We start from the raw sequence: 281,769 nt of genomic DNA, 5'->3' as shown, positions 1-281,769 counted from the left end.
GGTTTGCAGAGGGACATAGTTCAGAGGCTGCGGAGAGCAGAAGCTGGGAAATATTGGAAGATGAACAGCAAGAAGAAGAACAAACACTAGGGAAGAGACAGCTGACAGACTCAGTGTCCTTGGAAAGCATTCCTGACGCCCCCTCTCCCAGAACCAGGTGTGCATTACGGGTAGTAGAACAGAGAGTTTAGAGACAGAAAGCTCAGATTATCTGCTGCAGGAGTGACATAGAATAGGGACGACGTAGGGGGGAGTGGAACTTTACTTGGAGCAATGCCATCATGGCATAGAGACTACATTCCTTTGTGTGTGTCTCTGTGAATACTGAATAAATTGTGTGGTAAGGAATCTTTGTGTTATCTGCTTTTTTGGCTGCCACCGAGGGAGGGAGAGGATTCCCTGAGGCTTGACAGAAGGCAACCTTTAAAGTGTCTTATTATCCAAATATTGAAAATGATCAGACTAACATTTCTAAAGAGAGGATTGGTACACATACAAATATTATTTAGAAAAAATGCATTAAGTTAGTGGCTGTGTGACCTGGAGCCCCATACATGCATGTGGCTCCCATTACTAGTGATAGCATAAGAAGTTTCACAAGTACACAAGTCTTTCTATGCTCTCTGTATAACTAGGGTAGGCTTCATTCTGAATGACCTATAGGCTGCACTACAGTGCCACCCAGGTAATGGCCAGCGGTACTGCATCTCATTGGTCTAGATAGACCATGTGACCTGTGAGCCAGGCCATATATAAACAGCTGCTTCAGACTTGTTTCTGCAGTCTGTCAGCATGTAGCCATTCTGTGTCTTTCTTATTGCCTCTTGAAACTGGACCATTTACATGACTTTGGCAATATACCCACCTCTAGTCTTTGCTTCCAGACCTTGACTTTAACCTGACTTGTGCTATGCACCCACTTCTGCCCAGTAGCTGTATTATGGTGGGGGACCTCCAGTCAGTTGTGTTGCTGCAGCTTACTAGGAGGGAGGGGAATGAGGTGCTGTCAAGGTCAGCACTGTGCTAATTGCTTCTGGACCTTCTAACCAAGCACTTGAAGGCCTGATCCCACAGGGACCTGACTCAGTGGAAGTGAGATGCCATTTTACTTCAGCTAAGATGCATTATTCTGCACTATTTCCAGTTATACCTCCAGATAGTCAAGTATAATATGGATTATTAGCCTTAAAGGGATTATATTAGCTTTAAAATCTCAGACATTAGATATGGTTAATTTGTTCTTCCTGGTATATAGTTCTAGTGTTAGCTATATTGTAAAATGCTGCATTGTGGATACTTGTCTTTAATGCTGCATATTTTGCATTACAAAAACAATTTCATAAAGAAGAGAATGTTCTGAGAAATGAGAAAATGCAGCATTGGATATACAGATAAGATAACAAAAAGGCAGTGTTGCCGCATTAAAGGCAAAAAACGATTAAAAACCATTTCACTTATGCATTTCTTAGTGTTAGCTGATTAGAATTTCAAAAGACTTATGTATTCATATTGTTGCAGTGGTTTATTTTCTTTTCTTGTCCAGTTACAAAGGAGGCAGTGTATTGTGAATGGTATAACACATTGTCTTGTAAACAAACAAAATTTGAATGAAAAACGTAATATTGAAATGATTACAGCAGACTCCTCAAACAAAGGGTAATGTAAGAAGGATTCCTGGTTACCTCCTTTCCTGGGAGTAGGTTTGTCATGAAGTTTACTTTACAAGTTTACTTTACAAGCTAAGATCAGTGCACCATCTTGATCCAAAATAGCATCCAATTGGATCCAAACATGGACAAAACATAGACAATATTTCAAAACGTAGATAAATATTAAGGGTTAAACATGGTCTTCCACTCACTGCATGATCATGAACAACATGAGGTCCTCCAAAGTATTGTCCAATTCAGCATAATGAACTTTCAATTGGCACTGTTTAAGTCTGTATGTGTGTGTAGAAGTGAGACAGGCTGGCTCAAGGGTGCGAAAATAAAACATAATCATAGGTGAGATGATTGGACTGCAAAGTTCAAAGTGGGCTAAACTTTAAAAAAGTATTTCTGACAGCACTAACTCCCTAAATTCTGCAAGATGGTACCAATGTGAGAAAGAAATCAAGCAGAATCAGGCTGTGTGGATTTTTCCAGGGACATTGCTGGGCAGACCTATAGTAACTGCATGATGCTACTAGTTTAGGAAAGAGATTAGGTTTAGTCATGATGTGTGATGCTCTGGTTCTTGATTTCAAGTACCGTTCTTCAATTCTATATATAAAGTGTAGTGTGTTTTTCATTTTCGCTCTCTCTCCTTGTAGAAAAGTATTGTTTTGTTCAACTCGGACAAGCTGACCTGCTGTATAACAGGCAGCCTTCTGAAGCACCATCATGACTGCATGGGAAACCTTGAGATAGCTGAACTACTTGCAGCCCTTGCTCAAGGGTAGAAAAAGTGTTTTACAGACTCGGTTGCTTTTCTGTAGGGGAGGGGAAGCTTTGGGGGGGGGGTACCACTGAGCCCAAAGGGACTTACTATGGAGTAGACAGACATAGGATTGCACTGTTAGAAATTTTACCAGTTTTTACACCGCTTGAACATACTGCATACATACCTGCTTCTTGGACCCAAACTACTTCTTTTAATAATGACCACCGACGGTACCTTTAAAAGCCCTCTTTTCAGCACAGAAATGCCTGCTTTCCGAGGCTGATTTATGCCTTTGCGCCCAGTGATCACAGGCAGGGACCTTTTCACACCCTTCTCAGTTATTGCACAAGAGCTCTACAGTGGAAGCTCAAGTGGGAAAACTCTCAAGACCCAGCCACTGCTTTAGCACTGCCTTCCCTTTAACAATCCCATATTGTAGATGCAGAAACAACCTTCACACAGCACACTGTAACCTTCCTTAATACAATGATGATTAAAGAAGACTTTGTCAAATGAAAACATTGCATTCATTTGTACTCTTCTGTTCTGAAAATACAGAGGGTTCTTTTTAATCTTTTTAATAAGCAAAAGCATGTCCCATTGTCAAATGGAACCTCTATGGGTAAACAAACCAAGCCAACCAGCCTCATTTAATAAGCAGGAAAAAAGTAAATCCCATCCCTATATTCTAATTCCATGTAATATTCTTCACTTATTTAAAGATTCCTCAAGTGCATATCACTTGTCTGATGATTAATGATAAGTATATTTGTGCCTTAACATTTAGCATTTCCATTTTGCAATGGGGAAATCTCCTTGTAACATCTCATACAAAAACTAGCTATCTGGTTATATAATTTGGGAGTATACTACATATTTGGCTTGGGTTTATAGGCATCATGTAAATTATAAATTGGCCTCCCAAGTGTTGCTGGTTGGCTACCCAGCTGTGCTAGAGGTATTGATATAACTGAATTTCACAGTTAATCACTGTCAACTTCACTGTCAACTGCAAAACTAAGGATTATTATTTTTAAGCCATGGAATTTTCAAATAAAGATTTAAAAAAGAAAATAACCACAGGCAACAAAAGGAAGAACACATGTAACAAACTGTGCTCTTCTAGGTAGCTTCAGAAAACTTTGCAGAAATGGCCTCTCAGAGTTCCCCACCCTATTAGCAGACGGAGAAATGGAAGGGGGCAGAGAAACCATTCCACCAAATTCATCCAAAGATAAGAGAAAATATTCAAGAGTCCCTTGGGGTTATTCAATGGGGGTGTTGGGGGGGTTGACTGTACCATAGGAAGCAGAATCTAACCTAGGTCAAATAATGCAGCAGCTCAGATTTTCTTCCTCCTGAAGAAAGACAAAGACTAAGATTAGGTAAATGTAAAGGGACCGCTGACCAGTCGCGGATGACTCTGGGGTTCCGGTGCTCATCTCGCTTTACTGGCTGAGGGAGCCGGTGTACAGCTTTGGGGTCATGTGGCCAGCATGACTAAGCCGCTTCTGGTGAACTAGAGCAGCACACGGAAACGCCGTTTACCTTCCTGCCGGAGCGGTACCTATTTATCTGCTTGCACTTTGACGTGCTTTTGAGGTTGGCAGGAGCAGGGACCGAGCAACTGGAGTTCACCCCATCATGGGGATTCGAACTGACGACCTTCTGATTGGCAAACCCTAGGGTCTGTGGTTTAGACCACAGTGCCACCCGCGCTGATTAAGTGAGCCTTAATCTAATAACAAGATGTCAGCACCTAGCAGGCTCAAACGATCAAGATTGTCCAATTAATGTATTTTAGAGTCTAGACTCATCTGCTGTAGAGCAGCCTAATGAGAAAACAAAAGAAAAACATGTCATGGTTTTGAGTGCAGATTAGCAGCTTCATAATGTCTGTTGGATTTCATGTCCAGCCATACTATGCATTTTAAATAATTAGCCAATTCTTCTTTGAGCACAGAGAAATATTAACCGTATGAATTTGCAAAGAGCTGTATCCAAGCACACACAGTGTGTACACACTGTAATTACTATTGTACTTTATTTCTTTGTATATTTCAGAGATATTTCCTGCCCTTTCTCCCTGTATCCCTCACCAGAGTTCCCTATGAGAGCTCTATGGGTATGTAACATAATGCCAAAGAGATGCAGCCCCAATGCTGTTTTCTCTTCTTCTTTTTCTCTTCCACTGACCACAAGGGAAGATTCCTTCCCCCAGTCTAGTGCGGTGCTCATGGACTGGGGATATGGTCATGGTCTGAGAGAGAGTAGGAGAGGGATCAACAGCCTTCTTAGGCTAGTGGACATGTTTGATCTTTTGAGAAAGTGCTGGAAGAATCCAGTCATGAGGGCTTGACATAACAGAATATGGTTGCTAGCTCTTGAACACTAGAAAAGAACCAGACATGATCGCCAAATGGTGCTGGCATCTCCTCTCATCAGCCCCCTCCACAAGAAAAGGGCACCTAAATCAGCACTGCTGCACTCTCTGCCACCATTTTTGCACTTCTTCTCGAACACCTCCAATAACACCTTCACAAGTATGACAGAAACTGTCCCTAAATGGAAAAACCATTGAATCCGTTTTTGATTATTTTAATGAACAAAAGTCCCATTTAATTTTTTTATTTTTTTTTACTGAGGTGAGTAGTTAACCAATATACACTGAAATTTTTTAATTATTGAGTTGAAAGGTCTGTCTTGTAAATTGGTGGTTAGGGACTTTTTCAAACTGTAATTTCTTTAAAAGAAATTAACAGTGTAATTGTCTATTAAGATAATGAGTACTTGGGGACTTTTAATTTGCAGCTTAAATTGTTGCCATTTAAACACATTCAGGTTATAATCCTACACCCATTTTCCTGAGAGTAAGCATCATGGAGCTCAATGAGACTTGCTCCACAGAAGACGTATAGAAGGTTCTGCTGTAAAGGCTGTAGTTATCTACTCACCTGGGAATAAGCCTCACTCAACTGAATGGGACTGATTTTTGAGTTGACATGTACAGGAATGTGCTGCAAATCTCATTGAGTATTTCCTTATGATAAACTTTTAATTGAAAATTGTGGGTTTTGATATTGTGAATCAAGTAGGATTTTCAATAGCTGAGTGACCTGATATGACGTTACATATAAAGGGGAAAGAAGGACTGCCTCTCCCCATTTTAACCGACCCAGACTCCGTGATCATCATCTGAGGCCCTTCTCCATGAGAGGTATGAAGGGTGGCAACATGGGAATGGGCCTTTTCTGTGGCTCCCAGTTTGTGGAATGCTCTCCCCAGGGAGGCATACCTTTCACCTTCAATACATATCTTTAGGCACCAGGCAAAAACATTTCTCTCCTCCCAGAGCTTTGGCCTTTCCAACTGTGGGGAGGGAATTGCTTTTGTTTATTATTATGGTATGAATTTTTGTGTTTTTACAATGTAAACCACCCTATGATCCTCAGATGAAGGGCAATATAAAAACTCAATAAATAATAAAGCAATAATTTGCAGCAGGTGGCTTCAAAATTTCCCAGGCCGATACCCAAACATTATCAAGTTCAGTTGTACCCAGAGGCAAAGCAGAGGGAGAAATTCTGGAGATGGTGCTGTTTTGTAAATTATTGTACAAAAGATGGCAGCAGTGTTTGCAGAACACGGACTTCTCACAAGTCCATATCCTAAGAACTTGTGCAAGATTTTATCTTTCCCACTGTATGGTGGACCTTGTGCTAGCAGATAATTTAAGGCCTTGTACAAGCTGGTGTGCAAAAGAACATAAGCTGTGTTCTGAATTTCTATCATGCAAACATCTTGCACTAAGTTGGGGCAGCCCTTTCTCCCCTTCGGGACACCTCTGCATCAAACTCATTGGAAATTGCTGGATTTTATTATGAAAACAATGTTTTGTCATCATCATCTTCACCATCACCACCATCTTATGCAAAACTCATTTATGTGCATATCCTTCTAGCTGATGCTTCTTGCATATATCAAATACGGCTCTGGAGAGCTCCCTCAGCCTTCAGGAAAACAATGAAATATGAAGGTGACTTAAAATGCTCCAGGGGACATGTAGAATGCAACACATCACCTTGGGGATTCTTGTCATAGTTTCTGAACAGACACTAACAAATGAGGGAGGCATGGAAATGAGGCAGCTGGCTTATGCTGAGGCACACCATTGGTCCAGCTTGCGCAGGAATCTCTATTCTGCCTGGCAGGAGCTCTGCAGGGTTTCAGGCGGGAGCATTCCCCAGCCTTACCTGGAAACACCAGGGATTAAACCTGGAACCTTCTACATGCCAGGCAAATTGTGCTGTGGTCCTTTGGAGAAAGTGTTTAAAATCACGTAGCACAGGGCTGTATCCAAAGTTGAAAGTTTGAGCCAGCAGAATGTTGGCGGGCAAGAGAATTCTTAAGCAGGTTTCTGGTAACTTTGCTGCACAATGAATTCCCTGTTGGTGCAACTCTGGCATTGGATCCCTCTGTTGCACAACATCCAAATTCACTCATCTGCTAGCAAAAGAGGACAGAGGAGGTTGGCAACAGCCTATTGTTTCTAGGGACGTTACTGAGACTATCTTGAAGGTGCATGGTGAGATCATAGTTTCTGAATTTCCCAGAGAGGCCAGGAATTTATAGGGCTTGGTCATCTCTGAATGGGGGATTCAAGTCCTTAACCTCTCAGGTCCTAGCTTGACCTCTCTTGACCTCTACACTCCACGGGCTCTACCACTACCACTATCAAAAGGATACTTATTCTTTCAGTATAAATACCAGGGACCTCTTGGGAAGGAAGACTCCTCTGGCTTCATGAAGCATTTTCTGCTTTAACATACAAGATAAATCTAATATTAACACAGACATATTTCTGTATTTCTATCACACCAGCAAATGGTAAAATAAGTACTTTCTGCTTTAATGCACTGCTGGGATTTATTTCCAACAAATTATTAGAGCAACTGCTTGCACATAATAGATCCTTTCCATGGTTAGTTGAACATTTTGATTTAAATTGATTCACAGCAACCTGTAGGTTTTGCTTTATTTTAGCAGGATTCACAAATTCCATTTCTTTCTCTGGAAAAGCACTGTAAATATCACTAGGCCTGGATAGATGCTTCCCTTAAGTTTTCTTGTGTGGTGTGTGCACATCAGAAACTGTTAAGGCAACCTAATCTGATGTGAAAGTCACATTGCACTGCGGATCGCTCTAGAGAATATTACATGGTTTCCACCGAGAATATTCTGGTCGTCCCAGTAAGTGTATTGACTGGTCTATTGTGTGCCAATTTTCTTGTTCACTTAATAACAAAACAAAAGTTTTATTTTGGGAACATCAGTATAGATTGAGCTTAGAATTTCCAGGTTAAACACTTCTCATGCAATGACAAAGTAAATAGCTGATAGCTGATAGATATAGATAGACAGATAGTAGATGATAGATAGATAGATAGATAGATAGATAGATAGATAGATAGATAGATAGATAGATGATAGATAGAGATGATAGATAGATAGATAGATAGATAGATAGATAGATAGATAGATAGATATAGATAGATAGATAGATCGAGTACCTTCCACGAGGTCTTCTAAAGCAAGACCCCTATTCTGCATACCTAGCAATTTTCATCTCCTCTCTTGCAGAACTGTAACCTCATAATTCATCATAATTTATTCATTCCTTTCCTTTATTTGAAATAAAACACTCATCTACACAGAACATACAGTGTAACTTTCAGCAAAAAAACCCCACAAACCAATTATGAGGTTTCTTAAGAAGGCAAGGTTTTGTCCAAGAGCCTTTATCCAAGAGACCATCTTGGCTGTGAGTCCTGGAAGACCTGCCCCCTGCCTTTTTTCCACCTGACCTAGGAGAGCAGGGCCCTGAATGACTCCAGCTACAAAAACAGGGGCTGCTAAACAGATTCTTGGGTCAGGGTGTTGTATGGGTTTGGGTTTGTTTGTGGGGTTGTTGCTGTTTTTGTCTATCTTTATTTTAGATCCTGTTGTGATATATGCAGAAAGTGTTCACTTTGGTTGTGTATTCCTTAATGTTTTCTTTATTTATTTATGGCCACTTTTGCTACGCTGCAGTTATATATTTGTTCATGTTGTACGCCACCTTGAGCATGGTTTGAACTGTGGATTGCCGCATACAAATAAAATTATGTATGCACATATTTATCGCATTTTCTTCTGGCCAGATGTGAAGATAATTGTAGGAATGCAGTTACCATGTCTACTAGGTACCGTGCCCCTAGAGGAACTGTTCAAAAGTAAATCCAACAGAGTTTAAGGGGACTAACTCCCTGGAGAGTTTACAGAGGCATTTGATGGCTGAAAGACACTGCTCCTGACAACTCGGAAATTATTAGACAAGACAATGTTTTAAAGTGTTTTTAGAATGTTTTTAATTGCTTTAGAATGTATGTGTTTGCTGCCCTGGTCTACTTTGGGAGGAAAGGTGGGCTGTAAATTGAATGTCTTAGTCAGCTTTCCACCTGCTTTGTTTGATCAAACTGTGTCTGTTCAGGGGTCTAGTGTATACATTTTATCCATGAGATTATGCTGCTGAGATTTCTTGTAATTTGTCTCTTTCTTTGCTCACTGGCACCTTGCCCCTTTGGTGTAGTGTTCAACTAAAATTCGGATGCTGTTATGGTCATATTAGAAATTCAAGGCAGGATCCAACAGAAAATGCAATTTCTCATAAGCTTCATATGTCAGGGGCAATTAATTTTCGTTACATTCAAAGAACTTTTTTTTTCTATACTCAAAAGACTGTGTGGCCATTTAAATATGAGTGTTCTGTTCTCATGATCAAATGGTTCTAAGTAATAAAAATCTTTTTGTCCCATTAAAAGGACAATTATTAATGGGTGAATGCAGTCTCCAGAAGCAGCCAAAATTTAACTGTCTAGTTCAAAGAAAAGTTCATTTCTCTGAATATTTAATGAGATCTAAAAGAGCCACTTACCAAATGTCACTCACCAAATGGCATGCCTTCTTCCAAAGGAAGAAAATATTTCTTTTTGTCTTACTATACTGTACCTTGATATAAGATGTGAATAGTGTTACCAATTTAAGGGTACTGAGCCCCAGTCGTTTAGAACAAAGCAGGGGTAGGAAATGCACATTGCATAGGCTTAATCTAGTTTAATAAACTTTACTCCTTCCCAGTGGCGTAGCGTGGGGGGTGGAGGGGGGCCGGCCGCACCGGGTGCAACATCTGGGGGTTAGGGGGCGCAAATTACTTGCCTTGCCCCGGGTGCTGACAACCCACGCTACGCCACTGCTCCTTCCTAGGGACTAGTTTAGGGCTAGCGGAAGTATACAACTAACCTCCTAAGATTAAGTTCTGCAGTGTGTGCTTTTACAAAATGTCTAGAAATTAGTTTCCAGCAGTGGGTGCTGAAACTGATTATCTGTGCAAGCCCATACATGTTTACTCCAAAAGCTTCATCTATGTTCAGTGGGATTGAGTCACAGGTAATTATGCAGTCTGCCCAACAGTTTATATCCTAAAGTTGGCTTAAGGAAGTTCACAGAAGGAAAGTTTCGATATCCTCCTCATCACTATAAGCCACGTGTGATTCCCAAAAGGTCAGGGAAGAGTCCATTAACGATGTAGGGTGAGATATGGCTGCTGGAGTGGGGAGGACTTAAGGGAGGGAAACTTCATGAACTTTATCAAGTTAGCTTATTGTAGGCTCCAAGGCCAATTTTGATGGGTCTTTTCTTTTCCAGCAAACTCTCACATTGTTCAGGAGGGACCCTGACCTGATAGAGATGCTTTTAAAGGACTGGTGGTGGCGGCTGTGGAGTGGAAGAAAGATGGTGATGAGGAGGAGGAGTATTTATCATGTGAAGATCACAGGGTGATTCACAACATAAAAATATAAAATGAAGACACAAAATACATTCTAAAAACAAAAACAAACCAACAACCCCATTCCCACAAACACATTTAAAAGGCCATAGAATGCTTTATCATTCTGACAAAGGATAGCAACTTTCCTTCTGTGAAATTCCTTAATTTATCTTGAGATCCAAGCCAACAGTTATTAAAATGAAGTTGAATGATACTGTCCAAGGCAAGTTTCATGCAAATGCAGAATCCCAGGCTGCATTGACTCTGCATGCAACTGCACTATAACCTGTATAGTTAGTAGGAAGATCTTTTTTCGAAAGAAGGTTGGGAATCAGGGTGTAAACACAAACCATGATTCCCCCTTAAAATGGCCAAGAGCAGAGCTTGGTCTCAAATATATGACTGTTGCTGGCTCCAGGGCATGAAAGTTCACACCTGCACTAAACTCCTGGATACCTCAACTGTTTCCTACGGGACGTCTCCTGTATGGAAGGTGAACATAAGAAGCTTAAAAAGCAAACCAAGGAGTTTCTTCTCTTCACAATCTGTGTTCACTCTAGCTCTCTCTTGGTCTAATTGACTAGATCTGCTTTCCTAAATGTCAGTCATCATGACTTCATTTGTTGGCTGAAAACACTGAACATCAAGAGCAGGCCAGTTTGTCTCACACAAAAACAGAGAGTAAAATGCTTGCACATTTGGCACATATCTCTTGTTTTATAAGTGCTAAGATTTGTGGTTTGTTTTTTTGTTTTTTAATGAAAGCTAGGAATCTGGAGCTTATGGTTTATCAGGGGAAGGGAAGATTGCCACCTGTGGACGACAATGCCTAATAGGTGTAAGAGGAAAGATCCACACTTTAGGACACAGAAAACAATTTTTCTGTTTTCAGAAGGGGCACATTTTCAGAGGTGCAAATTTACTTGAAGTATTATTTCAAATATTTTGCAGCATTGGCTCAGATTGCAGGCTATCAATACACTATAACACATCATATGCCTGTAGGGGTCCAAACACAGAACAAGGTGTTATGCCACGCTGCAGACCCCATCTCTCATAGCACACAGCCAGGCTAGGTTTTTCAGTATTTGGCACCTGGGATACAGCAGTATCCCAAGGATGGGAACCTGTGGCCTTTCAAATGTTGTTGGACTGAAGCTTCCCTCATCCTTGGCTTTTGGCTATGCTGTTAGAGTTAAAGGGAATTGGATTCTAACCATATCTGGAGAGTCAGCTTCCTAATCCTTTTAGTACACCAAACTGGGCACTTTTCCATTTGCAGAATATCTGTAAAACATTATCTCCACGTACCTTATTTAATGCTGCCTATAGCCAGCAATAATGTTAGAGCTCTGATTGAATTCAGTGGTCTCCCTTGCTCTGTTAACACTTAACACCATTTACCAGTTACAACATAGGCATCCAGTGTGGTTGATGCAGCTATATATCTTTCCGTCCTGCTTGATTAATCACTTTGAGTGCCAGAACTAGGTCCAAGAGATTAATGGATGCTCTCCAGCTTAGCATATATTGTTCCAGTGCATGCAGAACCAGATCTTTAACTGCACTATCAGTCAATTGCAAATCAGGTCTCGGTCTCTAAATAAATATTTAAAACTAGTATTCATCAGTTGCTTACAACTCAAGTACTAATAATACTTCCCAGAGACCAAGATGGTGCAGATTTTGAATTTAGCAAAATGGTGATTGGACTGCTGGGAATGTGTTTGGGAGAAGGTGCGGAAATAGTGATTCACTCTTAATGTTAACTGTGCATGAAATACTATTCTTGGCATGATTTTCAACAACTAAGTGTGATACCAAAATGCCACTCATTTCTCACCATGCCTTCTCCTAAAACCTCCAATCTCTCTCTCTCTCTCTCTCTCTCTCTCCCTCCCTCCCTCCCTCCCTCCCTCCCTCCCACCCCCTTTCTCTCTTCAAGACACTAATCATGTTAAGTGAATGGTAATTCTTTTCCACCAAATATTCAGGCTTCCACTTTATGTGTAGTTGGTGGATTTCATTCATGAAAATTCATGAGAAGGAAAAATATATGACTGGTAAAAGATGAAGGGGAACAAGATAGGTCAAAACAAGTAATATTTTACAGGTCACTTGGCAATGAAAGGTTTAATCATAAACAGTGATATAGAAAACACAGGCTCCATTTTACTTTGGCTTCTTGATATGAAATGTCTTGGGCTCTCTGCATTTGAGACAGCCTCTTCCCTACCATCTTATTGCAATTTCTGTAATTGGTTGATAGTCCAGAAGTCCACATGGCACGTACTGCTTGAAACAAATTCTCCTGCAAAGCCTGATGTAAAATATTAACTAGGAGTTCTCCAAATGCTTGAATGTTCTCCAAATGTTGCCTGAATATGGGATAGCTGAGTGTAACAACCAGTGATGCTGGATTTAAATTTCTGATAGATTACTGTCAATATGATATGCTGTTTTTCAAAGCTGACAAGCAAAGGCAACAGTAACAGCTGCTATGCAGTGGTATTTAGCTCTTTATTCCATTTTTATCCCACCTTTCCTTCAAGGAGCCCAAGACAGCATATGCGGTTCATCCCCTTTCTCCCCACGCCCCTGTGTGGTAGATGAGAAGATATTGACTTTAGCCAGTCACTCAGTGCCTTTGATGGCCAAGTAGGGATTGGCCAAGTCCCTGTATCCTTTGTCCAACATTCTAACCACCACAACATGAGGAACTTTCTACACTGGCATTTGCCAGGGAACACCTGTGTACCTACCACAGAATCTCAGAAATGTTCTAGGGCAGTAGTCTTCAACCTTTTCAGATCCAAATCCCACTTTTAACCCACACATGCATTTGGAGACCCATTTCTTAATGTTTGACCATATGCTTGTATGGTGGTAGCGCTGTAGTTGCGACTCACCTTAGTAGATCAGGCTATGACCCTGTAATGAGTCCCATGTGCTGGAGTGCATGTTCTAGAGGGCCTACTTGGTTCACAGAGGAAGTAAGGAACTAAGGACCATGCCAGGAGCCATGAAACAGGTCAGTGGTCATAACAGATGAGGAAGGCAGATTGAAGAACAAACCATGAGACAGCATTGAAGAATGAGTCAGAACCAAAGAGCAGTTCAGGACTGGAGGACGAACCATGCAAAAGAACACCTGAGAACAAAGAAGCATGGCATAGAATATGCAAGGCTCAGCTGAAAACTCCTTCCTGCCCAGAACCACCCAGTGATGAGCCTGGGTGGGAGAAGTCAGTCCTCGAGGTTCTTTTGCCCAGGTTGGTTCCTGTAGTTCATCAGTTCACCACATGAGGTGGCCACACACAGATTCCAACAGTTCCAGATTGAAGATGATGTGTAAAAGCCTCATCTTCCCAGCTTTCTCTCACCTCATATATATTGGTCAGCTCTTGCTGGAAAACAGCTGCATAGCAGGGAAAGGGGGGGGGCTGTGCTGAGCTACGCTGATCAGAGAAGGGAAGTGCTGCAGAGGGATGGGTGGCCACAAGAAGCTAGAGAGCTGGATGGGGAGGCTCCGGGAGTCAGATACGGTATGTCCCAAGGGCTATTGGTTTCTTATACCTGATTTAAGAAGAAGAAGAAGAAGAAGAGTTTGGATTTGATATCCCACCTTTCACTCCCCTTCAGGAGTCTCAAAGCGGCTAACAATCTCCTTTCCCTTCCTCCCCCACAACAAACACTCTGTGAGGTGAGTGGGGCTGAGAGACTTCAAAGAAGTGTAACTGGCCCAAGGTCACCCAGCAGCTGCATGTGGAGGAGCGGAGATGCAAACCCAGTTACCCAGATTACGTGACTACCACTCTTAACCACTACACCACACTGGCTCTCTCTTTAAAGTCATCCAAACCCCAAGCAATCATGAGATACCAACAAGCTTTAAACAGTGACATTTTGAGTTAAATGTTTATTGCTTCAAAAAACTTATTAGGGCTTTCGAAAAACGGGCACATTTTGGAGATTTGCAGACATCTGTTACATCTTGAATACAGACTCGTTTGAAGTTATATCAGTAGAAAGGTGTGGTGGTAGCCTTGATTACCTCTAACGGGGTTGTACTTGTAATGATATACTTATATTTGCCTTGACGTCTTTTGACACCTACCTCAGTCCTTGAGAACTGAGTGTGCTCCTTTTTCAAATATAAAAGAGCTAAGTAAATGCTGACACATGAGGACGAAAATTGCTAGGTATGTAGAATAGGAAATCTTGTTATAAAAGAACACCTGGAAAGCACTTTGTTCTCTCCTCAGTTCTGCTAAACAGGTGTAGTATAGGGAGAAAGAAAGGTAGCTCCCTTGTGGCAAATTAAAGCATTCCTTAGACCTCAGCCAGCCAGAACATCTTCCCTCAGATTGTCTCTGGTCCTTAGTGCTTCTCAGTGATCTCATTGTTTAACAGCCTAACTTTATATCCTTCCCCAGTTCTTGTGGTCATCTGGCTAGACACCTCAGTTGTGGGCCTGCCTGCACACCCAGTGATATTTTTTCTGAGTGTACTGTAGCGTGAAGGAGAGCATTTGTTTTCTTTAGCTGATTAATTAATCAATTAGCCAGTTAAATTATGCCAATGAAGTGACTAAAGCTAAGCTGACAGCCCTAGTGAGTCTATGGGTTTTTTGATTGGTCATGACAGAGCACAACATTGTGATTTTACATCAGTTTGGACAGCATAAAAGCTCCCAAAATACAAATGCATTTTGACAAACATGGTCAGCATGAAGACAACAAACAATTACTGCTCTGAAAGCACCAAATCATTGCTGTGATGATGTCTCTACATAAAACTTGACAAAAATGCTCTCTAGGTAGAAACACAGTAAGAAGGCATTGAGTACTGCAGTCACTCCCTCCCCACTTCAGTCTTAGGCAACACTCAAATTTAGATGATGTATAATTATCTCCCTGGAGTAGGAACAGAAAAGAAATGATTTTGTGGTGTTGTGTCACTTTTCCCCCACAGCTTTAAAAAAGAAACAGACTTCAGATAAAAGTTATTTCTAGCTTATTTGGAGATCTTGGACACTATCAACCACTTCTAATTTCTCCACCCTCCAAATCAACAGGCATCTTAATGGTCTTATATCTAAATCTTAGATAACTCTTCCCCACAGTTCTATCACTTGATGGCTGCAGCATCAAGTAGTGACTGGTGTGAATGATCCATCATACAATAAATATTACAGAGATTTCCCAGAACTAAGTGGGGAAACATTCAGTAGTTGAGTACATTATTTGAATACATAAGGTCCCAGGATACCTTTGGGGTATCTCCTGATAATGACATCTTCCTGACACCTTGGCGAGCTGTTGGCAGCTGGAGGACAGTTGGGCCATTGGCCTATTCAACATAAACTGACTGATCTCCATTGCCCTTCCCCCCAAAATAAATGCATTCTTGGAAAAGAAACATATTGTGGCATGAGTGAGTACATGCCTATTCTCCTCTGAAAACTCTCAATTCCGGTCCAAAATGTGTTGCAACCTGAAGTGGAGCCCAAATGGAACCGTAATCCATTAAAAGGTCTTGCTGTGCTCTTCAGACACCAATTCCTGACTTCATGCTGCTGCCTGCATGAAGTCACCCTGCTGCCTATCAAAGCAGCCCCTGCAAACACTTATGAAGAGAGCTGCATGCAAAAGTGAATGCCATTTCTCAGAATTGTACTCATAGTCTCTAATCGAAACCCAACATATTTCTCCTTCACATTGAACTTTAGTCTGAGCCAGTGATAATACTGTTATTAGCTGCCTGTGGACTTGGTGACTCGGCGGGCACCATTAGCGCCCCCCCCCCCGACCCACAAAGGAGCCTTTTTAAAGGCTGCGGAACGGGGGACGGGGAGCAGCGCGGTGCTGAGAGTCCTCTGCTTCCCCTGCTGAGCGAAGCCGCATGCCATGGACGGAGAGCGCTGACTTTTTCCTTTAAACACTCGGACTAAAAGCAACAACCCGTGAGTAATACGGAATTTGGACCTAAAAGGGAAATTTTTTCTTTTAAATTCGGTACGATCGGGGGGAGGTGTAAAAAGGAAGTCCCCCCCCCCCCGCTCTGTAGATAATCTAAAGCAAGAACTGGATAACTAAAGTTGAGGGAAACACCTTTGTCTTTTTTGAAGAAAAATTCTTAATTTTGCGATTGGACAGTACAATTAATTTTGCTGGAGGACAAGAGTCGGATTGGAAAGTTAAAGTGTAACCCTCCGAGACCTGGGAGTGATCCGTGAGAGAGCCTGTTAAAAAGATACAGAAGATTTTGACAGCTGTCAAACTAGCTGTCAAAGTTGGGGAATAAAAGGAAATTTTGTTTCTGGTGACTCTGCTGGTTAGACTTTCTTTAAATTGGATACAAATTGTTGGGAACAAAGGAAAACAAGTTACATTGGACTTTTGGATTGAAACTGGAAAGATACTAAGTAAGCATAATCCCCCTAGAGGGGATTTTTGAGACATTGCAAGAAATGGCTGCAAGTGGAAAAATACTCACTGAGCTGAATAGGACCTTCTATCTCCTGGGAAAGCTCCAGGACCAGAGCAATATTTTGACTACAAGGGTAATAGCATTGAATGAAACAGTAAATAATCTTGTTGGAACAGGAAGGGACTTGACACAAGTCTTTGTTCTTGAACCAAAAGCCCTTGAAGTTGGAACAGAAGCCGTTGCAGCTGAGGAAAAGAAAACTGATAAATCCGAAGAGATATATGAGGATTTGGTGGAAAATTCAGGTGAAGCCACAATGTTGCGGAAGATCAAGCTAGACCAGAGGCCTGGTAGCACAAATTCGATCAAGATGGAAGTTGGAGCTTTTGGGACATATGGATTTAAAAGATTTAAGAAACAAAATTTGAGCTCCACTTTTAAATACAGAGGCCTGATTGGAAGAAAAATGGACATTATCGGGACAGAGCTTCTCCGAGAGCTGGTGTTGAATATAAAGGACTGTCAAAAAAACCGGCAGAGAGAAGCTGAGAGAGGTCTAAAAGCCTCGGAAGTTTGGGATCCAGGTTGAGAATAGATGGACTGATGGACATTGGTTTGGGGATCAAAACCGGGAAAGGGAGGGTGGGATTTGAGAATCCAAAGGGTGTTAAAATATAATTTGTTAAGTTCTTTTTTATATATATTTTTTGCAATTTTATGGAATGTGGGAAAATCGTGGAAGGGAAACTTGGGTCGACTTTAGGAAAAAGGTTTAAGATTAAGTTAAAATTGGGCTTTTAAAATCAAATAGTTATAAGGTTTTTAAAAATAAATTGAGGAACGGAAGAAAGAAGAAAAGGAAAATAATAGATAAGAACTTGTTGAGCGGATAATAATGAAATTATAATACAGAAGGGGGAGGTGTGAGGAGGTCGGGGAAATAAGGTTGTTTTTTTAAAAAAAGGGATTGAAATTATACTTGTATTTTGTTTGTGTATGTTTGTGTGTTTATGTGTTTTAATGGAAACTTTAATAAATATCATTTTTTAAAAAAAAAAAAACTGTTATTAGCATCACTTCCATAATCGACCACAATATTCATAGTCAGTATTGGTTCTGGTCAGAACTGTGTCTGACTTCCTGCAGCTAAAGGAAATATGTAGAAATTGGCTGCCTTTCTCCAGTTGTGACAATAGGAAGCACAGGACAAAATACACTTCAGTTCTTTGCGGGGGATTTTTTTTTTTTTTAATGCAGAGAATTCAGAAAAGGATCTTATCATCTGGAGGAATTCAGAATATGTGATATGATTAAGATGCCCCAAAACAAGTTTTATAAAATACACCCCAAGTTGATAATATTGTTATCTTTGGTTTATCTGGCAGTGTATGAAATTACATTGCTGTCTCCATCACACATCTGTATGTATTTCTATTATGCACATCACCATAGTAACCAGGACTGAATACATGTTTCTTGTAGTGTAATAGAGTTATGTAATGTAGGTCATGTTTTATTCACCGAGAGAGATGAGCAGTGCACACAGACAGCTTCCCCGCTGGCTCTGCGTCTTTCCCCTCTAAGATAAAGAATAATAATAAGCATTTGTTTCTGAGTGTCACAATCAAGGATTTTATAAGCAAGGGTTATTTTTGAGAGCATTTGCCTATCTAGCAAACTGCTACATGCAATGGATGTTTTAACATCAGTGGAAATGTGAAATGTTGGTGGGTGAGGGCCAGTGGTACTATCATGCCTAATTTGTTTCAGATATGAATCAGAGTCTCAACTTGAAAATGTGGAGCTCTGTAAATTGTAGAGCAGGCAATGTTCTTTCATAAACATTTCCTAAGCTTTAAAAATAGCCCCTTCTCTAGTTTACTTAATTATAATAATTCTCACATAAGGTCATGGGGCAGGTTACAACAATAGAATACACACACACCAATTATAAAACATGTAAAACTTTTCCAAATGGAACAGAACAGTATAAGCTTAGCAACAGAGGTAGATCTCACAGAACAAAATATCTAGCTGTCAAAGGCCAGGGGAAATAGTATTCAGTATACAGTGAAAGCCAGACACACCTCTATGGAGAGGGAGTTCCACAATTTGAGGGCTGCCATAGAGAAAGCCCTCTCCTGGACCACCATTTCCCACACTTCTTAGGATGGCAGAACTACCAAGAGAGGCCCCCTGAAGAGCCCAAGAAAGCTAATACAGATGGAGATGGTTTTCAGATATTTGAGGCTGCAGTTATTTAGGCTGAGCTATATGTCCAAAACTATATTGTGATGATCAATAGTACTGAAAGCTGCTGAGAGGTCAAGGAAAAGGAGCAAGGTTGCAGTCTCTCCATCCTTTTCCCAACAAATTTAATCAACCAGGGTAAACAAGGCTGATTCAGTCCCTTTGTGAAAGGATACATAATTGATGCTTCTTTTGCCTTTCTCTTCATAAAATGTTCCATCTACACAAGCAATTTCACTTGCCATTTGGAACGATCCCTCCCCAAGATTAGGGCTTCTGCTGACGGGAATCATTAGATGAATCCCACCCCAAAATTATGTAAGTTATATTGTTATTACATTACTCCACGCTCTTCATTTCAGTGCAAAGCAAACAACATGTGAATTGGAGGGATTTAATTAATTGTGTATCAATTGCAGACTGAAAGCAACAACAGCAGCAGTGAATACTGATCACACTCACTGGATTGATTTCCAATCTTGATATCGGATAAATAAGCAAATGTTGGCAATTTCCATTTTCGTTTCTGTTTTTGTTGGAATTCTCTGACATCCCTGCTCCACACTACCACTTTCCTGACTTCACCCTATGCTCATCCATAAAGATCAACTGGCAAAATACTGAATTTCAAATGTGCAATTTTCACTATTTAAAACAGGTTGGGTTTTTAAAAAATATTACAGCCACTTATAATACATAATCATAAGCTATGATAAACATCTAGTTACATTTAATTAATTTGATTAGTGTTAATAAGCATGACATTTCAAAAGTAATATATTTAGGCACAAGAAGAAATATGTACTTTCTGATGAGATGCTCCCTGTAATACCAAGTGCACATGTTTTTAGTTGGTTGATGTAGTCCATCTACAATCCTTGGGAGAGGAAAAGGTTGGAAGAGGGAACTAAACTGATGAGAGGGTGCAGTCAACAAACATATAGATTGATTTCTGAAGGCCTTTAAACCAAGTGTGTTTATATGCTTATAAACATGAAGTACATGCCTTTGGTCTTCTCAATAGTAATGTTTTCCCAGGTGGTAGAAAATTTAAATGTTCCTGGAAATGTGATTGATTTCTTAAAGCCAATAAATTGTAGAAATATACATCTGCTGTTCCCAATAGCTAAACTAAGAGACGGTAAGTGCAGCATGCTTTTGACCTCTCACTGCATATATTGATTCTGGGATATACATCATGTCCCACAAATCTCTGCACTTTGCTTTCAGGGACTCAGTGCTGAAACATCTCTTTGTTTGTGCTGAGAACAAATATTGCAAAAGATTTTCCCAGCCGGCACCACCTTGGTTAAGGTACCTCTATTCATTGCTTTTTCTTCTAGAAAAATAGGTGCAGGTACTCACCACGAAGTTGTTACAGTAAGTGCCACACTTTTTAACAACAACAAAAGAGAGGTGCCGGTACTGTGCCTCCTAAAAAAAGGCACTGCCTCTACTTCTAACTGTTATCCCTGCTGAGAAATATAGCTTCAGTTCACTCAGTCTAAATCCTTCCATTTGGAGCAGACATAGCAAATTCTGGCCCTCCAGATGTTTGGGACTACAATTCCCATCATCCCTAGCTAACAGGACCAGTGGTCAGGGATGATGGAAATTGTAGTCCCAAACATCTGGAGGGCCAGAGTTTGCCTATGACTGATTTGGAGCATCTCTGTGGATGCAGCCATGAGGAAGGAGGAATACCTGAACTGACCAGGTTCAGGTTATCACCTCCTAGTAGCAGATTTGTTTGAGTGTGTCAGGTTAGAAACCCTGCTCACTCAAATTTTCACTAGCAGCCTGGCAGCAGGGCTGTGAGTAGCAGGCCATGTATTAGAGGAAGTAAAATCTGGTCTGCTGCATGCATCCCAACTGCATCCATGGACATTTTTCTTTTCATTGCTACACGGACAGTACACCATTAGCTCTGAGATTTCCATGGCACTGTGCAAAACGTAAAAACACAAGCATAAGGAGACATTTCCGTTCATGAGATATTGGTGGGGTGCTTGAGGCACATCAGTTTAATTGACTTTCAGAGACGGATGCATGCAGAATCACAGGGAAGTAGCTGGATGCTTTTGATATGTATGTTCCTCCTATTTGGACGGGGGGGGGGAATGGATCTGATTGCAAAAGGATTTAAAATAACGTGCCAAAAATAATTTCATAGTGCAGTGGAGCTTCCACTGCTTTCCTTATTTTTCCAAGTGTTTCGAGCCTTTGAGTCGGAAGCAAGGAGGGAGGACTAATTGCTTTGAGCTTCCTCCTTAAATTGCTGTTTGCTATGCTGGGGACTTTATCAATTTTAATCTCCCATATGTTATGCCATTAGTACATTTCAATGCTCTTTTCAAACTTTTTGAAGAGCTAATAAGATATAATCTCATCTACTTGTTATTTAAAATTAATGAGCATCCTGATTTCATCTTAATGCATTCGTATATATTTTTTATCTTTAATGCATTAATGTATACCAAACTATCTTTGGATATGTTTCACATAAACTGTCAAAGGGTTAATAAACAAAAAAAATTGTTAACTACAAATTTAGAATTAGAATTACATTACGTCTTCTTCTGTATTTTACCTGGTCGGTGTGCTATGCCCCTTACTATTTGAGTTGTGTCACTAACCAGAGTCAGAGAGTAGATGCCAGCTTGCACCCTGGCATGGAATCCACACTGTTGTGTATTGTGAAGATTCCTGCATTGCAGGGGTTTAGACTAGTTGACCCTTGGGGCACCTTCCAACTCTGCGAACTCAGCTATATTGCTGCAAATAAAACATTTCAAATGTGTTGTAAAGTGCAATATACAGTTGTGACACTAGATGGTGACTGTGAGCTATAGTAAATTCAATGCATTTTTCAAAATTATTATTATTATTATTATTATTATTATTATTATTATTATTATTATTATTATTTTCATGTCTTTAACATGTGTGTAGATTCCACCTACAATTCTATGATTCTATGAGGCCCCATCAGCTACAGGTTGGGCTAAATTAACAAACTGTCAGGAGTGCGTGCAGGAGCTGGGCCCTCTGACCAGTAGGGTTTCGCAGGACTGGGGCCTTCCTAAGTTTGTTCTGGAGAGGCAAGGCGTGGCCGCACAGGTGAGGCCACTTGGTAACTCACTGCACCTGGTGGCTAGAGCCGGAAAGGGATATAAGGTCAGCATTTCCCCTTCAGCTCTTTGCCACAGCATCAAGTTTCCTGCCTTGTTGCGTTTGGCTTCTTGACTCCTTGTTTCTCGACCCTTGACTTTGTGACTCCTTGCTTCTCGACTCTCAGACCCCTGGCTTCTGGACTCTCGTTCCTGCTCCCAACCCGCCATCTTGCCCCCGGTCCCAACGTCCTCAGCCAGGACTTTGATCATCCGTAGACCAGACAGTGATACAAACTTGATGAAGGATAGGGATAGAAGATTGTGCCCACAGAAAGATAGGGTTAGAAGATTGACCAACTCTAGAACTGTAGATAGAGGGATATTTACATCACTGACTCTCAGTCAACTGGGATCATTCTTCTGCCCCGGGTGAGGATTTCACAGGAAAGACCCATGTGATTGGTCACCTGACATACTTCCTAGTGACACAGGGAAGTGGCTTCCATGCCACTCTGTCACATATATATATAAATATGTCCTCAACATATTTGCCACTTTCCTAGTACAGCTTTGAGCTGCATTTGAATGATGAAACTACTGAGCAAAGTTGACCAAGAGGGCACCAGTTATGTGGAATGATTCACACAATAGGCAACAGCTATGCAGGGCTGCATTATAAGAAAGCAGTTTACTTGCAATGACACTATAGGCAAAATAGAATTCAGGTGTTTACCAGAAATAAGAGTCAAGACCCTGAATTCTGTGTTGCAGGCACAGCACATCTGTTATGTTAGTTCTTCTGCTCTAGAACTACAACTCCTGTCTGACAGGTGCTATTTTGGCTCCAGTCTCAGCTTGCAAAATCAGTGCAACCTTGGTAGACCTAGTAGCCTAAATGTATTGACCACAAAAGACACAAAGTGCAACCTGCTTTGACTAAAATACAATATCTTATTACTAAAGCACTGATGGAGAAAGACCACGCAGTAATAATCAGTGGTCCTGGTTCAGAATGGCTATACCACCAGCAGGGTGGGAAATATCCATGGAAAAGGCAAGTCACCTTTTCCCAAGGAACCTCATCCACACAACAGTGAAAAACCTGCCGTGTGAACAGCACAGCCTGTGCTGGTAACTGTATTCATCCCTACTCTATCATCAGCCTGGTTGGTGAACTAGGAGCCATTCATTATGGACTTCAGGCAATAGATGTACTTGCTGACCACATCCCCCCTCAATGGAAAACTCAATTTGTTGTGGTGCAATGATCTGTCTTTATAAATAAATAATTGACTCAGTAGGTTGGAAGCAGCGGGAAAAGTGTGGCCCACGTTGCAAAACAGATTCCTGCATTCCTGGCCATGCAACTTTGACAAAAGGATGTTTGCAGCAGATGTAAGCTACAAGGAGAGGGGGGCGGGCAGGACATGCTAGTGACGTATTCTTCTTAATTTATTTATATACTACCCTTCCCTCTCACAGAGCATAGACCATAGGCAGATCAATTTGCTTGGGACTTGAAAAATGTTGTAGTAACTGAACTATCATTAAAAGATGTTCTGGGAGCTGAGCCCAGAAGACATAGAAGTTCTTGTTCATTCATTTTTTGTGTTAAAGAAAAGATTTGAATTATTATTACTATCTTTTAAGTAAAATAAATCCTTAAATTAGCTTGAGTGAACATGTCAGCTTTGGTAAGTCAGGAACCATAAGATAGGTCAATGGTGAAAGCAACTGAGAAATCCAGGACCAGAAGGCAGAACTGGGAATTAAGCCACATGTCAAGATCAAAGAGCAAGGCCAGAAACACAAGATATGCTAAAGCTCATGTATACTTTTTTTTCTCAAGAAAAGCAGCACTGAGACAGGGAGCCTTCTTTTACTCCTTTCTGCCCAGGAGGATCCAATGGCCAGCTTGGACAGAACTAGTCCAGAAGATTCTTATCTGAGAAGCTGTAGTAACACTACAGGGGCAGAAGCTACAGAGATGTAGCTCACCACAAGAGTTGTGCAATTCCTGAGAACACCGCAGAAAAACAGGTCAATGGAATGCTTCAAAAAGCATGAGTTCTATAGGAAGTAAATATTTCCTACCTGGAGAGTGCTCCTGAGAATTAAGAAAGACAGCTTAGCATCTGAATGTTACAAATGACTGTGTTTATTGACAAAACCACATTTCCCCAAAAATGACTTTCACAGGCCAGCTATACATTAACAAGACCCTGATCACAGTGACAGTCTTCAGGTGCTGGTCCACATATTGTGCCCTAATATTGGAGGCAAGCGTTATTAAGAACATCCTTTACTGGAAAAGGAGTGTATGTGTTATGAAATACATCTATCATCATGGATGAAAAAGGTCTTACGAATTCACTGGGTATTCTATCACAGGATCAGACAATTCCCAAGCAGGCTAAATGTCAGAAGAAATGTGAAGTTGTTCCAGTCAGAAGCTATTAGCTTTTTCCTTGTGGACAGCTCCATTTTACACATCAGATATAGCAATTTCCTGGTAGTTGTATGGTCTATGTCTTTGTTAGAGGAGAAGGGATTGTGATGACAGTCCAGAGAATTGGGGTTTGTGGAGGTCAAGAGTCCAGAAATTCATTTCAATGTCCCAAGGGGAACTGTTTAACTTGCTACCTGACAGCTCAAGATGTGGGGAAAACGCCAAGGCACTGTCAATGGTATGGTGTGTTTAACACTAAAGACATCTCTTAGTATAAAATGAGTATTTGCATATCAGAAATCAGCATTCTTCTCATGCGATCAGTGACTAGGGCTACAACACTCCATAAACAATCATTTACAAAGAAACAGGCTATTTCCCTTGATGTAAAAATATGTAAATCAGCCAATGATGAAAATGTATAAGATGTATGTGTCTAAATATAGGGCTAATCAAGTTGAGTACCGAGCTCTGCTGATCAGCTCAATTTTTGTGTTGGCTGAGATACCGAGTGAAGCATCAGGAAAGAAGCATTGACTCAAATACAAAATTCCAGTAAATGAATCATATATTGTTCTGATGCAAACCAGAGTGGAGGAGGATTTTCCCTGCCTTTTAAGGATGGAAGGGGTTTGTAAACTCATTAGAAATGATTAAAAGTGTTCCTGTTCAGGAACACCTTCTTTCTGTTTTGGGGCTATGGAGTTACAGAAACATTTAGAAACTTGGGGAGAGCTCATCTCTATATTTTTGGCCCATTTCTGACCATATACAGTGGTACCTCGGGTTACATACGCTTCAGGTTACATACGCTTCAGGTTACAGGCTCCGCTAACTCAGAAATACTGCTTCAGGTTAAGAACTTTGCTTCAGGTTAAGAACAGAAATCGTGTTCCAGCAGCACGGTGGCAGCAGGAGGCCCCATTAGCTAAAGTGATGCTTCAGGTTAAGAACAGTTTTAGGTTAGGAACTGACATCTGGAACAAATTAACTACTTAACCCGAGGTACCACTGTACAACCAAATGAGCAAACACATTTCATTGACGGCATGTTCCAGCTGGTATTTTTTAGTTTTAATATGGAGGAAGAGTTGACATAGTTAGGATTTCCACAGAAAATTCCCAGAGTGGTGGCATATCAGCTCTTCCAGTTAGAACTAATCACCAAGGAACCTTTTATTAAATGTTATATACACTATATATATGCAACCACTCTGTGCTGGGACTGAATGCTGTGGGAAATTGGGGTGATTTTAACCCACCCCGAGTCAGACTGCGGTGTCAACAAAGCACCCAAATCGCATCCTCCTACATAAGCACTTTATTTTTCTATGCTCTCCTTTTCTTTGTAAGTCTCTTTTTCTCTGCCTCTGTGTTTCCGTACTCCAGCTCCACGACCTTTGCAAGAAGTGAGCCTGTCTAAATGCTGCCAGAAGAACACAGAAGAGCACTGGATGATTTTGTTGTTAAAGCAGAGCAGTGGAAGGTCTTTTAAAAAGTTTAAAGCTTCATTTTCTTTTAAGAAACAATGCCTGCTCTGTGCCAGGGCTGAATGATGAGGTAAACTGGGGTTGGTTTTGCCCCTCCCTGAGTTGAAAAAGGTGCGCCTTTTGCCAGATGAGCAATCATACTTCAGGTTAATAGTAATGCAGTCACCATCAACCTGCATTTGAAAGCAAATTAAAAGTAGGCACAGACCACAACATGATTTGATCATACATAAATAATGTTAACATTTTATATGTTTGCCTGGAGGAAAATAAATAAGTTTTCAGGAAATAAATGTAAATTGCTATGTTACCTTTGACTGTTTCGAAACCACAGATTGCTAATTTATGCTCTGTGTTTATTACAAGGAGTGTAAAACAACTATCAATAAAAACAGATATCACTGCCCATTATGCTTTCTAGTCAAAGCAATATCCGCCAACAATTTGTATAATCAGGAGTGTGAATTTTCCATTTAGAGGATAAGAATGGGCTTGTAATTAAGGACCTGGATTTGAGCTAAATTCTGCTCTAGGTTTTATGAGGTTTCCTTTCAACACTGGAAATGCACCCAGCCTTTTTAAAGCTTCCTTTCTTACCCTTATCATTTCTATACTACACTGAATTCCTCTGATAGGTCTGTGATTCTAGGTGACCTTTTACTGCTGAGCCACATGTTCTCAGTAGAGATTGTTTGCCTCAAATTTAGGCTGTGGAGGAGGGAAAGAATAGGATACTAAATCACCCCTGGCAAATTTCAGGGCAGGAGCGGGCACTCAATTGTGGAAGGCTAAAAATTGCTACCACTAGTGAGTAGTACTGCCATGTTCCACTACCACCACCAGTTCCAAGAGCAGCAGTATGTGATGAATCAATGCTATGGCATCATCTGAAAGGGGATTATGGGGGCAGATAGTGACTATAATTTTGGTTGCCATTATGTTGAACTGTGCTGTATCATCATATAACATCACTCCAGGGGTTGTTTGTTTTTTGGAGGCCAATGGTAGCTGCAGAAGTAGTTGCCCTCCTTGGGCAACTAAATTTCTGGCCTGTGGGCTGCAGTCCAGTGACACATACTTGGGGGCATGCGCCATTGAAACCCGGTTTAGTGAACTGTAGAAGCATTTTTTCCCTTGTTGGTTTTAATGACTTTGATATGTTGGTTTCAGTTCTGTGCATATGCTTTTTTCATGAAGCACTCTGGGATTTTCTTATGAAGAATGGTATAGAAATTATAAAATCGTCGTCATCCCTGTGGGACTAACTTCAGAGTAACTATGCATTTCACTCATGAATGTTCCTCATCCTTATTGTATCCAGTCTTTCCCAGTGCTTCTGGGGTCCCTTTCCTGTTGCTTGGCTTTTGGGGTTCTCTAATTTGCCTATTTATTTGTCTTCCATTCATTCAAAAGCCAGTTCCTTGAAATCCTTAAATATGGAGAAGGGGGTTGTAACAGCTGTGTTGGGGAGCACATGGCCACAAGAGCAAAAGAAGTATGTTCCATGAGTTGACTGTCAAGTTGGACTAGTGTCAAAGCAATCATTGGCTATTTTGTCAGTCACATAGCCTGTGGTGGGTGTGGCTTGTCTCTCTAAGGGATATGCCTGATCTGTAATCGAAATTCCCCTTCCCTCTCTGGGTCTAGTTGCTTTCATAGGGCAGTGGGAACTTTAGTCGTGTAGCTGCTTATGTGACAACTGCTGAAGTTCTTCACCCCTTTGTTGCTTCCTGGTATTAGGGCAGGCCCATTGCAAGGTTTCCTCATATAGTGAATACCCTTCCTGAACCCGCAGGATGGTACATAGCCAATTTCAATACGATTGACTTGACCTCTTGGCCAGCACAGGCCCTACTGTTAGCCTGAGTAAGGCAACTGCCTCAGGCAGCTGGAAGGAGAATGTGGCGGCAACCTTTTGAAACATTCTTCCTAAGCTTCCCCAACTGATGCCTTTCATTGGAGGACAGAGTTGTGGGTGCCACATAACCTGCCTTGCACCTCACAGACTAGCCTGCTGCATTCAGGTGTCGTGAAGGATGCTGTCCCATTGCCAGTGTTGAAATAAGAGTCAAATGCCTGATGAATCAGCTTCCTATTTACAAATAAGGGCGCCATTTTGTCTTTTACGTCAAGTAGCAAAATATTTTCAGCAGGCTGTGCTTGGGCCTACAAGAGAGATCATGAATGTGTTATTGCCATATGTCAAAAGAAATAACCTGATCTTTATATAAACACACTTTATAAGTACCAGATTAGTTGTCATACAATCTTTATAAATGAGTTGTCTGAAATTCCCTAGAAGTAATTATGAGTTTAAGCTAATGGGAAATACAAGAGAGGCATTTTTCTTTTAAGGCACTTTAAAAGCATATGTTTCAAGTACATGAAAACGAGCTTCCCTACTAGGCAGAGAATACTTCCCGGTAGGTGTTGACAGATACTACCAAAACTCTGTCATCAAAAAGGAATGGAGGAAGGGGACCCCTACTGGCATTCATGAATTAAAGTGATAAATAACAAACTTTCAAAACTTGTTTGCCTATGTGCTTCTATGTCCCTTAGCAATCACGAAAGAAACACAAAATGCACACAAACAACTGTTTTCTCTGTTAGGCAGAGAAATCCCAACTGGGACGGGGAAACTGTGGACTCGCCACCACATTTGTAGCCATGCTAGCCAGGGCCAAAAGTGGGAGGCTGCTGCAGCAGAAGTGCCTATACTGAGCCTCTCACCTGCAAATGGACCAGCTTAGAATCCAGTTGATCCACAGTTAGCCCTGCTCCTCTCTTATCTCCATAATGCCCCATTTGAGGTGTGGAAGGGGGCTTGTGCTGACTCCTCCCAGTGTGAATACCAGCAGCAGCAACTTCCCAGTCACCCACAGCAGCAGGGGCCTCTTTGGTGGCAGAGTTGGTGGAGCCTAACAGAGGGACACCTCTGATCAAACCTACCCACTGCCTCCCAGGCAGCACTCATAAGAGGGTGAGGTTTTCAGCTGAAGTTGTTAAACCTATTTCTTGAAAGGAGTTAAGAGAATTCTGGGAATTATAGTTACATGGCTTCACATAGATCTGTAATCCTGATGACATCTGAATGGATTTCTATTGTGGAACATTTCTTAGCTGCATTTGCTTTTTCCTGCAGCTGCTACTTCTGTGACTGCCAGCATGATGGTACCTTATAAAACATTCTCTGTCTCTTTTTTTAGCCAAAGACAGCTAATGTTTCTACTGATAGCTAATGAAAGTCAAAGGAATATTTAAACTATAAATCACTTTAGTTTTATATTCAAGTTCACAGTATACTGCTTAAGAACTTAAGAAGAATCTCAGCTATCCTGTTCTCACAGTGGCCAACCAAATGCCTGTGGGGAGCATTTTCTTGCGAGGAATCCTATTCGGAATAAGGGGATTTCCTTTAAAAAAGGGAAAAGTTGACAGCTATGGTGGGGAGTCTGCAAGCAAGATCTGAAGTCAACAGCACTCCACCCATCTGTGATTTGCAGCAACTGGTCTACTGCCTCCAGCAGTGGAGGTGGAACATAGCCATTGATAGCATTATCCTCCATGAATTTGTTTGATCTTCTTGTATCTAATCCTCTTTTCTGTTCTGCTCTATTATCTTGGTCAGCTGCCTTCTTCCTGCAGAACCATCTTAGATTGCAAAACAGCCCCTCACCTCAGTCTGGTGTGCTTTATACAGTATTCTCTGAATTCCCATGCAGCGTCTGCATTCACAGTCACCTCAGTCTGACCCAGTACTTTCTTCTCCATTGCAGTCTTTGTGAAACCCTTTCATAATTCAGAATGCACCCTGGAGCTCTCCTCTTAGAAAGGAATTGCGGTGCTGGGGCAACATATTTCTTACCCTTGAATCCACCTTATGCAAGCAGTCATGTTCATAAGCAACGTGAGACAGTCAAATTTTAAGGTAGCCAATCTATCTACATTGGCCAGGAGCCATCTAATTCAAAAACCATCTGGTTTACGAAATTCTGAAAAGAAGGGGAAATCTTACCACTCAGTGAATTATATAAAAAGCAATAAAATAGGAAAGCACAGCCCCTCTTTCAGTGTGAATGTAGGATCTGTATGTGTGGATTTGCCCCTGTAGCAATCAATACCTCTCTGCATGTCAGCCCAGTCTCCTGCACTGATGCTAGGAGAAGGTTTGCACCAAACAGTTCTGCCCCCTAGTGACCATCCCACATATGCTGCTGGTTGCAAGACTTTTCTGCCACAAGCACATTCTATACATTATAGATGGAGAAATTTCCAACGATGTCTTTCAGCTTTGCTACACAGAGTGTAAGTACAAATGGAATGAATCGTCGTGTCTAACTGTCTGATGACTAATGCTGTATTTCTGCACATATTGGAACCAGCTCATGATAAGGATAAAGTGGATGGACTTCCGGAGGCGGCGCGAACGGCAATGGCTGCCCTCTTCTAACTGGGAGAGGGAAGCTCCGCTGAGAACGGGTCGTCCGCTGCGGCGAAGCGGAGACCCACTTTGAAAAACCACAGGTGGCAGAAGCCTGTGGTCCTGGGACCCGGCGGGCGCCAGGAGCGGCCCCCAAAATGTTGAAGGAACCCCGTAAGGGGCTCCGGATCGCGGAGGGGGTTGCGGCGCTGTGGGTCGTTCCGCGATCAACGGAGCGAAGCCGCGTTGCTGCTGCCGGTGAGCGCTGACCTTTCTTCCCAAGCCTCTGATTCGGAAAGCAACAATCTGTGAGTAATAAGGATCTTACAAACTTCGAGATTTAAAGATATTAAATTTGGCTGAAAGCGGAGTGACGAAAAAAGGGAAGTCCGTCTTCCGCTGACACTAAACTTTAAAGCAAAGAGCGGGAGGAGTGGAGGCAAAGAGTGAACTTTTAACTTAATTGATCTGTGCATCCGTGGAAATTATTTTTAAGCAGAATAAGGATTCTAAGCAACTGATTATTTGACTTCTATTTGGACTGTGATACCTTTCTTCCATTTGGATTACAATTTAAGCAAGAAACCCAGGTGCTGGAACTGCCTGAGTAATTGAGCTGTCAGTCTGCAGGGTTGGATACTTTGAATTTAAACTTTGAAACAATCTGAGGCAGTTTGGACTGGCTATTTTGAAACACCTCTTGGAACACCAGTAAGCACTGTTTGAAACACTGTGACTTTTTAAATATTAACTCTGCTAAAACCTACCATTGAAGGTTCCTGGACATTAAACTAGACTTTATTAATTCTATTGGAATTGATTTCTTCCTTATAGACATTTTAAGCTCCCCCTAGAGGATTTGGGATTTACAGCAGTGACATTGTTTTACTTTCCTTTTCCCGGCCTCCTGTTTGACTGTTACCATCTGGGCCGTAGTTTTCTCATGGGAAAAACTCAGCTTGACCTTGACTCTTAGATAACTCTGGAATGAGTGGCGCAAGAAAAAAGGGACTGAGAACCAGACAAACAAATTTAACAAATTTAACCGCAGCCTCTCAGGCACATAGATCATCTGTGCCTACCCTGCCTACTTTGCCTATTTTGACTTCTGAGGAAGAAGCTGCTTCTCTGCCACGGGCAGAAACTGAGGAATTACAATTGGAAGAGATGGCCTCAGGAGCAGCTGGCTCTATGTTAGAGAAAATTCTTGAAAAATTGGAATCTTTGGACAAAAAAGTTGATCAGCACATAGCTAAAATTGACCAAAACACAGAATGTCTAAATAGATTAACTGGACAAGTCACACAGAATGTACAAGCAATTGGAGAATTAAAGGAGACTGCAGGTGAAAATCAGATATTGGCTGAGGATACCAGCCAAAGACTGGGAAATTTAGAAAAAGAGGTAAGGCCACTCAGCAAACAAGTAGGTGAACACAAGACCTATCTTTCTATGATAGAACTGCGGAATAGGGAGACCAATTTAAGGATAAGGTCGGTACCAGAGGTGGAAGAAGATAACTTAGCTGAGTTTCTGGCTAAAGAATTTTCCAAGTTTTGGAACTTAGAGGAAAAAGACTTTAAAATCATATCTGCCTTCAGGCTTGGAAGACTTATAAAGAAAGAGAAGCCCAGAGACTGTCTAATAACATTGAGATCAAAGGAGGACAGGGACAAGATTTTAGGCCTGCATTACGGAAAGTCACTGGATATTCTGGACAAAAGAATTGAAATCTACAAGGATATTCCTAAACAGCTGTTGGACCTTAGATCTGACTATTTGGAACTAGCAAGATTGTTGAGGAGCAATTCAATCATCTTCAGGTGGGATTTTTCTCAAGGATTATCTTTCACTTTTAGAGGGAAGAAGATCAAAATCAGAACACAGGAAGATAGAGACAAGTTTCTGACCGCCTACGGAGAGGACCTTCAAAAAGGACTTGAACTACCTTCGAGGCCTGGAGCACCAGGGGTGCCTGCACCCTCGGATCCTGAAGATCCAGCGAATAAGGTACCACCCCTAGAAAAATAATCAGATTTATTCAGGATGTCTCTGCAATTTTTGAACTGGAACATAAATGGCTGTAACATTCTGGAAAAAAAGGAGGAAATTTTTTCATATATTAAAAAAGGAACAATTGGACATTATTTGCTTACAAGAAACACATGTGACTAGGCTCCACAGAAAAGTATTAATAAACAAAAGACTTGGTCAGGAATTTATATCTTCAGACAAAGTAAAGAAGAGAGGCGTGGTGATATATGCAAAAGAGAGCCTGTCACCTAAATTTTTATTTAAAGATGAACATGGAAGAATTTTGGCAATCGAAATACAACATCAAGGAGAAAAGATTCTGATATTAGGAATTTATGCACCAAATGAAGGGAAATCGGAATTTTTCAAGAAGTTGCACGAGATTATGCTGGATTATCTGGATTATGACAACATCATCATGATGGGAGACATGAACGGGGTCGTATCAACTAACATGGATAAGTCACAAAGTCAAAATGTTACAAAAGATGGCAGACTACCAAAGACCTTCTTTGAATTGACAGACAATATGGACTGGATTGACATTTGGAGAACGAAGAACCCCTTGGGAAAAGAAGGAACATTTTTCTCTGAAGCCCAGCTGACTTGGACAAGAATCGACCAAATATGGATAACTAGAGGTCTGGCACCCAAGGTCAGAAAGGTGGAAATCTGCCCAAAAACCTGCTCCGACCATAATGCACTGAAAATGGATATGATACTATTACCAACTGGCTCCTTTAGATGGAAGATGAATGACAATTTGTTCAGAGATCAGGAGATTATTAAGAAGGCCCAGAAAGCATTGAAGGATTATTTTGAGATAAATTTGAACACTACGGTGGAAAAAAGAACTATTTGGGATGCAAGTAAAGCTGTGATGAGGGGGTTCTTGATACAACAGAATGCTGTAAGGAAGAGAATACAAAATGACAGAAAAGATAAGATTTTGGAGAAAATAAAGGAATTAGAAAGGAAGTTAAGACTAAACCCGAAGTCACAGCTGATCTTGAGAGAAATTAAACTTCATCAAGCACAATATTCGAAACTGATAAACCAGGAAATAGAGTGGAAGATTAAAATAATGAAACAAAAAACTTTTGAATCGGCAAACAAATGTGGGAAACTGCTAGCTTGGCAGTTGAAGAAGAGACAAAAATTAAATACAGTTACAAATTTGGAAATTGAAGGAAGAAACATTCAGAACCCCAAGGAGATTAGAAAGTGTTTTCAGAAATATTTCAAAAAATTATATACTCAAGGGCCGCAGGATGAGGTTGAGATTAAACAATTTTTGGAGAAAAATGGACTTAAAAAATTGTCATAAAAAAGTAGATCACTCCTGAACAGTAAAATAACATGCCAAGAGATTGAAAATGCCATTCAGAACATGAAATTGGGCAAATCTCCAGGACCAGATGGGCTAACCTCCAAGTATTATAAGACACTAAAAGACTACTTGATACAACCACTGATGGAGGTTAGCAATGAAATTATGGAGGGGAGGAGGGCGCCGGATTCGTGGAAAGAAGCATTCATCACATTAATACCTAAATCGGATTCTGAAAAGACACAACTTAAAAACTACCATCCCATCTCCCTGCTAAATGTGGATTACAAAATATTCGCAGATGTCCTGGCAAATAGATTTAAAAAAGTTTTAAATGAAGTAATTCACAAAGACCAGGCAGGCTTTCTCCCAGGTAGACATATGTTTGCTAATACAAGGAACATTATTGACATTTTGGAACTTTTGCAAACAGACATAAACACAAAAGCAGTGTTGATTTTTATAGATGCGGAGAAAGCCTTTGATAATATCTCTTGGAAATTTATGAAGGGAAATTTAAAAGAAATGGGAGTGGGTCGGGGTTTTGAGAATGGGATTGATGCAATATATTCAGAACAAAAGGCTAAATTGATAGTAAATAATGTGGTTACAGAAGAGTTTAAAATTGAAAAAGGAACACGACAAGGCTGCCCGATTTCCCCTTTGTTATTTATATCGGTTCTGGAGGTGCTCTTGAATATGATTAGAGGGGACCGGTTGGTGGAAGGGATTCAGGTCGGAGCGAAACAATATAAACTTAAAGCTTTTGCAGATGACCTGGTTCTGACCCCGCAGGAGCCAGAATCTAGTACAATAAGAGTATTACAATTGATTCAAGATTTTGGTCGGGTGGCGGGATTTAAATTAAACAAACAGAAAACTAAGGTGCTGGGAAAAAATTTGACAGATACAGAGTCGGAACGGTTTCAGAGAGAAACAGAACTAACTGTGGTTAAAAAAGTAAAATACCTAGGGGTAAATATAACAGCAAAGAATCTGAGTCTATTTAAGGATAATTATGAAAAATGTTGGTCTGAAATTAAGAGAGACTTGGATAGTTGGACAAAATTGAAGCTTTCCTTGTTAGGCCGTATTGCTGCTGTTAAGATGAATGTATTGCCAAGAATGTTGTTCCTGTTCCAAACATTGCAGATTGTGGACAAGACGGAGTGTTTCCGGAAGTGGCAGAGAGATATCTCTAAATTTGTCTGGCAGGGCAAAAAGCCCAGAATTAAGTTTAAGATACTAACTGACGCAAAAGAAAGAGGGGGCTTCGCCCTGCCAGACTTAAAGTTGTACTATGAAGCCGCAGCTTTCTGCTGGCTAAAAGACTGGCTACTTCTCGAAGACACTGATGTATTGGACCTGGAAGGTTTTAACAACACTTTTGGTTGGCATGCATACTTATGGTATGACAAGGTTAAGATCAATAAGGTCTTTAAGAACCATATTGTCAGGAAAGCAGTATTTAATGTCTGGACAAAATATAAAGACTTATTGGAAAACAAAACTACGAGGTGGCTTTCACCTCTGGAAGCCAAGGCCCGAAAAAGACCCAATATGGAGGCCAAATGGCCAAAATATTGGGAAATATTAGAAAAGGATGGAGATAATTGGAAATTGCAGAGTTTGGAGAAAATGAAGGACAAAGTGCGAGACTGGTTACATTACGCTCAGATTAAAGAAGTCTTTAAGAATGATTAAAAGGTAGGGTTCCAGGTGGAGAAATCGAAGTTGGAAACAGAATTGTTAGAACCAAAGACTAAGGTATTATCAAGAATGTATAACTTGCTGTTAAAATGGAATACACAAGACGAAATGGTTAAATCGGTTATGATAAAGTGGGCTCAGGACATTGGGTACAATATTATGTTTGAGGACTGGGAAAGGTTGTGGACCACTGGGCTGAACTTCACTGCATGTAATGCTCTGAAGGAAAATGTAATGAAAATGATATATAGATGGTACATGACCCCAGTTAAACTTGCCAAAATATACCATTTGTCTGATAATAAATGTTGGAAATGTAAAGAACATGAAGGAACATTCTTTCATCTCTGGTGGACTTGCCCTAAAGTGAAGGCCTTCTGGGAAATGATATATAATGAGCTGAAGAAGGTATTTAAGTATACCTTTACTAAGAAACCAGAGGCCTTCCTTCTGGGTATTGTCGACCAGAAGGTGTTAAAGAAGGACCGAACATTTTTTATGTATGCAACAACGGCAGCAAGGATACTTATCGCTAAGAATTGGAAAACTCAAGATCTACCCACACTGGAAGAGTGGCAGATGCAGCTGATGGACTATATGCAACTGGCCGAGATGACTGGTAGAATCCGTGACCTGGGAGAAGAGAGGGTCGAGGAGGACTGGAGGAAATTCAAGATTTATTTACAAAAATATTGTAATTTGGTTGAATGCTAAGAAGGATGCTAGATCATAAATAATTGCCTACCATTGAATTAGATTTGATTTTGACGATAAGTGAGATTAAGGAAAATATAAACTTTTTGGAGAATTGCTAGATTTTATTTAAATGAGTGGAGATAAGATTGTAAATAAGTGGGTAATTTGCCTGAAAAATTTCTTTTTTGTGATGATGTAAGTGGGAGCGGGAGATGTGAGGGAGTCCAAAGAAGCGACAAAATTATGTTATGATTTAAGTAATGTTGTTTAATGTTTACGCATTTGTATTTAAAAATTTTTAATAAATTTGCATTAAAAAAAAAAGATAAGGATAAAGTGGATGAAATAATATATTTAATTGGTCCAACATGCTTTAATTGACACTTTGTGATAATAGGAGGTTGGTGCTACATAGTACTAATAAATCTTTTTTTCAGATGGTAAGGAACTGCAAGCCATACCAGATGAGGCATTCATCCAGTTGCCAACTGAGTGAACATTTTAAAAAAAGGCAACTAGGAGGTGTGGTGGTACTGAGGTAGACTGGGGGCCTAACGTGGGGTAACATTATGTGCAGCCAGGGATTGCCAACTTGAATAAAATAATTGGGGGGGGGTAAGCACCACCCTGCATAATTGACCACAAGACATGGTGCATGTACACCATTTGAATGGCAATGCCCATCAACTTCTGGGGGGCCCAGCCCCCTCAAATATTATAGGGGGGCCAAAAGGACCTCAGCCCCTAGGTGTTGGCTCCTATGCATCCAGCTGAATGTAGCATATGGTTTGTTATTATAGTAACTGAAATTTAGCTGTATTGCCATTTAGCAAGTGATTGAGATATGGACTCTAAGGCTGTGCACAAAATCCCATTTATTATGCTGCGCCGACCCAATTGCCATGCTGACCTCTGCCTCTATTGCGCAGTCCTGAGCGCAGTGCCAGGGAATGGCACCACAACACTACAGAGGTGTAGGGATTCAACAAAGAGGTGCTGGAACTCAGTTCCGGTGAGTTATGGCTGAGAAAGGGCCCTAGTAATTCTTAACCTTTGTGATAGCTCATTCTTACCTTCTGGTGTATGGCTACATGCTCACAGGAAGGTATGTAAATAGTAACTATTGACAAAATAATTATTTTGTGGTAACTTGCCCTACTTCTGCTTAAGATGTTTAAGGAATGGATCAACAGTTCCATCAAAAGTACATGGGGAAAGAGCAAGCAGCCCCTAAAATGATCAAGTAGTCTTGGTTCTTTGACCATGGAATGAGGAATCATGTTAACTATTGTAAGATTTTCAACTGCTTGAAGAAGGCATTGAGTGAGCTGCGCATGGCTCAAAAACTAAGCAAAGAAGGTATAACAAAGCATTACCTCAGGATAAAAATCCTGAGATAGCAATCATGGAATATTATGTACAGTATCTATTATTCCACTGTTGTTCAATTAGAACCCAGGAGCTAATAGAGGAAGAGCATAATGTTTGTGGCCAGCAGAATATAAAAGCCTGAAAATGATTTCTTCTTCTTCCTTCATATATAATCATAAAGATATGTCTGCAGATATGTATTAGTGGTTCGCCACAGATTATTGTTATCCTTGGATTTCAAGAAGCCTCTCATATGAACGTGAAAGCCTTTTGACTTCCTGTTTTCCATTTTCTTTCCATACATTAATAATTTACCATTTCCAGTACTTTCTGTGTGCCGGTAAAAAGCCCCCCTTCGTGTGGGGAAGGATTGAACAATTGGATTTGATGTGCAATCAACAAATACTAAGAAGACTCACATTTCTTCACAGATATATGAAAAAGCCAGCTGGTTTAATTCCTTCAATTCTAAAATGGCCGTTTTGTAATTATTGCTGTTGGTCATAATTCATCACCATGTACAGCCCAGATACTTCTAGGATGTTTGCTGGCTTCCTGAGAACGTTAATGTGCATTTTCTGAAATGCACAGCTTCTGAAACGCACACCAATAGAGGGCAATTTCTATTGATTCTTGTTTCTTAGCTTCTCTGCACATCACCAGGCCATTACAATAAGAATGGCCCTTGTTGATTGGAAAAGCCCATAGCTCAGTAGTATAGTATTTGCCTTCAATCTTCGCCATCTTCAGGTAGGGCTGGGAGAGACTCATGCTTGGAGAGCTGCTGTCTTAATAGGACTGAGTCAGTGTAAACAGTAATGAGCAAGATGGGCCATTGGTTTGAGTCAGTATGTATTTTTGTGTTTTAATACTGTAAACTGCCCTGTCATCTTCAGATGAAGGGCAGTGTAGACATTCATTCAATCAATCAATCAATCAATCAATGGACACACTGTCTTTGTTGTACCCACAGTGTCCCCATTCAGATCTTTCTCTAAACTGCAAGCAAGCTGCAAAAGCTTCAAAACCTCCCAGCACCTCTGTGTCCAGTTCTGCTAGTATTTTGCAGACTCGAAATTAGAATGCACAGAAGTTAAAGGCAGGGTTTGGAGCGAGGGGCTTCCTGTGTAAAAAAGTGGATGAAGACTTTATAAGGCTACAAAATAACAATCTGCAGCCATGAAAATCAGGCTATGAAGAATCTTTCCCTTCCCACTTGACCTTCTGTGTCATCCAAGAATATCTCAGATACCTAATGCCAATAAACAGTTTGTTCCCATGAGAAAAAGGCTAAAAAAGCAATTTCCTTGCAAATCATTCAATTAGAAATCATAGGCTCTAAAATAGTGGTTCATTGTTGACCATTTATGCTTAAAATCTAATGATGAAATTATAATCTATTACTACTACTTTTTCTTTCAATCAAAGCCATAACATGTTAAGATAAATTCCATATGGCTAACCTGTTTTTGCTCTGCTTTTTAATGTTGCATCAACTCTTTTGTATTTTTAAACTGAGGATAAATTACATCTAATAATTGACAGTTGAGTCAGCTAACCCAACTGTCAGAACTGGTCAGTGGGGTTGGGGGGCTAAGAAACTGCCCAGCAGGACTGAATTCTCCATACATTGTCTGATATGTAGGGAGTTTCTGATATGTCTGATATGTAGGGAGTCCTGCTTTCTGAAGGATTCAGCAGCAGCCAGTTCCCACAAACCAAGCAAAGACTAGCTACAGTAGATGGGAAAGACTAGCTAGATGGGAAAGACTAGCTAGATGGGCCAGTGATGTGACTGAGTTAGAAATCATATTCATGTTCAAATTTGAACTTGAAATTTACTTAAGTTTTAATTATCATTGTTTCCCTATCAAGAACCTTTGGAATTACAATTCATGGAGCAGAATGGACCTAGAAAACATGATCACACCAAAACTTATTTGGGTGATATGCTCAGAGTAGACCCATTGGAATCAATGAACTTGAGCTACTTAAGCCAACTGATTTCAATGGCAGTACTCTGAATAACCATGGATATTACCCTAAGGAAAAGCATGGCAGTTAAACCCAGCTAAAAAGTCAGTGTTTACACCTAGGAATGTAGTTACCGTAACTAAGAATTTTAGGCCCTTGAGGTAAAGGAGTCTATCTTGCCAGAGAGAAGGAGGATAGCAAAGATGCCCATCAGCTAAATATTCTGCCTAGGGAAACAAGTTTCTTCTTGAGTAGAATAATTTAGAATATATTTTTTAAAACTTGCTTCTAACTGCAGAAATAAAGGGGTAAAATTCTGTGGACCCAGTTATTATATGGGCGTGATGAAACTGGCAGGCAAATAAAGGTGAAAGTGAATTTGTCTCTTAGAAACCAGGGAATTTGTCAGCATTGGTTTCTTTGGGTTTCTCATTTTACCAGTATAGTGGTACCTCAGGTTAAGTACTTAATTCGTTCCGGAAGTCCGTACTTAACCTGAAACTGTTCTTAACCTGAAGCACCACTTTAGCTAATGGGGCCTCCTGCTGCCACTGCGCTGCCAGAGCACTATTTCTGTTCTCATCCTGAAGCAAAGTTCTTAACCTGAAGCACTATTTCTGGGTTAGCGGAGTCTGTAACCTGAAGTGTAAGTAACCTGAAGCGTATGTAACCTGAGATACCACTGTATCAAATTCAGTTCTCCAAATCAGTCTGCTATTTTATTTTTTTAAAAAAAGAGGCTTCATGAAAATTCATCAGCATTTTTGTGCTAATTTCTCAGACTATATACATTTTATGTGCAATTTTGCCTGAAACATAAATTTTTTAAAAAGCATTTCCTCCTAACAATGCATTTTGCATCTTATTTTCACTAACATATGCATTTATATGTACACTTTACTATATGCATTTTTGCACACATTACTTACCATTGCATAATTCAGCTAAGTGTGAATTATTAAGAATTATTATTGCTGTTGTTATTATTATTTTATTTATACCCTACCCATACCAGACCCTGATTAGCTTCTCAAATGTGCTAGCAGTTTCATTGCTGCAACACTAATTTTCTCTCTGGGCTAAGCACAATATTTATCTTTTCGTTCAGGCATATCTCCTTGATTTTTGTAAAGATTTCACATTGGTCATTAAATTGCTACTTAGCATCTCATTGTTCATAAGAATACCTCTCTGTCAATATTTGCAAAGCTATTGTCGTAGTGCTATTAAAACTGCTTTCCAGAATCCTCTTTCTCAGGAGGCCTACAAATCATTCCTCTCTGGCACTGGTTATTAGGTAATGAGCTGTGATCTCTCTGGTCATCCATTAAGTTCTATGAGATTCATTTTTCTAGTTCAGCCTTCTGCCATTTGCTGTACTGCTGTCATGGTATGGACTTGGCTGGTACTATGCCATGCTGATGATCATTCCCAGGAGAGCATTGCATGAAATAGGAAGATTTTCCAGCCTGATCCTAAAAGTCAGCATTAGCTTAAGCAGTACTATATTTTGTGTTTTTTTCTAGCTAAACTATGGGACCAGGGCAAAGTCACACAGTTCTGCTGCCATGTGATACAAGAAAGCCCTGAAATTCACATTATATGCAATCATGGGAAGGGATGGGGGAGAAATTTGATTCACTTAGCGTTTTAATTTGCCTTTCTTGAACCAATGTGCAGACTTCTATCCTAGCCTTCACCTATCTTATGTCCTCCCAGTGTTTTGAACTACAACTCCCATCAGCCCCTGTTAGCATGGCCAATGGTCAGGGAAGATGAGAGATGCACTCCCAAATATCTGGAAGGCATCAGGTTCAGGAAGGTTGCTCGATCCTGTTTCACTCTTACTTAGGAATCTTTTTAATCTAAATAATCCCTCCCTGTTTCCTCATAGGGATGGTGTTTCAATTCTTTGCCCAATTTGGTTGATCTTTTCTGCACCTATTACGCTATTTTTGAAGTGAAATGAATTCTTACATTCTACAAATGAGATCCAGCCTAAAATATTTACACACAAATAAAACTGGCACAAACAATTGGTGGCACTGAGGGATAAAAAGATAGACATTTCCCCTACCCTCTTAATAAAAATCTGACGTTGAATTAATGCTTAGGCATCAATTACAACCATGACAACAAAAGGCAATAAATAAATTCCTATCAAGAAGAAAACATGCATCAAAACCAGAGATTATATATTTTCTCCTCTGCAAAGCCAGAATACATTGATTATTTTTTTAAGTCCTAAGGCTTACTGCAGCCTTCTGTTGATATCAGCAAAATTATATAGTTTTGACATTCTATTTCCAGCTCAGCAAATTCTGTATGTAATCATCCTGGCCCTCACTTTAATGGTGTTTACTTTTTTCATTTTTAAAAAAGGCAGGTTAAGGGAAATAGATTGATGGAGCTTCTAGCTTTCTATATTACAAATATCTTGGGACATCTTACACTGATTAATCATCTGAACAACAGAATGCTGAACTATTAAATTATTATATCATTAGCTATTATAATTGACTACTCACCCTGATGAGGAAAACAAACAAACAAGAGATATCTCTAAGCATGCATCATTTACCACCACCACCAGCCAGCCCAGGACTGAAAAGAACCAGCTGTCCAGGCTGCAATCCTATACACATTTTGAACATTTAACAGGTGTGCTCACTTGTGATAGTAGACTGAGATGGAATGCATCCCTGTCTCCTCATGCTTCCTAGACAGAAATGAATGAATGCCTACTTTCCTATTATTCTTAAATTTACATCTCCTGTTAACTTGTTTCTGTATACAGAAATTGTGTTTGCTCCTGTATAGCTGTTGTCATGTATGAGGAACCTGTGGCTGTCCACAGGCCATTGGATTACAGCACTCAGCATCCCTGGCTGTTGAGCCAATGGCAGGGGCTGATGGGAAATGGAGTCCAACAATATCTAAAGAGCCAAAGGGACTCTATCCTTATCTTGGCCACTTCGTCTCCATCCAGCTTTACTTGAGAAGTTCCTCCACAAACACCCTACAAGTTAGCTAAAATATTACTTTGGGAGTGTTTTATAAAGCTTACCTGCTTTACCTTCCTCTGGGATTACATTCTGACCCAAGGAATTTGTGGACTGCTTTCCCCACCCCATTATTGGGAAACCTTTTCTCACCTGGTATCTATTCCCCTGCTGCCATGAGGGAACAAGGGATTTTTCTGAACTTATCAAATGAACAGCACACTTCAGCAGATTTCATTGGCTACATGTGTAATGTAGCCAATATGATGTCCTTCAGATGTTGCTGAACGACAACCCCCACCATCCCCATCATGCTGCCTGAGACTGGTGGGACTTGTAGTTTAGCATCATCTGGAAGTCATCAAGTTGACTACCCCTGCTATAAGGAAAAGATACGTGACTGATACAATTTTTAAAAATCAAGTGTCCAGAGGCACATATACATGGCAGCTTTTAGCCTCAACACTGCAAAAGACCCAGTTCTGTATTTTCTAAACCTCAGCACTTCTCCTGCATTGGCAGCAACTGCAGAACCTGCAGAACCACCCCTAAAAGTTCAGAATGGCATTCTGTGAGGCACAAGAGGTTGCAAAGCATTTCCTTTCACATAACAACTTGCTTTGTAAATGTGCATGGGTCTCTGAAATGCAAACAAAATCTTCCTTTCAATTAAGAGTGCTAATAGCCTTTGGCCTAGGTTGAAAGTGGAAGGGGCTGGGAGGCTCTCAACAGAGATGAAAAACAGGCTTGACCACAGTAAAAAGCTGTGGATAAAGTTAAGGCATGCTTCCTTAAATCTGCATCACAATTTACATTGCTTGGAGATCCCTATTACTTCACAGAAGCTCATCTACAAAACAAGCAAAAGCATCTGTCTGCAAGCTGTTCTTCAACTCCCTGGGAAACCTTATTATCTTCAGAAAGCCAGAAAGGGTAGGCAAGCACTTATTTACTCCATCTTATAAAAAATATTTAAGGCATATGGTCCTCCACATTTTGGTAAAGGAAAATAATAAAATTAGCTGAAGCCTGATTTACAGATTCTAAAAGAGAAGTGTTTTCCCCATCTAAGAAAGAGTGCAAGGCTATATATGTTGACTCAAAGGGAAGTCCCAAGGAAAGTGTGTAGTGGATTGCAGCCTACCTTGACATACAAAATGTAAGATTACCGAAATTCATGTTCTAAATATATCGTCTGATACTTCATACTTTTCAAATGTCTGTCTCCTCGCCCACCTACATGGGGTGACCTATATAAAATCTGCAGTTGGTTTGAGGTAGGCACTCAAAACAAAGGTTATTAGTGGCATCATCTGCAGTTTCTTGATTATGAAGGAGTGAGGCTCAGGCTTTGTCACAATACAAAGGAACTCAGCCTTCTGGTGTGCTACAGTGGGAACACCAGAACATGGAAATACTGATCAGAGCACATGTCCGGTCACTTGCGTGTAGCTATTCATCCCCTTTAACAGGACTAAGCACTAATACCACTAATATCTACTTTGATGTGTTCCACAGTATTTCAGCCATTCACAGAGTATTCTCTAATAATAATAATAATAATAATAATAATAATAATAATAATAATAATAAATTTATTCATACCCCACCCATCTAGCTGGGTTTCCTCAGCCACTCTGGGCAGCTCCCAACAGAACATTAAAAACACAATAAAAGATAAAACATTAAAAACATCCCTAAACAGGGCTGCTTTCAGATGTCTTCTAAAAGTCAGATAGTTGTTTATTTCCTTAACATCTGATGGGAGGGCGTTCCACAGGGCAGGCGCCACTACGGAGAAGGCTCTCTGCCTGGTTCCCTGTAACCTCATTTTTCGCAGTGAGGGAACTGCCAGAAGGCCCTCAGAGCTGGACCTCTGCCCCCCCCCCCTTAATAAAAGAGTGAAAATCTGTTCACAAGGAGCTGGGTTATCAAGGGAGAGGGAGAGTATCCTTATTGCCAAGATGACCTGACTGTGTTTTTAGTATATCCAACTAAAAATGCATTGCAAGGGAATAACTTCTGCATTCAGATATGCAGTGGGACATTCGTCTTCTGCTGCTGGTTCAGGGAACATAAGCTGCCACAGCAGAATGATGGACTATCAAGAGCCCTCCATTAGCCATCCTCGCTTCTAGCAAAGAGAACCAGTAGACACATGGCTAACTGTAAATTCCCTGCAGTGGGGAGAGCAACCAAACCTCCTTTTCGCTGCTGTTGTTATTTGCCTAAAGTTTTCAAGGTACTGTTCAAAAATTAACAAACTATCCCTGACCCAGGGTAACAAATAGACACAATTCTGTGGGGCTTACTCAAAGTTCAGTGAGGTTAGGACTGCAGTCTAATGCATCATAGTTATAGAAACTTGACAAGGTGCATTTTGTATTGATTTCATGATTCTTTTGTAAAACTTGGATTTTGTTAGCTGTTTGGCACATACAAATAAGATTAGATGGATGGCTAGGTAGTCTCAGCAACAGGAATGACTTCCCACCCACTCTCAGAGAAAGAATGGCTGTGAACAGACAAGTAATATAATATCTATCTAATCTATCATCTATCTCATGGCGTCACCTTAATAAAGTATGCATAAAATCCATATATTAGTGAAAATGACATAAAAATAGATATCATAAGGGAAAACTGCTTTGCAAAAATGGGTCTAAAGGTAAAGGACCCCTGACAGTTAAGTCTAGTCGTGAACATCTATGGGGTTGCGGCGCTCATCTCGCTTTACTGGCCGAGGGAGCCGGCGTACAGCTTCCAGGTCATGTGGCCAGCATGACTAAGCCGTTTCTGGCGAAACCAGAGCAGCACACAGAAATTTGTATAATTAGGAGAGATTGATAGAAAAACAAGAACTGTTTTTAAAGATCAGATACTGATGCGGAAATGTGGAGAATGAACTTTAAGAGAGGAAAAATGAGAAACTGAGAAAAAATGGAATGGACAAATTTGCCTGAATTAAGTGTCTGAATTAGATTGCATCATTTATATGAATTATTGTTGCTGTTTTCCCAAAAACACAACTGTAAAAAAACTGCCTTTGATAAAATTCCTTCTCCACTGCAATCTGAACCCTAAGCATGCAAGAAAGCTTTAAATTGTTGTGTGCTGAAGCCCCATTTTAGCTTTACTAGAAGAAAAGCTTGTCTAAAGATTTGTAGGTCACATTTAACAAGGTAAGTTGTATTAAGGCTATTTTAGGCATTGATTGAACTACTGCTGGACTGTGGAAAAGGTGATATCCCAGTCTGCTCTCCCATTGTGCTTGCATTGCTCCCTGACCAAGGGTTTCGTAAAGCGTGATCAAATGAGCATTCAGAATTGGCCACATGCGCATCAGTCCAGCCAGCTGTGCCCTCCAAAGCTCATTTCTGTAAGCAGCTTACTTGACAATTTGGAACTTTTTGAAGCATCTGACATAATCACTGTTTACACTAGCAATGAAGACCCCCCCCCCAAAAGGGGGGGAGGAAGAGGCCTCATAATACCAAAATTGCAGTTCCCTCCAACCAAACCTTATAAATGGGGCCAAGCTCTAACAGTTTCCAGGCCAAATGTTTTAAACCTCACCTGACACCTTCGCCCTTCTACTGCAACTACAACTGGTCTTGCCTCTGATGGCTACAACAGGGAGTCCTGCTAGTCTCCTCTGGGTGACATCTCACCTCCTCACTGATGCCCAGAATGTTGTAACAGCCCCACATGCCAAGAAGCCTAAAAAATATAGTTATCCAGTTCACACCGTGGATGCCAGATGCCATGTTAAAGCTGCATGTAACACTTTGCTGCTCAAAGTGGGCAAGATGCAGAAGCTGACAGAACTGGCTGTTTAATCTTACTTCAACATTGGTGACAAGAAAATGTCCTCTACTGCACCCGAACCAGCTGGCTAGTTTAGAGAGGCCATGGCAAGCTACATAATATCCAGCAGGATGGCCAGCAGGATTAGGAAGGACTGATAGGGGGCTGTTGCTGCTGCTCCCCATCATCTGCTCCCTGAGGCAGTCACCTCACTTTGCTTAATGTATGAGGAGCACCCAGACCACAATAGTGTGAGATCTCTCTTGGGAGAGTAAGAGACCAAAATGATGGTTGGCATGCATATTCCAGCCATCTGTTTTCAACGGGGCCAAGAAAGGTGCAAAATACATGGAAATTAAAGGGCATAGAAAGCATTATCCCTGTTGAGCATGGAGTTAATGGGATTAAATTTGGTGTGAATATTTTTCACAAAATTCTCTGTCTAAAGTTTGGCTCTGCTTGACTGCCGTTTTCAAGGAGAATAAAGAAAGATGCAAAATAGATTATATTCCAATACCTGAAGCAAACCCTCTGGAGAACCATGTGGCAAAGAGGGCTGAAAGGGTTTCAGGAAATCCCTGAAAATCAGTCAGAGGCATTCCATGACCAGAGCTCCTGCTCATGGAATGTGCTTTCCCCCAGTTTGGAGGGATCTCCCCTTCCCTCTCAGTACTTCACTCATGCTATTCAGCAAGGTCCCCTAACCCATAAGAAAGGCTGGGGGGGCTAGCAGCCCCCTCCATTTGGCCTTTGTCCAGAACCATCCCTACACATTTTGTGTATGCTATTTTAAATCGTGTTCCAATGCCCTTCTCACAAGTACAGAATTTGCCTGGCTTTTCTCAGTAGATCAATACATTTGTTCTCTCCTCAAGGCCTTCCATTATTTTAGAATCCTATTTACTTTTTTGTTTAGATAAAAAATAACAATTTCATGTCTATTCCATGAGAAGACTAACTTAGAGATGTCCCAATACAGCAAGCCAATTCTGTCCATGGGCACAGCTAATAGAATGTAAATTCTCATGTGCAGGCACATAACATTGCACATCCAAGCTCCATTGGTGTGTCTGGATGTGTATTTGAAGTAGGCAGAGTCTGTTTTCCCAGGTCTGAAACCATCAACCATCAACTGAAGATATTCTGTTTCCTTGCTATCTTCTACTCAAGAAACTCCCTGCCAGAATATGTATATAGTACCACCTCTCTCCCTTCCTTCAAATCCCTCCTCAAGAGCCACTTGTTCCATGTAGCTACTGAAATATGCTCTTAAATCTCACTCCCCATGATGTAATGTGGCACTGTGGGTTAAAGCCTCAGCGCCTAGGGCTTGCCGATCGAAAGGTCGGCAGTTCGAATCCCTGCGGCGGGGTGCGCTCCCGCTGCTCGGTCCCAGCGCCTGCCAACCTAGCAGTTCGAAAGCACCTCCGGGTGCAAGTAGATAAATAGGGACCGCTTACCAGCGGGAAGGTAAACGGCGTTTCCGTGTGCGGCTCTGGCTCGCCAGAGCAGCAATGTCACGCTGGCCACGTGACCCGGAAGTGTCTCCGGACAGCGCTGGCCCCCGGCCTCTTAAGTGACATGGGCGCACAACCCCAGAGTCTGTCAAGACTGGCCCGTACGGGCAGGGGTACCTTTACCTTTACCTTTACCACCTCTCTCCCTTCCTTCAAATCCCTCCTCAAGAGCCACTTGTTCCATGTAGCTACTGAAATATGCTCTTAAATCTCACTCCCCATGATGTAATGTAGTGGCACTTGCCCATATTCTCTTTTCCCAAGCCTTGTTTGTCCCGTCCCCCCCCCCTCCATTTCCCTATGATCTACTTTGGATTGTAAGTTCTTTGGGAGCAGGAACCTGTCTACATTGCCTATGAAACTTTGTAAGGTGCAACTATATATGGAATAAGGAGAAGAAAGAGGGAGGAAGGGGGATAAGGAAGATGGGAGGAGTAGTGGTAGCATGGCATTCCAAAAGAGAACAAAAGAGAGCATGTCTGCTAACAATACAGTGTGTCTTCTTCAATATCCTTTTACCACATTTGTAAAGTATGATACACTATGGTTTGGGATGTGCTTAGAAGATAATGGTGAGCTTACACTTTTTAAAATTAAAACAATATACCTATGACTATTTGATGTGTTGCATACCATATGAATTGGTAGTAAAAATATATGCTCTTTTCACAGTTTGAATTTAATAATCTAATCAATCATCCATAATTCATGGGCTGCTTAATAAACAAACATACAAAACAACTATAACTTTTGCAAATTCAACAGAAGAAAGTCAACTTTTTATTAATTTATTTACGCTAAGACTGCTATTTATGAAGCATATGCCAGTGCTTAATAAAAAATGATCTCAATAAATTCAGTAAGAAGACAAACTATTCATTCTTTTAGCGTATGAAGAAAATGAATGGGAAAATAGGCTTCCTGTGCAAACGAGCTATTTGAAATCTCTGCCCATGACATGCAATTACCGACTCTGGACTATGTATCACCAGCATTGTCTTGATTTCTGTCTTGCATTTAATTACTGGTAATGCTTCACAACTTGCTGTAGTAGAACATACCTTTTTCCATTCATATTTTATATCTTCCTCTCCCTTAGTTCTTAAGGACATGCTCAGAAATATCTGGAAACCCCAGAGGGTTTAATTTAAAGTAGGAAATAAATCCACACAACCCACAGTGTTGTGTTTTGGTTTTTTTCAGAAAAAGTACAGTACAGCACTTTGACTGATGAAGCTAGAAAAGGACATTAATCACCACTGCAAGGTAGTTCCTTTAGGCTTTACTGTGAAGCAAGAGCTTATCTTCTAACTAGTCCAATGGTTCTCTAGTAGGAAAAGATAGCATCAGTCAATTAGAAACAAGAAAACCTATAATTATCAACTTGTAGTCTTCCACAGTCATCAGGGAGAAACATCTTCTGCCTGGCACTCCACTATCTACAACAAAAGAGTTTTGATTTATAGTATTTTCTGCTGGCTTCTATTACACCAAGGCTCAAAACTACACAAGGTGTTCAGTTATGTCATTTTCCCCCTCACAAGTCATTTGTTTAAATTTTTAAAAACCTTGAATGTTGTGATTAAGAGTGGGGAAATGACAGGCAGGGTCATTGGTTGATATTGCCTGCAGCAAGATAAATTTAATAAATAATAATTATGCCTATACTAAATGGCAGCTGTTCATCAGAGATTCAAATGGGACATTCCCAGCCCTATGTGGAGATGCTCTACCTCTGAGGCACAACTCTTCTCTGGAGAAAGGCCCATATATTTTCTTCAATGACTGGGAAACCAGCTTGAAAGTGGGGACACTTCTAGGAAGGCAAATGTGAGGAAGGCTATGGGTTAAGGAGTCCTGTCTCTCACCACTCTTTTAGCTCTCAGTTGCAGGTTCTGAGTTAAAAAAACCAAGCTGTCAAAGAGAAAGAATCGTGCAACTGCTATTGTTTAATATATGACAGAATCAGAGGGTGGCCTTGTTAAGGGCCTTCCCTTTTCCCACAGGAGTGAAGGACCCTCCTTTAAAAATATATACTGTTATGGGTCTGTGGCCAGTGGCGGAGCTTCATGCTCCAGCACCGGGGGCGGAGAGCAGGCAGGGGCAGGGCTGGTGTGCGTCCCAGGGGCAGGGCACCCAGCGTGGGGGGGGCAGCCTTGATGGCACCCTGGAGATTGCGCTGCCAGGGGCGGTGTGCTCCCCCTGCACTCCTCTTCCTCCGCCAGTGTCTGTGGCCTCCCCATGTGGGATCACTGTGTCTTCACAAAACAGCAACGTGAACAGTAAACTCCTTCAAACCTACCACCCACAAACCTGCCACATTTATATGTTGCTGCTCAAGACTGAAAGCAAAAAAAACCCCCAAATTGCTGTGCTTCCCCATATTACTCCACTGAACTTTTGTGATCCGAGGCTCAAAGATGCTTGTCAAGATGCTCTTGCGGTGCATTTTAGAAGGAGTGGGATTTCAAACAAATGCATTGCAGGGAGGGACCCAACTGAGTAAATGACTTCTTGTGCTCCTTTAAGAAGCATATAGAAGAAAACCTGTATTCTATGATTTGGCTTAATCACATAACACTACCTGCTGATGCTTTCAGGAAGAAAAGATTCAGACATACCTCTTAATTTGCTGGCATTTGATACTATGAGAACAAGTGCATCTTTTTTTTTTGGTGTCTGCAATCTCTTCCTCAAATATGTGCAAAGAGGCCGTTTGATCATGATCCAGTTTCCTTTTTCCTCCCCCCCCCCTTTTTTTTTTTTTTTGCTTAGTAATGAACTGTGCTTCTTTTTTGCTTCTTTTTTTTTATTAAGTATTTTCTTGGTTTACAAAGTACACACCTTGTCTCTTTTTAGAAGTTGTATAGCTTTTCTACAAATCAGTTACATTTGTTATGAGACATTAGTGTTGAGTACAGTATAAGGTCACGAAGAAGAGGGGGAGAGAGGAGGAGTGGTGGTGAAATACATATATTTTGCAGTGTATGTGTGGGGTTTTGTGTCAGCATCAACTAGATAGGTTCTATTTCTATTCGCTTGTTACATTTCCGTGGTACTAAGAGGTTGGGGGCCCAGGGTACAGTCGGTTGTCTGTGGTTGTCTTTGTGAGGGAAGGAGGGCTTGTTGTGTCAACAACTTCTTCCAAAGGACCTAGTTGGAGAATTTTTTGAGTTACCAAGAGCACTGATCAATTTTTGCATCTGAATAAGACATGTTCTTGTTTTCTTTTCTACCCTACTGCAAAGGCTTGAGTAAATAATTTCAAGAATTCTACATGAAACCCATATAACATCATATCTTATCTTTTAGCAACTGGTTATTTAGCATTTCCTTTGGGTACAGTGTACAGAGCTGTGGTCCACCTAAGCACATTTACTGAAACTGACAAGGCATACTCCTGAGAAATGTGCTTATGACTGAAGAAGCAGACTTTATTATATCAGTTTAAACACTAATATTCTCATTCCCTCTATGGAGAGACAAACAATTCTTTTGCCAAACTCCCCTGATAGAAAACACTGAGATAGTTAATAATGGTAAATGACAGAACATGAATGTTGATAACTAACCCCAAATATTGCGTATTTCTTCTACTTCTACTTCTACTTCTTCTACTTCTTCTAACTATCATCCCTCCTACATATATTAACCTATGGTTATATTCCCAAATTTTGCTGACCCTTCATTGTTTACAAAGAAATTACTTCCATAATGTCTTAGAATATTAAATAACCAAATCTTACTTCATCTTCCTGACTCATACACTAGGGGACCTAGAAGTACCTCGGCCGCCTACTGTTCTTTACAAATTACTTTTCCTTGATACTGGAAAAAATGCAGCAAGGCTCTTTTATTTAGCTTTTTTTTTCCCTTTCAGATTCAAAGTGAGACCTAGCAAATATGCTGCCACCTTATGGGAGAGAAAGACATGCTTCTTTTATTTTTTTTACCTTACAATGCGTAATGGTTGATTCTGCATCTTTGAATTCAAGGGAAGCTCGTTGCTAACTTCAGGGAAGCCAAACTACAGAAGACAGCTTGCCATGTTGTGTACATCTGTTTGTTTAATGATGAGCATTTGGTAGTATAAATAGTGTCTTTGTAATACTTCTAGAAATATCAGTAGCATCTCAGCTCTCTGCATGCAAGGATGTCTCAACAATGGCTGTGGGAATAAAAGTTATTAAAGAAAAAACAATGGAATTAACACTATGTATACAGAGGAGGCAAAGGAGAGTGACACGAAGAAGGCTGTTAAAGAAAAGCTTCTAAAAGTCATGCATAAGAATAATACAGGAAAACAAAAGGAAACCTTGAGAAGAGCTCAGTTTGTTTCTGAAAGCTTGGCATATGGTTCTGCTAATTCATGTTGATGATGTAAAAACAACAATAAGTTTTAAAAAACCATTTAAAAAATCACACTTAAAAAGCAAATTTATTGTCTGATACATGAGCATTAGTGTTTGCCATTTCTAAAACAACACTGAATGAAAGCTCCCGCACCACAGTGGTTCAGAATTTTGGGAAATAAGAATGAAAAAAGCAAGCATATGAGTGTGATGGAAGTACATGTAAGTATGCCAAGATAAGAATAGATATGTCTCAAATAAGGGAAAGACTTTTTAACGTGGGGGAAAGTGAGTAGGGGGAGAAGACATAAAGATGCACAGTGTGGAGAAGGTAGATAGGGATACATTTTTATCCCTCTGCTGTAACACTAGAACCCAAGGCCACCCAATGGATTTGAATGGTGAGGGATTCAGATCAGGCAAAGGGACATAGTTAGACTCATACCCTCCAACATTCCACTGAAGAAAATTGGAACACTCCTCTTTCAGTCAGCTGAAGTCAGCTGACTTGCGTGGCAGTGTGGCACCACTGCAAGCACTAGTGCTGGCTGCAACCTCCCCCCCCCCCCCAGGACTTGGTGGCAGTGGTGCTGAAGGGGAGAAATGGGACATTCCAGGATCCAATCCAAAACCAGGATGGTTTCCATAATTCTGGGATGTCCCAGGAATATCGGGACAGTTATAGGCTATGTAAATGATGGCATTTTCCATTTCTCAATGAATATTTATTAACATTTTTAAAAACAAGACAAAAACAAAAATAGACAAAAGGTAACAAAAATACAAAAGTCCAAAACTTACAATTAAAAACACATAAAATTTCAATTACTTATTTTCATTTAACTTGTTTCTCAGACCTCCTCACACCTCCCCTTCTTGTATTCCAATTTAAATTATTAGCTCAGCAAGTTCTTATTGCTTATTTCTCAACTTTAACTTAATAATTTATTCTAGCATGTTGTTATTTCACTTTTCCTCTTTTCTTCCATATTCCCAATTTATTTTTGCAAACCTTATTTTCATTTAATTTAAACCACTTTGAAAACCAATTTTAGGTTATCCAAACTTAAACATCAATATTTATACATCATCACTCATTCTTAAACATTTTTCCTAAAGTCGACCAAAATTTCCCTTCCACGGCTTTCCCCATTTTCATACAAATAGCAAAACAAAAATAAAATCAGAACAAATTATAATTATATACCCTTTGGATTCCCAAACTCCACCCACCCCCTTCCCGGTTTCAGTCCCCAACAAGTGTCCATCAGTCCCAATATACTGTTTAGCCTGGAGATCTCACATCCAAGGCTCTTAATTCTCTCTCAGTTCCTCTCTGCCGGTCTTTTTGATAGTCCTTAATGTTGAACCCCAAATCTCGGAGAGGCTCCGACCCCACAGGATCCATGTTTCTTCCAGCCAGTCATCCATGTTTAAAAGTAAGGCCTATGGGGTACTCCAGACATTTTCCATTTCTCAAGGTCAGAATGGATGTAGCTTGAATGAGAGCTGTTGCTTCAGCCGTGAAATGGGCCAGACCAAAAGGTTATATAGCCAGGCCCTTAGCTAAGCAGGCGCATCCTTCCAAGTAGCCTCACATTGCTGCTAGCTGAGTACTTTGGAGCTGGCAAGCTTGAGGTCTGAACCCTGACAGGAATACACAATATGTCAGGAAAGGGAAATCGAAGACATAATAGGTTGAAATGTATAACATTGAATAAGATTGGAAAGAGGGTAAGGAATTGCTGAATTTGATTGTGTAAAGGGGAACACAGATAAGGGAGATGTGAGGAAGTCAGGAAAGAGGGTTATAAAGACAGTAAGCTAAAACTAGATCTTTATATTTTTTTCTGTTTTTTGCTTTCTCTTATTATTTTTTCCCTTTTTTTACTTGTGTTTTCTATTGTGCTTTATTGTTCTTGTTGGATTGTGTTGTTTATGATTGTTTTTTGATTGTGATTTGTTTTATTATGCCAAATCTTAATAAATATTTTATTAAAAAAAAAAAGAATTCACAATATGTCAGTGGTGCCATTGGGGCAGAAATACGCCATGGGGGGACACTCAACGAAATGAACAGGAGGGGCCCCAAGCACAGCAGGGCTGCCTTGTCATATTTTGAAGTACCGTATTTTTCGCTCTATAAGACGCACCAGACCACAAGACGCACCTAGTTTTTGGAGGAGGAAAACAAGGAAAAAAATATTCTGAATCTCAGAAGCCAGAACAGCAAGAGGGATAGCTGCACAGTGAGAGCAGCAATCTGCCTTGCTGTTCTGGCTTCTGGATAGCTGCGCAGCCTGCATTCACTCCATAAGACGCACACACATTTCCCCTTACTTTTTAGGAGGGAAAAGGTGAGTCTTATAGAGCAAAAAATACGGTAAATGGAATTCTACGCATCATCAGCTAAGACTAGTAAGCCCAGAGTCTAAAAATCAAAACAAAAAACCTTAACTTCTTGATATAGAGATGGCCACCAACTTTAATGGCTTTTCAGTGAGATCGGACAAATTAATAGAGGGTATCAATGATTACTGGTCCTGCGGTCTATATGACTTCTTTAACAGAGGCAACATCTTGCTGGTTACTATTTGCCGGGGCACATGGGCAGGAGAGTGTGCCTGTACTCAAGTCCTGCTTGTAGGTTTTCCATAGACATATGTTATAGTCCTGTGCTGAGCAGCCATGGCAGAGCTCAGTGGTGGGAGAGGCCAGCCAGCCAGCCAAGTATCAGGGGGGTACTTGCCTGGAGGCCAAGTCCCTATGAAAGGTTCAGTCTAGTCCTAAGGTCAGGAGTATCTCAGTTCATGTAGTCAGACCATCCGGGGGTCAAGAAAGCTGAGAGTCCAAGGTCATGAGAAGCAAGAAACAGCAAGAAGGTCTGGCCAGGAACGGACTGAGGCTGGAAACCCTGCTGAAGAAAGCTAAAGCTAGCTGGTTCACATCAGGAACAAGAAGGCTGACCAGCAGCTGGTGGAGTCACTTTGCCTTCTGTTCCTTCAGGCTGCTGCTCAGCAGGTAAAGCCAATTCCTAGCCCATGACAACAAATGCTTGGCCACTTGGGGAACAGAATGCTGACCTAGATAGTCCCTTGATCTGATGCAGCAGGGTTCCTTGTATATAAATGTATTAGTCACTTAATATTTTGTTGGGCATTGTTATTTATGTAGGTTAACTTTCATTACCATCAGAAATTTTGCAACCATATGAGTCAATTATTTCTTCCCATACATTTTCTGTGCATCCTGTCCTGCTGCATCGTAGCTTTAGTGGAAATGGTTTATCATCACATGCTTACAATTAGAAACTATGAGATTATGTCACTTCTACTTCGTTCTGCCATCATCTCTTGCGGTTCTCGGGGAAATTTCCGGTCTACAAAATCTAAATAAAACCCAAGCGTAGCAACATTACTGCAAAGCACCAAAAAGCTCCTTGGCAGATAATATATCACTTTACTTGTTATGACTCACAGGTTGCTGCAAGATTATAAATGTAGACTGTTTTTCTGTAATTATGCAGCTAGCTATATGCAAAACAACTGCAAAGCTGTGTTGGCAAATGGAGGGGGAAATGTGTTTTGGCCAGGTTTCACAAAAGCAACAAAAAAATCCAAAACCAACGTTCAGGCGGCAGAGACTAGTTTAACTGGGAGGGTGCCAGTGGCTCCTAATCAAAACAGAAATGCTTTACTTAAGGCAAACATACCAAAGTATGTGGAAGTGAAGCCATCACTTTGGCATTTGGCTAATGACAAAGATGCTGTCTCGTTATTAAAATGGTAAATAATTGACTGTGTTGGGAAACATTTTGAAATAAATGTTTTCACACAGTTCTGACTATAGCTGTATATCCTGTTCAGTGCATCAAAGGCAGCTTAGAAAGTAGATCCAGCAGTTGTTTATCCTAGTATACCAGGGAACTGCTGGTGCAGGGCATCTTCATCCTGGGTAGTTTCTCAGTAAACTTCATAGGCTTGCAATATGTGTCGTGCACAGAGACAGAAAATTGGCACTGCTTCTGCAAAAGATTGGTCTACTTGCCATAGCTGTGTAATATGTCAGCAAGCAGTTCACACAGGGCATTTTTCTTCCACGAGCTATAAAAATCAAAAGTGTAAAGGGAATGAGCAACTATGTGTTGGTTGCTCACTTTTTACACTGCTCGCCTGGATGGACTGTTCAGGTGAAGAGCTATCTATAATGGAAACAACTGTGGTCATTTTTTTAATCACCAGAACAAAGAGATTACCAAGGATAACACATCAGGCATCTGAGGAAGTAGACTCTGCCCCCTGCCAACTCTTATGCCATCTTGGAACCAGTGTGGTGTGTTGTAGTGGTTGACCCTGGGAGAGAAGGGTTCAAATCTCCCTTCGGACATGAAGCTCACTTGGGCAACCTTGAGCCTCTCAGCTTCACCTATGTCAGGGAACTGCCATCGGAGCCAAGAGTGGAGGTAAGGCTCCCCGAGGATGCAGGAGAAGGGCCCAGCAGAGGGAGAGAGAGAGAGAGCACTTCCTCTGGGGAAGGTAATCAGCGTGACACCAGGAAGAAAGGGGAGCATGAGAGGGCTTCGGAGGGAGGGCTCCGAGACTCTTCCACCAAGACCAGCGAGGAAAGCGCAGGACCTCCACTAGGCACGCCCACTCTGCGCAGAAAGCTTCCGCGCAGGGAAGCTAGGCGGAGACTTGGTGTCAAGGAGTTTTATGTTGGAAAAAGTTCAGGAAACGCCCACTGACGGATACTGCCAGCGACTGACACAGCCACGGAGTAAGGGCTGTGCAGCCAGGGAAAGGTTAGCCGGACAACGCTGTCTGGAGCAGTTACCACTTACGCACAAGCAACCCTAATTCCCATCATAACCTACATTGCAGGGTTGTTGTGGGAATTCACTAATTGTATGACACCTTGAGCTCCTTGGAGGAAATGATAGAATAGAAATGTATGAAATGAAATAAATTAATTCCATATAAAATAATAAATTATTAGTCTTTAAGTTACTGAAAAAAGGACTTGTGTTTTTCCCAGAGATATAATATATTACCCAGCAGTGCCTTCCTTATATAGTCATTTTCACTCTCTGCCCCTCTCCAGGCATTTTGCCGGTTAGCGTACATGGCCAGTTCCATAGCTTCTGTTGACTGGTCGCACTACACTTCTGGTCATTTCTACTTCTGTCATTCATGAGGTCACCAGTATCAATGATGAAGGCAAATTTGGTCACCACTTGAATGGCACCCCCTAGTTCTTCATTTTTCATTATGACTGCCATCCATTTCTTTGGGAGGAAGGAACTGAACGGTTGCTGCAAATTGCTGTAAATTCAGTTGGGTGGATCACTCCAAATGAACAGCCAGGGCCTTTGACAAATGAAAAATAGTGAATGTTCCTTTCCTGGATGTTTGTAGTTTACCCCCAAGGGCAATTCTGTTGCGGTGGGCTCAGAGTTGTGGTCTGTGTGGGCAGTGTTTGTGAGAAAGGAGTTTTGGACTTTGAACTGAAAAGGAGAGCTGAAAGTTAAACTGGAGTTAGCTAAACTGAGGTGCAACTCTGGAGCTGCCAGCTACACCTATCTATGAGAATCTGGCCGAGGATTAGCCGGTGTGCTGTCTGCTTCTGAAAGTGTAGTTGTCCCCACTATGCTCTACTTTGAAATCTGTAAACAAAGCCTTAGAACTTCTCATGACTCAAAAGTAGAGAGCTCTTAATGTTATACAGTGACAGTTGTTTGATGTTTTATTGGACTCTGCCATGTGCTTAAATAGCTAACGTGTTTTGCTTCAAGGAAAAGAAGAAAATGTATGTATTTCTCAGCCACCTATGCTACCAAGTCCACTGACTAATTAATGAGAATTGACAATCTGATCATGTCCCATTTGTTTTATTAACTTTTAGCATTTCTCATTTCTCCTGGAAATTGTTTCAAGGCAGAGTTTTATTTGAAAGGATTGATCTCTCTCAAGTGCATTCCATGAGATGGAGAAGTCTCCTTTCTGAGCAACTTTCTGAAGATAGAATCTATTGATGCTCACAGTGCTCCAGCGACTTCATGGAGACCACATTTCTCTTAGCTTGCCATTTAAGAATAAATTGTATCTGGAGCTGGACCTCTTATTATGTAAATAAATCATTAACACTGAGGAAGCTACACAACCTTAGATCAGCCGTATTTGTTGTCTTTGTTTTTATTTTTATGGGGAACACCTGAGAACAGTATATGTGTTTGAAAGTCAAAGAGCTGTTATGTCAGCTGCTGCAGTGGCAGTGAAGAGAAGACAACATTTCAAAAATATATTCATTTGTGTTGCTTTTTTCTGCAGCCCTTTACAAAACATTCATTTATTTATTTCATAAAATTTATATACCGCTTGATTGGATAAGGAAAACAACAACAACCTCAAAGTAGTTTGCAAAAGATAAAACAGTAAAATAAAGGGGGGGAAATCACAATCATACTTTCAAAACATACAAAAGTTAAAATACTAGAACAGATTAAAATAACCTCAACATTATCAGCATCTGGGTAGGTTTGTCTAAACAATAATGTTTTAAGCAGATGCCGAAAAGAGCACAGTGAAGGCGCCTGGTTTATCTGAATAGGCAGGCCACATTTCAGAATTTTTCTATATAAAACATAGAATCATAGAATTAGAGAACGGGAAGGGACACCAAGGGTCATCTAGCCCAACCCCCTGCAATGCGGGAATCTCAACTAAAGCATCTATGACAGGTGGCCATCCAGCCTCTGCTTAAAAACCTCCAAAGAAGGAGAGTCCATGACCTCCTGAGGGAGACCATTCTGCTGAACAGCTTTTACTGTCAGAAAGTTCTTTCTGATGTTTAGTCAGAATCCCTTTTCCTGTAACTCGAATCCATTGGTTCATGTCCTCTAGAGCAGGAGAAAACAAGCTTAACCATCTTCCATGTGACAACCCTTGAGATATTTGAAGATGACTATAATATCTCCTCTCAGTCTCATCTTTTCTGGGCTTAACATACCCAGCTCTCTCAACCTCATAAGCCTTGGTTTCCAGACCCTTGATCATATTGGTTGCCCTCTTCTGCACACATTCCAGCTTGTCAACATCCTTCTTAAATTGTAGTACCCAGATTGGACACGGTATTCCAAGTGTGGTCTGACTAAGGCAGAATAGAGTGGTACTACAGTGGAACCTCGTGTTACGTACCGTCCCCCTTTACGAATGCTTCAGGTAACCTGCTCCACTAACCCTGAAGTAGGTGCTGCTAGTTGTGACTTTTCCCCGGGATGCGAGCAGAAGTCACGTGCCGGCCACACGGCAGCAGTGGGAGGCTCCATTAGCGAAAGGCACCTCATGTTAAGAATGGTTTCGGCTTAAGAACGGACCTCCGGAACAAATTAAGTTTGTAACCAGAGGTACCACTGTATTACATCCCTTGATCTGGACACCCACAAAATTGTTAAGTTTTGGGGGGAACAAACCCAAATTGTTGAGATTTTGGGAAAACCTAACCCAAAAATAGTGATTTTAAGCTTTTTAAGCTGTTTCTGTTGCTTTTTCTATCACGTTGCCATACATCTGGGTTTCTCCTGACATTCCGCTGATTCGGCAAAATTCCCTCCAACATCATTTTTGCACCAGGAAACCAGGACATGCCAGGAATTTTCCTGGTGTATGGTAAGCCTATCGAAACAATACCATGACCTTATGTTTAGTTTTGCCTTCATCTACCAAAATTTTATTCATATAGGGACCTTATAAAAGTGGCTAATCCATATGCAAATTTCTGTATGTTATTTATCTTCCAATATCATCTAGCAAGCCATAACACTTGTGCAGATGTTCTGAAGGATGCAGCTCCTATCAAACTACTACAGTATTTCTTATTTTTTCTTTACTGTCTGCAGGTTTTTTTTCATTCTCTCAAAAATCAAGCAGAATGTGATTGCAGATAGATTACATCTGGCAAACAGCTGCTAAGTACTGAAAAGGAAGAGCTAAAAGAATAATATACAAATTTCCTATTGCTAAATCCCCTTGATGAAAAATTAAACTGACAATTCAACACTTCAGAGAAAACCATCAATCCAGATACTGTGCACACATCTGCTATGTTACATTTCTAGTAAATGTATCTTCAGGGTGTTTATTATAAATTGGCTATAGAAAACACCGATAAAAACAGGTATTGCCTTTGAAGAAAAGTACTGAATAATCTGCAAACTGAAAAAGTAGATGATAAGGTAGTTTTGAAGGCAAATTCTTCACTCCATTACACGTTGTGCAGTAAGGAATTAGACCAGAAAACTGTTAGAATTCTGCCTCGGTCAGAGGGATGTGCCAGTCTCCAGGCACCGGCTGAATTCCTTTTGACCTCCCTCCCGCGCCTCCCGGCAGGAAAACAGATGAGGTCCGTATCGGCGATTTTTCCCAGACTGTGAGAAAAACACACCACTGCTTCTCCTCCTCCCTGCATATCCCCAGGGAGGGGAATCAGACAGACAGAAGTGTATTTACATGTCTTTATTTCTGTCTTTAGCAGCCATACAGATAAAGATGTCTGCACTCTTTGAACAACAGAGAGAAACTCAAACTGACTCCACCCATGTACATCCTGTACAGGTCATATGTCACACACTCGCTCACATCCGGTGCTCAATACGGAGAATGGACTGCCCCTTTCTTGCCATGGTAACAGTCACAAACATCCTGTCTGGCTTTCCAGCCAGCAGCAGCTGGCTTAGCTGCTTCTTCTTGCTTCTGCATTGCTTCTTTATGGTAACATACTCCCCCTAAAGAATCAATGCGTGCAGCGTGCAATGCCTGATCCAGAGAAGAAAACAAACAGTTGTTATATGTATAACATTCCCCTGTTGTTTCAGTTCCACCCTTGGAACTACCCGCCACTGGTTTTACCAATGTACCTCTCTGGTTGTGTGACTTCCAAGGAATGAGTGCATCTGCATTACCTTGGTTAACAACTCTCTGTTGTGCCTTTGTCTCTGACTCAGACACAGCTTCAATCTGACCTTGATCGTTTACAACAGCAACACATGCAATAGCTAGGTTGGCAAACTCCTTTAAATACCTCTTGGGTGGTACACCCTTCGTTGCTCTCTCAGACCTACGTAAGAGGTGCTGCTCTTCTCTGCTTTCTGGTTCAACCTTTGGACTCTCTGGAGAACCAGTACTAAGCGTAATCAGTGGTTCATTCTCCTCTTCTGAGGGTCTAGTCATTATGTGAGATTTTCTCTCAATGACTATGACAACTGAGCTGTCTGAGCTATCGCTGTCATCATCAGTACTACTGAATTCAATAAAATCAACATCATCATCATCATCAGAATCATCATCATCTCCTGTGGGAAATGTGGGAACAATCACTCTCTCCTGTTCAGGAGCACTCTCTAGAAATTTTGTGAGAATCACCTGAACAGATTCAGACAAAATCACTCTGTAGAGACCCTTTTCATAACCCACAAAAATGCCTCTGGCATTCTTTACTCCACCCGGAGCTTCTGTCCTCACATGAGACCCAAAAACCTTGAAATGGGCAACAGAAGGTTTTCTATGGAACAGTTTCTCAAAAGGAGAACTTCCCAACTCTTTTGAAAACTTTCTCAACCACGTATAACAAAACGACATTAGCGACTCAGCCCAGTACTCATGTGGCAGATGTGAACTTAGCAATTGTGCTTCCATTCCCTTTTGCAATTCTTTGTTCACCCTAACACAGACACATCTTTTCCAAGCTTCTTCGGAAGCTGCAATTTTGTGTCTTATTCCTTTCTTCTTCAGGAACCTCTGGAAATCCTGTAAGAGAAAAATTGGCTTCTCATCTGTGCAAAGACAATCTATGTTAGCATCATGCATATTTTTAACCTTGTCACAAAACTCTTTAAACCTTTCTAAGGCGTCTTTTGGTCTCTCCAAAAGATAAATCCAGACAAAACCTGTGAAAGAATCAACACATATTAGGTAATACTTTGCATTGCCTCTAGAAGGTGCTAGAGGACCAATCACATCAGCATACACCCGCTGAAATGCCCTGTCGACCCTCGAGGTGACCTGCTTGGCGTTCTTCTTGGCTACACCTGCAAAAGAGATCATGTTAGAATTACATTTCATGTAATCACTTTGATCAAAAGTCAACAAATACAGTCCATCTTTCTCTTTGGCAGAAAGATACAGCTCTCCATCTTTGTAGATCTCGCAGTTCTCATCATCATAGGACAGTTTTAGTCCCTTCTTGGCAATCTGCGAAACGCTGAGCAGATTGTACTTCAACTCTGGAACCAAATAAACATTGTTTATAGTCAAGTTCAGACTTTCAAGATACACAGTTCCAGTTCCGGTGGCTTTCAGCTCTTGACCGTTGGCTTGTTGTACAACGAAGCTTTGCTTCTTAAACGACGAAAATAGCTCTCTGTGATGGGTCATGTGAACCGTGGCGCCCGTGTCAATGACAAAAGCATTCCCCACTTCTGGTGTGGCCTTTAGCGACATCATAACCTTTGCAGGCTTCGCCTGTGACTTGGCATGACTTCTGCCTGACGCCTCAGACTTCATGGAGCTTCCCTTGGCACCTTTGTTCTGACGTGGCTTCTTGCAGGTCCGCTGAAGATGCCCAGTCTGTCCACAATTGTAACATCGGACAACGTTCAAAGCTACAGCATTTTCTCCAGTAGCAGTAGCAGTGGGGGTGTCAGAACTCCGTTCTTGTCTCCCCCTGTCCTTGACCTCCAGGGCAGCAAGTCTGTCCTGTTCATTCAGCACAACTGCATAGACCCTCTCCAAAGTCAACTGATTCGCTGGGAGGGACCCCAGCTGACTGGCAACGGTTTTGTAAGTCCGATTAAGGCTGTTTATCACCATGAAGCAAAACACTTCCTCATCCAGACGGAAATTGCGTTCCACCATCTGTTGGCGCAGATATTTCATTTCCGTGAGGTGCGCTTGAACATCTCCATCAGGCACAAGCCTCAGGTTGGTCAGCTTTTCAAAATACAGCAACGCTGAAGAACCTGCATCTCTCTGATGTGTCCTTCTCAGCGTGTCCCAAACGTCTTTTGCGTGCTCTAAATCTTGTATGTGGATAAGCTGAGAGTCTGACACACACAGAATTATAGCCGTCCTGGCCTTCACATTCTGTGACTCCCAAGCACGTGTTGGTGCTGCAGGGATGGGGTTCTCAATCACCCCAAACAGTCTCTGATTCTGCAGCAGGGCCTTCATCTTAATAGACCAAGATGCATAATTGTCATTGGCCAGGAGGGGTGGAGAAGGCAAACCTCCTCCCTTCTTGGCACCCATTTTGAGCCCTTGCATTAACTCTCAAACACAAGCCTCTAAAATCCAATAGTTGGCTTGTTTATGCTCTTGTGCACCTGGCAGCTCTAAACGCTGGCTGCTTCCAATAGTTTGTGAGAGCCTAGTCAAAACACAAGGTTGTTTTTGCCTCTCTGAGGCATAGCCTGACTGTCCAGCTCTCTCGAGTAACTGGCCGGCGTTGCTTAGCAACAGTGCATTCCTTTCCTTGGACAGGAAACCACAAGAATCTCTGGAATGCAGGCCTCTTCTCTCTCGGAGCTGTTTTTCCCAAACGCTGCTCCTTTGAAGCAGAGAATAAATCACTCTGCATTCACACTGCTAAGCCCGAAAAACTCATACCTTGGGCTCCGTGGCTTGGCTGTCAGCTTCTTCTGGTCAGCTTCTGGCTGCAGAGAAACAGCCTCTTGCTTCAGGCTTCCATGGAGCGATGAAAACAGCAGCTCTGCTACTATCTTTGCAGACTTCCATGGATCGTAGAAACCAGCAGCTCTGCTACCACTGTTAGAATTCTGCCTCGGTCAGAGGGATGTGCCAGTCTGCAGGCACCGGCTGAATTCCTTTTGACCTCCCTCCCGCGCCTCCCGGCAGGAAAACAGATGAGGTCTGTATCGGCGATTTTTCCCAGACTGTGAGAAAAACACACCACTGCTTCTCCTCCTCCCTGCATATCCCCAGGGAGGGGAATCAGACAGACAGAAGTGTATTTACATGTCTTTATTTCTGTCTTTAGCAGCCATACAGATAAAGATGGGATTGTAACATGCTGTGCAATCCCAAGAATGTTTTGTCAGAGAAGAAAATACCACGTAGTTCAATGGGACTTGCTTTCTAGCAAGGCTAGTTACAACTGTGGAAGTAGGGTGCAGCATTGCCTGTCATCATTGCTTGGCTTGCTGGAAGATGTGAGACCTGGAAGAAAGGGAGCAGCACAAACTGAGCCTACCCTGTTGGGGACTATACTGCCTGTTTTGTATACATTGCCATTAGATGACCATGTATTGATGGGAGGCCTGTTGCTCTGTAGCACAATGCATAATTTAAACACACAGGATTCTGGGTTCTGTTCATGGCATTTACAGGAAGAGCTGGGAAAGATCCTTGCCTGAAACCCTGGAAAGCTACTGCCAGTTAGGTAGACAAAATACTGAACTAAATTCACTGCATCGAAGAGTGGATCAGCTGGTAAGTGTAAATCAGGGTGGGGCACCTGTGGCCCATTGTGGGTATAGCTCCCAGCACCCCTGACCATTGGTCATTTGGAATAGACAGAAGTGGACTAGATCAGGGGTCAGCATTGCTTACCGGCCATGGGCCAGATCACTCCCGTGGAGATCGTCCGTGGGCCGGACCAGCACAGCATGATGCCGGAAATCGCGTCTGCGCATGTCTGCGGCGCCGGAAATCGCTTCTGCGCATGCCCAGATGCCGAAAATCGTGCCTGCACAGAAGCAATTTTCAGCTTCTGGGCATGCGTAGAAGCAATTTCTGGTATCTGCGCATGCGCAGACGTGATTTCTGGCGCTGCTTGGCGAGTTCCTGCACTGCGTTGCACCAGTTTAGTGCAGCGTGCAGGGGGCTCACCGAGTGGGCAACTCAGTTTGGGGGTGGCTCGGGGGCTGGTAAAACGTTGCCAACCCCTAGACTAGATTAACCAAACTATCTAACTTAACGAAAAGAAACATCACTTGTTCTCGGATGCAATACTTTGCAATTGCGTCCGTTCACACATTCAGCTACTACAAGCAGATATGCATACATGTATGAACTGGCAGGTCAAATATTTTTCATAATTTTCTGGGAATGAAAAATAAGTCATCCGTGTTAAAGCAACCCACATTTGTTCACTCATCCTGAAAGTTTATCTAAAATGTGTTCCGTTTTCTGTGATTGGCCTCCTGTCATACAATCTGTCAATCTGTCGAGCCAGGTTGCAAGGCAATTTGAACGGGTGCCACACTCACTTTCTCCTTCTTCTTTATTTGCAAAGTTTCTGAGTATAAGAGCATAAGGAACTCCTTCTGGATCAGACCAAAGGCCCATTTATTCCAGCATCCTGTTCTCACAGTGGCCAACCAGATGCCCACAAATATCTTTATGCAACATAAAAAACAATATACATCGAAGAGCTGAAAATGCGAAACATGTTCAGCTACACACCGAGCAGCTATATTAATTGACCCAAATATTTTGTCAAAATGTGGCTGAATAAATACTCATTTCATATCAAAAGAATATGATTTGCTGGTAATGTGAAGGGCAAAATATAATGACTCATTCAACCTACTGGCTAATGAAGATTAAAGAAAAGATTATCAATGAAGAGGCAAAAGCTATAAGTTGGTTTAGCTAAGTATGTGAAACTCAATAAAAAAATAGATTTGTATCTTATTTGATAAAATTTCACTTATCTTCCACACAGAAGTGTGTGTAGAGGACATAAAATACCACATGACTGCCCTAGACTACTTCACTTTGTCACCTGCTGTGAGCAAAATTGACTGGCTTTCTTTTTTTTTATCTCATAAAGAACGCCACAGGAGGAAGAACTACAGGGAGAAGAAGTGCACTCTGTGATGCCTTGTATTTTGACACACAATGTAACAGATGACAATTCAAAAAGGGGGAAAGACTGCAATCCTACACACACTTCCCCAGGACCAAGTCCCACTGGATTCAATAGCACTTACTTCATAGTAGATATACACAAGATTTCACTGTTAAACACTGGAATTGTGGCATCTTGGATGTGTAAAGTAAAATACACCATTATTTGTTTATAAAAATCAAATAGTACAAATAAGATCAATATAGTGATGCTAGCTGGGAAGAGACATCACCTTGCCAACAAAGGTCCGTATAGTAAAAGCTATGGTTTTCCCAGTAGTGATGTACGGAAGTGAGAGCTGGACCATAAAGAAGGCTGATCGCCAAAGAATTGATGCTTTTGAATTATGGTGCTGGAGGAGACTCTTGAGAGTCCCATGGACTGCAAGAATATCCAACCTATCCATTCTTAAGGAAATCAGCCCTGAGTGCTCACTGGAAGGACAGATCGTGAAGCTGAGGCTCCAATACTGGCCACCTCATGAGAAGAGAAAACTCCCTGGAAAAGACCCTGATGTTGGGAAAGATGGAGGGCACAAGGAGAAGGGGATGACAGAGGACGAGATGGTTGGACAGTGTTCTTGAAGCTACCAGCATGAGTTTGACTAAACTGCGGGAGGCAGTGGAAGACAGGAGTGCCTGGCGTGCTCTGGTCCATGGGGTCACAAAGAGTCGGACACGACTAAATGACTAAACAACAACAAGCTGGGAATAAAGTGTAACACCTGACAGTGTGTTATGAGTTGCCTTAAAGAGCTCTTTTTTAAGCAGAATAAGAAAAGAAAAACTGGTTCCAAACTAGGGACATTCCAAGCCATTCCAAGTGCAATGCAATTCAGAATGCTGAACTCAGGTAACCAAATATGAAAAACAATTATGGTTATTTCATTAGAACTCATGATTAGTGAGGCCTTTGCAGTGTATTTTGCTGAGCAGTTAGTTCATATCCCTGCCTGATATTTTTGAATGATATAAACTAGAATCCTAAACAAGCCAGGTTATGGATGTTATTACCCTTTTATAATGTCAACACATTTGTATAGGGAAGTTTTTTTACTGTTCAGTGTTTTATTATGTTTTTATATATGTTGGAAGCCACCCAGAGTAGCTGGGGCAACCCAGTCAAATCAGCGAGGTACAAATAATAAAATTATATTTTTTTATTTTATTTCAGTGAATATTGTTAACATAACTTTAAAATAAAATGAAACCAAACTCATTGGTAAAAGCAAATATTGGAGAAACTGGTTTTTCTAAACACCCTCAAAACAATTAAAAAGGTGCAGAATTCAGATTTCAAACAGATTCAATGCCACTGACTAGAGGCAAGTTTGCAGTGGATTGTTTGGCACCAAGGATGAATATATTTATAGCTTCTCCTGTGTCATATTGATGTGATGTGACAAATTAAGAAAAACTTGGAAGCAATTCTCACTTCAAAACAACAGCTTGCGGGAAATCCTTAGAGAGAGAAAATACCACTAAACCCAAAATGAGCCCTAACGAGTCACAGGTATTTTGATATAATATTACAAAAGTTCTCTCCTAATGGACCCACACAATTGCAAACAATCTAATCCATCTTTTCCTAATGAATTTCTTTTTCTGTGCTTAATGTGTTTAATCTATTTGGCTACCCTGTTAAAGACATTACCTTTGTTTTAAAAAGGAACAGAGGTCACCAGCACGGGATACTCCTAGATCCAACACTGTCCCTTGAGGCTCAGGAGGCCTCAGTGGCAAAGAGTGACTATTTCCAGCTGTGATAAAGTCACCAGATGCAGTTCTTTTTGGACAGAGAAGACTTTGCCATTGCACTCCACAGACTGGGTGGTTGCAGTGCACTGCATGGGGCTGCCAGTGAAGACAACTCAGAAACTTCACTTTGTTCAAAATACAGATGCCAGGTTACTGGTTGGCCCTTGCCACCAATGCCACCGGAGTGATGCCACCCCCACCAGAGCAAAGCGGAGCCACGCTGAGCCACCTGCCCACCTGGGCAGGGGGGAGCCTGGCCAACCGATGTGGCCTTTGGTAAGCGAAGAGGAGCACCTGGCGAGGCTACGCTGGGGTTGCCGGGTTCACACCCGCTCAAAAATTGTGTGCCTGGGGCCATGGTACCCTCACCCCACCCCACTCCCACGCTATGTCCCTAACTGGGTTAGATTACTTCCTCAAGTGGATTGTGATATTATATTGTACCCAGTTGCAGCATAACCTCACATATCCCCAAACAACTCCCCCACCCCCAATTTCCCACTGATTCTATAAGTAGCTTATTTGGGCTAAAAAGAAAATGAGTCAACAGGTTTCTTTTTCATGCTGTGAATTTTGTCCAGTTGATTTCCCTGAAACGGAATAAATTACAGTAAATGAAGAAGAGAGATTCGTCAGCTCTTTTAGGCAAGCAGTTCCTCCAGTCTGATGTGCTAGAATCTAAAGTGCTACATGATAATTTATGTTGCATTTATGTTGAGCTGATTCAAATTAATAACCTCTCTAGCAATACTAAAGACTGCTGTAAATTATAGAATGAATATAATCTGCATCAAGGCTGTCCCTAAGAAAAAGCAGTCAAGTTGTGCATAGCAGCGCACCTGACTGATATAGCAACCTTAACTAATCATTTTATTAGCTATCATTAGATGGCCAAATAAACTCTGGGAGGAAATAATGTCCCTAGGCATAAATGATCAAATTCAACTATAATGCATCTATTGACATGTATTATGAAATTACTTGGATTAAGATAATAAGCCCATACAGCCATTGGTTCTCTTGTGCATTCTACCACAAATTAACAGTTAAATGAGTGGCAAAAATTTGCTTACCTCTTGGTAGTTGGATATAGATGAACAAACTGTCCTGGAACAAAATAAGTCATCATAGGTTAGTTTAGACATTTGTATTGCTGCATAGTTCCATCTTCCAGAGTCAAACTTTTTCAATGAAACTCCAGGAAAAGTATTATGTAAACCACTTTGAGGTTTTTTCTACAATCGACTCATCATGTGGATCTAGTTAAAGGGTTAAGCAATAAAATGGTGATATGAAGTGGTATGTGGTCCTGATAATGAAGTTTATAATAGGGTTACATGCCACCCCAATCTCTGCTGAGTGATGTGAGATTCCAGGGGTCTTAGGACTTAACCAGAGTTTGTGTTTCATTTGGGAAAAATGAGGCACAACAGAGACTATAGTGTCTTTAAGATCTATGGTTTTATTTACACACACATATATACACCTTAGTCTCGATGGAAGGAGTATATTACAACCCAAGAGTGTCTCTGGTTGCTTCTCCCATAGCTTTGGCAAGCTTGGGTCCAGAGTGGAAGCCAGCCATGCTTCCCAGTCTCTGGATACAGCCTCTCCCTACCAATCTGCACGGAGTTCTGCCCACTTCCTGCTTCTTCCTTCCATAAACTCTTGCCAAAATGTGACTTCCCCTTCCGCTTACATCATCACCAGAGGTGCCAGCTTCTCAGGAGGATAGATGGCGCCCGATGTCAAATGTGTGACATTGCAAGGAGCCTGGGGAGGAGCTGAACGTCCTCAGTATATTGAGGAAGCATGGCCTGCTCAAAAAAAATTGGGTGGCCCAAAGGGCCTCAGCCCCCAGGAGCTGGCATCTATGATCACCCACTGTAACCCTGGCAGCTTCCTCCTCCATGCCTGACCGTGTCTTCTTTTTGTTAATGAATTGCATTGATGGGTTAATGACTGCCCATTTCAGACTTTGTTTCTTAATGGCTTATACCTGGTTAACGACGTCAAGCTGGCATGGCCTATTATCTTAAACTTAATCAAGCAGTGTTTGGCACAGTTTTAATCAAATTTTTATTAATTCTCACTTTACTAATTTTGGGAATTATGGGTGACTTGCACCCATAGCTCTGGTACCCAACAGTGGTCCTGATAATGTAGCCACATGGTTTCATCCTAAATTCCTCAGTTCCTCTGGTCTGTGTTATAAAATTGTTAAGATGAAAGGTAATACATAATATCATTACTCCAGAGGTCTTGCTCATGTTCATGATGCTATGGTCTTAATGTACAGTGAGGTGGGTGGCATATCTTTATTTAGTTAAAGGTAAAGCAGAGCAGATTTGTATCCTAAGGAACTAATCCCCCTAGTCTTGTAGTCAGAAACAGTTTCCATAGTTGTAGAAACTTTGAGAGAATGCTCTTGGTAGTAATAATTTTTCATCTATAATCAGTGAGTTATGTCTTTCAAAATACATGCAGGTATTCCAGTTCTTTTCAGAAAATGGCCTTTCTTTAATCTACCAGTACTTAATGCAAAAGGTTACAACACCCCATCTGATTGCTGCATTTGAAAACAGGTTTTCCTTTTAAAAAAGGAAAGAGTGCCACCTATCTGCAGATTTAAAAACTCAAATTTTGCTAAGGTGCGCTTTTAATAATAATAATAATAATAATAATAATAATAATAATAATAATAATTAAAATTGCACTTAGGATACTGCTGCAGGATTTTCTTTTAATTTTTAATCATACTACCCCCGGTCAATTTTTAGAAAACATTCTGGTTCAAGTCAAATTGAGACTCACAGTATCATTTCATTGTGCCAAATAAATAAATAGCTGGTGGAGTCCAGATATTGTGGGACTACAATTCCCATTAACCTCAGGCACTACAGTCAATGTTCAAGGATGATGGGAGTTGTAGTCCAAAAGCTGGGAAGGCACCAGGCTGGTGATGGATGGAGTATAGGGTTATATCCCAGTGGTCTGGAACTGCTGACTGAGAATAATGATTTGTGCATCTAGCCAAGTCAGTTCTAGAACAAGAAAGCTAAAGTCACAATAAATTTGTTAGTCTTTAAGGTGCTACTCAGTTATTTAGGGGTGCAACAGAAGGTGAATTTGACTTAAAGGGAAAAAAGAACTGCTCTTCTTGAGGATGACAGGTGCTCTGAAGGCAGCATGACTGATGGTCATGTACCAAGGAGAACAGAGGAGCTAAAGATTGCAGGCAGAACATCCTTGTTAAAGATTTCTGTGTATTATACATTATGGCCAATGAATCCTTCTTTAATTACCTAAATACTTTTCAGAGGAATTCTCATTTAGTAGGTGGATACATTTTTAACAATAGGATCTTTTTTCCCCTTTAAAAAAGGAGCAACTGCAAATACCTTTTTATGTGACTGGAAAATTACCCCGGTCATTGAAATGGGGATGCTTAATTTAGCACAGTGGCTAAATGCCAAATCGGTTAACTAAATTCTGCCTGTGTACAGTCTTCTCATAGCTTTTGTTGTAATCTGCTGCAGTTTCAGCCTTCAGTTATTTGTGGGCTCACCGCAAAACACTGCCAAAAGGTACCATCGTTTGAATGCTGCATAAAACATGACCAAGAAGATGGTCTCATATGATGGCATTAGTTACAGTATCCACGCCCCTATCTGAAGGTTGACTATGTTGAATGACTGCCTAGATGGGGAAGGATGCAATGCCGGATTGATGTATAGGCTAAGTAGGCTGAAGCCTAGGGCCTCTAAATCTAGGGGGCCTTGCGGGTAGTCTCCCCTCTCCCCTCTCCCAAAATTGCAAGCCTAATACTTTATGCGAGGGCATGGCAACTCAGGCCTCTAAGTCTAGGGGGCCTCGCCATCCTGCCCGCTCCCCAGTGCCGCAGTCTCCCCTCTCCCAAAATTGTAAACCCAAGACTTCATGCAAGTGCAGGGCAACTCAGGCCCAACAACTATGAGACTCAGGGCTAGCCAGTGGGGACCAATTTGAAGCAGTGGGGTGCAACTTAATAAATATTTATTTATTTATTTATTTATTTATTTATTTATTTATTTTGGTAGGGCCGTAGTTCACAGCCGAAGTCTGCAAAATCTTATAGATATAAAGAAAATCTATCTAGATTGCCCTGGTGAGGGGGCCCCCTTAGGAGCGGCACACAGGGCCCAATTTGGCCCAATTTCTCCAATTGCCTTAAGGTCAGCCCTGATAAGACTGTGCAGGGGTTAGACTGACAAGCCCTTCTTGGTCCCTGGTGTCACTATTCAGAGCACAGACTCAAGGACTTGTTATGAAAATAGGGTGGGCACTTATTGGAAATCGGTTTTGTCACCTCTCCCTGCCCCCAAACCCTGAGTCAATGAGCCCAGCCACCTTTTATTCTCAGTCCCATAAGCACTACACTACAGCATGGCCATAAACCTGTACATTCAACCACTGAAATATGCACCCAATATGTAGCAATGGAGATTTATGTTACTGCTTTATGAATGAATACTGTGTTTTATGAATGGACTCAGCGTTTTGTGAATTACCTAAGAGCCACCATTAGGAAGCTCTAGAATCTGACAGCTAACCAACTGGGTACTACCAAACAGCAACCCCTATTGCTGAAAGCAGGTAACCAGCAGGGAATGCTTCAGCTCAGCCTTTGCACTGTTAACTGAACACCTCCTGCTGTGCAGATAATGGCGAAAGCTCATAAATTGTATCCCTTTTGGCATCCTGGCCAACTCTATTACGCAGGTGTAAACCCTGGTGCATCAGAAGCCCAGAACAGCAGCAAATAAAATCTGCTCATACGTCAGTGACTGCTAAGACTTGTCAACCAGTTCTTCCAAGTCTTCCTAAATTATAAAGCTTCAAAATACAGGCCAAAAGAGAGCAGGTCTGGGAAGAGTGAGGCATAAAATGGGCACCATCAGTGAAAAGGCCCTGCTCCGTGTAGCTCCTGCCCTGTCATTTGATAGGGTGCCCACTCGCTCTCCTTCTTGACATGGAATGCTCTCTATTGGGGTCTCCAGGTCCAGTACAAAGACCATAAGAAGGGAGAGCAGGGAAGTTCCCAACAGCTGTTAATCGAGCAAGTAGGTACACACACAGGTCACCTTTGTCACAGTTAGGATGCCTATGTCCTGGCCAGGCCTGCACCCAATCTTGTTTTTGTATAATCTTGTTTGTCCTCAGTAACCAAATTTATATTAACATATACAAGCAGAAAAGTTGTTTTCCTTCATTTTCAAGGAATCATACAAAACAAAGTGGCTCTAATAAAGAAAAGTTCCAGGGTGGCAACAGAAAGCAAACTGAAAATGCTTTTGCAGTTCATCAAAACTATCCAGCAATATCAAGTAATAAGAAAACTGGTGCTATTAACAGTAATCCTTCTAGCTGGTTAATTGGTTCAGCAACTTCCATGCACATGACGTGTGATGCTAATTATTTCCCCCAAGAGTTAAATGATAACTAATCAAAGGCAGCTACAGTTGCAAATGGCAACAAAATATCTGTGAAAGGAAGAGGAGCAGGTTTGCTCAAGTGTGTTGCAGGTAGAAATACTGTTTGTAATAAGTGAGAGCAATGGTTTATTTGCGTAAATTAACAAGTAAAAAAGTTTTGAAAAATTAAATTCCAGATTAAAATTGATTACTTAATTGAGAAGGGGATTATAACAAAAACACTGGGGCCTAATTTGAATTGTAGAGTGCCGGGTATTTGGTGGGCAGACCAAAGCACTCGTCAGGAGAGCTATGAGATTCAGGTGAGGGTCAGATGCCTTGTCAATCCCAGCAGGTATATAACAGGAAGACCAGTCCAATTCCTTACCAAGAAGAACTTTTGTAAATCCTGACAGCAGAGGTTTCCAAAAGTTTTGGGCCAATGGGCACATTTACAAACCGGAGAAACTGTCATTGGCACTATGCACATACCATAGCCACACACCCCCCTAACCCCCCCCCCCCGCAATCATACACACACATCACGAACACATGCACACATGCATGCTGCCCCTATAGCATTTTTGGCAGGGGATTTACTAGCTGGGAAGATGAGACTTAACCCCTTCCCAACTGCAACCCTCACCGCTAAATCTGCCCCGCCATAATTAGCATTGAATGAAGCTTTGTTTTGGGTACAATAGAGGGCTTCTTTGAAGCCTAACTGCACTGGGTGAAGGAGAAATGAGACCCTGCAGATACCAGGGAAGACCTCTGCAGAGACATGTGGTCTGTGGGCAACAGGCTGGTGACCTATATCTATAGTGTTTGCGGTTGTAACATTATTTTATGTCAAGTATACTGCTGTGGTGGATTTACTGACACATGCTCTATTGCTAATCCATGCAACTAGCCCAGGAACTACTTGTGAAAGACCATTTAAAAACTGAATTGCTTGCATCTTCTATATGAAACCCTATTAAAATGAACAGTGACAGGGAGATTTCTTTAGAAGAAGAATTTCCCCCATAAATGAGGCTTTTCTTTTTTTTCCTATCAGGTTACAGAGATAACCATTATCTCCCAACAGTATATTTCTCAGGTTTATTGTAATTCAGTGACATAGAAGCTGTTCTTTTTAAAAGTGAGTTGAGAAAAAATATCAGATAAAATCTCAGAATGAATTTCGTTTTTATCATATTAAGAAGCTGCATTTTTTGTTTCGGCTTGTAACGGGGCGGGAAACCAGCTGGATTAAAAGAACCTGTTCTGATAAATGCTTAATAGCATACTTTTTCTCTTCTGTGCTCATAAATCGGTCTATAATGTTCCTTGAAATTCAATAATTATAAGAAAGGCCACGGTTTGTATGGTAATCAGTACATTACATGTGACCCAGCGGGAGAACCAAGATAAAATCTCCTCACATATTCCTTTAGCCTGAAAAGCAAACCCAAATTTGGATTGATGCTATGATACTTGAGGGCCGGGTTAACCCCCGACCCCTGTACCTTTTCTTTAACTGAAAAACTACCTTTCTCCTACCAGTATTCATTTCAGTGTGAGAAGTACCACATGGGTAACCATCAGTTCCTCTCTTCTGTAGTTTGTAGAAGGTGCTGAGTAGGATTTGTTTGGGGGGGGGGACATTTCAATGGGGGAATTCCCACTTAATCACATCCTATAATGGAACTCCAGTGTAAGTGGTTCCCACAAGGGAGCCGCAGAAAGAAGGTGGTTGGTCAAAGGCACCATGGATTCAAAAAGGTTGAAAACCACTGGTGTAGGGTTTCCTCCTGAGGCTTTTCTTCTCCCAAAGATGTTCCACATGACAGTGGGTAAAGGACATTAAATTCCATTGATTCCAGTGAAGAGATACTGTATTTTTCCATGTATTTCCCCCCTCCCAATTTTTTTTTTAAAAATTGGGGGTTGTTTTATACACGGAATGTTGCAATTATTTATTTCTTATTTTGGGGTTCAAAAAATAAAGGTCGTCTTATACATGGGAGCATCTTAAACACAGAAAAATACGGTATTTGCATGTGCTTAACACTGCTACTAAAATATATGAGACTTTAAAAGTATTCAAGTCAGATAGATCATGCCTTTATGATTTTTTTTTTTTTAGAAACTAGTGTATCTCTCTGTAAGATGCTGTATGGAGCTCACTCAGCCTTAATTTTATTATCCTGTGGGGAAATAATGCAATATCATCTGAATTAAGCCAGTTTCTCACTGCACCGGAATATTTTAATGCAAATTTGAAAGATTGAGACCCAAAGAGGCAACTTCTACTTTTCATAAGACAGCTGATGTGAATAATAAAGATATTCATACTCAGCAGTATTTCAGAGAAATATGCTCACTGGCTTCCTTGTGTAGTCTGGTGAGAAAAGTAATTGTATCGCTGCGGCTCAAAAATGCGGAAAACACATTCATATGAGCAGTAAAAAAGATTTGAGGGCAGTAAAAAAGATTTGATTTCTCTCATCCTGTATCACAAATGGATGAAATCAATCTGGTGCTATAGAGCTGCTGCTGCTGTTCCACTCTTATTTTGAATTGCAGCATGAAAGTGGATATAATTGTGTGGTTTAAAAGACTTCAGAGCCCATTGGAGAATTTTTTACAGACCCTTTCCTCCTATGTGCCATAACCACTCAAACATGTGCTATTTATCTCAAATAAAGGCTATCTATGTAAGTAGAAAATAGTTGAACACAATTACTTCTGTGGTATATTTAAGTTCTTATGTTATTTATCCCCACAACAATCCTGTGAGGTAAACTAGTCTAGTTGAGGGCCACTTACACTGAAAAGTAACCCTCCTTGACCCATGCCATGGTGAATTCAGCTCTGCATTTTAACCACTTACCACCCCCAGGTACCACCTTCCTTCTCCATAGCTTACCTGCTGGCAGAAGCAAAACAATGAGGCTTCTCTTGAGACTTCAACTCCCTTCAGGTCTGGAAGGCTGAGACAGGAGCATCCCATGTACCAGGGACCCTGGGAAATCCGAGGCACCTGCTGTGGAACTCAGGGTGGCCCTGGGAAACTGTTGCTTCAACTTTCCAGGTGCAAAGGAATGACAAGAAATGAACCAATCATGCCTTCCCATCATTGTCCTTAGAAAGGGATGGTGAGGTAGGACCTAGGGCAGCATTCCCCAATCTGGCGCCTTTCAGATGTTTTGGACTACAACTCCCATCAGCCCTGACAACATAGCCAGTGGCGATGGATAATGGGAGCTGTAGTCCAACACATCAGAAGATTATGATGACACCAGGTAAAGAAAGACTGACCTTGAGACTCGTAAAGCAAATGTAGCTGAGAACATTGTCAGTGTTGCCTTGCCTTCTATCTTTTATTTGTCTAGATGAAAATGTCTTCTCTAAGAAAACGTCTGTCAGAGAAGCTCATATAACACATTTCTCTAGGCATTTTTGCTTTGCTTGTCATCCAGAGATCTTTGCCCCAGGTAAGCCAGCTACTATCATGTGAGGCAACCCACCAGACAAACAGCAAGTGCTGTTGGCTTTCCCACATAATAGTTGACCCCCTGCCCCAGGGCCAGTTTCAGGGCCATGGCTCCAGAACCCATTCTAAGGCAGCTACAAGCTGTTATTTCTTATGATGTTCCAGAATTAAGACAACTTCCGGTGCTCTGGGGCATTGTGGAAACTGAAAATCATGTTTTGTGACAGCCCTCTACTGTTGCTAGGGTGGCCCATGGCTGGGGATATCGTCAACATAGAAGAAAGCTTGTGGGAGACACTTTGCTGAGGGCTCCCACCAAACTGGAGCTGCTCATGGTTTCTACTGCTGGACTGGTGTGATTATGGTAGAAGGGCAAACGTCATGTGGAAATAGGCTCCCATACATAGCTCCCTTTCATGCAAAAAGTTGCCGCACATGTAATAGCCCAACCTCCAGCACTCAGAGTTAGTGTATGATGAGTTAGTGTATGTTGGTACAAGGCTAGTCTGAAAGAACACCTGCTGAAGAGATGGTTGGGCTGTTAAACTTTGACAGCAGTGGGAGGGGTTCATTTCAGTCAGTTATGTTTCTTTCCCCTCTCTTGTTTGCTTCTCTGTTATATTTACTTTGTGCAGTCTGTGGCATTTCTTGTAAAACCAAAAACAAAATGTAGACTTCATTCATGCCCCTGCTTGTTCACTAGACCAGTGATGAAGAAACAATGTCAAAAAAGGTAACTATTGCACTAAAGTTCAGCATGCACTACAACCACTAGATGGCATCGATTCAGCATCTAAATTCAAGATATGGACTCTACAGTAAGCATACTTAACAAATAAAGTCCAGCAACCATATGTAAGTGGGCTTTTTAAAATTTACATTTTAAAAAATATGTTTCAGAAGAAGTGTGGTGCATATACCTTGGTTGTAGGGAAGGAAGGAACTGCTAGACCAGTTGCTTGCTCAAGAGTAGCTTGACCAATCAAGTTGAACAGGCAGCATTTCGGGATGGATGCCTTCACTGAGGTTGCCTCAGTGTGTTCCAGGACGGATTCAAGCTCATACCAGAGATTAAGTTTTTCACAATTAATGGAGATTATAGTAAGTAGAGCCAGAGGCGATGGCAGGCAGAGTGGGCTAATCCTAGTTTTATCTTCCTCCCTTCTGAAAGCTACAAGGGAAAACAGAGACTAAGAAAGAGGACCACGGACTGATCTTAAGCAAGGGAACTGGCAGGTGGTGGCTGACAGAGGAGAGGTGGAGGTTGGTGGGGCAGTGCCCTATTTACCCTACTGTGTACAACTTCTGGAAAAGGCAACATTCCTTCTCAGAGACCCTATGCACACAATTTAGCAAATTCTATGTCTGTGAAATCTGATGCAACCTGAAATGAAGTGCTTCTGATCTGCACTAAAATTGGATCCAGATTTTGCACTTCCCTAAATTTTGTGATACAGTGTTGTAGCCAATGAAGTTTTACTTAGAGTAGATCCATTGAAACAAATGAATTAAATTAGTCGTGCACATTAATTTCAATGGGACTACTCTGAGCATGACTAACACTGGATGCAATATACAGTTTTCAGGTCTAAACAACAACCCCAAAAACATTTTAAAATGTTAATGTTAAGACAAACATGTGTGCATTGTACAATAAACTTGTAAAATATACAATATACTGTTATCAACAGTACAAAGTGTACCGCAGGTGCTGCAGTAAGGGAAATGGCAGGTTCTGTACTACCTGGTGGCCACTAGTACAATCCTATATATATCTACTCAGAATTAAATCACATTAAGTACAATGGGACACCTAGCTGAATGGGTATTGGATTGCAGTGCTTGTGTTCATATGCATCCATTTACATACATATGTACTGAAAACAAGATGCATCTATCCCTGTCCAGCTATTTTATGTATGTGACAGCCCCAACCAGTATTGCCAAAGGTCAGGGATGATGGGAGTTATAGCCCAAAATATCTGAAGGCTGAGGAAGGCTGGTCTAGGTCAGGAGAGCAAGCTGAACCACCAACAACAACTAGTTTAACTAGGTAAAAATAGGGACAGTGGTTTACAAGGGACAGATACCAGAAAACTGAAATTCTCCCTAGTAAATGGAGATCCCCCAATTGTTGGAGGAAAGGGAGTGGCATTTCTGTCTTGGTTTGTTTTTTAAATAATCTGAAACACTTTTGTTTGTGGTATATTTCTCGTGATGGCATTGTGCATGTTTACTATTGCTTATTTACTATTTTTAAATTCCCAAATTCTTCAAACATGACTTAAAGGCAAGGAGGAGCCAGGGTCCTGGCAGAATGATCCATTATTCCAAACAAAAGTGGTGAAGTTGACTTATGGTTAATGGAACGAAAACAACCCAGCGGGGGCCTCCGTGATTTTGTTATGCCAAAAGGAAAGGGTGAGATTGATTGCACTCCTGAGCCAGGAATAATAGAAAAGCTCCCTTCTACATCGCATCACTTCTACAAACAGCTCCAGTATTTGTTTTGATTATTCACTAATTTGGCCTTTAGTAGAAAGCCATTGTGTAAGTAAAACACTGGTCATAAGGAAAGGGATCAGCTTTGTGATTACTGTAGTATGTAACCAGAAAGTACAGTAGTACATTCAAAGCAGGAATGTCACCATGGCCTATCATAAAGACCTGGTTTTGTTAATGAAGTGCTGACTTAATTTCTTCATTATGACATGGGTGAAAACTGCCACATCTGGAGTAAATAATAATTATTAAGGAGTAGAGAACCAAAGCCCTTCCTTTCATGTAAGAAATGTCCATATGATTTTGGAGAATGAAATGCTTTGATCAAATGCATGATTCTATCCAGATTCTTTCAGTGTGCTGTGTTATCAATGCTCACATGCACTTATGTGCATTAATCAAGTGTTGGGTAGAGGGAGAGAAAATTTAATCTGATTTTGCATGCAGTTATATCAAGAATCTTTTATATTACCACTTTCAAGTGCATCAGCCAAAAGCTGCACACACAAAAAAGAATCTGGACAGAAATATATATATTCCAAGATCTGGGGGAAGGCAGTTTTATAGATATTTGCATATATATAGGTGATGTGGGGAAGGGAGTGGATGCAAATGAAATGGAGGTAAAGGCAGCTGCAGCCAACTCTGCATGCTCCAGTTTCTATTGCTCTATTCTATTCTATTTTTATACATTATCCTAATTGATTAGGATGGATGGTGCAGAGAAAACAAGTTTCCTCCTTAGCTTTAAAGGAGCAGTGGGCAGTCTACAACTTTTTGCCTTTTTCTCTTCTGAAGTGGGCTGGACTTACATATTTGAAGCAGACGAGAGGCAGATATTGCACATGTGAGAGTGGAGATTGAAAGCTCATGGAAAGGAAATTTATTTGTATATGCAGAAAGGAAAAGATTGATGCTCTGGATGTTATAGGGGAAGCAGCAATGGAATATCTGTTGGAGAAAGCAAATACATTTCCTTCTCCTGAACTTCTAGTGGATGCATGTGTTACAAGAGGGCACCATTTGTCTAGCAATCTGGGCAACACTTGCTTGTAGTCTTTGCTTCATCTAAGTTAACTCCACCCCTAAAATCTGAGCCATTTTTGTTTGTTCTCTCCAGATGAGATGTCTCCTACTTTCTCTCATCTCCACTCATCCTGTAAATAGTTCTTGCATGAATAAAGCCTTTGAACTCCATAAACTGTAAGTGATTACTATAATCTCATTCATTCAAGCTGCATGGTCTTATAACAATATCAGTTAAGGCACCCTTCCTCAGCTAGAGGCCCACCTGTTTTGGACTGCAGCTCCCACTTCACCCAGGCAGCATGTCCATGCCAGAATTTGTAAACCAAAACAGCTGGAGAACACCAGGTTAGGGGTGGTTGAGCTAAACAAAGTCTGAATCAGTCCAACTCCATTGCCATTGGCCCTCAGATTATACGAAGCCTTGAAACTGCTTGGAAGAAAAGGTCATGTGCCTTAGTTTGCTCACCCTAACCAAGATAAATGTTCAGTATCTAGGCCCAAACTACATAGAGGGCTTTACACAATCAAGATATATATTAGTGAATGTGTGAGTGGGATCATGCACACCAGCCATGCCTCTCACTTGCCAAGTACTCAGTTTCATCCATGTGACAGGAAGCCCTGTGTGCACTTCTTTCCCACTGATATCAGGCACATGGCACAGGAGGGGCAGGTGATAGGTGTGCACTAGCATGCAAGCGACATGTCTGGCAGGCCTGATCATCCTCCTCCATCAGGTTACATGCAAATTTAATGTATAATAACAAGGGAAAGACCACATTCAGTTAAAGCCTTCAGTAATTGAGATGGGAAGGTTGAAGTTCATGGTTTTGTTTTGTTTTTTAAAGCCTTCTGGTGACCATTATATGCATTTGTGTGTAACTTGTAGTTTGAGGTGTAGTTTCCTGAAGAAGGAAAAGCTTTGGTTTTTCATTTTGTCTTAACAAAACACTTCAATCAAAAAACATTGCAAGTCATTTTCTAGGCTAATAAAATGTTTTTGTTTCCGCCGTCCAGCAGTTCACGAGAGTGAGCTAGCTAGCATTAAAACTCCAAAATATATATTTTTATTGCCAAACATGTAAAGCAACAGAATTTGATGTAGTGTAGTAAAATAAAGGCTGCTCTCTCGTAAATCTGTGACTGTGGGTTTACCAGGCGACTTGATTTCATGGGTTCAGTGATGTCGAGACCCACTTCCGAAGTCCAGTCAGGAAGGAAGTCTGCAGGGACACCCTTTCTGAGAGCGCAAGACTTTTTCATGTTATGTCTATTCTTTGGGAACAAGGGTCAGGATGTTTAGGGAACTGCTTTGAAAAGAAATATTATTTCAGATTGAGATTATTAGGGGAAAGAGAGGAAGAACTTCAACACTGTGTGCCAAGTTCAGTGGACCCTTTTGCCATGTAAATGTGCTTACATTTGTGATGTAAGGATGAAGACAGATGTCACATTTAAGACCTGTGCGAAGTGGAAGTGTCATCATCAAACCACATTTGCTGCATTTCAGTATAGCTGTTTCCAGCATGGTGTGTTCAAACAACTTTCCCGTATTTAGAATTTTATGTCTGGCTTCACTCTAATGCAGACAAACCTAAATAGAAACCTTGAAGAAGACCACACAAGGAGCCCGGCATGCAGTATGTACAGTATTAGAAAATTCAAATCGTAGACCTGAAACATTGAATCTGAAACATTGTTTCCTGAAAATGGTAGTCATTAACGCCCCAGCACTAGACACAATGTGCAATGCATGCTTGGAGAAACATCTGTTTGCTAGCCTCTTTTCGGGGGGGAGGGGATTCAAAACAAGGGCAGTAATATCATTGTCCATATGGCAGCTTCACCTCCCAACATATCCTTTCCATTTGTTGCTGCTACATTATTGTACCTTATTCTTCAATATTTAATGAACAGCATCTTGGCTTTTAAAAGATGAATAATTCAAAGGTATGGAGAGATGCTAAGAGCTTTGTTGGCCCTCTGAAAATTGCATATCCCTAATCACGTTATATTTGCTTTGTTTCATTGATATTTTTTAATGTGTTGATAGGTGGGGAAATGTATAGAAAAGTGGAGCATAAGAGGAAGATCACTAGTTTTCTGTTGCTTTCCTGTTGACTTTTACATAGTTCCCAGATACCTGGAGAGTGAAGACTTAATTTAGTTTAGAAGCCTCATAACTGCCTGAAGTTTTGTATTAAGGCTGCAGCCTGTTTTTCCCCTTAAGGAAGGGGTGGGGAGCTAAAGGGCTAAAGGCCCTCAGGATGTTTTTGGACTACAAATCCCATAATCCCTGACCATTGAGGGTAAAGGAGCTGTACCCAACAACATCAAAGGGGGGAAACAAGCTGGAGTCTTATCCCCGGTTTCATTGAAGTAAGCAGCATTGAACTCAATTGAACTTATTTCTTTTTATTATTATTCACATTTATTAATTTGATTTATATCCCATGCTTTCTCCTGAAGGAGTCCATGTACAGGATTGTGTTCTTAATGCATTCATGCATTTAACTTCACGTCTGGCCCTTAGCCATATAAATTTTTAGCTTCTGAAAAGGTAACTACCTTTATAGTTTGTCCAGGGGAAGGTTTTTGTTAACTTTTTTCTATAGTTCTTGAAAAATTCCACTTTCTGTCATTCATAGTGATATATCAACAGGCATCCCATTGAATATTAATATATCCCTTTCTCCCTCAATATTTGTGTCTCACTTTCCCCTTTGCATCCCCCCATTTCAGGCATTTCCATGCTTTCCTGAACGGATATGCCTGTGAAACATAAACTCTGCTTATGTTGATTGTGTATCTTATCTAGCACATGTTCCTCATGGCTGTAGTTGTAATGTTATAGAAACAGAATGCATTTGTTTTGAGAAAACGTATTGTCTGCAGTAAGTGAGCCTGCATTTATACTTAGTAATTTATTTAATTACTGTTACTAAAACTGGCGACATGTTTACTACTCATTTTATCATTTGCTCTTTTTATCATTACTACTTGTTACATAATGGAGAACTTATTTGCATCAGAAAAATCTGTGCAACAGCAAGGATACATTTAAGAGGTTGGGGTAGTTCTTTTTGTTTGTTTTTTTGGAGGCACCGCTGGGATGGTTGGGGTAGTTCTAATCTTTAATAACAATTTTAAAAGTTAAGACTCCAATCCTATGCATGCTTCCCTGGGAGAAAGTAAATGGGGCTTAATTGTGAGTAAAAATGTATTGCACATGATTCTAATATGTATTTATGCATGTTATTGTTGTCGTACATTTATGAAATACATTTGTTAGCATCAGGGTTCTGTTGACTCAAATCTGTTCACCAAGAATACATGTATTCTGGTCTCCCTAGGGCAACAGGATCCCCAAATTCATTTCTTAAGAAATATGGGTAATCTGGTCTCCAGATCGGTACCGTCTGGAGACTCAGAGATTTTCTTACATGGTATATCAGGAAAACAGAAGAGATAACTTTCAGAAAATTAAGAAGGTGTTCCATCATTCAGAGGCCTAGGTAAGGGGAATTCCACAGCGGAAGTGCGATAGCACACACAGTTGCAAGGAATTTTGCAGTTATGTATGCAAGAATATGTGAATAGAACAACTGGAACCATTTTATGATAGCCAGTGATACCATGCCTATGTTAAAATATTTCCATGAATAAAAAGGGCATTGACCCATACTGTAGTTCTGTTAAAGGGGGGGGGGGCGGATGCAGATAAGAGGCAGCTAGGACATTACGCAAATGGTTTTAAAAAAATGAAACAAGTATTCAATGGCTACTACCTCAGCTCACTTTTGATTGTGGATGGTAATGCTAAACAGAATTCTTGGAGTGGGTCTCTGGAATTTCCCTTGTTAAACTTCATAATTTCTCCCATCCACTCGAAAAAACCATTAATATTTCCTAGCTGAAACAGGGAGCAAAAAATGGTGCACTACCCATTAAAAGTAATCCAACCCTCAGAGAGAAGAGATCTCGGTGGCTCCATCTGTATAGCCTGAAAACAAAGCAGCACATCTAATGCATAGACCACCAAGATAATTCATTGCTCATATGGGAGCCACTATACCCATGCATTAAAAGGTAATTTCCTCCAACATGATGGAAATGTTTTCATAAGAATTGAGCAGATGTACACAGATCAGGCAATTTTACTGTAAATGTAAAGCTGGGTTTGTTTGTTTGATTGATTTGGTGGTGGTTGCTTTTTTAAAAAAGAATTATTTATTATTTCATTTGGGTCACTTTATTAATACAAAATACCACAGGCACTCTGAAACAGCAAATGGAAAAAATGATCCCTTTTGCCCCCCAAAAATGAGGGGGATATGGCACTTATTGAAGTTAGAAGGAAGTGGCAATTTGATTCTCAATCTCAGAGTCAGATATATACAACAAAAAGCGTGTGTTTTACTTAGGGCCTTCCAGGACATATCCTTTATACTGTGTGCCTTACTATTTTGGGGGTGTGTGCTGCCTATCCTGTCCCTCATTGCCAGGCAAAGAGCTTAAATGCCCAGCTCTGTTTCTGCCCTAGGTGTTAATGCATAGATCTAATTGGTACATAGAGAAGGCACAAGTTACAGAATATGGAAAATGCATAATAGGTATAGACACATGGCTATGCACAAGCAAGATGTTCCCTGAACCTTCCTTTTGAAGGGCAAGTGAACTAGGCAAGCAAAAGGCTTGCTGTCTGGGACTTTTCCTCCTGTTTACTCCAAAGGCTTAAAAAAGTTGGCCAGGTCTGGTAATGTGGGCTTGAGTGAGCACATCTTTGTTTGGGACTCTGTCATGCCATGTGATACCTAAAGTCTTCCTGATGCAGCACATGTGGAAGGTGTTGAGGCATTGCTTCCATAAAGCAGATTGCTGAACAGGCAAGCCTTGGTAGACCTTCATTATTCCATACCCTTTCAGAGAGGCAAGCTACTGCTGTAGCTGCCTTGCTGATAATGCCTGTCTAGCTCAGCATCAATGGAGAGGTTGCTTGTTATGGTGGAACCTAGGCCGACAAAATAGTCTATCACCTCAAGCGTGTGGTCCCCAATGCTGATGCATTGAGTGCTGGTGACGTCCTGACCCAGGTGATGGCCTTCATCATGCTGATGGTAACTCCCTGCAGGCTTGGGCAAAACAGCTGATGAGTCTCTGTAGATTTGGACTGCACTGTCAAGGCTGTGTCATCTACAAACAACATCTATCAGATAAGAACCCACCACAGTTTTGTCTTGGTGTGGGGACATGCCAAGTTGAACAGACGCCTGTCATTCCTCAAATGGAAGTATGGTGGTACCTCGAGTTACAAATGCCTCAGGTTACAAACGCTTCAGGTTACAAACTACGCTAACCTGGAAGAGTTACCTCGAGTTGAGAACTTTGCCCCAGGATGAGAACAGAAATCGTGTGCCGGTGGCACGGCAGCAGCAAGAGGCCCCATTAGCTTTTCTCCTGCAGCTGGCACAGTGAGAAAATCATGTTGACGGTTGACTTCTAAAGCTGCATTATGGCTCTGGATAGACCCTGTCAGTGAGTACTCAGCCTGGGAATTGCATGGTAGTTGTTACAGTCATGGTGGTCACCTTTGTTCTTGCAGAGGGTCACAATGCTGGAGTCGAGCATGTCTTTTGGCATGGATCCTTTTTCCCAACACTGCAAGAGGAGGCCATGGAGGTGTCTTACAAAGATGAGACATGAAGGCTGGCAATATCAACCCCGCCATATGGGAATCCCTTGCAGACAACCGCAGTGCCTGGAGACAGAAGGTCAGGTCATGAACCATAGCAGTGACCAAAGGAGGAATGCTTCCTAGGAGGACTGCAGACAGAATAAATGCCATGGTGCTTCTGCAGCAACACAGCTGGATGCCTTCATCTGCCCCAGCTGCAACAAAACATGTCTCTCCTTTTTTGACTCTACATCCACAGCAGGCACTGTAACCTTCCAAAAGTTGGACTTCACCCACAAAGTATGCCACAAAGGCACACTTCTCTATTGTCTCCCAAGGTAGACGGATGCCAACAACAGCTGAGTTGGTTCATAAGAAAGATCAAATTGCTATTGAAGACACAGCATCAGGTTGGTCAGTTAACAACCCTTGCAGCTATTTTGCAGAATAGCCTATAAATAGCTTTGTAGTTGTTCTGCATGATAAAGCCTCTGATCGATCCCAAAATATGTAATGATACCGATAGTATTATGTGTGTTGACTAACACAATACACATCTTTGGTTTTACTGAATGTATTTATTTATGCTCTATACAGGGAAGATTTCATTAAGATCAGTTTGTTCCTCAGTAGGCATTTGAGGACAGTCACTGGCACCCTGACAACAAAAGCCTGTCATATGATTCAGAATTTCTTCATTCCACCAGAGGTCAGATAAACAGAGCCTCCCCAGCTCTCCCAAGGGAACATCTAAAGCATCTCCAAGTCACAACAAACTATGGGTGTTCCTGTACACAATCAAGAGATGTGCAAATAACATTGAGGTCAGCTCATGTTTTAAAAAATCATTCTTAGAAATGCACAATGGAGAAATGCTTCATTAATCTGTGGCTGTATTATTTTCCAGCCATGGAAAATATCAAAATCTATCAAAATTGTACAAATGTTAACACAGTGACATATTCCTTAACTATAGCCTGATAAGATCCTGAATGTGTTATAATGTTTCTGCTGAAACCTGAGTCATGATCTTTTGGGGGGTTTGGGGTTTTTTTCCCTCAGCAATTTGCATGGTAGAAAATGGAAGATGGAGAATTTGTCAGGATCGAGTGCACATTAGGCATTATGGGATTCTTTCTTCAGCTGGTGCTTAAAACAAAAACAAAAAAAATGAAGCCGCTTGAGGGAGATGGAAAACAGGGAGAGAGTGCTAAGTCCCCTCCCTTTCTATTTTGCAAGCAAAAACCCAGCCTCCTCAAGCTGATGTTTCTCCCACAATAAAAGGGAACTTACAGGAAATGTGTGCAGATAAAAGCAACACTCTGTTCTTTGGTTAGGCTTTCTTCTCTTCGCTGAATTCCAGCTCACTGTTTGCAAGTTTTGCAAGTTTGTATTCATTAGAAATTACCTGTTTAATAGGAACGTGTCTACTTAATGGTTACTCATTCTGACTTTTGATCCACAGCAGCACATACTGCCTTCCCAAAGTTTTGGACTAAAGCTTCCATAACTCCTAAACAGGTGGCCTTGGTAGCTGGGGTTGATGGAAGTTGTGGTCCAAAACATCTGAAGGGCACCAAGTTGGGGAAGGTTGTTCTAGAGAAACTGGCTATGAATTTACTTTCTGTACACTGTAGTCCCTCTGAACTCTATAAAGTTCAGTAGTATTAACAGATACCCTTTTAAGGTTATAACCCAACAGTTTTCTGCCCCTGTAAAATTTGCTGTTAGAATTGCACGTGCTCATCCCCTGGTATGGCCTGAATATATAATGAAGACTTACTGTAGATGTCTCTTCAGACTCTGTGACTACTTGTGTTAAGTGGCTTCTCTGAAATAAGATTTTCTTCTTCTGTGAGATCCAGTTCAGAGCATATGGTTCCGCAATTAATGTTTAGCAACAAACACCAATCTGAACTGACCTGCTTCACAGATTTTTATCTTCAAATTTGGATCACTCAGTACCTTCAAAGCTCTTCCAACATATGGGCAGTCTTTATTTTAGCTTAGATGCTGTTTCGCTTTGGGAAGTTTTCAGTCAATTTGAAAAGCCACCAGACAATCTCATGTCTTATGTTCAGAAATAATTTAGTACCTGGAGTATTTTGCATGTCAAAAAACTTTTACTTATTCATCAAATTTTATTTCTGCATTTTCTAATTTTCTGTATTTAACTATGTGTGTTTAAGGCTATTTTGAAAATATTTTGTGTTTTTAAACTATGACAGCCTTGGAGATTTGTTCTCTACTGTACAAGCTTGTGTGGAACAAGTTCTGCCTTACTGGCACTGCTAATTTAATTCACATAATGTAATTGCTTAATATATAATAGCTTGCTTTCCTGAAATTCTCTGTCATGATATACATTTGCTTGTCCTTTATTAAAAGAATTCAGAGGTTTATTTATGGTTTAGAATTTTCTTTGCATATCCTCCAAAATATTTCTCAAAAGCTCCTGTAGCATTTGGTCATCTTATATGAAATGCAGTATTAAAAGGATAGTATTATATCCATGTAACAGTGTGTTTTAGATTAATTTTAAACAAATGTAATTTAGATATAAGTCCAATATTACCTGTATATGAGATCTCATAGTGATGTTCTGCAGATGTGCTGCAGACATCTGCTACATTCCATGTGCAATGGCAGTTACACTTCAACACACAAAGCTCAATAGCTTCAGTGTACATGCTGGAACTATTGAATGTTTTCAGTGGCTTTTGGAGTCAGGGAGAGAAGACTCCAAAGTTGTTTTAAGAAATAAATAAATAAATAAATAAATAAATAAATAAATTGTGGTGCAGCTGAGCTAACCAGCATGGAGAATTAATTATACAGTGGTACCTCAGGTTAGGGACGCAGGTGGCGCTGTGGGTTAAAGCCTCAGCGCCTAGGGCTTGCCGATCGAAAGGTCGGCGGTTTGAATCCCTGCGGCGGGGTGCGCTCCCGCTGCTCGGTCCCAGCGCCTGCCAACCTAGCAGTTCGAAAGCACCTCCGGGTGCAAGTAGATAAATAGGGACCGCTTACCAGCGGGAAGGTAAACGGCGTTTCCGTGTGCGGCTCTGGCTCGCCAGAGCAGCGATGTCACGCTGGCCACGTGACCCGGAAGTGTCTCCGGACAGCGCTGGCCCCTGGCCTCTTAAGTGAGATGGGCGCACAACCCCAGAGTCTGTCAAGACTGGCCCGTACGGGCAGGGGTACCTTTACCTTTACCTTTTTACCTCAGGTTAAGAACTTAATTCATTCTGGAGGTCTGTTCTTAACCTGAAACTGTTCTTAACCTTTAGCTAATGGGGCCTCCCACTGCCGCCGCGCAATTTCTGTTCTCATCCTGAAGCAAAGTTCTTAACCCGAGGTACTATTTCTGGGTTAGTGGAGTCTGTAACCTGAAGCATCTGTAACCTGAAGCATCTGTAACCCAAGGTATCGCTGTACAATGAAGCTTCCCACCCAACATGATATGATTCCAGTTTGTTATCTGGACATGGATAATAGATGGCAGGTGGGTGCGTGGGTGGGTATGTGTATTCTTGGACAGTGAGACTGCAGACTCTGTACTTCTTAATCACTTCCTTCTTTTTAAAAAGTTGTAAAATTTAAAGTTTAATGTTCCCGGAAAATTCTAATAATAGAAATTACCATAACATGCAGTACCTTCACTTAATGTGCTAATTTTCTAAGCAATGCCATTTTTTGTCCTATTCCATTAAGTTGCTTCCTTTACTTATAACTGATTTAAGACAACAGTTCTCCGCTTTGCAAGATCACCTGCAACATGGTTGGTCACCAGTCACCATTCAGTTCGTCTCTCATTCTTTCTCTTTCCTTGCCCCTCTCTTTCCCTTTTATTCTCTCAAAAAATGCCAAATGGTAGAAAAATGAAACCCTACCAAGGCTTGGTTTCCTTTGGAAGGATACTTGCTTACATCTTTTAATACTTATATTTATTATAAATATACAGGTTGACGTTAGAGAGGGGTTCAGCATTAAACACCCCAGCAACTTCCCCAGTTCACTGCAGCCGCAGGGAGAACTGCTAACATCTTCAGAGCCCCAACAATCCCACCTCAGTCTGCGAGTCTATTCTTTTCATTCTCTGCTTCCACAGAGACCTGGGTTACCACATTCCTTAGCTGGGAGGGGGCTGAAGAGACATACAGTGGTACCTCAGTTTAAGAGCAGCCCTGTTTATGAACTATTCAGTTTACGAACTCCGCAAAACCGAACTTTACCTCAGTCTAAGAACGGAAGCTGAACGGTGGAAGGGCACCAGCGATGGGAAAGTGCGCCTCAAGAACGGACTTTCAGAACTAAGTTTGTAAAGGTACCACTGTATCTCTTTCCGGAACAGTCTCTTTGCTCATTCCCTAGACATTGTGAACCAGCTATTGAAAACCATTGGCCACCAGCAAGTCCAAAGCTTTGCCCAAGTATGCCTTAGGCAACTGATAGAAAACCCATTCTCAGAAAGAGAAGAAACCCAAGGGGCCAATTCACACCATTCCACCTCAGTTTGCAGGATTACAGACAGAATGCTCAACAGTTTCGAAGTCCTATAAATGTGGCGGACATCATGGTTGTCCAACAGAGAACCTTTAGCAGTGGAAGCTGACCCATTAGGGCAAATAAGTCCCTGTCCCACCAACATCAGTCTTCCCTCAGCCAGGCCCCACCTACCTGCCTTTTTACTTATGGCTCCAAGAGGTCACACAGCCTGTCAGCTTCCTTCCCCTTGGTCTCCTTGTTTAAAAAACTCTTCAGACTAATCATGAAAGTCTAAACAGGAGCCGACACACCTGGGATGATGGGGGTTGTGGTTCTGTGTGCACTCTGTCAACAACCTTGGTTTTAGCATTGGTATGTTAATGTTATTGCCTGAAAACACCTTAGAGCCACAGGCTAAAGGAGAGCCGCAGGCAATGCAAGCTTGTGTGTTATCATCCTCCTAGCCTTGGGCATCGAGTTATTCAGGGCGGCTGATTTTGCCTGCTATAAAACTCCCCACTGGTAGGCAGTCATTCTGATGGGTAGCAGGCTGTGGGTAGAGATTGGGGGGGGGTTAATTCAGTAGGCAAATCTACCTAATTTGTGCTTTCCTAAACAATCTGAGAACCAAAACACAGGCATCCTTCAAAATTCACACCTCTCATTTTTTTCAGTGCACTTTTCCAGCCAGGTAATGTTTAAGGAAATGCATATGTCACGGTAAACATGCATACAAATAAATGTATTGGTGAAAATAATATACAAAAATGTGTTCTATTAGGAGAAAATACTTTGCAAAAGGTGCGTAGATTGGGCAAAATTGCATATAAACATATGTATATTAGGAGAAACCTATGTGTATTAGGACAGAAGCAACATGGGTTCATCGGGCATTCATTTAAAACTCTTGCCTTAATTTTTATCCTGAAAGAAGCCCTTCTGTATAAAATATGAAAGTATGTATAGCAATTATTATTATTTATTATTCTGTCAGTGCATAAAAACATAATCCTTTGAAAATGTAATAACTCTTTACCCAGCACTTGGCCATTACTGAGCAACTCCCAAAGAGGCTTTTCCTTCTCCAGGCTGAAGTTCCCTCAGCTTGTCCTTAATATTATCTGAGGCTTTAATGGAAGCAAAGAAATCGTAAAAAGTCATCATGTACCTTGGCAATTAATATTTAATGTGCTTAGTAAAATACATTTCCTGGCAAATGCCTCCTGCAGAGATGGTTTCCCAAACCCTGGGGAATTAGTTCTGCTTTCCTTGTAGTCCGTGGTTAAATCTCTTTTCCAGAATGAGCCACTAGCACAAAGAAAAAAAGTTTAAACATGTACTACAAAATTAAATCAAGAGAAAGAAAGAAAAATATATATCAGAGGAAACATGAATAACATTGGTTAAGAAGGAGAAACCTTACTGTGTTTCAAGCAAGAAAAGAAACGATGGATAGGAAAGGTGCCCTTACTGACAATTTTAAGAAAATTATCAATAGAGCGACCAAACTTGGAACACTGTGTACAGTAGGAGTGGACAGAAGAGAGATTGGGGTCTATTAGAGGATCTTTGGGGGATTTAAAGTAGATCGGCAAGGGGGTTCTGACACCCGGTTGCTTAATAATAGTCAACAACATGACTTTTCCCACTTAATAAATTAAGTTGGTGAAGCAAAGAAAGCTCACCAAGAATGGACTTCCATGCAATCAGATAGTGAGTTAGGTCCAACTCTTGCACTGAAAATGAATTCCTAGGCTCAGAATGTGCTCAGAGGTACCCTGATCTTTTTATTCATTTGCTACTGAGTCACCTTTATTTGATATTTATAATGTTTAATCCGGATGGACTATAATCAGTGCCTTTTTCTGGGGGTACGCAAGGGTATGCAGTATCAGGACCTTTTTTTCCAAATGTTAAAAATGTGGCACTTAGTGTAATAACTTCATGTGAGTATTGGCCCCTTTTTTCTATTAAAAAAAAAAGAGCACCGACTATAATTAATTATTGTCCGCCCCCTGTTGCTTGGTTTTGCACATTTTTTTTAGTCTTGGCTTGGAGTTTTACTTTATTCCTTGGTTGCTGTGTAATACTGAGCAGTTTGTTCCTTGCTTACTGAGCACAGAGGCTGAAAAATAGGCATAGCAGAGCTGGTATTGCCATAAGAAGAAATCATTGCTTGTGGAAAGAGAAAATCCTGCACATCTACACACATGCGCTTCAAGTTTACCCCCCGCCCACCCACACATCATAGAAGAGCCAGATTCTGCTCGCAGGCTGCCAGCTGCCTATCTTTGGTTGGTATGAAACCAAGAATTATGGGTGGAAAATAGTCAAATTGCCATCAAAATGCCCTCAGGAAACCAACTGCATGGACCAAATATTCATGCTTTTCAGACCTCAACCAAACATGCATTTTGTGCCAGATAGGGAATCTAGGAAGGAAGCAAAGGCAGCCTTTTGCATCCAGATGGCAGAAAAGGCAGTGCCAGTTGAAAGTGTATACTTGCAGGATTTAGCATTGAAATAACCACAGGCAAGCTGTTATGACAAACATTTTATATCAAAATCTGGCACCAAAAGAAAGCAAATGTATAAAAGAGCTACAGTAAAATCCTATACATGTCTACTTGGAAACCCCACTGAATTTAGTCAGACTTACTATCAAAGTGTGTCTAGAACAGTATAATTTATTCAATAGTATGTTGGAGTAGCTGTTTGCAGCATGGATTCTGAAGGACAGTTGCAGAGCACATGCTTGGCTTCTAGAAGGTTTCAGCCATAATCTTCAGTGTCTCTATTTTAAGCAGGGCTGGGGAACCTATGACTCTCCAATTATTGATGGACTACAGTTCCCATAACCCCTGGCCATTTGCAAGGTTGATTGGGCTTAATGGGAGTTGTAGTCCAACAGCATTTTGGAGGTCCACATATAGGAACGCCTCCGGCCTGACCCTGAAAAGTTGCCATCAGAGCATGGTTCACAATAACGCAGCTTCATCTGTTCAATGTAAGATGCAATACAACAGTAGTAGTAGCAAAACTTCACTGCTTGAGTTACAACTTTCAGCCTCTTGAACACTGATAGCTCTGATATTTTCATATCACATTGTGAGCAAGTATGTACTCTTTGCCCATGGTAATGCTCAACAACAAAATATTTGAATTAAAGATTTGAATGCTGCTTCAGATCTAGCAGGGGATCTACTAGAAAAAAGGCAGAAACTATTCTTGCTGCTACTTCCTTCTCTCTGTAGCCCTCTGAAAAGCTTCTTTTGAGGGTTGGAGACCTTTTAAAACAGTAAAGGATCTGATGTGAGATGCTGCAGGCAAATGGGGGAATCCTTTAAAATCACCTCCTTTCCTTTCTCCAGCAGGAACCTCCACTGGATCTCAGTTCCTTCTGCAACAGAGGGGCATAGTCTGAAACCAGCCCCTAGTGTTTGAATTTGTAGTTGCCTGGCAAGCAGTAAATATCAATGCCGTAGTCCCAAGTCTGTCACAGATATTTTCCCCATATGACATTAGTCAGCCTCGCCCAAATTACTGTGGGCTTGAAATTCCTTGAGAGTACACAAAGGTCATGGCTACTTACTCCAGTTCCTCCGTTTCTTGTCCCAGCTTCCTTACTTTGCAGCTGTTAAGGCCTTCTCAAGTTTTCTCCCAACTTCACAGATGCCAGTTCTTGACATATATTAATAGATGCAGTGAGTGGGAGGAAAATAAGGACAACACCAACATACTTTGCATTGGTTTCTGCTTCTTTATTGCCCCACCCCATAGCTGCCTTCCATATATTGATTTAGCTCTGGTGGTTACATTTCCACTGTATTTTTTCACTCAGCTTACCAGTGTCTTGGCAAACTGTCCATGTTCTTAACCCATTTGCCCAGGTGAAGCTCTCCAATATGCACATGGAACCAGTGAAAACAGAGGCAAACTCAGAGTCTTTAATGTCAGAGAAAAGTTGCTCCTCGTGTTCACATTCAACAAAGCTAGCCATCATACAAAAAAATCGAGGGCTAAGAATACTTCTGTGGTTGTGTTACGACACAAAAATGAATGCAAGAATCTAGACAAAAGTACTCACAGAGAATTATTTTTGTGTAAAATGAACAACATAACCTTCAGAGCCTTCCAATAATTTTCATGCATCTAGGAGTCACTTTTAGCCACAATTTCTAGAGGGATAGCCATGCTAGTTTGTTGTGCCCAAACAACCTGTGCTTGTTTTTCATACATTTCAGCTTGACCACAATTGTCAGAGACCACTTTTTGTTTTGCATTTCCATCTGACCTCATCATTTCCTTTTCTCTCTCTTTCCACCCAAATATATATGTATGTACGCCTAAGTAAACAGTATATTTGTGTGTATGTGTGTGTTCACGCTCATCTGTATCTATCAACTGAAGATAATGCATCTGATGAAGTGGACTGTAGTTCCCAAAGCTCCTTTTATGAATTGCTTAGCGATCGTTTACATGCATAAGCTCTATAAATAAATAAAAGCTTATGCCATAATAAATTTGTCAGTCCTGAAGGTACCACAGGACTCTTTGTTATTCTCAGCTGCTTATCTCATAGCCCAGTTAGCTGCATGGAGCATGCCATTCTACATCTGGAAATACATTTATCTTTTGGAGATAGTCTGTTAACACCCTTTAAAGTTCTCCTAGGATCTTCCTAGGAACTCTTCCAACTTTTGTGTCATAAACTTTCTGTCTCTATGGACTCTGACTCAGTAATCAAGTTTTGAATATATACGTCTCATGGTGGAAATTTCTATTTTGCAATGGAAAAATACTAATGATTATAATGGGGTCATTCTGAATGTTATGGGTGTTCACATAAAGAGCAGAAAGGGGTAAAGAGGAAAAGAAAGGAAAGGAGAGAGAGAGAGAGAGAGAGAGAGAGAGAGAGAGATTGGTTATTTCAACACTTCCTGTATTTATTTTATTTTACAAAATTATATGTGGGTCACATATGCTAGCAAATATTATTTGACAGCTCTTGAGTCCTTTAGAAGTACTTGTGGGCTTAGCTTTTAGAATTTTTTTAAACTGAAAGAGAAAACAAAAATGGGTATCACAAATATAGCCTCTTTCAGCCAGAGTTGCAAATACAGTGCAATTTCACTTATCTAGATATCCTGAAGGAAATCTATAGTATCCAGTTGGCCAGATATATGACTTAACAAAAGCTGTAAGTACAAAGTACAAAGTATTATATGGAGACGTGGGGTGTCAGGGCTTCTTTGGTCCCTGCCCTGCACTCAGCTCTCACCTGTGGCTCGTAGAAGCTGTCAGCAGGTGACAGTGGCCACACTCCAGGAACGGCTTTGACTGGCCAGTTAAACCAGGTGAAGGTAGCCAATGGGTCTCAAACCCTCAGTGAGTTAGGGACTTCCCTGCTTTTGAAGACAGGCTCCAGCAGATTGAGCAGACAAGACCAATGGTGGGTTAAGAAGGCAGTTTATGCACGTGCTGTAGAGGGAAGTGAGGGGCAGATAGGGCTTGTCGACCTGGGAAGGTAGCCCATCTAGGAAAAGGAAAACTCTGATCCTAACCTCTGCTAACTTGCAGGATATCTTTAGGAGAAAAATGGTTAAGGAGTAAACCCTACACAAATCCAGAGTAGATTCCCTAAAACGGTTGTACTCTTCCTTCTGGCAACTCCTGCAGCCAAGCTGGTGCCAATCATACTGCTCTGCTTTCCTTTGGACTACATCAGTGAGGCCCAGAGGGGAGTGTTGCCATGGACCTCCATACACACTGCTCAGGCTTGTCCCCCAAGGAAGTCACTTTGGTGCTGCTAATGTAGCAGTTTGACTTCACCCCCTGGAGGTGCACTCCATTGTCTCTCGAGACAGATGGGTGCCAACAATATGGAAATGTAATTATTATGTTATGGGTATGGGGAGCCAAGTTTTAGATCAGTGGCAGCTAGTGCTCATTGGAGTTGATAAGGCAAAAAGCAGAGAAGCCAAATGAAGGTAGGGCCAGAATCAATGAGAGGCAGAACTAACTAATTTTAGTTTTGTCCCCATCCTCCTCCCTCCTGAGTTCTACAACAGCAAAACTGAGGCTAAGGAGGAGGAAGCTGGTAACCATGGACTGACTGTAAGCAAGAAGGCAGGCCAATGAGGGCAGACTAAGGTTAGTGAGGCAGTGCCCCTAATATACCAGCCTCAGCTGCTCCAGCTCCCTGTTTTTTACTTTCTCAGAGCATTGATTTAATGCAGTGAGATACTTCTCATATTTGGGATCACTGAAACAGAAGAATTGTCCCTCAGTTCATAAGAGATCCAGACTAGGCACTCTTGCTTTGTAAATGTAAAACACATTGGTGGGCCTCGGGGATTCTAGTTTGTTTGTTTTTAAGCAGACCATGGAAGACTATAGGCAGCCCACCCTTGAAGTATATGGTGTGGCAGACATGGCAGCAGCTGTTCCCAGGCAGATGCGTGCCACAGCAAGTATTTCAACTCTGACAGGCAAGGCTACGGGGATTTGGGTGGGGAGATGCTGCACATCTGTTTTGTTGACTCAGGCAAAAGTCTGCTGACATTAAAGCTATTAGCAATCCTTTCTAACAGGACCAGGACTTGGGTCTGGGCCACCTCTGATATGTCATCCTCCAGTTCTGAATCTGCACTACATTTTCCACACTGAGAATTAGATTACTGGAGCTGGAATTAGAATCAGGTTGTGCCATCTGCATTGAATTCCTTCATTTCACCAAAGACCACTTCCTTTAACAATTTGTTCTGTAAGGAGGAAGGGAAACTGGAGCCATGCCACTGATTATGTTCTTCCCCAAATACACAGCTTGTAATTAGATCATCTGTTGTGGAAGAGGTGCCAAAAACAAATTCCAGTCTTATCTCTCTTTCTTCCCTCCTGCTTTTAAGAACAATAAATCTGATGGTTACCTACTCAAGTGTGCCCCATTTGCCCTGATTCAGCAAGGGCTTCAACATATCTATTCTCTGCAGATTTAATATACAAAACTGTGTTGTAAATCTGGTTCCTGGGGCTGACTTCTGGCATCTAGCACACTCAAGACCGTGTGCACATTTCCTGATACTGAATTGGCAGCCATGGGTGACGCCAGGCAGATGCCAGGCATGGTCAGCTTTGATGGCACTAATCCAGGCCTCCCTCCCTCTTTCCTCCCTCTCCTCATGAGTACTTCCTACACTTCCAAATGCAAGATTGGCCTTGTGTGGGAGCTGAATATGGAGTTATATTTTACATGTTGTGTAAGTTGTCTTACAGGAACTCTGTTTCTTAAGAATTCACTTCTTCCCACAAAGTTTTATTCTCCTCTTAGGGCCATTCGATTGACCAACCTGAGAGTGGGGAAGTTGTCCCAACTTAAATCCACTTTGCAATCCTCTGTGCTTCTAACACTGCCACCATCTCCTCAAGGGATGGGACATGCCAGAGAGTGTGTCACTCCAAATATGTAACACTTGAAGTAACACTTGAGGCGTAAGAAACTTGGTCCTATATTCATCTTTGTGACCTGAGCCAACTAAGAAATGGCAAGATAGAAAAGATTTGTTGAACTAGGAGCACATTTTTATTATTACAAACTGTTGCAGGGGAGAAATGAGCAATGTGGGAAGCTATTCAAGTAAAATGACATAGTAAAACTGTCCAGGGTAAGGTCATGACCTCTTTACCTGGGCAAGATTGTTTAGGTGAGTAGGAAAGCTGTCCTGACCTCACTCCAACCCACAGCACTACAACTCCAGGCAGAAAAGCAGCTTCGTCTCAAAGATGCTCCATATCCTAGCTAAGGGTCCCACAGCCCTGAACAGCTGGCCTTTAGAAACTCTCATCACTCTCAGTTATTGTTATCCCTTCCAGTTAATTTCTCCTGCTTTCCTGCCACAGGGCAGGAAAAAAAGCTCTGTTTAATCGCACTAGCCTTATCTGCCAATGATAAAATCACACAGGCCCCATCTGTAAGCCCTTCAGGAAGTGTCATAACTCAGATCTGACAAATTAATGTCATCGACACAATATAATTCAGCCCTGGCCATCTTAATTTCAGAGTTTGGCACCACAGCTCTCCCTGACCTGGCCAATGTTGGCTCTAGCTCCCTATCAACTTTTTTACAAGCCCTGTTTAAGCCCCTTGTACTCTCTCCAAACTCAATAGTATAACAACCCTAGGCCATCTCTGCCTGTTCACCCTAATAGCCATACGTTTCTGCAAAATTTGGGTCTTGTCCTTCAACAACCCAAAATTGTTCCTTCCCAAATGCAACAACAAAACTTGCAGAGCCTGTTGAACTCAGCCAGACTGGAACAAGGCAGTCTTGAGCTGATCCTATGCACTGGCAGACGAAGGTGGGGGAGGGGGGAGCGGTATGCCCCGGGTGCCATCCCGGGGGGGTGCCATCGCGAGCTGCTTGCTACACCCCCAGGCATGTGCAACGTGCAATGCGCACACCCTGCCCCTGCCTGTTCACTGCTCCAGGTGCCGGAGCATGGCACTCTGCCACTGATCCTATGTCATGCCCTTGGCCCAGCCACTGGATGGTTGCTCACTGGCTGAATCCCAGTTGTCTTTAGTCAGCTTTTATAGTGGTACCTCAGGTTACATACGCTTCAGGTTACAGACGCTTCAGGTTACAGACGCTTCAGGTTGCAGACTCCACTAACCCAGAAATAGTACCTCGGGTTAAGAACTTTGCTTCAGGATGAGAACAGAAATCGTGCTCTGGCAGCGCGGCAGCAGCGGGAGGCCCCATTAGCTAAAGTGGTGCTTCAGGTTAAGAACAGTTTCAGGTTAAGAACAGACCTCCGGAACGAATTAAGTATTTAACCCAAGGTACCACTGTATTCCCCACTAGAGAGTTATTATTATAATTATTTGTTTCCCTGCATTATCTTCTACCAACAGCATTTACCGGTATTTAAAATACAAGGAAATCAATAATAAGTTTATTCAGGGACAATTCATCACCATTCCCTCAACTATGATGAACATGAAGAAATAAAAAGACAGAACCTATGAACAGAAGCTTTAAATTAAAGGCACAGTGACCTTTAAAAGCAACACTAGGCTGATGGGTGCTGTGAGGCAGAGCCTCAACACTAACTTCCTGGCCATGGGGCTACCAGCCACTGCCACATACTGGCAGGAGGTGATGAGAAATGATGGGGAGGTTGCACCAATGGAACCAATACAGTATAGCTGCATGGCATCAACCTCCCTGCCATCTTGCACTTTCCCTCTTCCTCCTGCTAAATGGCAGTAACCCCACTGCTGTGAAGCGAATTTTGCAGATCCACCCCAGAAGTTGAGCTGCTTCTGCATTCTTCTCTGTAAAAAGTAAACAAACAAGAGGTGACAATTCTGGAAACTAGAGTTAGTGTGGAAGCAACCTCCTGCTTGGGTTCTGAACCACATCACTAACTGAACACATATTTATTGAGAGATCTATTTTTTTCTTCTTATTTTAGGTTAAAGCCTGCTTTGTTTTACTAGGAAATCCTTTTTGGCTGATTTACAAGTATGCGTCAGATAAATGTCTTGCTACGAAACCTGTTTGCTGTAATCACAAGACTAACAAAACAAGCGGTTATAATTTAACAATTCTTTTTGTTCTATCAGTAACCTAGTCCTGTGCTTATCACTTAAGATGCAATTCAAGCTGAAACTGTGAACTAACCTGCCAGAGCATATCTCTAATTCTACTGCTTTGAGGGGTTTGTAATTTAGCATGACAATGCATTTTTCACAGCAGATTACTTCTTTTTGGAATGAAGAAAGAATTCATGAAACTTTGCAAGCTGACTTTTCCAGGCATTTTTGCATCAGATATGCACGTACGTCTTAGTTTTGAAAAGATCCAGTATAAATTCAGATCATGGGCTTGCAAGTGTGCTGCAAATTGAATTATTATGTAATGGTCCATTTGAAAAAAATAACATGTTAGAATGAAAGGTCATGTAAGCCCACATAACATAAAAGAAAAACAAGTTTGATATAGTGAAGATTGGAGAATGGAGGGTGACCATCTGTATAAGATGAAGGGTTGATCATTCCTGTTCCTAGTCTTACTTCAGCCATGAACTCCATATGCAATCCTAGATGAGCCACTAATTATTTCAGCACTGGTGGAGGAAGAGGAGTGGGGGGGAGCGCATCGCCCCTGGCAGCACAATCCCGGCAGGGTGCTATCACGGCTGCGCCACCCCTGCAGGCGGCACGCCCCACCTCCAGGGCACGTGCCACATCCCTGCAGGCGGTGTGCCATGCGCCCAGGACACACACCAGCCCCACCCCCGCCTGCTCTTTGCCCCCCGGTGCTGGAGCATGAAGCTCTGCCACTGTATTTCAGCCCCATCTTCTGTTAGCAATAGATGGATTCTAATACTGGTCTGCATTACAAGGCTGTTGTGAACAAGTTTATTGAAATAGTATATTGTCATTTCAGATGCTTTCAATTCCTGGCTTGGAGACAAACTACAGTTAATGCTTTGTCACTGGTTCAGTTCAGACATCATACCAGGTCATGATTAAGGAAGCTTAACTATGGTTTGGTATTATCTGAATTGACAAACCATTATTTGTGGTAGTCCAATGAACCACAACAAGAAACCATCATTTGAAGTGGGCTTGCAAATCATGGTTTGCAACAACTTTAGTTTGACATGAATGTCTTGAGAAATCATTTCAGACCATAGTTATGAGTGGCTATTGCAGCTACAGACTGGAGTGTTGAGCAGTGGGGGGAAACATGAAAGCATACAAATATTGCTTACCTCCATGGCTGCATACACAGCATTCATCTAAAACACATTTAAAGCATGATTCACCCTCCACAAAAGGGGAGGGGGGAATCCTAAGAACTGTAGTTTGTTGAAGGTGCTAGGAACCACAGCTTTGTGAGGGGTAACCTATGGTTCCTAGGCTTCTTTGCAGGGGTGCTTAAAATGCCTGGTTTGCACAGAGCCTGTTTGAGAAGTCAAACTATGGTTCAAGTTCTGAATTACGACCATGGTTTGGCATGACATCTAAACTGATGATAAACTTGGAAGTCATTATAGAAGGCATCAAAGAGCAAGTGAAGAGTCAAAATGAGCTCTGTGCGCCAGACAGAGGCAACATTGACACACAAAGGCATTTCAGCTTAGTAATATGCTGAGTAGGCTAAATGTTTGACCAGAGAATGAGAAGATGGGGGAGAAGGGAGGGTAAGTAACAGAAATGGAAACCAGCTGTGTAGGCTGGGTGGTATGTTTATGGCTTCCCTGCTATTGACTCAAAGAAAAGTTGGGAAGGAGCGATGCTGACAGTGATGTGAAGATTTTAATAAGCAACTGATACAATACTAAAAAAAAAATAGTGAAAGTTGAAAATGAGAAGTAAACTGCAGTGCATTTATCCAGTAAAGGTAAACATTGCCTAAAATCTTCATAGTTCTGTTTCCTTCAGGACAGCTATGACATATATAAGGTACCCACTTTTTATTTGATTTTGTTTCAGCACAGATCGACCAATGAGGTCTAGAACTACAACAAAGGGCCACAGAAAATGATTGGGATTTAGATTAAACCTTTAAAACTCTACTTCTAGAAACTGTTGTCCTTGTTCACTAAACTCCACCCCACCTTCCCGCTCCCCCACATGCATACACATCCACATGGCAGCTTTTGAGGTGCTTTCCAAAGGAAGAGCAAATCCTGCTCTGACTGCCAGTTTTTGATATTGTAGCCCATCAGCACTAAAAGATAAATGCTTCTGATTTTCCGCTTTTGAAGCAAAGCAGACTAGAATGTATTTCTGCAACACAAACATACTGGCAAGAAAAAAATCATCTGGAGGTCACAGGTAAGCCTGAGCATGAAAGAGTCTTGCCATGGTGTTTAAGCTCTTGCTTACTATATAAAGTTAAACAACAGATAGAAATGAAGAGGAAGAGGGAGGGGAAGCATCTATGGTTATGTATCTAGATTGTAAGGAAGTATCTGCACCCATGACACATAGCTCTCTGTGTGAGAAAAGGGCACAAAGTGCCTGAAGAACGGAGATTCGTGAATTATACAGAAAGTGCAAATCACAAGGCAGAAATAGCCAGTGACTAGACTGAGGAATCATAAGAAGCAAAGTAAATGAGGGAGGAACAGGAATGATCAGCCATGTCAAATGAACTGGCATTCTCAAGGAAGAGGAGGTTAGAACAAGTTTAAAGTGTGGCTTGTTGACGACATTAGCAGAGGCAGATTCCACAACAGTCTGGTTCCAAAGAAAAAGTTAAGATAAGGTAAATAATTGGCATGTTTAACCAAATCTGGAGAGAATGAAAAATGAGATGGAATAGCAGAGGGATAGAAATGAAGTAAGTGAGAGAAAGGGGTTCTTCTAGAACTAAAATATTGGAGCACTCACCTAAATATTGGAACACTTTGTCCATTATCTAAAAAGGAAGCAAGGAAGGAAGCAAGGAAGGAGTGGACTTGAAATGGGAAATAAATTTTGACTGTTTTTTTCTAGATTAGTTTTAACTGCTTTAAAAATGGTAATTTGCTACTGAGGATTACTTTCAGACATATGTTGAGGTAACATTTGTTGCAGCATTATGTAATTTCAGTCAGTCAGTGTGATTTCAAACAGAGGAAGCATCATGATTAACTGATGGACTAGAGTTCTCTGATGGTATTTTTTTGTCTGGCAAAAAGAGAAACTGGATTAAAATTAATACTAACTTCAAAATAGATTTTTGCTTTGTCTTATTTAAATTCAAAATTCAACATGTGTTTGTTTTTCCTGTATTAAATTCACAGAAGCACATGCAGCACTCTCCACCCCCAGCACTAAAGAAGTGCCACAGCAGGGCTGCAGTGCCAGCTTGTTTTAAGACCTTTGAAGAGATAAACAAGTTAGCATAAAAATGTAGATTCCAATGTGGCCCTTTTTATGTCACTTTGTCTCTTCACCCACAGTAAATTTCCTTAGCACACCCATTCCTCTGCACCCAAGGGGAAAATAGCCCAGATTATTTTAAGCGGTGGGTCATAGCTATTTCTAGCACACACACAAAAATCTGCCTGAGGACATTTCTATACAGATAGAAGACAATGTTCTGAGGGGGTGGGGAACCTCAAAAGCAAGTTTCTTTGGTGAATGAGCTTGACCTCAATGCAGTTTACCCAGCTCCAAAAAATTAAATTACTGGTTCCTCTCCCTTTTTTTTAATGATAGCCAACGAAGTATCTTTGTCACAGCTGAGTTTTCACAACTAGGTCACATTTTTAAACAATGTAATAACAGGTGTATGGGGGGGGCAGAGGTAAAGGAAGGGTTGGAAGAAGAGGTCCTAATGCATAGTCCAAAGCAAGTGCAGGCAACCTACAGTCATCTGCAAATTTTCAAAAGCCCTCTGCGAGAGATCTATTCAGACATCTGGCAAGTGTTTCCTCCCTCTTCTAATATCTTTGGTTCTGCCTATTGCTGGCATGCAGTCCTGGACAGAGTGCCCCAAATGAATGTGACCAAAAAAAGGTTTTCCCCTGCCCCAAGGGGTCTATAATCTCCTTGAGATCTTTTATTTATTTTAAAGGTCATTAGGAATGCAACACACGGGATGGGGAGGCTTAAGCCTTCCCTCGCCAACCACAATCCTGGTGAAAATTGGGTGCCCTGGGGAAATTGTTAAGAGGTAGGGGCAAAGGCTCACATTGCTACCAGTGAACCATGGCTGTAAGAGAGACATCTTTCCAGGAATGTTGTGGCCCTGGTGAAGATCAGACCCTTAAATAAATTTAAAATGTAGTTCTTAATGACACGTTGAGCAACACATGTAGTTTGGCCCATATGCCTGCTTTCACTGTCAGGGGAGGGGCTAACATGCTTTTTGTTGAAAGGGTCTGCATTTATTTGGGTAGGTTCCTAGAACTATCCTTCGCTCAGTTCAATATGCAGCCACACAGAGCTCAACATTTCCCTCTGTGTTCCTGATCCTATCAGTGTTGTGTGATGATCCATCTGTGTTTTGGCAGTCATGCACGTTCTGGGGTGAATAATAATTCTATAAAATTTGTTTCACCAATGTTAGAGAGAAAACTATCAGAATCCGATTCCATGTGTTGCTCAGTAACTGTGTTGAGCTCTGTCCATGAACTTTTGTCAATATTTCCATCGGTGAAATTGTTGGTTTCAGATGAAAAGTCAGTTAGCTTTCTTCCTGCAGAGCAAGCTTATAGTAGTTGCTAGCATTCATGCTAGTAAACTTAAACAAGGGGAAGAAATTATTTTAAAAAATAACCATAACAACAATAATAGAAGAAGAAAGGTACAGAAGGTGAACAATGATGAAGGAAAGTAGGCTTGAGATTACTAAAACCAAAAAGAAACACCCAACCCAGCCAGCATGTTGTCTAGAAAGGCTTTTCCTGTCTTTAGTCTTAACATTTCTGTCTGTTCTCTAATCACATATTTCAAAGGAGCATACTTAGCTCTGTTTTTATTTCCATGAGTATGATAACCAATTTCCTGAAGTGTTGATGATTTCTGAAGTAAAGAACTAGAATTCGTTTACCCTTCTGAACCTGAATGTTACAGATATTAAATTCCTGTACATCGGGGGTAGGGAACCTGTCACCCCCACCCACAGTGTTGCTGAGCTTAGATTCTCAGCATGGCCAATAGTCAGATATGATGGGAATTGTAATCCAACAACATCCAGAGGGGCACAAATCCCCATTCCTGCTCTTCACAAACCTCTCCGACAACCTCAGCAGCCCAAATAAGTTTTTTTTAATGAAAAATATATGCTTCATTTGCCTCTCTTACATTGAAAATATTATATACAGTCACACAATTCTGATATGAAGGCCTTCCCATTGTAAGGTTTTCATACAACAACAAAATAGGGTTTATTGCCTTTTATGTGAACAGGAAGATGGGAAAATCACAGTGTGCTTACTCTTTATATTTTCAGGGACAAGTGAGTAGAAGAAACTGACTCCTTGCTGGCCCTAGACTTTTTCATGAGTGACTTATTAGTAACAGGAATCTTAATTGTAGTAAAATCAAGGCATTCCTTGGTAATTGTTAAATAACTTTAGAACATGTTCTGTGCTATATTAAGTTTTCCTGCAATACACAACAACTCGTGTAATACTGTATAATGCAAAAATCTCACTACCACTGCTCATAAGCAGAAAACAATGCTATCACAAGGGCAAAATTACTAACATAATGATGAACTGAGCTTTTAGCAAATAAGGTAATCACTGTTTTCAAACAGAAACTCTTGTTCAGTAAAGTACTTTGCTCAATGCTGAATTGCCTAATCAAGTTATTGTTGTATATTCCTGTACCAATTCATAGATCATTTTCTATGCACTTACGACTTGGTCCATTTTAGTATATGTTTAGCAGCACAGATTGCCTCAGGATAACTAAGCATTTGTTCCATGTCTGAATAATTGTTTTAGTCATAACTGTTTTCTGGAAATTTTCTATCCAAGTAGCAAACTGCCACATAAATCAGTACTGACCAGTACTGACCACAGCTCTTAACCCTTAAGAGCTTGTTCCAAGTGCATCAGCATCAACAAGAAATAACTTACCTATTACACTGTCCGCTTATCGTTCTACTTAGACTACATAGGTTGCGATTTACCAATCTACTGATGCTTTAGTAGTTGGATTCAGAGCTCCTTAAAGAAGTTCCCCAATCTGTTTGTTCCCTTCTCTATTTCAAAAAAATGGTGCCTTCTGCTATGCTTTTTCCATGCTATGCAGAACTGTCCCTGTTAGTTGATGTACCACTTCTCACCTTCTAACCCCACTTTTTCAGCAAAGCTTTTATTTGGTCATCATAGTTTGGCTTTTCTCTATACTGTCTACTTACTTACCAATCTAAAGACTCACCCAGTCCTCTGCACTTCTTTGCTGAGCATTGTTCTGTTTCTTCAACATAACCTTACATATTTTACAAGGAATTAGATTCCTCTGACAAAGAACCATGTACTCTGTGTCTTTCATCTACTATGTGGTTGGTTCTAACTAAAACATGGGAAAGGCATGTTCCTTGTTTTCCCTAAGGCATCAATTAGGAGCCACAATATCAAATAAGTGAGTTTTATGCTAAACTGCACATTGATGTTCTAGGGATATTGATAATGCGAATAATATAATATACAGTGCGAATAATATAATATACAGTGGTACCTTGGGTTACAGACACTTCAGGTTACAGACTCCACTAACCCAGAAATAGTACCTTGGGTTAAGAACTTTGCCTCAGGATGAGAACAGAAATTGTGCGGCGGCGGCGGGAGGCCCCATTAGCTAAAGTGGTACCTCAGGTTAAGAACAGTTTCAGGTTAAGAACGAACCTCCAGAATGAATTAAGTTCTTAACCCGAGGTACCACTGTAATGAACACACATCCTTTCCTCCTGTGATCTTATTAAGCTCTAGGTTGTTGCATGTTTTTTAAAGCTTGTTTCATAATTTATTTATTTTTACAATATTTGTCCCCCACCCGCTATCCATGGAGGCAATGTGAATTTTGCAAACCAAACTACGTAGCTACAAAGATAGAAAACAAAGATGCCAGTCCTAAGAACACTTAGTAAATTAATGGATTTAAAAACTGAAGTACACAGACTAGAGAACAAAGTGCTAAAAACAACCTTGAGAAGGCTGGAAAACTTGGTTGTATGATTCATTACCCCAGATGCAAATGGCTTCTTATTGACTGAAACACATTGCATATGCATAGGCATTCTTTATTTTCATTACTGCACACACTAAATGTAGATAAACATTGAAAGATTCTCTGCAAGTAACTGAAGCTGAACACTCCAAGTAGAAGGGAAATGAGTGTTTTGTTTTCTGGAAAAATCTTTTTTTCTCGTTGGATTTGTACTCGGGACTTTATTGAACTTCACTGGTGTACCCACAGAACAAAAAGGTCCAGGTGATTTGACCATATGGACCAAACCACAGAGGAAGAAAAAAGAGTATATTTAGTTATAATGAATCAAAATTATATATAAAAAACTAATGCCATTTACATGCAAATAGAAAGTCTCCTTTTGTGCTGTTGCTTCATTTATGGAGCTCTTGTTCCACTTCTTTTGCACAGGAACATGGTCCAAGCACCATTGCATCCCTGATATCTTTAGCAGATGGAAGCAGAAAGAGGCACATGAACTCGTCTGCTCACCAGTGTATGGACTGGAGATATGCATTTGAAAGAAACCCAGGGCCCTTGCAAATATTGAATGGAATCCAGTGCTAAACTGCTTTGAAAAACTAGTGATGTGTAACTTTGTTTCTGCTTCAGTGAAGCTTTAAAAAGTTATCTTGGATCACCGAATCTGCAGACAGATGTGTAAGGGGGGGAAGGAAGGTTGACAGGAGGAAACTGCTGGCTGCCTTTGGGACAGAGTGAAAGCTGCCTTTTAAAACCTAGAGATTTGCACTTCTATGTTGGCATATTAATTCTCAATATAATTTGCAATGAAGACTCAAAGAACACCACAGACAGTTTACACTGAAATGCTCTCAAGTGCTGATGCATCCATTTGTCATGTTTGAAACAAATCCTGGTACTCACTGGCACCAAAAGGATGACTTCTGGTTGACCTCTTCCATCTGACTGCAAGCCTTTTCAAAGATGTGTCCCATGGTTGAATTCCCTGGTATCTGTCTTCCTCTGTTTATCACCACTTTCCCAATGCAGTAAGACAGCTTGCACTGCAGCAAAGGCTACAGTCCTAAGCAGATCACCTTTAAATGGGGAATTTTTGGATATAAATGGTTGGTATATGATGACTAGTCTTCCTTGTCAATATAGCTGTTCATGATCCAATACAGACCTTGCCTTTGAACTAACCTAGGAATATTGCAGAGGACTGGGGAGATTTAAGCCCATTGAGAGTAACTGAGTATTCTCCCACCCGTAACATGTATAAACTAATTACTTTGTAGTCCATCAATCATTACTCTCCCCTATAAGTTATGTGGAGTCTTACAAAGCTTTCTATCCATAATGATTGCTTTGTTATGGGAATATAATCACACTGTCTCTGATCAAACAAGAGCGAACGCGTTGCTTCCTTTTGAGAGATATCTACAAGATCAAAGCTTGTGTGTAGCCATCACATAAAGTAGTGCAACCACAACACAAATCTTCACGTTGCTGAACTAGCTTGTTAGTGTTGTCCCACAGTGAAATATTGGACTTTCATGAAATTTAAAATTCTGTATTCTGCATTAGGGCAGTATCTTTATCAGGCATGCAAGCTTTCAAGTTCTCCAGAATTCTTTATGATTCTGCATGATAAACAGTGCTGGGAGTGGAGGGAGGGAGAAGAGAAAGTTGGGTTGTACTAAAACGCCGTGAGTCTACATATTGTAGGAATCTTAAGTTGGAATGTGGGACGTATTCAAATAAGGCTTTGTAGGTGCTGTGCAGATTTCAGGTTGTACCACGACCATTTGAGAAGAATAAACAAATAATGGTTGATTCCCCATATTAATAATTTTTGCTTGCTTGCTTTTTCTTATGGGCTAACATAGCAACATTCTTTTTTGTATGACAATCAGAGTTTGTCATAGACCTATTATTCACTACAGATTATACTTTTATTCCACAAACTCTGCATTTTGTAGGGTATGAAAGCACATGAACAAAGCCTTTGTGCACACAGTTCAAACACGTGGGAACCACGTGTGCAATTCTGCTCCCTCTTCACAAATCAATTGTACATTATTGGTAGAGTGTGGAAAAAGGTTTCCAGTGTTGTTTGTTTGTTTGTTTGTTTGTTTTAGAAAACTCTATAGTTTTTCATATTGGGAAAACTCCCACACAGATATATTTGGGTCTAGCTTATGCTTTTTGTCTAATTGTGACCATTCCTTTCTAGAAGCAATAGTCACAAGCAGTTGTGATTTTGAGACCAGTGCATCAGGTCTTTGAAGTGTGCTTTAAGAACTGATTCAAGCCTAGCCCAGCTGGGAGTTAATACATAATTGGTTTCCCTTTCACTGCCTGAATTACTATGTTGTGTTATAATGATGAAGATGAGAGAGGTTCAGACACCACCGTGCACCATCAGCTGAAGTTTGAGCTATACAGGTACAATATATTTTATGCTGAAGACAAGAATAGAATTAATGGATCTATTCATTTGAAATAATAGGGCAGAATACTCAATGGAAAATCTTTAAGATCAACCTATATGTAGAATGCCTTCTACTGTTAAAGCTCATTTTGATTGCTAGCGGAAGTTGTTCTACAGATGCATCATGGGGTCTATGCAAGGAAAATGTGAATGCAGCCAGCTACAAACACACAGTAAACTGTGATGTGGACAAGCCAACGAATTAGAAAATAGAGATGTAGCAACTGACGGTGGGGAACTAGACTCTAGCAGCAGAACACCTTTTATAGGCTCAGTTATTAGCTATGTACTCACTGTTAGAGGCCACCCCAGTCTCTGCAGAGTGGTAACAAGATTCTAGGGGTCTGGGCATTTAACCAGGGTTTGCGTTCCTGTAGAAAGATGTCTTTAAGAAATATGGTTTATTTACACATATTTACATCTGAGTTTTATGGAGAGAATGCAGAACATTACACCCCAAGAGTGTCTCTTGTTGCTCCTTTAATAACTTCAGCAAGCTTGGGTCTAGAGCAGAAGCCAGCCATGCTTTTACTAAATTAAGAATTGTGGGACCTGCAGCCCACAACTCATAGCGTTATGTTCAATAAAGTCATTCATTGAGGGCTCATCTCGTGTTTATTTAATCTCCTCCCATTACACATTCAACATATTTCTTGGTCTTGGGTTGTACTTTTGTGTTTTGTCATGTTTATTGGTATCCGTCTGTCTCAGGAGACAATGAAGAAGTAACCCTCTAATTTCTCTTTCCTTTACAACTGGGAATGCCACTGTGATGGTTTTCTTTAGTTATGGTTTTGGTCCTTAGCAATACATCATTGGAGCCAAATCTCTTGTGGTGTGGAAAAGCATTGAGTTAGTTGTCCTGGAATGCTAATGCTGTGCATATGCTGCAATCTGAGGCTGCTACAATGGAATGAATTGTGAAGGAATTAAAACAGTGGGGCAAAATCTATTTGTTGTTGTTTAGTCATTTAGTCGTGTCTGACTCTTTGTTACCTCATGGACCAGAGCACGCCAGGCACTCCTATCTTCCACTGCCTCCTGCAGTTTGGTCAAACTCATGTTGGTAGCTTCGATAACACTGTCCAACAATCTCATCCCCTGTCATCCCCTTCTCCTTGTGCCCTCCATCTTTCCCAACATTAGGGTCTTTTCTTCTCATGAGGTGGCCAAAGTATTGGAGCCTCAGCTTCACGATCTGTCCTTCCAGTGAGCATTCAGGGCTGATTTCCTTAAGAATGGATAGGCAAAATCTATAGTGATGTGCTATTTGCCTTTTTATGCTGTATGTAGATCCCTGCCCCAATGCTATTTTCTGTTGGCAGCCTTTGTTGCTCCTGTTGTGTGTATGCCACTGTCCTGATGTAAGTTCCCTTTCTGCCACAATGCCATACACCAAATTCCTTTTTGTGTTTTGAAGAAGTGCCAACTTTCCCCACAGCTTCTAAGCTAACTACTGCACCATTCATTGGTTAATGTTTACTTCCTGCTTCAGCAAACCAGATCACAACACAGAAATGATGTCAGTATTCTGAGCTGAAACAGATCAAAAGTTGCATATAAGAAACAGAAGCCAACTAGAAGAATACAACATCCCTTTTAAATTAAGGCTATGTGAACAAGAAACAGTAGATAGATATAAGATACAGAAAAAGTAGCTTTAGAAGCCCTAGAAAATTAACATTAATTGTTACCATAACATTGTAACTTGCTCTTTGAAGATTTAATGAAATTGCCCTTGTGTTCTATATTAAGATGCAAAAGACAGCAACTTAATAAGTTATCTGGTGGATTGCTTTTTTCACCTGTTTGTGATGACTATTATTTCTGCTATGAAGAACAGATTAATCATTTCTATATCTTCTAAGTCTGCATCTTTTGGAGACAGTGGACACCTTCTCACTGTCCCTATTTTGTGGAAGTGGTTCATGTGCCAACCAGAAATTTAGGTCTGTGTAATTAAAATGGATTAAAGCACTCTGTCCTGCTAGTGTAACAATCCCACCCCCCCAAAAAAAAACAGACTTTGTGCAGATAAAAAAGTAATGGGGAAATCCTCTGAAAAGTGTGGGATGAACTATTGAGTGTTAATCTTTCTACTTGCCCAGAGGATACAAACATGCCCTTAACCTGCTTTTTAGATGTTACATTTGATAGTCCGTTTAAACAATCTGAAGAAATCTAAACTTTTTAAAAGTTATTGCAGCTAACTGAATACAGTAATGCTAGCAGAGGAATAACTTTCCAGACATACACTATAATTTGTAACAATAATCCTCAAAGGCCTTAATCTCAAAAGACTTCTATTCATGAGTTTGGATTTTTACTTCATAAGAACGTCAATTTATCAATTAAGTACATCTGCTTCACAAGCAAAACAAGGTGTAATATTTCAAAGTACAAATGCCTCTTTCAACAGAATCTCTCAACGATTTATTCATCAACAATTACCTGAAATGTGGATTTCAAAGAACATATTTTCTTTATCTTATATCTGCATACTTTCATAACTGCCATGACTTTATATAAATGTATCATTGGAAACAATGAACAAAGGAGAGAAATGTAGCAAACTTTCATTCCATTTATGGAAGGCTGAAAATATAGTCCTAAAACTGATATACAGTATATTTGAAATCAGTAAGATGAAAATTATGCTTATTGATGGAGGAACAACCAGAGGGTATTAGACTTGTTTGCCCTTTGTTACCAAAACCCACATTTCAGTATTGAAGAAACTCCTAAAAACAGCACAGTTGAAGTTCATAGGAAAGCTGAATGTGAATACTGGTGGCCACAGACCGACATCCTGCCATTTTGTATTGTGCTGACCTCAAACATTAGAAAGATGTTTGATACATTCCTCTTTTAATTGAGGCCAGATCACCCATCTCTTAATTTCATTGGATCTCTCACTCACTATATTTTGCTCAATATATTAAAATTCAGGGGAACACAGAAAGCTGCCTTGTACCAAGTCAGACTATTGGTCCATCTAACTCAATATCCTCCACACTGACTGGCAGTAGCACAGCCACAGAACTAGGCTCTTTGGCATGCAATGCACATGCTCTAACACTGAGCTACAGCCCTTCCCTTTGATACAGATTGAAAGGAATCTTGATGAAGCTTACTTGGGAGTAAATTTACACATCAAAACTCCTTGAAAGGGGTTTGCACAGAACCAAGAAGAGGGGTGGGTGGCAAAAAGCCTCAAAGGAAACAAACCAGTTTAAAAGGAAACCAGAGGGTCTTGGCTGATCTTACGGAAATGCAGTATTTTAATGATCCTATGACCAAATAAATCCAATTCGAAACCTGACCTCAGATAGACAGTTGCTGCACATGGAGGTTCTACTTTAAACAAACAATTTGCTTTTCCTGGAAGGATTCCTTTGTATTCGAATGATATATTGCCTACTTTTTTATGCCCTTTATCAATAAATGTGTTAAGGTGCTTTTATTTGTATATATGTACATATGTATGTGTATGTATGTACATTGACACGCATCCGTGTTAGCGTACATACATGCCAAACTGGATCTTTGACCCGGGTGACAGAAAGCCTAGTTTCTGCCCTGCCCTGAGGAACGATGATCTTTATTTTGCCTCCCTTGCCTTGGCACAAGGACTAGTTCTGAGTTTGTATTTGGAGAGCCAGCCTGCAACTCCCTGCGCTTCTGCGCCACGAAGGATTCCTCGAGGAGAAGCGCGGGTCCTCCTGGGGCGGAGGCGCGGCGGGCGGGGGGCGGCGTTTTTGAACCTATGCTAATTCCGCTGCTAGGCCAGGAGGAAGAGCCCCGAGGTCTCGCCAGCCCGGCAGCAGCGCTCGGCGGCGAGGGTGGGGAGGGGGAGGCCGGGGCGAGTCTTAAAGGGCCCGAGCACGCCGCTGCTTTTGTGACAGGGTCCTTTGATCCCGAGGAGCCGCGCCGCCGCCGGCTGAGGCAGGCAGTTGTCGCCGGGCGAGGAGGAGGAGGAGGAGGAAGAAGAAGACATGCGCCCGTTGCCATAATGGAGATAAAAGACACGGGCAGCGTGGTCCTGACAGCCTACCACTCTTACACCCCATCCCGGCTGGAGCCCAGCTTCGCTCCGGAGAGCCCCCCCAGCCGGTCGCCTCTCAGGTAAAAGGAAGCGCGCGGGGAGCTGGCGAGGGGCGAGCTTTTGTCTCGAGGTCAGTCACTGTGTGCGCGCGCGCGAGAGAGAGAGGCAGGCAGGCAGACAGGAGAGCGTGTGAGGGTCGCCCTCAGACACGCTCCTTCTCCCGTCCCTGCTTTTCTCCTCGTTTTCTTACGAGGCGCCGAGGAAGTCTCCCTTCCTCTTCCCGCCGCAGTTTTGGCTGCGCCCTTGACCAGACGTGCGTCGAGGGAGCGGGGAGGGAGGCAGGGAGACGGGTTGGCGAAAGGTCTTCCGTTTAAAGTCTCCGGAGAGCTGCGGATCAAGTTTGTTTGCTGGCCGAGATGGGCGTTCAGATAACCTGCTGAGAAGCAGCGAGGGAAAGAGAGCGGGGAATGGTCACTTATGGACGAGATGCACCGTTTAGCAAGGGGAAGAGTCAGCTGATAGTCAGAGCCGGCTTCATAGGCAAACTTGAGCAGTTTTCCCTTCTCCCCAGTTTATATATAAACTCACAGAATCAGAAGGGACCCTGAGCAATTTTTCGCCCAACGTGGGGCTCGAACCCGCGACCCAGAGATTAAGAGTCTCCAGCTGAGCTATCCCAGTGTAATCCTAGGCATGGCTACTCAGAAGTTAAGTTGCCCCGAATTCTGTGGGGCTTTTAGCTAAAGTGGACACAGGATTGCAGCCTAGGTGGTTTATTTTTTTGGAGCAGGGTCATTTATTATCATTGCACACCCTTTGGTTTTTAGATATCTGCTGATATTATATGAAATGCCTAACCCATCTCATCCCAAGGGCAGGTCACAATAATTCATGCAGGGCAGAAACAAGATTGAGCAGAAACAAGGATATTTAATGTATTTATTACATTATAAAATATTTATCACATACAGAAGGTCAGGAGAGATTACCATTACAAGAGTTTTCATCCAAACGCCAGCAATCCCCACAAGCAGGAATTTCACAATATTAAGTGTGTATCTTGCAGACATTCCTTGCATTTGTCCCAGATAAGTTTGCTGATAAAGGAAATTGTTTGGGTAACATCTTCCCTAGTGATACCTTTGGTCTTAGTGAAGCTGACCTTTCTTCTAAAGACCAGCCTGTTTTAGCTAATGTCAGCAAATGATATGTTTGTGGAAGTCTGTAGAGTTGGGGGGTTGTCTTTTCCTGGAAATGGGAAGTTCTCCCGTTTTAGAAATGGAAAAAGTTAACATGCATAAAATTAAGATATTAAAGCAATAGTCATATGCTGCATTCTTGGAACTTTAACAATGACCAGTGCAAATATTATAGTAGCCAAACTAAGGGCATGCTACATTCTACATTACAGCCATCAGCAGGTGTCAGTTTAAGCTTAGAGGCCTACTATGTGGATTGAACAATCTCCACACTGCCACAAATGACCAAAGGTGTGCAGGTGTCATGGGGGCAATGAACAATATGCACAATGAATTGCTTTTCGTAAACAACTTGCCAAATAGTGTTTTAGTCCTATGTGAAAAAATTTAAAACATGGATAAGGAACTTGTGGCCAGGGCTGGATTTAGAGCTGTGTGAGCAGTCTGCATGCATTGGGTGCTGAGATGAGGCAGCTGTCTGAGGCACTGCCTTTCCAAAGGCGAGGTAGGGTCCTAGAGCCCTCCCACCTACTTCCCAAAGCTGGGAAAGCGCTAACTAGGCTTGGCTTGGCTTTGGGAAGGCAGCGCAACAGTTGGAGAGGGAGGGTGGGTGCCAAATTTTGGCCTTCCACGGGGTGCCACGGAACCCAAGTCCACAACTGTTGTGGCCCTCCAGATGTTGTTGGACCCTATTCCCATCAGCCTCAGGCAGCATGGCTGGTAGTCAGGTGTGATAGGTGTTGTAACAGGGATGATGGGTGTTACAGCCACACATTTTCCATCTCGGACTGAAAGCAATTTCCATGCCAGTCATCATGTCATTGTATACCAATCCAAAATTAGAAGAAAAAGGCTGGAGACTATAATGTATGACAGTTTGGTACGGATTATAATTCTTCTGTGGAGTTTGTGAATGGCTTGTGGCACGTTGTGTCTGGGTTGTTGTTGTTGTTTTGTTTCATTTCCCCATCTGGAACAGTAGTTGTGATATATTTATAGGATACTCATGTCCATAAACAGTCTTCTATTTTATATTCATTTTATAGCACAATCTTATTCAGAATTAAGGCCAACTGTGGTTAGTAGCATTCATTCATGGCATATTTGCTTAGGATTGCAGCCTGGGAATTGGCATTATAGTGATTGTATTAATTTACTCAGATTTCAAAAATATATTGTGGGTGTTAGCTGTTTTGTGGATCCAAATTGTATGGAAAGGTAAGATAGAAATGAATTAAATATTTAAACATTTTGCATGAATGAGTGTCAGTGTGTGAAGGCCCTGGGATCAATGTAGGATTGCTTTTTCTTTTCTTTCCTAGTGTGATATCAAATGCATTAAAATAATAGGAGGAAATTTGAGGCCTACATCCCTAGCCCTAAGCCCAGTGGCCCAAGAATGTAGAGTGAGTGCTAACAGGGAAATATATATAGCCTTTGGTAGATTTTAATGAATGCATCAACTCTTAATTCCTTAAAACCTTGGACCAAAATAAACTAAGTCAAAGTCCAGTATATCCAGTCCACTTGTCATCTAGATAGTTTCACAGCAAAGATGGCATTGGCATTCAGTTATCTAGCAGTGTTTGTTGGGGAGAATGTTAAGTATTTTAATTCTGATGTTCATGTGTTTGGTTTGATTTATGGGACTTGAAATCTATGGGACTTGAAATATGCTTAATTTAGTGACCTTATAAAAAATTATTATTATTATAAGGTTAGCCCATCTGGCAGTTGTGGTTGTTGTTGTTGTTTTTTTTGGGGGGGAGATAAAATGATGTTTGATATGCATAGTTGGCATCCCTAGTAATAAAAACAACACAGTAGTGACTCAGTGTTAAATTATTGCTGAAACCATCATTTCATTATCAAGGAGCAGAAAGAAAATGGCTTGGATCCAGAACACTCATGAGACACTCCTACTGGAGGAAGGGAGGAGATGATTTTTTTATTTTTTTTTGCTGAATCCTCCTTCACATTGCAGACTTTTGTGCCCACTGAAAAGTTGCTCTGGAGGAGTGTGGAAGGCAGGATAGGGAGCCACAGGTGAATCAGCAATACCCATTCCTCCAGTAGCAGCTTCCTCTGGATCCCATCTCCTTCCACAAATGGAAGGAGCCCTTCCATTCACAGAATGGACCCAATAAATTAAAAAATACAACATTTCTGTTACTTAAACAAAAGAGTTATGTTGTGTCAATTCATGTTGCTTCTAACAATAGTTTATAAACTTGCTTGAGTTCCAAACTCTGAAGTTGTGCAGGAAAGAATACAAATAAGAACTACTATTCAGAAATATAAATGAAAACTTTAAGCTACTTTAAAGGATATACGTATGAACAGCAAGTTTCTTGAGCTCCTGTAATGTTTTTTACACACACACACACACACACCTCCCAGTGAAGTTGCCCACTTCCTGCAGCTGTCTGGTTGCAGTAAGTGGTTTTTGCCATATGGGCAGTCAGAAACTCCATCTGTGTTTCCGAAGCTTGCTGTGGAAAGAGGTTGTATTACCTCAGCATGTGGTCCAGTGGAATGCAGAATGCATGAAAGAAAATGTACTAGTTGTTTTAGCAAAGGACAGAAAAGTCTGTGTTTGAATTCATGGCCTTTTTCCTTCTTCAAATTCTTTATAATAAGAATTGTTGTCATAATTATTCTCCATTTTCTGTCTCCAGTTAGTACAGTGTGTTCAGTTTGGGTTCATTAAGACAGCAATCTGGAAATGGGTTTTCTGTAGCTAAATATTTTTTTTAAAAAAAAAACCTACAGTTTTTCTTATGTTTAGTAATTGGACCTTGGAGTCTCATTCTACTTTGACCACTTTGATTATGCAGATGAAACATGCATATAAAATCAGTTGAATAATTTGTTATTTGTACTCAAAATGACTTAAGTATATGGTATTAATTAGTACATTTTAATGTGTAGAAATGAAGAATTTAAATTTATAAATTCAGTTTCTTGCTTTCATTAAAAAGCTAAAAAAATGAACAGCAAAGTTTAGTTTTAACATAGTATTGACAGACCTCATGGGGATACTTCACTCACCAACACACACAGTCCACTAGAGCTAGCTATTTCCTCTTGTGTTGCACTAGTGTGGTGATTATGCAGGAAAATACGCTTCTAATTTGTATGAAGTCCATTAACTGTTTTGTTTTCATGTGATATGATATGATAAGTGTGGCTAACCCTTTTCCTGCAGGAGCTGCATGCTAAAGTGGCTGTGGCCCAAATGGAAAAGTAGGACATGGTCATGGTGTAAAAGTGGGTGTGACTGTGGTGGAAAATTAATACCCTTTTCATTACATGGTGAATATATAGAATAAAGCATGGCTGTGGTTTTTTCTCCTTTGTGATTTTCCTGGTACTGAGGAAGCGACTACTTTTAGTTGGCATTCCAAAATCCAGTGGGTTCATCATGTATGAAGTTGGTTCTTTGCATATACAGTGGTACCTCGGGTTACAGACGCTTCAGGTTACAGACTCCGCTAACCCAGAAATAGTACCTCGGGTTAAGAACTTTGCTTCAGGGTGAGAACAGAAATGGCGTGGCGGCAGCAGTGGGAGGCCCCATTAGCTAAAGTAGTACCTCAGGTTAAGAACAGTTTCAGGTTAAGAACGGACCTCCAGAACGAATTGAGCTCTTAACCCGAGGTACCACTGTACTAGCATTGGAAAAACCTGTTCTTCCTGATAAAAAGGTAAAGGTAAAGGTACCCCTGCCCGTACGGGCCAGTCTTGACAGACTCTGGGGTTGTGCGCTCATCTCACTTAAGAGGCCAGGGGCCAGCGCTGTCCGGAGACACTTCCGGGTCACGTGGCCAGCGTGACATCGCTGCTCTGGCGAGCCAGAGCCGCACACGGAAACGCCGTTTACCTTCCCGCTGGTAAGCGGTCCCTATTTATCTACTTGCACCCGGAGGTGCTTTCGAACTGCTAGGTTGGCAGGCGCTGGGACCGAGCAGCGGGAGCGCACCCCGCCGCAGGGATTCGAACCGCCGACCTTTCGATCGGCAAGCCCTAGGCGCTGAGGCTTTAACCCACAGTGCCACCTGCGTCCCACTGTACTAGCATTGGAAAAACCTGTTCTTCCTGATAGGTGCTCCCAAATCTTAAGTGGGTGTTTCTTTGTTGTTGGAAAATTTCTCTGTGGTTATGCAGAGCTCATAGAACTCCAACACTTCCATGGTTCTTTGTGGCAAGATAAGTTCCATTTGATATTCCTCTGGTATATTTGATAATTTCACAGTAAAGTGTAACACCAAAATGCTGTTTAAGGTTCTGGAAGTGTACAGTAAAGTTCTGCTGAAAATGGCCACACTCTGCTGCTGTTTTAGGATTATGTCTTCAAAGGACTGGGAAATATGTTGTACACAGTATTTCCCTTCCTAGCTGGTGTTGAAAAGCCTTAGAATAGAAAAAGCCTTCTTGTAGAATAGTAATCAGCTGGTTTTGCAGTTCAGTGTTCAGCTATTTTGTGACATCTACCACAAATGCCAGGACAGCCACTATTTGTCACTCAGTTCTTCAGCTGGCTTCCCACTAGACCTCATGAACAGTTTCATTTCTTCAGGGAGCTCATAAAACTGCTTTAGTGCAGTACCTCTGCTCAGCTGTTATACTTCACATAGTCAGATTAAGGTTCTTCAGGAACTCTTTGATCTAGCAACTGTTCAACCTCCGGCTTTTTATAAAGCAAATGCAGGAAATAAATTGATTTATTTGTTTTGGTTTATTGTATTACTATGCAGCTTTTCATTCAGGTGAATCTCAAAGTTACTTACAAACAATAAATAAATAACAATAACATAATAGAACATCACCAAAACAGCATAAATACTATAAAATAATTAACAAATTACCAACAAAACAATTATAATCTATAAATCACTATTAACAAAACAGCAACAATCATGGCAATATTACTATCTATTTAGGCCAAGTTAATTTTACACCTATAACTGGAAAGAGCCCCATAGTTTAAATTAAGTCCAAATTGAGTAGAATCAAATTTCTGAAAATTTTTAGAGCAGGGGTAACAGACTAACATAGGTGCTCCTCAGGAAGGAAGTCTTAAACTGGCACCCAAAAGTTGGAAAGTGTCAGCACCAAGAAGGCCTCACTTAGGACAGTATTCCACAGGCGGGAATTATTCAGGAATTATTTTTCAGTTCTGCCTTCTTGTTTGCACCTCCACCATGTTTCCTGGTTTATTTTCCAGTTCTGATGTGCTCTTTAGTTCTGGCTTATGCCTTGATTCTGTTTCCTGGTTTGTTCATTGGTTCTGACTTGCTTTGTCCCTTGGCTCACTCCAGACTGCTACCCATGATCATGCCCTGACTTAGGGCATGCATAGGGAGGCTGTTGCCATCATAGCTAGTCAGCATTTTTTTGGCTTGTCCATCCTATTTTGCATTTTAGTTCCAGCCCTTTACTGGGGGCTGTTACCACCAGCTGTGCCAATTTGCTGATGTCATTGCCATTCAAATGCCTTTATAATGCCCCACAATTGAATTGTCAACATTCTTTGTCTGATGTGTTCCATAATATCAGCTTTACTCAGTATTACTGTGCTACACCTTGTTATATGACTGCCAGTAGCCCATGATGCTGTAATAGTCAATGATGTGGGTTGCCTTGTAATGCCAGCAAAGTTCTAGAAATTGTGATATCACATTACATTCATTCATAAGTTAGCATGCAATGTCATAAAACATGTGCTAGCGTAGTGGCTTATAGGATCAGGCTGTAAGCATTTTTATTCCATTTTCTTTATGTTATTTAGAAGCCTTTGGCACAAATTAAAACTCAGTTCATGGGATGAGTTCAACATTTATTTATTTAATAAAATGTATACGCTGTTTGATTGTAAAAAAACCCACACCCTTAAAGCTGTAAACAAAGTTAAAATACTAAACCTGATTGAAATTATCTCAGCTTTCTAAGCATATGGGTAGGCTTGTCCAAACAATAATGTTTTTAGCAGATGCTGAAAAGGGAATCATGAAGGTCCCTGCTTGATCTCAATAGGCATGGAGTTCCAAAGTGCATGTTTTGCCACTCTAAATGATTGAGTTCTTACTTATATGTGAAACAGGTATTATGTGGCACCTGTAGTAGTACCAATTTCACTGAACGAAGCACGTGAGTGGACACATGTGGGGTATGGTGATATCATGGGTAAACTGGTCCTAAGTCATTAAGGGCTTTATATACTAATAGTAACACCTTGAACTTGGCCCAGTAGCAAGTTGGCAATCAGTGCAAATCTCTGAGCACAGGTGTTGTATGCTGACAAGGCCTCATTCCTGTCAGCAATTGTGCCACAGTATTCTGCAGCAACTGCAGCTTCCAGATCAAGCACGAGTGAAGCACTACATAGAGTACTTTGCAATAATCCAGTCTTGAAGTTACCAACACATGAACTACTGTGGTAAAGCTTTCCTGGTTCAGGAATGGCCATAGCTGTCAAACCAGTTGCATTTGGTAAAAGGCACATCTAGCCATTGAGGCTACTTGAGCCTCCAGTGATATAACTGGACCCAGAAGTGCCCCCCCAACTGTGAACCTGATCCTTCAAGGGAACCTCAACCCCATCCCTGGTAGAAAACTGACCAATTTCTTGGACACAGGAGCTACTCACCCATACGGAATAAACACAGAATTTAATTTTTTTTAAAGGTAGGGATTTTCCCATTCCATTATTGTTCTGTGAGTTTGTTCTACTGAACATTTTGCTCCATCTGGTTTCTGGTTTAAACTACTAGAATGTCTTAAAATTCTTAAAAGCTTTCTAGGACTGAAAAAAAAGTATCTGGATCGCTTCACAGTTAAGTTTATTTTTCAGTGTACTCTAGAGAATGTTAGCTCCATTGTTTTATTTGCTGTTTCATATACCAATGATTAGATGCATAATTCATTGCTGACTTATTTACATTTTCTTACTGTTTCTCATAAAGGCAAGATACTGGCAGGGTTTCTTTTTTACTCCAATTGAGTTCATTAATCTAACTGAAAATGAAACATGTGTGTTTCAGCAGAGGTTAATCCCAAATGCATTTATCTTCATACTAGGTTATTTACTTACAGAAGACTAGTCTCCAGGAACAGTTCAGTATGCCAACCAATTTTGGAAGTCACCTGTAGCACATAGGGGCATGTACAAACATGCACATTCCTTTTTACTTTGTTTTACACACTTGCTGAGTTTCCTTTTCCGAAAGGTGAAGTAAGCCTCCATGGTGGCATGGTTCAAACATGCCATTCCCAATCCAACAAACCGTGGTTTGTTGGAATGCAAATGACCATGAGTTCAAGCGTTCCCGTTCTCCTTTTGTATGCCCAGCTGCAGAGGAAACTACCACATGTGATTTAAAGTACTCTTCACAAGTTAGTAATCCAAACCAGGGAGCACTTAAATCACAGTGTCCTGTTTTGGATATCACAGGAAAGTTGTAATTTTAACAAACCAGGAAGCCTTTTCTATAGCTGAATGTCCGAGAGGAGGAAGGAAGGAAAGAAAGAAAGAAGAGGAGCTCATGTCCATCTCTAATTCTTATAGTTTGTTGGAATACTGCATCTGACCCAGGTTGATATCTCATAGGCAAAGAATCTTAGAGATAAAATACCGATTGCAATGGTTCCTGTTGAGTGTTTCAGGTATCGGACATATCAGTTTAGTGTTACTGCACTTTTCAACTATATGTCTATTCTTAGCAGAATCAACACCAGTGGCAGAGTCGAAATCGGCACCTGCAGTACCAAATGTGTGCTTCTGCTTCAGTTCTCATCAACTCTTTTTTGATAGGTAAAGCAGTAATGTATAAAGTCCCCTAACTGAGGTCATGCAATACTGTACCAATACATTTGTGGCACTGCTCCATGGACTTCTAAGCGACTGTTAAATTTTCACCATTTAAAAAAAAATTGTATCCTAGGCAAATTGTTGAATTACTTCATAATGCGTTGGTGCAAAATGGTTTAGAAGCCGCTGCATCATAAGCTACCAATCTTCTATACCTGCCTACCTCACTGATCTGGAGAAAGTATAGCGGCACTCCATGGTCACTATAATCTTGGTCTGATTGTCTGGCAGATCTGATTGAGCAGGCCCTGCAGTTCACATTTATATACAAATGATGTCAAACCCCTTCTGTTAAGGTGCAGTATAAACAATCTTAACTATTTTTGATGTTTATCTCATGGTACAATAAACTTTCTCAGGGGACAGGAATACACACACAAAAACACCCTTCTTTCAATAACATATTTTAAAACATCCCAAAGTTTTCATAGACATTGAGTATTTGTTGTTGAAATCTTAAATTTCAGAGTGCATCAAAATTCTAAAACAGAACTTGGTTTAATTCAGTTGCTCATGTAAAATAAGCTGTAACCTAGGAAAAATGTGAAAGGCTGTATCTTTTTTGAGGGGTAGTGGTAGAGATAAGGGAAGAACAGCATATGACTTATTTCACAGACTGGAATTTTAAACAGCTTCTTAACTGGAATTTTAAAACCCATTTAAACATCTCTCTACAAATTATTATTAAACCATTCAGGAGGTAATGCTTATAAATAGGCAGACAATGGTAGACTCACTTTTTCCTGTAGGCTTTAGAAACATCTACAACATGTCCTTTGAGACCTTCACTAAGGAATGCAGTATTTATAGTCTTTATAGAATTTCATGTTATGGTTGAAACTAGAGTTGGCTTCTCTGATTTCTTTAGTATGGTGCCCCTGCTGATTTCCCTAGTGCTTTCATACGCAGAACTTATGGAAAACATCTGGCACTGTCTTTTTGATCAGCTTGTCAGTTGAACATTTGGCCAGCTGCCATCCATTCATTTTAGCCATGTCACTTATGGCACATTGATTAAATGATGCTTAAAGCTGCCTGGAAAAGAAAAAGAAATAGTAGTGGATTCAGGGAATAAAAAAAATAAAAATAAAGAACAGGGTCCAATCTTCTGGGTCAAGGAAAGCCTAGACAAAAATGTATCTCTTTACAGGTTGTCTGAAGCAACTGTATGACAGAGGGACAAAATTTTATGGTACAGGGACAATATTAGAAAATGCTATTTTGGGGGTCATCACCCTATGATATTTCTCAGGGATCTTACAGGTCTATACTGGGGCAGGTGGTATTTCAGGTAACATAGTCCTGAGTTGCTCAGGGCTTTATATGAACAAGAACAACACATTGAACATGGCCTAAAATCAGTCCTTTAAAGCTTTTCTATTTTGCCATTGGTAACCAGCATCAGTGCAGCAGTTCATTATAGATTTACATCACAACTTTATTTAGCCAAATAACACAGCAGTAAGTCAAACTAAACAAGAATGCAACTCGTATATTGTTGCATTGCCATAGAGATTTGTGGATTATATGGTGAATGAAGTTCAATAAACTGAAATGTTTAATAAATTAGTTTTAGATAGTAGCTTTTCTATGTTATATGCTCCTGCTCCTTTTATTCCTCTCTGTGCCATATAAAGTATAACTGGAAATTAGCAGTAACAATTCAAGGAACCAGAAAGTGAGGCTAATGGGTAACAGGCAGGAAATAGTGCAATGGTGACCTCTAGATTGTAATTGACTATACTTTTCACTTTTCAGCTTTTCTTTGCTGGGGCTTTTCTTTTCAAGAATTTACTTTCTTCCCTGCCTGCATTTACTTTGTTCACCTTTCCAAATCTTCACTGAATTACTGTTTAGTGAAGAGCTCCAAAAACAAGTATGGGGGAGGAAATAATATACAATTTTAATTACTGAGATATCGATTGTTTTTTGAGAGAGAAAAGGTAGAGGAAATTAACTCTTTAAGGAAACTCATCAAATCTAGTAAATATAAAGTTACCTGAAGGAAAATTTTCTGTATATGCTTTTATTTGCTACATCCTTTAGGAAAGCCAGCTATGGCATTTAAGTGCAAATTAAGCATAATTTCTGTTTCTTAGTGAATCCACTAGGCTTATTTTTGTATAAGTATCACTGAATACTTTTCAGCATATTCTTGGACAATACCTCCTACTTTGCTTTGATCATGTGTAATTTTTTTTTTAATTTCCTGGATATGTGCTTCCCTTTGATGCTGTTGCCCATGTTGCTACTGCATTCTTTGTGTAATAACTGCAACCATGCTTACAGTTGAAAATGGAGTTCAGTACTGTAGTTCTAAACTATATTTTATTAGAACATTTTCATGCTGTCTGATTGCACTGAGGTGTGTGAATGGAATTTTCTCCAGTTGTTGAATATAATTCAGAGCATTATCTTAAAGCGATTTCTTTTCTGTAATTTGTTTTATTTCTTGAATATGTGCTTCCATTTGTTGGTTTTGTCCATGAAATAGACATAGTTTCAGGGTGAGCATCAGCACCTTGGACAGCTGCTGGGGGTTCCAGTGTTCCATCAGGGCCTATCGCCAACTCCTGCCTTGGGGGTCCTTTTAGGTGTTTTCATTTTTCCTAGCCTGATATTTACATTTCATGCCCCTGAACAATGCTGTATTAGGGGCACAGTAAAAAAATAATATGGCAGCTGGACCAAAATGTCTGGCATGTAGCTACAGTTACTACCAGGCAAGCATGCCAGGAGCCAATGACAGGAAAAGATGCTTAAAGGCTCCTTCATGTTTCCTTTCACTTACAATTACTAGCAGAACAGAACACAGTCATAACATGGACCCCGAACACCCTGGAACTCGGATGTTTTTTACTCCCGAACGCCACAAACTTGGAAGTGATTGTTCCGGTTTGTGAACGTTCTTTTGGAACCCAAATGTCCGATGGAGCTTCCGTGGCTTCTGATTGGCTGCAGGAGCTTCCTCCAGCCAATCAGAAGCCGTGATTTGGTTTTTGAACATTTTGGAAGTTGAATGGACTTCTGGAATGGATTCCGTTTGACTTCCAAGGTACGACTGTATATCTGAAGACTTTCAAATTTAACATTAAATATTTCTATTAAGCCAGGGCATCTGCACTGTACACACATATATTCATACAGGAAACCTGTAAAACTTTTAGCTTCCATCTGTCTTCCTGCTGATTCACAGAATATATGGCATATATGTAAAACATGTTTGAATCTCCAGCATTTATAAAAGAAAAAATAATGTATTGCATGTGGAACTCGTAACATTTTCTGCTGAAAGAAACCTAACAAGTTGCTGCAACTGATACAAAATGGGGTAATGTATATGTTTCTTCTTGGTGTTAGTAACAGATCTTGTTAGAACCCATTGATTTAAATGGTGGCACAAGAAAGGATCTCTATTTTAAGTCATAAAAGAAAGAAAGAAAGAAAGAAAGAAAGAAAGAAAGAGAAAAGGCCAGGTCTATTCTGCAGCTGTGTGCCCTATCTGTGTTTCATCAAATACAGCTTTTTATTCCTAATGCAGTTTTGGCATTCATTGTTACATTACACATATAATTTTAAATACAGGACTTCGTGAAGCTAGTGATAGTTAAAATGCCTGGCAGTGATGAAGCAGTAACGTCAAACTAGCCTGAAGTATAAAATGAGCACGGCCACAAACAAATATGAAATTAATAATCAGTTATAACATTTTCTGAGTCTAGACTCTTCTAACCAGTCATTGTTTTCTGTGTGTGGTGGGGGGAGGGGGGGAATGGGGACTATAGCATGAAGCTGCCAGAACAAAGTTGTTATTGAAATGCAACATGAAGTGCCTGTTCATGCATTACTTTGCCCTCCTCATCCCATAACCCTGGTATTATCCCTAATGAGGATCTATTTTGCTCCCGCCCCTACCCTTCACTCATGTCACTCACTATGGAAACAGGTGAATGCTCAATGACATGCAAGGTCTTAAAATGGGGGTTGAAGCTTTGAAACTAATCTACTGCTAAGGATGCCCCCCCTCTTCCAGTTGTCTCAGAAAACTACAGGTAAAATTTTCCTCCCATTCACTCTATTGGCAGATTTCCTATTTGCCGATCTTTCATTTGCCCTCATTTACCCTTCTTTGGAACATAGGAAGCTCCCTTAGGCTGAGTCCATCTAGTTCTGTACTGTCTACACAGACTGCTAAAGACACTCCAGGATTCCAGAGTGGAGTCTCTCTCAGTCCTACCTAGAGATTTCAGATTGGACTAGGAACTACAGTCCTTTTCCCTCTCATTCTGCCCTGACTCTCTGTCTAGATGCAGCCATCTATGTCATGCTGCCATTCCTCCATTCTCCCTCTCTCCTATTCTTCAGGAGCTTGTACTGCATGAATATATCACAATTAAGACGATATTTGTTGTATTGTCTTTTAATAAACCTCTTTTCTGGAACAAGTCCTAAAGTCTCAGCTATGTTTCCTCTTCCTAGAACCTTACTTGGTATGCCCACTGTGTAGACCGAAGTTACCCATGCTCTTCTGCCATTAATTTGGTAGACATGCTAGTTCCTGAGAAATAGAGCAAGGACTTCAGAGGGAAGTTCTCTTAGCACCAGGTTAATTTTCCAATTACCTGTTCTTCCTGAAGGTTTTTTCCCCAAACATAGAAGGAGTTCATAGAAGGGTGATAGCCACTCACAAGTGCTGCTCATTAAATGAGTTGTGTAATCTGAACACATGGTGGGATAGCATTGTAGCCACTTACCCCACCTGTGACATCCACGCATCCATCAGAATGTCTGAAAATAGTTTAGACAGTTCCATATCTGTGCTGTAGTCACATGTTCTGGTAACCATGTAAGGGTCAGGGGAGAAGCTAGCAGCTGAATTTCATGCACATGTTCATATGGAGAAGGTTTTAGATGGTTTCAAAAAAGGGGTTAGCCCAATTCACAGAGAAAAGACTTATGAAATATTAGCCATGATGAATGGAACTTCCTGGTCTAGAGATAGGATGCTTCTGAACACCCCAGGTAAATGGAGCAGAGGTGGGTGCTACTGTCTTCATGCTCTCACTTTTCAAGCAAAAAAGTATATTAAAGTCGAAGCCTGGACATGCTTGTTCTAAAATTACATAATGAGGCATGATCAAGCCTGAGAAATATCTATATTATGCTATGCTATACCATTTATTCATATGTGTGGGGGGGGACATATATTGTATGTGGTGCTTAGAAAGCTGAGCAGAAGCTGTTCAGGGTGTAACTAAAAATGGGTTCACACAGCACGGAGTGGGATGAGTCAGAAAGGACTGATTTCTGGTGAGCCAATTATACATATGTTTTAATTGAAATCTGACACAGTAGCCCCCATTCTGCTATGTCAAAAGTTTTGTATAAATCAACTAACAAGTTTTAAATGACTTTAATAGCACATGTAAATGGAAAACTGCACGACATTCTAGTTCATTCACTTCTATTTCCCACCTAAGCACCAGGAAGCACATCTGCAGGGGCGAAAATATAACCTCTACATCATAACTGTTTTGAAATAAAAAGTCATTACATAGCAGTTGCATGGCATGGGCAATGCCCACTGAAATTATTTCAGGAATTTTGTGTTGCTAATAACAGCTTGAATCTTAGACTAGCCCTGCCAACTGCAGCTAAGCCTGCGTAGGCTGACAAAGTACATTCCTGGCTGCATCAGTAAATGGAGAGCTAGATTACATTACAGACTCTGTGATGATCTTAAAGGAGTTTTTATCATCAGGTTGGAATTTATGTTTTATCATACCCAAAATAACATATCTGACTTTGAAAGTGCATTGGTCTTAATTACTTGCATTTGTTTCTTTTTTATCTGATTCCACAAACAAAATTCTGTTGGAACTGACATTATGGCTTCCATTGGACTCGGATTGGTGGAGATTTTTAAGTTTTAGAAACCTATCCACAAGAAGCTGAGATAAAGCAAATTAAGCCTGCATAGAGTTGCACTCAATCCAAACACTGTCAGCAGCAGGGTTCTGCTGTTCTGCCTAAGGCTTTAAAACAGTGTTTTATGCTGGGGTGCAAGTCACGTGGCCAAACTGAACAGTTTTAGGATCCAGCCTAAGTCCTCCCTCTCTGCTTCCACCCCCAGCTCACCCCTTTTTGAGGACTTACACTGGCCACATCTTAGCCAGCTTTGGCTCAGCTGACTGAGTGGGATAAGCAAGTTTTGCTGGCCTATCTTCTGTGGAGCTGGGGTTGGGAACTTAATAATAGCTGAGCCAGGAATCAGCCAGCTAAGCCAGAGTTGCTCATCCCAGTGGACCCTGCTACAGTAATGTCCCTAAATGTCTATCATTTTAAATAACTGCTATGGGAAAACTGACAGTTGCTCACATTATTATTTTTTCTTCAGACTCGTTTAGAAGGCCTCTGGCTCTGCAGTCTTGTTATTGGTGAATCCTGCTTATTCAGTCCTCAAATTAAGCATCATCATCATTAAAAATATTTATTTATTTATTATATGCATTTTAGACTTCCACCCATCATAAATAGATCCCAGGGCAATGTACCATAACCAGTTTACAGTATGTGGATGTCATATATTCAGTAACAATAATCAGTGTTATTTTTCTAGAAAATGAGGTGCTGGAACCCACAATGAACACCTGCCTCCCTTGTTCTCTTATAATGGAAATGGTGCCCACCTGAGAGGTACTGAAACTGAGTTCTGGCGAATTCTGGCTGGGGAAAAAAGCCCTGAAAATAATCAACTAAAGCAACTTGACAAGAAGAACAGCTGAAAATATAACATTAGAAGTACTAAAACACTGCAGAGTGGGTTACTTGCTGTGCATTAAAAATATCATACAAATTCCTTGTGCAAACAGACAAATCTTTATTTGGCATCAAAATGCTAAAAGGGTAGGTGCCAAACATGCTCCCAAATGGAGGGCATTCCACAGGTGGTCACTGCCACGGAGAACGGCCTTTCTATCATCATTGCATAATGTCTATCTCCCAGTGGTGGAATCCTTTAAATATGACATGAGCAGGAACAGGGAAAAACACTATTTCAGTGATTAGGGTCCTAGCCAAGGTCTGATAGACCAGTGCAAACACCTTGAACTCTTCCTGGTTGTGTAAAGGCAACCAGTGTAAACAATTCTGATTTGTATCATGTGATCCCAGCCAAATGAACTGGTTAACAATATGGCAGAAGGCATACAAGTCATATGTGCAGAATCCTTATAATCTGTACTCACAAAACTGCACGACACAAATTGCGTGAGAAAACTGCTGCACATACGGTTTGCACTCAGTGACTTTACAGAAGAGCCCATCAATGTGTGGAAGTTCAGGACCAGCAGACACCATCTCATGCTTCCTGTTCCAGATGATCATTCCCATATTTAATCATTGGCATAGGTCTCTTGTGTTGTTCATATTTTATTATAAACCACTCACATATACCTACTACCTAGTAACAGAAATAACCATAGTGTTGTTTACAGGAACATATTACAAACAGTTATTCATTCAAAAGGCTATTTCCCCTCACTTTTGTTACATGATTTATTTTTTTTAAAAAAATGGAACCAACTCAAAAACTTTTTGAGTTGAGATAAAATGAGAATTTTATCACATGTTAACCTTGGATGCAAAACTGCAAATAAAACAATGAAGCAACACAGATCTTCCTTCCTTTTTCTGATTACATCACTGGAACCGTTGACTAATATAATGGGATTTTATTTTATTTATCTATTTTTAAAAAGAAACTTCTGAGTGTATTTCTCACAGTACTCCATATCTGAATTCCTCTGCATCTGTAATGCAGATGAAAACAATTATAATGAAGTGAAGCATGAGGTGGCTATAAATTCAACAGAAATAAAAACAAAAATGTATTTACCAATACCAAGTATTTTAAAGATGGCAAAGGCAGATGCAGAAGCTCGTGTGGATTTTGTTTGATCCCTTCTTATCATTCTGTAGTCAGGTGTGCTGTGTAGTGACAGAAGAACTCTTCACTTTTGTTGAATCAAAGGTAAAGACAGGTAACAGAGGAGCTGTTGTGTGGAACTTAACAATGTTTCTGCATCAAATAAAAGCCTGCCTAGGTACTTGGAAGAGATGGTTACACTTTGAATATATTCTAGGAGTATTTGTAACACAACTTTCGTTTCATTTTCATTTTTATCTTTACAAATGTAGTATTGTTTCTTTTGTTTCTCATTATATATGCAGTACTATTTCTTGTGGGTACATTTGTGACATATTAAAGTGATAAAAGATTGGATATAAAAGCTCTATTTTTGTCCTCTATTTATCTGTGTAACTTCTTTCTATTGTATGATCTTGATTTTGAATGGATGATAGCGATGGAAATAATAATTCAATTTATAAATTCAGGCTGTTTAAGATGGGAATAGTGTTGTTTTATGCTAGTTCCATGGGCAAGGATGTCTTTTATGTATTTGTATGAGCTAAAGCAGGGGTGTCAAACTCAAATTCATCGGGGGCCGCATCAGCAGTTTGGTCACCCTCAAAGGGCCAGTTGTATCTGTAGGACTCAATATAAAAACAAGTGGAGGTTTCCTGAATGCATGTAAAGTGGAGGTTTCCTGCGTAGAACAGCCGGCGCCGCTAGAGGGCAGACGTTCTCTGGCTTGTAGGCTGCCGCGCATGCGCTGAAGAGGCGGCTTTCTTGTGTCAAAAAAAAAAAGCGAGAATAAAAGGTGAAGGCTGGCGGCCGGCGGCGGCTACACGGGCCACATGACGAGGTCTGGCAGGCCGGATTTGGCCCGCGGGCCTTGTGTTTGACACCCGTGAGCTAAAGTATAGATCCTATGGTAACAGGGTACAAACTTATTTGAAAGCCAAGGTGTTTTTTTTAAAAAACACCCTTTCTTTTAATTAAAATTTTAAATAACTAATTGAGCACATTTTAAAGATGCATAAGGCAAATCCTTATTCATTGTCTCTCTGTTGATAATAATATTGGTCACAATGCGGAGCAACTGTGTACGTTTTAAACTAAAATAATAGTTATAGACATACAAGTCTTTTTTTAAAAAAACCATTCATATGCAGCAGAATCCTAAACTTGTTTACTAAGAAATAAAGCCACACTGAGGAGTTAATCCCTTGTTATTTACAACACAGGTCTATAGGTAAAGGTAAAGGGACCCCTGGCCATTAGGTCCAGTCATGACCAACTCTGGGGTTGCGGCGCTCATCTCGCTTTATTGGCCGAGGGAGCCGGCGTTTGTCCGCAGACAGCTTCCGGGTCATGTGGCCAGCATGACTAAGCCGCTCCTGGCGAACCAGAGCAGTGCATGGAAACACCGTTTACCTTCCCGACGGAGCGGTACCTATTTATCTACTTGCATTTTTGACATGCTTTCAAACTGCTAGGTTGGCAGGAGCAGGGACCAAGCAATGGGAGCTCATCCCGTCGCGGGCATTTGAATCGCCGACCTTCTGATCACAAGTCCTAGGCTCTGTGGTTTAACCCACAGCGCCACCCATGTCCACACAGGTCTATAGACATGGTTAAATCAATGAGAGAGACTGCAGATAAGTTAAAACCAATGGATTCTGTAAAAGACATATAAATAGATTGCACAGAAAGTTTTTCATCTAGGTAGATTTAAGCAGTTTTTGTTTAGGTAAAGCTAGGATAGTTCCATTCAGAGTTATGGTTGTGTTTCAGCAAGAAATGCCTGAAGGAAACGTCCCAATACAGAAAGCAATTGAATAAATATAAAGGAAGCAACAGCATCACAGTCCTTGGAAGATTTGACAAAGTGAATCCCATTGTAAATGTGATTTGACAAATAGCCAATGATAGAGATGCCTAGACACAGAACCTGTGCCTGGGCACAGTAATAGGCTGCATGTGGGCCAATAAACTCAAATGGAATCTCAGAAAGATGTAAGCCCTGTGAGTAAATGGTTCGCAGGTCCAGGAAACTGGTCAACTGCCTGATCTGGAGGGGATCGCACTCCCTCTGGAGGATCAGGTCCTTAGTCTGGGGGTGCTCCCAGATCCTTCTCTGTCACCTGAGGCCCAGGTGACCTTGGTTCTTTTGAGTGCCTTTAACTAGCATTGCTTCGTCTCCCAGCATTGACCCTTCCCATATATAGCTATAACTTGCCCACTGTGGTTTATATGCTGGTAGCCTTCAGGCTCTACAACTGCAATGCACAAAATTTAAACTCCAGATTTAAAATTTAAGCCCTGAGGCATCACTTTAACTAATCCACAAGTTTGGTCTGGCAAACAAGATAGTGCCATAGCTCTGCGCAGACACTGACTTGAACAGGAGGGTGCAGGAACTTCTTGGCTCCATGTAAAAGGAAACAGACCTTGGTCTAGTTCTGATGCCCAAGCACTAATAGATGGAAAATAATCAGTGTGGACATATGCTGGTGAGGAAATCCAGACTTGTTGGCTTCCACCGCTCCCTGTGATGCAGAACACAGAATTTCCATTGGCATTACCTTATCAATTTTCATTTGTATGAAAGTTCTATTTAACGAAGAATAAAATACAGTCATACCTCGGGTTAAATATGCTTTGAGTTGAGCACGTTCGAGTTGCGCTCCTCGGCAAAACCCGGAAATAATGGAGCGTGTTACTTCCAGGTTTTGCCGCTTGCGCATGCACAGACGCTCAAAATGACATCACACGCATGCGCAGATGCGGCAAAAAGCGACGCACGCATGCACAGATGCACCATCGCTAGTTACGTTTACTTCTAGATGCGAACAGAGCTCCGGAACGGATCCCGTTCGTATCTAGAGGTACCACTGTAGTACAATTTCTTAGGCACTGGGGGATCTCTAGTCTAGCCACTAGAGATTGTTACAGATAGTTTGAGCAAGAGTGCCAGCTATGGATACAATTTTTCCTTCTCTTGCTGTTTGAAACATAAACCTTGGGCTTTAACATGTTTCATGTACATCCTGAATGCAGTCTTTGAGGTTCACCTTATCAACTACTGGGCCTTGGAGTCACTGTGGTTGGAATGCTTAGATCAGGGTGAGGGAGAATTGGGTTCCAGTCCCTTTTCACTATAAAGTTCCCTGGGTGACACTGAGTAAGTTACATTCTTTCACAGGAAACTGTGTGGGGGAAACATGGCTCCCCCCAAATAAAAACCAGATCCAGACATTACCCCCCTGTACAATTTCCTCTGAGAGTGATGGAATGTCATTGTGTGTGTCAAATTTTGGGCCCGCTCCCCCCCCCGCCACATGTGACAAGGCAGTGTTCGGCTTACGGGTTCTGTGTCCAAGTACTCTTGCAGCCCACTTGGTATGAAAGGTTGGACCATGCTGGTGAAAATTCTAAGTTTATGCCATACTGTGACCCTAACTTTGCATGACAGCAGCAAATTCCTCTGTAAAAATCAGGCTTTGCCCCATGGATGCATAAAACTGCAGTTTGGGGCCCATTTTAAGAGCAAAAGGACTGCATAGTGCTTTCAGTGCCCCTTCTCCCCACAGCTGATCTCCTAACAGTCTATTACCACAAATACTTTTCTGCCCTCCACATATACACTTGGGTTCCAGCTGTACCAGGGAACCATTACCCCTGCACCTCCACAATAGAATCATATTTGTTTTCTGACTAGTACAACTGGCTCAGTAATAAGAGAAAATTAGATAACTTGCAAGAATCCTGAAATGGCATTCGTATACAACATTGTAAAATGACTGTCACTTCACTGCGACCAAGGGCTTTGGAAGATAAGAAGCAGCACCTGCTGGGGCACAATGCATTCTAAGCTCTGTTTCCACTTTTCAGGTCCTTGGAAAAAAGCTGTGTGGACCTTATAGAAGTCAATAATATGAACCCCAAATTCCAGTCTCATCATGCCCACACTAGCCTTCAGATACCTCAGGCCACACCACTTACACCTCCATGGTGCAAGAGTGACATGGGGGAGAAACTGCTGTTATAGCCCAAAAGCAACTCCACAAGGCCTGATGTGGTAATCAGCAATTTTCCTTCTTTGTTACTTTGCCACACCTTTATGGAAAGAAAGGGAATGGCCAGTCTATGAATATGACTATTGCCCCATGGAATTTGGCTCTGACACTTCAATCTCACCCCATCCCACTAAACTGAATGAAAGGAATGTTTGACTTCAGTAGCCTACCTTACAAATGTGCTTTGTAAATAATTTCCCTCTCTGCCCATGCCTCCTTAAGGCAGCCTGTTCCATTGTTGTAATAATCAGGGCTATGCAGTGTTTGGAAAACTTGGTCTACCATTATGATGACTGATTTAATACTGTCAGTGAAGTTGGGCAAGTGTGTTGCCAGCAATCCCATCTGAAACACGATAAGCTTATCACTTCTGTTAAATTTCCCCACTTTGTTCCACCTCTTTTGTGCACTTCCTCAAAGCTCTCCTCAGCAACTTTTTCTTGCAAAAGCTGAGGAAGCATTAGGTTATCATTTTCCAACTTTCCTGCAAACAGATAAAATGCTTCTTTGGGTGATAATTGTGTGGACCAACATGCAGTAGTTTTGTGATGTTAAGCAGAATATTCCAAGTGGTTGAAGAGAAAATGCACTTTCACATAATTGCACCACTCTGTGGAGGAGGTATAATGTTAACATTTCCCAGTAATCACAGGCTGAGTTAAAGAGCTTGTTGGAAGCCTGTGGTGGAATGCTCCAGACTGGACCTGAAATGGTGGGTTTTATTTATTGTATGCATTTCATGCAGGTACTTTTAAAAAAGAAATTGACTGTAGTTTGAGTTCATCACCATCATCGTCATTTTTTATTTGTATGCCACCTTTCCACAGTTACAAAAACAATGCTCAAGGCGGCTTACAGCATGACAAGATTTACATAATTACAAAAGTCATAAACAATACACATCAAAAAAATACACAGCCAAATGGGAAACAATTTCCACATAAATCAAAATCTAAAACTAAGAATATGGCATTAATATCACAGTTTAAAATGACATAGGTAAAAAAATAACAGCAATTTAAACAAAAACAAAACAAAACGGAGCCCTCTCTGCCCAGCAGCCGCAGTGGCAGCAGTCCTTTATAGAGCCCATCAGGCCCTGCCCTGGGCCAGGTGGTGAGTGGCAGGAGTGGGACCCTCAGGCACTGAGCGGGGGAGTTAATAAGTTTATTGTTGTAGCCAAAGGCCAGGACAAACCTTTATTAGGCAATAGTATTAATAAAATAATACAGAACACACATCCATAATATAAAAATCAATGATGACTTTGCCAAGGTCCTGAGTATTAAAATACAGTTTCCCTTCTGCATCTCTGACAGTTCCAATTCAATATTTATTAGCCTTTTAAAAATCAAATCTGCCAGCATCCATGATGTACGAAAGAAAAGTTACTAGAGACACCAGCAGACTCAAATCTGGCTTGATTTCGGATTAAAACTCCGAATCATCTCAACAATTTATTACAGTTTTATTTAACTCCCCTTATTGTTATTTTTGCAGCCAGTGCATAGAGGGCTACTATTATTATTGTCACTCAAAAGAACCTGAACCATTTTTGCCAGGGTGTGCCTACTTCTTTGTGTGAACAAAGATTTCAGAAAGTGATCTCTGGGTCTCTAAGAGAAAATGAGTGATGTCTTCCATCTGAGGTTGATGACAAATACAAAGTCTGTCTGCATATGGGACTTTGTTGTAGAGCCATCCAAGACTGAAGTGAGCATCACTTGGAAGCACAGCTCAATAACTGCATTTCTAAAAGAAATTTGTGAGAGGTTGGTCAGATAACTAGCTCTGCAATGCTCTCTTCTTAAGAGTGAGTACCAAGGAGGAAAATTGGCGTCCCTTTTCTGAATTCTATCCAGAAGAGCCAATCCCTTACTTGACACTTATTCAAGATCAAAGCAGAGCTCAGTTCTGGAAATTAATAATAGTCTTACCGTTCTTAACAAACTGCTTTCCAGAGCTGCTTATCTTTCAATTCCATATAACACAGCACTCAATGGTATAGTACCAATAGTAGCATAGTAGCAATTTTCAAAATATTTTAACTGAGCGCAGTTTACTCTTGCCTTAATTGTTGGCCACCCAGATTCTGTACAAAGAAGAGCTGTTGGTATTCCTGATGGTAGAGAGCATAGCTAATAATAATAATAATAATAATAATAATAATAATAATCTACACAGTTTCCAAAACATCAGTAGAGTTCACATCAGAGCACCTGATTTCAACACCATAGAGCATTTCAGAAAGCACCAAATATCTTTGCAGTACCCCTTCTATTACAATAAGATGTGTTGATTGTGTGTAGTTATTAATTGTAGAAGTTATCAAATAGGCCTGAGTTCTGTGACAATTTGCTGGTAGACATCAACAAGATTTGGATAATTGGAGTGTCATGTGCCTTCAGACCATTCTCTTGGCATTCTTCTATTTCTCTATGTTCTCTGGATACATAATTTAGTTACATACAATGGTCAACACTAGGGTTGCCATTTCAAAAAGTAAATTTCGAAGGAGACCATCGAAATGGTAGGGCTTTTTCTTTAACTTTACAAAATTCCCTTTGAGATGTCTTATTTAGACATTTGTTGTTGTTCATACATCTATGTCATGTTTTAGTGTTAAAAATACAACTAATGTAACGTGATTTCTCAAGATGTGCTGGAGTCACACTACTTGATGATCTTTTCAGAAAGTTCATGCATTTTTTGAGGGTGTTTCCAAAAATCAAAATGCTGGAAGATGCATATAACACATAGAATTCTGTACTCTCCCAAAACCCTGTATTAATTTACACATATTATAACTGCCAATGATGGAATATGGATCCCTGATCCCTTTAGCTACAGTGGTGTTCTAATGCTCTATGGTTATTGTGTGAAACAAATCTTGTTCCAACACTTTTGCAAATGTTAAAAGATCCACCTTGTTACATAGCAGACTTTCCCAAACCATAATGATAAATATTTGTTTTTCTTAAAAGATCTTTCTAAATGTTTTGTGCATTTTCATTTTTTTATATATTGCATTGTGTACTAGCAGTCTGGACAGGGCAGTGTCAATACAAAGAACCTTTTTCATTCCTCTCTTCCCTTTTTTCCTTTCCTTTTTTTAAGTTAATGGCAAATGACTTATAGCCTTCTAGTGGAAAAGAAACAAATCATTTTTTGTCTCTTAGTTTCACTCTCACAACAGGGGCTCTTATGAATCTCCAGGGCTACTAGCGGCTGATTGAGCTTTCATTTCTTTTCTTGGGAAGTGCATGAAAGGTTTTAAGTCTTGACACAAACAGGAAAACAGAGTCCAAGCATTTGTCCTAAAGGCATGAAACCCTAAATAGTCACTGTGCAGTGATAGTCTATTTCCCTCAAGGACCAGCAATTCTCTTGTTCCTTATTCTTTCAAGACTAGAAGCACAAAGCTTTATTTTATCTTATTTTCAACACGCTTTGAAAATTCAGAATGCAAATGCTTGTTTAAGGAAGGCTCTATTGTCACTTGGTTATAGCAAAACTTGTTCTCTCTCACTCCCATCTTTAGTATATCTTCACTGAAACGTGGATCGGCTAAAGTTAAGATTTGCATATTTGTGAAGAGTCATTCTTTTCTTGTTTTATTTATAGGTTGAAAATCCTTGTTATATATATTGAGAAGATATCTGCATGTATGTAATCATCTTGATGGGCAAAATGGTAAAAAAAAAATTAGTACCACAATACAATGTTTCCTGAAACTAAGTTAGTTGCATTTAATTCCCATTGAAATTGAAGGAACTTAAGCTGTGGCTAAAATTTCACACTGATTTCAGTGTGACAAGTACAGTCTAATTAGTTTGGCTCAAACACACTTGTTATTCAAAACCCCTGACAGAAATTATGGTTAATTCAATAAATTTAATATATATCACAGTTACTGTAATTAAAGAAAGTTTTGAAGCTTAAACCTTAAAGTTATACATGAATGTTCTAAGAAACTAAGAAACCCTCCCCAGAATGTAAAATCCAAGAGATTAAAACTGCCTTGACTGTTCCTGCTCTTCTTATGTTAGATACAGAACAATATTATGTCAAATATAGTATATTAAAAGCACGCAACACATAAGATTTTAGCAGATGTAGCCTGTACTTGCACAGGAAGATGCTAAAAAATTCTGTTTAAATCTAGAATGAACGGATTGACCATAAATGACAGCCTTGCCTAACATGCATTTCAGTAGGAAGTGGGCTTTAAAAGCTACATTACAGTAAAAGCCAGGATAAACAATTTGGTAGGCTCATGGGAAGATAGCATTACAACCACTTACTGTGCTTATGTTCCTAGAGTGCATGCAGAGAGAGACAGAGAGAAGCGAGAAAACCTTCGAAATATGGGAAATCATCCATAAAATATTTGCTCATGGAAGGGATTTATCAGTGCATAAGGGGAAACCTTGCAAAGTTAAAAGGATCCTAATTTTTAACAGCCTTTTTAGAGTAGAACATCTACATGCAGCTGATCAAATAATGCATCACAGGTGCTTGGTGCACCCATACTGTATCATCCTAAGAGGCAACCAATTCTGAACAGGAGGCATATTTTGAATTGATCAGTGGAGCATCAGCTATGTTGGATTTTCCCTTTGCCACAGACAAAGGGCTCTTGTTAACCCTTTCTTTGCAAGTATAGAGAGCAGCAGAGGTTCTGGAAGAGCTACCCCTTTGGGCAGCCTGGCAGTCTGTGCTTGCTTGCTTGCTTGCATCTTGGAAAATGAAGTAGCAGCTGAAGTGCACAATGGAAGAATTCTGAGAGCTGCTGCTTATATGAGAGGAGAAGGCTAAAGAATGCTTACACACAGGGCTAATGTGGTTAAAGTGAGACTGAAAGTATACAGAACCTATACAAAAAAGGAAGGAGGACTCACTAGTAGAATCTGGTAATTACCAAATGCTTCAAATTCTGATGCTCTTTGTCATCACTTAAACCAGGGGTGAGCTATATCAGGCCCTGGGAACAATGCAGCTCTCTGAATCTCAGTGTTGGGGTCTCACAATAAGCCACACAATATCTCCAGGCCACAACCTCTTTCCCCAGGCTATATTCCCTGGAATGTGCCCTTGGACTGTGACAACTCTTCTTGCTTGGTGGGTGAAAAGGTTTGTATTGAAACCTTACTTTACATGGCTGGAATGTAGCTTACAGTACAAAGGCAAGAATGACATTCATTGGCCTGCCTTCCTTTTCCTTTAGGTAAAGGTAAAGGTACCCCTGCCCGTACGGGCCAGTCTTGACAGACTCTGGGGTTGTGCGCCCATCTCACTCAAGAGGCCAGGGGCCAGCGCTGTCCGGAGACACTTCCGGGTCACGTGGCCAGCGTGACATCGCTGCTCTGGCCAGAGCCAGAGCCAGAGCCGCACACGGAAACTCCGTTTACCTTCCCGCTGGTAAGCGGTCCCTATTTATCTACTTGCACCCGGAGGTGCTTTCGAACTGCTAGGTTGGCAGGCGCTGGGACCGAGCAGCGGGAGCGCACCCCGCCGCAGGGATTCGAACCGCCGACCTTTCGATCGGCAAGCCCTAGGCGCTGAGGCTTTAACCCACAGCGCCACCTGCGTCCCTCCTTTTCCTTTAGTGCCACCCATTTTTGTCTCTGTCTCTACCCCGCTATCCTCCAGTGCATGTGACATGCACACATCAAAGGTTGCCCAGGAGCAACACCTGAACAGATATATATACAGCCAATTAAATGCCACATAGGGTTGTCATATACATCTATTAATGTTGTTGTTCTTGTTGTTATTAATGTAACATTTTAAACATACACATTTTAAATCATTTTTAAACAATCCCTTTTAAAGTTTGAATCATCGGTAACCAAGTCTTTCCATAGTAGGCAAGGAGTACACTGACGATTTGTTGTGTACGTTTTTATAAATTCCGTTGGGAAGCACTTGGTTTGCAAAGCAATCTATATGTCTCAAAAATAAATCGAATAAATAAATTGAAGCTCAAGTTGTAGTTCTAACAAAAAAACCAGGAAGGTACATAATAGCAACCAAATGGTTCTAGCTCTCTCCAGACAATTTTACAAGTTAATATGGCAAGCCAACCAGTAAACAATAACAATTTACTATGCTGTTTTATAAGCAATGTCTTGTATTTATTGCAGTTAATATCTGGATGCTCAGCGTAAGTAAATGTGAAACTAGCATTCCACTGGGCATCACATTTGGAATAATTTTTAGGATGTTGTATTGAATCACTTTTATCAGCCGTGACTTATTTGACAATGATTTTTCCTGGAAGAATTTGCTCCATGTGCTGCATATTTTGATATACTCCTGACTAGGCCACTGTAACACAATCCATGTGCAAATTTTAAAAAGAAAGAAAAACAGTTGTTTGGAAGTTGCATCAGGGGCTGAATGGGGAAGCCATGTTAATGTATTGTGGTGTTAGTCACATAGAGCATAAAACATGGATCCTCTGTGAGCTCCAGTAACTACTAGCTTGCACCAAGCTACAGGTAAATTCAAAGTGCTAGTGCTTCCCTTTATGAACCAGGTCCACTTGAGGGAATGATTTCCTGTAAGTTTTTTGACTGCTTGATTTTCTGTCACAGTGTGATGAGGGTTTTTTTGTGGGTGTTGAACAAATTATGGAAGCAATTGCACATTAAGGTTTGTCATATTGCTAGGCTTTAAAGACAAGCTTTTCATGGTTGATGTCTAATTGCTCTACTCTATATATTTTCTGATGCTTTTAAGCTTTCTTCTTGTTCTCTGCCTTGAGAACTGTTATACCAAAATGTGGGCTATACATTTTCTAAGTAAATAATTGGATTATACCTGCCTTGCCTTTAGATCTGAAGGTGGTTACTTATACCCAGTGCTTTTTTTCTAGGGGGTGCAGGGGTACGCATACCCCTAAACATTTTGTGAATCTAAGTTTGGCCTCATTGAGGGGCACTATTTCAATATGAGTAGGAAAATGAGAGCACCCCTAAACATTTTTTAGAAAAAAGCACTGCTTATAACTGATATGCAAGGTTTGCCAGACACACATTTTGAATAATGCATTGTCAATTGCTCTTACAATGTTGTTTACTCTTTCATGGAACTGAAACAAGGAGAAAAATACATTGAGTAGCAATAAGGCTTTACTCTACTGCCCATGGTTTCCTAAAACATATTGTCAGCATTAGATTGGAGATAAGCATGTTTCACTCATGTCTCCTGCACCTGTTCAAGGGATTAATCACAAAGTTAGTACATTGCCTTGTGCAACACAAGAAGCCATGTGGCTATTCAAAACATTCATGTTGTCTTTGATTCAGAAGTAGTCATTTAAGAACGAAGAAGAAGAAGAAGAAGAAGAAGAAGAAGAAGAAGAAGAAGAAGAAGAAGAAGAAATAAACCAGTATAAATGACATCTGGCTTTTTCTTCCCTTCCTTCTTTGCTTGTTGAATTATTTAGACTTCTCCCAATTTCCAAGTTTCTTAAGTTTACAGTAGCAACTGTATCTTGTACTTGTTATAAATAATTTGTATAGCAGCATGTGAGTTGCTGGCAAAGCCCTGCTGAAAGCCACCCTGCCGATTCAGCTGCTGTTTTTTTTTTTTTTACTCTTGTTTGATTTTAGTGATGCTACAGGCTGTACAGTGCAGACTGCAGCCTTGGCAAAAATGGGAAATAGTACATACTGTTTGCTAGAGATATTAGTACCTCCCTCAGACACCACTAGAAGTCCTTGAATACAAAGAATTAGATGTATCTCCATTTTACGGCAAGTGTGATATGATCCATCTTCTCATGTGGCAACTTCAATGTATGCATCCAAACCCTTATCCTATTCCAGTTCTTAATCACAGAGCTGCATGGTCTAGTTGTATTTCAATACTGTTCAGGGTTTAAGTAAACCAATTTATCCATCTGTAAGCTTTTAGTACTAATTTTAATTTACTCTTGGTTCAGACAGTAGTGTTTACTCTTCTTCCCTGCTCTCTCTTTGGGTATATATTATACACTTGTGTATTTTAGTATACCCTGAGACGTAGAATATTCCAGTAATATAAGTACTAGGGGTGCAAGTTGGATTAATTTAAAAGCCTTTAATTGACAGAAAGTTGGTCCCTGATTAATTGGACAGCAGAATTAACTTTTTTAAAAAAGTTTACATGTATAAGAACTTTAAAAAGATAGCAGCAAGCAGCATATTTGAAAAAATATTCCGTCACGCATAAGGGAATGACTCTGTTAAGTTGGTGGCTGAAGTATACACATGCATGATTATCCAAATTATTTTCTTTAACAAAATGCATATACTGTTTGATTGTATTTTTTAAAAACCCTGTAAGCGTTCCACAGTTTTTTTAAAAAATAAAACATTAAAATTATTGATTAAAGTAGGTATTTATAATATTCAAATGATTAAAATCCGGAGTAGCTAAAAAGAAATAAAACACACGTGACTTTTGTATGGACAGGCTTGCCTAAACAAAAATGTTTAAATCAGGTAGCAAAAAGAGTACAGCAAAGGTGTCTGCCTTTGCTGAGTTCCATAGTATGGGTGCTGCCAGACTCAGACTGATTTCTTACAAGTGTTGGAATTAGTATTATGTGCAACCTGTAACAGTGCCAGTTCTGCAGGTCAAAACAGTCAAATGGGGATATAAGGAATGTGAGGAATAAGGGGAAGTATGCATCCCCCCCAAAAAAAAACAGTTGGCCATATGCAAATTAATGCAGATTTTATTGACCAAGCAATTAAAACACAAACAGTGGGTGACCTATGAGTATCCCTTATCACACGCCACCAGGTCAGTTGTCTACCTATCACTATGTAGCAATCTGGGGCTGCTGAAAATACCATGAAAAGTGCCAAGAAGGCACGTGATGATGTACAATATCTGTATTTTCTCCCACACTACTCCCTACCTGCTGTAAAGCAAAACATTCTGTATCACACAGCAACAGCAAAGATTGGATGAAGAGACCACAGAGAAACAGAGCAAGAGAAGCTGAGGCTGTATTCGGCTTCCCTGCTCTGGGAGACATAAAATATATGTTTTGGTTGCTAGCTGGCAACTACCAGTTGCATTCACACACCAAATTGCCCATTCCTTGGTATGTTTTGGTAGTGCCTCATCTGTGACCACTGTGATCACTGAATTGTGGCGTGGTGGTTGTTTCATATTCTATGACCAAGACTTCTTTGGATTTCATACAAGAGTGATTAGTGAAACATTAACATGTCAGAAACAGCAACAGTTTTCAAGCAATGCTGAAGCACAAATGAGATTTTCCACCTGAAACTAATGTAACATCATATTCTAAGTTTTTCAATCTCTTAAAAATGCAACATGTGAATGATTTCTAAGTCGATGAAAGGAAGAACTGAGGCAGGTGAGCTCTGATGTAGAACAATAGTGGGCTTTTTTTGTTGTACAGTGTTTATCTTCTAATGTAATTGCTTTGAAACAATGCACTCCTAATTTGCCATTTCTTCATTTTTGTGTACATGAGCACATGTGCACACTGCTCAGGCTTGCATCCCAGAGAGGCAGGCTGAACATAATGGGTGTAAAGCAAGATTCATCACTTGTGGATGAAACGGCGCTCCTCGCTTATCCTGGCTGCTCATCAAGATAGCATTTCTCAGAGACATTAGGCTTTACTTTCTGCAGCAATAAAGCTGCCAATAAAATAAAATTAAGGCAACAACTATGACAAACTCCAAGGAAATTACCAGGTAGCCATACAAATACAGAGTTTTACTAGATGTCCATATTTACTATAATTATTCAGTTTAATTTGTAGAAAGAGCCATAGTTCAGTGATAGAGAACGTGCTATGCATGTAGAAGGACCCAGATCCACTCCCTGGTGTCTTCAGGATCTTTGGTATAATTTTCTGCTTCAAATGTGAGTTGTTACAAGCTGCATGATACAGTTATGGGCATTTATAATGCAGATGGACTATAACACAATAGTTGTGCATATGCTTTGTATGCAGAAATTCCCCATTTCAATTCCTGGCTTCTCTGGGTAGAAGGTGTAACGATAGGACTGCTAGAGAGTCTCTGTGAATCAGCAGTAGCCAATGTTGGCTTAGATGACATGACTCAGTATGTGGCAGATCTATTGGTTAATATGCTGACTGAATAGATAATGTTGTAGGGCTTTTGTGAGTCAACTAAGCAGGCCTGGTTACAGATTAAAGGCCCTACTGCTCTGGGGCAAACATTCATGATTACTGGAGTTTCCTATCCATGTAATGATACACAATTGATTCTAAAGTTACAGTAAATGTAAAAAAGTATTGCATGTCATCTTTAAATTACGCCTTTCAGTATTTATCCAGACTAATTATTCTGCTTCATACTCAGTGCCTGAACATAATGATCCACTGCTATCCAAATAAGAACCCTCTCTATAGACGAGGATTAAATATGTCTGTTAACTACAATGTGGTTCTGTTGGCTGCTCTTCTGTTCTGTGGATTCTTCGCTATGCATCGCTTAATTGAATGGAAAGCACAGTCATTCTGCTATCATTACTCAGCCTCTGATTAGGTGTCACTAAACTAGCTCTTTGTGTAGTATGATTTATTTAGCCTTGGAGTACATCATGAATGTAACTGCTAATTAGATTGATAAAGCCTATACAACAATCAATGTGTCTGATCGACTTTTAAATGTTGAACCAGTATTATGCAGAGACACGGTAAAAATCTATGTGTATCAGCAAGGGAAATAACTAATCCCTGTTTTATTCCATTAGTAATGGAAACATAATGGTCCATGAAGCTCATGATCTTTCTTTGCCCACAAAATGATTTCCCAGGGAGCTTTTCTTTTGCAATTTTTTTCTGGGATAATAATAATAATAATAATAATAATAATAATAATAATAATAATAATTTTTATTTATACCCCGCCCTCCCCAGCCAAGGCCGGGCTCAGAGCGGCTTACAAGCAATAATAAAAACAAGATGAATGATTACAACTTAAAAACAAAAATAAAATACAACATTAAAATAATGGAACATTAAAATATTAAAATGTAGCCTCATCGCAGGAGGAGAAGGAAAAGAAAAAAAAAGAAAAAAAAAGAGGGAGGGAGGGAATCAAATTGGCTCCAAGCCAAAGGCCAAAGGATGAAGTTAATCTAAGACTAGGATGCAGTGGAACCATTTCAGTGCTTTGCATATGCAATGAACACTTGGCAAATGGCAACTGCATGGTGGTGTTTGTTTTACACTGGGGGGAGTTCTCAACCCCACCAATCATCCAACCCAGACAGCATCATTCTATATATTTCCCACATATTTTATTGAATGCATCTGGCTTAAAATTGAACCCCACGGATCTCATGTTGAGCTGTTCAAACTGATGTTGGCTGTGTGATCAACTTCACAGTAGTTGGAAGGTAGGTCAGGTCAATGGAATAAGCCAAACATTTTGAATTAATAGACTAATGATAAATAAAATCCCAGGTTTTTATTTATTTCAGACGAAACAGTTCAATAAAAGGGGCGACAGTAGGTCAGAATGAATATAAAGTTAAAGCCTTTGCCGATGATCTGGTAATTACGATTGAAGAACCAATGGAATGTGTAAAAGTAGTACTGAAGGAGATTGAACAATTTGGAAAAGTGGCCGGGTTTAGATTGAATAAGAAAAAAACAAAAATAATGGCTAAAAATATGGAGCAAAATACGATAGAAACAATGCAACAATTGACAGAGACAGAGGTGGTGAAAAAGGTAAAATACTTGGGAATTTGGTTAACTCCTAAAAATATTGACCTGTTCCAGAACAATTATGTACAGGTTTGGAAAGGAATAAGGAACGATCTGGAGGTGTGGGGTAGAATGAAACTGTCCTTTTGGGGCAGAATTTCTACGATAATGATGAGCGTGCTTACAAAGATATTTCAGACTATCCCCATTATAAAGGGGGTAGGGATTTTCAAAGAATGGCAAAGAGTGATATCAAGGTATATCTGGCAGGGAAAAAAGCCAAGAATAAAATATAAGTTACTAATGGATGCAAAAGAAAGAGGAGGCTTTGCCCTGCCAGATATGAAATTATATTATGAAGCAGCATGCCTATGTTGGTTAAAGGAATGGATAAAATTAGAAAATAAGGAATTACTAGACTTGGAAGGTTTTGATAACAGATTTAGATGGTGTGACAAAAAGAAAGTTTACAAAGGTTTTGGGAACCACATCTTCAGGAATTCGTTAATAGAAGTATGGGACAGGTATAAAAAATTATTGGAACCAAGAGTACCACACTGGTTATCTCCGTTGGAGGTTATGAGTGTAAAGAAAATTAATATGAGAAGTAAATGGATTACATATGGTGAAATGGTAACCAAAGAAGGAGGGAAATGGAAATTGAAACCATGCAAACAAGTTAAAGAGTATGTATATGATTGGTTGCATTATTTCCAAGTAAATGAAATGTTTAAAAAAGATACAAAAGAAAGTGGTTATGGAGAAAAAGATTCAAAGTTTCAAACAGATATAATAAATAATGAATGTAAAATTTTGTCAAAAATGTATAAGATACTATTGGAATGGTATACGAAAGATGAAGAGGTTAAATTGGTAATGATACAATGGGCCAAAGACTTTGGGTAAAATATTCAATTTGATGATTGGGAAAAATTGTGGAAAGAAAATCTAAAATTCACTGCATGCATGGTACTGAAGGAAAATGTGATGAAAATGTTTTATAGATGGTACATCACACTGGTAAAATTAGCAAAAATGTATAAGACATGTAATAAGTGTTGGAAATGTAAAGAAAAAGAAGGAACGTTTTATCATATGTGGTGGGAATGTAAGAAAGTGAAGAGTTTCTGGGAAGAGATATATAATGAATTGAAGAAGATGTTAAAATATACCTTTGTAAAGAAACCAGAACTTTTCTTTTAGAGATTACAGGAAAAGAAATAAGAAGAAAGGATTGTAAACTTTTTCAGTATGCAGTTACAGAAGCAAGAATTTTATTGGCCCAGAAATGGAAACAAGAGCAAATACCGACGATACAAGAATGGAGAATGAAACTGACAGACTAATGCGGAATTGGACAAACTAACTGGGAAAATTAGATATGTGAGAAACCAAAAATTTACCGAAGACTGGGAAAAGTTTGTAGAGTATCTGAAAAATGTGTGTGGTGTGCAAACAACGCTAGTGAGGTTTCAAAAAGCACTGTAAAAGTTAAGATGTATTGTCAAAAAGAAATAGAAGAGGGAGGGAAGACAAATGACAATATAATGAAGGGAATGCGTACTGAAGAATAACTATGGATGATTACCAGAGCAGCTGTAGGAAGTCCATAAAGATTTAATTTGTTAAAAATTTGGATAAAATTGTATAATTCTGTTGGAAAATCAATAAAAGATTATTTAAAAAAATAAAAAAATAAAATAAAATCCCAGGTTAGCTGAATTGCAACAGTTTCACTTTCTTATACAGCAAGCCCAAAACTTATACAGAGGTTATGTTCTGGGGGTGTTGCCTAAAGTCAAAATCGCATACTGTATGGGGTTCAATGGTCGGCGAGATTGCCAAAGTCATTTTTCTTTTCTGTCCCCTTTAAAAAAAATTCTCTTCCTTGCTTTGCACGTAAAACCGAACACACACACGTTAAATCTGAATCTCAGTGACACAGGTTGCTTACTATCACAGTTCCATTTATAGTGCTGTCACAATGCTGTCACATGTTAATGTGTTTCACATGTTTAACTTTCTTCATGCAAAAATAAAAATCAGTGTAAAAGTGAAGCTGCCCTAGGCTGTTATCTGAAAAAAAAATTAACTAGAAATAATTTTATTTCAGTCAATAGGACACCTCCTTATAAAATGGTTTTAGAATCATGCCACTATTAGTAATGAGTATGTGTATGGCTTTCACCTATTATTTTGAGCAAATTGCAAATACTTCTGCAGTTTAGAGATTACTGATGTGTTTATATTTTAAATGTGTATTGAGTAGCTGCGATTTTGCCTGTGAGTATGTTACATAGATTTGTTTAATATTGTTGGTTATTTTAGATTTTGCAAGCATTACACAATCTGTTCTGTGTTTGTTATATGGTTGGTAGAACACCCTGTTGCTGGGACTATAAACTCTTTCTGCCTAATATGGGAGTGTGCATCACCAATTGGGGCTAACTGAAGTGATGAAGGTGTGAGGCGTGGGGATGGCAAGGTTCATGGTCAGTATTCTCCCTCTGGGAAGCTGGAAACATTTTAATTCATTCACAGTGACTGACAGAAAATGTAATCCAAGCAAGCCATATTATGGTTCTTATTCTCTTTAGCCATCAGCTAAAGTCATGCTGGCCACATGACCCAGAAAAACTGTCTGTGGACAAACGCCGGTTCCCTCGGCCAGTAAAGCGAGATGAGCGCCACAACCCCAGAGTCGTTCGCGACTGGACTTAACTGTCAGGGGTCCTTTACCTTCACCTTTTCAAAGGTTGAAAAAAAACTTCTTTCAACCTATGGGCAGAAATTAAGCAGATATTGATTTCATGCTCTGTGTAGCCAAACAACAAACAAGCAGGAAGACAGCTTTCTGCATAATGCTGAAGCTTCCGGGTTGATGGTTTGACAAATGATAAGTGGCTATGAGAGGCTTCAGATTCAGCCAGTGTAAGTGCTCAGCTAATTTTAGGAAGCTACATTCTTCCTGCTGAACTGCAGTTGAGAATGTACGAATGGCGTAGCCATAGCTAAGCCGGGGGAGCCCCAGATCCACCTACTCATTCCAGCAGATCTTGGATTTGGATTGTACTGTTAAGTCTTTGCAAATACACTCAAAACTTGACTAGTAAGGTTCTTTTTAAAATCCTTTAATCTGTGTCTTTCTACAGGAAATCTCTTCCTCGATGCCAAAGAATTAACAGAATGCTGTCCAATGAATCCTTGCGGCCTCCAGTGTACAGCCGCTCCAATTCTCAAGCCTCTGTTGACAGCACTTCCATGGAAGATTTCTGGTGTGAGGTAGAAAATATCAAAGAGAACACAGAAGATAGGCAAGATGAGCAAACCCTATTAGATGTCAAGGCTCCGGATGGTGTGTATACACACTTCAAATACATACTTATGTGCACTTGCCTTACATTGTGCTGGCAAAATGGGACTTCGCCCTCTCTCCACCTGCGCCCTCCCCAAATCTGCTTCAGAGAGGCAGGAAAATGCCCAAAACGGCATGCAGGAGGAGGCGAGGGGTGATGCACAAGAACTGCTTGTGCTGATGGAATGATGTCCTTAGCACAACATTAAATACAACCCTTTACATCTGCTTTAAAATTACAAATTCTTTGAAAAACTCCCTGTTTTATATAAATAACTGGGTACAATCTATAAGTAGTAAATTTCACAGCTTTCTGGACTGCGTGTTATATGTGTATAAAACATAGGTGTAGTAATTTAAGAAAAATGCAGGTGTTCAATGAGTGGTGCATGTATTGGGCACAATCCACCTGTGACAGTATAGGCCACCGTCTGTGCCGTAAGAGAGGAGGGAAGGAGGCAAACACCAGGTAGCTCAGTCCCATCCTTTACCATTGCAACCACATGGATATATCCTTCCCCCCCTCAAAAAAAAAAAAATCTTGATCTTCTAAACAGTCCTTTGACATCTGGAACATTTTAAACTAATCTCACATTCTCTCTCTATAGTAGGTAGACTGGTTAGGTAATAAATTAATTAAATGTGGTGTGAATAAGACCTCATACAAACTCAGGTTTTTGTAGGGTAACGAGTTAACAGTTTTTTGAAAATATGTTCTTTTTTAAAAAGAAAACTTAAAAGTTTTAAATATCTTCTCTATAGTCATACAAGTTGTGTAATTTTATAAAGTTGCCCTATAATTCATCAAAGGCTGCACCTTAATTGGCTTACTCGTGTTTTTAAACAGTTACATCTTTAAAATCTTGGCGACTGTCCAGCCAGCATTAAGGTCATCTTTTCAGTCCCTCTGATTTCAAGTGGAGTAAATTCCCTGGAGCTAAGCAACTTTTTAACTCTCCCACTGACATCAGCGAAGCAGGCAGAATGACCCAAAATGTGTTCATTTCTGAGTACTCCCACATAGGTCAGTAGGACTTACTTCCTAGCAAGTCTGCTTGGCGTTGCAGGTTTTAAAGTGCTTAACGTTGCCTAGATTATGCCCAGGCTCTCTAAATGTATCCCAAACAGAGATCCTTTATATATTGTATTTTTTTAAAAAAGTATGTGAAAGTGCCATTGAGGCGACCTGGAGGTTAAATATCAGCTTGGAGAAAGGAGAATGAGTTATTAGTCCTGTTTGTGGTCTTCCAAACAGTTTCAGAAGATGCATACAGTTTCATTGGCCTCAGGGGCCGAATCAATGAGTTGGTCATGCTGCTATACTGAGATTGTGTTGATAAAGATTAAGAGGAAGCATTCTCTCAGGCTGGGAGAGGGAAAACTTCACTTTCTTGGAGCAGATGGCAATTTAATTTTCTATGTCTGTGTCTGCAAGACTAGTCCAACATTTTCTGAGAGGCTTAAGAACTGGCTGGGATATGATTTTCTAATTTCCTTTTTTAATGTCTGTCGCTTCTTTACTTTCCCCCCATAAAACTGTGGGTTCTGCTCAGCTAAATCATTGTGTATGTGGAAAGAGTTTCATGTGCACAATGGAATGTCCATCACCCTCTTTCCCCATATATCCTCCACCCCACTGAAAATGATCTTAACACTCTCTGTTTACCTACTCTCTCAAGGCTTCCATTGCCCGTTGGGGCCCAGCTCTCCATTTGAGGATCAACTGCCTCATGCAGATTTGAGGCCAGATGTTCCAAAGAGCAGAACTTATTAAGGAATTTTGTGCTGCTGCTGCTGCTGCTGCTGCTGCTGCTTCCCTTTCCCACTCCTTATTGCCATATTAACACATGCCTACTCTTCCACAGAAGGGGAGCTGGAAGCTGAATGGTTGCAAGATGTCGGTCTGTCTACATTAATATCAGGCTCTGAAGAGGAAGATGGAGAAGCACTGCTGTCCACGCTGACCCGCACTCAAGCAGCAGCAGTGCAAAGGAGATATAACACCTATACTCAAACCATGAGAAAGAAGAATAAACACGCAGTCAGAGATGTGCGTGATATTTTTGGTATTCATGACACTCCTGTAAGTAGTATGTTTATTACTTTGGAAATTGTTGGAACTTTCCTTTATTAAGGATAAGGGTTCGGTTTAAAGGGCCTTTGGGCATACTAGTGTGCACCTAAATGTTGAGGAAATGCACTGAAAACACACCTTGAATTTTCCAACCTGCAAGTTAAGCAAATGTGCATTTTTCCAGGAAAAAGTGCTGCATCAGTTTGCTTAGCTTTGTATAACCTGTCCCTGTTTAAGAGCCCACACATTAGAAGACTATATAAAGATGGTAATTAGTAGCAGAAACAAAAATATTCTGATAATCCTGAATGTACAGCAGAGGCCAACTTCTTTCCACCTGCCCTTGTGATATGGATTCATCTGAGGAACTGATGCATTGTATCTGTAATTCTGCCAATCCCCCCCCTTTTTTTTGGTGCTTAGTGCACCCCAGACATTGATGCATCTCTCTCACATGCACACCACAGACATCTGTTCCTTTCATAACAGACCACATATACCTCCTTCCCACTGCCTTCTCTCTCCTTTCTTTCACACTCACACACATATATATCTTCCTTCCTCTGCCCACATGCATCTCTGCTTCATCCAGACCACACTTACACACAGGCCCCATTCTCTCTGCCCAAGTGCATTCATTTCAGTCACACACAGAGAGTGTACTTGAGCACTCCCTACACACTTTCACGGGTGAAGGAAGTGCGTCTCATAAAAAATAATAATAATCAGCTGCCACCACCACCCAGGTGCCCATTAGGTGCAGATATCTATAATAATGCATCCCATAAAAAGTAAATCATAGAACAAAAATAAAACTTGCACAAACTTCATATTGCATCTTTGTATTAATAATTATTATGCTTTCTTGTCCTCAGCCCACATTTGAGGCCATACCAGTGTCACCTGTCACAACCAATGGCATCCAACTTCCTGCACAGAAACCAGGTTGGGAAAAGGTTAACTGTAAGTACACACTAAGCAAACACGGGGATTCTTGGTCCATGGTAACATTGCCTTATTTTATAGGCTATTATCTATTCATAATTACCTCTGAGCAAGCCCTACCGAACTCACTGGGACTTCTGGTTTGAAACCCACTGCCAGTGTACTAAATGAGCAAAATATTTGTGCTTTTATTAGGTACTGCCATTGGCAAAGTGATTAATTATGGCCTAATCCCAGTTAATATAGGTTGTGTTCGTAAATGACAAAGGGCACAATCTGGCTAAAATCAAGCACTTTTAAGTTCCATTATTTCAGTGTTGGGGAGAAAAGCACACACAGCTTTCTGATAACAGCACAGCTTCCGTCTTTTCTCCACTCCTTTTCCTCATCTCTTCCTCTCTAGGTCAGGGGTAGACAGTGTGATGCCCTTCATATGTTCTGCCCTATAATTTCCATTGCATATGGCTGTGGCTGGTTGAAATTGTAGTTCAACAACATCCGGAGAAATCTACCTTGGCTACCGCTGCTCTAGCAAAGCCATTTCACGTGTCTGGATGCTGCACTGCTAATGCTGTTAACACTAAGCCAAGAAATGGAATTATCTTGCTCCATCACTCTGTGGTAGCAATAGCAGGAGCAGCATTCTTCTGGGTACTCTTTCGGTAATGCACGGAGAATTATCTAGGTTATACCTAATGGTGCTGGTGTGGAGAATGTTCACAAGGGGGATGCACAGAATTGCATTCCTTGGATTACCCTTACCCAGGTGTTGCTTTCATCGTTAATGCCATAGCAATAAACCATTAAGTGCCTCACCATTTCTTCACTGTCAGATGCTGTGTCTGTATCAGAAACTCAGTAAAGAATGGAAAGGAGATTTCAGTTACAAATATATGCAAGGCTTATGTGAATCTGCAAATGGCCGCCATCTATAGTTAGCCTTCACTGTAGGCAAACACTGATGGTTTAAAACAAGAGTGAGGAAGCTGTGGCTCTCCCGGATGTTGCTGGACTCCAACATCCTCTTCTCTAACCAATGGCTATGCTGGCTGGGACTGATTGGAGTTGGAGTCCAGCAACAATGGAGAGCTAATTGTTTCCCACCCCAGTTTAAAGATCTTCTGACTGGAATGATTGCTGCTTTCTCAGTGGCTAGCAGTTTTCTTTCTCTGTTATTCCTCCACAGAGAACACAGTATTCACTAAAAATATCTCTTAATTTTAGCTGGTAGCTGCCTAGAATGTGAATTCGAGAAAGACAGTCAGTTGGTGAAAGAAGAACTATCTTTTGAGGTCTCCTTCTCCGAATCAATTGTGGTTATTCCAAAGCACAGAGAATGGCACAAAAACCAAAGATTAAGAAAGGATGAATCTTCCTTGCCTGTAAGTTGAAGCTCTTCCTATTTCGACATTATTTAATCCTTTAGTTGGTTTCTGCTTTCTACTACAATGGCTATCTTTAAAAAAAGATTACAGTACCTTGTGTGTCTTTTTGTTGGGGTTGTGGGAAGGAGCAGACCTTGTTTTAAATGTTATGGTTGTGACAGTTTTATCTGTGGTATTTATCTTGTTAAGTTGCTTTGAGACTTCTTATTTTGTATAAAGTGACTTACAACTATAAACAACAATGATGATGATGCTGATGATGTTGATGATGATGATGATGATGATAATAATAATAATAATAATAATAATAATAATGTTTGTTGGGTAGCTGCTGGAATACTGGGGATGGTTACTAGGTGAGTAACAAGTTGCATAGATGAAGCTACCAAAATTGCCCACCCTGGGACTTGCCTTGTTTTGGACGACTCACAATATTTTCATGTTGGAACAAAAGAAGCAATGCCCCTGACAGAAGTATGCCTCAGGAGCAAATTACAAAAGACAAGAGATAATCTGTTCATTTACTTCTTCCTGAGTCCACTTCATCACCTCCTTTTCTTTTTGTTAAAAAGAAATGCCTAATAAAGTCAAAGCATTGTTCGTGGATCAATTTTAACATCAGTAAAGCTGAATCAAAATCAAAGTATGCCCTGAAGAATGGATGCTGCCTCAAGAATTCATCCATTCATTCCATTCCATTTCTCTACCACTTTATATTATGAAGGGTGGGGAGGACTCAATGCGGTTTACAACCTACATGAAAACATCAAATAAAACATTACAGAAGAAAATCAAATATTGAAAAAAAAATACATTCAAAGCAACATAATTGACAGGAAACTATTATCTTAAAATATTTCAAAATGAGACATTACAAAGGAAGGTCAAGTATATAATACACATTTAATGACAAAATAATAAGTGGCAAAATTGTGAGGGAAATCCCATAATATAAAAAACATGAACAAATAGCTTTTTCCCCCTTACTGTTAAACAAAATTTTAAAAGGATGAATGCCATAATTCATTGCCCTGCCAAGCTGTGTTGCTGGACCACTATAGCTGTCTCCTAATAGTTTCTAAACAGAGTTTCATGTACGTAAATAATGCATGAATTCAGCGGGTTTCTTTGCCCTTTAACATTAAAGTAATTTATTGTAATTGAATAATGCAGGCAAGATGGCCTGTGTTCAGACATTCTTGTATCTTAGTCCTGTACCAAAGCCATTAGACTTCCACCCCTCAGCTTTCCCTGGGGATGCGTAAACTTGTATTTGTACTCATACCAAATTACTTCAGAGGTTCTCATAAGATGGGGAAAGCCAGAAACTGCCCTTCCACACAGGTAGCCAATTATCTGTAGACTTTTGTAACTGGTTGGATGTCCGCTTATCAATCTGTGGAAGTAAAATATCAGATGATTACTAAAAGCACAAACTATGCATATGAATGTAGGGTCCAAAGAAGTATGGAGCTTTCCGTAAGTTCTCTGCTTGAACACTATGCAATACTATGGGATGTGTTTCTGTCCTTGCTTATAAAGTTAATGTAGAATCCATTCTGTCACCCTCTGCCAACCTGGTACCCTCCAGAAGTTTTTTTACTACAATTCCTGGCAATCTATTCATGCCAAAACACCTGGAAGCCCCAAGCTACCATGGTAAAACTGTAACAGTATTTCCCCCTGATGCTGTATGTGAATGCATGTTTTCTATATAAAGTGGGAGATATTTAGCTCAATATTTGGAAGGAAGACCCATTATGTTTAATGGGGTTTACACCAAAACATGTTTCATAGGATTACAGCTTTAATGGCATAATTGCATTCTTAAGTCATAACTTAAGATTTCAATAGTAGCGCAAACATATTTTAAGATGAAATTTTGCTCTCTCACAGAAAAAAAGATTAATATTTTTCCCCAAAACTTTTAATTAAAGCAATTCTTTAACATATATTATAGAACTTTACGATTAGGAAAAGCCGTTTTGGACTGACGGAAGTTGGAGATTTGTCTCTTGATGACATGAAGAAAATTCGCTACCTCTCTCTGATTGAGCTAACAGCCTTCTATGATGCTTTAGGAATAGAGCTGAAGAGGAACCGAACAGAAAGAGTCAAAGGACGAGGTAACTGCATGTGTTGACAAAACCGTGGCTAATAAATAAAAAATAAAAGCAAAGGCTTCTGAGAATTTTATTACTCAATAAGGCTTTTTTTAAAAAATATATATGTCTTTTTATTTTACATTTTTAATTTTTTTATTAAATTACACAATACAAATATGCAGTAAGAAAAATTGCAAGCTATTATCTCTATATAAACTAAAATACAATATCAGAGGCGAGTCTACATTTTTATTGCTTTTTTAAATTGCAAATTCATTAAAGAAAAAGGAAGTAAAACCTGAAAGGAAAAAGGGGGGAAAATAACCGTAAGGACACACACACCCCATCTCACATTAACAATGCATTTAAAAACCAATACATCCATCTTAGGTTACACATTTTGATCAATAAATATGTATCCAAGTGAAGTTGGGTTTATACTCAGAAGTGTGTTAAGGGCATCAAACAATTGCATAATAGATGGCAAGTATTCTTCCAGGTTTTAAGTACAAGTCTCTTAGCGACTATTAGACCATAGCAGCCGTAAGATCTATTCTTGTCCTGCTGTTAATCCCTATACAATAGGAATGTAATTTAAAAGTACGTTACCATCCACAAATTTCAAGGATTTTGCCAATGCCAAACTGATAATTAGAGGAAAGATATATCTCATGGATCCATTCTTTTCTTCTTGGTGCCTATATATACATTTATATTTACTATCCCTTGTTTTGGCACTTTTAAGTGTATATTTTTAGAACCTACTTGATTTTAAATATTGTGTTGTACAGGTGTTTTTTTAACATAACCTGCCCTGGGACCTTAAGGTGAAGGAGGGATAATTAATAGTAGTAGTAACAACAAGGTATTATATACCGTATTTTTCCCTCTATAACACGCAGATTTTTTCTCCTAAAAAGTAAGGGGAAATGTCTGTGCGTGTTATAGAGCGAATGTGTGGTCCCTGGAGCCGTTTGTCCCAAGTGCATGGCAAAAATCAGGCAAAAATCATATTGCGCCGTCACGGAGGAGAGGAGGCTGCTGCTTTCCTGCATTTTGCCTCAGGGTCTTACTGCCCACCCTGTTCTGTTTCAGTTGCTGTTTGCTCAGACGGAACAAAGAGCAGTGAAATCCCCTCCCCTCCAGGCAACCCCTCCCCTCCAGGCAAGTAGAGAGGAAAGCAGAGCGTCCCTGCTCCGGTGGTGCTGCTGCTGCTGCTGCTGCTGCGTCTGGGGACTCGGCAGGCAGTGGAAAACATGCAGATGAGAGAGAGAGAGAGGGCTGGCTTGAGTGGGTGGGTGGACTTTTGCCTTCCTCCCCCCCCCTTTAAACCCCTCTCCTGCATTCTTAGCCAGCTGCTTCTCCGCACACCCCTCTCGTGCTCCTTGTCCCTTCTATATTTTTCCTTCCCTCCCCACTTAAAACGTGGTTACAAAGCACGGATCCACATGGATCCTCAGGATCTTTGCATTGGGTCACCCCAAATTCACCATCAGATCACATAGCAATGATCTGATGCAAAAACAGGGCTGCAATGGTGCAAAAACGTGGTTACAAAGCATGGATCCACATGGATCCTCAAGATCTTTGCATTGGGTCACCTCAAATTCACCATCAGATCACATAGCATGTCCATGGCTACAGCCTGCCCCCCCAAAATCACGCACCCACTGTTGCCTGGGGCTGCAATGGTGCAAAAACGTGGATACAAAGCATGGATCTACATGGATCCTCAGGATCTTTGCATTGGGTCACCCCAAATTCACCATCAGAGCACATAGCATGTACATGGCTACAGCCTGCCCCCCCCAAAATCACGCACCCACTGTTGCCTGGGGCTGCAATGGTGCAAAAACGTGGTTACAAAGCATGGATCCACATGGATCCTCAGGATCTTTGCATTGGGTCAGCCCAAATTCACCATTAGAGCACGTAGCATGTCCATGGCTACAGCCTGCCCCCCCCCAAATCACGCACCCACTGTTGCCTGGGGCTGCAATGGTGCAAAAACGTGGTTACAAAGCATGGATCCACAGGGATTCTCAGGATTTTTGCACTGGGTCACCCCAAATTTACCATCAGATCACATGTCTGTGGCCACAGCATGAAGCACAAAAATGATACATCCACTGTTTCATTCAGAATGTTTTTTCCCTTGTTTTCCTCCTCTAAAAACGATGTGCGTGTTATGGTCAGGTGCGTGTTATAGAGCGAAAAATACGGTAAATCTGTTACCTAAATGTTTCTGATGGTCACTAACATTATATAAATGCTAACTGATGTATTTATTGACTCAGGGTTTATAAAACAAAAGACCAAACAGGAAAGGAGGAGGTAGAGTATTATATGTAAATGATACATACACATGTGAAGAGATCCATGACCTGGAGCATGAGATTTAGAGTATATAAATCACAATTATAGGAGAGGGAAACAACAGTGGTCTTACTGTCAGTGTCTGCTATAGACCGCTAAGACTAGAGACTGAAGATACAAAACGTGGTGGAAAGGGAGCACCTAGCTACATTAAATGAATTCAAATCTCCAGGACCTGGTGAGGTGCACCCAAGGGTGCTAAAGAAACTTATGGGTGTAATCTCAGAGCCTCTGTCCATAATCTTTGTGAATTCTTGGAGAACAGGTCCCTGCAGTCTAGAGGTGGGCAAAAGATGTCCCCATCTTCAAAAAAGGGAAATAACAGGATCCAGGTAACTCCAGACTGGTGAGCTTGGCGTTGATACCAGGAAAGATCATCACAAAGTCAGTCTGTGAGCAGTTAGAAAAAGATGCTGTGATTTCTAAGACCCAGCATGGGCAAACGAATCTCATTTCTTTTTTGATACAAATTACAAGCTTGATGGATCTAGGGAATGCTGTGGATGTAGTGTAGCTTGAATTCAGTAAGGCTTTTGACAAAGTCCCCAATGATATTAGAGCAGAGAAGCTGGTAGAATGTGGGCTGGATGAAGTAACTCTTAGGTTTGTTGACTTATAGAACGTAAATTGATAGTGCTTCACAGGACTTTACTGTATAATTTCCCCCTATTTATTGTGGAGATTTTTTTCTTTTCTTTGGTTGTTCCTTTAACTGATATGCAAGTAATTTATGCCATTTATCAGCAACATGTTATTAATCACTCATTTTAAATTCTCTTTCTAAAGAAAATGGCCTTTTTGGTGTTCCACTAGCAGTCCTGCTGGAAAATGATCAGAAGAAGATTCCTGGAATAAAAGTTCCTCTCATCTTTCAGAAAGTGAGTGGAGCAAACTGACTTCAGTTCCTCCCTCTTTGTGTAAATGTATCTTTCACTTTAGATGCATTTGAGCTTGAATCTTTATTGTGAGGTTTGGGGAAAATAACTGGGGTGACTTCTCATATAATTAATCCAATTCAATGTGCTGGTGATGACCTTTAAAGCCCTAAAAAAAATGGGACCAGGTGAAGTGAGGATTACTTTTACTTGTACCAAACTGCCCATATCTCAAGATCTACCTCTCATGCCCTTTGGATTTCCAGCACCGCGGAAGTGAGTCCCTGCGCCACACTGCGCCACTCTAGTGCAGCATGCGAGCGGGCACCTCAGATCGGGGGCAGCTCATGGGCCGGTCAAACGATCTCCGTGGGCCTCTTCCAGCCCATGGGCCTTAGGTTGGTGACCCCTAGTTTAGGGTTTTATGGCATTTGTTGACATTTATTACATTTTTGGTCCTCAAGATGCCATGAGATACTTTGTTCTTTAATTTCACTTAAAAACTAGGATCTTCTTGTATAAAAAGCTGTACAGTGACTGGAGTATCTAACTACTAAAAATAGTGGAAGCAATCTAGCCAATGACAGAAAAATTACTAACTCTTATGCTAGCTATGCAGCCTTACCATTTCATGTTTTCAGAGACTTGAGTGTTCAACAAATTGTGAATGTTTCATTTCTGCACCAACAAACAGTATCTTTTGTCTGTGGTGCTTTAGCTGTTGCTCAAGCTTGAAGAGACGGGTCTGGAAACAGAAGGAATTCTTCGAGTGCCTGGATCTGCTTCAAGAGTTAAAGTACGTAGGTTTTTCTCACCTTTTTTAAAAGACCAATGAAGCTTTCAAAGACAGAAAGTGGGCAAGCTGTATAAAAGCATTTGCTCGTGTAAAGCTGTATAAATCTATTTTGTATTACTAGTGCTTGCTTAAACTCAAGCCCACTGAAATTGATAGGTTAAGATTCAGCAAAACTGGACAGTGTGTGACCAAGATGGGGAAAAGAATGAAGACAAAATACTTAGGAGACAAGGTTTCATTGTTGAAGAGCAGTTATTGACACTGAAAATGCAAGCTGGCAACCGAGTGAGGTGGATGCCCCTCACCAAGGCCTCAGCTCCTGAGCAGCTGGTCAAGAGATTTCAGATTTTTGAAGAAGATGCATACTGCCCTGGCTGTTACATGGAGGAGAACTTGGACCCGTTTCCACACATGACTTCTCATTCACTTCCTTGGTACCTTTGGCCTCTAACTGCTTGAGGCACAAATCTTGAAATATTTTACTAATTTTTTATAATCATGCCTGACCTTTAATTTCCCTACATCAGTATGAGATGTGCAGTAACTACCCTTTTGTAACTTCTTCTTTAAGCAATTTTAATATTCCACAATGAACTTAAGACCAGCATGTAAAATCTAATCCTGCTCATAACAACCCTACCAAAACTCTTTATTTTCTTTTTTTTCCCTCAAGCTCCCTCCCAACCACCACACAAAGTCAGACTGTTGCTACACATTGTGTCTTTTGAGAATGATTAGCGAATAGTTTTTAAGTTGTCCTTTGGTCGTGGTGTTTTTTAAAAAAATAACTTACAATTACTAGCAGGGTAACATGACTAGTTTTTTTAATTTATACATACATGGTTTTGAAGTGGTTACATGAGAGTCGTCAGAATTCCATTCTAGGCCACATAACTTTCCAGATGCATTTCAGCCCATGCCAGCAACATAAATTTTTATGTTTTGGTTTGTTTGTAATCAGTTTCCTCCCTGCATTTTTTCTCCTTAAAAGGCACAATTAAAGCCCTTGTCTTTCTTTTGTTTTTAGCAATGTTGTCTGGTTTGTTTTGGAAGGACCCAGCCAGTTTATGTCACTGTGACTGCACACATTTTCTGTCTTAGTGGTGTGGGGAATAAAAATATTTGGGATTTGTTGCCCGAGTCCCAAGTTGGAGTTCCCTTGTGCCTAATATTTATTGTTTTGGCACATAAAGGTTGTGTCCTGAGGGCTGTGTCTAATTTCCTCCATGTACCGACCACCCCTGAATTGGAACATCTGCCACCTACCAACAAAAGCATGTTAGTCTGCATTTTGACAGTTAACAGCTGAGAATTATGGCTTTGTTTTTTAAAAAGCTACCTAAATAGGTACTAGATCATATTCAAGCCATATAAGATGATTTTCAGAAGCTTAAATTTAATAAGAGAAAGATTTGTTTATTTTTATTCTAGTGTTTGCTTTGATTCAGGATGTTACATTCTTGCCAAACAGGATATGGCAAAATTAAAAAGGCAGAATTCTCTTTATTAGCAGTAATTTATAAATGCCATTTTTGTCTTGTCCTGTAGAGCCTTCGCCAAGAAATTGAAGCAAAATTTGAAGAAGATACATTTGACTGGGATCAGGTACGCAACAATGATGCAGCAGGTCTGCTGAAGATGTTTATACGAGACCTTCCAAGCCCACTCTTCACTGTGGAATATCTGCCTGCTTTCATCACATTAGTGGAAAGTAAGTAGAGAGGAATTAATGTTGTTGAATTGTTGTTTTTAAAAGCAAGTCAGAGGGAGCAGGGAAAACTTCATACATTGTCTCTGCATCCTCCAGTCACTATAAGACCCTTAAAACAGACCATTTGAAGACTTAAACCTGCCAGAACATGGTAATCCCAATATATATTTACAGAGAAGAGTTTATATGGTGAATTGAGACTAACAGAACAATAAATCTATGACCTAATGATAACTGGGGCCTGAACACCATTAAACAATGTGACACACACAAAAATATTTGAAAGTGAATTATATTGTTTTACCTTGAGACTGATATGTACTATGTTCTACAGAAGACTGCTTTGAACTCCAGGGCAGGCTTTCTGAGATATCAAAGAAGAGTTGATGGGAAGCCTGCAGTGAAAGATGTCCTGCTCGTGACCCAAAGGATAAAGTATGAAGGGAATTTGTCCCTGCATACAAGGCTTCCTTCTAAGAGACTTGCTCCTTTGAAAACCAGAACAGACATTCTCTGATTTAATTTATGTAGGATTATCAGTCTGATAGGTGTGTAAAGAGGAGAGAGAATGTTTACTCTTGAGTAAATCCCACTGTTTTTTGGGGACTGGGTTGCAATCAACTAACTTTTACTCAGAGCAGACATGCACAAATTAATGGACTTGAGTTAATCGTGGCTGTTAATTTTGATGGGTAAAAGTTAGTTTAATACAACCTGCTGTGTGTAGGATTAAAGGGAGAGATTAAATGCAGAGCTAAGGAGATCACTCTGTCAGCTCAAGCATTTCTGTTTGCCTGGGGGAATGATTTCCCCTGACCTCCCCCCTTGTGCGCTTCTGGGAGTTCCCTTTCCCTCCCTCCTCCGCCAGTTTGGGGTGTGTGGATGCAGAGGGAAGAAGGGGTAAAGTTCAGTTGTACTAGAAGATGACATTGCATGGGCTTTTGCATCCAGCCCAAAGCCAGTATCTTAGGTATTGCGGTAATTTTTTTTTTAAAAAAACCCCAAATATAAATATAAAGTGTTGGCTTTCCCCCAGATGGTTCTTTAACAGACTCTCCCCCATCATTTTATTCTTAGAAATCTCCAAAGTCAAATTACAGCTGCAAGCTTTGCATTTGCTGATCATGTTGCTTCCCGATGCCAGCAGGGACGCAGCCAAGGTAGGCACGTTGCTCAATGAGGTTTGCCATCTGTATTTGTTTATTTTTAAACGAGCCAATTCAATATGTAGAACCTAGAAGCAAAAACTCCCCAAACTTGTCATTTCCCTTTCCTCAGCTCGGGAAAAGGCTTTCCTGTGGGGAAAGCGTAGAGAAGGCTAGTTGAATTATTTCTGTAATTAATGGAACTCTTTATTTTGCAAGCTTACAAAAATGCTCTGCGGCAAGGACTCTCAGTTTCTACACACACACACACACACACACACACACACACACACACACACACACCCTGCACTCATGTGAAATGGCTGAAGCCCACCAGTCACAAAATGGTGATGCAAGGGCAGTCAGTCACAGATTAGTGGCAAATGAAGACAGTTTGCATAATCAGCTGACAGTTACTGACATTATTGTCTACTCATATCTAATTTACCATTGGAATTTGCTAAATTATTTGCCACAGCATTTTCCTTTGGCAAGGAGCTCCAGTTTTTCTCACGCTAAGCACAAATATTTGCTCTGAAGGTATTGTGACTCTGCTTCCCAATTCACAAAGAATGTGTTCGTGCAGAGATTCTTAAGTGAAAGCCTTTTACAGTGGTACCTCAGGTTAAGTACTTAATTCGTTCCAGAGGTCCGTTCTTAACCTGAAACTGTTCTTAACCTGAAGCACCACTTTAGTAAATGGGGCCTCCCGCTGCTGCTGTGCCGCCGGAGCACGATTTCTGTTCTTATCCTGAAGCAAAGTTCTTAACCTGAAGCACTATTTCTGGGTTAGCGGAGTGTGTAATCTGAAGTGTATGTAACCTGAAGCGTATGTAACCCGAGGCACCACTGTATATATTTTTGCCCTTTCCACTGTCACATATCTTTCGATATGTTTTTAACTACCTATTTTGTAATTTCTCCTCTCTTTTTTCACACCCAGTTTTTAACTTTGCCTCACAACCCAAAATACTGTTTGTTATTATTCATAATAATAAATATCAACCTTTGATTTCACTTTCTAAATTCCTTCAACCCCTCTAGTCCTTTCCCCTCAAAGGAGAGAGACCTCCCTTCCCTCCTCTCCCCTGGAACTTCTTTGTCTCCCGGCCACCCTTTAGTCAACATGCAAGGAGGTGCTGTCCTTGGTCCAATCAAAAGGCTGTGGTGGCAAGAGAGGAGGCACTGGGAGGCTGTGGCAGCACTCAGGCCCACCTGAAAGTGGCCCAAATCCCACCAGTATGTCCACTGTTTTGGAAACATATCTTTATACAATATGTTTAGTGGAAGTACATGCAGGTCAAATTGAATAACTTGTTAAATAACATCAATGGCAGCTTGATTTGCTATTCATGAATTATTGTGCATGCTGATTAATTTCAGGCATCCTTTGATGTTTATTTTGCAAGTGCCACAATTCAGTACTGAACTACGCATAATTAAATCCATAGAAAAGGCACCCTTAGCTTATGTGTAACTCAGTAGAACATGAGACTCTTAATCTCAGTGTTGTGGGTTCAAGCCCCATGTTGGGCAAGGGGTGGGACTAGATGACCCTCACAGTCCCTTCCAACTTCCAATTCTATGATTTACTTTGGCTAAACTGAATAAAATTAATAGCTATGCAGGTCAGGAAACACCCTAAAGGGTCTCTGTGATCCAGTAAATTGAGTCTGAGTAGCCTTCTCTCTACTAGGCCCTTTTACAGTTCTTGAAGAAGGTGGTTGCAAATGAAAGGAAAAACAAAATGACTTTATGGAATGTATCCATGATTGTTGCCCCAAACCTCTTCATCTACAAAGGCAAACGTGCAAACCAAGAAGAGATGCTAGCAGCAGCCACTACAGCACATGTCGTGAGACTTTTGATTAAATATCAGGATATCCTATGGATGGTAAGCAAAAGTTTTATTCTGTCTTATTATTAAGGTTAAATAGACTTATCACATCTTCTTTGTAGAGCTCCTGTGATTTTAACTGATGGGTGCCGGGCAGAATCCAAGAGAAACATATTTTCAAAACATGGAAATGCATTGATGGAGAATGCTTGTGGAGTTTATTCCTTGTTTTTCTGAAGGCACCCCTGTATCGAGTAGTTTTTAATAACTTTCATTTTATTATGTTTTTATATGTTCTGGAAACTGCCCAGAGTGACTGGGCTGTAAATAATAACATTAATTAATCAATTATGGAAGCAAACTCTGAAGAAGGTCTGCCAAAAAGGTGATAAAACGGATGCTAGAGAATATGCTACCTTGATAATTCCAAGCAATTAAGAATGTTTATACTGATTTTTTTTTAATGGATAAAATTCTGTTACTTGAAAAATATGGCAGCTAGGGCTTAATTTAAAATAGTTCTTTTTGTGAATTAAGATATGAATGAATTTCCATACAGGTATAGCTTTCCCACTTGCAGGCTTTCCAGATTACTCCTGTTGTTGTTGCACAGCAATATACTGGCTTTTCTGCATTCTGGTCTCTGCATACCAGATGAACATTACTTCTCCAGGTTTGATTTAAATGACCTTCTTTCTTGACCAAGAAGATCCACTTTTGAGGATCATCAACGATACCTTTCACACTTGTTTCTGAAGAGTCTAGCTGGCAAGAGAAAGCACCTCTGAGCATATACTGAGTACCATTTTCCAGTAGAAAAGAAAACAGGCTTCATGCCAGCCTAATCTCTGTCTTGCAGTCTTGGAGACCCTTGCAAATGCATCATCTCTATTTTTACAAATGCTAATTTCACAGTCTCATGCTGAGGCGGCTAATTTTCATACAAGCTGAACAAGTCCAGGCTGAGAACTAATGCAGATGTTTAGTAATTTCACAGAAATAGAGACCGAAGTGCAAAATATAAAGCACACAGAGCATTTATAGGCAAACTATTTCTTTTAAAGTAATAAATCAGGGGAACAGCTGTAGTAGAGGCACACATGAAAGATATATTTGTTAAAGCTTCTTTCTCTTAGTATTTAGCAAGGATTTGGGAAACCTAAGGTAGGAAGTCTGAGAAGCTGGAAGAATGATAACCCAGTAGTGACAAGCATTTTTCATCTATAATCTCTTTGATTTGTGTTTATGCAAGACCATGAAGGCTGGGCTTGATCCACCTTGTTACAAATGGGACTTTTGAAGCTTTGTAATAAGTGCACTGTTAGCATGTCAAACTATTGGTACGTTCAAAAACTTTGCAGTAGGAAAAAGGCTTAAAAGGGGATATTGCAGGAACTCACCACCTTTCTCTGTAGATAATTAAGAAGCTGAATAAGTAGATTTACCACCAGAACTGTTACTTCAATTTCAGGGATGAAAGCTATGATTGATGAGATAGTGCAGAAAATGCCACTTAAGATTCTGCATGCTTCTTTTCAGGAAGTTGAAATGAGACCTCTGTTTTCAAGATTTTCTACAGTAGGATTATGTTCCGGGAGTGTGTGTGCGCACTGGGGCTTTCAGGAAGTAATTTGTAATGCAGACTCAGTTTTATTTTCTCCCTTCTTTTTAGGTTCCAACATTTCTGATATCTCAGGTGAGAAAGATGAATGAAGCTGCCATAAACAATACAAAGAGACAGCTGATGTTTGACAAGGGTGTGCGAAGGCTATTGAGAAGAAAAACTATGGAACGGGAGAGGCCTGAAAGAACAGAGGTGGTATTAATATTTTTTCTGTTTGTGGTGGTTAGTTAGTTGCATTTATTTATTTTAAATAAAAATTATGCCAGAGGCAGTTCGCAACAATGGCATTACAGTGGTGCCCCGCAAGATGAACGCCTCGCAAGACGGAAAACCCGCTAGACGAAAGGGTTTTCCGTTTTGGAGGTGCTTCGCAAAACGAATTTCCCTATGGGCTTGCTTAGCAAGACGAAAATGTCTTGCGAGTTCCTGCCGGTTTCCCCCCCTTTTTCCCCCCTTTTCCTAAGCCGCTAAGCTGCTTATCAGCTGATCCACTGATAAGCCGCTTAACAGCTGATCGCTAAAAGCCACTAAACCGCTAATAGCGCTAATCCGCTAAGCTGTCAATGGGCTTGCTTCGCAAGACGAAAAAAACCGCTATACGAAGAGCCTCACGGAACGGATTAATTTCGTCTTGCGAGGCACCACTGTAAAAGAATACCATACAGACAGTGGCATAGCGTGGGGGGTGCAGGGGGGGCCGGCTGCACCGGGTGCAACATCTGGGGGGGGCGCTCGCACTCGCAGCTCTCTGCCCCTACCTGGCTCACTCACTCTCTCTCACTGCTGTGCGAATCCGATCCGAGCTGCCGGGACGCCACCCACTGTGGAGGGGGGGGTGCCAGGCGTGCGGGTTAGGGGGCGCAAATTACTTGCCTTGCCCCGGGTGCTGACAACCCAGGCTACGCCACTGCATACAGGGAAGGTTGTTCTAGGGCTTTATAGTATGAAGCCAACACACTGAATTGCGCCAGTGGCAAGGCTTTTCACCTACTGAAGGACAGATGTATTATAATTCGGGCATGAACCCCAATCCTTCCATAAGGGGCTCCAAGTGGAGTCTGAGACATCAGCTGGAGCCTAGGACATGCCTCGGTGTCTTCCTTCAGTGCTTTCCTTGCACAAGCCCTGCTCGGTGTTTTTGTTCTGTGTAGTTTTGCCCTTCTTAAGCATTGTTTTATTTTGCTTCTGTTTTTTTTTTATTGCTTTTAAAATTTATTTGAATTTTGTTTTTAACTTACATTAGCTGAATTGTTTTCTGTTGCTATCTACTTTTTTTTGGGGGGGGGGTTCTCTAAAATGCAGGGTATAAAGTGTTAAAATATGAATGAGTTAAGTAATTAAGAGCCACCAACAGTCTACTCAAAAAGCCCAGACATGCCTTAATTTATTTCCAGGCAGTACAATTCTACTGGGCAGGTAGTGGCTGACACTCCAAATCAAAGTTCTGCTTGGGCTTGGGCTCCATAGGGTAAAAGGTGGGAGGGGGAGAACAACCTATCTCTGGCCCCCACCCCCAGCTTCCTTTTAGAGTCTTTTTCATTGGTCCCAGGGCTTTTCAGAAAATGAAGACTAGCAGCTATCCCATATTATATTAGATGAATGGATGGTACTGCCTTTGAAAAGGATTCTTTGCCCAATCAATTTGTTGACTTTAGCAAGTTGTTTTTCTCCTCTGTTTCTACAGTCTGATATACCAGAAGGGGTGATAAGAGTTCATGCTCCATTGCATTCAAAAGTCTCTATGGCAATCCAGCTGAACAATCAAACAAAAGCCAAAGATATTCTGGCACGGTTTTACTGTGAAAACAGGTGAGTAAAAGCAAGAAGATGAGCAACAGCTCATGGGAAGATTTTGGAGGAGAACCATACTATTCTTTTCATTATTCCAACTTCAGTTTTATCTAACTGTGTGAGGCTCGAGAGAAGCTTCCATTCATTCTTTCCATTCTTCTGAATGGTTATACATGCAAGTTTCACACAAGCAAGAGCTGACAAGAGGCAGGCTAATGTAAAACGACCAGGTGATTGCTTTGCAGGCACACAGTTTACAGCCCAATTTGTTTTCACCAGTCATCAAACAACTTCCAATAATTTGTTGGCTTTGAGCAACAAACAACAATAGCTGAGACCATTATGGGAGACAGAAAGGTGATGCAAGTCCATCAGGGCACTCCGTAGGTGGTTAAAATCCCGCCAGATTAAACTTTACCACTACCAGCAGTCTTAGGATATGATTGTTAATGTTTTGTTTGTTTTCTTTTGTAGCCACGGATCATCAGAGAAGATGCAGATTCAAAGTTTACATGAAATCGGAGGAAATATAGGTTAGTGCTTAAATCGAAACAATAACAACCTTGTCTTCTAGGCTGGCTTTTAGATACGTGCCTGTGATGAGCCAGCTCAACTGTGATGAGCAGCAAGCAAGGCAGAGTCATCTAGCTTTGCCAGGCAAAACTGACCCATGAGCCACATACTACTGAAATAATGGAACCATGGGGTAGCATTAAAAGTCTCATTCTGCTGCCTCATGTATAGCTCACCATGAAAGTACTCCTGCCAGTACTCTAGCTAGAGTGGGTAATAAAAGCACCTGCCCAAGGCCCCAACCTGAGTAGGGACAAAAATGGGCATTAAAAAATCTAATTATTTCAATAATTATTAATGTAAAGTCAAATTTACATAATGTTGTAAAGATATGTTTTGAATGTGAAAGATGAAAACAAATAGAACTTCTTGCTCACAGGCTTTGTTGAGGGACAGGTAGGAAGAGTGCAATTTTTCATTTGTGTCTGCAGGAACACCCTTAAGACCTTTACGTATGTTCCATTTATTGCACAGAAAATGAATTTCTTCTCCCTTATGCCCCAATCCCCCTGTCTTCCCTAAAACCTAAAATGTGATTGGAACACATTTAAACTGTTTAGAGAGTCCCCAGTTCAAACAGAAACTACAAGGCCAGCAGATTTGTGGCGTTTACTGCAGTTATGGGAGTTCCTGTACCCTGATGGTTTTACTGCATTTCGAGCATCATTCAAAGGCAAAAGGAGATATTTCAGGAAATGTAGAATTCACACATTACAGCTATGGAGGATTTATATTGGAACAGGGAGAAGGAAATCTGTGGCCTTCCAGTTGTTGTTGGACTGCAGCTCTTGTCATCCTTGACTATTAGCCTTCTGGTGGAGGCTGACGGCAGTTGTACTCCGAGCAGTATACAGCGTGCTACAGGTTCCCCATCCCTGAATGAAAAAATTGACTTTATAAAAATCTACCACAGCTTATAAACAAAGCTAAACACTTTTTTTAAAAAAAATCCTATGTTTCTTTCAGGACAGCACTGTTTGGATCCAGATGCTTACATGCTAGATGTTTACCATGCAAATCCTCAAGCGGAATGGGTGATAAAACCAAAAATAAGTTGAAACTTGTAAAAAGACACCTTGGCAAATCACTTCTGAAAATGCCAAAAAGCTTCCACATGAAGAAGAGCCATCTTGCTAAGGATGAAACCAAAGTAGTTGCTACTCTGCATGATCTTCTGAACATATTTTATAATATTGTCCCTTCCAATGCATCATACAACCCAACCTTAGGGTTTGTTATAATAATTTATTTTGAAATGAGTACATTTTAATACTGGATTTACTGGTGCCTGTTTCAACTGACATGGAGGAATATAGATAGAACTTTTTGTTTAACAGAATATAAAAACTGGATTTTTTTCCCTATCTTGCCACCTGCCTTTTATATGGAAGAAATTCTGAGGCCTCCCAGGAGACAAAGAAAGAATGAACCACTAATAACAAGATAGTCAAAGGAAAAGAGGAAGTATCATTCAATATGGAAAAAGGCAGTGCCAAAATTCTGTGACAACTTATTCATGTTGAAAGGAAAGCTTTTATTCTCAAATGTTAATACCTGTGCCTCAGTTCTTATTACTACTGCCAATGAGAAGGGGGAAACTACTGTGTAAAGGCAATTTTTTTTTTACTGTTAATTTACTGTGCATGTATATAAACATATAGCTATTCAGCATTTTAATGGCATTTCTCTGACTTTACCAATGTTCAAATTAATGTGTAACAAATAATACAAGTTGATTTGTAACACATTCATTTCACATACTGTGCTATTGATTGAGCTACACGTGAACCACTTGGAAAGAACTAAATGATAGATGGAGGCCTTGATTGTTCATGAAATTTTCAAGTCTGCTTTAAAAAACCAGCCATACTGTTAAGCATTCTCAGCCTATGAGATGTGATGTCTTATTTGACAGGTGCCCATTCCTCCTTTTATTTCTTTTGCCTTTTAATTTTGAACCAACGGTGTTTAAAACAATGGGTTCTCTTTCATGTTTATAGAAATATGGGAGAAGTGATCTTAGATTCTTTTAATCAGAGTCTTAATGAAGTGTGGTTTTAGTAAGAGGCATTTTAGACCATTGGTTTTCATCTGTTGGGTCAGGGCCCATTAGTGCAGAAGTAGATGTTTCAGATTGCAGCACTCATCAGCCACTGCCAGCATGATCAATAGCTTAAGGATAATAGAAGGTGTAAGTTCCACATTGGCTACCCCTTCACTATCAGGTCCCAGCCTGATCTAAGATGGGTCACAACTGCAGCACTATCACCATACAAATATATGGATAAAAAAGAGAAATGAGTCCCCAGACACGTTTATATTAAAGGTCTCAAAACATTGAAGGCTACTTGTATAAACTTTGGGGAAATCCAGACAACACTGAGCACTTTTAACTGGAGAATTGAGTATGTGTTTAAATCTCTTGAATAAGAAGAAAAAGAAAAGTGCCTAATGTTGGCTGAATCAGGCCTTGAATTAAGTTGAATTAAATAGATTTAGGGATAAATTTGGATGTCCAATGAGAGGTATTAACTGACTGATGGTTTCAATAGGAGGCTAGTTCTGCAGCATGAATCTATATTTCCATTTTTATTCCTATCTGTAGAAAGATTTTTGTGGGTTTTTTGGTAAACCTCATAAGATGCAAAGCAGAATCTCATTTAAATTCAAATACTTACTGCACAGTTAATTCAATGTGGTTTGGTTTTCTCTTAAAAAGCTGGACTGTGGGCCATGGAAAGGAAGAAGAGTGGGTATTTTGAGCTATAACTAAGCAAGTGCACTAACTCAATAGGCCTTGGCATAGTTTTTCCCCGGATGACATTGAACAATGGGAATGCCATTGATTTCATTAAATGAAATCAATGTAGCATATATTGATGTAGTAACTTTTGGATATAGGGGGACAATTCTAAACATTTAGAGGGATATTAGGCAGAGATGGCACAAAGTTTACACTCTGTGGGCTGTATCCAATGCTGCACCAGCAGGACTCTCCTTATGTGCTGATTTTGAAGGTATGCAGGGAGTTGGAGGGGACAGGAGAGAAAGCTCTGTTGTGTGCCCAGGAGTGAGTGGAGAGCCTGAGATTGTACAAAACAGAATAAATGTCTTAAAAGGCTTCTCAGCCTTTCGGCTAAGATCAAGCGAAGTACTGGAACATTCTATAACAATCAGTTGCTCATGTCTTAACAGTGCAAACTACCTCATTCTATTTTATTTTTTTTTATTTTTTTAGACTAATACATGCTCAGCACCTTTGCATTTAATCTGAAAGGACCCAAATACCCAGTCTGCCCTGATCAGCTGTTCATTGGGGTGGGCGGATTTCACCAGCCGCTTCCCCACTACATGTGATCAGTGCTAACTGAACTTCCCTTCTGGAGGTGTGCATACAGCTTGGGGGCAAAATGTGGGGACATTCAGCTTGTGGGTTCTACTTTCCCTTCACTACAAGCTTACTGAGTTCTTAATACTTTTTATTTGCATGTATGAACCTGTGCTAAATTGCCACAGGAGTGAAAGGCAAGGTTAAGAGAATGCATTTTCCGCTCTTGACTCTACCTTTCCAACCTGGTCTTTTTTGATGTTCATGTTTTATAGCTTATCTGTGTGTTTTTAACAGCCGAAGCTCTTTTCCCTTCAGTGTCATGAAGTGCTATCTGGTTCACACAATGGTTGTCTTTTATCTAACTACCCAACTTTCAATAAGCTGGAACTATATCAGTATTTATTTCCTGTGCCACTGTTTGCCTCTCTGCACATGACCAAGTATTTTCCACCAGTGCTTCTTTCCAATGCTTTCCATTTCAGTTTGTCAACTACTCATATCTGTATGGTCATGGAAAGAGCCATCTTCCCATATTTTCTTTTTTACCCTATGGAAGATTTGAACCCAGTTTCTCAACTGAGCCATTCACTTTCCACAACAGGATCAGGGTCAAGATGGGGCAGCACAACTGGAAAGATGCTGTGCCAACCTTGCCTCTTCTAACCTACCCCACAGTGCATCAGAAACTACAAAACTTTCCTCAGTGGAAGACAGACACTGGGATGGAAGTAAACATATACTGGAGAGCTCTAGCTGTCAATTTGGTCAGTTCTTAAGCTGCAAAGGATACTCTCCCATTGCCAGTTAAAGGACCCCAGGAGAGGTGGGCAAATTATTCTCATAATCAAGCCAGCTTTGTTCTTTTTATAAACACTAACAGCCTTGCATACCTGGCCTTCCTTAGGAATTCTGAGGAACCAAAAAAAATCACTGCAGTGGTTAAAATAAGTGCAGTTTTAAAAGGTTCACGAGGCCATCTTGATTCATCTAACATGGATGAAAAAGCCTGCTCCTTGATCGCAGGAAGCATCATGCAAAATTTGGTTACAATATCTTAACAACTTTCCAAAATGTATAGTAGACACATACACCCCTTTAAGTTGCAAGCAAACAGTATCACTTGTACCATATATTATATTAGGTGGAAAGTGAAATTGGGGTAATGTTCCTAATGGTGCTTATCCCTACAACCCAATTTCCCCCCACCTATCATATAGGCCCCAGAATAGAGAGAAGCAAGTAAAGAGAAACAAACAAAAAGCTGCTTGCTTCCCTTCAGCCTAGCTGACAGCAGGTACAGCTAGTGACCTGCACCTACACACTGCTGCTGTCCTGGCTGCATGAAGGCAAGTGTGCATTGGCTGCTCTTTTCCTCAAATTCATTTGACAGAAGGCAAAGATGCCCCACCCCAGATTCTAATATTTGTATAGCTGCAGGCATCCCCTTCTATTGCAACATCCATTTTTCTATTATATAGGGAGGGGAAACTATCATTCTGCAGTTTTTATGTGTTCTTTTCCATGGTTAAATCTGGACTTTAGCTAACGTTTAACGTGTTAAGTAAGTGTCTTAAGTATTGTACTAGATTAAAAAAAACAACCTCTGCACTTTCATTTCTGTTCATACTGAATTCAGCTGGAAGCTAATGTCAGAGGCATATCACTTTTTAAAGCAGTCCTTAAAAAAAAAATACTCTAGTAGTATTTAAACACTCCTTTAAAATGAAATCTGTTAGCATTTGTTCTCATTGACCATCTGTTGTGAATGTTTGATTACAGCATTCTGACTAAACACAGAGGATTTAGAAAGTAGAGCATGTGTGTACTTAATTCAGGAAAACAATTAAAATGCTATCAACTAAACCTCTTACATTCTTTCTTGCATCTTGTATTTAAAACATGGCTTCCTGAAAATGAGTGACTTAAAAGTGAAATGCATAAAAAGGACTTGATATATAGGCCTACTTAGATTAATCTTGTATTCCTAAACCAAATAAATAAGATATTTTGTTGTGTCTTGTTTGTGTATTAGATGGCCAGGATTTTTGCAGGCATGAAAATGTTGTCTTATGCTTGAACAATTAATCCCAGTGAATTTACTTAATGGTTCATGATGTGATCTGCTGCAAAGAAAACCAACCTACACTTCAAAATCAAACAAACATGCCTATCAACTCCTTAAAGGGGGCTTTAAGAAGACATTAAGCTTTCCAAAGTAGTTGAGTGCTCCCAGAATAAATTTAGGTTCTAACAGCTATTACAGACTTTGGCTGCAACCCTAACCATGTTGACTCAGATGGAAGTCCCATTGAATTCAATGGGGTTTACTGCCAGGTAAGGGGTTAGGATTGCAGCCTCACTTCTGGAAACCAGTGGTCTCATATCAGTTGCATTAAGCATTATTAAGTCTTCTGAAGGAAACATGGGTGCTTTACTAATTGATAACTAGAAACTATAGTTATAAAACCAAGTAAGAATGAAGTAATCCAAATAAGATTTTTTACCTTTTGTATCTTCTAGTCCACTTCAAAAAGTGAACCAATGACACCAGGCAACATGGATGACCTGCCAATCAGAGGCTTCCAGAACGCAGTACATGAGATCTGTGGGCCTCAGTTGTTACAAATGCTCTGGAGAGGGATGTAAAATGTTGTTAACAGAAAAACAGCACTGTCTGCAACTCATTCCCATAACACAGCAAGTATAAATAGCTCAGTTGGTAGAGCATCAGGGTTGTGGGTTCCAGTCCCACATTCAGCAAGATTCCTGAACTGCAGGGGGGTTAGGCAAGATGACCTTTGTGATCCCTTCCAACTCTAGGATTCTGTGATGAAGATCTGTTGTCCAGGCTTCTCCTTAGCACAATAGTTTTCTATTTGCAGGACATTTTTGTGGGAGAACATTCAAACATGCAAACCTCCACACCTACAATCCTAAATGTTATCTAGTCCAGGGAAAAGTTGCACCATGCGATTCTGCTGATTGCCAACTCTCTCATCTGTCTGTGACAAGGGCTGCAGAAGTGCACAGCACCAACAGGAACCTTAGCATTATGCCTCCGGTGCTTTCATTACAATATAAATGGGAAGCATCTGCATAGCAAATGGCCACTAAGGATATGCACTTGCTTCAGCATAGGTCAAGTAGAACTGGCTCTGCAACCTGGCCCCTCTCTAAGTGTTAGGGAGCAATTTACATATTCAGCTTCCAGCTGAGCTTCTTTTCTATACAGAATACAAATTACTAGCAGCATTACCAGTGTGAAGTTTTCAGCGGTAGGTCAGAATCTGCTCAAGATTTTAGCATTGACTTCCTACTAAATTCCTCCAGCTTGTGCCTTTACCTAACATTTTTTCTGAGTCACATTTTACAGCTACAAAACACACACAACCTGAAATAATGTTTTACTGCATGGTGCCCCATTTTATAGCTTTATTATAGAAAAAACCAATATATGCCAAATGAAATACTGTCAAACAAATCAGCAGAAGATACACTGTAAACACTTTGGGTGGGGGTGGGGAGAGAAAGAAACAAATTTCACCCAAAATGAAAACCAGTACTCAATGCTGTTAACATTTTAGTAGAGGTATCTGTTGTACAAAGAGACTTTAAAAATTAAATGTGGTATCGTAGAAGTTCTGGTTAAAAACAGTTGTCCTGAGTTGGAAAATACATGGATATCGCTGAGACCAGGATTATCATTAAAAACATTTTCCCTCCATTAAAAACAGATGAAACATCTAAAGATGGACCGTTCACTGTTCAGCCCCAGGACAGGAATGTGGAAAAACTCCATGCAGGTCAAAGGCTTCACTGAAGTCAAAGGCTTCTGCCTGTTGGCTTTTAAGCAGCATAAGGTTTCTCAAACACCCTCGGAATGAGCTCTTACTGGTCAAGCAGTTTTGTTTTACATCAGCTAGAAAACAAATGAAAGAACACAGTGAGCCTGTTTGCTGTTAGGAGGAGATTAAAATTGTACATTAGAAATGGCTTGACAGCTTCCAGTAAGTCCTTGATTGTACACTACCAAGTAAAAAAAAACCCTCACAGCCTGCGGTAGTTCCCCTCTCCCCTTTACCATCAACAGGATTTCCATTGCAGGACCCAAGGGGTCTATATGCACAAAGGAAACTCCAGACTAAAGGGCAGAAGAGAAACAGGCCTTCTGCCACAGCACTAGTTACCAGACAGCAATTTGGGGACTGTAGGGAGTGCCTATACCCATGATGGGTTCTAAATGGGCTTATAAAAAAAAGGTAATGGGACCCCTGACCTTTAGGTCCAGTCGCAGACGACTCTGAGGTTGCAGTGCTCATCTCGGTTTATTGGCCGAGGGAGCCGGTGTACAGCTTCCGGGTCATGGCCAGCATGACTAAGCCGCTTCTGGCAAACCAGAACGGCGCATGGAAATGCCGTTTACCTTCTCGCCGGAGCGGTACCTATTTATCTACTTGCACTTTGATGTGCTTTCGAACTGCTAGGTTGGCAGGAGCAGGGACCGAGCAACAGGAGCTCACCCCGTCGCGGGGATTCAAACCACCGACCTTTTGATTGGCAAGCCCTAGGGTCAGTGGTTTAACCCACAGCACCACCCACGTCCCTTATACGTAGCTGCTAATTCATATGAAGCCCCAACCTGGCTTCAGATTCTGAGGAGATGGGAAAATAAAGTATCAAGCAGGACATTCTCTAACTTTACCAATTTCATGCTGCTTTATGGCATTTGCACCACCAGTCAGCCAGAACACAAACCAAGGGTGGAATGAAAATATAACGAGTAAAAAAATAATAATCTGCATTTTGAAAATGAGGAAAGCAACATACCAGGATATCCTCCAACATAAATAGGGTTGTTCGTATCTGCAGAGGTGGAGTGTGTATGTGGATTGTCAGTCTGAACCAAGTTTCCATCAACTATCAAAGCAATACGATGCTTGCTTTTGTTTGCTTGGAGTTTATGCCACAGTCCATCACACAGACCAGTTGTGCCTTTGGGCTCATAGGTAGCTGTTATTCTACCAGCTCCGTTGTTGACACTGAATAAAACCTACACAGCAACAGCCATGCAACAATAATAGAAGAAGGCAAGAAAAATATTTGTTCTTTTAAATATAACAAATTTCTCAGTAATGATGTGGGAAAGTTTTTTCATTTTAACCAAATGGTTGGTAATTCATCCAAAGCTCACTGCCGGTAGCTTTGACAGTTGAGCAGTATGTAATGCCCAAGAGACTATTCCCTATCAGGAAGAGGCCAAACTAGCCTCCCAGGAGCCATCCCTATTTTTAGAGTCCTACCAAATTGCCTTTTCTAACCCAGGCTAAGGGTTTGTGATGGATCAACACTCCGCCTTGAAGGAGAACTCTAGCATGCGGGGTGCCTTCTCGCCTAGGAATTATTATGTTAGAAACTAAACTATTGCCTCATTTCTTCTGTCTCCATCTGATCCCTGTGCTCTGCAGGAAAGGGCATCTTGCCCATACCACTCCACACAATGTCAGAATCAGGCCTTTAGTGTCGCAGCACCTAACCTTTAGAAATCCATCCCAATAAATATCAGATACGTGCTACCTCTATTTTCCTTTTGGCATGTATTGAAGACTTTTCTCTTTCAACAAGCCTTCTAAGCAGAGATTCTTATCCCAGCTGGTGTCCGGATTTGGTCTGAAACTGTTTTCATACACGTACTTGCTGTTAACTGGCTCTATGTGTGCAATTGTTTTGTATGTGTTTTTATTATATTGTGAGATCACGTTGATATGCTGCATAGGGTTTTGACCCTACAGGAGCCAGAGCCAAGTACGAAAAAAGCATTACAATTGATCCAAGAATTTGGCCGGGTGGCGGGATTTAAATTAAACAAACAGAAAACTAAAGTATTGGGAAAGAACTTGACAGATACAGAGTCAGACTGGTTTCAGAAAGAGACAGAGTTAAATGTGGTTAAAAAAGTGAAATATCTAGGGGTAAATATAACATCAAAAAATCTAAATCTGTTTAAGGATAATTATGAGAAATGCTGGTCAGAAATTAAGAGAGATCTAGAAAGTTGGACAAGATTGAAACTTTCTTTGTTAGGCCGAATCGCCGCTGTAAAGATGAATGTATTGCCAAAAATGTTGTTTTAGTTTCAAACATTACAGATTGTGGATAAAACAGAATGCTTCCAGAAGTGGCAGAGAGATATTTCCAAATTTGTCTGGCAGGGCAAAAAGCCCAGAATCAAGTTTAAGATACTAACTGATGTGAAAGAAAGAGGGGGCTTTGCCCTGCCAGACTTAAGGCTGTATTATGAAGCAGCAGCTTTCTGCTGGCTAAAAGACTGGCTACTTCTGGAGGACACTGATGTATTGGATTTGGAAGGTTTCAACAATGCATTTGGTTGGCATGCATATCTATGGTACGATAAGGCTAAGATTCATAAGGCTTTTAAGAACCATATTGTCAGAAAGGCAGTGTTTAATGTCTGGACAAAATATAAAGACTTATTGGAAAATAAAACTCCAAGGTGGCTTTCACCATTGGAAGCTAAGGCCCAAAAAAGACTCAATATGGAGGCCAAATGGCCAAAGTATTGGGAAATATTAGAAAAAGAAGGAGACAATTGGAAATTGCAGAGTCAGGAGAAAATGAAAGACAAAGTGCGAGATTGGTTACACTACGCGCAGATTAAAGAAGTTTTTAAACTTGATAAAAAATTAGGATTCCAGGTGGAAAAATCGAAATTAGAAACGGAATTGCTAGAGCCTAAGACCAAGGTACTTTCAAGAATGTACAACTTGCTGTTAAAATGGAACACACAAGATGAAACGGTTAAATCGGCTATGATAAAGTGGGCACAGGACATAGGGTATAATATTATGTTTGAGGACTGGGAAAAGTTGTGGACTACTGGGTTGAATTTCACTGCATGTAATGCTTTGAAAGAAAATGTAATGAAAATGATATATAGATGGTACATGACCCCAGTCAAACTTGCAAAAATATACCACTTGTCTGATAATAAGTGTTGGAAATGTAAGGAAAATGAAGGAACGTTCTTTCACCTTTGGTGGACCTGTCCTAAGGTGAAGGTCTTCTGGGAAATGATATATAATGAGCTGAAAAAGGTATTTAAGTATACCTTCCTTAAGAAACCAGAGGCCTTCTTTTTGGGTATTGTCGGCCAAGGGGTGTTAAAGAAAGACCGAACTTTTTTCATGTATGCAACAACAGCAGCAAGGATACTTATTGCTAAACACTGGAAAACCCAAGATCTACCCACACTGGAAGAATGGCAGATGCAACTGATGAACTACATGGAACTGGCTGAGATGACTGGCAGAATCCGAGACCTGGGAGAAGAAATCATTGAAGAGGACTGGAAAAAATTTAAGCTTTATCTGCAAAAATATTGCAAACTGTATGAATGTTAAGCAGGATGCTTGATTTTAGACAAATTGGCACCATCAAAATAGATGAAGTAAATCATGAAGATAATTTAAATATAAGATGAAAAACCTATTTTTTTTTTTTTAGATAATTATTAGGCTAAATTAAATTTTCTTTTGTAAGGATTGGAATAAACGTATCCAAAATTTGAAATATATTCGAAATTTGACAGTAAGGATGGAGATAAGGGAATAAATTGTTGTTTTAAGTGTATTAAACTAGAACGTAGGAGCGGGAGATGTGAGGAAGTCCAGAAGTGATAAGAAAATATGTGATATGCAATGTTATGTTCATTTTTTTTTTTACTGTAAATGAAAAATTCTTAATAAATATTAAAAAAAAAAAAAGATATGCTGCATAGGAGGCAACTCATAAACGGGAATCATCACTGTCATCAGTCAAGATGGCTCCCTAAGGGGCTGGGGAGTTCCCATGCATGGCTTCCTTGGAATCTAGATAGATGCCAACTGAAGGCTCATGCTGGGTGTGGGGTGGGGTGAAGCATTGCAATAGGCTTCCTTGGCAAGGCTAGTGTTACTGCTGCTACATCAACATCCTTCATATGAGTGTTTATTGGTGGGGAGAGGAGCCAAAGTGGCCGTGACTCACTAGTGACTAAGGAAAAGCAGTTCTGGATGAGCACAAGCTAGCAGTAAGCAGGGCTGAATAGGACAACTGCACACTCTGGGCAGATCAGGTGGGAGGGCTGCCCCAGAGTTGGGGGCATCATCAAAGCCCATATCTAATCCCCTGTACTTACCACGATGGAAAATTAATCTTTCTCCTGATCTAACAAAACTTTCTAGGAGGTAAAACCATGAAACAATTGTCCCCTTTTCTGACCTTCTGTGTGGAAACGTATTCATTAATGAATTTGTTCACACTCAAAAGCCTCCCCTCATCCCACTTAATATAAGCTGAAAAGCGCAAAGGAGAAAAAAGGGGCAGAGAAAACAGAGAGAGGTAATAGAGGGTTCAAGTTATTCCACAAAAGCTTCGTTTAATGGAAAAAATTCCTAGGAACCTAAAATAGTACTTTGAAGATGGCTTCATTGAAACTGTTTAGATGTATTTTGACGGTTCTCAAGATGGTTTATGCTTTCCTTCATTTGCAATGTATTATCTGACAAAACAGCTTAAATAATTAAGTTTTAGGCTTCTCAGGTTTATTATGGATATATTTATAAAACGATAGCCATGGAATTTATGTCTAACGGGTGTTTTGTTTTTTTTTAAAAAAAACCTTTCACATTTTTCATCATCTTATTTTAGAGACCTTAACTTCCTCATTGTTTAATTAAAGTCCCCAAATAGATGGTTGTGAAATAAGCATTATACTCAGAATGAGGCGAATGGGGAGGAAACACCAGTGTAGGAGAACACGGAAGTATGATTCACGGAGATAGCTAAAACATACTAGCTAACTAGCGGACAAACCTAAATTCACAACAAATTCTGCATTCAACATTTTTCTGTCACATATTAATAACTGACCCAGCTTCTTCTTCCAGCATTACACATTACATATGCATCCTCCTTGATTGTTATTAACAGATCCCTGCCAGATTTGTCAAGATTGATTCACAAGCACATTTTCACACGACCTTATAACTCACCTTGCCATTAACTATTTCCAATCCAATGGCATCTACTTTAGCGCTACTAATTCCCAGAAGAACTCCATTGAGAGCTGTGGTGCGGAACTCAAATGTAACATTAACGTCAGATCGGACTTTGTAGCCTTCCTTAACTATTTAAAAAGAGAGAGAAATAACAAAGTTGGGAGTCAGTAATCCTTCCTCTGATGTCATGTTCATATAGCGTTGCATTAGACGCAACCCAATATTTGCACCATACCCAAAGATGTAATTTTGATTATGTGGGTAAAAGCAGGTACACATTTGGACTGTGGAAGATACACACTGCTGAAAAGTTCTTGGGTAGTCACAATACAAATTACCGGTACTTCTCAGAACATATACGTGCATGATGCTGTTGTATTTTATAGTCTTTGGTTGTTTGTTAAATAGGGCTTTGATCGAACGGTGTGATACCTATCTAAAAAAAGTCATTTCCCCTATTGCTGGCTGGGGCTGATGAAAGTTGTAGCCCAAAACATTTCAGGTACACCAGATAAGAATCCATTTTATAATAGATGAATGCCTTTAAAAAGTGGCTCAGAAACAGCTGTCGAGACAGGATGGGTTACCTCCTGACACACTTCCAATGTAAAATAATGGCTAAGTGGCTTGGTTTTGTAGGAGAAAGTATAAATTAAAGCTTCCTCTAAATTTCACTATATCATAAAGCTTTTACTTGCTCCATGGTTAGTAATACAATTATTATTTTTCTTTCTGACCAATAAACAGTTACTTGAAATGTGATTAATTAAGTAATTATGTTTCAGAATTAAGCAATAGCTGTTTACATATTATTAGTAGGGAATCAGCAAAACTGGAGCAGGGGATCAATACAGGAGTGGAAGTGTAGAATAATGGAATATTACTCTATTATTTCATTTTTGCTTGGGGAAAAAGGTTTGCAAAATAATCTGTTGCTTACCAAGGGCAGCAAAACCACTTCCATCAAAAAACGTTCCTTCCTGGGCTGCAACGTAACATTTATTCACAGCAAAATTTGAGACTGGGCTCTCTTTGTCCATTTGTTTGCTATTAATGGTTACTCCACCAATGCATGCAGGGATACTGTGAGTAATCTGCAAACAATTCAGTGTCATGATTAATGCAGTACATACATCTCACACACATACACACTGCAAAACTTACTGCTTCAGAACTGTAAATCACTGAAGATCAGGGTTAGTAACACAGCTGTGAGCACATAAAAAGAAAAGAAACAGCATAAATGCACATAATGTGTGTCCAGACTGTAAACAAACCAAAGTGCCAGGGTGGTTAGTGAGCCAGACCAGCACTGAGGAGTCCAGGGTTCACGTTTCTACTAAGCAATGAAGGTTGCTGGGTAATCTTGGGCCTGTCACAGTCTCTAAGCCTAGCCTACTTCACAAGATTGTTGTGAGAATAAAATGGGGAGGAAAACCAGATATCTGAGCTTGAGCAAAAGGCAGAATAAAAAATGTAATAGATAAAAACAGATCAATAATCCTACTTTTGGGCTGAAATGTGAATTTCTAAATTAAACTGAATCCTGTTATTAGCTCCACAGCAGGAAAAACACATACACAATACAAATACCTACATTTTTTCCTTGATGGCTACTGAAATAGAGGGAGAGGGGAATTCAGAAAACAGGATGTAGGAAAGAGTTAATTCTCCCTTCTTGCCAGCACCACTGCTGGGATAAAAATCAGACCACCAGAAGTTTATTTAATTTAAGAAATAATGTTGGGAGCCCCCACCTGGTTACAGGATACATTTTTCACTGTTCAGAAATGTCATACTGCTTTTGTTATGGCTATGAACAAGCTCCTACTTATTGCAGACACAGTGAAAGCTGAAGCTGCTTCTTTCAGACACTGATAAACTTTGCAAAGCTTAGGTAGAAATCACTGCTCTTGCTATTATCTTTCTAAATAAAATAAAGATTCAAAGGATTTGCATACTTTAAACACATTCAGACCTAAGAGGTGAGAGGGATGAACGATGGTATAAAAGCACCAAAACTTCCATGCGGCTGATATCAACATCTGATATTGACAAGTCATTGGTGTGCAACGATTCCTGCACGGATTTTGTGTTTCAATGCACTGCAAATGGTTGTTTTCTTTCAGAATGCTGTTATGCAGCCTGATTTGCCTGGCAGACAATAGACATAAAGGACAATTAAAGAGAAAAAGCTTACATTTCCCATTTTCTTGGCTGCATAAGCCGAGGGTAGTCCCCCTAGGTACAGCTTCCCATCCACATCCAATGTGTTTCCATCTCCCGGAACATTTACAGCTGCAGATTCCTGCCCATCAACTATGACAACACCTTTCCTTTTAGTATACTCTGTCTTCACCTATAAGATAAGATACAATATTTGTAAGATGACACCAATAGTTAAGACTAGGAAACATCCAATTAAGAATAGGGTTCCATATATTGTGTGGGACGAGCATGACTATTTTAAGTTTTCTGCTTCTTCCAATGCTAGACATCAATGCAATCTTTATTTACTACATTTTTGCAGCAAATTATTGCCTTTGGATAACTTAATGCACAGTGCGTTAGTAAAGAAATGCAAAAGCTACCATGCATTTAATGGGAAATTTATTTTTATTTTAAAAATACCAACATGCAGATAATGAAAAGTTCTGAAATAGTGCAAGAGGAGAATACTTAATCGGGAATTATTTTTCCAACATAAGAAAGTATGCGAGAAAGGCAGGAGACCCAGACCTAAGACAAGGCTGAATGCAGGCATTTGGCCCACCTACCGTATGCCATTTCCCATCACTGACGATTGCTCCATGAAAGGCTACTGCCCGACCCTTTCCAAGGTCAAATGAAAAATAAAGCTTTCCCCCTTGTAGCTGAAGGGCTGCATAATCGACCTGCTTTTGGTGAGTCATGTAATATATCAGGCCACTAGAAGCAAAAGTCCTGAGGTTCAACTGCACAGAAAGCCTAGGGGAGGAAACATGAAATTGATCAGAGCTTGGAAGCCAATAGAAACCCCAATGGAAACTGTTCTAAGCTCTCCAGAGGAAGAGATTGGTGCAAGTATGGTATGCCCATTATAAAGAAAATGAAACACCATCACATCTATTCTCTGCTTGTGGCTAGAGTGCCACAGGTAAGGAAGGAAGGTGAAGGCAGGTGGTGTGAGAACCAGTAAGGAAGGGAAGTGAGGTAAAGAAGAGGAAGGTGGAAACAAGACAAGAGTTAGTGAACATGAAGATAAATGGCTATGTTCTCAGGAGCTGCTGTTGAACCAACCAATCTTCCACTGAGGAAGACGGAAGATTCTGAATCCTGCCTGTCTCCATTGAGGGAGGAGCTTTCCTGTGGAGAAGGACTGCCCTCCAAGTGTCTCTGGTGCATAGACTTTAACACACCCATACCCTTTAAAACTAACTGCTTTAGCTTATCCCAAAGAGAGATACATACTTGCCTAACTTTCATACAAATCAGTGGAATTAAACCTTTCTAAATGTTTATTCAATAGCGCCCTGTGAAACCGGAATGATGGCCCATCTCACATGTTGTTAGGCATTTTGCATGTTTAAAAGCGCCATTTAATTTTTTTAAATTACAATTAATCATAGCAAAATATACCTACTTTTTTCTTACAGTGGACTGATTGAAAAGAAGCATCAAGTGGCTGTTCCTTGCAAGGCCAAACTGATGAGCGCCAGAAACATACTTCAGTATTTCATCCTCTGCACAAGGTTTCTATTAAAGAAAACATTAGTTAAAATCCCACCCCTTGCATCCAAGCATTGCTTTGCTTAGTTTTTCACCTGAGTGCTGATGCCTCACAATATATAAATCACAAGTATAAAATTCAAGCAAAGATAACATTATCAGAACCCAGGCAGAAATGACACAACTTTCATCTTTGCTAACAAGAGCTGTAGGTTTAGATCAGGGCTGGGGAACTGGATTCAGAAGTGGCAAGCCCTTTGCAGGTCATTTTGGCACCCTGCTTCTCCCCCCCCCCCTTTGTCTCTCTTAACACCTCTCATATTTCCAGGTCAGGTCTTGCCATGGAGGAAAAGGCTGATTAGATTTCAACCACATACTTTCTTAATTTCTGCAAGAGGCCTGTAAGAAATTGGCATCATCTGCATCTCAGGAAGGATCTCAATGTCTTCTGGCTGGATGGTAGGCCTCGGCCTCTCCCAAAGGAAGCAGCTATCCATATCAACACCTTCATACCTCACTGCAGTGGTGAAATCCAGAAGTCTGGGTTTTAAAGAAAGAACAATTTATTTATTTCAATGAAACACACAAGAAACAGAGCCACTGTTAACAGGTCCACTGTGCATACTATGAAAGCGCTTATAAAAACTCCCTAGGTGAAATTCAAAAGAGCCCTCACGTTTATTGACACTAGTCAGGCATCTCCACAATTACGTGTTTTGGGTGCAACATCTACAGGTTTTGCCTGTTCTCTGTTCCACCCAGGACCCATCCTCTATAACAGTCAGCTGTGATTCTGGACTTCGTTGCAACTTTAAACAAAGCAAGGCAAAACTTGACACCTGCATGTTTTCCTGTGACGTGAATGCCAAGTGACACACATCTCCACCAGCAAGCAACCGTTGTACCCAGAGATTACTTGCAAGCAGCTACAGAGGCGCAACATAATCTGCTGTATCATTATCTGGGCAAAAAAAGGCCTTAGGAAGAATTTAAGGTTTAAGGCTAAAGCAATGGAAACAAGGACAGCAATCTAATCAATTTGATATCATTGTCAAAGAACTATAGCTATGGATTTGTCCATGTTAACTTTGGGTCTTCCTGTGTGTTTTATTACTTCTGGTTTCTTAGCTTTAATTTATAATTGTGTTGTGTACATTATCACTTTCATAGAAGCCACCTTGAGGGAGCTTTGGCTCTGAAAATAAAGGCTGTACATGAATATTTTAATTAAATAATAAACTTACTCCATATTAAATATCAAGTTGGTTATACAGCCATAGAAAGAGCCTGCCATCTTTAGTCCTAAAATGCCTTCTCCTGCAGGAATCCCACCAATGAAGAAGTTGGATATATTCATTGGCCTAGTTTCTGCCAATGGACCAAGCCTAATTTCAGCAGGGCTACTTTCATCCACCTGGACAGTTATAATCCTGGAAAGAAGAAGAAAACACCACAAAGTGAACTATTATCCAATTAAAAAAATGTCTGATTTAAGAACAATAATAGTGAAGAATCAACAGTAAATGAACCAGAAATAATGGTGGTTCTCCTATCTTGCAGTCCTGATTGTGTGGCAGACCAGGTGTTTTCAGTAGCATTCCAATTAATCTCTAGCACTAATTCAGTTGTAGGTGTCTCATAAAACATTGGATTTATATGTTTCTCCATCTAATAAATAAAATAGCTAATTGCGTGTGTACTTCTTGTATCAGTACTTGGCATGATTCTCCCTGGTGGCCAAACTGTCTAGCAATTTCAAGGGAGCATCCATGCACAACTTAATCAGAGGCTCTGCAGTGTATGCAATTACCATATAAATCACAACTTCTCCATTAACTGCAGAAAAACACAACTGTGGTTATTCTACTGAAATAAACTAAACTAAGCCAGTTCTTTAGGGAACATGGTAAACTTGACAACAGGCCTTAATTAAACAAGTGATTCAGCTTCTACCTCTTATTCCGAGTCAGGATGACCGAATGTTCTCGTCCATCGCTGTAAGTTCCATTAGCAGACTCAACGAGGACCTTTCTTGTACTTGCTCTGTCCCCAGCATTGACATGCACTACCAGATGGCCATTGACCAACATGATGGAGAAAAAGGGCTGAGAAAGATGGAGAAGATCAAGTTCAGCTGTTACTCTCTTGCTTACTCCTTGTAAACTGTGCTGCCCAATCCCGATTCTGCTCACCCCATTCCAATCTGAGTTGTGCTCAACAGTGTGAGCATCTCTGCTTGACTTTGGATGACACCACTAGGGAATGACTAAGAAGACACTTGAGACCCAAGAGCTGAAAAGATGGTTGGATGCTTACCAGCTGGGCTTGCCTGCGCCTTCGCTTTTCAGCACCTTTGCTTAGCCCAACGAGGATGATGCCGCTGGCATTCTTTGTTGCAAAAGTGGCCATAAGTTCTGATTCTGCTGACAGGGGTTTGGGCAGCAACTCAATATAGCCATTGCTCAAGATACTAGCACTGTGTATGGGCTATTTGCAAAAGAAGAGAAATAAAATGAGCGAATTAGATCTTTTATCTGTCAGAGACATAACAATGCAGGAGTTGATTATCTGACAATTTACCAACATTATAGCATCCATTATAGTATCAGCAGACACTGTTGATTGGTTTTTCCAGCAACAAGTAGCAATCAGTTTACATTTACCAAGAACTGCCTGTGTGTCCTACCTCCAGAATGCAGCCTTTCCTCACACCATATGAATTTTTAAGCAAATCAAAAGTGGACCGGGATATTTCTAAGTTCTTAATACATCCCACGTATTTTCTGCTGTTAAGTCCTTTCCTAAAAAGAGAAAATATTATTAGGGGGGGGGGGACATTGGTCTATAATATTTAGCTCAAAAGGAATGGCTGTGTATATCCAAATTACAGAAAAAGCAAGCACACAATGAAAACTAGTAGAGGGAAACAGTTACTGGATGCATTCACAATCATTTTTAATTCTGTCCATAAATTAAACCTGACACAGGGGAAAACCTTTTCTTCCCTCTGTCCCTGCATCTCTTCCCAGATTCTCAGAAAATTCTTAAAAAATGTCAGGGCAATTTTCAGTTTGGTATTGGTATTCAGTTTGCAATATGCTAGGCAGAAAAGAAGGGGGGGGGAATGAGTGTATTTATATAGATTGTGATGCATTCATGTTTGTTTTCTTAGTTTGCTTGCGTTAGTTTACTAAGAAAAACAAAAGCAAAAACCACAAAATAAAACACTATATAAAAACAAGTAAGGAGTGCTATGAAGCCTGGAGTTCAAAGCAAATTAGGACTTCAAAGGAACCTGGGACCCTGCATTTAAATACTATATGAGAAAGTTCAAATATAGGAAGATCTAAGTGTATAACTCTTTTTATTTAAGCCTACCTTACTGCCCTTGACCGCGGTAACCCGCCAATGTAAATAGGATCCTTATCGGAACGATTCAGGTCTGAGGCTGCACCAGGGGATATTCCTTGCTTGGTTTCTTTAGAACTCAGGTTATAAGCATCCATGACTGCCAAAATCCCTGAAAGGGTAATGAAATCAGAGATTAGCAAACAGAAATATCTGAGATTTTGCTATGCTACATTTGTTACGACTCAAACATTACAGCAAAACATAATAGTAACAGGATATCATTTTGACAAACTGCTTTACTAATATGAGTCTAGATATTTTACTGAGCTAATCTAATTCTTCTATGAAGGCCCCTTCCTCATTAAGGAAAAATATGAAACATATGGCTTATATGCTATTTTGGACACTATTTCCACAACAGGTAATAGCACTGTCAATTTCCAAGTTTTTCCAGCCTTCCTGATTCAACAAACACATATGCAGTAAATTTCTCATAGGTTCATGAACCAAAACCTCCTTGGGGTGAAATCCAACAATGTATGTCTGCCTGCAGAATGAACACAGCTGACAGAATGGATCCTGCTTTCTCCATAATTCCCAACCCCAAATTATTCTGGAGGACTGAAGAACTCTCCAGAGCAGATGAGGGAAGCAGGGGCAGGAGATGGGAGATGAAAGGGAGTTAAGAGGATGGGGAGGAGCTCTTGCACAAGCAGATGTCCATTCACTTGACCCTGGATGCCATTCCTTATTTATTTCCATGTTTCACAAGTCAAGCTCTTTGTGAGCAATGGTTTCCAGTCACTCCAGTTGGATAGTGACTGTGTAAAGTACTTCTGACACTGTATGGTTATATGGTTGTGAATCTTAAAGGGCTAATCTCAGTTTAAATCCTTGCCTTGTTACGCAGTTGAGTAGAGACCTCCACAGAAAACAACTATATAGATTCCATGCTGAAGAATCTCACTGTCTGAAATTTACAACCTGATTTGTCGCATGGTTAAACTGATGTAAGGACATTTTAACATTAATCCAAAAGATCAAAGGCCCGTGGAGAATTCAATTAAAGTAAACAAACCTAAACAGGTCTTTTGAATGTGTAAGTATTTGAGCTTATATCTGAATTGTCAACTGTCAGGCGCTGACATCAGCGAGAACAGAACCAACCAGTCAAAACAATCTCCCACCAAGGAGTAATAAAAAAGAAGTGGCAGCATTATACAGAAAGTGACCTTCACTGGTAAGTCAGATCAATGTGAACAGAATAACAAAACAGCATAAAAAGTAGAATCCTATAGCATGAGACCGAACCTCCATCTAGACCAGCATCCTGCTTCCTGAAGTAATCTGGGAATGTTACAACATGTCATCGCATAGCAGCAGCCAATGGAAGACCCATTATATTTGGTTCCTCTAATCAAATATTATCCACTAGTTGGGAGTGGCTCTCCAGGAGTCTATCCCAACCAGAGGCGCCAGCTTAGGAGATTGATTGGTGGTGGCCAACATCTCGTGCATGACATCAGGACGTTGGGAGGAGCCAGGGAAGGAGCTGAATGTGGTGGCCATGCAGCTTTAATGGCAAGTGGCTCCCTCTCTCCCCCTGGTGCCACCACCAGCGGGAGGCTACTCCTTGTGGCAGGAGGAGGAGCTGCTGGCTACTGGAGTTGCGCTGTGCTCGGCTCCATGCTTTGCCTCTGCGCTTTTTGGACATGGGGGCAGCCCCACCCCAAAAAAATATTGGTTCCCCCCTAAAAGGGCTCAGCCCCCAGCAGCTGGTGCCACTGATCCCTGCCCAACCTGGGGTTGCTGGGGATTGAACCTGGGTCCTCCTGCATGCAGAATGGATGCTCCACCCAACTAGGGGTCATCATCTTGTTCACACACACACATATGCTTCTTGACTGTCACTTGGAAAGTTTCCTGTCCCAGCACAAGCCCATTTATTGATTTACGTTATTCGCCCTAATGTACAACAAAGTGCATTGTCCTCATAAAACAATTCTCAAAAGCTAAGAAATGTTTAAGCTTCTGCACTATATTGAAAATTAATTCACAGAATACAGCTTTTGTCACTGTTGCTGATACACAGTTCCAATAGATCAAGTAACTTCTCTAAAAGTTGGATTAAAAAAAAAACCATAAGAAAGAAGTTATAATGAAGTCTATTTGGATTTAGCTAAAAACATGCTGGACATTTGCATGAAGCTGTGGCCTTTATTAAAACAATGCAAGTTAAATCACCTGAGACTATTATTTCACCAGAATCATGGAGACAGGAATAGTTTACTTTGCTTGGGTTTCTCTCCATTTGGCTATCTGCTAATAATTATAGAAAGAGTAAGCATCTGTTTTTTGCAGCCCATATGTAACATTTTACCTTCTTTTTTGTTTCGGGTGAATGAAATTTTATACCATGTTCCATTATTGTAGCGGCTTTCTGTTTTAAGGGTAAGAGGACCTGAACCAAGATCAACAGTTAGCTTAACTTTGCCATCCACAAGCTCCAGAGACAAGAAATCCCTCTGCAAGGATGAAACAAAAGTCAGAAAATAAATAAAAGCTCTTTGGTAACCTCCTCTCCTCTCAATAAGCTTAAGGCAACATACAATATAAAACACCAAGGGTGGTATCCAACCAACCTGATCCTGCTCAATGAACTTCCCCCCTCATCTCCCAGCATGTTCCATGTGCCCTTCCCAAATCTACTGTAGAGGGTTGGAAGAAACCCAGAAAAGATTTAGGGGTGTGTGCAGAGGGAGGAGGGTGGCAGTTCCACTGTGCAAGAACAAGTTAGTTGGATCCTGCCCAAGATTTTATGTATGCCTGTCAGGTGGAAATAAAGATTCTATATGCCTTTAAACAATGGTTTTCAACATTCAGCAGAAAATCATAGCACTATATAAATAGTCAGTGCCACTTTTTGTTGAAAAGTATATACAATCACTAGTCATTTCCACAGAATCTTTGGAAACTACCGGTCTAAATAGTGCTTTTAAACACTGGGTGAGTTTTCTTACTGTGCCATTAGAAGTCAGGTACACTAAGAGCCCATTTGGCGAGAAGGTGCTGAAAAATACTATGATTTGGGTCACAGTGGAGCGAAGTGACTTCTCCACCACTGAATATCCACTCCCATCAAAGTGAAATGAAGTGTCTTCATCCTGTGGGCTGCAGAAACAAACAAAACATTTAAATGGTTCCAGCCTACAGAAAAGGAGTCGCTTTCTTGTCAAGAATGGAAACTCTACCCACAGAACCTTAAGCTAATCATTTTTATTTAAAAGCATTTATAAATCATTTATTTTAAAAAATCCTCTAAGCAATGCACATTACAAAAACTGGGCATTTTCAGCTGTTGCCTCTGTACTGTGGAATGCTCTCCTCTCGTCCACATATAAAGCAGTAAGCTTCTGCTGCTTCAGGCATCTTGTACAGATTTATAATTTTGCCCTGGCTTTCCCTGATCTATGGAATCAGCCCATGTTTCAGGTGTTTGAATTCCTGTTTTATGTTTTCATATGCTGTTAATAGTACTGTTTTTTGTGTTGTGGGTCACCATCCTATTGTATTCTGCAGGGTGTGATATCACAAGTTGAATTCCTCCGGGTTATCTAAGTGATCTTACAGACCAATACAGGGGGAAATTTGCTTGCTTAACTTCAATTAACTGACACAATTTGCCTACCATGTTAACCAGCCTGATAAGCCAAATTGCAAATTGCGGGCATATTCTGAAATAATTATTATGGTAAAATCATCAAGCGCAAAAACAGAATATATACATTCCAATCTTCCAAACTGCTGTCACTGATTTACTGGATAAACACTCTCAGGGAAAGTGGCTCAAGAAATCAAGCCATAATTATAAGGATTGGTCTGATGATATTAAAACATTTCTAAAATAGTCCTGCATCTCCCTCTGCTGGTTACAAATGATACCTACCAGGAATCTGCAAAATAAAATAAACATTTTTTTGTCATATACAGTTGTTAAAACATGAATAATAATAATAATTAATAATAATAATAATTTATTATGTGTACCCCGCCCATCTGGCTGGGCTTCCCATATTTGAGAACTAAATGAATGTAATATCTGATGCTATTTTATTTGAGAACTAAATGAATGTAATATCTGATGCTATTTTAAAGCACATTTTCACAGAGAACAAATATACATGCATGGAAAAACATCCAAATCAGAGTTTAATCATGGGGAATGTGCTCTGGTTGCAAAAGTTCCCTTGTCTACTTCCTAAGAGTAGCAGTAGTAATAGATTATCATCCCCTTGTCATGTAATCATAAGATCACTGTGAGGTAGGTTAAGTGGAAAGATAGTGACTGGCTGAAAGTTTGCTTCACGACTTGTCTGGGGATTTGAACCTAAGTCTTCCTGGTCCTAACCACTGCCCCATGCCTTCTCTCATTTACACCAGTTTCCTGTGACTTTCAAACTCAGGCAAAAAATCCAATCAGCGGTAACCACAGCATTCTGCCCAACAAGAATCAGAACACACTGTTTAGTTTTTGAGGCATTGTTTTTAGCAGGAACCAAGGATTGCTCAGTTTGCATATCATGGCAAATTATAGTTACCACAAGCTAGGAAGTGGGTGAAAAAAATCAATCTGCATTTGGGGCGAAAGGCGAAGTACAAAACCAGGAACCCAACAGCCATCCATAGTTTGGCTGTGATGAAGCACATGTACTCCCTTCTTTTCATGTGGATTCTGTAAAATGGTAAGAAGGAGCTTCAATATGCTCACAGGAAACGATGGCAGGCAACTGCACCAAATAAAAGCCCCAAGGAGTTTCTACAGTCATGGTGGTGTGGTTTGGAACCTGGACCCAGCCACACAAAAGATCACGAGCCTTTATACGAATGAGGAGCAAAGCAGGAATGCCCAGCTCAACCAACCATCACTCCTGTGGAGGAGCTGTATTTATGCAAACATGCAAGAAAACTCCTGTTTTAATTACAGATTTCTATAAACTGTTTCAAGTTCTCACCTTCCAAAGCATCCATTGCACTTGCCTTCCCTCTCCACATAGTTCCAAAGTCCAACAGATTTGCCATTCAAGGATGCTTCCCCCATGCATCCCTTAAAATGAGTAACCTTAATGGCAGGTGATTTCTGTTACAGAAGAAGCACATTCACCATGAATGATAATAAAAAAGGGAATTTGACATTTATCCAGATAAACAGCAATCCGTGGCCTAAAGTTGTAACTTGATAATCAGGATAAATTGTACTAGGCAAATAAGAGCATTACTGATACGGTTATTCATAATTATATGTGTGCAGGTGGCTTAAAATAAGAAGAAAAATACAAAAATGATATCCACAGTCAACCAGGGGCACAATCCTACATTCAGGATCTGCCAGCTGAGAAGCTGCATGATTTGGAAGAAATGCTGCTAAACATATCTCCTGTCATCTCTGAATGTGTGGCAATTATTGTTCATTCATCACAGAACAGAGAGTGGAAAGCGACAATAATGAACAATAATGAAGTATTACAGCATGGCTATTAATTTTTTCACCTTTATTTGTCCTCCAAGTCCACCAATAAACATGAGTGTTGATTGGTTTACATCCAGTACTGTAGCTGTCCCAGATGAGGTGGCAGTTCTCATAAAGGGCTTCTGAGAAGCGTTTGCCTCTTCTACACTCAGAGTGCCAGTTCTTCCAAACCTAATTATCACAAATAATAAGGGGATTAAAAATAATTATGCATGCTTAACTGCCAATCTGTGTTATATACTTATCACTAAAGAAAGAACTGCGAAATTTTCTGAAATTAAAAATGGCTACATTATACATGGTTGACAGCAGATGCTCTCATCAACCCCAATTATTTGGATGAGTTGTACTTCCCAATAAAATAATAATAATTCTCCTTTAGACAGTAATTATTTCAGGTTTGGTTTGGTGACTGTGCAAATCTGATATTCCCCTAGGGTTCATTAATTACATGTGCTGCACACCAGTTACATCTTACCTTGTAGCATGTATTCTGTGCCATTTGTTGTTGTTAATGGAAAAGTCAGGGTATTCCAGCCTTGTTGATCCAGAGCCCATATCCCACAAAAAGGCCACCTTCCCACGTCGCATCTCCACTGCCATGAAATCAGCCTAAAAAAAAGGTTGCCAAAACACTGAGAGAATGCCCAAATGGATAACGTTGGTGAATGTCAGCTACTAAAAGTCAGTATTTGAAAGCATTGATCAAATCCAAATGAGACTTGGTTCACATCTTAAATAAGCAGCAAAGTAACGCTTTACAAAGGGACGCAGGTGGCGCTGTGGGTTAAACTACAGAGCCTAGGGCTTGCCGATCAGAAGGTTGGCGGTTCGAATCCCTGCGACGGGGTGAGCTCCCATTGCTCGGTCCCTGCTCCTGCCAACCTAACAGTTCAAAAGCACGTCAAAGTGCAAGTAGATAAATAGGTACCGCTCCGGCGGGAAGGTAAACGGCGTTTCCGTGAGCTGCTCTGGTTTGCCAGAAGCGACTTAGTCATGTTGGCCACATTACCCGGAAGCTGTACGCCGGCTCCCTCGGCCAATAAAGCGAGATGAGCGCCGCAACCCCAGAGTCAGCCACGACTGGACCTAATGGTCAGAGGTCCCTTTACCTAACACTTTACAACATTGGCCTATATGGGAATGATTCTCTGAGGGAAACTGTGTGTATCACTTGACCTCACATTGTGGATTGGGCCATTTCAAACAAAGCATCATGACCCTGCTCAAAAAAGAGGGGCTTTAGTGGCATGGAATGGCTAAAATTGGCCAAACACTGCAATAAGTAGTCACCACTTGCATATTAATCACTTGTACAAGAATACTGAAAATAAAATTAGCAATCTGAACACATGCAGATCACACTGAGTTTCGAGAAGCCAATGGTTCAAGAATTCAAGACACACACACAGTGTTAAGTGCAACTTAAACACTAAAAAAAAACCCCACAAAAACCTCTTTACAGAATTTTGGGGACCATTAAACTTGCTATGTGCAAATGAAGCATTCAAGGAAAATAAAACTAACAGTGCATTTGTAAGGTGTGCCGACAATACAAAATTATCCAAGCTTAATTATCCGAAGGATTGTTTAATTGAAGATACAGCTGGCGCTCCCAGAAAGTAGTTGAAGAACCGATGGTTATTGTATAAATGCTAACCACTATACAAAAGAATCCAAATTAGCTGTAAGCAATCATGAATGCTATTAATGTCAGGAACAGTATCTTTCCATGTATTTCATACATCATATGATACAAATTTAAGAACCCTTTGCTTACCACTGCTATTTGGACTATTCAAGAGCTTACATAGATACAATATCAGTTTTGTATGATGCACTCTCCTTCCCTGGAGGGTTTTCAGCAGAGGTTTATACATCTGTCATGTATAAACTAGTTGAGATTCCTGCATTACAGGGGATTGGACTAGAAAACCCTCAGGGTCCTTTACAACTCTACAATTTTATGGTTCTATGTTCTAATGTGGATTAGAATCCCCATTTCACCAATGAATGACCTATCACACCCAATAGCCATCTAGGTATAAAGGGAGAGCTAATAGGTTTTACAGTATATGACCAGAACACTTGGTCTTTGGTAAAGAGTTTCCTACATATAAAATGAAGACTTCAGTTGCCATATAAAATGTTCTAAATCCTTCTGCTTACTTTACCACTGCTACCCAGGTAAAACAGGAGGTTATCAGGTTCAGTTGTTTTAACATTTAATGTTAATGTATTATAGTTCGTAGACAGTATCTGGGGCTGATAAGCACGAATGCAGTCTCTTTCTGCAGACACAGCGACTTTAATCTGAAAAAAGAGGAAAAAATAAAAGGCAAGGTTGGTATATACGTTGTACATGTCTTCAGAAATGGTCTGTCAAATTTAAAATTGTTTAGACTTGCCTCAGCCAATTAGTTTCTAGGATTGTGTCGTATTTATAGTATTAATCATCATCACCACCATCAATAATGGTGTTGTTATTAAATAATAAATAATATTAATTAAATTTTAATTTTAATGATGCAACTTTGAGGCTTTATGGAGTGCAGGGCCTTTATATATAGAAAAGCAACAAAGAGTAAGAGATACAGACAGACGGACGGACAGACAGACAAACTGACAAAGAAGCATTTTTGTTACGTTCTGATCCAGGAATTCTAAACATAAATGGGACACCTGTACACTGTGATCTAAGAAATTTGCTAAAGTTCTGTTTTGCCACTGTAGGGTCAAATATTTTACAACAGCTTGGTAAGGAACCAGGTAAAATTGTTGTAGGGGTCAGTTCTGCCAGCTAGTATGTCAACTGGCTATCTATGAATTACAGCACAAGGAGCAATAAGTTGACAAATGTTAATGTAACTTCACATAAAGGGTATTTCTCTAGAAACTCTGATAGATTAAGAAAACAAAGAGCTCAACATTACTAATAAGAACTACTATGGGTACAAGCTACAGAACTCCTCATGCCCTGTAAAGCTTTTCGAATTCTTTTTTCCTAACCAGTAATTTGATGCACTGCATAATAAATCACCTTTAAAACTGCAGGGAGTTCATACATAGGCGTAATGTTGTTGAAAGAAAGAAATCAAAAGTGCTACTGGATATTCCATGAGACCCTGAATTGTGGCCTGTGTCTTCATATTGCAACACACACACATACACTTTTGATTCGGGCATGTGCGTAGCATTGAAGCTTAGTAGCATTTCCCCCTCCTAGAACATGTAGAATAAGCTGCTTACAGAGGCGGCCTGTTTACGGGCTTGACTGATGAGCTCTTTAATTTCCGAGATGTTTCTGCTGAGGTTCTCTTCCAGCACTTTCAGAGGCTTCAGCCTACCAAACAGGAGGCTGGCCTGGATTTCAACTTCATTCACTTTTCTTTCAGCTGACGCTGCTACCAAAAAAAAGAAGCTGAGGTTTTGAAACAGGGTGCTATTGCTTGAATTTAGGAGAAAACTGAAGATTTTGTTGCGTTCAGGTGAAAAAATATACACCGGTACAAAATGCATATGTAATGGCCAGTTTAAAGCATTTCTTATAATTATGGCCTATTAATTTAGGATTGCAATTCTGAAATGCATACTTGTAATGGGAAAAGTATTTAGCAAATCTCATCTGCACACTTTTAAGAGAAGTAGCATAAACTAGCTTTAATGTAAATAAAGATAAGGAATACTTAGGTTTAAAAATTAACTCCCCTCTCACATGCAGGGACATTTCTAGGGAGCAATGAAGCAGCAAACCTACCAGCTTTTGATGAGTCGATTATAAGTTCATTGGTTTTCCGCAATGTCTCATTAACCTTAGACAATGTGAATGAAGTGTTCAGGAACTTCTCACTAAAAACCCCAGTGTGCCTTAAACCATTAAGAGCAGTTGTATTAGCAGACACAGCCAGCTCTCTTACAGCGAGAATATTTTCACTGGTATCTGAAACATATGATCAACATAAGTAGATTACCTACTTGCATTTGGGGCAGAAAACTCAGGCTCTGGGTCTTAGCTACCAGTTTTGAGGCTGGGGGTTGGACTAGATGACCCTCAGGGTCCCTTCCAACTCTATGATTCTATGATGTGAGAGATAAGCAAACAAGATCCCTTAACAGACTTGTTTGTCTCTTTACAATAAAGCAGCCATGTAGAGTTGAGAGATTAATATTTTCCCCATGCAGTTTCCCCAACTTAAACTGCACCCACATCCCCAACAAAGCTGCTAGTTTCCTATGGGTGCAAACACACAGGTACACACAGCAGAAGATAAGTATTTTAATTTATTAACATCAAGGAATGATTATGATTTAAGTAGTCATCAAGTCAATTACCTCCACTGCATTAACATTTAAATGTAGGTTTCCTTTAGTCAACAGATGTTACATTTCGATGCACCTTAATGTCCTGAATGGTAAAATGGGTTGGTTTTTAATCTTAAGAGAGACGTTGGCTCACTGAACAGTATTAAGTTAATTGGGCCATCAAAAGCAGACTCAGCATCTTCTAGTAGAAAAAAATTCAGACACTGTCTACTGCAAATGGACTCGACAGGTAGTAGATGCTAAAAGTCTGTTCTTTTCCATTAAAAAAATATTCTACATTCCAAGCTATTATTATCTTAAACTAGGTAAAGTCCCTTGCTTGTTTAAAAATGTAACAGAAAAGCTATTATAAAGTTTAATTAGGTTGTTTGTATTATTAAGAAATATTATTTAGAACAACACAATAGAGCTATTCTTTTTCCTTCTCTTTCTTTTTTTTTTTACTTATGCGAAGTTCTAAAGTTTTTAAGGCTTTTCTAAGTCTTTTAAGGCTATTCTTTTCATTACTGTTTCACCAGCATGGTTTCAATAATTCAATTAAAATCTTCATTACAGCTTAAAGGTTGCAAAGGTTTTGATTTTTTTTGTTTCATTTTGTTTCAGAGCTCCTGTGTCTTTACAGATGAATACCAGGCAGGATGTCAATGCCTTAACCGTTGCCTGGCCTAAATATGGAGCAACGAAGAGTAAAGGCTGCCTGTTGAAATTTTCTTCCTCTGCATGTGGCAAAGTCATAGGAATCCTTCCAGGAAAAAGAAAATGTCTATCATATATGGTACATATCCAAGAAACTGATACAGAATAAAGACCTTTTCTTCTTACATGCCACTGTCGCTTCCTCTGTTTTCAGCATTCTCAAAACGTAAAGGTATGCTGAACTTTCCAATTAGTGATGACCAGCGGTGCTGCTCAAGTTAAATATACTTGCCTTGTGTAATGAAGAGGAAGTCAAGATGGATTTCACTTACCATTTGGCAATGCAGTCAGTTGCAACAGTGAGCCATTAAACTGCTTAGCAAATCCACTAGCTTTCTCTTTAAGTTTTTCCACTTTTATGTTCATCTCATTTAATCCAGACGAAAGCCCTATGGAGGAATAAACACTTGTAATCCTGACATAGTTGGCTGCTTCCAAGGTTATCAAACTCAATGCATAGGTGCAAGACAAGTCCAGTTGTCTAATAGTCTTCCTGTCCATCTCCCTCAACATTCATCCCAAATCAGACCCCGTAGTAGAGACCACAGTATGGTAATGAGAGCTGATGTACTGTAAAAGTATGTCAGGAAAAGAAAAGGCTTTATATAGCACAAGTGAGCCAAACCGCATGCTGCAAGAGAACACACACAGCAAACATCCTGTCAAAATTCTTCCCTATTGCCAAGTATGCTGCCAGAGGGGCAATGTGGAAGTGGTTCAGGCTCATAACATGTTTCTTAAATGTTTATCCTCCGTGCTAATATACAGTATGTATCAGTTTTATTCTACCATTCCTGAAAGGAGTTCAGGCACATGATTATGCCCATCCCATTTGATGTTCAGAACAACCTGTGAGGTAGGATGGTTGCTGGTCCAAGGTCACTTTGCAGCATTCACAGCTGAGTGCAGATCTCTTCAATATCCAAATCCAACAGTTATGGTGATCTAATTCTGATTAAATTAATGGCTGCTTTGCTCTCAATTAAGACATAAATCATAATACAGTAAGCCCAGAACTTATGCAGCATTTACGTTCTAGAGAGCTCAAGCCAAATTCATGTATGGTCAAACCACATTGGGATCGATGGTGGGTGGGATTGCCAAAGTCTTTTTTCCTGGACACTGCCCCCTCTCCCCCCCCCACTTTTTAAAAAATATTTTTTTGCTGAGTGTGTAAAGCTGAATGTGCACAAGCTAAATGTGCATAAGTTGCAGGTTCACTGTACTAAAGCTGTACACAGGAGATCTCCCCTGACCAATCAGGACTTTTCCACACAGGTATCTGTAAGCAGAGAGTTTTGCATTCAGCATCCTTCTCGGGAACCAATTTCCCGCAAGACTTGTTCATCTTAGGTGACAACATTTTCCCACCCAACTGTGAATAAATAATTTTCTGGTTCCTCTTATGACTGTGTACACATGTACAGTGCTTGAATAACAAACACGCTGTGGATTCACACTCACCCCTTTTGCAAACAGATGTGCAAACTTTCAAAATGAGGTGAGCAACCAACCATCTGCCAACTTTGCAGATGGATGATTCTGACAGTTTTGAAGCCATTCCCTTCTCCACCACCAGCCAGCTGATTGCTAGGCCCTTACATCAGTTATAAAGCCCTCCTCACCGGCCCACTGCCCAAAACAAAGAGCTTTTTTCAACGCAAAAAGGCCTGCACGAAAGGGACAAAATTTGATGGTAGATTTGCAGCCAAGTACATGTGTCACTTGGAGAGGAAATGAAGAAAAACCCCACACTGACTTCCAGTAGGATGGCTTCCATAGCTGGAGGTGATGTGGGATATAAATAAAGTTTGTATACATACATACATACACATCACCTGGGAAAGGGAGTAATGCAAAGGGTCAGCATTTTGTCAACGTCTGTTAATTGCTGCTGGAAAGTTAAAAAAATAATTCTCTCTTTTTAAAGGGAGTGGGTGTAATTGGACTTACTCCACTTGTTTTAATAATGACCATCAGTATAGCAGTCAACATTTCATAAGCTATCCATATTTTATACTTACCTTCATACTTCTTGTGCAAACTTTTTGCCTCAGTCAAAAACTTGGAGCCAAGCTGGAGAATGTTTTTCCCAGTAGTATTAAAAGTTTCTTTTGGCTTAAAATAATCAAGTAAGGAAACATTGTTATACATGAACAAATTTATGAAAAGTATTATTTATATATATGAAAAGCCTTACAATACAATTTTTTGGGGGGAAAGTATTAATTGTCAATGTATGGCCAGAATTTAAAGGAATACATTCTTATGTTTACATATTATTCTGGTTTATGGTCCTCAATCCTAAGATTAGTCCTGCAAAGCATTTATTTCTTAGAAAGTGATGTAACAACAGTATCAGCAACAAAAAAATATTACTATACTGGATAATGGAATAAAATGTGTAGAAATGGAGCATTGTGAACATATCCAGTATTTAAACGCAGTACTACCTTCCTAGGCATCCTAGATTTGACAGTTAGGCTGAAATCCTATGCCGTTGGAAGTAAATCCAATTGAACTTAGCAGAACTTGCTTCTGAGTATACAGCACAATCCTATGGATATTTACTTGTGAACAAGTCACACTATGTTCAGTGCTGCTTATTCCCAGTTTGCACAGGACTACACTCTAACTCAGATTATTGTTATTGTTTTAATCTTTTAAGTAATTTCATAATGTGAAAAAATAATTGATCAAGAATGCCGATTACTGTTACCAATCCAAAGTCATTCACATTCTCTTTTATGAGAATGGGTTGTGACCATGAACTAACAAATCAAACAATTACATCCAAGCTCAAATTTGCCTTTGATTTTACCTTAGGCATGTTGGGGAGATCATATTTTTTATTTGAGGGCTAGCAATATGGTACATAGTTAAAGCTATGGTTTTCGCAGTAGTGATGTATGGAAGTGAGAGCTAGACCATAAAGAAGGCTGATCGCCGAAGAATTGATGCTTTTAAATTATGGTGCTGGAGGAGACTCTTGAGAGTCCCATGGACTGCAAGAAGATCAAACCTATCCATTCTGAAGGAAATCAACCCTGAGTGCTCTCTGGAAGGACAGATCCTGAAGCTGAGGCTCCAATACTTTGGCCACCTCATGAGAAGAGAAGATTCCCTGGAAAAGACCCTGATGTTGGGAAAGATTGAGGGCACAAGGAGAAGGGGACGACAGAGGACAAGATGGTTGGACAGTGTTCTTGAAGCTACGAACATGAGTTTGACTAAACTGCAGGAGGCAGTGAAAGACAGGAGCTCCTGGCGTGCCCTGGTCCATGGGGTCACGAAGAGTAGGACACAACTAAATGACTAAACAACAACAATATGGTACATATTCTGGTTCTACGTCAAGGGTGTTCAGCCTGTGGCCCTCCAGATGTTGGGCTACAGCTTCCATCAGACCCAGTCTGCATGGCCAATGATGAAAACTGTAGTCCAACAACATCTGGAGAGCCAAAGGTCCCTCAGCCCCATTCTAGAGAGTGAAACTTGGATTTAAGTAAGAATGCAGTGTGCTTCAGTTCTCAAAGCGGCACTTACCACATCTGTTATAATCCTGTAGGCATCTCCTGCTAGATTCGCTGCACTTTCAACCAAACTTTTAATGGTGGAGAACGCAGAGACAGCATTTGTTGCATTCAAGGACACATTTCGAACATTCAAGAGACCACTGCGGTAGGAAGGAAAAATCGTAACTTTTTCATGTAACATTTAAGCCAATTAAAACATTGCACAATGCGGGGACATACCATATTTTGGAAACCGTTAAATAGCTTGACTATTGCACTTTAAACAAAGAAATAATTTTCATGAAGTGAAAAACATTATAGTGTTGCTTAACCTTTGGCAGTACATTCCCCTAATACCCAAGGCAGCCACACAAACTGAGCTTCCCTTTGCACTTTAGCTTTCATTTAGTTTACTTATTTTGTTCAGATTCCTCAACCAAGAGAACAGTCATTTAAATCCTAGTTCCTGCATCCTTGCCTTCCTTGTCCATCCTATATAGTATCTAAAAGCTTAAAATGCTGGCTAAACTCCAACGGCAAAACTCAGAAGGGCATCAAGATAAGCAGGCCTATTGGGGTGACTTTATTGGTAAAGGCAGTAATATAGCCAACTCTACGCTTCAGTTCATGATGCACTCACCTGTCTAGTGCACGAGCAACTCTCTGTAACTCAGCTGCATGTTCTTCCGCTCTGTAAACCAAATCCACAGCCCCTCGAGTGGACATCTGCATGACCAAGTCATCCACATGCTGCCTTAGTTTGCCATTCCATAGGACCAGTCCATCCCGGTGGATTTCTAGACTCTGAATATGCAAAATTAGTTATTGCTGAGTCATGGATAATTGACTTTAACAAATGATGACTCAAGTGTACAGTAACTTACAGATGTAGAGTTAATTACATCTTTAGCAAGTGCAGCAGCTGCATCCACCTGTACTTTGCCTTCTCTGGTCAGCATAACAGAGAGTTCCTTCTTTTCTTGAACATTCAGCTTTGTTTGCTGTGGCATAAATGCAACGGTGGGCAAATTTAATACTTGGTAACAACAGTAATTATAGAATACGTATATCTGACATTCTATACTTAAAAGGACAACAAAAGGTTAAAAGTTGCCTTTCTCACTAATCTTAACATCAATCAATTTTTTAAGCAAATTTCCCTTAAAAGTTACTTTATAATTTCTCTTGTAAAATCAAATGGCATATATTGCCAGTTTCCTTACAGTGTATTCCTTGAGGTTGCTGTTAATAAGAAAAAGCAGCCGCATGGTTTCATTTGTGTTAGTTGTAGCCTCGTTCACAAGATCCTTGGCTTCCTGAAGTCTGGTGCTGTGGTTTGATAATATAAATTTTGCAGATTTTTGTAAGTTCTTAAATTCCTGCTGTGGTCTCCCATACTCTTTCTGGATTCGTAGCAACAAGCGTTCTGCAGCTCTAATAAATGTGGAAAGGACACTCAGTTACATAAGCTTTCTTAAAAGTAGAACAGATCACAAGTTGTAGAAAGGTACAGTCCATTGATAAATAGTCATTTTGGTGGGCAGGGTGGAAAAAAACACACACACACACACCCCAAAAATGTGTGTAGTTTCCTATCACTGTGAATTATCACATACACTAGGCACACAGAATTCTCTCACTCTCCTTCACATACTCTAGATGAATTCTCACACACCAGTGAGACAAGCAGGCACATTCCCAGCATTCCCAGAGAACTCCAGCACTGGGCTGGATCTGGCTGCATAGATCACTCTGCAAGCTCCTAAGAAAGGTAAGGTAAAGGTAAAGGACCCCAGGACAGTTAAAGTCCAGTGAAAGGAGACTATGGGGTTATGGTGCTCATCTCGCTTTCAGGCCGAGGGAGCCGATGTTTGTCCACAGACAGCTTTCCGGGTCATGTGGCAAGCATTACTAAACCGCTTCTGGCACAACAGAACACCATGATGGAAGCCAGAGCGCACAGAAACACCGTTTACCTTCCCATCACAGTGGTACCTACCTATTTATCTACTTGCACTGATGTGCTTTCGAACTACTAGGTTGGCAGGAGCTAGGACAGAGCAACGGGAGCTCACCCCATCACAGGGATTCAAACCGCCGACTATCTGATTGGCAATCCCATAGTTTAGACCATAGTTTAGACCACAGCGCCACCTGCTTTTTAGAGAAAGTTTCTCTAAAGAGCAGGCAGAGGGATTTTCTCTCTCCATCTTGGCACTAAGCACCACAGCGCTAAGATCAGAGATAAAGTCTCTACCTGCTACTTAAATACATTATTTTATAACTACCATGTGCGACTGCCAGAAATGTTGTAAAAATCAGGCTATTTTGTAGCAAGGAGTGGCTCATCCAGTGTGGTAGAGCTGCAGCAACAGGATCCTGGCAATGGCATTACCATGGAGCGGGGTGGTAGCAGTGATGTCAGGGATGCACAGATCCACTACTGGAGCCAGTCTGGTGTGCTCATCAGTACACCAACACAGTCTGACCTCATTGCCCCTTCTTCCTTCTTAGGCTTGCAAGCAGCAGCAATGCCAGTCCAGTGGCTATTGTTGTGGTTTTACTGAGCTCTTGGCATCTTCCTGTGTATCACTTTAAAAATATTACTGAATGCTTCCAAAACACAGTTCTTCAAATTTATTTTTAAAATGAAATAAGGTTCACTTATTTTCCAGCACTGATTCCTTTCCCAAGTTTCAAATTCAATTCCTTGCTTATAGTAGTAATAGATTAAAATAAGTTTCTGATTTTTCTCATCAACATTATCTAGCTCATGGACCATGGAACTGTTCTAAAAATGAATATATAAATGTAAGTTACATTTATTGTTTGATAGATATAGATAGAAATTGTGGCTTTGTTTAAAGCACAGCTGAAAATCAAATCATTTTATGCATTAAAAAAAATACACATTTGTCTAGCTTGATTCAAACCTCCTAAAGTCATCACATATTAAGCTTCCATTTAAATTAATATATTGACACACTTCGGAACCTACTGCCTGCAATTTCCTCTTTTAAAAACATTTTAGATATACTTCTCTATATGTTCATTGCATATGTTAATAGAAGCATGATCAGAAACACCAGTTGGCTTACTTTAACTCAAGATTACTGTCTTGGTACATCTGCTTGAAATATCTTCCACGCATTACATCCAACATGACGGGGATCTCATCTTCCAGTTCTTGAAATGTCCTGTTTGACAAAGGGAAATCCATACCTAATGTTTCATTAAGGGATGCTGCCACTTCCCCAAGTACTAGATGGAAGAAAAAGTAAGTTACAAAAGAAGAATTGTTTTAGTACATTGTACAAATGCACCCAATATATTTTATGTTTATAAATGATTTTCACAAATAATATTTGTATTTCAGAAACATAATTACTATAGCCAGCCATCAAGAATTTTACCTTTAACAGTTGCCTGTAATGTGTCGATAAATATAGCCAATTCTCGACTCTTGTTCAAGGTCCTTTCCGCAGCATCATGGAGAAGCCCTCCTCTTTCTAATATCCTAGTTAGCTAGCATAAAAGCAAATTGTGATTTTATTTCAGTTGCTTCATTGAACAGTGGCTTCAATGGCTGAACCAAAGAATGAAGAGCGTATCTCGAATTCATACTGACTCATACAGGAAACTAACATTACTTTATGAAATGTATTTATTTGATTTTTTTTTTCAGATTAACTGGTTTCTATTAACCAGATCTTGCAGGAAGAATAAAAGGATCAGCAAAAGCCAATCATATATCCAAGAGAATTATCAACATGTCATTACTACTGGTCATAGTAAATCCTGATAGAATCAAATGATCAATTATTTCAAATATTTAGTGCTATAATTTAGAGAGGGCATAGCTGGTAATGAAAAGATCCCAAATCTATGAGGGAAAACCTATAGTAATGGCAAAGCAGTTTAGTATTTTCTGGGTAAAAAAATATCTAAGGTTAGAATCCTAATCCCCTCATTCTTGCCGCTGGAGGGGTTTATGATGCAGTGGATGTTTCTGTCTTCTGGCCTCCACAAACTTCTGATGGAGGCTCCACTGAAGCACCTGCCATGGCTGCATTAAGCGCAGCAGATGTGACCTGCTGTTAGTCCTGTTTCTGGCAGTTGTAGCTAGTGTAGGGCCCTAAAATGGGATGTTACATGGTGGAGAAGTGACAGAACAGAGCCAGTCATAGACCCATTGGATCCAAGGCCATACCATTCCTCAGCATAGCTGTCAACTTTCCCCCTTTTTAAAGGGAAATTCCCTTATTCCGAATAGGATTCCTCACAAGAAAAGGGAAAAGTTGACAGCTATGTTCCTCAGAGAGGCACCCAACCTGGACTCTGCGGCTATGCCAATCTGGATGACAAAAACCACACACACACAAACACACACCACACCTTCTGCTTTAGTTAGTGGGCCAGTAGGGCTTCAGACAGTGAGTGATCTGATACTGCTCCACCCAGCTGATCTTAACCAGGACTTAGGACTGCTCTGCCCAGCTGCCACTTGTACCCATAGTCTAGCAGACCCAATTCGCTGTAGTGACTTTGATTTATAAACCAACCTAAGTAAATCCCATGGGAAACTTCTGTAGATCATTTTGAAATAAGTCTATTGAAATATCTTTGGGAATAAACATGCAAGACTCCTACCTCTCTGTGCAGCTGGTCTGTATCACCTGAAAGGGTTACAAGATGGTCATTCATTATTTCTGTTGAGGAGGTTGGTTCTTTCTTAGTCCAAAAAGACTCCTAGAAGAAAAAAGAATATTATGTACTCAAATATATTCAGCTCAGTGTTCACGACTAGGAATGATAAACAAAGAACATGTATCTACTAGCCATGAATTTTAATGTAGACAACTACCTTAATAGCGCTTATGTTCTACTAATGCTTCCAGAGCACTCCAAAATGCCTATATAGTTCTAAAACCTTCTTCATAAACACAAGTAAAAATGACTATATGAGTAGCTAACCCAACACAGAAGCTAAGCAACACCTTACATACCTTTAAATGCTTTGTGGCATTTTCCAAGTCTGCAAGTATCCCATAGGGCACCAGGACAGGGCCAGTAAGGTTTACCAAAAGCATGGCTTCATCTAGTTTGTCCAAATCATTTAACAACAATCCTGTGCAGTCGTCATCACAAGCTGAAGAAACCATTTCAAAAAAATATTAAGTTTTAGTTGAATACGCAAAACTGGATAGCACCGAACAAGTAAGTTCCACTCATTCCAACAGAGCTTATTTCTGAGCAAGGAATGCAGTCTTATGTAATCATAGTATTTACATGCAGTATCAACAAACACCACCCCATGTCTACAGGAAATCCTTGTTCTTTTCTGGACCACCATATGCATCGACGGAGAGTGCCTGAGCCCACTCCACCCCCTTCTAGCACCCCACCCCTTTTCATGACATCTTTATGATGTTTGGAGGATACTTCTGGGTTTGGTGCTGTGAACGCTTGTGTGATCACTCATCGTTCGGGTGCACCTAAATTGGAAGTTGCCCATATTATTAACACATCAAAGCAAAAAAGAAAGAAAGGGGGACACTTACCAACACATTCATTTTCCATGAGAATGTGCCTTGATTCACACTCATCACACAGCTGCCCTGTTACACCTTGTTTGCAGATGCATTGCCCAGAGATATGATCACAATTATTGTGAACAGAACCGTTTGGGTTGCACTGACACTGCTGACAGTGGCCACCAGCTGCTTTAGGGTTGCCATAATAACCTGGAGAACACCTAGAGGGAAACAGAGGTTCATTTATTTATTTTATTTATTTTGTTTCTTCAGTTTTCAGCACACACCCTTCATCAACACACAATCCCAAGGTGGGTTGCAACCTATAACAATGCAACACAATTTAACAGCGACATGCAATGCTGATGTTAAAACACCATATAAAATGCTTTAAAATATACCACTATGGCTGCAGGAGGGCCCTCGCTCAACGACAGGCCATATTACTATATCAGATTCCAGCAAAAGCTTGGGAAAAGAGATGTGATTTTTAGCTAGCGCCAAAAAGCAAGTAACATTGGCACAAAACATCTCTCAGGGGGAGGGGCATCCCATAGTCAGGGCATCACCACAGAGAAGGTCCTAACTCATATCATTGAGCAATATTATCTCACCTGGTAACTACACCGTGAAAATCTTAACACATGGACAGAGCCATTAACTCAAGTCCCAAGTTGTCTGAGGACTTTATAAGTTACCACAGATACTTTTAATTTGGTTCAGAGGCACCCAGTGCAGATCCTATAGAACGGGCAATCTACCCAATTTCTGGAACTCAAAGCTGCCAACCCACAGTGGAAGCTTCTTGGTGGTTCTGCGTATCTCTCACCTTTCACAGTATTGGCCTTCATATCCAGTAATGCAAGCATTGCAGTAGAAATCACTCACACCTTTCATAATGCATGTGGAACTAAAGCTTTGAGAAAGAAATAAAAAGAACAAGTTTTAGAAAGAATTCATATATACCCACAAAAAACCTATTCACACAGGAATGTGTGTTTCTACTGGTTTGTATGCAATGGAAGGTGAAAGTAACCATCTTGTGGGGGGCAAGAATTTCTGCTTGTGCAATGGGACTTCCTCCTCAATCTGTTCTGTGGGTTCCTCCAACCCCCCAGAGAAGATTGGGGGAGGGGGAGGGGCACATGATGCGGAAATCCAAGCCTCCCTTTCTCTGATGGTATAGCTGCTTATTGCTGCATTGAATGCACACCACTGATTGTATGAACCAGCTCTCAGTTGGATATAGGGTGCTTCCAAATGGATGTGTATTGTGGAATCAGCACTCCCCATGCGGACGAGTTTTTGCAGTTCCACAAGGCACCGCTGGCATCAAAATATCAGTCCATGTTTTTACCATTATATCCAAACTACCCTTTCTGGTGGAAACCTGGTAAACTAAAAAGGAAAAGGAAATGAAAAAAGAAAAGAAAACCTGCAGCCAACAATCCATTTATGATATTTCAGCGATCCTTTTGCTGTATCGAGCTTCTGTATGGAAGCACCCATAGACACAATTCACAAAGAATATTCAGTGGAAAGCTACTGCTCTGGATTAGCCATTTCATCATCTATCACCATTACTTTTCAAGCTACCCACACTGACCCTGATAATGGAATCTCTTAGCTCAGGGATTTAAAAACAAACCAACAGATAAATGAAAAATTCCTAGAAATACAGCCTCTACCTTGCTACAGTACTACCTGGAAACAGTAAGTATAACAATAGTAATTATTAAAAGCATCAAAGTTAATTTTTAGTTACCTCCCTGGGCTCATTCTTGGACATGCACACAGAGAACAATCATTGACAGATCCAATCACCTTGCCGTAATAGCCTGGAGCACAAACACTGCACTGGTCACCAGCTGTATTATCTCTGCAGTCCTAGCAGGCAAAATCAGGAAGTTTAAGATGAAAGCAGAAAATTCAACGGAGAACATTTAACTTTGGTGGGAAAAGTAAAGAGGCTGAAATCTAGAAAAGCAGCAAGGTATAAGGAACAGGAACATTCCATCTCAGGCCCTAATATCTCTGCAAGAGAGGGACAAGTATGTCCCCCCCCCCCCCCACTTTGCCAAAGGTATTCCAAAATACAGTCCCAATACCTCCCAAGTCCCTCAAGCCAATTCAAGTCACCCCTACTCGTGACTAGCCCATGTTAATTTTTATAAACTGTAATTAAAGCTTTTTTTGTTAACGCTGCAATACTAAAAAACTGAATTCAGAGGGCCTTACTTTATCAGTGAAGTTTAATTTGTTAAGCACAACCACTACACTGCCAACCCCACCCTCCATTGCTCCATTGCTGCAAAAATGGGTGTGTGTGTTAAATTGTTCCTTGTTGTTGTTCCTTACAGACCTTAAGTAAATGCTTAAATGAAATAAAAACATGCCTCTGATTACCTACCGATTAATCCAAAGCAGTGTGCAGCTTCTGTCAAAATGTATACTATCAAAGTGTAAAAAAATACTTCACATTTTCAATTTGGGAACTAAATAGGATTTTCATGAACTTTCATTCTTTGGAATTTTCTCCCCCCCCCCCCCCCGAGTTGTTAAGTTATTGATACTGTGACAAAAACCAGCCTAGCCCTAGTAAGTCCACATACCAAACACTTTCCTGTTTCTTGGTTGCAAACATCACTGTGGTTGTTGCATCTGCATGGCACGCAAGGTGAGATGAATGAGGGGAAGGCTTTAAGGTTTGCAGACTTGTCCACATACTGTTTCTCTCTGTAGTATCCTTGTGCACAGTCCTACATTGTAAAAGAGTTGAACATGCTTTTAAACGGCAACTGAACTTTTGCTTGTACAGAAGATATTTTAAGACGCCCCAGCAAGTAACATACCTGGCATGAGAGGCCTGCATAACCTTCAGGGCATATACATTTCTCAATGAGATGAGCCACTTCCTTAATCAAGGGCATCTCGTCAGCCTTCATAGCAATTTCCATAGAGACATTTGAGATTCTAAGAGATAATTACATAAAATAAAAAATAAAATAAAAAATGATGCAGTGATGTTCATTTAGGAAACAGAACCTGCAATTTGACTGTTTACTAGGGGTGTGCTTCAATCACAAAGTTTGGTCTGGAGCCCAGTTCAGTGCTTTTAAAAACAGCCTGCCTTAGGTATTGCCATTTATATCTTGACTATGCAAGTAATCTCTCAAATATGCACTAATAATCTGAGTCCTACTAATTTAACCCTTAGTTTCCTAAAAATAAAATAAAAGACTAGAACCAAAGAGTGTTTCACCAAGCACAAGCAGTTTCCCACATGCACTGGGACACTACCAGTTTTCCACTTCAAGAAGCTGTACTGAAGGCTTGTTCTGTAAGGTACCATGACTTTCAGGGTTTTTTGAGTAAAGTGGCCCTTGAGTATCACTCATATCAAGACAACATGCTTACTACCTTACTCACATTTTATCAAAATTAAGAGCCCCTAGGTAGAGTAGTTAGCAGAGGTTTACCTGCTTTGTTGTAATCCTTGACCATACGATGCCTTTATCAAGATGTACTCAACATTGCTCAGCACTGACATGAAGTCAGAATGTGAAACAGATTCATCAGACACCGAATTAAAGTATTTCCAGGCACTCTAAAGAAAAATAAATAAATTTGCATCACTTGCGAACACCCAGTGTTACAATGTTGTTTGATGGTATTAGTTATGGATTGAAAGAGGAGAGCAACAAGGCACTTCCACAACCAATGAATCGGGTTCCAGGCAGAAGCCAAAACACTTAAGCTCTTAAATTGTCTTCACGTGCACTCTGCTATGGCAGGGGAATGGTGACAGACTGTGCGAGCAACATAAAATTACACTGTAGCCCACCCCTATGTTGCAATATTGTGCTATGCCTGAAATTGAAAATCATAGTTTGTTGCTGGTTTATAAACCTTGGCTCATGTCAACCATGGCTCAGTGTTACTCGTGAACCCAGCATATATCTTCAAATGGTGCACAACCCAGTCTGGAGAGGTACTAAAACAGCCCAAATGCAGTCTGCACCAAGCAAAATCTGCATTGTTGCTGCTATCTGTTTTCATCCATAGTATCTATAATGTTTGCAAACAAAGCCTTGATCTAGGATTAACATGTTTCCACAATATGTGTGGAATTTAACAGGCATCTAAGACTCCTTCCCAGATCTATATGAAAAGACATTACATCTTGCTTGAGCAAAATGGTCCCAAAACAAATGTTTAGGAAGTTCCAAAGTAGTACAGAAACAAGAAAAAGACTTTCTTGAAGGCAAAGCCTCTAATTCATCAAATTGAAATGTTTTAAACTCACCTCTATCATTTCTATTTCTTCATCTTGTCTTACTCCATTCTCTGGAGCAGGAATTTCCACATAGATGACTTGTTTACTGGTGCGACCCCCTTTCATTAAGATTTGCGGTTCAAGGTTTGAGGTTCCAATGCCATCCAAAGCATAAAAAGCTACTGAGTATTTCAATTTTCCACCATATGCCATGAGCTGTTTGGATGATAAATCATTACACTTTTATTTTCTTTGATAATTTTAACTGAAATCTAGACCAGGAGGAGGAAATAGCTTAATTGAAACTCAGCAGCAAGCCATATGCTCCTCATCCTTAGTCTGATATCAAAGTATTCCGATATTGAGACTACCTTTATTGAGATGATTCTTCACATCTTGGAATTTAATGGAAACTTTGCAAGAGCTGAGATTTCAAAATGAAAGCAAAATACATCACAACACAGATTTTCTGGAAATGAATTTAAATAAAGTTTGGGAATGTTGATATTGCCAGTACACAGGTCCTTGCAAGACCTTGACTGTGTTAACAAAAAAAAGAGCACAGGTTGATCAAAGCCAGAATCTTCTTTTCAGCAGCAGCCAACCACAAGCTCTTCAGGAAGCTCTTAAACAGGGCATGAAGTTAATAGTTTTCTTCCACTATGGCTCCCCAATAGCTGGTATTCTGGGGTATATTACCTTATAACATATAGAGGTTCCATTGGACAATCAAAGTAAACATTGGTAAGGATCTCAGTTGTAAATTTGCCTAATTTCCTTTAAAAGTCATCTAAAATAGTGGCCAACACCACATTGTGTGGCACTGAATTCCATAAACTATGGTAAGTAAGTGCTATATGAAAAAGTCCTTTCACTCAGTTCTATTATTCTGCAAGCGGGCTCAAATCTAGCACAGAATCTAAATATGCAACAGAATCTAAATATGCCACAGAAAATACTTTTGTTTTGACATGCATTTAGAAATAAGAAGTGAATGAATATTAAAATTATGCACACTGATTTTTTAAAATATATATTTACTTTTGTTTCTCTTCAAAGTTCTCAGAAGGTGGTAGTCCTTCTAATGTCCCCACCCCCAGAATATATAGAAACACAGTCAAATCCAGATTTATTCATAGTTAGAGCGGAACCATTGAAATCAATGGGCCCTAAGGGGGTTACATCAGTCACAACTATTTCAATGGGAGTACTCAAAGAATGTCTAGGTCCGGCTCTAAAAATAACTCATATGCTTACCTGGTCTCCCTGGAACTGATCCGGCAATTTCCAGTAAAAAGGTTCTGTAGTCAAGTGTTGTTGGACTGCTTTGACATCCATTAAGATATCAGGGAACTGGGAAAATACACCTTCACTGGTTCCAGTGAGGTTACTGTGAGAAACCACATACAGAACAGTCTGCTGCAGAGACAGGGTGACCTGAAATGCCAGACTAATAGGTCATACCTCTTTGTAAAATGCACTATATCGTTTCTAGCTAAGCAAGATTTCAAATGATCTGTTTTCAAGTAAATAAAGCATACACATTATAACTTTGAAATTTTGAAGGAAATTTATTTTTTCAAAAAATGTGTTATATTCCTGTATTTCTATGAAGTAGTTTCATAAAGCTGAATGGCAGTATATGGATGAATCACTGGCTTTCCCATGTATAGTTCACAGGTCATGTCAAAGCAAGGCAGTGAGGGAGAAGCAGCCACAGCAGCAGAGGAATAAAAGGTAGCGAAGACCTTCTTTGCATGATTATCATGGTGTGGCAGAGCTTTAAGGTTGTACTACGGCCCTTGGATTACTAGAGCTCAATCCAATCCAAACTTCATTGACAGGGAGATGTATACAAATGCTAGTAATATTTTATTTGTTTATTACAAACTTTTGTATCCCACCCGCCAATCAAATTATCTCCAAGACTGTTTACAACAGATACAAATCAACTAACCCATCTGCTGCTATCTGGATGTCCTATAAAGGTGACAATGGCACATGGCCTTAAAGCCTCTTCCCAGCTCTCTGCTGTTCTTGCAGTCACTGGGATCAAATACGAGATCAAGCTGCATGCAGATCAAATTATGACAAGACAAGGTTCAAATGCAACCAAAAACCAGGCACAGAGGGTGAAACTGCTTTACTCACTGGAACTCTCACATGGTCTTCTACTTCTGAACACGACTCCGACATCCCAGAGCAAAAGCATGAGATGCATCCCAAAGCATTAGTGGCATGAAGAGCAAACGTCCCAGGTTTGCATTCACTGCAATGCAATCCAATCACATTCTCCTGACAAAGAAATAGATTGTTAACGCCAGTAGGGCTTGAACACTGGACTGAACAGTTTCAGCTCATAGGTCTCCAGTTATTTACACAACTCAGTTTGCCATCTAAAGAACTTCTTATTTAGTATGGAGTGGCTTGTGACATGACTGGAGTAAAAGTTCTAGCCCACACAGTGTGTCAGGGCAAGTAGTTGCTCCCATATTGCTTGCTACTCTTAACTGCTTGATCAACACACAAACCGTGAGCATGCCTGGTTTCATCCGAGTCCTAATCCTGCTCTTGACTATAGCCAGTATATCGTACCCATGGACCACATGAACCTCCAGCACAGACACATGAGGAGGTTGTGAAAAGCAGCAGTGGTGTTCTCACAGGGGTAGTGATGTGTTCACGAGGACAAGGAAGGGGTGGGGCAAAGTGGCAGCAAGCTCTGAGTTTGCCAGCAGTATTGTCCTGCAGGTGCGTGAGCACTTTGGACACACAACTGAACACCTATGAAAAGCTGACACAGCCAACCCAGAGCTCCTCCAATGCCTTGCGCAATCCTTGCCCTGACAAATTATTCACTGTTCCACCTACTGTATACCATGTACAGCTGAAGCTAATACAGGTTGCCTTATTTCTGTTTCTAAATCATAGTTTTTATTTTGACCTGAATGCTGCTTGACGTCCTAATTCAATGTTCTAACACCCAATTTTGGTCTAAACTCTTTCCTACAAGGTAAATGTTTTGCATGTCCAGTCTGAAGGTTACACATTTGTTTTGCTCCTATATAAACCTAAACCTGGCTTTCCCCCCCAGAAAACACTAGTTGATGTCTGTGGAAGTGACTATTATTGTGTTACAGGCAAAGAAAAACGCACAAAGAAAAATAATAAGCAGGCAAAGATTTCATGCTACCTTGCAGACACATGCACCAGTTTCCTCTTCACAGTTGCAGATTCCTTGATTTTGATCACACGTGTCTACTTTGCTGCCCCGCAAGTCACAATCACAAGGAATGCAATCTGGGTAGTCTCTATACCCCAAAGCACAGATACCGCAGCTGTCTCCTCCGTATCCATTCTTACACTGACATTGAGCAGTCAGCTGGTCACACTGGAGACTGACTGAACCTATATCACTGCAATTGCAGGCCTTAGAAGAAAACAGGACAAGAGATATGTGAATCTTGCAAAGGTCATTAAGTTCAGAAACTATAAACTTTTGACAGACATTAAAACTTGCCAGCAATTTTCTGTAGAGGAAAGTCCAACTTTAGAAATTGAATACTTTACCCAACATTCTCAAAAGATTTATCACCTGACCCCTAAATTACTGTATTTTTCGCCCTATAGGGCGCACCAGCCCATAGGGTGCACCTTTTTTTGGGGGGGGAATTATTTTCCCCCCAGGTGCTTCCCCCGCCCCAGCCCCCAGAACAGGCTGCTATCCGCAAGCCTAGGGAGCCTGGCGGGAACTCCTGCGGGGCTCCCCAGGCTTGCGGATATCTGCCCGAAGCCCGGGGCGCGCTGCTCAGAGCGCCCCAGGCTTCAGGATGCAGGCTGCTATCCGCAAGCCTAGGGAGCCCGGCGGGAACTCCCGACGGGCTCCCAAGGCTTGCGGATAGCTTCCTGAAGCCTGCAGAGCGAGAGGGGTCGGTGCGCACCAACCCCTCTCGCTCTCCAGGCTTCAGTGAAAGCCTGCATTCGCCCCATAGGATGCACACACATTTCCCCTTCATTTTTGGAGGGGGAAAAGTGCTATATTTCCCCTAAGTAGATAATTTCGGTTTGCAGATGACCATTAAACAACTAGAATTGATCCAATACGAGCCATCACCATTACAATACCTTAAAAAAAATAACCCATCTAAACAAGAATTACTTGGCCATGAAGCAAGGAAAAGGAGGCAGAAGACTCTCACAGCTCAGCAAGTTATCTTAAATCCCTAGCTCAGCAAGTTAAATCGTCTTCCTCTTTATCAATGTTCCACCAACATCTTAAGATAAGCTTTAAATAAGCTTTGATTCTATTGCTGTTTAACTATTAATTTATATTATTTTTATTAGCTGAACTGCTGCTCTTCTCTTAAAATGGTAGTTTAGAAAAGGTTCTGATCATACTTTGTGAAAGATCACTGGTTCTCCTCACATAATTGCCACTTCCATAGTCCTCTGGACAGAGGAAAGGGTGTTAAATCTTACATCTGTATAGATAATCCCTTGACATGGTATTAATGGGTTCTTTTCACCTAATGAAGAGCTTATTGAAGTCACAGCTCACTGGTTTGCAGTTTGCATACTGCATCTAATTCCTTATTATACCTTCTTTGTCTACCACTTACAATGTGCTTGTCACATTTTTCCCCTATACTTGCAGCTATAAGCTCCTAGCACGACGTCAAATCTGAGCGTTCCCATGTGAAAATATGGAACTAGTCAAATTGTTCTAGAGCCACGCAAACTTGTTTTAGCTTCTTCTTCTTCTTCTTCATTTTAAAAAACACATTGTTATGATAAAGGTAATCTCCCTTGGTGGACAAATTCTAGCTTTCTGCTTCGTACTAGCTTCTTAGAAATAGACTGCTTAGGCTTCAGGTTATAAATATTTTGAGAATATAGAATATATAGAATCCAAGGATGTATGAGCCAGTTTTTAATTAATGAATTGCTGAATGGTATTTCTTTCTCCACAACCAGAAAAAGACTCAAACTCAGGGAAATTCCTTGTCCTCTCAAAGACAATGTATCTTTCTAGTAACAATTTAAGTCATCCACCCAATATGGCTCTCATTAGTGAAGATGGATTGATTAAGTGAAAGAAACTGTTATATACTGTGGAATTCTTACAGATGTTTACCTTGATTCATGGTTAAATGACATAAACCTCATTTATTATGATGATTATGTCAATAAAGGGGATATATATTGTTCTACATACATCAAAACAAAGGGCAGGAAGAAGAAAAAGTTTCTTTTTACCAGCATTAGCAAAAGCTAATATAGCAGAAGCTGACCTAATTTGTAGTGTTTAAATACCACAAATGCAATATGCTATCTTGTGAAGTATTTTTTAAAGCTTTGTTTTTTAAAAGTTTCCTAACAAGCACAACGTTACCTTGCACCCATTCTCTGGATCAAGACCCCAGAAGTTCTCCTCACATAGTTCACATTTTTCTCCTTCAGTATGAGGGGGGCAGATGCATCTTCCAGAATCTCCATCACAAACATCATGCGTATGAGCACAATTGCAAGCTACAGGAAGAAGACAGGGAGCAAGTAACCCATTTTGTCAGTGCTAGTAGAGTAATAGCAGTGCTAGTAGACTAACAGCAGTGCTAGTAGCAGTGCTGTAGCATCAGGTCCATCTCTGCCTTAGGTGGGCTCCACCTGTGAGTTTACTCATAAGGAAGGAAGTAGCTCATAAACAATTCCTATAAAGTCCTTTCCAATGTCTGAATTGGAATGTACACTGGTATCATCCAAGGTACACTGTTGTGTCTTAGGTGTAACCAGTGCTTTTTTTTTTCTTTAAAAAGGGTACTCTCATTTTCCTACTCATATTGAAATACTGCCCCTAAATGAGGCCAAACTTAAGAGTCACAAAATGTTTAGGGGTATGCGTACCACTGTGTCCCGCCCCAGAAAAAAGTACTGGGTATATCCGTTTAACATCTCATTTGGTTGCTCAAAATTCTTAACAGATTGAGTCAACGGTAAAAGCAAGATTATTACCAACGCACCTCCTATAATCCCCACACCAAATGGCAAAAGGGCAAATTGGCACAGGAACCATTTTCATAAGCCCAAATCCTTATTCCAATAGTTGGAATAATTGGATTCCCATTGCAGGCAAAACTTGATGAGAAATGCTTTGATATCACTCTGCTGACCAGGCTTTACAAATAAATAAATGCTAAAGAGGCTCACAACTGACGTTTCCTATGGTGCAGCACAAAGCATTTTGTTAAAAGAAAATTCGTAAGAGTTTAAGAAACTGCCATGACCAGATTATGGGCTATAATTTACGTGTGCAGCCACCGTCCCGGAATGCATAAAAGCCATGAGCGCAACGATCACACTTCTCCCCAGCTACTCCTGGCACACAGAGACATTGTCCTTCATCATTACAGTCCTCAGCAGTTGAGCCAGCTTTACTGCAGTTGCAGGGACGGCAGCCAAGTCCGCTACTTAGGCCGTAATATCCAAGCTGTCACAGAGAAAAGAAAAGTGTTTCAGCAATATTTCCTAGTTCCCTGAAACAAAAACAATTCCTCTCTTGTTTTCTTTTTCATCGCTGAATGCGATCCATTCCTGCTCTTTGGCCTGCATAAAAATAGTGCAGTTCTGCTAGGCAGTGTGTTGGAAAACAGCTCCCAGCTCACATTTTCCCCACCCCACAGAACTTATGGGTTCTACTGTGTCCATCAGAAGCCTTTGGAGAATATATAGGAAAAGCAAATATTGTTATTTAAGAAAGGCTTTTGAAATACACAACCAGTTTCCTAGATGAAACTCCTTAAATGCAAAAGTTCACAAAAATAAAAATGGGGGCAGGGTGGGGGTGGAAGTTTTGTTTGTCAAGAATCTATTAGTATATGAATAGATCCCAACATTACCCAACATTACCATTGAATAACCATGCAGCACAAGTAAATGAAAAAAAAAAGTTCAACTTTTTCACTTCTCATCAATGTCAAATACTACAATCCACATCAGTTACACATGTTTTTAGACATTTATTTGGAGCTATTAGCTCAAATCTAAAAACTGCTGAGGTAACCAAGTTCAGCACAGGGTTAAGGCATTATGACTACAGCGGACGCTTGGGTTGCGAACGTGATCCGTGTGGGATGCACGTTCGCAACCCGCATCTGCGCGGGTTGCATTTCGGCGCTTCTGAGCATAGCACAATTTAGCGCTTCTGCGCATGTGCGACTGCCGAAACCCAAAAAAAACGCAACCTGAAGTGGCTGTAACCCGAGGTATGACTGTACCATGTCTCAAGACAGCATGCAGGTTACCACCACCAGGCCGCTCCACCAACACAAATACTGGAGTATAAATAGAGCATTGTATCTTCTGTCTGTCTCTATATATCTGACTGAAAAGAAAAGACCGGATTTTCAGTAACTCTGCACAGGGCCAGGACCATAACACTAAGGTCATAGTATAATTGACAAAAGAGTAACGGCTGGCAAAGTGAGAGTGGGGGGGGGTGCACAGCCTTCGCTGGCAAAAGGGAAGGCTTTCAAAGGGTGCTATTTCACCCACAGGCACTGCCTAGGGGGACACCAGTAAAACATGAGTAAATTACCAATACATCAGTAGAGCAAAAGAAGTAAAATCATGTGTGCTAACATCAAGATTTATTATTTCTTTCTTACCAAACACTTATCGCATCGGAGTCCCACCACATTTCCTTTGCATTGGCACAAACCAGTCTTCGGATGGCAGACACTGGAAATGGAGCCATTCACATGGCACCCACACTCTGATGTGTAAAAAGCACAAATAGAAAAGCTGAATATAACCAGCTATTAAAAAAATACTTGAATAACTTTTCTCTATGTGAGGTTTACGATTCTATACCCCACTTTTGCATATTCTTTCCATCAATATTTTAAATTTGTATTTTTGGATCCTGGACTTAAAATTAAGGCCAAGATCTAAACAGCGCCATGTGTGAAAGGAAAGTATTTCCACTCAGGAAAGAGGGGAGGGTGTTCTGTGTCACCCCCTCCCCAACTGCAACTCTGTTCTACATCAATTCTGCTCTAGAGGGTCGTCCAACATTTGAGTAGCAGCTTTGTGGGATTCACAAGGAGATGCAGTGAAAAGCAGAGGCGGGAATTGGCCCACAGACTATACAGATATCTATGCATATCTATGGAAAATAGACTAAATTTTCTAAAAAGAAAGCTGAGCACCAGAATTCAAAATACTCTTTTATGAGCTGTATAAAATGACTGGCCCCAGCTTGAACTACAGAGACAAATCCATGTAGCATTTGGAAAACCCTCAAACACTCTTGCCTCATTGTTGTAAATAATGGGTTCTACAATAAAAATGGTTTTGACTCCATTCATGTTGAAATACATCTACCTCACTCTCTTCTTGAGATGTCCTTTTACCAATACAAAAGTACTGGAGGCGATGCATACAAAGAGATTAGGCAGGAAACTACTCTCATTGCAGGAAACACAAGGTTTTTTTTTTTTGCATTGGGGTGCCAATGAAATGGCTTGGATCCTAACTAGGCTTCCACTGACAGGAATGTCTCCTGGATGGAGTTTGACACACAGGACTGTTCTGCTAATGGAAAGCAGAGACACAACTTTCACCAATTCCTCCAAAAGGCCTGTGTGCCACCCAAAATCTGCTCTGGAGGGTTGGGGAACTAGACAGTAGAGCAGCATGTGAAGCATCAGAGGGAGATGAAAGAATCAGTAAATATTACCCCCACCCTTCTGCAAAAATGATCCTCTGCTGGAACACAGAGGAACACCCGTGAAAAGGAGGCGACACTCTGTTCTATTTATTCTATGCTATTTATTAATCCATTGATTTCCTCAACCCTAATGTGCCTTTTTTAAGGACATTACATAAATCAACTGTCCTATGTATACAAAAATACTTGATCAGTTGATTTAACAGGAATTACTCACCACGGCAGTCTTTGCTGATCACTGCATCCCCGTAATACCCATCAGCACAGCTTTCACAGTGTTGTCCCACAGTATTCCCAATGCACTTCAGACACTCTCCTGTTAGGGAATTGCAGTGGCCGTCTTCCGTGGGATCTACATTGCCATTGCAGTCACAAGGAACACAGGACTGCCCAAGGACCAAAGGATCACCATAGTAGCCATTTGCACATCTGCACAAGGGATTGGAAATTGTGTCAGGTTACAGAAAGCCACATATTAGAAACACATCACAAGCCTGAAGAGCATAGTGTGCTCATGTAAAGATGCAAAACTAGGGTTAGAAGAGAAGTGGCTGCGAAAACAGTACATAACAGGACTGCAAAACTTAACTTCCATCTTTACTGTGCTGCTTGAAAAGATAATTTCACCCTTTGTTATGCTACATGCGCACCTAATTTGATTTCAGGGGCAAAAGTAGAAATGGGGAGGGCAGGGGGCAAAATATTCTCCAAAATTACAAAAAAAAAAAAAAAAACACCCACCCCTGAATACTTTAATTCCTCATTTTAAAAACATGAGATTTTATTGAAAGGTTATATATTTACAACTGCTTACAAGACTTATAGTGAAATGTTAGAATGATGGCAAACTTCCAGACCATAGTCCAAATTAGGCTCATTTGCCCCATATCTGGCATATGACACCAGCAGCAGGGCAGGTAAAGATAGGGCTGCAAAAGGAACAGGAAAGAGCCTTAAAATACACTCCTTACACTTCCTTGCTCTTCAGCACTTATGGTGAGGTCAGAAGGAAACTGCTCGTGCAGTGATTTCAAACCATTCAGGCAAAGGGAAATACATTACCCAACATCATGGCAAACCTTTTAAGATTCAGATTCAAGTTCACTTACATGTTTTCCCTATAACTGGGTGCACACTGCATTCAAAGTCAGCTCAGCTTTTTCGAATCACCCCAGCACACTGCTCTGCATCAATCTTTTGCAGATGCCCTCCCCCATGGTGGGCCACAGGCAGTAGTGGCCAGGGTGGTGGGGCAGAGCTGACATTCCAAACCCTGAGATGCTGCTACTTAGCTGGACAGCGTTGGGGCAGGGCAAGGCGGTAATGAGGTCGGGGCTGTGCTGATGCGCTGACAGAGTCAATCCAATACTCCTGTTAGTGCACCCACACAGCCCCAACTTTTCTGCCGCCTTGTCCTGCCCCAGTCTCAGTAAGTTGCAGCAGCATCAGTGTATAGACCAGAGCTTAGGGTTGCCATATGTCCGGAATTTCCCAGACATATCCAGAATACTGCATTCAACAGCAGTGTCCGGGCGATACTTGGCTAAATGTCCAGGAAAATCCGGACATATGGCAGCCCATGTCGGCAATGCTCAACAACTTTTCTGTCCGGATTTTCACAGTTTGAAATGTGGCAACCCTACCAGTGCTTTCCAAACTGTGTGTCACGTTAGTGTTACGGCTGCAGTGTGTAGGTGTGTCACGTGAACGCTCCCTGCGCTCCTCCCAGGGCTGGAAACAGATTAGTTTATCCTCCAGTTTGCTAGTAAAACTGAATTACTGTGTCACGAAATGACGCATGTCTGAAAAGCGTGTCACCAAGATGAAAAGTTTGGGAAGCTCTGGTATACACACATGAGCAAATATGGTAACCATCAGTATTATTTCCATCATGAACGGACTAGCCCTTTTGAAACACCATCTCTCTCTCTCTTACACACACACACACACACACACACACACACACGTGTCAAATCAGCAGGGAGTGAGGTTTCCACCTCTGTCAAAAGCAGCTTTGGGGAACACATTCCTGAAATGAGACTGACACGGGTACGGGTAATGTGTATTTTGAGCAAGAATTCTGAAACAGGAGAGAAGCAAAACTGTTATTTCCAAATATATTTAATTGACAATAAAGGTAAAGGTACCCCTGCCCGTACGGGCCAGTCTTGACAGACTCTGGGGTTGTGCGCCCATCTCACTTAAGAGGCCAGGGGCCAGCGCTGTCCGGAGACACTTCCGGGTCACGTGGCCAGCGTGACATCGCTGCTCTGGCGAGCCAGAGCCGCACACGGAAACGCCGTTTACCTTCCCGCTGGTAAGCGGTCCCTATTTATCTACTTGCACCCGGAGGTGCTTTCGAACTGCTAGGTTGGCAGGCGCTGGGACCGAGCAGCGGGAGCGCACCCCGCCGCAGGGATTCGAACCGCCGACCTTTCGATCGGCAAGCCCTAGGCGCTGAGGCTTTAACCCACAGCGCCACCTGCGTCCCGCTTTAATTGACAATATTTGCTGTTAATTCCAGGGTTCTAGTTGCATACCTTTCACACTTGGCTCCTGCATAACCTGGAGGACATTTATCACAGATAACTTCACCTCCATTATCCAAGTGACAGGTAGGACTGAAACTAAAAAACAATTATTTGGGGGATTATCATCAACCTATACAGTTTAAAAGCAATATACATTAAATGCATCTTTATTACATGAATTGTGGTCACTACTGATAACACAAACCTTTCAGCTTGCTTATATAGCAGCTTGCTGGATTGCTACCAGTATCTAGCAGCTGTGCAAGAATCAGCCTGAATCGATTTTGTTCACATAAAGAGCGTTAACACTAAAATATTTTCTAATATTAGCAATGTATGAAAATACCTTTTCAAGAAAAAAAACCCCCAAGGGCGACATTTGTATTCAGTAAAGTACTGGAAAATTTCCAGCTCCTTGTCTGAGCCGTCTAGGAGCTATCATTTCTGAAGGGTACCGTGGAATTCTTGTCATGTTTTAACACCTTCCCTTCAGATTGATTTCTCTTCCCACCCCCATTCCTTTCTGTTTCTAACTGGCACTGCTTGCCTGATATTGCTGGAGATGTCATGCAATGTTTCCAGTTAGCAGCTTACTTATTTGAAGCAGTTTTCAGTGGGCAGGCGCATGGCTCACAGTCCTCTGGAGTCCCCCTGGATGGCATCCCATAGAACCCAGGCAAACACTGATCGCAAGAACTCCCTGTAGTGTTGTGCTTGCAAGCCTGTGAAACATGCAAAACACCTTTTGATACTTATTCTGAGTGGAATTCTATCCCCGGAGGCGGGGATCTCAGCATGAAATGACATGCAGCATTAGGATTCAAAGAACAAAGAAACAAGCAGGCTACTGACAATATGCTTTTCCAAGCCAGCAGCAACAATTCCCTCATTAGCAAATATTTGGTCTCATGGATTAGTTGTGTTACTTTGATTGTGGACTAAATCAGTTTGCTAATATTGAACACTGGAAATTAACAGGTTAATTTAGAAGATTTAAAGTTCTTTTTTTTAAAAAAAAAAATCACTTTGAGGAAAGGTTCCCTTTCTGGTGCAGAACTTAATGGAACCAGCACAAAAGTTGAGGAAATGTAATCACATAGTTATGCTCCAATACTTTTCCTACTTGGATCCACAGGAATTTTTCCACTGAGCTGAGAAGGAAAAGCTATGGCTTTCATGACTTTTCATATAAAAGTGTTTTATATCAGCTCTTGCCTAAGCCAGATAATTTAATTTCTTTAACATGCACACACACAAAAAAACTTTTAAAAGTTACAGAAGCTGGTTGGGAAGATGCACTTCAATGCTTCTTTGGGGTATATTACAAAACTGCGTTGCACTGAAAAAATTATATGAATTGGTGTGTTTTTTAATGTGATCTTTTCAGAAATGAAAATGAAAGCGCACTGCAAGGTAACTTACAACACAAACACCATGAATGTCACATTCCGTTGCATGATCATGGCAATCACATGGCTGGCAAATCCCTCCAAAAAGTATGCCACCTACTCGGTAGTAGCCAGGAAGGCAGGACTAGGAAAGAAAGAATAACAGCACAAAACAGTTCTTACAGCACTTCAACCCGATTATTAGAATATTTGAAAACCTATTAAAAGTGAGTTATGCATTAGCACTCCTATAAAACAACTGCACAAACGTGTCTCTGAACTCAATCTACAGATCTATGCTTGAACAGAACCTTTGTGTGGCATGGGGAGTAAGTAGTGATGTTTGCTGTATAGCGTAATAGTCTGTATTTATAAAACAAAAAACACTAATTGAATATGTTGTTTTTTTATATTTATACTCCGACACGCAGGGACAGAATCCCATCATACAGATATAAAACCAGACTTGGAAAGGACCCAAATATGGCATCCAGACCAAATAATCCCAAACCCTATTACAATATTCCCTGAAATCCTGCCATATTTTCTTAAAGTACATTTTAAAATATATCCAGGAATCTGGCATACAATGTCAATTAGCACATATGAGAAACTGTAATTTGTCAACCATTTCCCCAAATTTATAACAGAACAACTGTTAGGTGTTCGCTTTAAAAATAATCTATGGCCTATCCAACATTCAGTTTCTTTAGCTATAAACTCCGTAAAAATGTGGGGAAATGTTATTTTTTAGCAAGTGGATAAAATTGCCATAAACAACTGTAAACAATGCAGATTAGAAAATGTTGCTCTGCCATTCCGGTTTTAAAAACTGCAAGCAAAAACAATATGGTCTGTATGGGGAAAGTATATTTAAAAGTGCTTCCTTCTTGTATATAAAACCATGACAGATTACCTCACAAGAAATCCCAGAATAGCCTTGGGGACATTCACAATATTCCACATCTGCAGCTGAAGACACATCTATGAGATTAGCATTTGCTGTATCCAAAGTGACAGAATCCAACCTGTACCAAGACAGCAACACACACACGTGAATATTGTAGTTAACATGTATATAAATTGATTAAATAAAATAAATATATTTCTGAAAGATTTGAAAAGAAAAACATAAAAGGGATCGTGAAAACCACGTATCACTGAAAAGCGAACCTTCCTGAACAGCATTGTAAGCATCATTGTACTCAATGGGGGCAACTTCTGAGTAGAAACTAAAGGATTTCACTTGAAGGGGATATACATTTAGAAAACGTACCCAGGTATGGATTCGGACCATACCTTGTTTATAATTTATAGAGTCACTTATCAATTACATTTGGTGATGTATTAAATATCCTGGAATTAAATTCTAAATGAATTCCCACCATAATCAATGTGAGCTTTGCATCATTTGCAGTACTCCAGCACTTTCTATAGATACAGGGTCCTTTGTTCTCTGATATACAGAAAGATGGGGAAAGGATAGCATAAGAAGCTGCCTTATTTCAGATCATACTATTTGTCCATTCAGGCAGGTCTCTGGCAACAGCAATCCAGGAACTTGGGATGTGGGAGAGGGAGAGGGACCACATCACCTGCTACCTGAGTCTTTAATAATTGAAGCATCAGGGAACCCAGGACATTGTGCAAGCAAAGCATGTGCTTTACCACTCCATCTAACCCTGTACTATGGTTCTCCAGACTCTCAGACATCCTTCCCCAACACCAGCTATATGGTATTTCTAACTGAGTATGTTAGGAACTAAAGCCAAGTTTACAAACATGTGCTAGGGTCCCTTCCCAGTCATTGATGTTTTCATAAAATCCTAACGTCCCAATTTACAAATTAGTCATTTGTGCCCAGGTCATCAGTTCACATCACCAGATGTAAAAAGATGGACTGCAATTGACTCAGACTATGCATTTGTGGGACTTCTGCATATTTGCCTACAATCTGAATCTTCACTAGTCAAAGACTTCACATTCCCAAGGTTTCCACAACAGACAAAAACTTGTTTCATTGAAAATTAGATTCCGATGACTCAGGATACAAATTTCTGTATCAGATTTCATACCCTGCACATACACATAGAACTCTCAGCACATCTTTTCTGATGTGTCTATCAGTCTATCTTAATAACATGGCATTTCAGCAAAAAAAATTAAGACATTACAGCTCCACAGTAGCCACAAACAAATGCACACAGTAGCCTCATCTTATAGGATGAAAATCAAGAACAAATGTGAGATTTGGTAATATAAAGTCTCCTTGTTCCACACAGTCTGGGACAGAACAATGATTAACAAAATGTCAGCTTATTAGAATTCAGAAGCACATACTTTCCAACTTAAAGGCCCTAATAGGATGCAAGAAAGGAAGGTCCATCCTTCTCACTCTGCAACTGGTCTTTTATAAATGAACTGCTTTGTCAACAATGGATGTGCTAGATGAGACCAATTTACTTAATACCCTCTATCACCATAGGCAAGGAGGGTTTAGTGTGTTCCCTCTCTTAATAATGATGATGATGATGACAAAAAAGTAAATGCCTGGGCCATGGGCAAAATCCACTTGTGTTAAGGCCTTTCACCTTGCCAGAATAAAATTTCAATTGTAAGGTATAAATCTGCAAAGAACTGGCAACAGCTTTATGTGGACCTCTAGTATACTCTGTTAATGAGTTGCCTTCTTAAACTTCCTCTTCCAGAGCTATTAAAGGTGTAGGATTCCTGTCTCCCTTTTTATCTGGAAATTTCACCCATAAGTAAGATGAATCTTGCAACCTAATTTTCCAAAAGTCTTCAGGTCAAGATCTAGGCAAGAATTAAGTGAAACACCTGAATACATACATTCCAATATACTTAGAGCTGACATAGGTAAAGTTAGGATTTTGGTGACAGAAAATTATGAACAGCATAAATAAGGCCTTAAGACTTTGGAAACTTTTTCTGACTTGTTTTCATCAAAGAATACTCAACTGGCATAACAGAAAATTTATTTCTAAACTGATTCTTCTTGTGTCCATTACCTGTATACAGCCTTTTTTGCAATGTTGTAACTGGCCCTGATCAGAAGATGGGTAACATTTGCCAAAACTGTCATCAGCATATCTCGATCTATTAATTTCTTCGTATTAAAATCAACGAAGTTTTCAGACACAAGCCGCACAGTGCTGGAATACTCCTCATATGGTTGCAAAGACAACCCTTCAGATCTTGTACATAAAATTTGTCCATTGCCCTGAAATGATACATATATGACTGTATAGAGCTTTCCATGACAAAAGTTAATTGGAAATTTGTTTAACCATATAACTTATGAAACATTTACAAAGAACTGTCCTCTTATTCCAGAATCAACTTTCCAACCTTTTCACAGTTCATTCCGTAAGAAAAATTCTGTTTAAGTTGATCTATGTCCAAGGTGCACCTAGATTCTGATTTTAAACTCATTACATGGAAATAATTCCTACCCAAATCAATGGAATTTGCTTCCATGTAAGGTGTTTAGAGGGACGCGGGTGGCACTGTGGTCTAAACCACTGAGCCTCTTGGGCTTGCTGATCAGAAGGTCAGCGGTTCGAATCCCCGCGATGGGGTGAGCTCCCGTTGCTCGGTCCTAGCTCCTGCCAACCTAGCAGTTCAAAAGCATGCCAAAAAGTGCAAATAGATAAATAGGTACCGCTCCAGCAGGAAGGTGAATGGCGTTTCCGTGTGCTGCTCTGGTTTTGGTGTTCCTTTGCGCCAGAAGCAGCTTAGTCCTGCTGGTCACATGACTCAGAAAAACTGTCTGCAGACAAACGCCAGCTCCCTCGGCCTGTAAAGCGAGGTGAGCACCGCAACCCCAGAGTCATCTGCGACTGGACTTAACTGTCAGGGGTCCTTTACCTTTAGCTTTTAAGGTGTTTAGAACCAAGGTATTAACAAAACTGACTACATGTGAGGGATGCTAGTGTACAATTTACACAGCAAACCAAGCATGCTTTGAATATGGACAAAAGAAAACAGTGCAATCCTATACAGGACTACTCAGAAGTATGAGTTACTGAGTTTAATAGGACTTCTTCCTGGTTTATAAATGGGTATAGGATTGCAACAAAAAAAGACCAGTTTCCTCCCAACCTATATTTGTATATTCAGCACAAGGAATTAAATACAGGAATTAAAGCAGTCTTCTATAATCTCACCCAGGTTTTGCAAGCATAGAAGCAAATGGTGTACTTGCAATCAGTCAGTGTCAATTACTGAGTGAAGGGAAAATTTAGGATTGTATCTAATGTTAGTCCTACTCCAAGTGGACCCACTGAAATTAACAGACATGACTAATTTTTGTTCATTAATTTCAACAGGTCTCCGCTGATACTGGATATAACCTGTTTATATAGCACTTTTGGGGTGTTAAAAAGGCTTCATATATATTATATTATTGAAATCCACCCCCATATTGCAGAAATGACAAGGCTGGAGAATGTGGCTTATACCTTCAGCCACCTAGTAGGTTTATGGCAAAGGAGACTATCAGATTCATAGCTTTAGGCTTTGAATTAAACTCCTCTAACTGGCAGTAACCAAAATGCCAAGCAATACAAATACACCATTCACTGCATTTGATATTTTTAAAAATAAATCTAAAGGCAAAGATCCAAAGGGCTGCATACACACACTGGAGCTTTTTGACCTCCTCATCCCATCAGCAAATATCCCACCCCCAATAAGCTATACTCAAAAGGTTATGAGATCTACCATATTGCCATTCCATGACACACAAGAGTTGTCACCAGAAGAGGGGGGGACGGACCAGGAACCAGTACAACAACCATCCATGCATGTTCACCTGTGTTTTGTGCATTCTTTCTCTTTGAATCCCATGGTCTACAAACCACCATTTCAATTCACATAATCTTAAATTACCTGAACAATAACATCCACATTAGATACCAAATCACTATCCGTACTGTCCATGGGAATTTCATAGGACACAGTATACTTCAAATAACCACCAAAGGAAGTGAGCTGGAAGAATAAAAGTGTAAATAAGTTTTCAGCATAACAGGGAAGAGTAAAACTTACATGCAGCAGACTAAACAACCATTTCCCCATTCTTACTTTTTAGCACCAGTGTGGATTCCTCACTATTAAGAATTTACCTGTAACATGCACCCAAATAAGAGATAACACTGCCCCACTTGCCATGGTAGAGAGTGTATGCTTACTTTGCATAGAGCTGCACGAGGAAGCTAAAAGAGCAACGATCTTCCTTACTGCTTCTTTTAATTTTGTGCCCTTTTCATTGGTATCTGAGCTGCTGAACAGAAAGCAGAGCAGCCCAAAGGGTGGGAGGGAAAGGGGGGCAATTGCAAGGTGGGGAACAGCAAAACAAAGTGATTACAGGAGCGAAAGTGGGCTACTGTAGAGTCAGTATGGGAGAGAGAGGCAACACAGATCATAACGGATCCTCATATTTTTTTTAAAGATTCCCCTCAAAACCATCAACAAATAATAGCTCTTCTCCACACCCACAGATGTATTCTGAAGATTGTTGGTGTTTTTGTTGACATTCTTTGTAGAAACCATGAAGATCCATTTCTTGTTTCAACTTTTTAGTGATTCCCCCACTACAGTGCAGTAAATCACCTATGGAGATTTAACTTGATGGTGGTGGGGTTTAGGGGGGCACATGTTAAATCATAAAAATTCTACTGGATCCAACTATTATCCAGACCCATTAAAAAAACTGTTCGTGTGAGTTTGTGTAGACACTCTTCCTCTTTCTGTTCAGTGGACAGGAGTGATCCAAGGGAGGGAGGAGAGAAGAAACTAAAGGGTTTGATGTCCATGGCACTCTCCCAAAATTCCTCAGGTGCCCATGGGCCCAAAAAGATTGGAGATCCCTGTAATACGATATAGAATAGTTACAAAAACAACAAGAAGTACCTATTTTCCCTTGGATACTTACTTTATTTCCAAGATATGGCTTGGGTGCAGACCAGTAATAAGGAGACTTCAGTATTTTTGCAGCTGCTATATTATTAATACTTATTTGATGAGGTCCATCAAACTGATCTTGTTGAGGCTGTACGGTTTTTGTGGTAAGTGGAGCAGTCACCAGCCACCCAGCCATAGAAGACACCTTAAGGAAAATAAACTATAAAACATCATTTACCACACCTAGAAAGTTAATTTACATACAATTGTGTGTGTGTGGTGTGTGTGTGTGTGTTAATGGCATAACCATTTTATTCTACATAATACTGCCTACTGCTGGAAGGGATGTGGGTGGCACTGTGGGTTAAACCACAGAGCCTAGGACTTGCCGATCAGAAGGTCGGCAGTTCAAATCCCCGTGACAGGGTGAGCTCCCATTGCTCGGTCCCTGCTCCTGCCAACCTAGCAGTTCAAAAGCATGTCAAAGTGAAGTAGATAAATAGGTACCGCTCCGGCGGGAAGGTAAACGGTGTTTCCATGCGCTGCTCTGGTTCGCCAGAAGTGGCTTAGGCATGCTGGCCACATGACCTGGAAGCTGTACGCCAGCTCCCTCGGCCAATAAAGCAAAATGAGCACTGCAACCCCAGAGTCGGCCACAACTGGACCTAATGGTCAGGATCCCTTTATCTTTACTGTTGAAGCACAGGGCACTATTATCGCCCAAAGGGGCACAGAAAAAAAAAGTATCATCCAGAAAATTGTTTTATGTATTCTTGGCTGGAAGAGATGTATGCATGGTCCAATTCACCACTGCAATTGGCTCCCTCAGAACACCTGTATCCATCAGGCTTCCACAGTCTGATTCACACATCCCATTAAACCACAGTGAAAATAAGCTGGTTTCTCTCTGAACAAACCATGAACCTGGTCTACATTGGCTCCCAGTATGTTTCCAAGGACAATTCAAAGTGTTGGTGCTGAACTTTAAAGCCCTAAATGGCCTTGGCCCAGTATACCTGAAGGAGCATCTCCACCCCCATCGCTCAGCCCAGACACTGAGGTCCAGATTCAAGGGCCTTCTGGCAGTTCCCTCACTGCAAGAAGTGATATTACAGGGAACCAGGATTTCTCAGTAGTTGTGCCTGCCCTGTGATACACCCTCCCAATGTCAAAGAGGTAAGCAACCATATGACTTTTCATAGACATCTGAAGGCAGCCATGTTTACGGAAGCTCTTAATAATCTTAGATGTTTTGTTGTGTTCCTCTATATTTTCTTGGAAGCCACCCAGAGTGGCTGGGGCAACCCAGTCAGTTAAGTGGGGTTAAAGAAATAATAACTACTACTACTAATTATAACTACTAATAATAATTAATCATTACTACTACCACTAGTATACTCTTAACTTTATTACTTTGTATGGCCTGTTTATGTGAAATTAGATGGAGATGGGCTGTCTATCATAAAAGATAAAGACAGGAAGTCTTGCTCAGTATTTTCTACTATAACTGGAAGCAGAAATCCAAGGTTTCAGCCAGGAGTCTTTTCCAGACCTGCCTGGAAAATTGGACCTGGCACTGTCTGCATGTAGAACATGTGCTCTGCCACTAAACAATAGGCCTTGAAGCACATTTATGGGGCTGCCTGAGAAAAACTAATGAGGTGTTTGGACATGGAACATTAGCAAGATCATACCCGACTGATGGGCCATGGAAGGCTTTCACAGACATCAGAAACCCCAAAACAGAAACATTCAGTGCAGCCCTGGGGATTTCTTTCTTGGAGATTATAGAATCCTGGCCTGCAACGGTCACAGTTTTCTCCTTCAACATTTTCCTGTGAAAAACATCCAATAGTTCTTCTGTTATCATCACAATAATAACCAGCATATGCTAGAGGTTAGAAGTAATCCTGGCATAATGATTGATTGACAGTCCTAGAATTAGTATTAATGCATTCCATCTTTATCTTTAACCTTCATCTGACCAGGTTCTTATTTTGACATATACAAGTAAAATTAAGCATGTTAATTTAGGATTGGAAATATGAAGTTCCATATGGCTTATAAGTTTTGGGTTAACCCAAAGAACATCAGTTCTCATTGAATGTGAGGAAAAGTAAGCATCAAGACCTCCCACTTTGATAGTTGTGTAAAAGTGATCCGCAAACATTTCCAGTGCCATCCTCAATGCTAAATAAGTTGCTGTCCTTGACTTAACTGTCTGCTGTTCATTCTAGCCACCCTTCTCCACCCTCAACTGCATTTACTAGCTCTCTCACACCATTTGACATGTAGTGCCTCCCTGAAATTTGTGACAGATATACCATGAATCATAACTCAAATCCCCACCCCAGAGAGAATTTTGCCTAAGCCGCAGTTAATTGCTACACACAGGATGTGATCTTTACCACTAACAGAAATGTTTTCCTTATTAAATTAATTTACAAATCCCACTCCAAAGTTCACAACACATCAAACTGAAAATCGGTAGTACGCTTACTTTACAAAGGCAAGGTTCTGTGCATGGGTCATCATTAATGCTACCAACCAGGCTACAGTTGCAACGCATGCAGCTTGGATAACCTTTGTAGCCAAAGGCACAGCGATCACACTTCTCTCCTGCGTAACCTTCCTTGCAGTGACAGTGACCAGGCTGAACACCTTGAAAAAGGAGAAAAGAATGAAAAAGAGGAAGACCTATCACATGCAGATGCATATCATTTTTTGCTCCCTAAGCATTAGAACCATGACAGAAGCCTTATGCAGTGTGCTACAGTACCAGCAAGTGCAAGAAGTCTGGGAAAAATTTAACCTCAGCAACCTTTTTCTGTGCTATAAGTGAGCCATGGGCAAGCCTTTCTGGGACACTACCTAATACTGGCCTAAGTATTAAGGGTTGTTCCAGTTATGCTTTGTGCTACTGGAAGTGCTTCCTCAAGGCAGAGCAGCTGATTTCCCCCCCCTGATCTCTCCAACCCTGTGCTCCCAAAGAACTTTTCCTCAGGTTTGCAGGGCCTTCTAGTGCAAGACAGGATATGCCATAGAGCACTGCAATTGGTAGAGAGAATTGGTGAAAATTGAGTGCCTTGCCTTGCACTAGCAGAAGCAATTACACGGGCACAAATCCTGTTTGCAGTTAGTGGCATCAAGCCTGAATTCCTGGGCCCAATTTCCTCAGTCCTGGCTTTCATCCTACCTCACACTTGTATCATGTCATAACAGGTTCCCTTTTTTAAAAAAATTCCATCACCAATCATTCCCTGCATATCCTATGGGATTTGCCAAATCTCCAGCTGAAATTGCTAATAAACCCCATTCTAAATGCATGTAAGTACAATCCAAGCAAAAATCTAAACATGTTTGAACTGGTCCTTATTGCCAGTGTTTCCTCACATACAATTCCCAGTTACAAAAAATATTAGCTGGACTAGTTTTTAGAGAAAATGTATTTTCCAGTCACTTACCATGTTGTGGGTCAGCATGATCATCATCTTTAACACAGTCAAAACCAAGTGACCCAAATATATCACATTCACAGGGAAAGCAAGGGTTATCGTCAAAGGGAGACACCTAAAAGAAGTTAATATTTTTGTTCACGTTAACAGTAAGATGCTGGTGAGTGTGTATAATAATTGCTATCTGAGGATAATGATGATATGGCATGACAACACACACAGTAGTACGACACACAACTCAACAGGCTATTGTGATTAATTTAGTCCTTGTGGGAGGAAACTGAAAACAATGCTGTAGGCATGAATGGAGTAGCATTCAAACTGGCCATCATAGCTGTGGGATGTTTTGGAAAAGGAATGTTTGTTGGAAAGCAATCCAGGAGTTTTTGAAGTGTCATAGACCCTAAGGTAGCCTTCCTGAACCTGCCTGGAGCTATTGGCAGCTGCCGTCCAAAATTTGTGGAGGGCAACAGAAGTTGCCAAAAGGGTCTGTACAGCTTGTACTTATTTGCTCACACCGGCTGAAGGGATTCAAGAGGAAGCCAGCCAGAGGAGAGGGGGCAAGTGCATGTCTTCCCATCACTGACATCACTTCAGCTTGCCAGAAGGGAGAGAAGGAGCAGCCAAGCAGCAGTGAGATCAGTGGTGCAAATGTACTAGTGGGCACAGTGGATTGGCTCCACTGGTATGCTTGCATTGCACCAACCTTTCCACCACATTGCCTCTCTCCTAGTAAGCCGCACTGAAGCTGGTGATGGGAAGTCAGAACGCCCTGCAGACCACTGCTGCCAGTCACTTGCCACTGCTGATGACTCCTTGACAACTGTTATGAGTTTATATAATATGACCAACAGCTACAGCAACATATTAAGAGTTACAACAAAGTATTTTATAGGACTTGCAGGGATACAACCTCAGTATACTCTGCCATTTTTCTGCTAATAACCTTCCCTTCGTTATGGCTTTTTTTAATCACATGGTATTGCAAAAATCAACCAGAAATGGGCTGAAAGAAATAAGTGCTGTTTTTAGCACAGTTCAAAGCAACAGAACATATGTTCATAAAATCCTCTTACTTTATGTGGCCTATAGTAACCGTCAGTACACATGTCACAGTTTATTCCAGTGGTGTGTTGAGTGCAGTTTATACACACTCCGCCACCTTTGAACTGGCCATGAATGTTTAAACTTCTTTTCTGATCTGCCACACTCTGATCATAATAACAATCTTCTGCTTTGTTATGACAGTTGCATCCTAAAAAGAAAGAAAGAAATTCACTTTCCATTTTTAAAAAACCAAAGCATAGCTAAACATATAAACAGTAGGGGAAAAACCCTGAACGTTTTCTGTACTATATGGCTTCTTACTGTGCATGTAGCAGCGAATATATACAGAACTGGCTTTTTAAAAACTGTGTTATGCAGTTCACACTGATCTAAAACTTTCACCATTTATTAAAGTACATAATTACTAATAGTATTCTGGCTTCTTCCTCATTGCTTTCTAAACTTCTCTCATTGCTGAAAAAGTAAAGCATGAATAAAACACGTTTACTAATTTTCTTGTGACTCTACATTTTAAAGCCCAAGAAGTCCTGCAGAGTTCTTCAAAATGAACTACTAGAACTGAAGCATCTGATTCCCTGCAACTACTAAATGTAGTTTGGAGTATTTCTGCGGCACAAGCTGAAGACAGTAAATAGGTGATACTTGCTAAAGTTAATGCTGTACAGCAAGGGCAAGGAACTTTTTTCAGCCTGAGGGCCACATTGATTCATGGGCAACCTTCTAAGGGCCACATAACAGAAGTGGGTGTGGTCACAGCTGTTCATCCTCTAGCCACGCAAGCACAGTTCAAGAATGCTTTGCAGCCAGGAAAAAAACCACTAGTAACACTTGTGGGGATGCAGAGCACAAGGAAGTGAGGAGTGTGGCTAACTGTGATGGGTAAAGGTAAAGGTACCCCTGCCCGTACGGGCCAGTCGTGTCCGACTCTAGGGTTGCGCGCTCATCTCGCTTAAGAGGCCGGGAGCCACCGCTGTCCGGAGACACTTCCGGGTCACGTGGCCAGCATGACTAAGCGGCATCTGGTGAGCCAGCACCAGCGCAGCACACAGAAACGCCGTTTACCTTCCTGCTATAAAGCGGTACCTATTTATCTACGTGCCCTTAGGGGTGCTTTCGAACTGCTAGGTGGGCAGGAGCTGGGACCAAAAGACAGGTGCTCACCCCGCCACGGGGATTCGAACCGCCAACCTTGCAATCAGCAAGTCCTAGGCACTGAGGTTTTACCCACAGCGCCACCCGCGTCCCAACTGTGATGGGTATCATGGTCCAAATAAGAGCCTTGAGGGCCAGATAAAGAGACCTGAAGCCCACATTCAGCTTCTAGTCCTAAGGTGCCCTATTCATATTGTACACGTACACATTAAAACAAGCATCTAATGAAACCATTACTAACAGCTTACATAGTTCAAAGGCACAGTTTCCCATATGTGAAGAGAAACCAATATATACCACTGCTGTCACATCAGAAAACAAGGCAACCCATCATGCATCTAGTTGTGTGTGCATATTAGGGGACACCATGTCCTCATTAGGGGTCACTGAATCAGGGACACAGAGATCAATTAAGATCTTACAAAGACATACTATTTGAAAGCAAGTGTCATTGGCAATCATATATGGATGATAATGTTAAAAAGTGGTGGGGTGCAATAAACTTGTAATTTAAAACCAAAAATAGTCATGGCAGATCTGCAAACTCCTAGCTTCACAAGCCTAGTGCAGATCTAACAGTCCCTGTAGTGCTAATATTAGAAACACAAGTACATCATATATTTTTAAAAAAATTAGGGCAGGTTCACCTATTTGGCCATTCCACAGGCTTCAGTGGTGGCTGGATTACATACCTAGCCAATGTTAAGGCAAGTGTATAGAGAAGCATCATTTTAGTGCTACGTACTCTCACATTTGTTGCCAGCAGAAATGGTTCCTGGTCTCCACGGGGCCTGGTGGTAGCCAGGGCAACACTCATTACAGCTCTCACCGCAAGTATTGTGCTCACACTGGCACTGAAGCTTCTAAATAAAAGCAAATTATGACACAGCTCTATTACCTAATGCCTTGGAAACAAAAATGCCTCTTTACCTGAGATCTTAGAACTAGCTTTTAAACATTTAGAGCAGCCTACAAGTTTGTATAGGACCATCTTGCCATGGTATAAAAATCTATCTTGGAAGAGCAGCAGAAACTCATTCTACCTGTAGGAAGCAATGTAGTTCAGGGAAACTACAGTGTAAAAAGTGGTAAAAGGAGAGAGAAGGGAAGGGGGCAGAGTGAGGGGTAAGTTATTTTAAAATAGAGAGAGAGCAGTGGGAGTTGCTGGTGGATGACTGACAAACATTCACAAGGCCCTGCAATATTTAAGTATGGATTTCTGCATTGTCAGCAGTTTAGGGAGCGTACCTCTGACTCGCCCCTTCCCTTATCACTTGTTTGTTTGTTTAAGTGCAATCCAAACCCTTGACCAGCAGCAGGAGGGCTTAATGAAGCAGCACAGCCATCACTGCATCCACAGCCCTGCTGCGCTTGCTAGATGGGACAGAAGGTTAGGAGAAAGGAGGGAATGCCTATTTGCTATGCCAGCCACCTGGGAGGGACAAAACTCCAATGAAAGTTCAGCTTTTAAAGAGCTCCTGGCTTTTTCTGGCCAATGAGAGCCACTGTCAGTTTGTCAGATATGTCCTGCTTCCCAGGAAGGCATCCTGGGGCTTTGAATACTTGGTGGGAGATCACCTGAAATAAAATGACTGCTTGGCTTACAGAAAACCATGAGGGGGAAGGAGATCAATGCCCTGTGTCTCAACCTTAGGGTTATTCTTCACCTCTTCTTCAATATATTTAATAAAACAAGGCAGAGTATGTGTGTCTGCTGGAGTGCACGTGTGCAATTTCAGAATTTACTGTTAAAAGCAACACCACCACTGTACTTGAAATTCTGGGAGAAAGAAGTATTTTATATGGGAAATGTAGAAATATTACTTCCGGATGAGCAAGTTGCTAAAGAGAAGAACTCTTCAAGTACATGAAGTGCTGTCACAAAGAACAGAGACCTGTTCTCCGCTGCCCCAAAGGGAACAACTAGATGTGATGGGCTTAAGCTACAATGTGGTAGGTTTCAATGGAGCATTAAGATAAATGTATTGATGGCAACAGCAGTTTAACAATGAAACCAATACCTACCCTAGAGGGAAGCTGAAATGGAATATGATAACACTGCTGTTGTGCAAATAGTCATGATCGTAAGTGAAGTATATAAGTGGAGGTAGAGAAAAACATCTAAGAAGTTTTGGTGGGTGAGAAGTTATTCAAGTTTGTAGAGACTGTATGAAGCTATAGTGTTTGCAACATTTCTCCTGCTGATCGTATAGGTGCGTGCACACACACAAACACACACACACACTTGTATATTAAAGGTTAGCTGTGTGTGAATGAATGAATGTGCTCAAGTGTGTACAGTGGTACCTCGGGTTAAGAACTTAATTCGTTCTGGAGGTACGTTCTTAACCTGAAACTGTTCTTAATCTGAGGTACCACTTTAGCTAATGGGGCCTTCCACTGCTGCCGCGCCACCGGAGCACGATTTCTGTTCTCATCCTGAAGCAAAGTTCTTAACCCGAGGTACTATTTTTGGGTTAGCGGAGTCTGTAACTTGAAGCGTCAGTAACCTGAAACATCTGTAACCCGAGGTACCACTGCATATGGAAATAGCTGAAAGAATGAGCAAGGAAGACTTGCAAAATAACAAGAGTTTTGATAAGGTGTACACATCCTGAAACATAGTTTCTTTATTTCTATATTCCTATGCAATCCTAAAATGATCCACTGGAAGTATAGTTCTAATAATCCTGTAAGCCTTCCTCACACAGTCAGTGTAACACCTGTGCCACATAGGCTGCACTACTTCAAAAGCCTATGCAGCATAATACACATCTTTCCAGTATGGCTGAAAGGGCTGGAAGTGAGGGCAGACGACCCAGGCATTTATAATTTCACTAAATAATGAGCAACCAAGTAATGAACTAAGATGTATTTCTGTAACATTAAAAACTGGTTTCTGCAACATTTTAGCGGTATTCAGAAATTAGTTTTTCTTGAGACGGATGCATGTTTGCAGAGGGGGTGACACAAGCAAACAAACATACCTTTGTGACTTGATCCAAAGGACAGCTCCGAGCATGGCCATAGCAAATGCACATCCCTCCGACAGAGATGTCCTTTATTGAATAGTAGTACTAAATAAAGCAAAGTTTGATTTATAAAATCAGTTTCCTTTTAGTATTTGAAACAAGAAGTGCCAAAGTTCTATTTTTTAAAAAAACCAAACAAATCTTTCAGTTCAGGTGAAGTTTATACTAGTCAGGACTTATTCATGGAAACGTAAATGAACAGGTATTTCTTTCTCTCCCTTCTCCCTGACATACACACACACACACACACACACACACACACACACAAAGAGCAAGATCAGCAGCAGCAGCAACGGATCAGGTTTTCTCTTTTTGCTAGCATTACAATTCTTTTTTAAAAAAATTATTATTATTAATGTTATTTAAATACGAAAATAAAGGAAAAAAGAAAGAAAAAATGTAACATCAAACACCATTATAACATTCCACCTACATACAAAATAAAGCAAATTACTATTACCCCATGTGACTTCCTTCCACCAATACTCAACATTCTTTATATTTTCTTATTAATATTGCTTCTTTTATATATTATCTCTAATATTCCTAATATTAATTTCATCTATTTCGCCTTTACATACTTAGTCTATGCATATCAACATGTTATCCTTAGAACAGTGTTTTTTCATGTAGTCCTCAAAGCATTGCCACTCCATTCTTAATTTTTGATTTGTTTGGTATCTTATGGCTGCTGTTAACTTTGCCAATTCTATAAAATCACATAATTTATTTATCCAATCCTCTTTAGTGGGGATGGTTTCCCCTTTCCAATTTTTTGCAAGTACTAGTCTGGCTGCGGCCATCACATATAAAAATAGTCTTTTCTTATCTTGTGGGATATCTTTTTCTATTATACCCAATAGGTATGCCTCTGGCTTCTTTTCTATAGAAGTTCTAAACATTTTTTTCAACTCTTCGTGAATATATCCTGAGAATTTATTAATTTTCTCACAGCCCCACAATTCTTATGCTATATGTCATAATCTACTACAAGTAAAGTAAAACTCTGCACAAATGTAAATCATTTGAAGCATAAATTACTCATTCAACTCGGAACTAATTTTGGCTTCAGGTATACCGATGTAACAACAAAAGAAGGTTTTTGAAAAACTCACTCATCTGTGAGAATGCTAATGAGATCAATTTGGTCCAGAGGCTTTTTCTGAGAATAGACAACATTCATTTTAGCTATTTTCAGAAGAGCTAAGTTAAACTAATAATTAGGGAGAATTGCTTAGCAAATGTAGCACTGACATGCCTTGATTCCCTCGATGAGGCAAACCATGCGTTCAAATGTAGATTTATGTCATCTGTCAAGCTTGTGTTGAACTTATACATTACATTAGTTATAGCGTCAAATAACAATAGTTCTCATGTGCTAATAATAATATCTACAACTAGGTATTGTTTGAACTGTATCATGCAATCTTTCTTTAGCATACAGACAAGTACCATATAAAGGTATTAAACAAGAAGGGTATTCTTGGAGTTGTGATGGGGGGAAACAGAAAATGAATTGGGGGGAATTGTGTTGTGTTTGGTTTTTCAGTTTTTAGGAACCAATTAGGAAAAGAACTGTAAGAATGTGGGGGCTGCGTGTTTCCACTCCTCACCATCCCCAATGTTTCTGGGTTCCCTCTCCCAGCCTTCACATCTCTAAGTACACATCTCTAAGTACTAAGTACTTTGGACATACATCTCCGGCTTCACAAGCCATGGATCATGAAGCCAGAAATGATCACTGAGGCTGCACGCTCCTCAGTGTGGAGAGCCTGATTTGTTTTAATATGAGCCTGATTTGTTACATATGAAATGGGGAACTCTGCTTTAACTCTGATTAACTAGTACAGGGTGAGTCTTTTAAAAGAGGCCCCGTGGAACATGTGTACTCTGTATCCACAGGGCCTCTTTTAAAGGACTCACCCTGTATAATAAACCAGGTTCATGCCCCAGAAATCCCCGTCGCATGGACAAATTTTACACTCGTTGGGCATCTTCTTACTGCTAGTGGACAAATAGCGGGCAAATGTGGAGGGTGCATGTGACTAGCCTACATGCTTTTAACACACGAGGCGCTTCATCTGAACCTTCCGCACTTTGGAAGGCATTCAAACGGCATAGTGCCTATGAGAGAATGCTGCTTTATAAAATTAGCACGTGACTTCAAGTCCCACAATGGGTTTCAATCTTTCATCAAGACATATTTGGAACAGACCCACTTAAGTACATTTACCAGTTTCAATGGGTCTACTTTGAGTAGAACAAGATGTTGAGAATCACCCAGATATAACACATATCGAATTCACATGGTTGGTTAAAACCCAGAAGAAAGCATCTACCCTTACCCTTCTGGTAACAATAGGATCAACATCTTTAGGATCATGGTGGCTAAGGGTCATGAGGTCCGCATTAAGGTTTCTTATACGTTGTAATCGAAGCCGGATGTACCGTGCAGAAGTAAACTCCAATAATGTCGGTGAAGGGTCATCAGCACTAGGTCTACCATTGATCAACGATGTATGGATCTAAAAAGAAATAATGGTTTCTGTATAAGCCTGTAAATAACATGTCAATGTTTCAAAATACCTTCTGGGTGAAAGTTTAAAATCAGCCTCCGCACCGATCCCACTGTTGCCTCCACCACAACACCACAATACAAGCTGGGCATGCCTGTAAAGTAGTTACCAGGCTCAATACACTGTTGTGCTGTTCCTGCTCACTGCTGTCCTCATTAAGGGTGTTGAATGAATTACTTTATAACTCACATCTCACAGAAATCGCTTTCCAGTCCGCAGATTAAATGCTGAGAGCGCATTTTTTAATGGGCTGCTGCAGGACGAGGGCAAAGGAAAGCAGGCCTGTAGCTAAAACACTGGCATAGGGATGCAGAATGAAACACTCACTGGCGAAGCAGGAATGTACTTGCCCTCAGCATTTTATGAACTTTCATACCAAGGCTTCAATGCTAGTTTTGATTCCCATGCAATGCATTATATACCCAACTAGATAAGCTAGAGGAAGAAAATCTAGGGAATAAAAAGATACACAGGAAGAACAAAGGCTGCCCCACAGTCTTCAATGTATTCTCAAGCACAACATAGTGGGGCAGCCCTTGGTCACCCCAGATCTTTGGAATCTAATGCAGTCACCTCAGGTTATATTTGAATTAAACTTGTTTCTATTTTATTTTTATTATACAATAAAAATATGTTTTTTGTACTTAGGCTATAACCCTTCAGAAAATTGGTTAGCATCTCCTGTGAAATGTTCTAAGAACTCAAACATGTTGACTTGTAATTTACTACTGAAATCAATGCAATTTACTCCTTAGTAAGTCTATTTAGAATTGGATTCAGACAATCTAAAATACTCAGCAATCTTAGGGTGATTTTCAACTAAGTTTTACTCAGAGGACATCGACAAAAATTAACTGACTTAACTTAATCATTAGTTAATTTCCACAGATCTATTCTGAACAAACCTTAGTTGAATACATGCTTAGGCTTCAATCAACAGATTTCACCCCCTTCAGAGAAGGAGACAAGGGCTAAGCTAAAACATCCTGGAATCTGAACTAAAGTACCCAAATTAATTTCAGATTATGCTTCTGCTACAAATGTTGTTTTACACATCCCATTAAAAATCACATGACATACTTGCTTCTACAGTGGAACCTTGGTTTATGGACATAATTCGTGACGGAGGCACATCCGCAACCTGCAGCACTTGCCTCCTGAAGCGCCGCTTCTGCGCAGGTGCGATTTGGCGCTTCTGTGCATGCGTGAAGCACAATTTAGCGCTTCTGCGCTTGTACGAAACCCAGAAGTAACCCGTTCCGGTACTTCCAGGTTTCCCGTGGTCTGCAACCCGAAAACATGTAACCTGAAGTGTCCATAACATGAGGTATGACTGTATATGCACATTTAGCCTAAAGTGTTAAAGTAACATATAAAAAAGATAACATTGATAGCATTTTAGTCCCAAACACATTCAGAACTCTGACAGCTTTCAGTCTAAGAAAGAATTTGGAATTGTTCTCTTAGTGGCTATTTTTATAAGGTCAACGCATAAAGACAGACATTCACAGTGAACTAGTCACAGATTTTAGAGCCTCATTTCCTGATGTCGCTGGCCTGGCTCTCTGATCTATAGTACAGAACCACTATGAACAAAGCTTGCTTTAAAGAAAGAACAATCAACTGTTGACCTGCACAATGCATAGCTCTTTTAATTAGGCTCTCTCTTTGAAACAATGCCAAGTCCTCCTTCAGAGCTCAAGCTACACAGAGCAATTTAGACAGCATTTTTAATTTTTTGATCGAGTATCAGGTGATCCTTAAGAAAAGCATTAAAAAAAAACCCAGAGCCCAAGTTTACACAAGATAACAGGAACTCTCAACAATTCACCACTGTAGATGTGTTAAGAGGTGCAAAGTTTTTATAAATATAAACTGCAGCATCAAAGATAAGAGTGGGCTTCCTGTTCAGAAGCTGCTTCACCTCTCTCCCTGGAGTGAGATCAACAATGAGCCTCCTCAAATGTAAGCAAGCTTTCCCACAATAAGTAAAAAGTATTTTTTTAAAAATTTGGGAAGATTCTGATCTTCAGAAACAAAATCTGCTGCAGCTGCTAATAATGCCAAATAAATCTTGATGGAGGAGAGAGAAGACCAGAATCTGAATAAACCTATAAAACTAAGCATAAGAGCAGAGTGGTTTTACTACCCCCATGTCCAAGAATAAGAGGCATCTGAACAAACAAAAAGAAAACCTACCTCTCCATGTTCAAGTGGGACTAGCTTAGAATAATAAGAAGTGCAGATAACTTCATCATCTCTCTTATATGTAGGAGGCCCAAGCCTTGGTGTTATGTTGTATCTTACTAGGCACTCAGTATCACTAACTGCATAGTACTGCCATGGCTTGAAATCAGTCCCATCCAGAGAACGTTCCAAAATCCAGTTTCCAGGTCGGGGAGCATTAGCAGCTTTGATTATCACATAGGCAACTTGAAAGACCTGCAAGAAATGTAAGGGGGGGGGGAATGCAAGACTTAGTACTAACCTATGAAAATATAGTTTTTCAGAGTAGCTCAAAACCCAGGTTTCAACTATCTAACATCTATAATTATTTCTCTAATTTTTAATGCTCTTGTTTGCAATGGAAATTGCTTTTAGCTCAATTTCCATAGCCTACACTTAAATTAAATAAATACAACCCCAACTTCAAATGCTATTTCCTATTTGGCCTTTACACAAGAGTTCACAAAGTTCAAATTTCTATAATTTCAGAAGTTCGTACATTAGGACAAGGCATGTCATGGACAAGCATTAAAACAGGACGTGTACATGCAAAGCATCTTGCTATACATAACATAATACAGAAAGTTGCACAACAAACAGTCCCTCAAGAATCCGCTGTTAGTTTCTACTGGCCTCAGGAAAGCATGCCAAAATGTTTCCTTCAGGCTGAATGTATAGAAAAAAAGAATCCTGATGACCCAAAATATTATGAAGATTTAGATTTTTAAAAAATGCACTAAGGGCATAAGCAACATTCAGCTTCATCCCTCAAATCACAAAAATTTCCTCCAAGCACTGTAGGAGAAAGAGCTTCATGTAATTACTAGAAAAACCAGTTCTGAACCAAACTTCAACCACAAGACCTAATGAGATCCGCACAAATACTCTGTAGGTGCTGGAACTCATTTCCAGCTGCAACCTGCCCTTATCAAAGAAGTGATTCATATGGATTTAGGACAACTATAGGGTCCTGTTAGAATACAAATTGTGAGTATTATCATAATTATTGTTTTTCCAGCAGAAGTCACTGTAATAAATAAGGAATCATCCAAGTACTCATTTAGAGTGATATCCCCATTGTGGCACCCTGCCTTTACATCAGACTTCCGCTTCTGCAAACAGGACTTATCATTCCTCTCCTCTCCCCTGCTGTCCCCATGCACCCCCAAAATTTACTCCAGCGGGGTGGGTATCCTACAGATCAGATGGGGTGTGGGGAAGGGAGGAAGGGAAATTCCAATGCATACACCAGTACAACCTATGCTCTTATGTGAAATGTGCAGTAAGTCCAACAGTCAAATGCACTTATACGGTCACAGTGAGCAAGATCCATCCCTTGTTCTGGTGCAGCAGTAAGGACTTACCAACACCTTTCCTCCACTCTTTCCAGGCATAGTCCGTGCTTTTAAGTTCTGTGCCAGAGTATCCTTCATTAAGTAATGCATTAGGAAGTGTAAGAAAGACAGACAACCATTTTGGAGTTTTTTTAAAAAACCAAAAACCCAAACTCCCAGTCTACCAAGGAGACCCCTCCCTTAACCTCTCTCCACTGTACTTTCTATAAACCAAAGATAAGTAGGAATTCTTTGATCATGCAACACAACAAAGCTACATACTTTTATACAATTTTTACTTGCCTGTCTTAAATCCAGAGTTATGGTTATCCAGTGGTATTCTCTTCCGTTCTGAATGCTAGGACTTTGCCACCAGTTATTAGTACCATCTATAGCATTTGAGATAGGGTGTTGTTCTAAAATAAGCAAAAACAAATTAAGATCACGTTTCCCCTCTTCCCCCCTCCACTTTTGCTGTTTTTGGTTATCATGATTACGATCTTACTAGTAAAGTACACAGGTCATATACTATGAGCCCATGGTGGCTATGAGCCAGTTTTCCCTGATATCTGAGTAAGATCTTTGAAAGTGGGTTTCTGGTGTTCTTATTTTATGCATTTTATTTCATTTGTTGCCCACCACTGGTATGTTTATGATAAATGTGTGTGTGTGTCTGTGTGTGTACACACAAGATTAAGTGGTATATGAATTTGTACAAATAAATAAATAAAAAAAGGTAAAGACCCCTGACAGTTAAGTCCAGTCGCAAACGACTCTGGGGTTGCGGCGCTCATCTCGCTTTACTGTCCAAGGGAGCCGATGTTTGTCTGAAGACAGTTTTTCCGGGTCATGTGGCCAGCATGACTAAGCCGCTTCTGGCAAAACCAGAGCAGCGCATGGAAACACCATTTACCTTCCCACCAGAGCAGTACCTATTTATCTACTTGCACTTTGACATGCTTTCCAACTGCTAGGTTGGCAGGAGCTGGGACCGAGCAACGGGAGCTCACCCTGTCGCGGGGATTTGAGCTGCCAACCTTAATTTGTACAATAAATACTACCTCCAATATTGGAGGCTATATGCCTCTGAGTATTAGCTTCTGGGGGGCACAAGAGGAGAGAGTGCTGTTATAAAGGTAAAGGTAAAGGTACCCCTGCCCGTACGGGCCAGTCGTGTCCAACTCTAGGGTTGTGCGCCCATCTCACTTAAGAGGCCGGGGCCCAGCGCTGTCCGGAGACACTTCCGGGTCACGTGGCCAGCGTAAAGAAGCTGCTCTGGCGAGCCGGCACCAGCGCAGCACACGGAAACGCCGTTTACCTTCCCGCTATAAAGCGGTACCTATTTATCTACTTGCACTTAGGGGTGCTTTCGAACTGCTAGGTGGGCAGGAGCTGGGACCAAAAGATGGGAGCTCACCCCACCGCGGGGATTCGAACCGCCGACCATACGATCGGCAAGTCCTAGGCACTGAGGTTTTACCCACAGCACCACCCACGTCCCCTGAGTGCTGTTATACTCATCTCCTATTTTAAGACTCCTCATAGACATCTAGCTGGCCACTCTGAGACAAGTATGCTGGCCCAGATGTGCCTTTGTTCTGTGTCTTATGTTTTGGGGGTGGGGGAGAGTAATATGGACAAGCACAACATAAATTTAGATAGAATAAAACTTTCACACAGAACATAAATGCATTCCAGACAAAAATAACACAATGAAATTAAAAAAAACAACAGAATTTTGTTTCAGTCCCCACTGATTCCACTGGGATTACTTTGGACTGCAGTGTTCACGTGCCTAAGCCAGTTGCATTCTTGAACCAGCTGAATACCATAGTCAGTGTCTCTTGGAACAGCCAGAAAAAAGTATAAAGTAGTGAACTTGCCTTTGGAATTTGCACTATTGTGGTCACAGATCCGACACTGCGCATTGCGTAGGGGCCGACCTGGAACATGCTCCACAAGTTTACAAAACATCTCAGGGCCCTTTTCACCGCAAGTAGCATTGGTGCTGATATGAGCATTGCTAGCAAGGTTTAAAATGGCAGGAAATAAACCTAAAGAGTAAAAGGAAGGTCATTTAATAATTATAATGGTTCTTTTCTCATTACACTTTTATTTTACTCATGCCTTTAGAAGCCATTTGATGATACCAGAGAGGGCTCCCCACATTTTTCAGATTTCTGTTACCACTGGGTTGATTTCTTAAATGTGCTTAGACTTAAAGCAACATGTCCTACATTAACTCAATTAGGAAGTAATCCTAAATATGAGAAGCCAGTGTAATCTGTGCCATCTTAAACTAAATCGGTGTTAAGTACAGTATGCCAGTTTCAAACTTTGTTCAGGAGTGGGGTTACTGCCAGATGAGGTAGCGGAAGTAGGGCAGATGGAAAACTGGAAATAGAGTTTGATTTACACCACCCTTTTTGCCTGTGTATGTTCCACTGGATTTGCAGGTCACACATCTGAGATGAACTGTTAGGATCAAGCATAAATCTCCCTATCCGGTCCCATCCCTCTGCTCCCCTGGAACACCCATTTTTCAGGGCTTACGCTAGTGTAAATTCCAGAAGTCTTGGCTCAGATGGATTAGCTCAATGAGCCAGGATTAGTGAGTTATGCTCCCATCATGTCTCTGGCTGACCTGGGGTTGAGGACTCAAGGAGACGAAGTCTGGCTGTGCTGAGAACCTGTAGGCTGAGCTAGAGTCCTGCCACATCCTCACTCACTCATCCCAGATGATCTAGGGTTAGGGTTAGGACTGCGCCTTTAGCATCAGTTAAGTACTCCATAGAAAAAGGAATGACTATCTGCCAAGAGAGGCCAAAGGAGTGGTGACTATGTGCCATGCAACACACACACAAGGCTCACACAAGCCATGTACCACATACACATATGTGAATACATGCAGGCCGGGAGAGCACAGCACATCCCATTCACTGTACATGCTACATTGCATCTACATATGCACTACTTTCTTTGCCTTCTAGGTTTGTACACACATAAGTATGGTTCAGACATGTAAACAAATGGTACAATAAGGCTGGATCCTGCCACCACAGTGCTTTGCCCCAGCTTTAAAGGCAAGAGTGCCCCTGGGATATCTGAAGAGGGCTTGCTTGCTTTGAGTTTTGAACAAGATACTGTTGCCATAGTCTTTCTGTGACCTCAGCCTAAGCAAAATGTGTCCCCCAATTAAATAGTTTAGATTGGTGGCCCAATGTAAACAACTTGCAACTGTGAGGTGTATACTTGAATAAGAGAAATTGCAAACGAATTAATTGGCTTTTAAACCCTATCCATGGCCATTTCCTGCCCCTTCATCTTTGCTGAAAGAGGCCTAACAAGATTTTTAAAAATACCAATCAAGACTCAGAGAAAACAAGAGAGCAAGATAGACGACCAAGTGCTAAACTAAACAAGGAAGCTGTGTAGGTTTTTGTTTTGTTTTTAAACCTTTCCCTATCCTTTCACACAATGATGTGAAGTTGTCTTTGATTTGTATTCCTTTGATTACTCAGCTGTGCCATTTTGTCCAAAAAAGAAAGAAGTTCCCACAGGAAAAAAAAATGCTACCTGATACTAGGAAACATGCAGATGTTTAAGACCATTTGACCTTGAATATAAGTCATACCTAGCACAGTAACAACCAATCCTAAATACAGTATGTGAAAAAGAAATCTCACTTATTTGTTTTAAGTACAGTCAGCTTGTACTTCACTTGTTTAGGGTCAAGGAGGGTTAAGTAAATGCCAAACTAAAATAGAATGAATGAATTGAAATTTTGGTAATATGAATTCTTTTTAAAAGAAGTGGTAGGTGACTTGGATAGAGATGTGAGAATTTTTAAGAAGATATGAAAAATCCATTCTGGAGAACTCTCAATGTTATATCAAAACACTTATTTTCAACACAATTCTCCATGCCCAAATATTCTGAATTTAAAATTAGTGGAAGAATAATGAAATCCATGCAAGTTATTGAAGAAACATGGAAGCTAAATATGCTATTCTGGTCTGCCATAATCAATCAGTTCTATATAAGCATGTTAAGGCTCAGCCCTGCCCAGACCACAAACCTGAGGTCTCCTCAGGAGAGGAGCAAAGACAGCAGGATTCTCCAGCAGCTTACCAAATACCATTTTTTTCTGAGGAGCCAGATTTGGGCACTCTAGTTCCAGGACTGTAAGTCCTCATGGCAGCTGCCAAGTCCCTAACTAGTCTCAGTCACCACTACTACACTACTCCCCCAGGACTACAAGAATGGAGAAGACAGTGAACAAGGCACAAACTTCAGTCACCAGCAAAGTGCTCATCTAACCATATTTGAGGCTATGCTGGAGTTGGAGGAAGCATGTGGAAGCAGCTGCTTAGATCAGGACATTACTGCAAACCAGTAAAGGGTCCAGCCTCCAGCTCCTATGGACAGTAGGCCCACAGTTTACATGGGGGTTATGTTCTGTGGGTCCACATGTCAAGGCAAAATCACATAGTTAGGAAGACCCCTGGAATCACCCCCCTGTACAAATTCATTTTGTTAGGTTTTTTGCTCAGTTCTCCAATCTGTTCAAGATATCTTAAATCACGATTCTATCTTTTGCAGCATTAGCTACCCCTCCCAGTTTGGTGTTACCAGCAAATTTGATGACCATCCCCTCAATTCTTTCATCCAAGTAGTTTATAAAGGTGTTGAACAACGGGCCTAGGACAAAACCCTGTAGCACCCCACTTGTCACTTTTCCCCCCAGGATGATGAGGAACCATTACTGAGTTACAAATCCAGCTAACGGTTACTTCATCCAGACCACATTTTACCAGATTCTCTGCAAGAATATAATGGGGGACTTGGTCAAAAGCCTTAGTGAAATGTGCCCACAGCAATCCCCTGATCCACCAAGCTTTTAACTCGTATTAAAAAGAAAGAAAGAAATGAGATTTGTCTGGCACGACTTGTTTTTGAGAAACCCATACTGGGTCTTAGTAATCAAAACATCCTTTTTCTAAGTGCTCACAGACTGACTGTGTAATTATCTATTCTAGGATCTTTTCTGGTATCAATGTCAAATTGAGTTGCTCCATAATCACCATATTAGACATCTTTCAACCTTCTCTAAGGAAATATCATCTTAAATACAACCTTGAATAAACCATGACTATCTAAATTCATTTTGCACTAAATTCGGACATTATGTTTTGGATTAAGTTACAGATTTTGATTGTTACAAACAGCATATATAAACCAGCTTTTGTTGTTGCTTTTGCTCCCAGAACGTAGCACTAAGAAAATTGACAACATAAAGTCTTCTTTGAAAGGGGTAATTATAAAAAAACAAAAACAAACCAGCAACCAGTTGCAGATAAATATTAGGGTGAAGGCGAACAATAAAAAATTGGGTGTGTTTTATATGTCACCAACTCAGCCACATTACATAGGGGCAAAAGGCAATGGGTTATTATGCATCTGAGATGGAAATTCTCCTGTGTTCAAGTATTGATTTTCAGACAATGTAGATACCTGCTTAGAACAGTTTCTCTGTCACAGCTTACAACCTAAAGTAAAGGAGACAGATGGGCAGTTTGCCAAAAAACAGCAAACTTACTAGACCATAAAATTAGTTATTGCTTTTTCAACAATACCCTTTTCCCACATGCTCCAAGAGTCTAAACTTTTTTTTGTTATCTTTAGTGGCTCCTGTCTTTTCTTAAATCACTTTTAGCACAGACTATATTTTCCCACATAGAAATATTTCCATAGAGTTGCCTACTTGCTTTTGAATCAGTGACACTTATTTCGTCATTAAAATTGAATGTTGAAAATTATGAGACCCGGAGCAGAATATTTGGTAGTAGAACCAGAGCCGTAGCTTAGTGATCTTGTATCCCTGGCAGAACCATTCAGATTGCACCCCCTAGACAAGGGCAAATTAGCTCTTATTTATAGACATATTTATGGACATATTTTAGCTGATTTTGCACACACACCCCTCGCCCCATCCTCGCCACCCCCTAGTTACAGCCATGAGTAGAACTACAACAAAGATCTTCCTTGGGATTTTGCCCCACCCTACATGACTATGGTGATGTTTGAAAACCAAGCATTCAATGGATGGGGCTATATGCCTTGTTTTGGGATGGCTGAATCAGTCAATGGAAAGTGCACCCAGATTTCCTGCAGGGGGAAAAACCAGCCTGTTACAGTTCTTTCTTTCTTTCTTTCTGACAACATCCTTCTTTCTTCCATATATCTGATGGGAATGTCAATATCTGTTGGTTTCTATCTGGAAGGGAGCAACTATTGTCCAAATCTCCCAGTCACCAATGTGTGAGTCCAGCCCATTTTCCTTTTCCTCTCTTTGGTCAAAGTGTTTAGCATGAAATACTTATCTGGCATGCAGTGAGGAAATCCTTGGCTTGTCCAAATGTATACAGTCAAACTCTAGATTCCAAATTAATAAGGTTTATTAAGATCAAGAAGAAGGATGAGGGACAGAGAAAGTAGGTATCATAAAGAGAAAAGTAACTGATTACTCTCGACTCAGAGGAAATAACAAAAGATGAGTTGCAGCCTGTCATACCTCATGATTTTGCATGAACAGATTTGTCACAACCCAGTACAGTGACCTGGAGAACTTTTAACACATGCATTATCCACCTCACCAGCATTCCCACAGGAGAATCCAATGTGCGTACAAACTCCTTTTCATTCAAGGATCCAACATGGTTTCATGATTGCTTTTACTATTCTGTTGTAAATCCTCCTTGACTGAATGGTAAGGTATACAGTAGTTATAAAATCTCCTGCTACTGAAATTAACATGGACTTCCACATGCCTACAAAATCCATGGGCATACTGAAGCATACACAAACCTCTGGTGAGTAGCATTTAGTAAAATAACTGAACACCTATAATTTTCATTAAAATTAATAAAATAATTTCCCAAAGATGACACCTCAACATTCACTTTTTAATAACATTATTATGCACTATAGTTATCAGCCAGCATCCTTAACTACTGTCTTACTAGAGCCTCATAACAATTACAAGAATTGTATCCAAAGCTTCCTGTCCCACAGCATCTGAATTACATTTTAAAATGCTGACTCAGAAAAAGGTGATTTCTAGCTGGTTCTTGTTCTTTTGTAACTGCAGTCCTACGATATATTTCTCATCTAATCAACTGAGCTTCAGGGTAGTTTCTAGTCTGACATACCAAGTTTTTGTCATGCTTGCTGCTGTGAGGGCAGATCCCTTCCCTATTATCTGCACTGTGGATTCTTCCATCTGCAACCTCACATCTTGAAATGTCTTGCTGTATATCAAGTAAGCTGCTGATACGTTTTCCTTTAGTTTTCCCTGCTTATTTTGGGTTATCTGAGATTAGTTCTTGAATTACAACACTGCTGGTTTGACTACAGCATTAGTTACTACTCAGTGATACTCACTGGTGGAGGAACGGGAGTGCGAAGAGAGCGGACCACCCCCAGAGCCATGGCTCCATCTCTCCAATCCTTCCTGGCCCATAATTAGTATTTCTCTGCCTGGTTGTAATTCTATTCACACTTTCCTAGGTTCCATTGAACTAAATGGGATTTACTTCCAAGTATACATATTTAAGATTGCACAGTTAATTCAGAATATTCACACATTAAAAACTGAACAATTATTCATTCTTAATGTTTTAAAAGGAGTTCAGCAAAAGGCAGTAACACCAGTAACGTAATTCCATTTAAGTAAAAATGATGACTGAAGCTCTGAATGGTGAAGTGCGTGTTTATAGAAGTCCCACATAAAATGTGGCTGATTATGGATATAATTTATGTGAAGTGCTTCGAATCCTTAGTGTGCTATAAAGTGCTCTGTTTTATTGGATTAAACTGCTACGGTACAGTTTTTACATGTGGTTCCAATAAAATGTGATGAATCCTCCTTCTCAACATGATACTAAGAAATAACAGTGGAATTCTCAGCATGATAAGAAATAAATAGATACAGTATGAATAACAGATGATTTTGGATATATTAGGATCAAAGGGAGGCAACGAAATTAATCTTGCTCCGTGTGCAACATGGACATAGAGGAGGCACCATCCAATTTGCAAAGCATTATGCAATCCTTTTGGTAAACATTCTGAAACAGCTAATTCCCAAGAGGAAGCAATAAAACAATCTGCTGCTGCTCAAGCATTTCTGAGTTTAAGGTGATATTACTAAAGCTCCCAGTCTAGACCCTTTCAAGTTACTGGCCACAGAAACCCCACAGAGAACTTCCCTGTCAGTTTAGCAATCACCACAGACTGCGGACCATAAAGTAAAGAAAACCCCCAGCATATGTATGCAGATAAAGCAGTGATGAGCACAGCCTTATCTCCCAAGATAAATATCATGAAATATTTCAGAGTTTATGGGGGCGGGGGGGGGGGGGGGAGATACAGTGCTGTGGCAGGAAAAGGGTCATTATTTCAAAAGGTGTTTTCTCAATCAAACCTGTTTTTGAAACTTACAAAACAGTAAGTGACCATGGGTTGTATCCAACTCCTCTGGACCTTGTTTTTTAAAGAATAAGGAACCTAGATGGAAAGGATGAAAAAACTGAAGGCTCTTAATTATTCTTTGATATACAAAGTGAAGATTCTCAATGTCAATACAACGATATCATTTTGGCTATAAGGTAACTCATAGTGGAAGAGTTCTCACAATCTGATTTGCACATTTCCAAAAATAAAGTGAATACTTCAGTATATCAAAGGATGATGAAGCGATCTCATATTGTAGCACTTTTTCTAGTTTATATACTACACTTCTTTGTTCTCTCTGGAAGATATCAGCATGGAGTGCATCAAGGACAACAGCTGTGGAGCCCTTCTTTAAAACAAAAGCAACGGTGTTGAGGCTTTTGCTTCTTTTTTAGGATAAGCCCCCCCCCCATTTAAAACCTGTAAATGGAAACCTAGTAACTAATATCCTGGTGGACATAGACAAATGTACATTATTTGTTGATGGCAAGGAGATTTTACGTTAATCTTTAGCCTGCTTAGGACAGCATTCACACTATTCTTCTGTATCACACATACCTTTGCACTGTACAGGCAAAGCAAATACCTATTTTGCTTTACCTTAGGCTGAAAACAACTCTGGTTCACTTTCCAAGCCATGTTGGGTTCTAGCCCCATGTTGGGCCAAAGATTCCTGCATTGCAATGGGTTTGACTAGATGACCCTTGTGGTCCCTTCCATCTCTGTAATTCTATGATGACAAGATGGTAAACAGTAGTAGAAAGCTAGAAGAGGATCCTGAACTAGCTTACAAGTGGTCCACACCAGGCTCAAGTCAAGCAACATTTAACATCGTATCAAGGAGCCAACAGAAACAAACAAAAAGTTTGTTTCCCATAAACAAAGCAAGTTTGCACTCTTACATGTCTCTCAGTGGCTCACAGACAAAAATATGGCTAACTTAGCCCAATAGCCTGTCATATCATGTCCAAAGGCTGTGAGATTATAACTAGTTTAACTACCAAAAATATCAAAGACACCAGTAGGATTTGGAACACATTGTTATGCACATGGCAAGGGGGTCACACTGTTTAAATGTAAAACTCCAACTCAAATGTCTATGAAAGGCACTGAACAGCCCAGATGGTGTCCATAAATTTAATTTTATGCCTCTCTCTTTTTTGTTTAGGAAGATCTGCAGTTTTTCCAACCATGCCGTAAGTTGCATAGCAATTGGTTGAGCCATTAAAGTTACGGTATTTCACCTTCAACCTTTTTTTCCTACATTACTCCTAGCAAGTGTTTTAACAACCACATTTCCTCTTCCCACCCACTCCCTTCTATTCCATATGTATACCCATGATAGCTCTTGGTCAGTATTAATTTATAATGAAATATGTTCCTTCCAGTTCTATCCCTTTGTTCTGAGATCCCTTTTTCTCTTATCCATACAGCTTACTTGTGTGAAAATATATATGCTTAAAATGTATATGTGAGAATATTTAAGTTTACCTTGGGCCATGTAATAGACCTGCAAACTAATAATACCACTTCTTAGAAATTGCTTTTCTAAACTGCTCAGTGTGCTTGACATACATCAATGCAGTAAGACTGATAATCACCTTTCAACAAGGTTACTGAAAAGGTTAGGGAAAGTGCTATAAATACCCAGGGTCAGTTTAAGGCATGATGGGAAACCATGGTTTCCTTATTCATACACCATCTGGAAAAAGCTTCAGGCTTTCCTGTATTTCCCCTCCTTTCTCCTCCACATTCACACACAAGTGGAGACTGAAGATTTTAGCTTAACTCGTGGCTACTCTGATCAGTTTAAGCCAGCTATCTTCAACCTTTTCATATGCAGGACCCACTATTAACCACACTGTGCATTGTGGGAGCCATTTCTTAATATTTTACTATATATTTGCATAGTGGTAGTGCTTTTGTTGCAATCTGGATCAGGCCACAATCCACTAATGGGTCCTGCAGTAGTGGACTTAGGTATTTAAAATTTCAACAGCGCCTTGCGCAAGGCCAAAAATTGGATCCCTCCCTCGCCTCTCACCTTCCGTTCTGCTCAGTTCACTAGATCATAGTTATGTTGCCCTGCGATGCCCCCAGGCTCAGTGCCCTGTGTGGCAGAACCAGTCATGCTGCCCTAAACCCGCCTCTGTATCCTGATCTGACAAGCCACCTCCGGGTCCTTATTTCCGACAAGCAAGGATCAAACCACGGTTTACACAGCTGGTTTGTTCCCTAAGGAAAGCAGAAGTGCACAAGCCCAGGGCTCACCAAGGCTCACACATGTAGTAGGAAACCATAGCTTCTCATTATAAGCAAACTGCAGGACTCTCTGGAAGCACTGGCAATAAGCTGATTCTTGGTGCTTAAAAAAGTCCTTCAATCAGCAATGCAGAGGGGGAAATGCTCAATTTATAGGAACATTTCCCCCTCTGCATAGCTGATTGGTGCCTTCTTAAAGCACCAAGAAGGGGCTTCAAAGGGCCTCCTTGAAATCACCAATCAGTATACAGTGGTGCCTCGCAAGACGAAATTAATCCGTTCCGCAAGTCTCTTCGTCTTGCGGTTTTTTCGTCTTGCGAAGCACGGCTATTAACGGCTTAGCGGCTTTAAGAAAAAGGAAATAAACTCGCAAGAACTCGCAAAACGTTTCGTCTTGAGAAGCAAGCCGATAGGGAAATTCGTCTTGCGAAGCACCTCAAAAAACGGAAAACTCTTTCGTCTAGCGAGTTTTTCGTCTTGCGAGGCATTCGTCTTGCGGGGCACCACTGTATCTGCAGTCACAGCAACCTCCTTTGAACTTTGACAGGTTTCAATTATCTGGTGTCATTATGACATCAGGTGATTGATATGTGTGTGTGGCCCTACCCACCTGTCAAAGTTGACCAGTGGGGGATCTAGCATTCTGCCTCTGCATTAATACCCTAGTCAGTCCTAAGTATTTTTATTAATCTGATTTACACCCAAGTCTATTCCATGTTTTTAGAGCAACTCCCAGCAGTTTTTCTTAATGATAATAGCTATTGTGAGGCAGGGAGCCAATAATTTAAGGAACTCAAGACGTTTAGGGGGTAAAATAAGAGTAAAATAAAAACATTATTAGTCTAGTAGCCATTATATGTTGAAATCAAATGCTCCCAAAGAACCATTTTTTAAGCATGTACCCATAATATGGAACCATGGTGAGGTCTAAGAGGATTTGACACAGCCACCTTTCTGAAGCTAAACAGGGTTTGAGTCTGGCCGGTACCTAGAGGAGAAGCTGCCTGGGAACCCTATGCTCCCACCTCTATTTCCATGATGGACAAAAGGACACTGGCAGAGGAAGGGAGTGAGGTGGGGGCAGCCCGCCCCAGGTGTTATCCCTGAGGGTGGTTGACATCGCCGTGCCACCCCACTGGGATGCTGGCTGCAGGCGGCTAGCCCCACTCCCACGGGGCTCCAACTCTGCAAAAGGATACAAATTCACTAAATAATGAATGGTGTGTGGTTATATCCCTATATTACAGATGGGGGTGGAAGATTTTGGATTTTGGTTCACGGTTGAGCTAAGATTTCTACTAAATACCCCTCAGGTTACATGTTAAAACATTAAGATTACACCCGTACCCATAGAAAAAGGAGATTTCTGGGTCAAAGGCCTGGGCAGATACGCAACCCAGTACTGCAGCAAACACAATGACTGCAGATAGTAAAAACTGTTCTGCTATATTGCAAACATTTGTGATCACATTAAAAACATACTTGCTGGCTAGAATCAAAGGAAACTATGCTTCAGAATATGGTCATCATAGCTAATGTTGTGGAGTTACTGCATAATCAGCGTTTTTAGCAAGGCAATGGCATTCTTACGTCTTAAAGCTCCTTTGTTTGCTGTCAGGAAATATGCACCCACATAATGAAAAGCAGGAAATGCTGAAGAGACTATTTCACCCAACATTATTTTCAATGGTAATCAAGCACATATATTTTGGCTGTCACCAGCAACAGGTTTCATTAGGTAATGGAAATGACTTGAGTAGCTGTCTTAGTAATGCAAGAAACTAGGTTTTGTTAATTTTATGTTATTTTGAGTTTCAGCTGTGTTTATCTTCAGCAAAAGCAATGTAGGCATTTGAATTTTCCCCACATTCTTGGGATTGCTTCTGGATTAGCATCTTCAGATAAAAAAAGGAATGCTGCATTCTGTAAACCAGTTGCAATGATTTGATAGCCACAAAATTCCAGTAATGGGCAGACATGCTTATCTGTTATCTGAATGAATGAAAAGTGTGGTCTTCTGTGCAAATCATAAAAAATGGGGAAGGTTTTTTTCCCCCCAGAAGAAAACTGAGAAGTTGCAGTGTGTATTTAAAGGGAATAATCAAGACTCTTGATTGTAACAACAGAGGCTCTGGTGTGGACTCAAAAACTCTCTCATGTGCACACATGATTCATATATATATTCCCTTTAATTTCAGTGGAGGTGCAACTCTGCATACACATTACTTGTACATGCAGCATAGGCGAAGCGATTAGGAAAATGCTATGTGTATACTTCAATGCACATATGTGGTCCAAGATAAGGTTGAATACGCATATTATCTGGGGAAAGAGGTAACATGCTTTTACCTTGATACTCAGGACCTGAGTCTATCTTTGCTCAACTCCATTATAATGACCCCAAAGAGACAATATATAATTGCGGCACTCAGCAATTAAGACCATTCATGCAAAAAGGTTGTGCTTTCTGCCTAACCTTGAATATATGAGAAAATATTTTGTGCTGGTTATGAAATGCTTTATAAACAACTGCCTTCCTGTTCACCTATCTGATGCCAGTTCAGGAGTGGCACAGGAAAAATGAAAATAAAGACTGGCACTTTATGCAGACAGTCACTTTATACAACTCATCACAAGGATACGGAGCTTTCATTGGGCACTACAGAAAGGAGGATGAAGAACAGTCTTCTCTCTTGACTCAAAGTCTCATATAAGATTTAAAGATGATTACAGAGGCACCAGATATCAGGCTGTAAGAGCTTAAAATTCTTCTTGCTTGTTTACAGGTCCATAAAGTCTTTGCTTTCTAGTTTGTTTAGCAGGGTCAGTAAGTTGTCTGTTTCCTCATGTCTTGCCTCATTAAGAAGATAGCCCAGAGATGCAAATCCCAGATGACACAAACCACGTGATGCATCATACCTTCTTTGTAGGATATTGCTTAACTCATTTCCTGTACAGCACAAAAACCCATCACTGTTTTAATGTTATCAACAGAAGTCAAATAAAGATTTCAGCAGATTCTTATGTGCCAACTGCTATTTTATCTGGGTCAAATTTATCTCAGATTAGAATTTTGACCAAGAAATGTTCACTTATTGCTATTAATGATTACAATTTTCAGTTCCCACATGCGGTCATCTCTAAAAAAAACACAGCAAATAAGTACCCAGAATGCCAATGGGCGTAACAGCTAGAATGTTTCCGGAATTGTCATGTCCAAATATGTCTAACAACTTGTTGGATTTATTATGCCTATACACTTTTAAACCCACCCTTAATGTAATTTGAAGAAACAACCAGTGCTTCTTTCTTTCACTACACATTCAACACTATTTTTCATGTTATGTAACACCTACACTACACAAAACTTGTGATTCTCCAGATGTTGTTCAACTCCATCTGCCATCAGCCCCAGTCAACATGTTCAATGGGCAAACATGGGAGTTGCAGTCCCACAAGTTCCCCATCTCTGCAATAGAGAAACAACTGCATTTCCACTTTCACACGTGGTGCCATTTCTGGTTTGATACAAATACAGCGGTACCTTGGGTTAAGAACTTAATTTGTTCTGGAGGTCCGTTCTTAACCTGAAACTCTTCTTAACCTGAGGTACTACTTTGGCTAATGGGGCCTCCTGCTGCCACCGCGCTGCCGCCACCCGATTTCTGTTCTCATCCTAAAGCAAAGTTCTTAACCTGAGGTACTATTTCTGGGTTAGTGGAGTGTAACCTGAAGCGCCTGTAACCAGAGGTACCACTGTATATCAACCATGCCTTTAAAGTGGGGATGCTCCCATACTCACTATTAACAGCTTAATGCACATAGCCAAGGTAGATCTGTATCCTTTGTATGTGACTAGCAAAGAATTACAAAATAATGCGGGATCCATTTAGGCAAATACAGCCCCCCAAGATTCCACTGGTGCACAAAACATATGCATTTTACCAAAACACATACACACACTACTCCTTATGCACTAGTCCAGAGCACCCAGCTGCTTAACAGTGCTTGCGATGGTGATTTTAACACTGCCTTGACCATGTGCTACATATTCGTCTTCATCTGTCCTTTCTGCTGTGCCTTATACTTTATTTCATCACACTTGCAGCTCTACCAGACTAATTGAACTGAGGCCCCAGGGCAATTCTTTTGAATGGGCTAATCTGTCATTGGTAAAATTGAGAGGAACTGGCTCATAGGTAACTTCAGCTGGCCCTCTTGCATCTTTTAACAACTCACACAAATGATTTATCCATATGAGCAGGGAAACTATGGAAGAGGGAACTGGAATATTGTACATCAGTTGCTGGAGTAGAATTCTGAAAATGTATGTTTCCATTCATGGAAGCTGATCCTTAGTTCTCAATGAGGTTACTAGTCCAGCATTAGCTCACACACTGGAACACATGCCTCATGCAGAGCTAATGTATGTGCCAGCCCCAATGCTTTAGAGAAGACATAGCACTAGGGTCTTTATTGTGTGTCAATAAATTAATTAAGGCTACATTCTTATACCAATTTACCTCACAGGGATTAAGTTTTAACGAGGCATATATAGGATTGTGCTGTCAGTTAAAGTATTCATGCAATAACTAGCAAAGCAATTATGACATCAGTATGACCCAATGTGACCTTTCCCTATATTATGAGTAGCCAACGTGGTTGCCTTGATGCGGACTACAACTCCCTTTGTGCCTGGTGATTGGTCCTGCTGACTGAGACTGCTGGGAGTTGGAGTCCAACAGCATCTGGATGGTGACACATTGGCTAACCCTGCATGACTAGTAGTGTGCCAATGGATGAAAGAGCACATTTTGCCACCATCATGATGGGAGACACAGATAAAGCAACATATGCTTCCAGCCTGGCTACAGATTGCCTCTTATGCCTTCCTAACTTTGGTGTAGAAATTCTGCCAGAAATTTAACTCAGTATGCATGAATGCAATCTCTGCGACTTACAATCTGCTGAGAATTACTTCTTTCATATGTGATACACACTGCAAAAACGTCGTGTTTCTTTCTCTTTTTTTAAGGGTTTCCAGCCATCATAGACACAGAATGTACATATTAATGAATTTTCCCAAGCTCTGTTTCTCTCACCCTCCAGCCCCAATAATAAGGCATGCCATCATCATCTACTCTGAATGGCTGACTACACACTTGCTTCAGCGCCACACAAAAGCAGTTTGATGAAATGTGTCCTTTCCCTGGGACCCCATAGTTCACGTGCATCATTAGTCTGGGATGCAGTAGCCCTTTTGCAGCCTGTGGGTGAGTGCCAGATCCTATCTATCTAATTCTCAAAGTGGCTGGAAGCAAAAATCGAGAAACAAGGCGTTTGGGGGCAGGGAAAAGCCCAGCATCCTCCAGGAGATACAATGGCAAGTGAACCCCTCCTAGCAGTCCTGAATGCCTGACTCTGTCCATCCAGAAAGAAAAGAACAGTTTGAGGAGGGAGGGGTAAATCTGTCAAGTTTGGCTGCTTGTCCTTGTTAGCAGACAATGAGGGAGCATTTGTGAAAAGCATCCCCCCCCCCGAAATAATCACATGTTGATCTGGAAGCAGGCCAACAGCATCAAACAGTATTTAAAAACTTTTAAAAAAAAAATGCCAAGAAAGTTTTTCATACAAAAAAACCGTAACAAAGAAAATCTCTTGAGTTCCACCCAAATGTGTAGGGGGAATCCCAAACCAGTTGATTTCCCCCTCACTTCAAAGCCTTCTCCCTACCCCTAAAAAAGTTCCATCTGCCACAAAGCAAATCGGCGGCCCCTTCATCCTCAACAGCTAAGGCGAGCATTGGAATCCACTTCACCGCCAGCAGAGGAGATGAAAGAAAAGGCAGGGGAGGAAAAGAGAAGAGGGGAAGAAGTGGGGATGCAAATTGCAAACAGAAAGTCCTGGAAGAAGAAGAGAGAGGAGGCGAGAAAGCCAAACGGGGAGCCATTTGGAAAGGCCAGGGGAAGAAGGAACCCTGCCACAGCTGGGGCAGAGGACTTTGACTCACACCAACACACATCTACAAAAAGTGCAAAATAAACCAGAGACGCGCCCCGCCAAGTCTCCCATAGTGGCACCATCTGCTTTCTTCAAGCGAGACAAGAAGCTACATTCTAAACACGTGGTAGCCAGACAATAATGGCTCTTATTTATTTTTAATCTGGTGGAATCGCCAGGGGTTTCTCTCCCGAACGAGAGAAATCCCAATGCAGGCTTCACGTGCATTTTTGCCCCTACAAGAACCACGTCCCTCGGGCAGCGCTCCTGGGCAGCCACCAGAAACAGGCTGGTCGCACCTTGCCCGGCTCGCCTTTGCAAACCACCCAGAGGACGTCGAAGTGAGGGGGGGGGGAGTGGCGAGGAATGCCTGAAGGCGTCGCATCCTCCAAGTGGGAAACCCCAGCGAGGCGGCGGGGCAGGAAAGCCGGAGTCCATTTTTGCACGTGTTGCAACGGCACCCTTCGCACGTGCTCGGCCGGCCACCCCCACCCCACCCGGCACTGCCATTCTGAGGCGCCGCGCTAAACCTTCCGCGGGGGGGGGGGCAGGGAGTCCCTCAAGTCCCGTCCGGCGCGGCTTCCTCACCTCGGAGCTGGCCGTCGGCCACGGCGAAGAGCAGCGAAGCCAGGAGCGCCAGTTGCCAGGAGGAGCAGCAGCAGCAGCAGCCCATCTTCGTCCCCCGGGGATTGTTCGCCGGCGGCGGCAGCAGCTCCACAGGTGGAAGCGCGGGAAGCCTCAGCCCGAGAGGAAAGTTTCCCCGGAGCCTTTTTGTTGCTGCTGCTTCGCCCAGCGCGCCAATCCCCCCCCCTTCCTCCTTCTCCCCTCCCTCAGCCCACCCCTTTATTGCCGCCCGCCTCTGCCGCCCCCTGCGGCAAGTGAGCCTTCCGTCCCTCGAAAGCGGAGAGAGGGTCGGGCAGATACCATTCCCCAAAGGGCGGGGTTCTCCCAGAGGGCTCGGGGCTGGCTCCTCCTCTGGGAACCCGCGAGTCAAGAAAGCTGCCCTCCAAAGGCTCCAGCTCAAGATTCCCAGGGCGGTGTTTGGACTACCCGAGCCCCTTCCCAGCCACAGCGTCGTCCCTTCCCTCTCTCCATCTCTCCCCCCCCCCACTCCGCTCGTGGTTCGTTCCAGCAGTAGCTGGGGTAGGCGCAGGGGAGACACATTCTTGAGCCGCTCAGAGCTATTTTAAGCCGACGTGCCGCGACCCCCCCCCCCCCAAAAAAAAGAGAAATCTCCCGAGGAAACAAGAACAATGACTGTAGAGCCGCTTGCGTTTAGTTACGTTGCAAGCTTTGCATTCAACTCAAGGAATCCGTTGTGAGACAGGGTGTTTTGAACAGGAAGAATATGCTCTATCCTATCCATGTGAAATGCCCACCCCGGGACATCCTGTGTTACAAAGGAAAAGTGGCATTTGGTGTTGGAATGACGCTTTCTATAGTCTTAAATCAGGATAAAGCCAGTGAATACATGGGGAGGGAGACAGAGAAGTATTCATATACAATGTTCATTTAATTCCACTGTGTATCCGAAGCCATAACAGAAAAGTTGCTCTCTCAACTTGGAGCTTGATTTGAGCTGCAATTCAGAACCAGAACTTGTTTTCACGTTTGGAAGGATATCCACAACTTATGAAAAGTGCATTTTTAGGAGTGCACCCCAAAGTTGGCAGTTGCACACCTGACATTAGGGGGCAGAGCTTTGTAAATTAGCTGGTGGAGTTCTGATGTAGGCTGATGGGCACCAGCGCCTCTTTATAAATTAAGCAGCAGGGGCCAAATTTAGGGGCAGGCAGGGCCCAAGTCTGAGGTGCCTGGCTTGGGATCAGGGAGCCTGCCACTCAAATCTCACATTTCTAGTACCAACATTTTATCTTCACATTTAAAGCTGACAACACCTTTTTAAAAACCTCATTGCCTATGCAATACCTAGTATCATGAGTGATGGTGATCCAGATACATGTTGCCTTCTATAACAAAGTTAAGCCATGCATCATAGTTGTGAAATGGGCTACAACTGTGATAATAAAGAAAATATTCTAAATATATTAAGCCAATAGAGTGAATGTGATAGATGCTCCTTGCCTAGGGTGCTGTTTGATGTAGGAGCAAGTCACAGCCACTCCACCCATCATCGCATGTCCTGATGATGGGCACCCTTAAATTGCCTCTTAAGATTTAGAATGCATTTCTATGAAAAATTTGAGTTGGGTAGACAGGAAGTAGGTAGTTACCTGAATACTCACTGAACTTAAAACTATGGTTCCATGTAGATCTTTAGCATGAGATAACTATAAAAAGTTGGATCTGAATGGAAACTCAGTGGTTGAAAAAAAATCAGTCTAAAACAATAGATGAACCAAGACAAAGCTGCAGAATATGCATTTATAACATGGTTCACATGTTCATGGAAACTGACAGTAAACCACATAAATGTTTCTCCATTTTGTACCTTATTATATTATTAGGCAGAGACAAGGAGCAGTGACGAGGTATTGCAAACTGTCCCCTTCCCTCTATGAAAGTTTATTGCTCTCAGATGCAATACTAGATGATGATTCATTATCACTACTGATGTACCATTCAAATACCAGAACATTTAATGGCTTCTGGACATTTAATGGAATCTTATTTTGCATTAGGTGCCAAAATACCTTGCACTGGCCCAACTTGTGGTTAAGAGGGAAGCTGGTTTTCTGACTGTGTCCCCATTATATTGGGGGGTGCTTCAGAATCCTGTCCAAAATATATTAGGTTGCGATTCTGTTAAAGCATCTGTGACAATGAAATTATAGATTTCTACATACTTTCTGGTTGTGAGTTGAAAGGCATTGTGAATCTAATCTGAAGTAATTCTAGAGTTTGCTTTAAGATAATTTCATCACTAAATTTGCCTTAGTGTTTGATGACCTGGTATCTTGCTATCTTGATGAGTAAGAAAAGACAACTTGCAAATGTATTCAGTATAAACTGAAGGCTGGGTAAGGGGGATTTAGTAATTTATAAAGATTGTGTTTCTGTGTAAACAAGATCTGTTGATTAGAGTCATGTTACTAAGAATGAGAAACATGTGGAATCAGAACCTAATTAGGAGTCTCAAGAGATATTCTCTTGCTGACTTTTATCATCAGTCTCTGCACTGAGACAAGTAAAAAAAAAACTTTTCAGGTGTGCTTGAGTTGCTATCACTGACTCAACATTTCAGCTGTTCATTTACCATGACAATATTCTTCTATCTTTCATCTCCTGCCTAGCGGCTTTGAGTGTGCTTCTATTTAAGTCTTAATTTTAAACGCAGCAGTACCACACCAATCTCATTTGGGATAGATCAGCCTCATATAACCAACATGTGTATCTCTAATTAATGCATGAGGGGGTTAAGACCATAGAGTAAACTGTCCTGCCAGGCTTAGCTATGTCACACACCCTCACCTTTGGGAGGAAGGGATACTAAGCTCTTTGTTATCTCTCATTCCACAGTGTGAATCCTACCTGTAAGGAGATCAAAGCTGCATGCTCCAAGTTCAGACCATGTGGCTTTAGCAAGCCATCTTTGTGTTTCTATACCAATAATTTAGAAACATTTACCATTTTGCAACTAAGTTATACTGCCAATCTTTTCTTTCTGCCGTATGGGAAAGCACATGAATCTGACCTTTGAAGAATTTGTAAATAAATCATTTTTAAGTTACCAAATGTGTGGTCTCTTTCTAGTGCTGTTTTTCTAGAAAAAGAAGTGCTGGAATTCACAATGAACACCTCCCTTGTTCTCTTATAATGGCAATGGTGCCCACCTGAGGTGCCAGAATTGAGTTCCGGTGAGATCCAGCGGGGGGAAAAGCCCTGTTTCTTTCTATGCTAAAGGAAGTGGGGGACTTTGGAAGCAATTTAAGAAGTGGATATTTCAAAGGTCTAACAGTCCATGTTTCCATGTTTTACTTTGCTACTAGTTTCAGTGGCTATCAGCCACCACTGATGACCAGTCGACAGCATAGTATTCTCTGCTTAAGGCAGAAGTAAGAAACCTGTGGGCCTCTGGCTGTTGTTGAACTTCAGCTCCAGCCAGCATGGACAACAGTCAGGAATGATAGGAGCCGTAGTTCAATAATATCTGGAGGACCACAGGTCTCCTTTCATTAGCATGAAATAAACCAAGACATATAGTGTCACGTTTCACTTGTTTAAAGGGATCTGAGACCCAAGGGTCCAAGGAGAATCAAAATTACTGAAAACACTGGGAGGTGATGTCCAAGTCTCTCTCTGCCCCCCCCACACACACATGCAAAAGCTCTATGATGGTTCTCTGCTGATTGACCTTGCATGTAAAGAAGCTCAGGCCTGAAGTGATACAGGACCACTCCAAAGCCAGTGTTGGCCCAGCTCCTGAAGGTTAAAACCAAGGTGGGCCTTCTGTGAACCCTTTCAGCTGATTAATTCACAAAGAGAACACAACAGGACTTTCTAAATCATTCTCCTTACCAGTGGAACTCATTGTCCAAAATATAGCAAGGTAAACTATTCTTTTCAGGAAATTACTGACAGGTTATTTTGGTTTAAAAAAAATTCATTACTCTTTTATGTTATATAAAAACTGATATTTTATTAGGTTTGTATGATTTTACTGATTGATATGTATTAAAGTATAACAAGCCATTCAGCATTATCATTTGATTATTGCCTCTCTTTGCATAACCAGCAAAAAAGTGGCTTAATTTCCCTTGCAGATTAAACCGAAATGTTGCTTTTTTCTTTAAAATCATTAAAACCAGTTCTATAAAGCACAGTATCTTTATTTTTGTTCTTAAAGTTATTCTACTAAAAGTGTCAGTGTTAGAAAGTTATTTAAAAGCTAGGCATAAAAGACCCCCCCCCACACACACCCAGTATCTTGTTCCATTTAATTGCGGGCTTGCAACAGTTGTATCATATTTCAAACAGGCTCTTGTGAATAAAGTATATTTTTTGAAATTGTTGCTTTATTCACTATTTATTTACCGTGGAAAAAATGTGTAGTAAAGGGCCAATGCCATTTGGGTGCAGGGTTTATGCAGCTCCCATTTTGGCAGTTGCTCAGGAGGTAACGAAATGAAATGAAAATCCTTACCTATTCAAGGTGAAGGCAGGAACCATCATCCTCACCCATTTGACTTCATGATATTATCACACATGGTGTGAGTCTCTTGATTCTCTTTGACCTCTCAATGGCACTTGGTACCACCAACCACAGCATTCTTCTGGGACACCTGGCAGAACAGATCCTGGTGGCACTGTACTGAACTGGATCCTATCCTGAGGGGTAGGATCCAGAAGGTGGGTCTGGAGGACTATTTGGATTGTGGTTCATGGAGCTCTACAGGATTCCATTCTATCCCCTATACTTCATTAACATCTGCATGAAATCCCTGGGTTGAAGACATTTGGAGACTGGGATGTGAAGTCATCAGTACATTGATGAGACCCAGCTGTTTCTCATTTGCATCTGATCCTAGGGAGGCAGTGGAAACACTGTTAGCTATGAAAGTCTGGATGGAATAGCGGAAGCAATCCAGACAAGATAGAAGTACTGTTGGCAGGTGGGCCACCAGAGGCAGGACAATGCTTCTTGCCTTTAGTCTTATTTGGCTTTGTGATGTCAAATCACCAGGAAACTCCTCCTCTTTGGAGAATGATTGCAGGGCCAAAGGCACAGGTTGGGGAAACTGTTGATGTACCACCCATTCTGCTGACTAGCAACTTCTCTGATAATGATAGTGGTCCTGGGCAACTTCAGCATCCACACTGAGGATGTCTCAGGCCATAAGATTTCATGGCAAACATGGGACTATCTCAAATGGTCATTGGTCCAACACCCACTCAATTTGGCTCCAAATGGGAAGAGGAGTGGTCTGGAAGTAGAAGGGGTAGATACTGCCCCATTGTCATGGTCAGACCAATTTGTGGTGATGTTTGGTTTAGCTTTTCCCACCTCAGAGGTGGGGACCTGTTCAGATGGTCTGCCCATGGAGGCTGATGGAATTTAATGGATTCCTGATGGCTCAGGAGGACTTCCCAGTGGAGAGAGCAAGTGCTCCTGTTGAAGCTTTTGTTTTACAGCAGAACAGTGAAGTGAGGACAGCAATTGAAACAATCATTTCTAAAGGTTCTCTCTAGTGCAGGCATCCCCAACCTTCGGCTCTCCAGATGTTTTGGACTACAATTCCCATCATCCCTGACCACTGTTCCTGTTAGCTAGGGATCATGGGAGTTGTAGGCCAAAACATCTGGAGGGCTGCAGGTTGGGGATGCCTGCTCTAGTGTTATAGAGATTGCATTGCTCCCTGAGATTTCAAGTTTGATGAAGCAGACTGTGTGGATTTTTAATGGCTAGTAAAGGTAAAGGTACCCCTGCCCGTACGGGCCAGTCTTGACAGACTCTGGGGTTGTGCACCCATCTCACTTAAGAGGCCAGGGGCCAGCGCTGTCCGGAGACACTTCTGGGTCACGTGGCCAGCGTGACATCGCTGCTCTGGCGAGCCAGAGCCGCACACGGAAACGCCGTTTACCTTCCCGCTGGTAAGCGGTCCCTATTTATCTACTTGCACCCGGAGGTGCTTTCGAACTGCTAGGTTGGCAGGCGCTGGGACCGAGCAGCGGGAGCGCACCCCGCCGCAGGGATTCGAACCGCTGACCTTTCGATCGGCAAGCCCTAGGCGCTGAGGCTTTAACCCACAGCGCCACCTGCGTCCCTTTTAATGGCTATATAGTAATAATTAATCTATTAGTTTGTCAGGTATTTAACAAAAAGACAAACGTAACAGTATTTGGCAAAGGGTAGATATTTTTTATTGCACTGTATTCCAGTTATAGTTAAAATAACTTTTTCTTTTTCCTTCCTCTACACCTGTGGTTCCTAGTTAATTAAGTACTGCAGACCCCTTGTTTTTCAAAAGCCAAGGCAAGCTTTTGAAAATGTTGATATCTCTTAGGTAGTTTTTGTTACATGAATGGTGCCACAGACCCACTGGGGTTCTCAGACCACCAGTTGGAAACCACTGCTCTACGCTATCGTCTCTCAATTCGTTTGGAAGCTTGCTTAAATAATCTTCCTCACGAAATGCTTCGGACTTTTTCCTTTTGAATGAAGTGTAGATATCCACTAGATGGCACTGTTTGATTGCACTGTTAAAGCAGCATGTCTCAGAGAGATTATATAAGCAATTACAATTTGTAGCAAAATATATGGCAGAGGAAAAATTACAGCAACAAATCTACCATGCTCTCAACATTAAATCATCAGGAACATAATATGGCCTATGGCCAATATGGAAATAAAACTGAACCGAACCATTTCTCAAGTAGTGGAAATCATCAGGAACATAATAATGACATACCTGTACATAATGCTAGAATCCATCGGTAAAATGTTGTCCACAAAATGTGAGAACTATCCAGCTTACTATGAAATATTTCCCCTGCAAAATATGTGTGGATACACAATATAGAGATTGGCCACTTTCATGCTTATAGTACACGGGTGGAAATTGGTACTATGTATGCTGAATCAAGTTGAGTGTGGGGGTTTTTATAAGATTTATACCTCAGTAGTGAGAAAACAGGAAGTGGCCTTGCAGTTATGTGTTCTTTATGATGCTGAAGCTGCTTCCTGGTTCCCAAACCCTTATTTAACAAAGAGCTGTGTGAATAGCCTAAATCATTTATTTAACTCAACACCACAAAATATGAATTATAGTACCCCACATTGTGCACCTCCATCAATGGTCCACCATTATTCTCTGGGCAGGGGGAGGGATGTGTTGTTTTATGCAAAGTACATTAACACAAAATAACCTCAGTCCACAATTATGAAAAACTAAGCACTGGGTCACCCTCAAATGATGCATGTATGCCAGCAGGGGAATGTTCCCTATGACATGCCATAGAATTGAATCCAGCCCACTGCTATCTTCCTGAACAAGGCACTGTCAACTTTAGCAACTTCACAAGAAACTTCACAATTTCACATGTTAAATGAAATGTTTATTTAGTTTGTCGTGGGGGCATATATGGTTTGACTTGTTCATTTTCCAATTAGTCATCCTAATTATCACCTTTTCCCTTCTCAAATCAATGTTCATCGTCCTCTGAACTTAAGTCCTGGTTACTAAAGTTGGTTAGTTTGTACATGAGCCCGTTTTCCATGCACACACATTCTGAAAGCTCACACTTGCAGGGTAGTAGACTGAGCATGGTCTCAGGTCCTGACAGGCCCTTCATCAAGGGTACAGCTAGCTGCTCAGTTGCACCTCTGACTTTCAATTTCCTACACCTCCCAACAGGCCTTGGTGTTTTTGAGTCCTGCTCTAAACACCTTTTCCATATTGCAGCCTGATAGTTTGCACATTGGGCATGTTTCATCAAACAATCCCTGCATGGTGGCACTTGGTAACTCTCTACCTTTCAAGTACATGTGGTACCTTAGATCACTGACATTCACTCCAGGAAGTTTGGGAGTATAAAGACAACATGCATCTGTCTCTAGTTTTTTCCATTATGTCAGCTTACAGATTCCACTCTTCCTCCAACTCATAAAATGTTTTCCAAAATTTTGCAAGGCATTTGACTATTTTTTAACAAAAACAATAACTTTTTATTTATACCCTGCCCACCTGGCTGGGTTTCCCCAGCCACTCTGGGTGGCTCACAACAGAATATTAAAAACACAATAAAACATCAAACATTAAAAACTTCCCTTCAGAAGTCTTTTAAAAGTCAGTTGTTTGTTTCCTTGACACCTGATGGGAGGGCATTCCACAGGGTGGGCCCCAATACTGAGAAGGCCCTCTGCCTGGTTCCCTGTAACCTCACTTTTCACAGGGAGGGAAGTGCCAGAAGGCTGTCAGAGCTGGGCCTTTACTGGCAAATGCACTTGCATGATCCTATCCAGTGTGTGCATGTTTCCTAATCAAAGCCCTACATACATCTCTACCAAGCCTTGAGGAGGTGATTTTCCCAATGTCAGAGTGCTGCAAGCTGTACCACCTCATTTCAGGAACAATTGTGCCACAATTATGTCACAAAATTCTAGGCACATAACCAATGCATACGTTTCAGCAAAGCAGAGCTCTATTCAGTAGCAAGGGATGCATGCAGACATAGTCCCGCATTCCCCTTCTTCATGCATACGCCAGGGAGAAGGCACCTCCTTGCTGCTGTCTTTTTTATTTTACAGATTTCCCATTGACTGTCGTGAAGAGCACCTTCACCCCCAGCTTCTCTCTATAATCTTTTTTCTGCCACTCATCATTTAGTAATGTGATCAGACTGGTATTGATGTTGCTTTCAGACAGAAATTTCTTCCATGGTCTTACAATTTGTGCATTGGTGATACTCTGTAGGCTATGTGCAGCCTCTTCACCTCTAAATGATCTTTCACAGCTTTTGATTGACACTGCCTGGTAACTGTCAAATACAGCGCCCTTTTACTGCTGCTCTCTTCCCTGATTGCCACTGAAGAAAACTGTTTATGCAACCTCTCCAAAGTCACCTTTCACCTTCTGCACTAGAGTTGCCTGGTTCATCCTCTTCTTCTGTGGCATTCCTCTTCAGTGAGTAAGCTATAATAATAATAATAATAATAATAATAATAATAATAATAATAATTTTATAATTTGTAGCCTGCCCCTCTGACTGCGATGCCTCAGCCACTCTGGGTGGCTTTGTCTGTCTTTCTGTGTAATCCTTCTGCTGTTGACAAACTTCATAGCATTGGATCCAAAGGATGAGAGAGGATATCAGCCATCTGCAGATCATAGGCTTGTGCCATCAAAACAATGCTCCCAAATATTAAGACTAGGCAGACCCCCTCATTGAACTTCCCTCCTTGCTGAAATTCCAGTGCATGGCAAAGACATTTTTATTTCAACATTTTTAAGTGTTCTTATGAAGTTATGGTTAATTTGAACTGATTTTCTGCTTTAAGCCTATTGTACACTCTTTGAAGACTGTGGCATTAAAACAGTATTTCGAAGCTTTAACTTTTGTTTCACTTAATTAATTAAATTTCTGTCCTGTCCTTCTTCCCAAAGAAGCTACAAACAACAAAGTAGTAAAACAATACAATTTAAATTTTATATAGATATATAGATATATCATTTTAAAAATAATTAGAAACATCTAAAAACATTTTAAAACAGTCACAAAACCTCACAGATAATAATTCCAAGACTGACAAACAGTACCTTTTGGCCATCAAATGCCTAGGTGCATAGGAATGTTTTAAATTCCCCCTAAATCTTAATATAGAGGGAGGGAGGGAGGGAGGGAGGGAGGGAGGGAGGGATGGAGGGAGGGAGACCAGGGAAGGCATTCCACAACATTCCACCAATGGGGCCTTCCCTGTCAATCATCAGGCCCATGATGCTTGATATTGGTGGGAAGCATTTTGGTACTTCAGGTACTTTGCTCCTGGATGGCTGACTAGGGTTGCCATATTTTGAAAAGTGAAAATCTAGACACAAAAGTTGTTGAGGGTTGTGTTGTTGTATTTTAAGGAAAACAACACTGCCAATGTGGGTTATCATACGCCAGAAATTTCCCATAGATTTTTGTGATTTCCACCTGGATTTTCCACTGCAGTATTCCGGCTATATCCGGGAAATACTGAATGTATGGCAACCCTACCATTAGGCTGCTCCAACTCACTAACCAAGCAGCCGCATTCTGCACTAACTGTAGCTTCTGGGTTGTCTAAAAAGGTAGCCCCATATAGAGTGTTTTGCAGCAGTCCAGAGCATGGACAACTGAGGTCAGGCTATCACAGTCCATGAACAGCCACAGTTGTAGTTTACACAAATCAGGGCTGTGACCCAAATCTGCCCAAGTTGAATCAGGAGAATTTGGCAGGATCCAGACTAAATCAGCCCAGGTTGGCTCAGCCCAAGCAGAGTGATCTGGATACAGCACCTCTTTCTTCCTTTGTTCTCCCCTCCTGAATTAAGGGCCCCTTTAGTGGGTGGACTCTCCATCCTTGAACAAAATTTCCTTCAGTTCATGGTACAAAAAGTACAATATTGTGCTGCTGGATGGGGTTTCTTATTTTGTATAAGACAGTGGAAGAAATGCAGAGAACAGACATAATGAATGCAAAAAGCTGTCTGAACTGCTCATTAAAACATGGTTTCAGATAATCTGTTCAAACTGGAAGGTGCAATATTTGGAACCAAGTTCTTCCCACTTGCTGGGCTCCATTCTGCTACAGTTTCTTGTTCCTTTTAATCTACATCTTGGGATCATTCTCAATGAAAAACAGTACGGACAAGAGAAGTAAAGATTTTCTGCCCTTTTCAAATTTTTGTTCTTTTTATTTTTGCTTTCTTTTCTAATTACTAGGCTCCTATCTCTCTATGGCTTATCGCCCAGTTCTTCCATTGGCAACTTCTGATCAAAAGAGACTTTTGTTTTATAATTTGTCTCTTCAGAATATGGCCGTGCACTTTTTCCTACCTGACAGAACTGGGCACTAATTAAAGAGAGAGGGAGATAACCAAGGAGAGTGGAACATTATATGACATGATAGACAAACCCTAAAGTGGTGCCTTTAGGAAGTCCGCTATCAGTATTTTTCTTTTTTCCAGAACCAGGGATGCAGACAAACCAGCAAGCTACAGTGACTGGTGGAGGATGAATGCCTTGAAAAATACGACTTGTTGAGAACTTGTTATATTTTGCTACAGTGGACCACTGGGATTCTCTCATCAATGTGTTATCTTTAGCTAAAGCTACTCAATAGTTTAAATATTAAAGGATGAAGAACTGTCAGTATTCTCTATTCAAGACAAAGCCATAATGGACTAAGTGGGACATGGTTTAATAGAGTCTGCCTGCAGTCTGTTGTTGTTTCTTTTAATGACTTATTGATATTCCAGAGTTTCTTTAACTTCTACCTGTGAAATTTGTAGAGCAGTCATGACTCCGGGATTAACCCTATGAAGCAGCTTTGGTTACATTACTTCCATGCCTGTTCTTTTCATTCACTATTTCAATGAACTTGAGATGCAATTGGCTGAATCCACATCCTTTCTGGTCATACTGATTTGCTCCTTTTTCAAGTTTTTTTGTTTTATGAGGAACAAACATCAAGTCCAGGGTGCTTTCAGTTTAAGAATCATGCAGTTGTTTTAAACTTAATACCAGCTAGAATTAGATTGTATTTGCTCAATTAATTTTCAACTTCTCTTTCATTTTCTCTGCCCTCAGGGCATCATGGTCCAAAGGAAAGGGATGGAAAGGGAACTGGAAGTCAGAAGTTGGTACTGAACTGTAGTGTGACTCCAGGCAAACTCTTCAGAATGGCCTTGTCTTCCAACCATATAGAAAGAGTTATCACTTGTATACCTATGTGCCTGTAAAAGGGTGGTTTGGTTTTGTTAAGTGAAAATCTGTTGATAACATATTCTTTTCTCAGAGCATTAGGCTGTGTTTCTTTTTTGGAATAGGAGTCCCAGCTGCATAGGAAAATGTGATTTATCTCTCCATGGTAGTTGCCCGTGGTCAAACACTATCTGAAATAAGCAGGTACATTCCTGCTTATTTTAATCAAATCGGTCAACTTGATTGTCTTCGTTCAGATCTGTACAATCCTTTCAAAGTTAAGCACTTTTATACCCAAAGGAAGTAATTGCGGGTTTTAACTGTGCTGACTTTTAGAAATTGTTACCAGTGCAATCTTATACATGTCTATTCATAAACAAGGTCCATTGAGTGCAGTGAAGCTTATTCCCAGGTAAGTGGGTGTAGGATTGTAGTCAGAAAAAATCCATTTGCAATATCATGAACCCACAAAATCTTGGGAGTAAAGATGAAATTTAGGGCACCATGCCAGTATACAGTTCTTTCTTGCCATTTTAATGGGGAAGCAGAAGTACACATGTCCTTGAATTCACCTCCGAAAATGGCATCCTGGATTATTTTTGAATTTGAATAAAATTGAATCCAAAAATAAAATTTATGTGTGGAATTCCCTCTTTTTAAAAAATTGCAGCTGTAGATATTAAAGTTATTATGAAGGTTGTTCCTCAGCTGAATAAACAGTACTGGGAGAGGGGAGGGGATCATCCTCTCTCCATGTTTTTTATAGTTACTCTTCCTAATTGTCCTGCTGCTACCTCATGCTCCAGATATCCAAGAAAGCTGACATGGTAAAGTTATATACAGCACTGCAGTGACCTCTTTGCAATGAGGATGCGTATCTCTCCAATAAAGCCCCAGACAAAATGACAGTGACAGCTGCCTCGTGGCATTCAGCTTGAATGGAACAGGTTTGCTCAGAAGTGTCAGTCGCCAGTGTGTCATGACAGCAGATAGCACCAAGGAAAACATCTTTAAGCCCCATCCTGGAAAAGTGAAACTTCTTTCAGCAGCTGCAGAGGCTGTTTAGCAGGAAAGGTGCTCTTCAAAGTCTTTGCACTTCTTCTTGGGTTGATCTTCTTTTATGAAACTCCTGAAAGCTGAAACCTTTTGCCAGGTGTTAGTTGCAGAAGCCCATAAAACAAAATCTCCCTCAGCAGAAGCAGCAAAGCTGGAGGTTTTATGGGTGGAAGGAACTCCAAGAACCAAGAGAAGAAAAGCACGATGCTGTTGAAGAGGAGTCAGAAGTTACCTCTGTGGGAAGACGCTCTCCTCTCTGGGAAAGACCCAAGAGCACTCTTGAAGCGTGGACTGCAGTATGTCAGCTTGAGCCTCATCATGAAAGGGATGACAAGAACGCCTGACTTTTTGTGGGGATTGCCACAGGTCCAGAAACTGAACCTCTCCCACAACCAGCTGGTGGTCCTTCCTCCTGCTTTGGCAAAACTTGACAGGTTGGTGGTGCTGAACCTGTGTGGGAATCGCATGAGGTCTCTGCCGAAAGAGATTGGGCTGCTCAGGAACCTGAAGGTTTTATTTGTCAACATGAATTGCTTGACGGAAGTACCGGCCGAACTCGGACACTGCAAGAAGCTGGAAGTGTTGAGCCTCTCTCACAACTGCATCTCCCATCTCCCTTCGAGCATCACAGACCTGATAAACCTGCGAAAGCTGAACCTCAGCAACAATCGGTTCATTTACATTCCCCTAAGTGTTTTTGCGTTGCGGAATTTAGATTTTCTACATGTAGGCTGCAACAAGCTTGAAAACATTGGAGACAGTATCCAATTTCTAGTCAACCTGCAGATCTTGATTGCTGATTATAACAAGATTCGCAGCTTGCCAAGGTCTATCTGCTCAGTCACTGCTCTTGAACTTCTAAATGTTGATTACAATTCCATTCAAATGCTTCCAGATGAACTCTATTTGCTGCGCCGATTGCCAAAAATTGCTTGGAATCCAATGGATAAGGGGCTACACATTGTGCACAACCCTTTGTCCAAGCCACTGCCACAGATTATAGATGGAGGACTGAATGCACTCTACAGCTATCTCAAAGATAAAAACGAGCTCCCATAAATGTACACTTTGCTTGGGATAGACCTGGTGGCCATGTCTCAACTGAGTTCTTTAATAGTTCTGATCAGTAGCTTTTACTGCACTCATCAAGAGTTGGAGTACGGTTGCAATATTCCCCCCACCTGAGCAAGTACATTGACTTTATGTTGACTGTGCAATGGATGTATTTTCCAAATAGTATTTATCCTTGCAGTGCTGAGGTATCCTTTAGGATGGCAGGGGGTGAGGAGGAACCCCAGGGATTGACATATTTCTCTTTATTCAGCTGTAATCAGATTAATACAGAGCCAACAGCAGTTTCAGGCTTTTCCCACCTGTCAGATTTCAATAACATTAATATAAAGCATATTGATGTAGTGTGATGTGATGGTCTTGTGAAGTTCAGTGGCACTTTAAACTCCTGTTTAGTGTCTTGTACCAAGGGCGGGGGGGATGCTATAGAAATCCTAACCACAAGAAGCTGAACTGATTCCTTAGGAAGAAAGCTTGATCTGGTTACAAAGCAATGTGTTTTTGTTCCGTGACCTATACCGCGTTATCTGTTACTACATTCTAGCTGTGGTTCAGTCCAATTAATTTTCCAGTGTGTTTGATCCTAGACAAGCAAGTTGCTACCTAAAAAGATATTGTAGAAAGAGGTGATGAATAAATCTTGCAGCAATTGAGAAAAATGTCCAGAATGGAAACGACTAGTACCTCAAAATCTTGAAGCAGGGATTAGGTAACGTACATCACAACAAGTACTTGATGGAATGTATAGTTGCTTGTGATGTGAGAAGTGGGGGCATGGTCAGATCCACACCCCTTGTCAATGGGGCTTCTGCATGAGAACCGCCCAGTTCTCTGCCCAGGTGTATAGAAATGGTGAGCCAAATAGCTATTTTTTATGAGGAGAAACCTTCTAAGGCTTGAAGTCATTACTTGCCTCCTTTCTTTTTTTTCTTTTTTTTTTTTTCTTAAAATTTTGGCCTGGGCACATCTCATATGATGCCTGTCTGAGGTGGTTCTACCTAGTGTCCTTGTGGAAATGTATTTCACGAATGTTTTCTAAAGAAGCAATAGGTTACCTGCCTTTCTCATAAATCCAAAATGCAGGGCTATCCCCTCACCTATTGTATGGGCTAGGTCCCTAACTGCTAGGAAAAGTGGAAAAGGAAAAATCTGGCAATTGACCAGAACTTATCTATCTGGGACAGTTGTGAATGTGAATACAAGCTTTGGGTAACTTTTAACTTCATGACAGCTATTTTAAAAAGAAAACCTTCACTTCAGAAGCAGGAATTTGTATCTGTGAAATGCACTTTTAAAACCGATGTTGTCAGCAGCTTCTGCAGTTTCGGTGCGCAAGATGTAATGATGCAGAACGGGGTATATTGCCTGAGAATGTTGTGCTAATGGAATACCTCAAAAGTGAGCAGGCTGCCCAGATTGTAGAGGATGTAAACTTGATTTGCATCTCACTTTGGAGCTATTTGTGAAGGGAAATTCAGGAGTCCTAAATATACTTCTTTCTTCAGCAGTTTCTGGCTCCCTGGATGCAATTAAGGAGAAAGAGAAGGCATATGAGACTGAGGAATAGTATCTGCAAAAAAAGAAAGAAAGAAGTGTCATGTAATTAATCAACTCAGGTTGCAACCCCTCTGCACACTTACTGGGGAATAAGCTGTATTGTACTCAGTGATACTCACATCATACATAGGATTGAATTGTCAATGCCTGATTAATGCAATATACAATACAAAAATCCACTGGGTATTTTGCTATATATTTGGGGCACAATGCCACCAAATTCAGCACTTTGTAAATCCGATTGATTTCAAAGTCAAATATTTCATCACTGTCTCATTGAAATCAGTGGGGCTTAAAATAGTTTATCTTTGGTTGGGTGCCCTTAATATCTCCTTTACATCTCTTCTTACAAAACATATATATAGGGATGTATTTGGGTTTTTATGGCTCTGTATCCTGAAATAAAGGGACGCGGGTGGCGCTGTGGGTAAAAGCCTCAGCGCCTAGGGCTTGCCGATCAAAAGGTCGGCGGTTCGAATCCCCACGGCGGGGTGCGCTCCCGCTGCTCGGTCCCAGCGCCTGCCAACCTAGCAGTTCGAAAGCACCCCCGGGTGCAAGTAGATAAATAGGGACCGCTTACTAGCGGGAAGGTAAACGGCGTTTCCGTGTGCGGCTCCGGCTCGCCAGAGCAGCGATGTCACGCTGGCCATGTGACCCGGTAGTGTCTCCGGACAGCGCTGGCCCCCGGCCTCTTGAGTGAGATGGGCGGACACCCCAGAGTCTGTCAAGACTGGCCCGTACGGGCAGGGGTACCTTTACCTTTACCTTTCTCCTGAAATAAACATACAGTGAGCTAGTACATTTAATATATAGCAAAGGGGAAACACACAGAGAGACCTGAAGGCTGATGGACTGAGAAATGGATTGAGAAAACTCTTGTTTTGACAGAGTTTCCTGGTAGCACTTATGTCAGTGCAACAAATGACATTGAAGGTGGTGAGTCCTATGGCAAACAAGCCCTAAGGGGCACAACCGAAAGAACTGGATATGTTTAGCATGAAAAAGAGAAGTGTAAGGGGAAGCATGAAGAGCAATGCCACCTGGAAGAAGGCAAAGACTTGAGTTCTGCTGCCTGAAAGAGACTTAGGCAACTTAATGGGCTTATGTTGGGATAGAAGATTTTGGCTGAAGAGAAACTTATTGAGAGTAAGAGCAGTTCTACAATGGAACCAATTCTCTCTCTCTCTCTCTCTCTCTCTCTCTCTCTTCACTGTCCAGACCTTTTAAATCTACTAGTTTCATTTATCTGTATGCTAATGTATGTCCTGCTGCTTATTTTTAACGCTGGTTTTATTATGTAAATATGGCTTTTCAGTATTTTCATGTAAGATCAAGAGCCTGGCTGAAAAGTGGGGTCACAGCAAGAACATTTTTAAAACGCACATGAGCGTACACTATTTATACATACAAATGGGTTCTAATTTTAAGGATGATAATTGTACTTAAAATATCCATCTCAAATGTCTGAATGTTGGCTCTTGTATGCCATTGTTGACAGTTATATGTTAAGGGGTTGTTTTTTTTACAGAGTAATCCAATCCGTGTCTACTCAGAAGCAAATGCCTCTGAGTTCAGAAGGGGCTTGCTCCCAGGTAAGGGAGTTTAGGATTGCATCATTTGTACATTTGATGCTGTCACATTAATCACTGGGCTGGGGAGATATCTGTTTATCAGCTAATAAGGATTAGGCAATAGAAGTTAGTTATGATATGATTTGGCTGTGATATCTCCCCATTGTAATTTGTATGGCAGCTTAAGAGAAATTGGCACTGCAGGAATGTTTAGGGTTCTGTTTCACAAGATGAAAAACAGCAGATGGTACAAGGAAAAGATCCCCAGACAGTAGCTAATCTATCTGAAAAAAATCAAAATAGTGAGATGTGTGGATAAAGAAGGGAATAGAATATAAAGCGGAACACCAGTATTTTGAAAGTGATGATGGTGCAGAATAACAATAATATTTCCCTTGTCCTAATAAAACAGTTTAACTGGATGAAGCACTAAAATATAAACAATCTTCCTGTAAAGGGGGGGAATCCCATGATTATAGCTGCAATACTATACAGAATTACCTGGGAGTGCTCCCTACTGAACACAGCAAGACTTACATCTGTGTAATTATGCATGGGACTGCACTGTTAACAGCAAACCAAATAACTGGAACTGCACATTTGCACGTTCCAGCACATTCGTAATGAGGCAAATTATCCCCTCACATTATCACTGAGCCCTGCTTCATTTTGTCCACCGCCATCCCAACCTCCCGGCAGAGCCAAACTGCATGTATGCATTGGTCTGGGGCAATACCAGCTTGAGAGCATTCCCAGGAAACAGGACAGAACTGGCCATACATAGGGTTGTGCTTCACTGTAAGGAAGCGATGGGGAACATTTGGCCCTCCACATGTTGTCAGATTCAATTCTCATCAGCACCAACCTGCATGACCAATGGTCAGGAATGATGAAAGGTGTAGTAGCACAACAACATCTGGAGACCCATGGGTTCTCTTTGCCTAGTTTAAGAAAAGAACTAAAGCAGAACTGGGGAACTGGTGCCCTCCTCCCCTGATGTTGCTGGACTACAAGCCCCATCATCCCTGACCATTGGGCATGCTGGCTGATGGGAGTCAGAACCCAACAATAGCTGGAGGGCCAAGGGTTTTCCAACCTGGTTTAATGCCTAAATTTAATAATAATAAAAAAATCTGCATGGAAAAAATGTTTCTTATTTTTTAGTTCCTCAACCTAATTTTTAAACTAGACATACTACACACGTTTCACATAGAAAACTACTGAGATTTTGGTATAAATAGTTGTTGGGGGATTTGAAAGAAGGGCATAAAAATCCCCTGGTATTCATATCAAAATTTCAGTAGTTTTGCAAATGAAATGTGCCTTGTATTTCTAGTTAAAAACACAGATATTTCCTCATCCTCAGTTTCAAAAATTATAACTGCTACAGGAACATGCAAAACAATGTAGGATAGTGTGCAGTGCTCTTTGGTTTATGCATATGAACTGCAGTTCTGCTCAATTAATTTTTAATTCCCTTATTTCATTGGGATTTAAGCAACATAACTGCAATCAGGATTGCAGCCTTTATAACAGAAGCCTT

The 281,769-nt window shown here is 40.7% G+C and overlaps 3 protein-coding genes across 3 annotated transcripts; 2 read left to right on the top strand and 1 right to left on the bottom strand.

Moving 5' to 3' along the window:
• The first annotated feature begins 113,459 nt into the window (after positions 1 to 113,459).
• ARHGAP28 (Rho GTPase activating protein 28) lies at positions 113,460 to 170,869 on the top strand. Its single transcript, XM_079983895.1, has 15 exons — positions 113,460 to 113,833; positions 149,679 to 149,881; positions 151,747 to 151,964; positions 152,831 to 152,918; positions 154,125 to 154,282; positions 156,246 to 156,411; positions 159,553 to 159,644; positions 160,360 to 160,437; positions 161,986 to 162,148; positions 163,226 to 163,308; positions 164,990 to 165,187; positions 166,803 to 166,946; positions 168,439 to 168,563; positions 169,020 to 169,078; positions 170,085 to 170,869. Exons 1-15 carry the CDS (start codon positions 113,475 to 113,477, stop codon positions 170,174 to 170,176), a joined length of 2,226 nt encoding a protein of 741 aa, XP_079840021.1. The 5' UTR covers positions 113,460 to 113,474; the 3' UTR covers positions 170,177 to 170,869.
• Positions 170,870 to 176,016: 5,147 nt separating this feature from the next.
• On the bottom strand, positions 176,017 to 263,402 carry LAMA1 (laminin subunit alpha 1). The gene is made up of 63 exons (XM_079982830.1): positions 263,212 to 263,402; positions 247,731 to 247,901; positions 246,151 to 246,263; positions 244,487 to 244,729; positions 242,057 to 242,236; positions 239,667 to 239,756; positions 237,425 to 237,542; positions 235,536 to 235,714; positions 234,469 to 234,574; positions 233,505 to 233,665; positions 232,699 to 232,839; positions 231,036 to 231,209; positions 229,991 to 230,092; positions 228,109 to 228,320; positions 225,996 to 226,107; positions 225,114 to 225,224; positions 224,286 to 224,413; positions 223,701 to 223,787; positions 221,378 to 221,589; positions 220,097 to 220,203; positions 218,739 to 218,919; positions 217,828 to 217,964; positions 215,629 to 215,865; positions 214,587 to 214,730; positions 213,693 to 213,872; positions 212,466 to 212,651; positions 211,639 to 211,766; positions 211,012 to 211,132; positions 210,772 to 210,918; positions 209,925 to 210,046; positions 208,989 to 209,075; positions 208,187 to 208,380; positions 207,632 to 207,774; positions 207,276 to 207,374; positions 206,039 to 206,150; positions 205,724 to 205,886; positions 203,849 to 204,059; positions 203,510 to 203,626; positions 203,266 to 203,429; positions 202,657 to 202,786; positions 201,135 to 201,228; positions 199,383 to 199,499; positions 197,849 to 198,031; positions 197,341 to 197,495; positions 196,261 to 196,404; positions 194,570 to 194,703; positions 194,112 to 194,262; positions 193,577 to 193,701; positions 191,585 to 191,735; positions 190,945 to 191,089; positions 188,592 to 188,733; positions 187,900 to 188,014; positions 187,530 to 187,700; positions 187,167 to 187,318; positions 186,458 to 186,643; positions 185,591 to 185,753; positions 185,128 to 185,240; positions 184,283 to 184,472; positions 183,706 to 183,864; positions 182,446 to 182,599; positions 181,500 to 181,633; positions 177,277 to 177,499; positions 176,017 to 176,368 (listed from the first exon to the last, which is right to left on the bottom strand). The coding sequence occupies exons 1-63, from the start codon at positions 263,294 to 263,296 to the stop codon at positions 176,208 to 176,210; spliced, it is 9,297 nt and encodes a 3,098-aa protein (XP_079838956.1). The 5' UTR covers positions 263,297 to 263,402; the 3' UTR covers positions 176,017 to 176,207.
• Positions 263,403 to 275,744: 12,342 nt separating this feature from the next.
• LRRC30 (leucine rich repeat containing 30) lies at positions 275,745 to 279,387 on the top strand. Its single transcript, XM_079982997.1, has one exon. It carries the CDS (start codon positions 276,190 to 276,192, stop codon positions 277,084 to 277,086), a length of 897 nt encoding a protein of 298 aa, XP_079839123.1. The 5' UTR covers positions 275,745 to 276,189; the 3' UTR covers positions 277,087 to 279,387.
• Positions 279,388 to 281,769: the final 2,382 nt, after the last annotated feature.

This window comes from Podarcis cretensis (assembly GCF_951804945.1).
Source record: "Podarcis cretensis genome assembly, chromosome: 7".
In the NCBI taxonomy this organism is placed as follows: Eukaryota; Metazoa; Chordata; class Lepidosauria; order Squamata; family Lacertidae; genus Podarcis; species Podarcis cretensis.
This window is presented reverse-complemented; position numbering and strand designations above follow the sequence as displayed.

Coding starts and splice junctions, on each gene's coding strand:
- ARHGAP28 (XM_079983895.1), top strand. CDS start 113,475: ATGCTAATTCCGCTGCTAGGCCAGGAGGAAGAGCCCCGAGGTCTCGCC. Junction 113,834..149,678: donor CCCAGCCGGTCGCCTCTCAG/GTAAAAGGAAGC, acceptor GTCTTTCTACAG/GAAATCTCTTCCTCGATGCC. Junction 168,564..169,019: donor CGGTTTTACTGTGAAAACAG/GTGAGTAAAAGC, acceptor TTTCTTTTGTAG/CCACGGATCATCAGAGAAGA.
- LAMA1 (XM_079982830.1), bottom strand. CDS start 263,296: ATGGGCTGCTGCTGCTGCTGCTCCTCCTGGCAACTGGCGCTCCTGGCT. Junction 211,133..211,638: donor CAAGGATTACAACAAAGCAG/GTAAACCTCTGC, acceptor ATTATCTCTTAG/AATCTCAAATGTCTCTATGG. Junction 193,702..194,111: donor GACTTGGAGGACAAATAAAG/GTGAAAAAATTA, acceptor CTTCTGTAACAG/AAATCACCTGCCATTAAGGT.
- LRRC30 (XM_079982997.1), top strand. CDS start 276,190: ATGGGTGGAAGGAACTCCAAGAACCAAGAGAAGAAAAGCACGATGCTG.